We start from the raw sequence: 288,358 nt of genomic DNA on the forward strand, positions 1-288,358 counted from the left end.
GAGTAATTTAAACCAGATTTTAAGCATTCCTAAAGTAGAATGTTTATATACTTGCCTAAGTAAAGAGTGCCTTGGACTGCAAGAAGATCAAACCAGTCCATACTCCAGGAAATAAAGCCAGACTGCTACTTGAGGGAATGATATTAAAGGCAAAACTGAAGTACTTTGGCCACATCATGAGAAGACAGGATACCCTGGAGAAGATGCTGATGCTAGGGAAAGTGGAAGGCAAAAGGAAGAGGGGCTGACCAAGGGCAAGATGGATGGATGATATTGTGGAGGTGACAGACTCGACCTTGGGGGAGCTGGGGGTGGCGACGGCTGACAGGAAGCTCTGGTGTGGGCTGGTCCATGAGGTCACGAAGAGTCGGAAGCGACTGACCGAATAAACAACAAAGTAAAAATACTTTGCAGAGTCTTGCAGATTCCAGCTGTGTCCAGAACTGCACTTCACCATCAGTATATGAGCTGGTGGCTGTGGCTTTTTATCATCTTTGTGCTTAAATGCTTCAATGTGCTATACTTGGGGCAACCCTTGAAGAATGTCTGGATGGTGCAGCCCACCTTCTAGTGCCGGATCAAAAAGTCTGCAGCACCATTCAGACTCCAGTTTCTGCCTTCATGTATCCCTCTATCATGGTGCCACTTGAAGCAGTTTGTTTCACCATGCTGCATGGCAGGACTGGCCCTGCCACCTTCTGGCCTCAAATGCCTTGGTCCAGCTTACATGAAGGAATGCCTTCTCCCATAGAAACCCTCCTGGGCATCCCTTCACCAGCCTAAAATCCTACATTTAAAATGGGGCTTTCTGCTTCCATTTTAAATGCAAGATCACAACGACTCTTTTTCACCTGCTTCCTTTCCCCCCACCCCCTTCCCCCTCCTTCTCCCCGTATCTGAGTCTTCCTTCATCTTTCATAGAATCATAGGGTTGGAAGGGGCCTATAAGACCATCAAGTCCAACCCCCTGCTCAATGCAGGAATCCAAGTCAGAGCATCCCTGACAGGTGGCTGTCCAGCCTCGTCTTGAACGCCTCCAGTGTGGGAGAGCCCACCACCACCCTAGGTAATTGGTTCCATTCTCGTATTGCTCTAACAGTCAGGAAGTTTTTCCTGATGTTCAGCCGGAATCTGGCTTCCTGTAACTTGAGCCCATTATTCTGTGTCCTGCACTCTGGGATGATCGAGAAGAGATCCTGGCCTTCCTCTCTGTGACAACCTCCCAAGTACTTGAAGAGTGCTATCATATGTCCCCTCGGTCTTCTCTTCTCAAGGCTAAAGAGGCCCAGTTCTTTCAGTCTCTCCTCATACGGCTTTGTTTCCAGTCCCCTGATCATCTTCGTTGGCCTCCTCTGAACCCTCTCCAGTTTGTCTGCATCCTTCTTAAAGTGTGGTGCCCAGAACTGGACACAGTACTCCAGATGAGGCCTAACCAGTACTGAGTAGAGGGGAACTAGTACTTCATCTGATTTAGAAGCGATACTTCTATTAATGCAGCCCAAAATAGCATTTGCCTTTCTTGCAACCACATCACATTGTTGGCTCATATTCAGCTGGTGATCTACAACCATTCCAAGATCCTTCTTGCTTGTAGTACTTTTGAGCCAAGTATTCCCCATCTTATAACTGTGCATTTAGGTTTTTTCCCCCCTAGGTGCAGAGCTTGGCATTTCTCCCTATTAAATTTCATTCTATTATTTTCTGCCCAGTGCTCCAGTCTATCAAGATCACTTGGAATTTTGTTTCTGTCAACCAAAGTATTAGCTATCTCACCCAATTTTGTGTCATCTGCAAATCTGATCAGCATTGCCTGCACCTCCTCCTCCAAGTCATTAATAAAAATGTTGAAGAGCACTGGGCCCAGGACTGAGCCCTGCAGTACCCTGCTCATTACCTCTCCCCAGTTTGAGAAGATCCCATTGATAAGCACTCTTTGAGGCCGATTCTGTAGCCAACTGTGGATCCACCGGATCATTGTTTCATCTAGCCCACTTTGAGCTAGTTTGCTCATCAGGATATCATGGGGCACTTTGTCGAAAGTTTTGCTGAAGTTGAGATATATTATGTCCCACAGTCCACAAGGGAGGTTATTTGATCAAAAAATGTGATCAGATTTGTCTGGCGGGATTTGTTCTTGACAAATCCATGTTGGCTTCAAGTAATCATTGCATTGTTTTTAAGGTGCCTACATATCGATCGCTTTATAATCTGCTCCAGAATTTTCCCAGGGACTGATGTCAGACTGACTGGTCTGTAGTTCCCAGGTTCCTCCTTTTTATCCTTTTTGAAGATAGGAACATTACCCTCCTCCAGTCATCTGACACTTCACCCGTCCTCCATGATTTCTCAAACATAATAGACAGCGGTTCTGAGAGCTCTTCTGCCAGTTCCTTTAGTACTCTAGGATGCAGTTCATCTGGCCCTGGAGATTCGAGCTCATTCAAAGTAATTAGGTGTTCCTTGACCATATGCCTATTGATCTCAAGCTGCAATCCTGCCCCTTCAGCCTATACTTCACCTTTGCCAGGGGGATCATAGACCCTCTTTTGGGAGAAGACTGAGCCAAAGTAGGAATTGAGCACCTCTGCCTTTGTCATCTGTTATAATTTTGCACACTTATTTAATAGTTGAACCACCATTTCTTTCCTCTGTCTTTTACTACGCACATATCTGAAGAAAGCCTTTTTGATGCTTTTAGCATCCCCCCCTAATCTCAGCTCGTTCTCAGCTTTAGCCTCTCTGACACCATCCCTGCAATTCTGTGCTACCTGCCTGTACTCTTCCTTTGTAGCTTGGCCTTCCTTCCACTTCCTGTATGTGTCCTTTTTTGTTTTCAGGTCATCTCTAAGCTTTTTTTTGAAGTCATATTGGCTTCTATTGTCTTCTGGCTTTTTTTCTTGTTGGAATTGTTTGTAATTGTGCCTTGAGAATTTCCTTTTTTAAAAACTCCCACCCATCTTGGACTCCTTTTCTCATTAGCGTCGCTTGCCATGGGACCTTATTTATCATTGTTCTGAGTTTATTAAAATTGGCTTTCCTAAAATCCAGGGTACTCGTTTGGCTACACTCAGCTTTTGCTTCTTTTAGAACCAAGAACTCAAGTATAACATGGTCACTTTCCCTCAGAGTTCCCCAAACTGCTAGTTTATCCACTAAGTCATCTTTTATTGATCTTGCTCCTCTTCTTGTCGCTTTTACTCTTTTCACGGAGGAAACTGAAGCAGAACACAACAGGGTAATTTGATAGCTCATTATCTGTGGTCTATTTAAAAACAGAACAAAGGGCATTTAGTACAGGAGACACCTGGGATGATCACAGTGTCATGTAAAGAGCCCGCAAACTTCGGGGAAGGAACAATCTCAGTCACAGGATAAAAGCTCAGTGTGAAGGAGCCCCCTGTCAGTAAAGATCAACAGGAGAAGTAGAGTGGCCACCTATGAACCACCAAAAAAGAGGAATGCATCACCCAAAAAGAGGACAAAGGAAGGAGCATCTGCATGTATTAATGTATATCTGTAGACGCAAATTTAGAAATAATTATTAGAATTTAAATAGAAATACAGTACATGTTACCAGAGAGTGGAAGACTGTGAACAGGTGACTTGTGTCCCTGCCTGTTCCATCTGCTGTTCAGGGCTCACGGTGGATGGGCAACAGCAGCTCTTATGATTCTTTAGCTTTACACTGGAAGTGGACAGGGCAGCCTTTCAATTAGAAGACACTTTCAAACAGAGGATGGTCCTCTGGCAGCCCTTCAAATAGAGGACTGCCCTCTGTAAAAGAGGACACCCGGCCACCCTAGTCCTCGTCCCCTGCAGCCTGCCATGCCACCTCCCATGCTGTTCTGAAGTGTCCGCTAACTCTCCAGAACATGTGAATATGGCGGGGGGTGGCACTGCAGGGCAGAAGGGCAATCACTGAAAATCACTTCCCCATCTTCCTCCAGCAGGTGCCTCCAGTGGATCAAAGAGCCTTCCATCAGTAGAGGGACACCATTTGGAGACAGGCCACTGGGATAGGTGGGGTCATTGGACTCTCATCAAAAGGTCTTCTAGGGACCCCGCTAGGCCCTTCTTGCATTCAACATTTCTGGAAATGAGAACATACACACGCATGCCATTATCCATTCAGAGACGCAACCATGCACCCCATTGATCCCTCACACACAGAGTCCTTGCTTGCTACTGCCCGCTACAGTCACGCTCCTGCTTTCTCCACCTGCCTCTCGCGGTCTTCTCCAATGCTCCCCACCCCACCCCACCCCCACAGCCTTCTCTGTTGGCCTCAGGTCACCCACAGCCTTCTCCAACCCTCCACAGCCTGCCTTAGGTCACCCTGAAGCTCTCCTGACTAGCCCTCCTGTTGCCTCAAAGCCCTTTCCAACCCACCCTGGGTCTTTCCCCAATCACTAATCATCTTCTTTCCCTAAGTATGCTTCTGGGCCCAAGACTAGCCCAGAGGCATTGTGGGGAAAGAAAATGAAGGTGGCAGGTGGCTGCAAGCTAGGCATTTCACTTTGCATCTGCCTGCACAAGGTAAAATAAATAAATATTTATAATATTTAACAAAATATTATAAGGTAATAGTTAACAAAATCAGGAGGGACAGGGAACTTTGGCAGGCACCAAGGGAAATGCCTGTTGCCACATCGGAACCCATGGGCACCACATTGAGGACCACAGCTTCGGTCTATCCGTAGGGTGACTATCTAATCCTGGGGTCTCCAACATGGTGCCCATTGGTCCCAATGTACCAATAGGTACTTCTCTTGGCACCCACCAGGCTCCCTGTCCCTCCCGATTGTTATTTTATTTCTTAAGATTTTTTGTAATTAAACAATTGGGAGGTATGCTTGCTGCAAAGCAAAGTGCTGCCCTTGGGCGCCATCTTTATTTGGGTTCCAAAGAGTAGTTTTGGAGATCAGACCCCACTTCTGCCTTGTACTTAGGTTCTTGGGCATTTAGTCTCCCCAGTGTGCATTCTGGGAAATGAGCATGCCAACCATTTTATGAATGGGCAAGCTTCCTCCCCCTCCTGCAACCATTTTGTCAGAGCATCCATGGAACTCCTTCAAAATTCCAAATGTGCCCACTGGCCCAGAATAATTTAGAACTCCTGATCTAATCTGATCTCATTTTGACGGCCAAAAGACTGGTACTACAGCAGTAGAAGGATAAATTTTCACCTCCTGTAATGCAGTGGATTGAAGGCCGAACAACAGTAGCAACATTTGAAAGGGTGGCATATAGACACAACTCGTGAATGGACATATATAAGGATATTTGGTTTGGTTTTACTGAAGTTTATGTAGAATCCACTTTTTCTACAATGCTGTAATAATTGAAACAGAGGCTTTCAATGCATGTAGTTATATTATATATTTTCTTTTCTTTTGATCCTTTGTTTTGTTTTTGTTGAAATTTACAATAAAAAATAATTTTAAAAATCTGATCTCATTCTTTATGCCTTTCCATTCCAACACCAGATCAGATGCTGATTCAGCCCTCAGGGTGGGAGCATATTACTGAGTCATCTAAAAGGAAATTTGAATGAGCACCACTCTGTGATGCCACGCAGCATCCTGTCTGTAGTTGTGTTAGTCCCTGATGTCTCAGAGGAAGTGAGGAAAGAAAAGCCCAGACTCATAACCAGTGAGGTAGGGAGGCCTTCCTGACTTTAGCAGGCCACAATTAAGGCAATGGAATTTTTAAAAATGTCAGTGGTACCAGAATCAATGCAGCCAGAAAGGAACTTGTCCCATCTTGGACATATTAATTAGTTTCTGTGTCAAGGAAGCTGAAATACAGTAGTAAAGCAGGCCTTAGAGTGTATTGCTTCTCAGTCCTCCTTCCCTGAGAAGTGAGAAATTCAGGGCTATGAGTGACTGAGGCCCCATCTACATGGCACCCCACTTGTCCATCCCATCGTTGGAGCTGCGCAGCTCCTGCGCTGTGGATGCTCAACCAGCCAGATATATGGGGCGAGTTACTGCGCAGTTTTGCTGCGGTGCAGGAGCCTGGCGCACACTGTCACCACCATGAGCAACTGTGTCCCTTTCTGCCAAGCACCGAGCACTGGCAGAGAGGGGCGCAGTTGCTCTCGGTGGCAGCAGCATGAAAAGCTGCTTCCCTCTCCCATCACAACTGCGCCCCTCTCAGCTGAGCACCGCGCAGAGAGGGGTGCAGTTGCTCTTGGCGGCGATTCTTGCTACTCGCACCATGCTGAATTGTATTGGGCTTTTTAAAAACAGTGTTCACTCTGAATCCATCACACACAGACAGAGAGAGTAATACAGATTAAAAAAAAACACAGTCAGAAATAAACGTTGCACCATAGCTACTGCTTCTTGAAAACAGCTCCCTGTCTCCCACTTCCTCCCGACACTGCCACATCTTGCATGGCACGAAGTGCTGCTTCTCTCCTCCATTGCAACTGCGCCCCTGTCAGCTGAGCACCAGCAGGATGGGAAGCAAGAGGGAAGAGAGAGAGGGAAGAAGGAAAAAGGTGTCACACTCACTGCCCACCCCACATCCACCGCAAACTGCGATGTCACCCCGAGGGATGGTTAGACAGCACACCCCGCCGTGGAGAAACCGCAGCAGCCAAAAAAATCGGAGGAAAACAACACCTTGGAAATCTGCATTTTCCAGGCAGAAACCATGGAAGACTGCGAAGTGGTAAGTGCATCATCTGTGCTGAGGGACCTCGACTCACACCCGCCCTGGAGTAAAAGCCGGGTGTAGATGCACCCTGAGTGTGCAAGACAGAGCACACTGTAGAGTTATAGCACTTTGCAATCATCTGTTTATAAACGTACAAGTTGAACAAGCATTATTGAGCAAAGATAGGGTGCAGAAATAAGCACACTGGCATATAGAGCAAAAGCCCACAACAGAACTGCTCCCCTCACAAGTGACACAGTTTTTAATCATTTGAGTAGATGGGCTTTGATATGGATATTCAAGAAATGTGAGTCTTATTAAGCAACTTTTTGGCCCTTAGGCTATAAGTAGGGCCAGTGTCAAGAGAAGGCATGGTCAGGCACCTGCTGAGGACTCACATGCCACCAAAGGCCCTCTGGCAAGAGTCCCCTTGGATTTGTTCCTTCTCTTCACTACTGCAACCTGCTTGCTCACCTGCCTCTTGCTCTGGCCCAGACAACGGTGATGGTGAGAAGGAGGAGCAGCAGATGCCACTGTCCACTTATTCACTGGCTCGCTGCCTGTCAAGCCAGCAAATGGAAAGAGGATGAAGAGCAAGAGCAGCTGGTGACAATGCTGGTGAAAAGGTAGACTCAGTGAGGGAGGGGGCCCACGGAGGGTGTCTTGGCCAATGGCCCTCAAAAACCTGGAGCCAGGCCTGGCTATAAGGCCTCTCCAAATCTGCCCACTAAGTATTTCTGGATTACCAAGGTAACCTCATGTGGTCATGTAGCCAGCATGACTGAACACCGAGGTGCACGGAACGCTGTTACCTTTCCCGCCGAGGCGGTACCTATTTATCTACTTGCAATTTCTTGCTTTCAAACTGCTAGGTTGGCAGGAGCTGGGACTGAAGACAGGAGCTCACTCCGTCACGCAGCACTCGGGTCTCGAACTGCTGTCCTGCCGACCTTCCGGTCTGCAGTTCAGCGTCTTAACCACTAAGCCACCATGGCCCCTATTCATACATCATAAAGCACCTCACAAATATATGCCATTTTGCACTGAAATGTGTCCTTGAGGCATAGAATATAAAATCTGACACAAAAGTTAGCACTACTTATTCCGATCATCAGACACTCCCAAAGTGCCTTCACTCCAGATAGCTTTGGTTTTACATCAGGGTGGGCAACTTGTGGCCTTCCAGATGTTTTGGCCTACAGTTCCTATGTTCCCTCACCATTGGCTATACTTGCTAGGGCTAATGAGAATTGTAAGCCAAAACATATGAGGGCTGCAAGTTGCCCACCCCTGCTCCCATCATACATGGGTGTAACAAATGCTATTTTGTGGGGAAATGAATCTTCCTAACACAGAAAATGGAAAATCTTAAGGCTAGTCATCCCCCACCCCACCCCACTGTTCTCCAGTTCATACAGACTTCCTAAGATTCAGCTTGGGCAACCCAGTTGCAGCTCCATCAGATTGTGACTCACATTCCAAATGCTTGGAATGGCCCCAATTTCCTCCATCAAGGACTTGGCCATTCTAAAGTCTAAAAAGACCTCTCTTCACTTGGCATAACAGGGCAGGATGACTCACAACAATACATTACAGGTGTAAAGGGAGAACAAACTTTAGCTTCCACTCTTGACATTTTGTAGACAAGTCTGAATTATAGGTGAGCCACTGAAGTAGCTAAGGTCAGGATACACCAAGGATGGCAAACATGAAAGGTTGTGTCTCACTGTGATCCTGCTGTCCCTACTATAATGATTCTAGTTATTTACATTCCATTCCCAGAACAGGCACAAAGAGATGCTTTAAGTTTCAGATGAAGCCTAGCAGCAGAGGAGGAACAGGGCGGTGACTGACATCAGAACAGAACTCCTGTTTTTTGCAGACAACAAGGACACAGAGGCTGTTGTTACTAGAGAACTCCATGAACAAGCAAAAAGAAAAAAATAGATAATGCTTTCAAATTACATACACCACAAGGAACACTCCATTCTGCCAGGAACTTCACTGTTTCTACCTCATTACAGGCAAATAAAACTTAAATACCCTTGTACTTGTTTGTAGCTCAGAGCCAATATTATTGTTCAGTGAAGGGTTGCCTACATACCTCTTGGTGAACAAGGCCAGATCTACACCTTGTATCGTATCATTGCGATCCCATCGTGGTAACGCTATATCCCTCTTGCATGTTTATACCTCGTAGGAAACACAATGACATTAGTGAATAGTCACTATTCTAATGGAGCTGCCCAAGGCAAATTCTGAATTGGCAGGAAAAATGCCACATTCATAAGGTGCCATCACTACCAGTGACCAGATTGTGGTTGGTTACAGTCATTAAGGATAGGAACCTCCACTCAGTGTTTATACACAGCATCAATTGTGACCTAGAACCCCTATACCATTTTGCACACTGAACTCTCTATGCATCAGTGTTAATCAGCCAACTCAGCTTGGCTTCCCATTCAATTTTGCACACTGTGTCAATCATATTGATTGACCTAGAACCTGTTTTGTTGGTCCTTAGGTAAAAGTCCGGGAGAGAGCGGAGGACAGGAAGGCCTGGTGCGCTATGGTCCATGGGGTCACGAAGAGTCGGACATGACTTAACGACTGAACAACAACAACAAAAGTTCTTCTATGGTAGCCCAAAGTGTTAAAAATAGTTGTCCAACAGGGAACTAGTGAGTTCATCACCTGACTTCTTCCAAGTTGGTTCATCTTCAACCAAATAGCCAGACACTTCTATCTTTAACTTGGTAAGGAAGGTCTGAGTGGAGACTAGGTTTTTTATTTTGTTTGCTGCACTGTGTGGGTTTCAAGGGGACCTAAAAGGCATACCTATGTTCGGTCCCCCATCACAGCCTTTGGGTTTCTTCACATGGAGCTTTTATCCTGCTACTGAGATTGTTTACTCATGGAAGTTTGCAGGTCCTTTAGATGATGTCGTCAACCTCCAGGGTGTCTCCCCACTAAATGACCTTTATTCCATTTTATTTATTTGTTTGTTTGTTTGTTTATTTTATTACATTTCTTAATCGCCCATCTGGATGGTCAGCCAGCCACTCTTTTTTAAAAGATCAGAAATAATGAGCTATCATACAGCGCTTGAGTTCTGCTTGAGTTACCCTCCATGAAAAAGGAAAAGTCACAATTAGAGCTAAACCACAGCGCCATCTAGCGGCTGTAAACATATGGAAGACTCAAATAAGGGGGGAAAGGCGGGGGAGGAAGCACATGTAAAGGGCATCCATTGTGATCCTGCATTTAATATGGAAGCAGAAAGCCCCATTTTAAATGCGGGATTTTAGGCTCGTGTAGAGATGCTCACAGTCTGCTTGGGAACAAAAACCACCCGCTGATCATTGATTTAATTCATGAACTGCAGTCTTTGTAGCTCTGGTATCCAGTTCCTCTTGATAAACTCCTGGATCATTGTGAACCATTGGGAAAGACCCTCCTTAGACCCCTTTTCCTCTGAAATAAGTAAATATCTTTCCTTCAATTTTTCTTCTTTCTTATTTTTCCCAGTTTCTCTCGACTAGCTCTCTGTTGGTAGAAAGAAGTAGCAGCAAGAACAAGCAGCTCACACAGACCTGCATCATGTGCCTGTGATGGGAGGTGACTGGCTTCATTTGTTGCAAAGATGAAGGGACAGGGATTATTATGGTGAATACTTAACCATAGGTATCAAATGCTCCTAGGTGTTGAATGGGTAATTCTGGGAGGGCACTGTATTCAGTGGTGTAGCAGTGCATTGTCCTGTTAAGTACAAGCCAGCCTCCAGTCTGTCCACACACCCCGCTTTCCATGGTCAGAGAAACCCTGCTGCTGCAGGCCTGTGTCAAGAGCCATCCAAGGGAGCAGAATAGATCCCTGTTAACAAAACTAATTAAGCTATCCACATATATGCAGCCTGAATACCATAATCAGGCTTTAGCAGACAACGCAAGGCATAGGGTGGCCATGTGTGTCCTCTTTTACAGAGGACACTCCTCTATTTGAAGAATTGCCAGAGGACTGTCTATTTTCAAGGCATCCTCTATTTAAAGGGCTGTCCAGTCAAGGTCCAGTTTAAAGCTAATGCACCATCAGTGAGGTTGCCCATCAACAGCACCTAGACAGTGGACTGAGCAAGGCACACAACTCACCTGGCCACAATCTTCCATGCTGTGGTGAGATATACTGGATTTCTATTTGAATTATAATAATTATTTCTAAATTTGCATCTATATATTAGCATATGCAAACTTTATGTGAATTGGCACCCTCTTTCTGTTTTTGTGATGCATCTCCTCTTTTTGGTGATTCTTAAGCAGCCCCTGCCGCTCATGCAAAGGAGAGAGGCCTGTATTGGCCTCTTTGGAATTTATGTGAGCAGGGGCCCAGAGGGATATGGAGCGCAGAGGGGGACACTGGCCAAAGAGCAGAATGGAATTCTTGTTGTGGTTTTCTGTGTACAAGATCCAGCCCAATAAATAAGCATTGGGTTTGGGAGTGGGCCAGTCAGTTGGAAAGCCCGAGGTCTACAGAAAAAGACACCCATACTTTTGTGGGCAGTGGCAGATGAGGACACCAGGACTTTGCAATTTAGGTAGAAGGTATTTTATTCCAAGAACATCTAAGTTAAGCTTTCCACAGAAATAGAAAGTGTGCTTGGCTTTCTAGGAAACTGCATGGATGTTCAGATTGCAGCCAATTCCCTGATCTCACACTGGAGATAGGAAAAGACCTGCTGGATTTGTCTAACCATCCATCTAGTCCAGGAGTGCCCCAGGTCCCAATCTAGCCCACCCTGGTTCCCCAGATGGCCATGCCCCATTCCCCTAACCCAACCCTTTTCCCCCAACCACTGATAATTAGGTGGATTCCTGGCTTTTGAGCAGTTTTTTCTGTTCTAAAAGGCTGAAAGGCCTCTCCTAAGGCTTAGGGCTCCTTCACATGGAGCGTTTACCCTGCTATTGAGATTGCTCACTCAAGGAAGTTTGTGGGTCCTTTTCATGATGTCATTAACCTCCAGGGCACATCCAGAAGTATTTCCTGGTATTTTGCTCCAAAAAGATCTGGAACAAATGAACCATTTTTAAAAGGCAGACTGTAACACGATTGAAATAGCCACTAGATGGTGTTGTTTCATTGTGTCCTCTGGAACCTTGAAAATTAAAAGCTTCCCCTCTCAGCAATCAGGTGGTTGCTGTCTGGGAACCCATGATAGACACAGAAAGGCTCCAGAATGGGAGGACTGTGGGATTTTTCTTTAGTGTAAAGGCAGGCCTAGTGACTGGTAGTAGGAACGTAAAGTAAGAAGATAAAATGTTGGTTATTTTTGTACCTTGGTTCTGCCCCTTTTGCCCTTGACCCCACCCACCATTGGAATTCAGCCCCCAAAAGCTTCTCCAAAATGAAATTTGGTGCTCGGGCCAAAAGAGGTTCTCCACCCCTGATGTAGCGCAGCATCCTGTTTCCCATAGAGGCCAGACCGATACTTCTAGGAAGCCCACAAGCAATTTAACAGGTAAATCTTTCTCCTCGTTGCTTCTCCATGCCAGGAAGAACTGCCCCTCTTGAAGAATTTCTGCCTATCGTGCGGCAGTGAAGAGAAAATGGCCGGTCCCGGTGATAAATGAGGACTGAGTGGGATGTGTGCTGAAACAGTCACGCAGTTGCTTGAATATGTGCTAGCCAAACGCTGTGCAAATTCAACGAAACCATAGACATAGCACAACATGCCGGGTCCCGCTGTTTCAAGGTTGGACATGAACCGAATGAACAGAACATCTCATCAGCAGTGCCAGCTCCAGGTTTTGGAGGGCTCTTGGGCCAGACACCCTCAATGGCCCCCTCCCTCAGTGAGTCGACCTTCTCGCCGCCATGGTCACCAGCTGCTCTTGCTCCTCCTCCTCTTTCTCATCATGGCCACCACTTGCTTGCTTGGCAGGCAGAGAGCCAGGGAGTGAGTAGGAGATGGCATCTGCTGCTCCTCCTTCTCACCACCGCCATTGTCTGGGTCAGAGTGAGAGGCAGGTGAGCAAGTGGTTTGCAATGGTGAAGAGAACGAGCAACTCCAGGGGCTCTTGTCCGTGGGCCCCTGCTGGAGTGTGGGCCCTTGGCAGGTGCCCAACCATGCCTGCCCTTGGTGCTGGCCCTGCTCATCTGATCCAATCCAAATGAGCAAAACTCACCAGTTCCCTATATTGCAGGAGAAAGACATCCACACCTGCACTTTGAGACATTGGTCCAACTAGTGCACAAATTCAGAACCCGTGGCATGTGGCCCTTGTCCGGCTTTAATGCAGCTCACGGACCTCTTCCCTGCTCCCCTGCCGATTCCCGCAGCTCCCCCCGCCCCCAATCCCCATTGCCTAGCCAATTAGCACTGGGAACAATTGAGCACATCAATAGGTATGCTCCTCTGCTGCTTCAGGTTCTAATCAGTGTGTGTGAGTGTGAGTGAGAGAGAAAGATGGAATCTCAACATGCTGTGAGGGGAGTTTAAACCTCCCCACCACCATGTGCTGAGATGCAGAGTATGTGTATGTGTATGTGTGTGTGTGAGAGAGATGTCACAGGTGCTAGCTAATTAGAGAGAGAGAGGAAGTGGGAGGGGAAGCCCAGGCCCTGCCCATCACCAGTATGTGGCCCCTGACCTGGGACCCACTGCTTTTGGGAGCAAAAAGGTTAGCCACTCCTGAGCTACTGGTTTGGGGCCTACAAATTGGTTGCGCCTCCAAACCAGTAGCACACACCACGATTCTCTTAGGTTGTTTGTTTAGGGTGTTGTTGTTTTTAAAGAGGAGATAAGTAGGGAGAGAGATTAAGAGAGCAAGCCAGCCCAGGAGAAAGAAAAAGGTAACAAAAAGAATGGAAAAAAGAGAAGAAGAAAGACTTCATAAATTAAAAGTGGAGCCCATGCTACAGGTTGGTGTTAAAGGGACGATGTAAACGCTGGAATGGAACAGGCCAGAACGCCCCCTTTGTTTAAAAAAGCCATGCCAAACACTATAGCATGTGTTAGAGACACCAGAGGACAATATTTTAGGACAGGAACCCTTGAAAACTATATCATTATTAACCCCTTAATGCCCAGAACACATCTGGAACAGAATGGAGTGGCCTGGAATGGTCACTTCCAAATGAGCCAAATCAACCAAATTCACTAGTCACACATAGCTATATGGGACTGATACAGTAAGGGTGCAATCCTATGCTAAGCCACAAAACCACATCCACAGAAACCACATTCAGGACCTGTTGTGGGCAACAGTCCATATTCTTGAAAAATGGCCTGGAACAGTCACTTCCAAATGAGCCAAATCAACCTAATTCACCAGTCACACACGACGGTTTGGGAGGGATGCAATAACCCACAAAATGTCCACAGAAACAACATTCAGCATTCCCAAAAAATGGCCCATAATGGCAACTTCCACATGAGCCAACTCAACCAAGCTTACCAGTCACAGATGACTAGATGGAAGCGATACAATACACCATAAACAAACACTACCATGCAATACAGGGCATTTTAAAAGGAAATGTTACTGGGTGTCCACATTTTCATTCAAATGGCTTGCATGTGGAAGCTTCTCTACTATGTACAAGCCCTGACTTTTGGATTGAGGCAAAAGCGGTTCAAACTAAAAACAAAACAAAACAGGGAATGAATACAGCTGTAGCGTTTGGCATGTTTTTTTTAAGGAGCCATTCCATTCTTTCCAGCTTTTACACCGTCCTGGTGGAATGGCCCTGTTCTTGCTCTTATCTCCCTCAGCTCAACCTGCTGGAATGCCCTAACAGTATCCCCAAGCCTGGTCACAGAAATGACTGGCTGAAGGATATCCCAACTATATTTTTTCACCTTTGTGGGATGGTCCTGTAAGGGGCAAGTGAGCCAGAGAAGTCCGAACTGGATGGGGTGTAACCTTCTCAAGGGGGAGGTGGATTGTGTGTCCTGCCAAGAATTTTCCAAGCATTTTTAAAGCACTGGAGTGAGAGGGCATGTGGCCTGAAGGAAACAAAGAGTGTGTAGGATAGCCATCAGTCTGCCTTCTGCTGCTCCCAGTTGTCGCTATTGTACTTCTCTTGGAGAGCCAGCTCGGACGTGCTCCACAGCTGCTGTGAAAACCCTTGACCCTGAAACATGCTTAGGGCAGCAAATGAGTCATCACTTCTGTGTGTTGGCCTTGTCTTGTCTCAGTTTCTCTTTCATCAAATTTGGGAGGAGGAGGAAAGCAGGCCTCATATCTGTGTCACCTAGATTGTGAGGAGCTTGGAATCTCATGGACAGATTGGAGGAGCATGATATGACGCAATTGTACTGAGAGTTTACACACCCTCACTGAGCTTGGTGGGCTGCATCTTCTGGGGGCAGGGAAGGCAGTGTCACATTGCAGGCCTTCCTTTACTACGGTTGCAATCCTAAACACAGTTTCCTGGGAGTAAGCCCCGTTGAACTCAAGGGGACTTAGCTTTAAGGAGACATTGTACTGTTAACCTTTGTGGGTGGCAGGGGTGGAGAGGAGGAGGAGGAAGAAATCTGGCAGTTCAACCTTCAGTAGGTCCTGCATATCATGCATAGAGTGTAGCTCCAGCCCCAGTCCCCCTGCCCCCCATGATGGCTGACTCTTACTTTAAATTAATGCTATGATCATTCACTTTTTCCTTTTAGAGATTTCCTAACATCCACATTGGCTGGGGTCATAAATGCAGTCCACATGATTGTAGCCCTCTGTTGCTACCAGCTGTGCAGAATGCTAATGGGCCAGGAACCAGAACTGAGGCCTCTGAGGGTCTTCTTATGGTGGTGGAGTAGGAGCACACCTCCCAACCTCCCCAGCCTGCATGGCCCATGGCCTTGATGACTAGGGATGGTGGGCGATGTACTCCAACACATATGAAGGGCACCAGGATGGGGAGTTAGAGCAACAGCGGCCAATTAGACAAACTGTCAAAGAGAAAGCCCAGTTGTTGAGAATGGGTGGTGCTGGGTACCTAAAAGATCTGGGCCACAAGCCCATAGGATTCAAAATTGCACAAATTTGCATATGCTATTTTACATATGCAAATATATGGGCAAAATTAGAAATATTTTACTATAATTTAAATTTTATAGAAGGCAAGCTAATTAACCTCTTGCTTACTTTCAGGACAGGACTGTGCAATGTCCCAAATTATGTTTGCTTTACCCTCCATGCACCCACACTTTTCCTTGGTCTTTTAGGCCCAAACCTAGATGAGGAGGAAGGAGTGCCTGGGACCAGCAAAGAGCTGTTTGGCACCTTAAATATTTACAAATAAACTGAACATCATGGCACTGAAAAGAGGAGTTGCTGGAACATGCCTCTACAAATATACATTTTTATTATGACATGGCACCTCCACAGTTTCGGGGGGGGGGTTAAAATCCCCATTTTTCAAAGTATTGTGGCTTACCAGTAATTGTGCAAGATGTATCCTCCAAGCCAAGCAACTCCCCCCCCCCCCCACACTTTATGGCACTTTGAACATTTACCGATAAATAGCCAACTGAACATAGCACGCTGGCAAGAGCAAGGGCAGGAATGTATTGTAGACCATAGTAACGCATGCTTTTAAACTGCAAATGTACACAATAGGGAGAAACCCTATTGTGCATAGTGGGATTTACTTCAGATTAAATTCTACTCCCCAACCAACTAGCACAATAGCACCGGACAGAGACCACAGGACCGGAGAATGGTGCTTTGCTGCTCCTTCACATGGGGCTTTTGTCCTGCGATTGAGATGGCTCCTTCACAGAAGTTTGCGGCTCTTTAAATGATACCGTGATCATGTCTCCTGCACTAAATGCCCTGTGTTCCATTTTTAAATAGATTGCAGATAATGTGCTATCAAATTACCCCATTGTGTTCCGCTTCAGTTTCCGCCGTGAAAAGAGTAAAAGCGGCAAGAAGAGGAGCGAGTTCAATGAAAGATGATGGAAGACTCAGGGCATCTCTACACCAGCCTAAAATCCTGCATTTAAAATGGGGCTTTCTGCTTCCATTTTAAATGCAGAATCACAACTCCCTTTTTCACATGCTTCCTTTCCCCCCACTCCCTTCCCCCTCCTTCTCCACATATCTGAGTCTTCCATTATCTTGCATTGATCTTACTCCTCTTCTTGCAGCTTTTACCCTTTTCATGGAGAAAACTGATAGCTCATTATCTGCGATCTATTTAAAAATGGAACAAAGGGCATTTAGTGAAAGAGATGCCTTGAATGATCATGGTGTCATGTAAAGAGCATGCAAACTTCCAGAAAAGAGAGATCTCTTCGCAGGATAAAAGCTCAGTGTGAAGAAGCCTTCAGATACAGGGAGAAGGAGGGGGAAGGGGGCGAGGGAGAAGGAAGTACATGAAAAAGGGAGTAGTTGATCCTGCATTTAAAACAGAAGCAGAAAGCCCTGTTTTAAATGCAGGAGATTAAGCTGGTGTAGAGATGCCCCTGGTCTGCAAAGAGGCAGAGAGAGCTACCACCAAAGATGACTCTTCAACTTATTTCAGAACCTTTTTTTCCTTTTTAGTTTCTGGGTTTCCTTTTCTTTTTTTTTTAACAGTTCTTGGGTTTTAATTTCTTGAAATCCAAAAATCTACACCAAATGTCTCAATCTTAAGTTTCTAGGAACCTCATCATTATACAACTCTTAGGGTGCAATCCTATGCATGTTTAGACAGAAGAAAGTCCTGCAGTTCTCAGCATTCCCCGGCCAGCCATGCTGGCTGGAGAATGCTGGGAGTTGTAGGACCTTTTTCTGTCTAAACATGCATAGGATTGCACCCTTAAAGTACCAAAATGCATAGTTAGATATCTTTATTAGGACCAACCAAAATTCTTAATAAATTCCTAATTGCACAACTGTGGATTTGGGTTTTTTGATTTCTCATGGACCAGCATGGCTACCTTTGCTTTTGGTTATTTGCTTTTTAAATTACCAAAGTTAATTGGTAATTTAAAGTCCTTCAGGTTTCTCTCTAGATCAATATACTGGAACTATCTTCAGGGTGGATAAAGCAGGTTGCAGCTCTTTTAAGGAGTAAATCTCCAAACCTAAACCCCAAATGGGGTGCAGGTGCTGACGCTTATAGTTGCTGATGGGGCCTACCCTATACGTAAGTGGTTGATGAAGCCTTATGGGGGCCACTTGAACTCTTGCAAGGCACACTTCAACCGCTCCCTCAGCAGGGCATGTAACGTTGTGGAGTGCACTTTTGGCCGTCTCAAAAGCCACTGTTGTTGCTTGACAGTGCGGCTCAAGATTGTGGAGGAGAATGTTATATCACTTATTACCGATTGTGTAATTTTACGCAACATATGTGAAAGGAAGGGCCATGCAATCTCTGAGGGCACGGAGACAGTTGCACCTATAGAACTAGCAACCCTTGGGGCTCTGTGAGTGAATGAGGACCAGAAACATAAAGAAGAGGGGGAGAAAAGTTCGAGATGCACTCTCGGAGCTGCTGTGGTCTTCCTGCAGGCGTGTCCAGGGTGTGGGTCCACTTATGTGGCACAGATGTATGGCTGCGTATCCATGCTCCCACTGAAATAAAGCATCATTCACTGTGCCTAGACTTGCCTGTCTTGCATCCTTTCAGTTTCAGATTACATGGGATTGGGAGGGCTAAGGCAGTTTGAACTTTCCCCCTGACGAAGCAGTCCCAGCACCATGTATACGTTCTGATGGTGCCCAGAAAAGATGAACTCTTCCTCCTTCGACACAGAAATGCCTTTGCCCTCCTCCGCCTAGCATCTCATGCTTCGAGGTCCAGAAATACTTTGCAAGGGCTCACAATGTTCCCAAGGACAGCTAAGATTGCGGAAAGATACACCTGAAGCTGGGAGGGGTCCATTTTGACTTGAGGAAAGAGGCACTGAGAGCTCATGTGGGCGAGACTTTGCAGGTGCGAAGCATCGCGAGAGTACCTGGCTTCCAGACTGTGGTTCTGCTTGTGTGCAAGCAGTTGTCATGGTGATGCAGAGTACCCACATCCTGCCAGAGATGTTGAAGGAAAATGTGTTCAGCCGTAAAACATGGAAAGAATGAGCAGAAACTATCACTATGGCATAGGTTCCTTACTCATGTAGCTGCGCAGCTGCGCATCTATCCATTTATAAATGGAATGGAGCCATATAACCAGCATGGACCTCAGCGTTCGCATCGCAGCAACTGCAATGTGTTGTGGCCCCGCGGAGTTCCTTGCAGCGAAACTCCACAGTAACTCGCCCCCATATATCAAGCTAGCTAGGCATCTGCAGCACTGGTACTGCGCAGCTCCGATGAACCGATGGACTAAGTCGGTGCTATATCGACGCCCCTGCGCCCCCCCCCCCCGCCCTGAACCTGCAGCAGCAGAAAACATAGGAGCAAAACGCCGCCTCGGAAATCTGCATCTTCCGGGAGAAAACCATGGAGGGCTGTGAAGTGGCGACTGCGTCATGTAATCAAAAGGACCTCCACTCGCACCGGCCCCGGAGCAAAAGGCTCGTCTAGATGTGCCCCAGGTTTCCACCTGTGTCATGATGGCCCCCTGGACAGCCACTTTGGACTCTTTAAAGCACTCAGTCAAATTACCAGGGATTTCTGGTGGCCACGCATGAGGGAAGACACACAGCATTGTTACCTCCTTTCTCCTAAAGGCTATGGTCGTTAGGGGGAAGGGGGGAGTGAGAATGTTCAGATTTTAAATGGTGTCTGCTGATCCGCTGTTCCTTTTTAAGTTGGGAGAATGAGGGAATAAGAGGCACTTGGTTTTCTTTAGAGGGTTGGACAGGGATCGGCTTTCTGAGGGATAGGATTAGAGCATCGGGCTCTAGCCTGCTGGGTGATTAGATTCCCCAGGGAGGTGGAGGGAGGTATATTTATTATTTTAAAGCCTTATTATTAGAAGGGGTAGAATAGGTGAGGAATTAATAGAAAATTGAAACAATAATTTTACCACATAAAACTCAAAACTGCACTGAAACATCTCATAAATAAAGTTTCATTTTTTATTTGTTCTTCCACACCACACCATTCTCGGTCTCGTTTGTTACCAGAAAACGGGTTAGGTGAAACTATGAAAGAAAGGAGCCATCGCCTATGAATTTACACCACTCACCCCCCCACAATGGAAGGTTCTCTCCTCATGAGGAGGAGGGTGGTGGCAGCATCCTAATAAAGGTTTATAAAAAGGTTTCCTTAAAAGAAAAAAAAGGAGAAAAACACCACAGTAGTGGTTGCTGAGGTTATAGTTGATGTATTCCTTCCACACACACACACGCGTTCTAAGGTATTACCTCAAGGAAGAGGTTGGAAGAATATAGAGGTACTGAGATTCTGGAGCTAGAATCAATCCTTGGCGTTGTAAAAATATTTATGAGGAGTGGTGATGATATAATAATCACAGGGGGAAAGGTGTTATGTCACAGATGGTGCCCAAGTGTGGGATACATTTTAAATGGGTGGGATATGTGTTTAAAAGTGTGGGATCCATGTCTGAAAATGTGGGATCTGTAGTAATAAGCAGCTGAATAGAAAACAAGAATAAAAGAAACCCCAACAGAGAAAACATATTTAAGTGTGTGAAGTAAACAGGTTGAACTTTGACGCTTTCTTCTTTGGCCCAGGGAGAGGTGTTAAAAGTTACCCCAGGGAGATGGAAGTCCTTGCTTTGAGGAAAGAGGCTTTTGTGGAGCAGTGCCAATTACTGGGAATCCCCTCTGAGGGAAAGACTGAGGATGAATTAAAATTTTTGTTGATAAAGCATCCATGATTTAGTGGTGCTGGTGAGGTAACAACAGAAAGAATGCCCTCTCACAGTCCTGAATTTTTTTCCTTTCAATGTAAGAAATGGCAGGGTGAGTTGTTTCAAAGAGAAAAAGAAGCGCATGTAAAGGGAGCCCGTCATGATCCTGCATTTAAAACAGAAGCAGAAAGCCCTGGTAGAATTGCGGGATTTTAGCCTGGTGTAGAAATGGTCTAGGATGGCCACACATCTTCAGAAAAGAGGACACGCATCATCCCAAAAAGGAGACAAATTTTCATAACATTTGCAGATGCTAATTGATATGTATAGATGCATAGTTAGAAAGAAGTACTATAAATGAAACAGAAATGCAACCCATTTCACCAAAATGGGAAAGCCTGTGGCTAGGTGACCTATGTGCTTGCCTACTCAGTCTGCTATTTAGATGCTACCTGGTAGTGGCCAACTTCAAACCCCTGCTCTCCCGGATTACTGTTCTTCTTTGTCTTTATACCAGACTTGGGTCAGATAGCCTTTCAATAACAGAACGCCTTGAAACAGAGAACTGTCTTCTGACTTCCCTCTGCAAAGTAGGACACCTGGCCACTCTATGTAACCTGACTGACAACCTGAAGCCACACACAAGGACTGTGCTGACCCTTGTGCAGATCTCTGCTAGGCCAAAAAGCAGACTGGGGAATAAACTGAGATTGCCCAGTGGCTGCTGCACAAAGGGCTGTTTGAACTCCGCAATCCCCTGATTGCACTGTGCAAGTGCAGAACTGGAGGCAGAATTCAGGATTCAGAGAATTCAGGATTCAGAGAATCTCAGTTTACATTTAAAAAAAAATCATTCTAGCCCTTTAAAAACCAATGCTTGATAACATCGCAGAAGCCAGCGAGGGAGGTGAGTGGAGGATAGGAAGCAGGGCTTTAAAAGTGCGCAGGGTAACTCTTTGTCCCTCTCCTTGATCCCTAAAGCTACCCCTAAGTTTTATTTAAACAAAGCCGTTCTGCTGAGATCGCTCAGGGTGCGACCTCTCTCTCCTCAGGCCACGAGCAGTGGGTGTTGCACTCAGCCACTTCCTAGTTCCTCCTAGGAAGCACAACACTCTCCAGTTGCGGCTGAATCCAGTACTTCATTACAGTAGCAGGTGATAGGGAATATTCTCTGCCTGAGACCCTGGAGTTGCTGCCAGAGAAGATCATACTCGATAGTTGTACCAATAGTCTGACTTTGTATAAGGCAGTGTCCTATGTTTACCCAGAAGTAGGTTCCATTTAGATCAAAGTGGCTTCCTCCCAAATATGGGTGAAGAGAGAGATAATATCTAAACAAAGATCTTAGCAAGTTCTTCATCTACGAGGTGGGCCTGACTCCCCCCCAGCCTTTTATGCGACTGACATACAACCCACTGAGTTGAACATTGCTTCAGTCTTGCTCTCCCCCTGCCCCCAGATTTCTTGTTCACGTAAATGTTAATTCATCACCTTATTCTTTTAAATCCACAACTTTAAGTGTTCGAAACTGTTTTGGAAAAGTGTGTGTGTGTGTGTGTGTGTGTGTGTGTGGGAGAGAGAGAGAGAGAGAGAGAGAGATGTCATAGGTGCTAGCAAATAAGTGCTGCCCATAACCAAGTTTCCCCCATTCAGATCAATCATTCAAAAAATGCTGCAGAACACAGCTTGCCGTGGGAGAGAGAAAAGTATGTTTGAACTGAACGCAGTGAGCCCCCTTCTGGCCTCACCACCTTTTAAACGTTATCTCTGTGTCTTCTCCCAAAGTGTGCATAGGATTGTAATCTTAACTGCACAGCTTAGCTAAGGTGACCACATGTTGTTGTTCAGTCGTGTCCAACTCTTCGTGACCCCATGGACCATAGCACACCAGGCCTTCCTGTCCTGCGCTCTCTCCCAGAGCGTGCTCAAGTCCATATTCATTGCATCAGTGATGCTATCTAGCCATCTCATCCTCTGCCGTCCCCTTCACCTTTTGCATTCCATCTTTCCCAGCATCAGAGTCTTTTCCAGAGAGTTTTCTCTTCACATTAGGTGGCCAAAATATTGGAGCTTCAGCTTCAGTATCTGTCCTTCCAATGAGCACTCAGGATTGATTTCCTTTAGGATTGACTGATTTGACCTCCTTGCAGTCCAGGGGACTCGTAAGAGTCTTCTCCAGCACCACAGTTCAAAAGCATCAATTCTTCGGCGCTCAGCCTTCCTTATAGTCCAGCTCTCACAGTCATACGTTACTACTGGGAAAACCATAGCTTTGATTATATGAACCTTTGTTGGCAAGGTGATGTCTCTGCTTCTTACTATGCTGTCTAGGTTTGCCATAGCTTTCCTCCCAAGGAGCAAGCGTCTTTTAATTTCATGGCTGCAGTCACTGTCTGCAGTGATCTTGGAGCCCAAGAAAATAAAATCTGTCACTGCTTCCATTTCTTCCCCTTCCATAGGCCAGGAAGTGATGGGGCCAGATGCCATGATCTTCGTTTTGTTAATGTTGAGTTTCAAACCAGCTTTTGCACTCTCCCCTTTCACCCTCAACAAGAGGCTCTTTAGATCCTCTTCCCTTTCTGCCATTAGGGTGGTATCATCTGCGTATCTGAGGTTGTTGATAATTCTTCCGGCAATCTTAATTCCAACCTGTGATTCATCCAATCTGGCATTTCTCATGATGTACTCTGCATATAAGTTAAATAAGCAGGGCGACAATATGCAGCCTTGTCGTACTCCTTTCCCAATTTTGAACCAATCAGTTGTTCCATGTCTGGTTCTTACTGTTGCTTCTTGACCCTCGTACAGGTTTCTCAGGAGACAGGTAAGGTGGTCTGATACCCCCATCTCTTTCAGAATTTGCCACAGTTTGTTGTGATCCACACAATCAAAGGCTTTAGCGTAGTCAATGAAACAGAAATAGACGTTTTTCTGGAATTCTCTTGCTTTCTCCATGATCCAGCGAATGTTGGCGATTTGATCTCTAGTTTCTCTGCCTCTTCGAAACCCAGCTTGTACTTCCGGTAGTTCTCGGTTCACATGCTGCTGAAGCCTAGCTTGTAGGATTTTGAGCATCATCTTGCTGGCATGTGAAATGAGCGCAATTGTACGGTAGTTTGAACACTCTTTGGCGTTGCCCTTCTTTGGAATTGGAATGTAAACTGACCTTTTCCAGTCTTGTGGCCACTGTTGAGTGTTCCAAATGTGTTGGCATATTGAGTGCAGCACTTTAACAGCATCATCTTTTCGTATTTTAAATAGCTCAGCTGGAAGACTGTCATCTTCGCTAGCTTTGTTGTTAGTAATGCTTCCTAAGGCCCACTTGACTTCACTCTCGAGGATGTCCGGCTCAAGTTCAGTGACCGCACTATCATGGCTATCAGGGACATGAAGATCTTTCCTGTATAGTTCTTCTGTGTATTCTTTCCACCTCTTCTTAATCTCGTCTGCTTCTGTTAGGTCCCTGCCTTCTTTGTCCTTTATCATGCCCATCTTTGCACAAAACGTTCCCTTGAGATCTCCGATTTTCTTGAAGCGATCTGTAGTCTTTCCCATTCTGTTGTTTTCTTCGATTTCTTTGCATTGTTCATTTGAGAAGGCCTTCTTGTCTCTCCTTGCTATTCTCTGGAATTCTGCATTCAGTTGGGTATATCTTCCCCTTTCTCCCTTGCTTTTCATTTCCCTCCTTTCCTCTGCTACTTGTAAGGCCTCATCAGACAGCCACTTTGTTTTCTTACATGTCTTTTTCTTTGGGATGGATTTCGTTGCTGTCTCCTGAACAGTGTTACGGACCTCCGTCCATAGTTCCTCAGGCACTCTGTCTATCAGGTCTAATCCCTTAGATCTATTCCTCACCTCCACTGTATATTCATAAGGGATATGATTTAGGTCATACCTGAACGGTTTAGTGGTTTTCCCGACGTTCTTCAATTTAAGCCGAAATTTTGCAAGAAGCAGCTCATGATCTGAGCCACAGTCAGCTCCAGGTCTTGTTTTTACTGACTGTATAGAGCTTCTCCATCTTTGGCTGCAAAGGACATAATCAAAGGTGGCTACATACACAGTGCCAAAAAAGAGAAAATGCTATCAGCAAAAAAAGGGGAAGGAAGAGGACACAGATTTGTATACAACTGCGCATGCTAATGGATATGTATTGATGCAGATATAGAAATAGTTACTAAAATTTGAATAGAAATAGGATACGTCTCACCATAATGGAGAAGACTGTGACCAGGTGACATGTGTGCCTGTTCAGTCTGCCACCCAGGTCTCACTGCAAATGGGCAGATTCCAAACCATCTCCCTCCATTCTCCTTTCTTGAAGCTCTTTATCTTTAAACCAGACTTGGGCAGCTAGACAGCCTTTCCAATAGAGGACATTTTCCAGTAGAGGACTGTCCTCTGACAGTCCTTCAAATCGAGGACTGTCCTCTGCAAAGTTGGACACATGACCACCCTAAGCTTAGCAATGTGGGAAACTGCAGTCTGAGAAGCAGGGAGACTGGAGCAAACATGCCAGTTCCTCACATGAGGAACCACAAGAAGGGCCCTGGCTCAGTGGTAGAGCACATGCTTTGTATGCAGAAAGTCCTGGGTTCAATCTCCACATTCTCCAAGTAGGGATGTGAGAGGAAAGACTGAAGAGCGTCTCCCTGTCTGTGAGCGTAGAGAATGCTAAGCTAGACAGACCAATGGTCTGCCTTGATATAAGGCAGCTTCCTGTGTTCCTAAGGGATATAGGACTAAGGGCCAAACTACACATTCTTCGAATCATGCATAGCAGAGCTACGCGTGATTCGCTTATTAACCTCAGTGTAAGCATATGTGGCTGCATTTCGGATTGGGCCTGTGGTGCTTTGGGAGAGGAGGGTTTAAGTTTCTTCCCCCTCCCATTTTTGTCCCAAAATTCCACCCCCAATGAAAAAGAAAAAAAAAATCTCATAGAAATCAATTGAGACATTTTTTTTTCTAAACCCTCACTGGTAGGGGGACTGGTGGTAGAATTTGGGGACAAAGGCCAGAAGGGGGAAGGGGAAGAAAGCTTAAATCCCCCCTCCTGGTGTGCCATGCTCCAGATCCAAAAAGCCATGCGTGCTTACACTGAGATAAATAAGCCAATCATAACACTGTTCTGCTATGCATGATTTGAAGAACGTGTAGTTTGGCCCTGTAAAAGCTTGGCAGTGACTGGTGCTCCTTTGTTTTCCCATCTGCATCCCTCTCTGGGAATCCTGTTGTCTCACTAGAGTAGCTCTATTATGGGTCTATCTATACCACATTCATAAACTGGTTTAACCGTAACTTCCTGTCCCCAAGGAATCTGGGGATTGTAGTTTTCTGTGAACTGGGAGACTCTTAGCAGCACCCTCACCAAACTACAATTCCCAGGATTCTGTGTGCAAGTGCACCATGTCAGCTAAACTCTTCTACAACTAATATAATCACTCTTTCAGTATTTCCACATCAACACAGGATTCCCTGTTCTGTCCTTCCAGATTCCAGCTCAGATTAATGCGGCAGAAGCTCTTCTTCCAGACTTTGAAATCCTAGAGTCATTAACTACAGTGGAGAAGGGACAGACTGTTAGAAGGAGATAAGAAAACATCTATCTTGTTCGGCATTTCAGGAAGGAGCAAGCTAACGAGGGTGAAAATTTCCATCAATGATTTACCATTGTAAATCATTATATATACATTTATGTATATATATAAATAAAGCAAAATGAAATGTCCATGTGTTTCCTGCATGTGAGACGGTTATACAAGTATTTTCTTGAAATAAACTATGTTTTATACTTTTGGCAAAGACAGTGAAGAGAATAGCAGAGGAGGCGGTATTGGCAGTGTTGCAGGAATCAAGTTTTCTCGTTACTCATGTTTGCAGTTGCCAAAAATACTTTTTTCTCCCCATCCCCTCCCCACAACTTTCATTTAGGCATTCCCCTCAGATGCAATGACATGAAATACGCAGCAAATGATTCCAGGAAATGTTTGTGATGATTTGGGACATGTGATGCAGTTGAGCTTTAAAAAGAAAAGAAGAAAAAAAAAAGATGTGTGAAAGATGAAGAGGTCACAGTCTACAAATGCTTTCATTGAAGCTAAGGAAGTCAGCAAAGATACTTCAAGGAAACCCCAGATACCCATCCTACCTCGGTGACAGTCTGGCACAGCCTTAGCGCCACATAGACCAGACAAAGAGACAAGTCGGTGACCTCTTCCCACACCCACTCCTAGGTCTGGTTTCTCATTGGAACTTAACACTGGAGCATGCAAGCATGAAGCAGCTCATCAATCCAACGCAGCCTGGCCTTCCTAGCATCAGGTGGAGGTGGGTCATCCTTGCCAAGCATGTGCCATCGTGGTCAGCAGAGGTGCCCTTAGGCATTTAAAAGCTTCGGGGCCCATGCACGTGGGACATATATCTGCATATGCAAATATATCTATATATGCAACTTTAGATGTGATTAGTAGGATTTCTTTGCACAGGAGGCAAAGGCAGCCAATTCACTTCTCATCAAAATAATCTTAAATAAAATGCATTCTTCAATTGATTTGCATCTTGCCCCAGATCATCCCAAACCAATGGGAAAAGTTTTTCCTAAGCTTAAGTGCCATGCAGGGGGAGATTTGGGCGGTTGTCCCAGCACGCAGGGAAGGGAAAGTTAGCCCTTCCCTCCACAGCTGCAATCCCCCTTGAAAATTGCCTCCTGCATGGCAATGACATTTAGAAAAATACTTTTTCCACTGACACCAATGGACACTCAGGGCTCTGGTGAATACATCTGGAGCCCTAGGAAATGTATTTGGGGCTGGGGGTCCATAGGCCCAGGCCTAGCAATGTGCCTGGTGCTCAGTGTTGACTGGGAAATGAGAGGAGCCTCAGCACTTCAAGGATCATCAAGAGGACTTACCAAAGCTCAGCTCTAGAGCATGTACAATAATATTTTCGTCTGCCTTAGCATGGCCGGTGTTGAGAACAGAGCCCTGCTGGATCAGACCATAGGTCCCATCTCATCCAGCACCTTCTTCCCCACAGTGGCCAACCAGACGTCCCTGGGAAGTTCACAAGCAGGAAATAAAGGCAATGGCTCTCTCCCACTGCTGCTTTCTCCCAAGTGGCATTCAGAGAGTGGGCTGCTGCCTCTGAAACTGGAGAGCCACCATGAGGGCTGGTTGCATTCAGGGCAAATGGTCCATTTCATCCAAGGTTTGGTCCTCTCAAACCTCCTTTCACCCTCTTAGCTCAGGCTCAGTCCTTGGCACGTACAAAATAACTGTGGAGAGAGTGTGTTTGTCTCTGTCTCTCACCAGTGAGTAACCTTAATTAGATTCCCACACATATCTGAGAATAACAGAGGGGAAGGTATTCCAGGACAAAAAGATGACTTCCAGGTGAAAATTAAATTAGTTACATATGCTCATGAGTAATGTCTTCTCCACTCTTTTCTGTGGAAAAAAGATGCTCCCTCCCACCCTCTTTCTTCTCCAATCAGATTGTGGGGAGAGAGTCAGGGTTGGACTCTATTTCTTTTCCCTTGGGCAAATTAAAATCCTCCTGCCATATCTTAGCATATGCCTAACAGCATAACAAAAGCACATGTAAGTGATTGAGAGTTCATCCAGGCACTGTTGGTATTTTCTCATTTACATGTTTAAGCTTTATCATTTCTTTACTTGCTCCCTTTTATAATTGTGCCCTGGGCTGGGAAGGTAGGGAGCTGTCCGTGGAACTCATAAGCCCCACCTAGGGTGGCTAAAATTGCACACTGCCAAAAAAAGAGGAAATGCATCACCAAAAAGAGAACATCAGAGGGCACCAAGCTGCATAACATTTGCACATGCTAACTTATATGTATACTTGCAAATTTAGAAATAGCTATAATACAGTACATCTCACTATAGGGGGCAGGGGAGGCAGTGACCAGGTGACCAGTGCGCCTGCTTGAACTGCTATCCAGGGAGTCAGTGTTAATGGGCAGCTTCAAGGCCCCTCCCTGCTCTCTCTTCTTAGGGTTTTTGGACAGGCCTTCAAACAGAAGAAACCTCCCAACAGAGGACTATCCTCTGGCAGCTCTTCAAATAGAGGACTCTCCTTTGTAAGGGAGGACACCAGCCCACCCTAGTCAGAGAGGACTGGTGAACAAGCATATAGTAAGGAAAAAGAGGAGCAAGGCCAGAGGGTTGGCAGTGAGCCCCCTAGTGGGGTGTGGGCCCCAGCAGGTGCCCAGCAATGCTGACCCCTGGCGCCAGTCCTGACTCAAGCTGACTGCTGGAAAGAGGCTGGATGGCCCACCTGTTGGAGTCCGGGGCTTCTAGGAATGGGGATGAAAAGCAGAAAAAAGGTGTATTGAGGAACATTCACCCCAGTGTCCAAGCTGTGGATTGCTATGGGATAAGCATAGTTGAGTGAATTCTGCCTTTCTTGTATCTACCATTTGGGAAATCTGGCATAAGGCCTCCCACCCATGGATGGAAAGGCGGATCAAGGGTGGGAAGAAACCCGAGATTCCCTTTAACTGTCAGTAGGCTTGCGCAATTGAATCCTGTCCTTTCAGATGCAGTAGCCTCTAGCAAAGGAAATCAACGTTTCCCCAGCTCTAGCTGGAAAAAGTTTTATAGAAGAAAAAAATGGGTGAGGTGAGCACACCACAGTGGCCTTATGGTTTCCTTTACAAACAGTCACACCCATGGAAAGTGTTGCTGTTCACCCAGATTTTTGTTGCTGTTTTATCATCACTTTTATGTGTGGTTTTTTTGTTGGGAAAGGGGTTGTTGTTATTGCTTAACTACCGTTGTTACACATGTACATAAATGCTCTGACAACATGTAGGTTTTTCTAGATGTGATTTAGCTGAAGATTGTTAAAGTAATAACTGAACTACAATTCATCAAGAGGCTCAACTCTATCTCCTGTAGCTTGAACAGGGACAAAGGTATTATTTTCAATGGCGCAATCCTATGGCCGCCAGACAGCCATAGGATTGGTCGGTTCCCAGAGAACCGCCCTCCACTCCCTCCCCCACCACCTCATAAGCAGCACAGATTGGCCCCATGCTTGGAAGAGCAGTGCATAGAAGGGAAAATGGAGCATTCCTGGGGATGGGGCGAGGAGTTTGGAAGTGCCGGTACGACACTTCCTATGTGTTGTCTGGCCTCCCCACCCCACACTCTAAGGTTCCACGGCTAGACAGCTGAAATTGGCTGTCTACCTGTGAATGCAGGGACGGCTGGAATGTGGAGGAGATATGCTCCTCCAGCCCTGCATTAGATAGGAAGTCGCCTCCAAGTTCGGAGGCAGCTATTGCTCTCTTAATCACACTACATGTGTTAAACTCAGCAATGTAAGGATTTCTGTGTTATCACCCAGTGACTGCTTTGTGAATGGCCACTATTAATAAGGTAATTATCACAGTCTGTACTTTTTGCATTTCAGTTCCCTCTGACCTCACTGTTTACAATCCATCCCCCATCCAACTGCGTGTGTATATATACACCTGTAAGCTATAGGATAAATCTTCATGCCAGTGTGGTGTAGTGGCTAGAGTGCTGGACTGGGATTTGGGAGATCTGGGTTCTAGTCCCCACTCGGCCATGGAAGTTCATTGGGTGACGTTGGGCCAGTCACAGACTCTCAGCCCAACCTACCTCACAGGATTGTTGTTGTGAGGATAAAATGGAGAGAAGGTTAATGTACGCCACCTTGGGTTCCTTAAGGAGGAAAAAAGGTGGGATATAAATGTAAGAAATAAATAATTTATGTACATTTCACCATATGTGAGCTGTGTGCCTGATCAGTCTGCTGTCCAGTTGTTAAAGTATTGATGGGCAACTTCAAGGCCACTCCCTGCTCTCCCTACTTTGGGTTCTTGGACTTTAAAGCAGACTTGGACTGGACAGCCCTTCAAATAGAGGACACTGTCAAATATAGGACTCCCTTTGCCAGCTCTTTAACATTGAGGACTGTCCTCTGTAAAGGAGGACACCTGGCCACCCTACATTTAGCTGCCTGAGGTGAAAGACATGATGCCACTCCTCCAAGTCTATGTCTAGGAGCTGGCAGATGAATCTTACTTCAACAGTGGCAGGGACTTCCGGTTGGGACCAATGTCGCTCTGGTAGCTTCCCACGGGGCTCCGTGGGAGCTTTCTCAAACAGCTTTTTAAAAGGTTGAAAAACCTTTTCATATCCCCCCTGGAATGGAAGGGGGGGGCAAGGCAAGCAAGCTAGCTTTGGACAACATCTTGGAGAAAGGTAACGCCCACGTGATGGGGGGGGGGGGCTGGATGCCAGGATTATCTCCCCAGAGCTTTACCATCGCAAAAAGCTGTACTGAGACTCCTATTTTATAGGAGAAAACAGGGCTGATGTGTCCCATATAATATATGCTTTAAGAAATATCAACAAGCTTTGAGGGATGATTTTAACAATATTTGAGAACATCTGAGGACCTGTAAGATCTGCTTGAGAGAAACATGTCTGTGCTGAGGAGAAGGGAGCTCGCATCTACTCCCCCTGAACCTTCTGTGTCAAAAATGTCAAGAAGAGAAGATATAGGTGAATTACACCATCATAGCTCAATTTGGAAAAGTCTCCACAAAGAATTTTATCCTGCGTTTGGCTAGAGAGGCACGAAGTTTTTCTTGGAAAGAAGTTAAAGTTATGCTATTTCCAGACTACATTAAAGAGGTGGCGAATAAAAGAAGGCAATTTATCAAAGCAAAGAACTTGGCAAAACAAATGAATTTACAATACTACTTAAAATATCCTGCTACTCTCTGTATTGTGTCTGAAGGTCAGATGAAGAAGTTTCAAATCATGAAATGGCGGAGGCTTGGCTGAATGTAAAAAAGCATGAGAACTTTGTTAAAACCCCATGAATTGGAATCTTTAAACAAGCTTTGTTAATTGTTTCTATTTAGTCTATTTGATCCAGGCTAACTCAGAAGATAAATGATTATATATATATATTTGTTTACTTTCTTTCATTTCTTACTTTTCTTGTTTTTTCTTGCTTTTATTTTAAAATAATAATATATCTAGTATAAAATATATTACTGAATCTTGAAAGTTTATATTAAGTTTTGTTATATTATATATATATATATACACACACACACACACACATTACTAATAATACTAGGCTTTTGGGAATGAATTCTAGACCTCTTTTTTATATAAGATTGATATGATATAGAAATGTAAGGTTGTATACTAAATTGTCAGGTTGTTAAGGTTATATAGTCTTTAAAATAAAATGACATTGGAGACTGGGGTGTGTTGGAGCTTAAATTCAATTTGTTAGGGGGGAGGGAAAGGGAGGGGGAGCGAGGGGGAAGGAATTTTCTTCTTTTTTCTTCACTTCCTTTCCTCCTCCCTTTTCCCTTTCTTTCTTTCTTTCTTTCTTTCTTTCTTTTTTCTTCTCTTTTTATTACTGCGGTGTCCTCATCAGAATATTGTATTGCTGGGAAACTGAAGCATTGATGACGTTGTTGGTAATCTTGATACTGTTTATTTCATTCATATAAAATAAAAAAAAAATATTTTAAAAAAACAACGGTGGCAGCAGGACAGCTTCCTTCACTGTGGCCAAAGGCAACAGGTTAGCTGACAGGGCACATGGCAAACCCCACCCAGCATCCTTTACCTGAGGCAGTTGCCTCATTCTGTGTAATGGTAGGGCTGGCCCTGCATCCCACTCCCCTAAAAGTAGTTTTAGGCTAGAAAATAAAAGGACCATTTTAGGCCAAAGTTGTTTTTGACATGTTTCAGCTCTTGTCCACTTTCACCACCACACCATCTGACCAGCGGTTCTATTTGGAATGCTTGCCATGACTCCAGGCTTTTTCAGTCCACTTCTGATCCTGTGGCTAGGTGTATTCATAAGATAAGTGCCCTACCTTGCATTTTCCCAGGGCATTCTCTGTCTGAGAATGAACAGCCAAGCTTTCTTTCTTCTTTCTGGTTCAGCAATGAACCTTCAAACAATTCTAATCCCTCAGGTGTGTTGACTGGGTCACACGGTTAACGTGTGAATAGCGTCTTTAAAGTGTTTAGTCACTAGGTGGCACGGCTTAATTGTTCCCATTCATTTCAGTGGACTGGGAGGGGAGGGGAGGGGGTGGGCTTGCACAGGAAAACTTCCCCATGTTGTTAATTTGGAAAGTGGGGTAACGTATGGATTTTCCGTCTCAGGCAACTAAATATATTTTTGGGGGAGGGATGCTCCAAAGCTTTGCCACTGTCAAGTGCCAGCATTGGCACTGTACTATGTCCCCCTCAAAAACAACAAATACTTCATCTAGCAATCAGAAACAGAGGCAGTCCTACATTTCATTGTCAAAAGCATATGCCAATCTAAACCATGCTAAACGGCTGTACCTACTTTTGGTTTCGTCGCAGATTTGAGATCTAAGCACTACACGAACAATGTTTTCTTTCCTGTTTTTTCACTACATAACCTCTACGTGGCACTGTAGTATAGCTGAATAGCACAGATACACTTCTTTCACATTCACAAATATCATTGCATTTTCCCTGCTCTAAAAAAACTTGCTGAAAGTGCTGCTTTAAAACAGCAGCTGGAGGGGTCACGATGTCATCTAAAGAACACATTGCACAATAATACACAGTTAGCACGTAATAACTGCCTCATGTAGAAAAATTCTATATAAATTGGTGGGTGGGCAACCTATTTTCTCTCAAGGGCCACATTCCCTCGCAGGTACTTTGTTGGGAGCATGCCAGCGGTGGGTGGGACTGAGGCCTGCAGTGGACAGGGGTCAAGCCCCTTTCTCCTTCTTGTTCTGCCATCCCCTTTTCTCTCTCTCCCTCTTCCATCCCACCCAGGGGGCTGCCAGGGAAGGGTCAGATCACTCTTGCCAGAGGACCGAACTGATCGCATGCAGAGGGCTTTTGCAATTAGGCTGGGGGCCACATGAAATTGGGCCAAGGGCCTTAGGGCCACAAGTTGCCCACCCCCAATGTAAACACTAACCATTGTGCTTTCTGTCTTGTGTCAAATGCTGGAAAGTATCCTAGAGGTTCCCATTATGGCACATTATGTTGTGCAAATTTGTTTCCTTATAGGTTTCTACCATCTTCTCTCCCTCTCTCGTATGGCACTTATAATTAAGGCTTTGGGTAGTAACTGGAATGTTTATATTTGGTGGATTGTTCTCTTTGATCTATCTGTGGAAAAGGCAATGACAACTTGGGGATATCTACCACTCCACAAGCGACGCAGACAGAAGTCCACAGACGGCTTTGCGGATTCATGTGTTCTTAGTGGTGGTGTTCTGGTGCCTTCTTTCCTCTTGCAGGAAAGCAGACTCCTTAGGTGGGCTTGGCCTGGTCCTGTGTGAGAGATGGCCTGGAGACAGAATGACTCACAGTCCACATACTTCCTATGTCCACATTCTTCATCCACATCTGCTGGCTACAACAAGGAGAGAAGAGCCTGATCTGCTTTGAATCTTAAGAACAGCCTTCCCCAGCCTGGTGCTCTCCAGATGTGTTGGACTGCAGTTCCCATCTTTCCCAGCCAGCGAGGCCTTGCAGTCTTCAATTCACAGCCCTCCTGTGGAGCCCTCTTCCTTAAATCATTGAGGAAGACAAGACATAATCGCAGCAGAATGCCTTTTTATTGTTCATGCTAGTAGCCCTGTCTGGAAGCATCCTATTTCAGCCAGCCAGCAAAATTCGGTCAGTCAAAATCTCAAGTATAATGAAAAAGGAAAGTTTTACAGCCTTTCCGAGATGGAGGCAAAGGGAAACAATTCTTCAGTTCCGCAAGGAGGTCTATGCTTTCCACAGCCTCGGGGCTATAAAGGCCCTGCTTCTATAAACAGAGGTTTATATGACATTAATGAATGGTAACTGAAGCAAGCAAAGCATCGTTTTTTAATTCTGTCTTCTTTCCTTGCAGTGCCAGGATTGTTGCATGTGAACAGCTTGGGAGGCACTTGTGGCTCATGAGTCAGTGTGGCTAACTCTGGCATAGAGAGTGATGGATGTGACGGTCATCCACCACTAATTATTTGTCAGGCATGAGCCAAGAGTGGTGCAACTTCTGTCTGCTTCTTTATTATTGTTACTGTGCTTAACCTTTCCCAGACCTCCTCTGATATTAGCCAGATATCATATGCTGATATTAGCTTGTGGTGATATAGGTTGTGTGATTTTTTTTCTCTGCTCAACAAAGAAGCCCCAAAAGAAATAGAATTAGTCTTAATCAGTGAACATAAGAAGAGCCAGGCTAGATCAAACTGAAGTAGGGGTGTATGGATTTTGTTAAATCCATTCTGTGCTTCATGGTTTGTTAGGTGTCTTTCATTCCGTTGTTCACTCATTGACAACATCGGATTTTCTAAAGGGATGTATAAGAATTTCATTCTACTTGTGCAAATGTGCACTTTTGCCAACGCACATTAGCGTAAGTTTGCATTAGCACAAGTGCGCATTTGGGCAAATTCCCAGTAAAAAACTGGTCCACAAGTCCACGGCTTCCACACAACTTGGAAAAAGCTGGTCTGCTGTGGAATCTGCAGGTCAGATTCATAGAAATCCAAACTCATTTGAATCTGTGGAGGATTTCTCTGACATCCCTAGACCAAAGGCCTGTCTAGTCCAATATCCTGTTTTCTACAGTGGCCAACGAAATGCCCCAACGGGAAGCCCACAAGCAGGACATGAACACAATAGCCCTCTTCCACTGCTCTCCAGTGGCTGGTACTAACAGGCATACGGACTCTGATACTGGTGGTAATACAAATCCATCATGATTAGGAGCCATAGATAGCTTTATCTTCCATTAATTTGTCTAATCCTCTTCTAAAGCTGTCCAAGTTGATGGTCATCAGTATATCCTTTGGAAGCTAATTCCAACTCTGTGCTGTTCCTCGCTGCAGCCAGGTTTGTGATCCATCCCCCTCCCTACAATATGCAGCAGTTTCTCGTCTGGAAAAATAATATCTTGCAGTGTTTGTTGTGCCTCCTGAGAAAAGTCTGTGGCTTTAGCCTCCCCTTTTGTGGTAGGGTCACTGTTACCCTTCACCATTTGGGACACAGCAATGCCAAAGAACAATCCCAGACAACAGGCTCTGCACAGCAACGTCACTGTGGTCTCCCTTAGAAAGTGCAGGATGTACTCAGAGATTCGGCTGGGATCTGCAGACACAATACTACTGAGGTTTACAACTTGGCTTTGCATTTTCTTCCTGTTGCTGTCATAAAAGGAATGCAAGTGATTTCTCGGAGCTTACAGAGCCAGATCACCCGGTGAACAGCACTCATGTGTGTTGCCTCCCCCCACTCCACCGAGAAATATGGCACCAATGTGGACAATTAATGGCCACACTTTCTGGTCTAACCCCATGTGAAGCTGGCTTATTTAAAAAATGATAGCAGCACAGGCCCTGGCTATACAGATGTGTTTTTCAGCAACTACTGCGCAACTGAGGTAACATTTGAATTGGCCCTAAGAGGAGTACCAGGGCTTGAAGAAGAACATATATTTTCCTCATGGGATCAACACAGTGTGATCATAAATTCAAGGTTGGACTGCTGGGCAGCTGCCGAGGCCCCAGAACTCTCTAGGGGACCACTACCAACCAGAGCCCTCCCCAGTTGCTGCTACCACTCGCTCAGGCAGGCACTGACATCAACTCGCTTGCCTGCCCTCTCTCTCTAGGACCTAGAGCAGGGGTGCAGAACTTCAGGTGCAGGGGCCAAATCCCAATCCAGCCTTCCAGGACCCCCCAACTGACCCCGCCCCGTTCCCCCAGACCATCGCTCCTTGGTGGTTTCCCAGCTTTTGTGCATCCCCCCGATTCTAAAAGGTTGAAATGTCTCTCCTAAGGCTCAGAAAGTGGCGGTAAGACCTTGAAGCTAAATTATGCTGGGATTTTTTGCCCTGCCCCTTTTGCCTTTGGCCCTGCCCACCACTGGAATGCAGTCTCTGGGAGATTCTCTGAAATGGAACTGGGTTCTCAGGCTGAAAGAGGTTCTGCGCCCCTGACCTAGAGCCTAGGTGGTGGTGAAGATTGGACCCATAGAAGACATCTTGGCCAATGTCCCCCGCCACCACCACCACCACCCGGACAGCTTTTTTAAATCAGCTCTCTCTCTCTCTCTCTCTCTCTCTATATATATATATATACTGTATTTATACACACACACAATATAAACACATATAATCTTTTTCCTTCTCCTAACCAGCAATATGAGATTTGGCAACTTGCCTTCTCTTCCTATATCCAATGTTTTTCCCTAGCAGCTGTCTGTGTAATTTTCTAACTTTAGATTTGGATTTCAAGCCGTGGTTGTTGGGTTGTTTATACAACAATATCTCTGGAATTCCTGGAGGGAGGAGGTTGAAATTAGGAAAGATAAATTAGCTAACCAAGCCAGGAAGGCTACCATACATCGAAAACTGCACACTGCCAGCTAGTCCTTCAGAGAGAAGGGTTCCAATGCTATCTGGAACAGAGTAAATAACAAGTTTTGACCTGGAATGTAATTCCTATCACTGCTTTCCAGCAGCCATGAGGGTGAACAGATGAACTCACGGATCTCAGCGACGCGTCATCAAGTTGAAATGTAAATGATTGCTTACTGCACTCCTTCCCAATCTGTGTGCCACAAGAAAGAAAGAAATTAAATTGTCAATAAATTAAATCATTGAACCACTGTGCGGGATGCAGAACTTTTAATACATACCCACATCTTCCCTGTCCAAAACTGCTTTCATATTCACTTGAATGGACATGGGATGTACACAGAGAGATAGAATAGCCTCATACATTAAATAGGGAAGTCCACTTGTACAGGAGCAGTGGACAAAGCTCTTGATCTGGTGCTGGATTCTAGTGGAAAATCACAGCAACAACACCTTTTGTCAGATATTGTATTTGTATGAAAGATTGTGCAAACCTGAGACTTAGTTCCTTTTGTGCATGCCAAGAACCTGCCCCTGTTGAAATTTGGCTGTTACTAAGCCTCAGTTCTATTACCTGGGAAATGGGATTACCTGCTTCACAGAATTGTTGCAAAGGCAAACAAAGCAAAGATCACTAAGCCCTTTTCCAATTAAAAGTCACTAATTATATGAGCACAGTGTTGATGTCCTTTGACACTTCATACAACAGGAGGGTGTTTGTTCTGTTACTCCCCCTTTATTTGCATCTTTAAAAAATGAGAATGGGAGGAGTGAAACTCATGAAAAAGTTTCATTTCATTTATTAAATTTCTATATAACCCAATAGCCAAAGCTCTCTGGGTGGTTTACAAAGATTAAACGCCTTAAATATAATATTGTAACATAATTTAAATCATTTTCATACAAGTATATATAATATAAACAATTTTAACAATAAACAATAAGAAAATCTCAAGATCCATTAAAAACCCATCATACGCTGGCAAAGACCTGAGTATAGGAAGGTCTTAACCTGGTGCCAAAAAGATGACAATGTTGGCGTCAGGAGGCCCTCATTGGGGAAATTGTTCCATTATGGGGTTACCACTAACAAGAAGGCTCTCCCCTTTGTTGCTATTCTCTGACGCTCCCTTGGAGGAGGCACCTGGAGAAGGACCTTAGGTGATGAATGTAGTGTACAGGTGTGTTTATGCTGGCAGAGGCGCTCCATCAAGCCTTGTTGTCCTGAGCTGTGTAGGTCAAAATCAGCACCTTTAATAGGGCTTGGAAATGTACAGGTAGCCAAAGTGGGCCAGAATTAGTGCTGTCTGTTCAGACCTTCTGGTCCCTGCTATCATTGTGGCTACTGCATTGTATACAAGCTGTGAACCATCTTCAAAGGCAGCCCCACGTAGAAGGCATTGCAGTGATCTAACTTGGAGTTTACCAGAGCATGTACATAGTGGGAACCAGGTTATCCCCATCCAGACAGCTGTGTCCAGTGGGGCCACCCACTGAAGCTGGTAGAAAGCACTCCGTGCCTCCGTGCCTTTAAATAAGTGACTAAGATGGCTCCAGGAGGACTCCCAAGTGCTCTGCTATTCCTCCCATCCGGAAAAGGGAGATCGCCCTTCTGCCTCTGGTAGGCAGTGGATGCTCTCCTGGTACCTGGGCCTTGGCAGATGCCCAGCCATACCACCATGGTCTGATGCTGGGCTGGATTGATGGCAGTTATATTTTAACACATCTTGTTATCAACCCAGCTCACTTAAAAGAAGGCATGAAAACTGAGCTTTCCCCTACCATCTAGTACCATCTAGTGAAAGTTTGGGGAAACTGCAGTGAACATGGTGACTACGAAGGCGGAGTTCACTAGCCAACCAAGGTCTCTCCTTCTGATAGTTGGCCTGTTTGCCAATCCTATCTCTTTGAGTGAACAATCGTAGTCTACGGACCAGTTCACATGAAACAGGCCACTGTGAGTTAGTTAACCCACAAATTGCTGAGCGTGAGTGGGAGCAAGCGCGCACACTCCCTCTGTCATGCTCATCACCCCCCCTTTTTCAAATAACAATCTACGGTCACCCATTCGTCAGCTGTTAGCGTGACATCCAAGCCTGGATGCTTTTTTGCTGGCACGAATTTGGATTGCTGCAAGTGAGAACTATGGAGGAGGCATGCTCACAAAATCCTCCCAGCCAACCTGCAGTGCTAAGCACCTGGGGGGGGGGGCTTGTGGCCCTCCAGATGTTTTGGCCTACAATTCCCATCCTCCCTCACGATTGGCTATGTTGGCTAGGGCTGATAGGAGTTGTAGGCCAAGACATCTGGAGGGCCACAAGTTCTCCATCCCTGGTATATACACTTACTTGAAAGTAAACCTCATCGAGCTCAGTGGACTTACTTCCACGTTCACATGGATAGACCTGGTAGCACACAGAAAACTTGCACACCAGGAAGATAGGAAGACAGATATTAGTCCAGTTTGCTCCTGCTATGCTAGGCTTTCTCCCTCACTGCCCTGCATCCCCATGGAGAGAGTTTATTTTACGTGATGATTCAGAAATATGACTGTTCCCTGACAATTTGACATGGTACACAGGCAATTCTACCACCTCCTTTCTATAGTGCAGGTAATTTTAGGCAGCCATTTCCCACGTTTGTGCCCTTCTGGCTGCAGTTGATGGGACTTGAAATCCCAAGCAGTTGGGAAAGGCTGCTTTAGAAGCTGGACTTACACACACACACACCCTTTAGAGTTGGTCTAAAGTTCTCTCCTCCCCACCACCCCAGTCCATCACTATTCCATGCTTTACAACTGCTTAAACTCACTTAAATCATAGCACCATCACAACTACAGGAATAAAATGAGGTTCAATTCTACTTCTCTGATGTTAAACATATTTACTTGGGAATTAGCATTCGTGATGGAAAAATATATATTTAAAGTGTTGTTGTTCAGTCGTTAAGTCGTGTCCGACTAGTCGTGACCCCATGGATCATAGCACGCCAGGCCTTCCTGTCCTCCGCTCTCTCCCGGAGTGCTCAAGTTCATATTCATTGCATCGGTGATGCTATCTAGCCATCTCATGCTCTGCCGTCCCCTTCTCCTTTTGCCTTCAATCTTTCCCAGCATCAGGGTCTTTTCCAGTAACTTTCTCTTCGCATTAGATGGCCGAAATAAAATTAGCATCTATAACTGTCTATGTGCCTGCCTGGCCACCCCCAGGTATATTCCCTTTTTAAAAAGAAAGGATACTTTGGCAATTAGCTTCATGTGCAATGGCCCTGGCATACTCATGCCAGCCCAGGTGCTGACGCCAGGTGCTGTTTGCAACTGCCCCATTATCATCTGCTTGCTGGGCTGTGATCTGGGGGGACGGGAACTGAGCTGTGGGGCTCTGGACTTCAGCCCCCAGGTCCAGTCCTAGTTGCACCACTTCCATGTCAACTTCCTCTCATCTCTACTCTTATGCTGCAATCCTATACACACTTACCCAAAAGTACGCCCCTTTGAACTCAGTGGAGCTTGCTTCTGAGCAGATGCCTACAAAATTGAAACTGTACAGTGAATCCCTAGGCATACAGTCCTACACAGGACAATCCCAAATCCCACTGAATCCAAAATTCAGTGGGATTTAATAGGAAGCTAACATGAGGGAATATGTTGGTTTAGGATTTCAGCCAGTCAGGGAGGGTAAGCAGTAGCTGAAGGTAAATGCTTGACAACTCACTCAATGGAACGCTTGGAATTGCAGGAATTAAATACCGAAGAACCAGGAATAGTAGTGAAACCAGATAGGTTAAAACAACAAGGAGTCTTGTGGAACCTTAAAGACTAAAAACAGCAAGAGAGGAAGGCACTAACATATCACAAAACAGAAAAGATGTTCTCTGGTGCCTGAACAAAATATTCTATTCTGCCTGACACGTTTCAGAAGCAATTTCCTTCCTCGGGGGCTGTAATTAAAATATAGAACAGCTAACATTTTGTAATACTCCTAAGAAACTAAAAAACTATACATGAATGATTTTGAGAGTAAATATATATTTAGTGAGGTAAATGTTAATTGTTTTATGGTGGTATTTTTATTGCAGCTCCCGAGGAAGGGAATTTCTTCCAAAACTCATCGGGCAGAATACTTCCATTTCATTGAGGCACCAAAGAACTTCTTTTCTGTTTGTGACTTTAAAGACCAGCACATTTATTCTGGCATAACCTTTCATGGACTCTATCATGTCAGGACACACGTGTTAGCCTTTTAACGTGCCACAGTTTATTTTATCTAAAATTATTTCTAGGCCACCTTTACGGGTCAACCCTCCCAAGGCGGCATACAAGATTTAAAACACACGCACATACAGAAGAGGTACCCTAAAAATTCAATAAATACGTACTCGACCAAAGTTCCATTAAATAAAACACACACACAAAACCTCTTTGTTGTTTTTGCTGCAACAGACTAAAACCCTCTGGAAACAGGATGGATTAACTGATCCGGAGCAAACCAGTGTCAACCCGTACTCAGACGCACCCCCTTTCTCTTTCTTTTACTCCGCGTAGTAAAACACCTGAGAGGCACCGAGAGCATTGAGCGGGCAGAAGTCACGTGACAAGAGCTACACCGCCGGCGCGCGGGAGATACAAAACCCGCCCGGCCCGGCCCGGCCCAGCCCGGCCCGCATGCGCACTGGGAAGGAAGCAGCTCCGTATGAACCGAAAGTCCTGCCTCTCGTCTTTCTGCCCAGCTGGCCCGCCGCGGGGGCGCGGCTTCCCACGGGCGACGCCCCTTCTTGTGACGCCGCTGGCGGCCGTAGCGGCGCCGAGCCGCCAAGCGATGCAGAGCCGGCTTCGAGCGAGCAGCGCTGCGGCGGGCCCAGCTGCGGCGCCAGGTGAGGGCGCTTGGCCGGCCCTTTGGCGAGGCGGGCAGTAATAGCAGCGGTGACGGTGGAAGGTTGGAGCTGGCTTCCTGGGGAGAGGGAGCGGACGAGTCGCGCCCCAAAGCGGGCAGGGAGGGGGGGAGAGTGGGCAGCAGCTTTGCGTGGGGAGCTTGGCAGCTCCTGGGGAGGGCAGGAGCCGCAGCCCCCTTTCTGCCTCGGCTGCAAAGCGCCTTCGGTGGGTAGCCTTTCCTCCAGGGAGCTCAAGGGCAGCGTACGCGGGCCTCCCGCACCGGCACTTTTATTCTCACAACAACCTTGTGAAGTAGGTTAGGCAGAGAGCGAGTGAGTGTGGCTGAGATGCCGAAGGTCACCCAATGAACGTCATGTCTGAGTGGAGGATCTGAACCTGGGTCTCTGCTGTGCTAGTCTGACACTGTTCACCGCTGTGCTGCACTGGCTGATAGCATCTGCCCTAAGAGTCTCGTAGACTTTTAACCCCACCTGCTGCATGGGTCCTGCTTTTAATTATGTATGCCCATCTTTCTGCTCCCCGTTTTCTCCTGTGCCCCCTCACTGCTCTAAATTACTCATTCCCCTTCTTTAAAAACACAGAAAATGGTGGTTGTGCCCCTGGGGCAATTCTCCCAAGTTGGGTCCATGCCCCAGTTTTGGTCCCAGAACCACTTATCGAAGCATGGCGTTGATCTGACTATATAATTCCAGGGTGGGCAGAAGGTAGCTCTCCAAATGTTTTGGACTTCAACCTCCACAAGCCCATGCCAGTGGAGTCAGGAATGCTGGGAGTTGAAGTCCGAAACATCTGCAGATCTACTTTCTGCCCACCCCTGATCTAATACATTAATTCCCAAGCCATGTGTCGTGAGGGGATTGGTTATGTGCCACAAGAAATACACGTAAATATCCCACCACAGAAGGAGTTGCCAATGGCATCCTGCATGAGTTCACAGTTCCTTTCAGTCAGCTCCTGCTGCTTGGGACAGTGGCAGGAGGGAATTCTGCCATCTCTCTGCCTGGACTGTGTGATCAGATCTTCCCATTGCTCCTGATTAGAAGGCAAGCCTGTAACAGTGTATCCTGCAGAAATGCAGGTGGAGGGCTCCTCTCAGAGGAAAATAATAATAAGAATTCCCACCTTCAGAGTAAACTTTTTCTCAGGTATAAGAATGAAGTGTGCTTGTTGCTTCCAATTTTAATTTGTGAGAAAAAGGGCACTAAATGGTGTTGGAGTCTGGGAGATCTAAAAGATCATCTTCACTTATGATCCTGAGGCCAACCATGGAGGACCTGCTCTGTGTTCTACTTTTGTCAGAAGTCGGGCAGAGGTTGGTTTCTTTTTACGTTTGAGGCGCCCAGATTATGGAACTCCCTACAGCAGCCTTCTGCAGCCTGGTGCCCTCCAGAGGTGTTGGCTGGGGGATGCTGGGAGTTGTAATCAATACCTCTGGAGGGCATTAGGTTGGGGGAAGCTGCCCTACAGCAAGAAGCTAATTTGGTCTCCCTCCACTAGCATTTTGACAGCTTGTAAAGCTTGCATTGTTTTGTCATGGCTTTGTTGTGGATTAACTCTCTCCCTGACTTTTGTTTGTTCTGCTGATCTGGCTTTTAGGCTGCTGATACATTGTGGTTCCTGTCTTAGCCTTGTTGCTTGTATTCATTTTTAACATTTATTATTACTTTTTAGCAAAACCTCCAATTGTAAATATTTTTTAAAATTAATTAAACAATTGATATTTAATTATAAGGTACTCTGGGAGTTGTTTAGGTGGAAGTGGCCTTTTTAAAAATTTCATTTGTACCCCGCCTTTCTACCACGGAAATGGCACTCAAGGTAGCTTACTATCATAGGAACTATAAGCAGTTAAAAATACAAACCTAGTGAAAACAATGATAAAACAAATACATTAAAAACACAACAACATTAGTGTGCAGCCCTATGCATGTTTAGACAGAAAAAAGTCCTACAACTCACAGCATGCTCTAGCCAGCATCGCTGGCTGGGGCACGCTGGGGGCTCCTTCACACCGGGCTTTTATCCTGCGATTGAGCTTGCTCCTTCATGGAAGTTTGTGGGCTCTTTACATGATGCAGTGATCATCCCAGGCATCTCCTGCACTAAATGCCCTGTGTTCCGTTTTTAAATAGATCGCAGATAATGAGCTATCAGATTACCCCACTGTGTTCCGCTTCAGTTCCCTCCGTGAAAAGAGTAAAAGCGCGGCAAGAAGAGGAGCGAGATCAATGAAAGATAATGGAAGACTCGGATACGGCGAGGAGGGGGAAGGGGGTGGGAGGAAAGGAAGCACATGAAAAAGGGAGTTGTTGTGATCCTGCATTTAAAACGGAAGCAGAAAGCCCCATTTTAACTGCAGGATTTTAGGCTGGTATAGAGATGCCCTGGGAGTTATAGGCCTTTTTTTCTATCTAAACATGGATAGGATTGCACCCTTATTCTTTTAAATATTTTATTGTATTGTATATTTTAACAGTTCTATGGGATTTTAGTTTTTAAGTGTTTGTAATCCTCCCAGAGACATTAGTTATTGGGTAGATTAGACATTTAATTAACAATAATTCACTCCGCCATGTTGTTTAAACTGTATTCAAGAAGCACGCATAGCCCTCTGCCCAATGGTGTCCTTGAGTGCACTCCTTTAATTTCCCTCTTGGAAATGAATGACTACTAGTCACTTCTTGAGGAGACATCAAAAGCTGTACCTGGGAAGGGGGCATTGTTCCGATGTGATCAAATTTTTCCGTTGGAGAGACCGGCCCATAGCTCAGTGGTAGCATACAGGCTTTGTGTGTAGAAGGTCCCCTGGATCAAGCCTTTGCAGTGTACAAACCATCCCCACAGTCTTGCAGGCTGACATGGTGACAGGCATTTTGCTGGTAAATAATCGTGCTTTTGTCTCTGGGTTGGCAGTGGGGCTGGGGGGAAGCTGCTCTTATAGAAATGGAGAAAGTAGAAGCCTGTATGGGAGCCTTCTGGTTCAGGCAGATGGGAGATTTGTTCTTGAGCAAAACTACTGTGGGGGTGGGTCAGTAAGAGGAAAAAAAATAGGGAAGAGGGGGAGTAGCTTCCAGAGAAAGAAGAGCTGGATGTGGCCCAGGCTGGGGGAGTTTGGCTTTCCTTGAGGAATGGGAGGAATTGGGGCCAACCTGAGACATTTTGCTGCCTGAGGCAAAGAGCAACATGGCGCCCTCTCCCCATTCCATGTACAAAACCTGATTGGACTCTGTGAGTGTGTGTCTGTACGCCCACCTATGCATGTATTGATGAGGGGGTGGGGGTGGATGAAGAGTTAAGATTTTAAGCTGTTATTCTTAAAACTGCTTTTGGCTAAGCTAGGCTAACGTTGCAGAGGTACAAACTAGAAGTTTTAATATTTGTTACAACTACTTCTCAGCTTTATTTTCCGTGTGAACAATGAGACTGGGTATTGTCATTAGGCAGTGGGGCAGATGCAAGGCGGAATTCCAGAGGCAGATTCAAGGGGGAATTGTAGAGGGTCCAGATGACATTGTCTTCCATTTGTAACCCTCCCGTATTTTTCCTTCCTCTCCTTCCTTCCTTTTCAGAAAAAAATCAGTTAAGAAGGGAAAGACATAGTAGGTGCATGCAGCGCTTTTTGGTAGCGCTAGGAGCCCTTCGTCTGGAAGTACACAAAGACTGCCCTCATAGAGTGTGGTGTTCTTGACTAGAGCATGAAAAGCACTCCTGGCCACTCACTCATCCAGGGCTATAACGCTGGGCCCAGAAGCACTCCCTTTGTGCTTATCTTGTCCTTGAAGGGGAATGTAACCCCATCCAAAGCAGGCTGAACACCTACACCTGCATCAGTGGACACCTTCTCTCCCCCGTCTCCCGGCCAGTGGATCTTGATGTGCAGAGAGAAGAGGTCACTTTGTGTGTTTCTGTGCTGACTGGGTTAGCAAGAGGGAAAGAATGTGCCAGGGTTATGTGTACATTGCAACTTGGTGGGAGATTGGCTAAAGTGCAGGAAGTGGAATTGGATGGTAAATTTAGAATTCTGAGATGTGTGGCTTTCTTATGCTTCTTGGACCCTAGAAGGTTGACTGAAGAAGAGATCCACTGGTTTTCCCCCTCCCCATGACTAGCAAAGCCAGAATAAACTCTGGAAAATAAAGGGAATCATGCAAACTTGCATAATTTGTTCAGGTCACAGAATTCAATATTATTTGTTGTGGAACTCTTAACTTTTTCTTTTAGTGTGGCATACATTTTGTCCGGACAGTGTCTCCTTCTGAAGTGAAGCTGGGCAGGGTGAGGTGGGGAGCTTGCTTTTGTATAAAATGTTGCTTTACTTCACACTTAATTTCAGGACAGGTGGGGTTCTCCCCCCCCCCCCCGCTAGTTGTTACAATGGGGTCTTCACAGTCTGTGGGCATGGGCTCCTCCTACTCCAGGCAGCAGAGGGTGGATGACGATGATGAGGATTTGCTGGACAACAAGGATCGGGAGGAAGACATTGCCAAGTTCCCGTATGTGGAATTCACTGGGCGAGACAGCATCACCTGTCCCTCCTGCCAAGGCACTGGCTGCTTCCCCACAGGTAATTTTATCTCTGTATAGTTTGCCCACCTTCTACTTCCAGGGGAGGGTGAGTCTCTTAAAACATCTGCACTTGCCTCTTCAGCACCCTGAAGAGCCCTTTACTGGTCCCTCACAGCCTGTCTTCAGCATTTCCGTCTTGCCCCTGCCTTCACATCTGGCCCTGATGAGGCAGAGCGAGGCAGTCACCTCAGGCAGCAGATTCTGGAAGGCAGCAACAGAGTGTTGGAGGAGGGAGGTTGTGCCACATGGCCTGCCCTTTGCCCCCAGAGCTAGCCTGATGCCCCCAGGTGTGGTGGAGGATGCTGTCCCATCCCCAGTAATGAAGTAAGGCTCAGCTGCTTGTCCTGCTCTTGTACACGGAATGGGAAGGAGCAGTCAAATATCCTGGGCCAGCCCTGGCTGCCTTCTGTTATACACCCCACCTCAGAGGTACACTAATTATATTTTGAGGCAAAGTTCTCCTTGACAGGCTGGTTGGTGTCATGACAGCAGATTCCCCTCCTACCTGTGGTGTGGCTTCTTTGATCTTTCTACCTTTGTGTGCATTAAGCCAGTGCCTTGGCCTGCTGGAATCCCCAGCCCAATTTGCTGTTGCAGCACCCCCTAGCCTAGATAATGACCTAACCCAGTGCCGGCTCCAGGTTTCTGAAGGCCCTTGAACGAGGCACCCTCAGTGGGCCTCCTCCCTCAGTGAGTCTACCCTCTTGCCACCATTGTCACCAGCTACTCCTCCTTCTCCTCTTCTTTCTCATCACTGCTACCACTTGCTTGCTTGACAGGCTGACAGCCAGGGAGCAAGGAGGCCATGGTGTCTGCTCTTCCTCCTTTTCACCACCACCTTTGTCTGGGCCAGAGTGAGAGGCAGGTGAACAAGCAGCTTGCAGTGGTGAAGAGGAGCAATCCAGGGGGCTCCTGTCAGTGGTTCCCTGCTGAGGTGTGGGCCCTTGGCAGGTGCCCGGCCATGCCAACCCTTGACGCTGGCCCTGATCTAATACGTTATGGCTGGTTGAGCCTAGAATCCTGCTCTAGCACACAGCCGTAATTGCCTCTAGACCCCTTCCTGCCACACTGTTCTGTGATCTGAATGCCAATAACAAGCCTCATGGGTTTTGAGAGCTTGTTTCACCCTGAATGGATCTTCTTCTCTTCTCCCCACCCCACAGTTGTGGGGTGGCACTGGTCATTTTAAGAGCTCTATCAATAAAAACAAGGGTGGGGATACACTTTCAACTAGAGGGCCGAATTCAATTTCAGAGAAGTTCTGGGGGCGGAGTGGAGAGGAGTGCATTCCAGTAGCGAAGCCTTAGGAGCTGCATTTCAACCTTTCTGAATGGGGGGAAAATGGCACAAAATCTGGCAAAGCATCAAACGACCAACCAGAAAGGGGGTGGGGCCCTCCAGAGAACCCTGGAGAGCTGGATTTGGCCTGGCCCCCACCCCTGCAATAAAATATGACAATGACCATGTGGTGACTTGCCTGGAGCCTGGGCATTCCTCAGAGGGGAGGCTTGACAGACGATCCACCCGTGCAGATCTGGTGTTGTCCACTGGCCTTTGGTGTGGCAGGATGCCCTCCCCAGCACATCCAGCCTTGCCGATTCTGTGGACTGGCAGGCAGGACTCTAGATCAGTGGCTAGGAGAGCCTGGAGCCCCATCCTGTCTCTTGCCATGACTGTGTCATCTTGCTCAAGTGAGGTTTCCTTCTGTTTCCGTCTTTTTAATCTTAAAAGTTCCCTGGGGGGCTCTGAACCACCGTGTGCTTCAGGCTGCTTGCTGTACTCCAGTACAAGTTTGTCATAACAGACAGAAAACATTGCGATTATAGAGTTGTTTGCTTCTCAGTCTCATTGATAATTCATTGGATAGTTATGTCACATATCTAGGATTTCTTGTACGGAGACTCAGATTTCACCATTCTCAAGCATCTATCCTGCGATTGAGATTGCTCTTTCACAGAAGTTTGTGGGCTCTTTCCATGACACCATGATCATTCAAGGTGTCTCCTGCACTAAATGCCCTTTGTTCCATTTTTAAATAGATTGCAGATAATGAGCTATCAAATTACCCCGTTGTGTTCTGCTTCAGTTTCCTCCGTGAAGAGAGTAAAAGCGGCAAGAAGAGGAGTGAGATCAATGAAAGATAATGGAAGATTCAGATATGGGGAGAAGGAGGGGGAGGGGGGTGGGGAGAAAAGAACGAGAAAAAGGGAGTCGCTGTGATCCTGCATTTAACATGGAAGCAGAAAGCCCAGTTTTAAATGCAGGATTTTAGGCTGGTGTAGAGATGCCCACTGAGAGCCTCTGGTGTTGGCAATCATTTGTTTTTCCTTTCTTCTAGAGCAAGTTAATGAATTGGTGGCTCTGATACCATACCATGACCAGAGGTTAAAACCTCAGAGGACGTAAGTGTAAAAGAAGAATCAATTTCTGTGCTCGTGCTGTCTGTTTATTTTACATAGAGACATGGAACTGAATATCCTGTTGAAAAGAGATTTCCCATCACCGCTGCCAGTGTCTCATTACTTGAGATGGTGTGCCCAACTGCTGTAATCTACAAAATGTCTGAGTACTTCTTGATGCCTCTTGACCTGAAATGTTCCTTAATTTTTTTAGAGATCCCATCGAAACAATTCACCACCACTAATTTGTTCCTATTCTGCTGAGTGAATTCCACCGTTTATTTTATTTATTATTTATTTACTGACAACATTTGTATACCGCTCCACATCTAAACAGATTCTGGAGCAGTGAACAACAAGATTAAATGATGAAAAGATGACAAGAATGAAACATGATGGACAAGCGGTTGAATCTTATTTCATTTTACTTGGAAGCAAGTCTTCTCAGTAGAATATGCCTCTTGAGGGAATTTCCACGCATGAGGTTTAAATAGCCTTTGAGCCCTCTTGCTTCAGTTCATTGATGATACAGAAGAGAGAGCTTCACATTTCAAGTGTAATTGAAGAAATAACTGCTTTAAGCCTCATGTGTGGAAATTTCCTTAAACAAAAGGTGTCCTGTGATATCCTAAAGACCTAAAGGTTGTGGCATAAGCTTTCAGGGACTGGAGCCTGCTTCATTGGAAGCGTTCTTGGTTGTGTCTCTGTGTGTGTATGTGCACGCTTACACAGGTATGTGAGAGGGGATGAAAGTGCTGGAGCATGTGGTGGCTTCTCAACTCCCAGTAGTGTTGAACAGTGCTGTCTGTTTGGGTCCATTCTGGTCTGGCCTCAGGCCTGGTTTTGGGAGAGAAACAGCCTTGGTCATCCTAGTGGATGATTTACACTGGGAGATGGGTGGGGGAGTGCAATCCTGTTGGTTCTCCTGGACTGCTCAGCAGCTTTCAATACCGCTGACCATGGGATCCTTCTGGATCATTTATCTGGATTGGGCATAGAAGGCATGGTGCTACAGTGGCTTAACCTTTAAAGCTTTAAATGGGTTGGGGCCCATGTTACTTGAAGGACTGCCTTCTCCCATATCAACTTGCTTGCACATTAAGGTCATCAGCAGAGGCCCTTCTTGCTTGCCTGCTGCCAAGGGCATTAGGCTGATGAGTACAAGTGAGAGGGCCTTCTCAGTGGTGGCCCCAGGCCTCTGGAATCAGCTTTCATTGGGGGTTAGTCAGGCCACTTCCTTGCAGATCTTCAGGAAAGCACTCAAAATCTACCTACTTTTGCTGGCCTTCCTATAGTGTCTCAGGCTGCTGGTTTCTAAAGGCAATATCTTTTTTGTTTTGTCTTTAAAAGTAGTAATCACTGTCCTCTACTGAATATGGATTTACTGAATTTTTATTGTACCTGTTTGTATGGTTTTTATCTTGTACACTGTCTTGGGAGGGTTCCACCATTAAAGATGACTTAGAAATAATTTTAAATAAAAATAAAATGAAGATTTAAGATGGTAAACTGTTACGCTTAAAACTGTTCTTGACTAAGCTGGGTTTTCATTGCAAAAGTAAAAACTAGACGTTTTATTATACGTTACGAATACGTCTCCACTTTGACTGATAAGATTGGATGTTAAAGGGTGAGAGAGAAACTGATTGAAGACTTAGACATTACATGTGAAACCCTGACTTCTGGTTCAGATTGTAGTGTAAAGCTCTGCAAGATCTCTGCTTTGTTAGCTCCAGCTTGCCACAGAGGGAGCAAAAATGCCAGGGTGTGAACACCATATTTGTTTGTTTTCAAGCGGTGAGGGGGTTGTACTAGCTTCCTTGGTCAGTCCCATGCCTTCTAGTTCCTTTGCAAAATGGAGGCGATTTGGTGTGTATCAAGCCTGAATCTGTTAGCAAGAGCTGAGCACAGATGGGAAACAGGCTAAACTATTGATCTTGTCCTCTGCAGGAAACTCTATGTCTTAGTGTCGGTGCTGCTCTGCCTCCTGGTGTCGGGTTTGGTGGTCTTCTTTCTCTTTCCACATTCAGTCCTTGTGGATGACAATGGCATCAAAGTGGTTACGGTCTGGTTTGATGAAAAGAACTCCCTTGTCGTCCTTGCCATCACGGTAACACACAAGTGTATATACCCAATACAGCTGGAATTCCCTGGTTGGTTATGAAAATTTCCCTACTTTGAGCAGTTCTCTTTCCTCTCTGCTCCTTATAGGCCACTCTCCGGATCAGAAACTCCAATTTCTACTCGGTAGCAGTAACCAGCTTGGCCAGTCAGGTGCAGTATATGAATACTGTGGTCGGGACACAGCAGATTAACAACGTCACCCGCATCCAGCCACTGAGCGACCAGCTGGTACAGCAGTCTTGTTATTCATACAAAGCTGGGATCTTGTGTGGAGTGGTGGAGGGAGGATATATCACCCTTGAACTAATGTGGCTTACTGAATGATTGCTTACACCTTTTGTTTTCCTAGGTGAATTTCACGGTGAAGGCTGAAATGGGCGGGCCCTTTTCTTATGTATAGTAAGGACTTTTTTTATAATTACTATGCTTGGACCGTTGTGAAGCTCTGCAACGTGTACCCTAGAATAGGTGCCATATCTCTCTTCGCTAGAGAGGCACAGCTTTCTTAAGTACAGTGCTGTAGTGGTAAACTTTGAGGGGCAGGTGCTCATCATGACCACAGTCTCCATGGTCATGCCCCCAAGGAGAGTCCAAAAATTCAGGTAGTGGCGTTGATCTATATCAATAAACCATTCTTTATCTCCTCCCAAGAGCTGGTGCTTTGGGAAGCTGAGCAGGGATGGGCAACTTGTAGGCTAAAACATGTGGAGGACCACACCTCCCATGATCCTTCACCATTGGCTGTGCTGGCTAGGGCTGATGGATGTTGTAGGCCAAAACATCTGGAGGTCCACAAGTTGTGCATGCCTGATCTAATGGGTCTTAATTCCCTATTCAAGACCAAACCACCCCCAAATACTTGCAAATTCCTTGCAACAGGGAACAATATATTTTTCCTGGGAAAATTCCTTCCTTCCAGCTACTATGAGGATTGCAGCTAAGCTCAGAGAGAACAGAGACATCTGAGGGAAATGGCAGATGATGTCAGCATCCCTGCTAATCAAAAAAGTGCCAGGGCTGCATCCCTGCGAACCCCAGCTCTGCTATACTACTGCTTAAATAACTCCTTGCCTTATGTCTGCTGGAGAACTGCAGTGGTTCCTTTGATACAACAGAGCTAATGGATAAACGTAGTTTGTGCACAAGCTTTGCAAATGGCCATTTCACAATATTGTTATAACATTGTGTCTCAAGCTTTGGAGAATCATTCCTGCTCATCTCCAGCCCACCCCAGTCAAACTTTAAAAGGGTTTCAGTGGCTGCTGTGAATAAACCCAGCTGTCAGTGTGGTCTGCTGGAGTGGAGAAGCTAATGATTCACTCATAAATGTAGTGACAAGGCTCCTTTAACAAGTTGGTTTTTCTTTTAATTATTTTAACGTTCTTTACGATCTATTTTTCCTTTTTGTCTCTTCTAGTTTCTTTTGCACATTGCCCAAGATCAGAGTGCACAATATTGTCATTTTCATGAGGTATGTATCTCTTTATATTTTGCTATGTATCATGGACTAGAAATAGGTTTGAGAACAATCCAGAAATCAAGTTCTCTTCTAGTATGAATTGTCTACTAGATACTGGCCCAAAGTCTAGTTTGGGTGGCAGTAGGTTGGTAGGCCTTCTGGGCTCTTGATGGATGTGTGTGTTGGAAGGCGCAATAAGTCAAGACTGTGTGTATTCTATGCTAAAAGAAGATTAAAACTCTTTACCGGGCAATTCAGATTTTGGAATTCAGGAAAGCTGAATTCAGTGAACTGTATAAATGATGTTAATATTGCATTCGCATAACTTCACTTGTTTTGCATGATTTCTGCAGTTCGCTAGTCCTGGGATGGACAAAGATACTGAACTCCCACCCCCAACCACTAAATTTTGTTATTGAGTCTTCCCTCTAGTATCTCAAACTTCAGCAGGGATTACTCGTCCATGCAAGCATCTCGTCATATCCAAATGGGGAAGAAACTTGACTCTTTCAAAAATCAAAGCCCTTCCTCCCACTGAGGCAGCTGAGACTCACAAGACCTGGATTTTGTGCTCCCGGCTTTATGCTGCAGTCCTGTGGCCCTTGGGCAAATATACAGCCCTGACTCTCATCTTGCTCAGTCTCTTGCAGAAGAGAAGCTTCTAGTGTTGGCAGTGTCCCCCCTGCCGCAGGGGCCCCATTTCAGTACGCTGGCTAGGGCACGCTGGCCAAAGCATATGCAGCTGTCTAGGCCCCTGATTCTCAATGTGTATACCTCACTGTTGCATTGTTGTGGGGTTTGGGGCTAACTATTTGCCAAAGGCCCTTCCCCTCCCAGTTACAGATCTGCCCTGTTCGCTGCAAAACTACACTTCTGTGATCGTTCTGCACACTGGTCTCCTCCATGCTAGAATGGGAGTAAAGTGAGCATTCGGATCCTGCAGAGAGAGGGCCTGCTGTCAAAATTCGCTGGGTTGTTGTTTCCAGGCAAGTGCCTGGCACCCTGTGCAAAACATGTCACTTGCACCACTTCCACTTGTTCCAAGTCCAAGCTCCCCCTTAGTAGGCCTTAGAAGCATCCATCAGCCCCAGACAGCAGCTTGTTCTTGATCGCTGCCAGCACCCAGTGCACAGCATCATACCAGCGAGGCCCTGAATGTGTCTTCTCCTCAGGTGTCTTATGTTAAGGGCAGAGGGATGGGCTGCAGGCAATTGCTCCTTGTTCTTTGTCCAGTCTCTTAAATGGCAAAGCTTTTATTAGAATGCCTGATAGCATGCATATCCTCTGTTGTGGACAAAGAGCTGCTAGATGGCTTAACTTGAGCATTGCTCTAACATGGAGCCTCTGCATTTGTGTGTTTTGGTGCGCGTGCGTGCGCACGCGCACACATACACACACACACACACACACTTTGCTGCGTCAGCCAGTACTTTTGTAGTCTGGAACAGCACTGCCTGTATTTGAAGGGAGCAGAGTTTCGTCTCTTTCTCTGAATACTTCTCTTTGCTTCTGTCCATCAGGACTTCAGTGAAGATCTCCTACATTGGCCACATAACCCAGAGTTCCTTGGAGACCCATCATTATGTTGACTGTGGTGCAAATTTCACAGTTGCCCAAGCTGCTCCTTGGCTGCCAGCTCTGGAAGGTGTAGCTGAAGGGAAGAACGGCTTGAGTCCGCTCATGTATTTCAGCAATGGCAAGCTGGCTTCTACTACTGTGGACCCTTAGGGCTGCTTACATGCGACTCTCCATTTTGCGGTGGGGGAAAGAGTGGTTGCTGCAGCCCTTGGAGAAATGGAAGGTGTGGTTGTCTGAGCATGTAGCACTTCTCCTACAATGTTCCAGGGACAGCTGGACTGTGGCTTGGTGCTGTTTTGAAGAGAATCTGCTTAGTGTCTCCCCCCCGCCACCCCATTGCCTCAGAGCACCAAGCTCTAGCTTGTGTGACAGGTCTTCCTTTCAGGTTTCTTGGCTAATCCTTAAAATTAGGTAAGGACACACTTCTATAGGAGTTTCATCCCTTGTTCTGCTGGATTACGAAGAATAAAATAATCCCTAGGATGATGCTCCTAATGAGGTTATCACCAGAGGGGGAACTATTATCCTAATGTGGAAGGGGAGGTAATCTTGAGCTTGCTTCTCATTTACTGGTTTTATAACTCTTGCCTTGCTTATTGTCAAAGACAAATTACCTGAAAATATGTCTTGAGCAGCCTTCCCCAACCTGGTGCTCTCCAAATGTGTTGGACTACAACTGCTATCATCCCCAAGCAGCATGGCCAATAGCCACAGAGGCTGGGCGATGGGAATTGTAGTCCACCATATTTGGAGGGCACCAGGTTGGCGAAGGCTGCTCTAATGTAAGCCCCACTGAAACGAATGTTGCAATAGTTACAGCCCTGTTTGTAGATGGGGATTCCTATAAATTCAATGTTTTTTTTCATGGATATATTCTTTAAGCTACTTTTGACTGTATCAGTGGTGTGTTAAGTACACTATTCTAAAGGGCACACTATTGACATAGAGTTCTCACATTTTCTGCATCTGCTTTCTGTTTTTGCTTTTAAAAATGAGCATCATAGAAGGGCTGTAGGTCTTCTGACCTCTGCATCAGCAACACCCATAAGCAGTGGGCACTTTTAATCTTTATGTCTCCTGATTCTCCAGACTGGGAGACTTTGTGCTGGTTTAGCTGACCCATGCTGTTAGAATAGAAAGGTTTCACTTTTTTCCTTTGGTACTTTTCCAGTAAAGAAAGATATTTATCTTTATGTGTGTGTCGCTGTCTAAATGCCTCCCTCTCTTATAAGAATCCAAATGGGATAAGTTCATGAACAAATTAAGAACATAAAATTAGAATGGGAGAAAGACTCCTACAGATAAATCTATAATAGATAATTACTAATCCTCTTTTCAAATATCAGTTACAGCAGTTCATCTTCCTTTTTAAAGCTCTTCAATGTTCTAGCCACTCTGCTGCAGTATTTTTGTTTGGAGAAGGAATAGAAACCTAATTCAACTTGAGGTGAATTTTAACTCTATTTTTGGATATTTAAATGATGGGGGGTTAATGTTCATTTAGAATCTATATTCTGTTTGGCAGACTCTGTGGAGCTGAAAATTCTTGAAGTTAATAAACCTTTAAGTCTTTCCTTTTGAGAGGTGTGGATTTTTTTCCTCTGATGATTAAAATGCCATTTTCTTTAGGATACTGCATGGAATTACAGAAGGTTTAGTTTCAGGCCTTGCGTTAAGTGGCTGTTATGAATAAACCCAGCTGTAAGTGTGGTCTACTGGGGTGGAGAAGCTAATGATCAACTCATTAATGTAGTGGCTTATTACTCAGTGGCATATTTAGCCAAATAAATCTTAATGGGCTTTCTTCTTTTAGCCAAATTCTCCCTTTATTCCTGTGCTAGCAGAGCACTGATACCCATAAACCAGGGTTAAAAAAAACCCAAATCCTACTATGCAGCTTGCCCCTAAGGGACTCCTCATTCCTCGCGCAAGCCCATGATGTGGCAGAAGAGCAGGCAGTACAGACAGACATTGTAGAAGTAGACGCTGCTACATTGCCTAGCTGAGCCTCAAGCATTTACTACTGTTAGCAGCAGAGGGGGAGAGTGTGTGTCCAGACTGGAATTGAGGAGACTGGAGGGAAGGGAACTGGAAGCAACACTAAACAAATAGGCATGATCTCAATGTTAATTTCTATCCTACAGGTTGCTCTTGTGAGATTCCCTCACCTCCGAAAACACAGTTTGCAGGCATGCCTCCCAGTTCCCTTCCCTCCAGTCTCTTCGATTCCAATCTGGATACATGCTCTCCTTTTCCAACAGGTTGCTGCTGGGTTCCAAAGACTACTTTTCTGTGTTGCGCTGAGGATACAATGAGGATGTGTGGATCTGCCCCACTTGCTATTTTGCACTTTACAAAGGTTTCTAAAGTTACTTAACTGTTTCCCTTTTCTGGGTAATGGGGGTTGTTGCTGGAATAGGAGAATGTGGGTCCAAAAGAGTGCCATTGTGAGGCTGTATGGCTTCCCCTGCCCCTCACCATTTTGCACTAATGAACTTAGTTCATGTGCCTCAGTTTCCCTTTTCTGTGGTATGGATGACTGGCTTCTGAGGATTCAAATAACATCTCTACCTCAGACCCCTTGCTTCTGCTCAGCCCCAGCCCCTGTGGGCACCAACTGCCACTGCACAAGAGGGGGTATTTCTATCATGGTGTCTAATGTGACATCTTGGTTCAGGTGCCTGCAAGTTGCAACTGTCAGCAGGAAGCCCTTTTTTACTCAATATGCTAGCCTTCCCCAACCTGGTGCCCCCCAGTAGTTTTGGGCTTCAACTCCCATCAGCCCCAGACAGCATGGCCAATGGTCAAGAATGTTGGAGTTTGTAGTCCAAAACATCTGGAGGGCACCAAGTTGAGGAAGGCTGCAGTATGCTTTTAAGGCCCTACTGGTTCCCTCCATTGCAGCCAATGGCTGGATTATAGATTGCAGAGGCCTGATTTTAAAAGTGCTAGCAGGTGTATAAGAAATACTTACTAAAATTGTGTCCTGTATATTGAGCTTTGCTCTTAAACTGGGTCTTGAGCTGCTAAATGGGAGACAAGCTGGGACTTTGCCTCTCTAAGCAGCAGATCCCTGATCTGCTGATGCTACATGAACAGGTATAGTTGCTAGCTACCCAGAAAAGATATGGACATAAAAATACACTATTTATAGATGTGGCTGTGGTATGCATGCTCCACAGAAATCATCCAAACTATCCAACAAGGCAACATCCAAATTGCCAGTTTTAGATGATTTTGGGCTGGGTTCATGACAGCAGGAACTGCAATCATTTGCTGCAGGAAACTCCTCTTCTTTGGGAACTTCCCCCAGTAGCCTTCTCTGTTATGGCACTCCATTTGTGGACCACTCTCCCCATAGAGGTGTGACTTGTGCTGACCTTGCAAGCATTTCACCACTAGGTTAAAATGTTTCTGTTTGAGCATAAGTTGGCCAGTCTGTGTTGCTCTTATTTCTACTGACATTTAAAGGTCTGTGACTGTATTTTATTGTTTTCATTACTTTTTGTGGTTGTAGGATTGTTTTTGGTTATATTTATTCATTGCCCTGATATCTTTTGATGAAGGCTGGTTTATAAGGAACTTAATAAATAGAAATAAAAAGTTCAAAGTACCTCCCAAAAGTGTCTCAAGGGTACAGACTTATTTATGTTTAGACAGAAAAAAATCCTTTAACTCCTAGCAGAAATGTAATAAGTATGCCCCAGCCAACTGTGCTTGCTGGGGGATGCTGGGAGTTGTAGCACATTTTCCTATCTAAACATGCACAGGATTGCACCCTTAGTCTGGGTCCCACAATAAACCCTCCTAGGAAGGGCAGGTGTGGTTATGGGCGAATTGCACTTGGCCTTCCCTCCTATGTCACTGCCATCTGTCCTGGCCAGTTAAGCGCTTTTAAGTCCCATTGATTTCAGTAAAAATGTGAACATGCATCAGTCTCCCACTGCAATTAATGGACCTTTAAAACATGCTTGGTCTTGACTGGAAGCTGACCCACATTTGTAGCCAAACAGCTAAGAAATTTATGTTCAGATATATTAATGGGCAGTTTCTTCCCAAGTTTCTCAACTTCAACTCCCCCCTACCACACCACTAGGCCATGAGAAAAGACGTCTATTTTCTCCTCCCTGAAATTTGTTCTGTGACAGACCCGAAACTGCCAATTTTGCCAGAAATAAAATTAGGTTAGTTGCAGTATTTGGGGTGCTTTGCATAAGACATATCAGTGCAGCTAAATGGTGAGGGGGTGGAGTATTGTGATTCTGTCCCAGTCTTCTTCTGCGGCTGCTTCCCTGATTCACTAGGTCTTGGTCGGGTATGATAGAGCCTACCCTGTGATGTGCAAAGGTGTGGGGAAGGGTGGCATGTTCTTACCTTGTACTGGACCCTCCAGAAAGGCTGTAGTGCTTCTGAGACTGCCTGAGGCCAGAGTAAGGTTAAAGTGTAGCAGTGCAGCTGGCTCTCCATGACCTCTCTCACTGGCCATAAACACGCTCCCTACTCTTATGTCCTCTCTCCGCCCAGACAAAATTTGCAAGGTGGCTTAAAAGTTATCCTCGGCCAGGCCCTCCTCCCTATTTGAATTTGTCATGAATGGATGGGAAAATAGATCTATCCCCCTGGCCCCCGACAACAGTCACAAGAAGGAATAACCAGTCATTGTTATTACATCTTCTTACATTGTCACGTACTTACAAGTTACAATCCAAGAGATTACAACAGCTGCACAGGGCCAATAGTATCAGCTCTGGCACCTCTGCATCCCCACCCCACTTCCCCCCACCTCACTGTTCCCACCCCAGTGGGATACCACTCCATGATATCCCGTCCCCAATTGTGGGGCTTGCACAAAAGGTTCTCCTAGAACTCTGTGCTGCACTGCCAGTCCAAACAGCATAAATTACATTCAGTCTTCAAGAGCCAATGTGCCCCCCTCCCCCTACTTTCCCCCGCATGACCACAGGCTCTAGTCCTCAAGGCAGGGTGAGAGGGACCTCTGCAGCCAAGATGCAGCGTCTCCTCCCCTCTTGACTTCCTGCTGGGCCAAGTCCAGTTTTGCTCACTTTACGCTGGAGGAGGCAACAGGGCAGCCCTCCCCCCAAACTTGTGGCTGTGGGGTGCAAGTCTCGTGCAACATGTTCGCTGATACATTCATGAGCTTGCTCAGATTCAAAAGGGCAAGGAAGGCCAGAGGCCTCTAGGGCTGATGGGGCCTGGCTGGGCCTGTGCCCGGGCCTGTGCCCCTTGTCCACAGGCTTAGCGCTAGTCATAGGTGCAAACCAGAGCCCTGTGGAGTAAAGGCAGGCTGGATTTGACCTGAGGCCAGCAGGCCGGAGCCAGCCACAACAGTGGCTGCTCCTACCCCACCCAGGTCTGCCCACATTGGGGGGTGGGGCGGGGAGAGAGAATTCATTGCATTACCCTGATCACAGATTCGAAATAAAGCCTGAGACCACATCACTCATCACAACCACACAGATGCCTCTGCCCGGCAACGGGCATAAGACCTGTAAACACTTGCACCAGGAGAGCTGCCCAACCAGAAAGAGAGAGAAAGGTTTTATCCTTCTGGTTCTCAAGATAAAGCAATAAATAAAAACAGAAGTAGCAGTCAGAAAAGGAGGGAAATTCTTGTGTGTGTGTGTGGGTGGGTGGGTTTGAGAAAAGGGGCTTTTTACAAATGATCCTTCATTTTTTAAAAAAAGGCTCTTGTTTTTAAAGGCCAAGGCCCGTGTTGCGTGAAACAACTCTCCCTCAGCTGGGCGCGTGCGCATCCAAATGAGGCAGTGCCCTGTTGGAGCCCTCCAAGATGCCCAGGGCCTGCCTCACCTTGGCTGTGTGTTCCCTTCCTGGCCTGAGAGCCAGGTGCTTCATCCTTTAGCTGCCCCTTTGAACTACTTGCAAGGGTGAAATATTTCTGAGAACAACAAGGAGGCGGCAGCGGCACCACCCTTGAGCCTTCAAAGGAGCATAATTATATGTCTGCGCGCGCACGTGTGTGTATATTTCAGTGCAAAGATCAGGAGCCTGGGCAGAGTTGGCAGAAGGAATGTGCTCCTGTGCGGTTCGACAAAGGAGCGTGTGTGGTGTCACCAGGCGACGGGGTGATCCTGAGTCTGCCGGGGGGAGGGGCAAGGCAACTGGTTTGGACTGAACACAGCAGTGGAGCACCTGGTGACTGGTCTGGGCCTACAACACGCACACAGCCCCCATTGTCCTGGGCAATCTGGGGACATCTTATGCTGGTGGCCTGTGCTAGAGCCTCACAAACTTTCAGTCAAATAAAAATGCTTCAAGAAACAAAAGGCATTAGGAGCACTGACCCCATGATCAGGATACCCTCCCTTTGGGATTAAGAAAAGAGTTCTAGGGACAAAGAGGGAGGCTGTTTTTAATACTGGGATATTACTCCTGGCTTCCCCACATTCCCCCCTCCCAAACTCTGCTGCTGCTGCTCCTCCAGCGCCTGAGAAGCCAGGGTGCCTCATCTTCCCCACATTGCAGAAGAGAAAACCCTACTGCTTCCAGAGGAGAGGAAGGAGAGCCTGAACGCAGGAGGCTCGGCTCTCCCTGAGCTGGCTGTATATTCCATGGGGTGGTGGGGACAGGCTACAGCTGGAATCTTCTCTCCCCCCCCATCTGTGTGTGTGTGTGTGTGTGTCTAATGCTGGATGATAAGAGAAGGTCTGTAGCCCCGCTAGTGTCCCTGGAGCTCAACTGCATTCTGTAAGCCCAGTGCCCTGAACCCAGAGAGAGTGAGGCAAAATGGCTGATGACACGAGGGGAAGAGGTTCGCTTAAGTCAAGTGAGGGGCTTGACGGCTCCCTCTCCAACCGTCTGTCCCTCTGCCGTCAGTGCTGCCCTCCAAGACAGACTGTCTTGGCCCCTTCCATGCTCACCCCACCCCCCAACTGTCATACTTCTGGGGCCCACTTAGTGTTAGTTAGTTGAGGCTCAGTCACTGACCACTCCGTAACACTGATTTACATTCCACCTTCAAAGCTTGTTACAAACACAGAAAGAAAAGGGCGGGGGAAACCCCACATAACCACTTGCCTCCCTCATTTCCAAAAGTCCCCATTCGCTGGGAAGACAACAAAACCGTCCCGGGCCCTGCTCCTTTGCTCCAAGTGCTGGGATGCGTTGCTCTCGGTTCCCTGCAGGCGTGTTCAAGGGCCTGCCTGGAGTGATGGCTGTTGCCCTGGAGACCAGCAGAGCAGCTCAAGGCCTGGCAGTAGGGAGAGCTGTGAGCCACTGGGGTGGTCCTGGTGGCAGCAGTGGCGGCCTGTGCCAAGCAGAGCCATTGAAGTGGGGCTCTGGGTGGCAGCCACCACACCCTGTGTGTGACAGGAAGTCATGATCCAAGCTCCTTGGCATACAGTCCAGATGCCAGAGGGGAATGGGGTCTCCCGAAGGAGAGGAGGCATCAGTCACTGCACCTCTGTTGGCACCACTGGGATGGGGAAGAGGCTCCCCCTGGCATGCTACACCAGGGCAGTTCGGGCCTCGGTCCTTCCCATGCTGGCGCTGCTGCTTTTCCGGCGTAGGCTGGGGGTGGCGATAGTGCTGTAGCCTTCGTTTGGGCAGCCATGTTGCAAGAGGATGTCGATGCACTCCTGGCTCCCTGACCGGCGGGCGTAGAAGAGGGCGGTGTGCCCTAGGGCGTCGCGAGCCTTCACATCAGCACTGTACTGTGGGGAAAAGAATCGTCAAGAAGCATTAGGAACCCCGAGAGAGATCTTCCACTCCCACAGACACTCACAGGCTCATCTGGGCGACTGGAAAATTAGGGCTCCAGTGAGGGAGTGGAATATCCTGCATCCTCAGCTCCTCTTCACATCCACTGCCCCTCTCAAGGTAGGGGAAATGGGGGCAGGGTGTGTGTGAGTCTTTCTCCTCTTCAGACCTTGCTAGGCTTTTCTCAGCACCATTTATATTTCCCCCAAATCTGGAACGGCTGGCTACAACACCTAAGCCTAGTGCTGTGACAGCAACTTGTCACTCCGTTCCTCTACAGTCCTAGCGCTGGCTGTATCTTGCTCCAGGGCAACATGGGGCCCTCCAGATGTTTTGGTCCACAACTGCCATCAGCCCTAGCCAGCATAGCCAATGGTGGAGGGTCATGGGAGTTGTAGGCCAAAACATCTGGACGGACACAAGTTGTCCATCCTTGCCCTAACAGCACAAGCAGCAGGCTTCCAAAAGTGGCTGAGAAGTAGGGGAAGAACTCTTTCTGCACCACTTCCATTATGAGGAGCCCTTCAATAAATGCTGTCTGTTTTTTCCCAGTCTCTGTGCAGCCACCACTTCCAGTTGCATCCCAGCAGGGATTGAGCCACTTCTCTCTGCATCAACATGGGGCCAGTTCCTTGCACTAACGGAATGAGTCACTCAGCCAGGGGTGGCCCACCAGCATTTTTAGGTGCCTTGCAGACTTCCATAAGGAGACATCCATACTAGGGGTTCCTTCACATGGCGCTTTTATCCTGCGATTGAGATTGCTCTTTCACGGAAGACTGCGGGCTCTTTACATGATGTCGTGATCGTCCAAGTCGTCTCCTGCGCTACATGCCCTCTGTTCTGTTTTTAAATGGATCGCAGATAATGAGCTATCAAATTACCCCGTTGTGTTCCGCTTCAGTTTCCTCCATGAAAAGAGGAAAAGCGGCAAGAAGAAGAGCGAGATCAATGAAAGAGAATGGAAGACTCTGATATGGGGGAAAGGGGGGGAAAGGGGGTGGGTGAAAGAGGGAGTTGTTGTGATGCTGCATTTAAAACAGAAGCAGAAAGCCTCATTTTAAATGCAGGGGTTTAGGCTGGTGCAGAGATGCCCTAGCATTATCCACTGTACTACTTTGGTTTTAAACAGTCAGACTGAAGCATTTAAAGAAATGCGCTTTTAAGCAGGAATGCTTTGGCCCAAACCTGCCGCTGGTAGTACAGATTGACACTGGGATTAGGAAGATGCCTTCATCTGGGTCAGACTCTTTGTCCAGCTATCCCAGTATTGTCTACAGAGTAGACTCTATACCAACTAGAACGGCTCTCCAGGTTCTCGGGCAGAAGTGTCTGTCTTCACCTGCTTGATCTTTTTTTAACTGGAGGTGCCAGGGATTGAACCTGGGCCTTTCTGCATGCAAGGAATGACCTCTACTGTGGAGCTCTGCTCCCTCTTCTTTGCATTGGCTGTAGGTGGAAATTGCACAGGCTTTAGATCTGGATTATAATATACATTCATATGATGCTCTGCGTGGAAAAATACCCAAGCCCAGACTATACCACATATGCGGCAAATTATTCTAAATCATTTGTCTCGAGCCCAACTACAGTTTTGCGTGCTACTGCACACCATCCTAATCTGGGCCAAGCTGGAGTATGGAAAACATGTGCTTTTGACAAATGATTCGGAGAGCCCATTTGACTGCAAAAACAGACCTGAAAGAAAGAGAAAGCAACACACTAGCCACACAGCTGTTCTGAGAGTTGGCCCCATGGAGGCCTGTATCATTTCCTCCCAATAGGAAGCCTCTCCAACTTATCTGAGCCAGGGAGGAGGAGAAGAGCTGAAAGGGAACCCCTGCAGCCTGCAAATTCTCAATGTGTCTCGTCTCAACTGCCAAGAACTTACCCAGACCAAAAGCTGGGTGATCACCACGTGTGACAGGTCACACGCCACGTGCAGGGCTGTACGCCGGTCCTTGTCCCCAGTGGGGGCGTTGATCTGTTCCTTGGAACTATGGGCCAGCAACAGCAGCACAGCGCCCAGGTCCTGGTCCAGCACGGCCTGGAAGAGCTGGCACCCGAGGGACAGTTCAGAGTTGGGTAGCGGTGCCAGGAACAGCCGCTGCTCGTATTTGGCTCGAATCCACGACTCCCGCTCTTCCCTGAGAAAACAGGCACACACAGAGAAAGAGAGACCGAGACTGCTAGTCATGATGGCGATCTGGAGCAGGCAACAACAGCTGCTGGCCAGCATCAGCAGGAGAGGGCGATTGCCTCCCTGACCCGCTTCTGGGCTTCCCATGTGGCTGATCACTGTGGGAAATGGACGATGTGGGCCCTTTGGTCTGATCCATCCAGCAGGGTTCTTCTACAGAGGGACTAAGATCATCCCAGCAATAGAAGAATGAGAACCTGCCTAGCAAGGAAGTAGAAAGGGAAGGGGAAAATCCGTGGGTGGCATAGCTCACGGAGAGCTTCTGAAATTATTATTTCACTTGCTGCTAAATAGCGCAGCAAGCTTTAATCAAGGGCACAGTTCAGCCAAAGTGAAGTCTGTTTAGCTCCCATTGGTTCCAACAGGAGAAAGTTAAACACATGCTTAACTTCTCCAGCCCCAAAACAAGGAGAATTAAATGTGCATAACTTTAGCTGCATCATTCATACTCTTAATTAGTAGTTCGACAGCGCAATCCTATGCATGTTTACTCAGAAGTCAAGTCCCACTGGGTTCGATTTACTCCCAGATAAGCGTGCACAGGATTGCAGCCTTAGGCTTCTGGGGCTGTAGCCACCATGGCCAATGACTGGGGATGATGGGAGTTGCGGACCAATACATATGTAGGGCGCCAGGTTGGGGAAGGCTATGTAGCAGCATCGTGCTGTCACCGTGTTAGGGGGCAGCCCACACTCACCGGGACGACTCGCAGGTGGGTTTCCGGCGCCCCTGGGTGCACTTCTCCCAGACGCTGTTGGCTGTCTCATTGCCGATGGAAGTGAGCACCAGTGTGAGCTCCAGGGGCCAGTCATCCAAATCGAGGGAGCGCACCCGGGACAGGTGGGTACCCAGATTTCGGTGGATGCCAGAGCACTCGATACAGATCAGCGCGCCCAAGTTCAGACTGGCCCAGGTTGGGTCTGGAGCAAAGAAATGGGGACAATCAGAAAGGAGGGAGGAATTGCCTCCCGCGCTCTCAAAAAGGAAAAGGCCACATTATTCCCAACGAGGGGACACGCGCGTATGTGCTCTGCACGCAGTAGAGGTTAGGAACCGGTCATGATTGAGGGGGGATTTGAGCCCCAGGTCTCTGCACTCCTATTCTGACACTCTAACCCAGAGGTGGGCTGAAATTTGATCCCCAGACGTTTCGGACTTCCAACTCCCAGCATTCCTGATCACTGGCCATGCTGGCAGAGGATTCTGGGATCTGAAGTCCAAAACATCTGGATATCTGGCGTCTGCCCACCCCTGCTCTAGCACCACACTGCTGCATCAGGACCACTCTTCCCCTTTCCCTTGCCACCTATTAAGTGTAGCCTGCTCAGATGATGAAGTTGAGGAAATACTTTGTTTTGATTAGTGCAACGTTAATCTCATTTGCCAGCAAAACACTGCCTAAACCATCTCAAGCCCCCCCTCCACAGCTACACGGCCCCTCACCCCAAGCCATGTATGCCAGTATGGTCAAGTGCAGCTTTCCGCAACCTGGTGCCCTCCAGAAGTTTTGGACTTCAACTCCCATCAGACCCAGCCAGCATAGCAAATGGTCAGGAATGCTGGGAGTTGTAGTCCAAAACATTTTATACTGTTTAAATTGATTTTATCTATATGCCACCCTGAGATCTTAATGATGTACGGTGTGATACAAAGGTTTTAAATAAATAAATAGTCCAAAACATCTGGAGGGCACCAGGCTGGGGAATGTTGGCCTTAGACTAGGAGACCAAGGTTCAAATCCCTGTTCTCCCATGGAGCTCCCTGGGTGACCTGGCGTCCATCACTCTCTCTCAGCCCAACCTACTGGACACAGTTGCTGTAAGGATACACAATCAGCGTAGATGCTACTTTGAGTTCCATGGAGCAAGGATGGAATTAAAAATGTAATACACTTTTTAAAATTAACCCCAAAGTGATTTTGTTATGTTATTTGAAGAAAATAGTGTTATATTATGATTTAGAATTAGTAATTAAATTATGAATGGCAACTAAGATCGGTATAGCGAGTTACTAAAAGAAAGCTAATGTTCCATCTAGAGTACATTACTATTTGAAAATGTTATGCCTAAAACAACTTCTTTTAAAGCAATCAAGGAGAAGTAAATGTGATGGAGAGTGAGTTATGAAAAGTGGATCTTATTTGGTAGCATGTTTGAGTGATGCATTTCTAGATGACATAAAAACCAGTTCTGTTTTTTTGTTATTATGAACTGAAACGTGGAAGATGTAACTTTGGAACTTCTATGTGATATCTGAAGTGGTTGTATTCTCTCTTTCTTGATGTGACCTTAACTTTAGTATCAACTTTTTTTCAAAATGGTCAATCCCTGCTCACTCCTGCTCTCCTGCCTACAACCCTGGTGTTTGTCTATCATAGACTCTAAATCTCTGGGCAGATACCACACACCCCTCTTTGTTTTGTACAGCACCTAGCACATGAAATCCATGTTAAATAGAAGCCATGCTAACACTCCCTGCATTCTCAGTCTCCAGATAGGATTAACCTATATGCTAAGAGGAGATAGAGAGTAACCCAGGGGTGAAGAACCTCAGGCCCATGGGCCAAATCTGGCCCACCAGGGTACTCCAGATGGCCACGCCTCCTTCCCCTCGCCCCACCTCTTTCCCATAACTACTGATGGTTTGTTGGTTTCCTGGCTTTTGTGCAGTTTTTTCCCATTTTAAAAGGTTGAAATGCCTCTCCTAAGCCTTAGTGCCTGGCAGTAAGAGCTTGAAGCTAAAATATGCAGGTATTTTTGATATTTTGGCCCTACCCAACACTATAATGTGGTCCCTGAAAGCTTCTCCAAAATTGAATTTGGCCCTCAGGCTGAAAGGTGTTCTGCACCTCTGGTGCAATCTCTGCCTAAGGAATTGTCATTAACCAGAGCTATGCACTGCCAAATGGCAGCACCGGCCAATCCCGACACTTTCAGCCCTAATAATAACGGCTGACTGCTGCCTAAGAAAAGCCCTGGAGTGCTTGAGACCCTATTGCGCATGTGAGAGAAAGACTTACTCGGTGCCCCACAGTCCACACACAAGGAGTTGCCTTTGGCATTTCGGATGGCCTGAATGGCCACTGCTTCACTCTGGCTGTCCATCCGAGCCTGTAGGGGTGAAAGGAGAAAGATACACATTAGGATGTGCCGGTTTCTGCTAGCCTTATTCCAGGGCTTGCGGCTTCAGTACCTTGAAAGCTGCCTCCCTCATCCCCCCAGTTCTCAAGGAGGCCTCACATTGGAGTGAGGTCAGCTACCTCCTGCACATCCCCTAACTCGTTCTCTTCAAAATGTGTGTGAAGTTCTTGTTTGCATCCCAGTCCCATCCCTAAGTGCAACAGGGTTGCCATCGTCTCTTCTCTTCTCTCAGGCATTTGGCAGTGTATAATGAGTCTCTTGATTGTCTCTGACTGGTTTTGTTTTAGATATATGTTGTTGAGTGTGTCATTTGTTCTATGTTATTATGTGAATGGTTTTACATTTTATATAATGTATTTTAATGCTTTTTAATTTTTATGAACTACCCAGGAAGCTTCAGCTATGGGGCGGTACAGAAATATAATAAATGAAAAATGACTCTCTATCCACATTCTGTATCTCGTCTGATCTCGGAAGCTAAGCAGGGTCAACCCTGGTTAGTACTTGGATGGGAGACCGCCTGGGAATCAGGCTTCCTGCACTGAGCAGGGGGCTAGACTCGATGGTCTTATAGGCCCCTTCCAACGCTATGATTCTATGATTCTATGAAATGAAATTGGAGAGACTGCTTTGCTCAACGTACTTTCTGCATTTGAAATATTTAACAGGGTGGGTCACACAAAACGGGGCTTTTTCTGTGATGACAGCACCCACATTATGGAATGCCCTGAACAGGGAGGTCCATCAAGAAACATCCTTAGTCTTCTTCAATAGATAAAAGCTTTCCTCCAAATGTTCTCACCATTTGAAAATGCTACGTAGAAAGTCAGGAGATCTTGCTGAATAGCGAGAACTGTGGCATGTGTGTGTGAGGGCAGGGGGAGACAAGGGATCTCCCAAAATCAGGCAGAGGAACCTTCTGCAAGCAGAGCCCTTCTCAAGGAAGGCAGACCCTGGATCCAAACCCACAATGTTTATTTAGTTTTGGGTTTTTTGTATATTTTTATGTGATTCACCTTGACTTTTTTTATTGTGTAGGAAGTTGACTCTCCAGCAAAGGAAATCATTACCTTGTCGTGGTGCTGGAGCTTGAGCACCTCAGTGATGTCATGAGCTAAACCGTGAAGGGACACCCAAGACGGGAAGGTCATGGCAGAGAGGTCAGACTAATTATGATACCTGGGGAAGGAAACAGCAACCCACCCCAGTATTCTTGCCATGAAAACTAAATGGATCAGTACAACCAGAGATATGTCGGTATACCATCGGAAGATGGGACTCCCAGGTCGGAAGATGGTCAAAATACTACTGGGGAGGAACAGAGGATAAGTTCAACTAGCCCCAGATGTGATGACGCAGCTAGCTCCAAGCCGAAAGGACGGCTAGCAGCCGATGGTGCTGGTGGTGAACGACGAATCCGATGTTCTAAAGATCAACACACCATAGGAACCTGGAATGTAAGATCTATGAGCCAGGGCAAATTGGATGTGGTTATTGGGGAGATGCAAGATTAAATATAGACATTTTGGGTGTCGATGAACTGAAATGGACTGGAATGGGCCACTTCACATCAAATGACCACCAGATCTACTACTGTGGACAAAAGGACCACAGAAGAAATGGAGTAGCCTTCATAATTAATAATAAAGTGGCTAAAGCAGTGCTTGGATACAATCCAAAAAATGACAGAATGATCTCAATTCGAATTCAGGGTAAGCCATTTAACATCACAGTGATCCAAATATACGCCCCAACCACAGATGCTGAAGAAGCAGAAGTAGATCAGTTCTATGAGGATCTGCAGCACCTACTGAATAGTACGCCAAAAAAAGATGTTATTTTCATTACAGGAGACTGGAATGCTAAGGCGGGTAGTCAAACGACACCTGGAATTACAGGCAAGCATGGTCTGGGAGAACAAGATGAAGCAGGACATAGGCTGATAGAATTTTGCCAAGACAACTCACTGTGCATAACAAACACTCTCTTCCAACAGCCTAAGAGACGACTTTATACATGGACTTCACCAGATGGTCGACACCGAAATCAGATTGACTACATCCTTTGTAGCCAAAGGTGGAGGACATCTATGCAGTTGGTAAAAACAAGACCTGGAGCTGATTGTAGTTCAGATCATGAACTTCTTATTGCACAATTTAAAATCAGACTAAAGAGAATAGGGAAGACCCACAGATCAGTTAGATATGAGCTCACTAATATTCCTAATGCATATGCAGTGGAGGTGAAGAATAGATTTAAGGGACTAGATTTAGTAGATAGGGTCCCAGAAGAACTATGGACAGAAGTTTGCAACATTGTTCAGGAGGCGGCAACAAAAAACATCCCAAAGAAGAAGAAAACCAAGAAGGCAAGATGGCTGTCTGCTGAGACACTGAAAGCAGCCCAAGAAAGAAGGAAAGCAAAAGGCAACAGTGATAGGGGGAGATATGCCCAATTAAATGCAAAATTCCAGAGGTTAGCCAGAAGAGATAAGGAATTATTTTTAAACAAGCAATGCGCAGAAGTGGAAGAAGATAATAGAATAGGAAGGACAAGAGACCTCTTCCAGAAAATTAGAAACATCGGAGGTAAATTCCAGGCAAAAATGGCTTTGATCAAAAACAAAGATGGCAAGGACCGAACAGAAGCAGAAGAGATCAAGAAAAGGTGGCAAGAATATACGGAAGATCTGTATAGGAAGGATAATATCGGGGATAGATTTGAGGGTGTGGTCAGTGAGCTAGAGCCAGACATCCTGAAGAGTGAGGTTGAATGGGCCTTAAGAAGCATTGCTAATAACAAGGCAGCAGGAGATGACAGTATCCCAGCTGAACTGTTTAAAATCCTGCAAGATGATGCTGTCAAGGTGATGCATGCCATATGCCAGCAAATTTGGAAAACACAAGAATGGCCAACAGATTGGAAAAAATCAACTTATATCCCCATACCAAAAAAGAGAAGCACCAAAGAATGTTCAGACTATCGAACAGTGGCACTTCTTTCACATGCCAGTAAGGTAATGCTCAAGATCTTGCAAGGTAGACTCCAGCAATTCATGGAATGAGAATTGCCAGATGTACAAGCTGGGTTTAGAAAAGGCAGAGGAACTAGAGACCAAATTGCCAATATCCGCTGGATAATGGAGAAAGCCAGGGAGTTTCAGAAAAACATCTATTTCTGTTTTATTGACTATTCTAAAGCCTTTGACTGTGTGGATCATAACAAACTGTGGCAAGTTCTTGGTGGTATGGGGATACCAAGTCATCTTTTCTGCCTCCTGAAGAATCTGTATAACGACCAAGTAGCAACGGTAAGAACAGACCACGGAACCACGGACTGGTTTAAGATTGGGAAAGGAGTACGGCAGGGTTGTATACTCTCACCCTACCTATTCCACCTGTACGCAGAACACATCATGCGACGTGCTGGGCTTGATGAAGCCAAGGCTGGAGTTAAAATCGCTGGAAGAAACATTAACAATCTCCGATATGCAGATGATACCACTTTGATGGCTGAAAGCAAGGAGGAGCTGAGGAACCTCATGATGAAGGTGAAAGAAGAAAGTGCAAAAGCTGGGTTGCAGTTAAACCTCAAAAAAACCAAGATTATGGCAACCAGCTTGATTGATAACTGGCAAATAGAAGGAGAAAACGTGGAGGCAGTGACAGACTTTGTCTTCTTAGGCGCAAAGATTACTGCAGATGCTGACTGCAGCCAGAAAATCAGAAGACGTTTACTTCTTGGGAGGACAGCAATGACAAATCTTGATAGTTAAGAGCAGAGACATAACACTGACAACAAAGGTCTGCATAGTTAAAGCAATGGTATTCCCCGTAGTAACCTATGGCTGCGAGAGCTGGACCATAAGGAAGGCTGAGCGAAGGAAAATAGATGCTTTTGAACTGTGGTGCTGGAGGAAAATTCTGAGAGTGCCTTGGACTGCAAGAAGATCAAACCAGTCCATACTCTAGGAAATAAAGCCAGACTGCTCACTTGAGGGAATGATATTAAAGGCAAAACTGAAGTACTTTGGCCACATCATGAGAAGACAGGACACCCTGGAGAAGATGCTGATGCTAGGGAAAGTGGAAGGCAAAAGGAAGAGGGGCCGACCAAGGGCAAGATGGATGGATGATATTCTGGAGGTGACGGACTCGACCTTGGGGGAGCTGGGGGTGGCAACGGCTGACAGGAAGCTCTGGTGTGGGCTGGTCCATGAAGTCACGAAGAGTTTGAAGCGACTGACCGAATAAACAACACAGGAGGTTGACTATTCCCTCCAAAAAATGGCCAAGTTTTTCTCACTGACATGACAAATATTTCTGGACTATACTACCTCAGACTGTACATGGGGGCTCACATGGTGGTTCTCCATACAAAATAACAACAATAATAGCCCTGCACACCTTCTCGCTGACATGCTAGTCAATTGTATGCAGGGATTTTTTTTTGTATGGAGGAATGTTCATACATATGAGCCTCACACCCAACAGTCTGAAGTGGTACAGCACATATGCAGTTTAAGACTGCACTTTTATACTCACTTATCTGAGAGTAAGTCCCACTGAAGTCCACGGGGCTTACTTTTTAGTAGGTTGTTAACCATCTAAGTGAAACTAGGCCAGTAATATCATCTAATTATCTATACATCCATTTATCCTCTCTTACCTCTTTTCTCCCACTATTCTTCTGATTTGTAAGCGTCTTGGGCAGAACCTCTTTTTTCTTTGTTTGGCCTATGCTGTGAAGTACCATGGACTTTGATGGAGCTATGTAAATAATGATAATCTGTACCAGCTGTGCAGCTTTCTGACTGCTAAGAATTGTCAGAGTGGCCCATTACAGCTGATAACTCTTGCCACTGATCACAACCCTCAGTTCAGGAGAGAATGTATCTAAGGTATCAGGGCATTCAGGAATATAACATTTTTAGAGCAGTAGTGTAACTTTACTGCATTTAATCCAAGTGTACCTGTTCCTAGCCAGAATTATGTTCCCCACAAACAGAGCCTGAGCTCTGGGCTGGAGGGGGTAGGGATGGTGCTACAAGTTTGAAAAAGACGCCTGGTGTGCTGACTGGGCATTTCTTTGTGACATCACAGCTGCTGACCAATCTCCGGATGCAGGTTTGAACTTTTTTAAAGTTCCTTTTAAAAAATAAGGCAATGCATGAATGGGTAAATGCATGAACATTCTTTTACCAGTTTAAACGATGTGGACATCTGAAGCATGGAGGGAGGGGCAAGATTGAAAGCTGAGCCAGGATTTGATTCACTCGTGTGCTATTTCAGCTGTGAAACCATCAAGAACTGGAATCACCCTGCAGTTGAGGGGCTACTCTGTGCACCCAGGTTTTATATGACAGCGGTCTTCACTCTTAGCTTCCTTCTCCTGAGCACCAACTGCCTTTTTTTCCTCCCAACTCCTGAGCTCCTGTTGAGCCTGGTAAATCTATCAGTCCTCCGTGATCACCCTTCCCAGCATACACCTACACTACAAGTGATTTCTGTTACAAGTAGCTGCTGGTTCCTGGCGTGGTCTCTCACTGCCTCTTTGTCTAGTTGTTCTATCTCTTTGGTTTTTCTGCCCCCCTAAAGCACTGCAGTCTTGACCTTGGCTGGGCACAATGCCCTCACTTTCAGTGGCTGAGGAGAGAAAAAGGTAACGTTTCAGTGCACTTTTCGTTTAGTTTTCATGTACTGATCAGAAGAACTTCCCATGCAGACAAACTCTTACATTATGAGCTTTTCTACATGAGGTCGTTCATCGGCTGTTAATCCTCTGTATCCAGTTTCAGTTTCATTGCAGAATTGCGATCCAGGTACTAGAAGAGGAGCATTTCCTTTCCTGCTTTTTTACTACATAACCTCTAGGTGGCACTGTGCATAGCAGAATAGCGCAAATACATAGAGGAAACTGTGCTTTCACTTTTACAATTAAATGTCACATTTTCCCTGCTCTAAAAAAACTCCCTGAAAGTGCTGGTTAGACCCAGAAGTGAAACTGGAGGGTCACATCGTTGTCTGAAGAACCCATAAACAACCATGAGTAGGGAATGATGAGCCTCGTGTAGAAAAGCCCTATATCCCTGCCTAGAAAAACCTCCATTCTACCGGCCTCAACTGATCAATAGTTTCCTGCTTTCTCAAATGCCCATTCAATCTTCCTTGCTATCTCCCTTGCTGCATGGAACTCCCTCCTTTGACATGTATGTGGTGCCACCTAGAAACACTGAGGTGGAAGGGATCTCAAAAGGTCATCTAGTCCAGCCTCTGGCTGATGCAGGAAATCCACTGGCTAGAATCCAACATTCTCTCTTCCTTCTTTCAAACCTCACCTTTTCTGCATGGCCTTTGGCTTTATCCTTTTAAATCCCATTCCCAGATGTAACCGAGTATGTGTTATGACATTTGCTCACACTTCCCTTTCTTCACCCTCCTCTCTCTTCCAACATGCTTTCCTTATTGCCTGTTTTACATGGCAAGCTTCTTGGCAGCAGGCACTTGCCTACGTTGCCTATGTAACTCTGTAAGGTGCCACATCCATGAATGGGGCAATGGTAATAATGAACATCATAACACCTACATAGGAAATCAGTACTAAAGACAGGCTTGAATCATTGCTGGGTGGAACTGCGTCTGTCCCCCACCCCACCCCCAGCCAGTCAGTACCTTATTCTTACTGCTCTCGCAGCACTGCAGGCTAGCCAAGATCTGGCTCTCGATGGCCTGGACCCAGGAGTCCCTCTCCTCGAAGCTGCTGGCCTCAAAGTGCCAGGTCTGCCCTGTGCTGGAGACGATGATGAACTCAAAGTTCTCCTCCTCTGTGGATGCGAAAGAGCAGGCTCAGGTGGGACCCACAGCTGAGCTGGAGTCATCCTCTGCTATAGGACCTATCACTTCCAACTAATACTGGGGGTGTTTTCCCTCCCTGTGCTCATGTGGGGAGGGGGGTGTTTGACAAGTCAGAGGGTGGGTGGGTAGGATGCCCATTTGCCCAACAACTACCCCATGGTGCGGGGAGTGGTAGGGAGAGGGAACGACAGCTTGTGCTAGCTGACAGCTTTGCCTCCTAAACTGACCCCAAGAGGGTTTCAGGGTTACCACCGTTCTTGGGACAGCAGTCCCGCTGTTCCAATTATTCAGAGATATGCCACTACAAAATGTATTTGTGACTCCAAAATTATTTGCGGAGCGCTTTTAATTTGCAGAGCACTGTACAGCCTCTCCTAGTCTTTCACTGTGTTTGCTTGCTCTCACACAACAGTGCTGTAAGATAAGTGGCTCGTTCGCATGTTAAAGATGGGGAGTGGAGGCTGAGATGTGTGTGAAACGATGACACACCCAAGGCCACGCCGTGGGTCCGTGGCAGAGATGGAGCTTGAACTCAGGTCTCCCCAGTCCCAGGCTTGCTTTGGCAGTGGTCAGAACGTTTGGCTGCTTGAGAACCGGCCAAGACGGCAGTCCTAGGAAGCAGAAGAATGTGCCTCGGGACGGCCGATCCTAGACGCCTGTCTGGTCAAGCTGGCATGGTTTCCAATTCCCTCATCTGCTGAATGCTTTGACAGGAGTAAGAAGGATGTGGGTGGGGGAGAGGAAAGAGCAGCTTCTGCAGGCAGCATCTGGCTCTGGGGCCTGATCAGGCAAGCAGAAATGTTTGCCTTCCTTTCCCAGTAGTTTGGTGGGAGATTTGGGGGAGGGGGGAACTTTGGGGCTTGAGTCCTGAAATACCAGAACCCATTGGCAGAAAGTGATTTGGGCATCCCAAATGCTGAAGCCCACTACTGATTCCCTCCCTGAGAGCTGGAAGTGGTATCCACAGGGCCATTGTGTTCTGTGGTGTTGTACACACTCCTCACTTTTTGCCCCACTGTTATCTTTGCTTTGCAGTGTTTTTGGTAGCGCTTGAAGACTGGTTTGACCAGAGATGACAGTGGGATGGAAGTCGTGAGTGCGTCCAACTCCATGCAAAACTGTGCCAGTGTAGAGTATTGGTTAGTGTCAGACTAGGAGCCGGGAGACCCAGGTTCAAATCCTTACTAGATCATAAAGCTCAATAGGTGACCTTGAGCCAGATATTCTGGGTTGTGGAGGATAAAATGGGGTGGTGGTGGTAGAAGAACCCTGTACTCTGCCCTGAGCTTGTTGGAGGAAGGGTGGAATAAAAATATAATAAATAAATAATAATGCATCTTTTGGGTAGGATCCAGGAATCTTATTCCACATGCTGAAGGATAACTGCTGGCAGAACAGGATTCCATGTCCCCTCCTCCCTGCTGCAGCCACTCCCTGCACACTCTCCAAATCTCCTCTGGAGAGTCCCCCAACCCTCCAGAGAAGGGCACATGGGGGTTTCGGGGATGGGAGGAGAGGACGCAGAAGTGTCCTCTGCCAGCGAAATCCTTCTGTGTACAGAACAAGGTTCCTGGATCCAACCCTTTATCACCTTTTCAGAGCTTTCAAGTGAAGACCCAAAGGTAACATTCAGATAGTAACTTTATTAAGACCAGCTAAAAGTAAACAAAGAAACAAGCAAAATTTTGAGCAGGGATGGACAAATCTGTCAATTTTGGTTTCTTTCAATTCCTTATTTTTCTAATCTTAAATTTGTTTCATCTGTTTCCACATCAATTTGCAATTTTTTTTACAAGAAGGTCTTTGTGAAAATGTGTGTGCAGTTTCATGTGCATTTTGCCTAATATACCCATTGTTTGAAAAGCAATTTTCTCTAATGTAATGCATTTTTGTATGCTATTTTCACTAATATACTCATTTTTGTGCACACCTTCCCCTAATACTCACACTTTCGAATGAGTTGTTTTTGACCGGAGAACTTCATTGCAAAATCTGGAGAAGCGCATGCAGAAGAGGGGAACTGCATGTCAGTTTGCATATTGGCTCATGTAACTGTTAAAATGCAAACCGAACAAACTCCCCCCCGCCCCATTCCTACTTTTGAGTTTATCAAAACTCTTCATCGGGCTGTATGGAGCAATGTCATACATATAGGCAGAGGTTTTCAAACTCTCCCCCTTCTGCATTGACTTGTCTGCTGAGCATCCTGTGAATTGCAGGGGATTCTGGGGGCATGTATTCTAGGGTACACAATCAGTATGTGTGAAGTGCAGGCCTGCTGGGTCTCACCATCGACCTGCACATACTGAGAGTACACTAGAACAGAACACACCCCCAAATCCCTATGGCTGCACGTTGCAAGAGAAGATGGTCGTGGCAGGCAAGCTGTCTTTTTTCAAGAGAATTTCTATGCCACCCTTCAGTCAAACTCTCAGGGCTTCTTTGTCATATCGATTTTCCCACTGAGGAACTGATAAGTTTCTGAGGAATCTCAGAGTTCTCTAGAACACAGTTTGAGAAGTGCCCATATAAAGGAATTCTGTGAGTTTAGCCATCTTTGTGTGCCCCGTGTGAGGAGGGAGGGACATTTAATACTCCCTGGCTGGCTGGACGAGTGTTAAGAAAGGACAGAATATGAAGGGGAAGCCTTTTGGGGACAGACATCTATGCAGGCCGCACATCACGACGTAAGCACAACCGCATGCAACGGGCGCCACGGCACAAAAAGAGCCAGTGCCTGGCACCGCCGCTCATTACCTGTTTTATAAATATTTCTTAAACTACCAAAGGTTTTTAATTTCCACATTTTACGCTTGGCTGCGGAGGGTCCGGAGGGGAAGCAGGAAGCGAGAGGCAGAGAAAGAGAAGGGAGGAAGAGAAGAAAGGGGAGAAAGTTCAGAGGAGGAAAAAAAATAATAAAAAAAGCAGAGGCTATCAGAACCCACAGACCCAAGGAACAGGGTGGCAGTGGAGGTAGTGGAGGCATGAAGCGCTGCAAGGGGGCAGTGAGGGAGAAAGCTGTGAGAGCCAGGGCAACCCCTTACTGGGCAAGGGGGCATACAGGGAAGCTGCATTCAGAGTGGAAATGAAAGGTTTTTGCAACAGCTGCCTAGTGCAGACAGAGCTGAAAGAAAGGGGCGGGGAGTGGGCAGCCCACCTAGACTTAGCACAGCCCCTTCTGGACTCAGAACGGGAGGTCATTACCTTCTGTGGATCCCACTGGTGTCGGCATGGCCTCCCCATAGCCGAGAGTGGTACCACCCTCACAGCATCGCCCACCTTGCCCACTGCTGTGCTATTTCCCTTGCCCTGACTGTGTCTTGGTGAGGTCAGGCAGGCCAAGGACAGACAGGGGTGCAGAAGCTCTTTCAGCCTGAGGACTGAATTACATTTTGAGAAGCTTTTGGGGGGCCCATTCCAGCAGTGGGTGGGGCTGAAGGCAAAAGGGCCAAAATACCAGTGTATTGTAGCTTAAAGCCCTTGCTGCCAGCTGCTAAGCCTTAGGAGAGGCATGTCGACCTTTTAGAATCGGGGGAAACTGCACAAGCGCAGGAAAACTACCAAACAATTGGTTGTTGGGGGAAAGGGGGTGGGGTCACTGGGGAACCCCTGGAGGGCCAGATTTGGCTCCCAAGCCAGAGGTGCTGCACCCCTGTTCTTGGTCAAGTGAGGTCTCTTCCCAGGGTCCTGCCCCCCTGCGGGTGCTTTCACAAGTTGCCCGTTTGTCTTTCATGCATTATTATTTCTTTTAACTCTTTAAGTCTGGTTGCTAAATGTGACACGGGGGAACTGCCAGAGGCAACCCTACCTCACAGACCAAGGTGAAGCTAGGAGGGTAGGCACCAAGTGCCATTATGGGCAGCAGAATGGGAAGAATCCATGGAGCGTACAATCCATGGAAGAGGGCTGCGCTAGGTCAAGCCCCGCTGAAATCAGTGGTTGCACAACTCGTTCCTTTTATCGAGGCTTGCACAGGAAAACGTCTCCATGGATTATGCCCCATGTTAATTAGTGGTGGGAGGCCCTGTTTGGACTTTTCACCTCAGGCACCACCACTGTCTTGGGCCATTCCTACTAAGAGCCACTTTTAATTTGAATAACAGCCCCAGTTCATATGTCCTCTCCATATACCCAAGCAGCATCTAGTGCAGGAGTAGGGAACCTGTGGCCCTCCAGATGCTGGTGAATTCCAATTCCCATCAGTCCCAGCCAGCATGTTTAATGGTCAGGGATTATGGGAGTTGTAGTCCAATAACATCTGGAGGGTCGCAGTTTCCCCATCTCTGATCAAATATGACCCACTAGGTCATGCAGATGCACCTGATCTCCCCCACCTTCATTTGTGGGTCCAGAAGCACATGACCTGGGCATTCATAGGGAGTGCCTGGAGGTTTATGATAGATATTGTCTGCATGGTGGAAGGGAGTCGCCACTCTCTGATGAGAAGACAACGTCACCCCAGAAAATATATGAACTGGGGTACAGACCCTAAGAATGTGGCAGTTTATTTCCAGTGATGGAGTGGACCTGTTTTTTCCCCTGCTCTTACAAATACATGCTGTCTTAAAAGTTCATGGCATCAATTGCAAACCTGCCTTCATTGCCACTGATAACCACAGCTTTTCCTACACTAGAAAATGGTGGGAGTGGTATTTCTAAGACCATGAAAACATTAATACCCACATATGTAATCTGGGCCAGTATGATGTCACTGTGATGCCATTTTTAAAAAGCAACCCAAGTTCTCTACATATACTGCTGTAGGTCTTTCCCACAATCTGGAAGGGCAAACAACAGAGTTCTCAGAGTGCCAGGAGCCCAGTATTCAGTCTCCGAAAAAGGACTGACCTCACCATTAACAAGCACTACAGCTGACAACTGGCTCTTACCTTCCGCCTGCCCCGCTGACCCCTCAGTCTTTGAAGGTGTCGTGAGCTTCTTCCGTCTGTGCTTCTTTCTGTCAATCATAGGGGATGGAGGCGGGTCTTTGCCACTGCTGCCAGGACTGGATAGCCCTTCTGCAGCCATGGCCACCTCTGCAGAAACAGGCAGGAGAAAGCAATCACGTGGCTGGCAGCTAGCCCTTTCTCCATGGGTCACGGGGCCTAGCCTTTCCCAGCATCCTCTCTGTTCCTTGGGGGCTTCTGGACCCACACTGAACTTACCAGCCTTGGAAGAGGACACAGAGCGCTGCAGACGCTCCGGTTTGCCTAACAGCTTGAGCACTGGGTCAGTTGGGGGATTCAGCAGACCTGGACTGGGACAAGCTGTGAAGAAAAAGGAATGGACTTAGGAAGCTGCTTTAGTCAGAACACTGGTACATCTGGCCAGGTGTTGTCGTCTACTTTGGCTGCCTACAGTACTTTCAAGTCTTAATCAGAGTTTTTCCCCAGACAACTTAGCTGAGGTCTTTTTCAATGGAGCAGCTGGGTATTTATTTTTATTCTGAACCAATGGAAAACCAGAGAGTGTGTAGGGTTAGGGTGGCCATGTGTCCTACTTTATAGAGGACATTCCTCTGTTTTGGAGAGCTGGGAGTAGGCAGTCTTCTATTTGAAGGTGTCTTCTATTTGAAAGGCTGTGTCCGGTCCAAGTACAATTTCAAAATAAAGAACCTGAAAGGGAGAGCAGGGAGGGGCCTTGAAGTTGCCCATTAGCAGGCAGCACCTGGACAGCAGACTGAGCGGCCACCACACAGGTTGTCTGTTCACAGTCTTCTTCACACTATGGGGAGATGTATTTCTATTTAAATTATAGCCATCATGTCTAAATTCGCACCTATAAATATAAATGTGCACGTGCAAATGTTATGCAGATTGGTGTCCTCTTTTTTCTGATGCAATTCCTCTTTTTTTGGCAATGCCTAAGTGGCCACCCTATGTAGGGCTCAAAAGTGTTGGGGGGATAGGGAGATGAAACCACCTCCTAGCTTGCCCTTTTCTTTTCTTTTCATTTATTTTTTCTTTTTGTTGTTGCTGTTGCTGCCGCCACCACCTCTTTTCCAGTGGCAATGGCAGCACCCTTCCCATTGGCCAACAGCTGGCAGCCACCTTCCTCTCCCCCAGAAGCCTCCTTAATACAAGGAGGATTCTGGGAGTGGAAACTGGTGGCCGCCAGGCTGCAGCTCTAAGAAGCACCACCTCCACTACTGGCGTGCATTTAGGCTTAGTTTCCACAAACAAGGGAAATTCTAGGAGCTATTGAACGGTAAGACCTCCTCTGGGGGTCACTGTTGGATCATATCATGCAGAATTTCCACACTGACTACAGCTAAAGAGAACACGCAGCTCTCCAGGTTTGTGAATTAAACTTGAACATTTATTCTCTTTAGCAGATGCTCCAGTTCAACTTGGCACCACTAGGAGTCTCTGCACAAAATTTGGTTTTATGTAATAAATTAAGCGATTTACCTCAAGCTGAAATTTATCAAATTAATCCAATTTATTTTACTTTGATTATAGCTTTGTCTTCTGAAGGAGAAGGTGCGCAGTAGTACCTGTGGGCCAGGAAATCCAAATATGTTGTGGAATTCATTAGTTGTAATTGCGTGAGAGAACAAAGCTGTCAAGAGGTGCCTGTCTTTGGTGCTGATATTCCTTCTGGCAGCAGGCCTGCCCAATTTCAGTGGTGCAGCTGGGACTGGAGTCCAAAATGGGGCATACCAGGGGGCGTTCTGGGGCAGGGAAGGTAGAAATGCCGGTATGTCACATCCTATGTGGTGTCCAGCAGCTGCCTCCCCTGCCACGCCTTCCCGCAGCTAGACAGCCAAAATCGGCTGTCTAGCCACAAATGTAGGGCGGCTGAAGCGCGGAGGGGACAATCCCCTCTGTGCTTCTCCCTGCCCCGCATTGTTTAGGCGGTCACCTCTGAGTTTGGAGGCAGACGCCTATTCCCATAGGATTGCACCCTAAAATTACCTAGCCGCACCACTGCCCAATTTGTGACCCACCAGCCACATGTAGTGACCAGTCAGGGGCTCAATAAAGCAGCCTTGTATATAGTTACTTGCTTGGTCACCTGTGGTAAAAACTGAGTCCAGTGAACAAAGCAGGGAAGCTTTTCCCAAGTCAGTAGTTTTTGTCTTTTAGGTACAAATGCCAAAGGTATTTGCAGCTGAGCTGGGGAGAGGAGATGTCTGGGGGACAGTAGTGAGATGTTACTTGCAAGGCTGTTATAAAGCTCCTGTTTGTGCTGCCTGCCTTGGACTGCAGAATTTAGGGAAGGGGTGTCAAGAACCTGGCAGGCCACCATGTGCTGCTGGGTCACAAGCGGGGTGGGCCTGTGGGATGGATGTCTACACCCTATGGTGGAAACAGGTGAACAGCTTCAATGTAAAGTTCAGCCTATAATACAGGGGTGCAGAACCTCTTTCAGCCCAAGGGTTGAATTCCATTTTGGAATTCTGGGGGCCACATTCCAGTGGTGGGTGGGGCCAAAGGCAAAAGGGGCAGGGCCAAAATACCAGCATATTTTAGCTTAAAGCTCTTTCTGTCAGTCACTAAGGCTTAGGAGAGGCATTTCAACCTTTTAGAAGGGGGTGGGGAGAAACTGCACAAAAGTCAGGAAAGTGCCAAATGGTTGGTGGCTGGGGGAAAGGGGGTGAGGCCAGGTGAAGGGATGTAGCCCTCTGGGGGATCTCAGTGGGCTGGACTGGGACCCCAGGAGGCCTGGATTTGGCCCCTGGGCTTGAGGTTCTGCACCCCTGCTATAATATAGCAAGTCTGGAGACTTGCCTGCCTCAGGCAGCAAATTGTGTTGCAGTTGAAAGAGCGAATTGTGTGCACTGAAGAGGAAGTCACCGTTAGCCACAGGGATTTCCATTCCCTTTGAAAGATACCAGCATTTCTGGATGATATTGTCTATATTCATCCATCATAATTGGGTCACAAGTGGAAGTTAATTTTGATGCGTTTCTTCTGAATAAGGATAATTCAAAACAGACCCATGGATCAGCCTTCCATTGGGTTTGATGGTAACATCAGGAGATACTGCCTGCATTCATGAGCTTTTGAGTACCCAGGCATCATGCTTTCCTTTCCTTTCCTCAGTATTATGGTTTGAGATCACAGTGCAATCCTATACATGTCTACTCAGAAGTAAGCCCCACTGAGTTCAATGGGATTTACTCATAGGTAAATGTGTTACTAGGATTGCAACCCAAGTCTTTTATGTAGCACATGTTTCATATATTTGCTTATATGGAGTTATCTGGTACTTACGCTTTTTCATTTATGTCTTTGATTATTATGCATTAATAAATTCCATTGTAAATTCAGTGTCTGATTTTTATTTCCTGCCCCAGTTCATTCCCTTTTTCAGGAGGGTTGACTTTGTGTTAGATTTCTATTTCTGTATCAGTAGAATGTATCTGAAGACTACTTCAACGTTCCTGCATGGAAAGCTTTTAAGAAGCAGTGCAATATTTGCACATAACTGTCATACCATTTCACGGTGCGTGCATATGGTATAGGTAAACTGACTAATCATGGCTTCCTAGCATGTGTACATGCAGTGAAAGAGATGCATATTCAACCATCACACATGACACATGGGCTCTGTCTCTCCCACCCCCAATACGGAAGTGCTTTCCGTATACGAAATGCATCATGTTTGAAGCAGCCTGTAGTGTAGAAACACCGTCTGTTGTTTTTTGTAAATTCTTTCTGTTACACCCTTCTAGGCTGTTACTAATTAAGGTTAAACAAAAGTGCGACCACGTCCACATCGTAGTGCAAAGCGGGGGGGGGGGGAGAGTGTAAGTGCCCTCCCCCCTTGCCTCTCCTGACTGACTGTAGTTTCACAGAGAAATGCAAATGAAGGAAACACAACATATCAGAGTGTGAACTAATAAACGGTAATGATACACACACACATATACCGTGCAGTATTCTTTCTTTGGCATATCTGCAAGTGCCTTAGGTCTGATTGCCACCATGGTATGGCTGATGCCAAAGAAACCCCCCTTCAGCATGGCAGGGCCTCAGGCTCTGGCATTCTGCCTGCCATGTTGTCTGGGAGGATCATGTGACCAGCCTCCATGGCAGTATCAGTGGTACCCAGGGAGGCATAGTGCAGGGATGGCCAGAAAGCAGATCTCCAGATGTTCTGGACGTCAATTCCCAGCATGACCATTGGCCATGCTGACAGGGGCTCCTGGGAGTTGAAGTCAAAAACATCTGGAGATCTGCCTTCTGCCCACTCTGCACTACACCATGCTGAGTCTCACGTGGCGAGTTCTCCCACCAGGGCTTCTTTGAGAGTTATCAAAGGTTGCTGTGGTTAGTGCAAATGGGAGTGAAAAGGGGATAGCATGTAGATCTCTGTGAAAAACACTTGCTGCAGCCTAGGGCAAATGTGAATGTGAAGCAGGGCACCCTCAAGGGTCAGGACAGTACTTAAAACCCTGGGTATCACCTTGCTAAGGGGGTGATATTGACCCCTTTCCCTCCCTTGCAACTGTCAAAAGCTGTCAAATCAGCCTACATACAGTCTCATCTTGTCAGTTACCTTGTATGTTTGACAGCTGAAACATGCAAGGCAGCAGACAAGGCAAGCCTTTATATTTTTGACAGCAACTGCGCAACTCCAAAAACCGGACAGTTAAAATAATAATAATAAAAAAAAATATGAAGACATTTGTGCCTTTTTCCGGCCCCATTTGAACAAATGTTGGGGACCCCAAAAATAATCTTAAAAGGGGTTGCCGAACGAGTGACAGCCCCTCCAAAGGGCCGCTTGGGCAATCTGCACACAATTTGACACTGACAGCTCAGGAAAAGGGGACCAGATCACCTACTTAGCAAACTGATCCTCAGGGTTTGAAGTACTGAACTGACACTTGGGGGTACCCTGCTTTCATTGCACACTTGCCTGAGTCTCAAACAAGTGCTTTTAACACAGATGTAGCCCCCACCCCCTTTTCCAGGCTCCTATTTGCAGTAACCAGGGCAGCACTTTCTGAGCGAAAGGGGGGGGGGACTGATAAATTCTTTGACAAGTAATGAATAGGGCTCTGCTGGACTAAATGAAGTAATGTGTGGAGAGGATGAAACTGCCAAAGATATTGACAAGAGGGAAATATGCCTCTGCAGGGCTACATAGTGGACAGACGGACCTGCTATCATACAAAATTGTGCAAGAGTGGCAATATTTTTTTTTTAAATTACAACATTTGCGCACATTTCAATACCCCCCCCCGCCTCCAATTACACAAATTACAACTTTTAATTCTCCCCCAGAAGCTAGGGGGAAATGCACAAAAATTTCCTGGAATTAAAAAAACCCCAATTCAATGCAGTCCGGCCCCACTTAGCAGGCCGGAAATGCTGCGGAAAACCGTTGGACTTAAACGGAATGGACTTCCCAGCATCACACTTCCCTATTCTATGGTCCGTGGGACACTCTTCCAGGGACCATAGGACTGCTGTCTTAGGGCATAATCCTATGCTTGTTTAGACAGAAAAAAGGCCTACAACTCGCAGCATTCCCCAGTTGTAGGCCTTTTTTCTGTCTAAACATGCATAGGATTGTGCCCTTAATCTACTAAACATTGCTCTTATAATGTGTTTTTTTTTTAACCTCACTATGCTGTTAATATTTGTATTTGAGAGATTTATTTTAAAATATTTGAAGAACCACAGATAGGTGTGCCAGCTGTTCTTATTTTTTTATAATAAACTCCATTCAATTCGTGTTCAAAGGTGTCTGATTCACATCTACACATTTACAGAAGAGGAAAAACATGAAGAAGATCTTATACTGAACTGAAAATAGTAAAGGACCAAAAAAGAGACAGAGAGTTGCTATTAAATTTGCTGTACCCATTGTTAAACATGCTAAACCTGATATTCTAAAAAGGACAAACAACTGGGGAGAAAGTTATTCCAAAATTTAGATTTCTAATGCTCGCTGACACCGTCTGATTTTGCGTGTGAGAAAAAAAAATCTATACTCAAGGAGGAAAAAAAATACAGTTCTCAATCAAAATCCTACTCCTACAAGACTGCTTTAAAGTTTTGTTGCTGTTTTTTAAATCTCAGGTACTCCGATCACAGTTCTCCCAGGCCACATCTGTTTCCCCGGACATTGGAACAAGTGACTCACTGGTGTCTCCAACGCTGCTCACATCTTTCACCAAGCCGTTGATGCTTGAAGAGGCGCCACAGGCTGAGATGGCTCTAGGTGGACGTTTGCCAGGCACCTTGACAGTGGTACGGAGCAGGTCCATTTCTTTGCCATGAGTGCTATGAATATAATCCTGGAGAGGCGTGGAGAACAGGTGGGGGGAAGCTTAGAATACGAGACACTACAGAAACGTAACTTTCTTACTCTAGCTTTCTTAATCTGGAATTAGTAGCATGTGCAGGCACTTTGCAGATAAAACTGACTGGATTAGGAGTGTTATTCCATGTGCTGTGGATACAGTTAGTGAGGGAAAGGCGGTCTGTGGCAAACCGGTTTTGTGAGATCAGTTCCAGCTTCTTCCTTCTGATGAAGTGGACAAGGTGCTTTCATCTGTAAGGCCAACCACCTGCTTACTTGATCCTTGCCCATCTTGGCTCATTATGGGCTGCAGAGAGAGATTGGGTGAGGGGATCAGGGCGGTGTGAACGCCTCCCTTGAGGAGGGAGTGATGCCATCAGCCCTCAAGGAGGCAGTGATAAGACCACTCTTAAAGAAGCCCTCCTTGGATCGCCCAGTCTCGAATCTGCCATTTCTGGGAGATCAGCCAGGACAGCTAGACTGGTGGGGATTTGGGAGAGGGCCTTCTCTGTGGTGGCCCCCACTCTGTGGAACTCCCTCCCTAGGGAACTCCGCCATGCCCCCTCTAATGAGCTTCCACTGCGCATTAAAAACATGGTTGTTCAGGCAGGCATTTGGGATGGGTTAGGGTATTTTTAGAAATATGGTGTTTTTACTGTAGAATTTTATTGTTTTAAACTGTTTTATTATACACTTTGTACATCGCCCAGAGTGGCTGGGTGACTGGCCAGATGGGCGATTCACAAATTTAATAAATAAATAAATGTGCACTTCTATCCTCTCAAACACAAAGAGGGTCTAGAAACGGCATTCATTTCCTACACATACATCAAAAAAATGTGGAGAGGTCTACCCTTTAACCACTTTGATTATGTGAATGGCAGGATGGTGGAAGGGTGCTTTCAGGCCAGAGTTTTATCCTGCCATCACCCTGCTTCAAACAAATTTTACTGGGGGGTCTAGACACTGTTGTCTGTCATTTGAGAGCCAGTGTGGTGTAGTGGCAAAAGTGTTGGACTAGGAGCTGGGAGATCTGGGTTCTAGTCCCCACTCGGCCATGGAAGCTCACTGGGTGACTTTGGGCCAGTCACACACTCTCATCCCAACCCACCTCACAGGGTTGTTGTTGTGAGGATAAAATGGAGAGGAGGAGGATAATGTAAGCCGCCTTGGGTTCCTTGCAAGAGGAAAAAAGGCGGGGTATAAATGCATTACATAAAATAAATAAATAAAATTTGTAACCCTCCTGAGTTTTCCCACTGCCTCTTCCATCTTTCTTCATATCAGAAAAAAATCTGTTAAGAAGGAAAAAAATGGAATAGCTACACAACTACACGCCTTTTGATTTGAGAGGGTTCTACCCGTAAAAAATGGTCTAAAAATCACTTAAAATAGGTAAAAATAAAAAGTGAAGTGTTAGGAGCACACTGTGTGGAAGCACCGTAAGTATGTTAGACAGAAGCTACTTTGCACTAATGATTATGATTCTTCCCATCTAGACATTCTAGACAATCACTGTCAGACTCTGGTTTCTCAGTGGGGATCCTGTCACACCTGAGAGTGTGTCTCATTTTATGTGTGTCTCCCATGTCTGCAGCTTAGATCACCAACAGTGCAATCTACGCAGAAGCATGCCCTGCTAAGTTCAATAGGAATTACTTCCAGGTAAGTGTGTATAGCTTTGCAGCCTGAATGAGGCCCTGTCAAGTTTTCTGCTCTTTATTCTTTTAATTAGTGTGTGTGTGTGTGTGGGGGGGGTTAATATACTGCTTTTATGCTTTTGGTACATTCCCCAGTGGTGTTGTTGCTGTTGTTTTAGTTGGAAAGGCAGCATGTTCATTTTATTTAAAAAAAAAATATTCCCCCACCCCACCGATGAGACATAAAAACCCAGGAGAGGAAGCACAAGTCACTTGAGCTTCCCCACTATTCTTCAGTTTAAGCGTACTTAAGTGCTTAAGGCTACAATCCTATACACACTTACCTGGGAGTAAGTATTATTGAACTCAATGGGACTTGCTTCCAAGTAGACAGGAACAGGACTGCACCGTATGTGTACTCAGACCTTGCAAAGGAGGAGGTTGTTGTACAAACTAGATGTAGTTGGCTCTACCTCTGGTGACCCGCTCTCTGGGCTCCTTCACACGGAGCTTTTATCCTGCAGTTGAGATTGCTCCTTCACGGACGTTTGTGGGCTCTTTACATGACACCGTGATCATTCAAGACGTCTCCTGCACTAAATGCCTTTTGTTCCGTTTTTAAATAGATCGCAGATAATGAGCTATCAAATTACCCTGTTGTGTTCCACTTCAGTTTCGTCCATGAAAAGAGGAAAAGCGGCAAGAAGAGGAGCGAGATCAATGAAAGATAATGGAAGACTCAGATATGGGGAGAAGGAGGGGGAAGGGGGTGGGGAGAAAGGAAGCACGAGAAACAGGGAGTCGTCGTGATTCTGCATTTAAAACGGAAGCAGAAAGCCCCGTTTTAAATGCAGGAGATTTTAGGCTGGTGTAGAGATGCCCGTTGCGATCCTGCATTTAAAACGGAAGCAGAAAGCTCCATTTTAAATGTAGGATTTTAGGCCGGTGTAGAGATGCCCTCTGCCCCACCAGCCACTGTGGGCACTCTACTGTTCACCTCGCCATTTATTCTGAAGGTCCAAAGCAGCTCTGGCCTTGGGCAATCCAGCCCCAATTCCCCAATTACATAATAGGGAATCCTAATGATGTATTGTTTCACACAGAGCTGTTGTGATGGTAACATACAAATTAAGATTGTGGAGTCCCTTGCCAATCTGTTATGGTAAATATAAATGATAAGCAGTAAGCAGCAGCCTTGACAGCATGGAACTGTATGGGAACCCGATAACAATGCCACGATGATCCATTTGCTACGTGACACTGGGAACGACCCAAGCACCAAATGGTTCTAGTACCCTCCCCCTCCTGGCAGAAAAGCAACAAGCCTCTGGATACAATTCGCCAGCTCTCAGCAGTTGCCGTACTTCCACACCCAAGGTGCTTCATCTAAAAATGACAATTTTGCCCCCAACCTAGACCATCCAGGGACATGTCATGTATTGTTCTGCTGATGGTGCACTTACATTGATGCTGGGGTGATAGAAGAGAAGCCCATTGCTGGACAGAGTCACATATTTTTTCTTCCACTCTTTGTTCAGAGAGTTGCCGCTTCGTTTCAGCAAGAAGCTCTAACAGGAGAGAAAAGTGGAGGGTTAGCTAGGGTGATGGGGCTTTTCATACTGAGCATGGCTGGCCCTACCATGAGGCAGAGTGAGGTAGCTGTCATGAAAAGGCAGCAAATTGGTAGTTATTTCATTTATTATTATTGTCTTTTTACTGCCCGGGAGTTGTGCATGTGGGATTTTCAGCCTTAGCGGCCGAAATAACTTGACTGGCCTTGGGTACTATGCACTTTGACTCTGGCAAGGGATGGGTGTGGGGGATATCACCCTTTGTTGCTCCACCTCAGGCAGCAAAATGTCTTGGGCCAACTCTGCACAGAAGATTAGGATGACTGACAAATAACTACCAGGCTGAACTTGGGTTCACCTGTTTGATTGGTATGGCTCGACCACTCCCAGTGTTGTCACCTCTGCTGTCCAGGCTCCGCTTCTCTGTGTCACTCCCTCTGCGATTCTACAAAGAGATGTAGAGACAATTCCAATGTAATACCTAACTATGGTTTGTCACAATGCCCCAACAAACCATGGTTTGCAAATGGCCACAAGGATCTGTAACCGTGGTTTGAAGATGGTTTGGAAAGCACTTTGGCCAAACTCTGGTTTGGCATTACATCTGAACCAACAAGCCATGGTTTGAGACATTGCTTCATCCTTGCTTTGGGATGCCATCTGGGGATTCTCAGGAAAGGTGCGGGAACAGGGGAACTGCACAAACCATGGCTTGCCTGTCCACCCAGAACACAAATCATGGTTCAGATTCTAAACCGCAGTCCGCACAAACCATGTTCTGGTGTTACATCTGAAACAACCTATAGAGAGACAAATAGGAAAGGGGCAGCACCTCAATCTAGTGATTTTCAAATTTCCTACCCTTTCACATTGTGTTTTTGTTTTGCTGAGGAATCCATGGAGGGTTCTCAAGAGAGTTTTAGGGCACAAACCAAAGAAAGATGCTACCCAGGCGAGTGCTGTACGAGGGAACTCTGCCTCTTTGTATAATGCCATGGTTCTCCACTCTTGACAAATACAGCCAACAGCAGGTATCTAGCCAGACTCCCCAACAGTTGTTGTGGTTAATTTTCTTGCCCTCTAATACACCCGCTGGCTTTCTCTCCTCCCTTTCCAGTGCTGGTGGAATCCTGTGGAACTCACAGCGAAAAGGCTGGTCCGGCGTTTGGTCCCACGGTGCAGGGAGCTTGGTGTGCCAATTACAGCCGAGGTCTCACCGCGCAGCTCCCGATGGCTGATGTTGGGTGTGGAAGGCAGCGATGAAGAGTAGTCGCTTGTGTGGCCTCCGTTACTTGCCTAGAAAAGAGTCCAGGGAGACTTAGGCCAACCCCTTACCCATTGGAAGGACACAGGTCTGAGACTGGATGAGGTGCTAAAACTGTTAATTACCTGGTGACATTCAGACTGCAGGTGGTTGTCTGGGGCTGGAGGTGGGGGGAGGGAAGAGGGGTTGTGTGTTTGAATGCACAACCCATGAGAAAAAAAAACACGACATATAAAAAACTAGAAATGTCAGGGAGAAGGCAAGACTAGAATCCTTCTCCTTGATTTCTAGTTTTCTGTGTGCAAGCAGCTATTTGTTTCTTTTGTTCTTTTAATATGGGGGAACATTAAATCATGCAATCTCACATCCACAGTCTGACATAGCAGAGTCCAGGAACAATTTTTCACCTTCTCTTCCGTTTGCAAGACCAACTCTCTATCGTTTTTTGACGGGCAGCACGATAGTGGGACACCAGGAACTCATCATGGGCCATGCAACAGTGTGATTCTTGGCTGGAACCTCCATTTTGGAGAAGAGGAGGAGGCAAGGGCCTCTGCAGTTATTAGCTGCCATAAGCAACAAATGAGCGGGGAAAGGCCCAATCTGTCTGAGGCACTTACAGCTATCCTCTAGGCAAGTGCAGAAGCTCTTAGTAGCCTGTGCTGGTACAAACCAACAATATCATTAGCTTGTGCTGGATTACTACCACTGCATAGCTTAGCCTGTTCCAGCAACGGCAGCCATTAAGGGCATGATCCTTTCCCCTCTCCTCTGTTTCCACCCAGTGGCAGCAGTGGGGAAATGCAGGGCACACAGCTGCACAGGCCACTGCCGCAGGAGTTTCTCCTACTTCCAGTTTGGCTCTTGAGATGAAAGATGGCACAGAATCACCCCATGTCAGCTCTTCACCCACTTTGCACCCCTTGCTGGTTCTGCTCTTCTTTATATCTGCCAGGAGCAGAAGTACTGGATGAAAGCCTGCAGGCAACTAGGCGGCAAAAACCAGATGTGCTTCGTTTATTCCAGCCTTCCCCAATTTGGCGCTCTCCAGATAGGCTGGACTACAGCTCCCATCATCCCCATAATCAGGTGGGGATAATGGGTGTTATAGTCCACACGCATCTGGAGGGCGCCAGGTTGGGGAAGGATGATTCATTCCAACACACAGGTTTGAGACTTTAAGTCATAGAATGCGAGGCATTTTGGTGCAAAATCCTAGAAACTTTCCCTAACACTTCTCCTCCATGCCCCATTGATGTCATTATGGTACCCAAGTTTAATTATGAGGGCCTGGCCCAGGACAATTAGCTGCCCCATATAACTGCACTGCGTGATTCAAGTCATTCACCACAAGGTTCCCTTTGGTTGATTGTTTAAAATAGGTTCTAAGATACATGTTGTCTGTGTGTGTGCTGTCTGTTGATACATTTTTATGTAAATGGATTTACATCTGTCTAATGTATTTTTAATGGTTTTTAATCTTTGTGAACCACCCAGAGAGCTTCGGCTATGGGGCGGTATAGAAATTATGATGATGATGATAATAATAATAGATCCCTTTCCAATGCCGCAGAGCATGCCACAGTGACTCCTCTCTCCCATTTATTTCATTATTGCTATACAGAGCAAACCCCTGAGCGGCTTGGGCTGGCACTGCTATTACACTCTGGGAAGAAATAGGCCAAGGCACACCCTCCCAATCCCCTGGTCCTTAAGCCTTGTTTTCCACTTTCTGTGGCAGAGCTTCATGGAGTTTTTTAAATCTCTGGGAAGAGAATGGAACACCTGAGCATCAAGCGTTCCCCTCCCATCCTTGCTGCCAAGGCCCCTGTGCCATTTACCCCCAAGCAAGAGGAAGCCCTGGTTCCTGTAACTGGGCCCGGACGCGGGGCTGTATTTGGGCAAGGCAGATGCCACCCACCGGTGTGGAGACTGCTGAGTGGCTGGGCGTGCTGGGCAGAGATTTGCAAGATGCCAGGAGCTGCTGCTGCTTCTTCATATTCACAATCTTCTGGGCAACTGAATTGCAGGAAGGAGAAAGCTACATATAAGTCATACCAATGCTCAGGTCCTCCAACTGCCCCACAAAGACACACTGGAGTTGGGCTGTAGCCAAGCTCATGGGGATACAATTACAGACTCAGTAACATCCAAGCCCCACAGACACTGCTTGAGTCCCACTTCACCCCCCACCCACACTCACTCACCCCTCCCACAAGGGCCAGGTCACACCCTGAACAAACTTCTGGGGTGGGGGCAGCTTCATATGCATATCCAGCAGCATGGGAGTCTCTTCCATGTGGTGTGATCCTATACTGCAGCCAAGTGTGTGTGAATAAGATGACCATGTGGGTGGGAGTGATCATGCGGGTCATTTCCACACCATGCTGGGTGGGTGCCAGTCAGGTGGGAAAGACCGAAATGATTAATCCTGCTTACATGTTCACACTATTCACACATGCTCCCCTGCAATGTGGGGTCACACCATGTGCAAGCCGCTCCTGCACAAAGGGGGCTCTTGGTCTGAATCAAGCAAATATTATAGGGTACTATCGGAGGCTCTTTAAAACAGCAGCCTCATAGTTCCTCCATTCCAGACGTGTTGAAAGCAAAAATACTCTGGCCACAACTACATTTCCCCTGCAGCCACAAAACGGCATGCAGGGCCAGTATCTGATCTACACAGTGCCCTGTCTCTGCTAAAGCCACTCCAATGTAGACAGAGCTGCTAGCCCCAACTCTGGATATGCAGGTGTGCGTCCCCTGGAAACATCAGAGGCCTGCCCATGCCCACCCTTTGCCTCCAGCCATTGGCTGGGTTCCCACAACACAACAAGCCAGAGTATGGGTTGAGTGTGGTCTGAGCGTGGGTTGTTGTGTTGCGTGAACCCAGCTGCACTAACAAACCATGGTCTGTTAACCATGATCAACCAACAGTTCACAACCCAGCAACCAACCTTGGGTTCGCGTCGCGGGTTGTGATTAACAAACCATGGTTTGTTAGCACAGCTGGGTTCACACAAGACAACAACCCACGATTCAACAACAACCCACGATTCAATGACAACCCATACTCAACCCACACTCTGGCTTGTTGTGTTGTGTGAACCAGCCATTGAGACCTCATTCAAGGGCCAGTTCTCCCAGTCGTGCTGGCATGTAGACTCTACACATAATGGGACATAGGAGCTGGCCTTGGCCACGCACACACTCCCACTGCTTGTTTCTTTTCTTAGTTGCTATTACACCCTTTCCATGTCCAGAACAGCTAACAGAATAAAGCAGCACACTGAAAACAATAAATATACAAGACACATAAAAGAATGGAACAGCTACTCATGGAACAAATTTAAGCTAATAAAAATGCCCTGAAGCAGCCGAACTTTATGTGCAATTGGTGCATACAGGCATAAATATTCCTGCACATCTACACTTACATGATCCATCATGTTTGCAGCAGACAGACTGCGCATGGAGGGTGCACATGCATGAAGATGCATGCGCATATGCGCCAGTCACATGTGGTCTTCTGCATCGCTGGAAAGGAGTACAGTGTGCAAACCAAGACATACTCTCTTGCCCTACCACATATAGAGCCTACATCCCGGGGAGAACTGTGTTTATTCACCATTAGACAGATGTTGAAATATGTTCTGCTTTGGCTCTCCGGGCAGTCAACTTGCCATAAAACACAGACCTGCCCGCTTCCCCCTTCAAAAACCCACTCTACAAAAGTACTCACCTTCATTGAAGACCCGGTCAACATTGAGTCCATAAGTGGCACACGTCTCATAGTAGAGGCAACGGCGCATTTCGGTGCACAGAGCCCGGGCTCGGGAATCCTCAATCACACGTGGGTTGCTGGCGCTGATTTTGTCTACAAGGAAGAAGGCAAAAGAGACCTCCCTCCACTTCTGAGCTGGACAGAAATCCATTGCCACCAACAAGAATTACTTCTGCGTAAGCATGCATCAGATTGGGCTGTGTCTATTACTGTTTTGCCTCCATGCCACATTCAGTTCAAAATACAAAAACAGATTCCTTTATTGCTCCGTTGGCTCATTCTCTAGCCCTTTCCAACATATGTAGCTGGGGGGGGGGGGCAGGACTACAGATCCAGAAACTGGCCTGATTTTTTTTATGGCTTTGCTTTGTCCAGAATTGGTGCATTTTGCTTCTCCATCAAGGCTATGTATATTCACAGTTACTGCTGGACTGTGTTTCAGCCTTTGCTGCTCCTCTGAGTGATCTCTTGGTTCCTGACCACAACAGCTGGCCTCTTTATTCTGCTCCAGCCTTTCGGATCAGCACCACAACCCAGCTCAACAGATGACCTTATCATAATAAACTTCTCTGCACTTAACTTTGCTTCGATGCCTCCTGCCCTGCTGGGTCAGCCTTATCACTGCCCAGAGCCTTGGATGGAATCCAGCAAAGGCTTACCTGGCAATACCACCCCTGCTTCAGTGTCCGGCACATGCTGGAGCACTGGGTCATTGCTAAGAGCCCACAGATGTCCTGAATACCAATGGCGTTCCCAGCTCAAAGTGAGGTCAATAGCCTGCTACAGAACAACCAGGAGGGTGTGTATTCCTGTCCGTCATCTGCACGAGCATAAATTGGTATTTTGCATTTCAAAAAATGCAAGTTTCTAGCCCTTATGGCAGTCTTCCCTAACCTGGTGACCTCCACATGTTTGGGACTTCAAATCCCATGAGACCCAGCCAGCATGGCCAATGGTTGTGGAATCCTGGGAGTTGGGGTTCAAAACATCTGTAGGACACCAGGTTGGGGGTGGCTGCCTTAGGGCTGTGAAAACAGGCTTGGGAGTATGCGGGCAATACCTGGTGGAAGCTCGGCAATGAAAGAAGGACTAAGTGGCATTTCCAGGGGTCAAAAAGGGACAGGGTCTCCATGCCAACCATTTTGAGATTATCCATGCCCCCAACCCCCCGCCAAAAACAGTGAGCGAGAGATCGAGGCAGAGCACCCTACAGCTCTCTGCCCAGATGACTCATACAAGCAAGCCAAGCAGCATGCCAAATTATTTTCTTAAAGGCACCTTTCAACTAACTGTTCAACAGTACAACTGAAGGGCCACTTTGCCATTTTCCATGCCAGTGCTACCCAATCTCTGGGGCTACCTGTCCGCTGTCCCCAACACCACAACATTTATATTCTGCATTAATCCCAAGAAACTCCTTGGATCCACACTCACCACCACTAATGGAGCTCAGAAGCCCACAATTCACCCATATAAGTGTGCATTGAAAGGATGCAAAAATCATCCACCCCTCTTGCTACCCAAACAGTACAAATAGGATTAAGAGCAGGCCTAGTGAATACGAAAGGGGGAAACAAAGGCATGTGGTGGCTTTTTTATGTCAGGGATGGGGTACGTGTGGCCCTCCAGATGTTGTTGGACTGCAACTCCCATCATCACTCACCATTGGCTATGCTGGCTAGGGCTGATGGGAGTTGCAGATGTTGCTGACAACATTTGGGGGCCACATGTTTCCCTGCTTTATTGGAAGGTTTTGCCCAGCTTTCTCCAGCCTACTCAGTGGGCTCCCAGTTGGCCTCAGGGCCCAAACGAGCACCCGTCTATCCATCCATCCATCTGAAGCTGCCCCTCAAGAGTAACTTCTCCGTAGGAAGGTTCCCTCTCCCACTCACCCTGAGTGCCCACAAGTGCAAGCGCCATGTCGGAGGCTGCACGGTAGTTCGTGAGGAGCCCGTAGTACTGCGTTAGCTCTTGGAAACTGGCCTCATTCTCCAGGCTGAAGACAAAGATGACAGCATCTGCCCAATTTGCAAACTGCAAGGGGGATGGAAAACAAGGGGGAGAGGCAGATCAACAAGGGGCAGCCTTTCAGCCAGTTAGCCTGCTTTGGTATCCGTTCAGGGTGGAACCCGGAGCATGAGGCGATGATGCTGTTCCAGGCACTTCCTATGTATATGAAACCCCAAGCACATTGACCACTGAAACCAAAGCACCTGAGAGCATCACACCAGGCCTGGCTTTTATTTCAGACTTGCCACAATTAGGTCTCCATAGTAACTGCTTATGGAGTCATAAAGCAGGGGGCACTGTCTAATTTTAAATAAAAGGGGTGTGCGGGTAAGGGGAGCGGAATCCTTCCCCTTCTTTCCTCTCTGTGCTCCATGGCCTGAGGCACTTTTCTCCCAGCCTGGCTCATTGATCAGAGCTGGGCCAAGATAGAATTCCTGGGGCAACAGACCGGGGGAGATAAAGTGGGCAAGGGTGCAACTCCCCTCACTCATCCACCCATTTTGAAGTAAAAACAGAGACACATCTACATTCCTTACATGAATGAGCCAGACAAGTGAATGACAGACAAGGCTGTGCCCATCGTATCTAGTTTGCCTACAGACTGGAAGGTTTCCCTTGCAATTAGAAGAGCTTGTTTTAAATGTGAGCAGAGAATGTGGTGGTCTTTTCACAGAACTTCCACTGGCCTCAAATGGGCTGTGGTTTCTAGATTCTGTAATCTATGAATGATGGAGTCTTTCCCAGACCATGAGCAAGCTGAGTAAAAGAACAGCTGTTTCACAGACAGACATGAGCCCAGTTCAGACACTTACTGAGCTGAAACGGCTCCAACACATCACCACCCTCCAGCACCTGCTATCTGAGGCCACTGCCTCATTTGCCTAACAGTAGGGCTGGCCCTGAATGGAGGGTATAAGCACTGAGTTCTCCACCGCCTGAGTTGGAGTGCTTCCCAAGTAAGCATCTGAAATGGGCCACAGACTCACATTATGAATAGCCTTGAAACCTGCCTTTTCTTTTTTGTGCCTCTTAACTAGGTTTTCTTGGTATCTCACATCTTTCAACCCTAGACATTAGAGAATTTTTAAAAGTTGCATATATTTCAACAGTTCCGTGTATGCCAAATGAACAATGGTGGTGAGCCTTTTCATTTCCTTAGCAAGAGAGGCTGGGACCATACTTGCCCATTAGTTCTACTGAGATAGAAGCAAGTAGGCTTACCAGCTTTTTAATTTTTTCCGCTGCTGCTTCTGTCCCTTTAGCAGCAGCCTATGCTGAAATTTAGCAAGTTGAAACTTTTCCTAACACGCCAGAGAAAGCTTTACCGGTGAAATGTCTACATCCCAGGCTGCTGTTAAAAGGCACAGGCACATGTTTGGTAAAAATGTTGGCAACCCTAGAAGGAAGGAAGAGAGGAGGTATGCTAGCCAATTAGGACTTCAGAGCACTTGAATGGCTATGTTCCTTCGGCACATTTTTCCTGTATGAATCAGGGCTTTTATGCAGCAGATAATGAAGAGGAGAACCATTTCTATGAACCCACGCATTCTTTTAACAAATTATTTGATCAGTTCTTGGAGTGGGTGAAAATTCAAGGAAAATGTCGAGATTCCTATTCAAGCAAAAGGAATCCAAGAAAGTTTGAGGGAAGCTGAAATAATTTTGATTACATTAGTAGAATTCCCCAGAGTGGGGAGAAACCCTTACGAAATGCACCTGTTTCATTATTTAGCACTGCCAAATCCAGGGATTAGGAAAGGTAAACAATATTTTAAACAGAGCATAAAGAAAATCTTGCTAAAATAGAAACCTTATATTCTCTGTACAGAAGTATATATTATCTTTGTAGGGGTAGTAATGGCCACTACATGAACATAAAAAGGATTAAGCTAATGAATGGGGGATAGATTTATCAAAGAGTCTTAGCCATGACAGTTAAAAATAGACTCCTGGAAGGTTCACAAGCAGGGCATGATGGAGGTAGCTGTCTCCTATCCTATGTCCCTGGGTCAGGTTCTCTGCGGTATACTGCCTCTGTATAAGGCAGGGGTGCAGAACCTCTTTCTGCTGGAAGGGCAAATTTTGTTTCGGGAAAGCTCTCGCGGGCTGCATTCCAGAGGTGGGCGAGGCCAAAGACAGAAGCAGCGGGGCCAAAAAACCCCCCAAATCCCAGCATATTAAGCTGAAAGCTCCTACTGCCAGTAACGAAAGCCTTAGGAGAGGCATTTCAACCTTTTAAAATGGGAAACAACTGCAACAGCCAGGAAACCATCAAATGATTGATGGTGAGGGGAAAGAGGGTGGGGCCATTGGCGAACCCTGAATGGGCTGGATTTGGCCCACAGACCTGAGGTTCATCACCTCTGCACTATAGAGGGCGTTCTGATCTCTGTTTCTCTACTGGCCACCCAGGGCGCAGACACAGTGGGCAAAAGGGAGGAAGCAGCAAAGTGACCGATTATTTGGAAACTGAATGTGTTATTGTGATATTGCTCAGAATGGAGTGGGACACTGGGAGCGAGTGAGCCAACTGGTGGGGACGAGGGAGAGGGCCTTTTCTGTGGTGGCCCCCACTCTGTGGAACTCCCTCCCTAGGGAACTCCACCATGCCCCCTCTTTAATGAGATTCCGTCGTGCATTAAAAACGTGGTTGTTCAGGCAGGCATTTGGGGTGGGTTAGGGTATTTTAGGAGATGTTTTTACTGTAGAATTTTATTGTTTTAAACTGTTTTATTGTATGTTGTACATCACCCAGAGTGGCTGGGTGACCAGCTAGATGGGCAATTAATAAATTTAATAATAATAATAATAATAATAATAATAATAATAATAATTTGATTAGGGGAGCAAGGATACTTGAATCAGCCGTGTGGCCGCCCCTCTCCTCCCAGAACTATGATTCCCAAGGTCCTCTGGGGAGAAGGAATAACTGTTAACCTAAGTGTCGTGTAGATAATCCCTACAACTTCTAGGCAGCATGAATCGCAAACCATGACTAGCCAAAACGCCAGCGTGCAAGGGCTCTCGGGTTAGCACCCGCTCCCGGCCAGCGAAGGAGTTGCTACCTTGGCATCCGGAGGCCCTGCTTCCTCTCGAATCAGCAAGAGGTGGCTCTGCCCATCCACCACCACCTCCTTCTTGAACTGGCCCCCTGGAAGACAGAAGACAACAAAGTAAGGGTGGGGAAGAGCTGAACAGACAAGCCAAGCAGCCCTTTCAGTGGAATGGGCCAAGGGGACATTATTAGCACAGTTCTCAATGTAGACAGCTCAAGCCAGAGATGGGAGGGAGGGAAGTAGTGATTCACAAGAACAATCCCAGGCAGAAGGCTTGGCGGGGGGGGGGGGGGGATCTCAGTTCAGGGATCAAGCACCTTGCCGGCAGATGGTCCCAGGTTCAATTCCCAGCAAAAAGGATCCTAGGTAGCAGATGATGGGGAAAACCCCTCTCTGCCTGAGACCCTGGAAAGCCACTGCCGGTCAGAATAGACACGATGGATAAATGGTCTGACCTTGGATGAGGGAGCTTCCTATGTGGCACGCCTAGACAAAATGGAAAGGTTTCTGCTCTTTGTCCCCCTTTGTTTCTTCCTCCATTCCTAAACTTCGTGAGGAAAGGGGAATCCCTGAGTGGATGTGCAAGGGGGGGGGCTGGGCACTGAATAGGAGCTCCAATCTGGGGAGGCCAACTCACCCTCCGTCGGTTCCAGGCCCAAGTAGGAGCCCGTCAGGTAGCGATGAACAAGTGCTGATTTCCCACTCTTGATGGTCCCAAGAATACCCTGGGGAGGTCAAAGAACAGAAGTCAGGGCAGGGTGAAACTCAACATAGTACAGCGCTTGGCTCTCAGGATGTTTTAAAACAGGGGTAGGCAACCTAGTGCCCTCCAGATGTGTAGGTCTACAACTCCCATAATCCCTGACTATTGGCCATGCTGTTGGGGGCTTATGGGAGTTGGAGTCCAAAACATCAAGTTGCCTACCTCTGTTTTAGGAAGATGCTCTCCTCACAGTTTGAGACCTTTCTCCGCCCCAAATATTGCCCCATCATCATGCCTGGGACCAGAATTCACAGAAGGAGGGGGAGTCCCCCCTTGGAGCACACAATCCTGAGCAGGGATGGGCAAATCAGTCTAATTTTGGCCCGTGTCACTTTCAGATATGTACACCCATACATCTGTTCCATGACATTTCTGCATTAGTCTGTGATCTTAAATGAAAAAAACCCACACGGAAATTTAAATATTTATTTTTAAACTTATTTACTCTCAAAGTATGCACTTCTAAATGTATTTTGATACTTTTTTTGATCTGAGAGCTGAGTTGAAACATTTGGGAAGCGTGGATAACTAAGTCCCAATCTCCACATTAATCCAGAAGAATGCGGATCAGGTCAGTTCATATTGGAATCTGGAAAGACCAAATTCCTCAAGTATCCTTACTCCTAAGAAAGCCTAGTGATAAGGCAGTAACACAGGGAATAGGAGGCCACTGCAGCTGCTGGGAGAAGACAGCAGAATTACTCATCCACTCCTGCCCTAACCCTATTTTGAGGTTAGGCTAGCTCTGACACTGAATTATTTGTTCCAAAGTTAGTACAGTGTTATCTAAGATAAGAGAATCAGCATGAATAAATTTAATACAATTGGACTACAACTGGGCTACAGATGTAGATCTGTGATGTTGTATGGAGAGACTACATGTCTTGTGTTACTTATCTAGCTAGTGCCATCAACTCGAATGGTACTTTACAAAAATGTTGGAAGACGGTCCCCGCCCTGAGGATCTTGCAATCTAAGAATTTGATTTTTAGAATCTAGAACATGGGTGGGAACCTGTGCCCCCCGCCAGATAGTGTGAGACTACAACTCCCATCATCCCTCACCACTGGCCATGATGGCTAGGGCTGATGGGAGTTGCAGTCCAACAACATCTGGAGAGCCACACATTCCCTAACCCTGATCTAGAATCATATTCAGTACATGTATAAGCAATGAAGGTCAACAGACACCTACCAGTCGTAGCTCAGGGATGGAGCGGCCAAGGGTCCATTCCTGGCTGTTTGCAACAGCCTCTGAGGAAAGAAAGAAAAATGGATTAATCATAAATAATAATAAGCACATGTTCAAAAAGCACCTCACATAATTATATCACTAATGCTTTCAACAGCCCTGTGAGGTACGCCAATGTGGTTATTCCCATATTGCAGATGGAGGAAGCTGAGAAAATAGGGAATTGCCTAAGGCCATGTAGTGAATTTGCAGCTGAGACACAATTTCAGTTGGAGGACTTGCTGGCTCACAGCTCATGCTTTTAGCCACCATGCTTCCCCTAGATTAGATCGGAGGCAAGTGCCTCTTCCCAGAGCTGAACACCCTCCTGCCAGATCCCTGTTCCCAGTTTTCTGCAGAGACAGGAAGTTGGGGACCAAATATGCTATTGTGGGCACTCTGCGGAATACAGAGAAGAAAGACAGAGATGCTCTAGCCCCATCACGTACCCATCAGCTGCTCTGTGGGGACAACCCCCTTCACCCTTCAGCTCTCCCACGCACAACAGTTGGTCCTTTGTGCTACTTTGGGGGCTGCAGGAAGAACAGGAAAGGCAGCTGCAACCGGGTGCGCACACAGTACAATACAATACACTTCCCAGGTCCCTGGGACAAGTGTCACAGCAATGGGATGCATCACTCGGGCCATAAAGAGTCAGTTCAAGGCAAAATGTGAGCAGCCTGGGATGCAGGAAGTGAGGATAGAAGCAGGTGTTCTTGCTGGTGCCCTGGGAACATTGCTGGGGGGCAGGACTGGAATATTTCACTCTCTTAGGCACCAGCACCCAAGGTTTTAAGTGGCCAGTTCTGAACCTGGCTGAGAGAAGCATTCCGAGGCACCCAGATGCCTTGGAGTTTGCCAACCTTTGCCGGTGTTGTGCCAAACCTGGCACCTATGCACAGCAAAAGACTGTGGTTGCAGGGAGGAAGAGGGCTATAGGGAGATGTCTTAGTATAGACAGACCTCAGCTCTGAACCCTGTTCTCCTTATCTGTTTTAAGTGTTAATAAAGAGAGTGCCTCTGAACATATAGAGCAGCCTTCCCCAACCACAGGAGCTGTAGTGTAGCACATCTGGAGGGCCCAGGCTAGGGAAGCCTGATAGAGAGAGCATCTTTCTTCACTACTGCCTGCCTGCCTCCACACCTGTGGTTAGGGGACAGTGTAGCTCCCTGGCAGGCTCCATCTGCAGCACCTCTCTTTTTAGAGGCCAGTGACAGGGTGCACAGAAAGGAGGCAAGCCCATTTGTCATTATAGGTTTACATCCCTATACTGGGGCCATGGCTGGGGAGTAGAGCACCTGGTTTGATCCCCGGCATCTCCAGGTTGGGCTGGAAAAATTCCTGCCTGAAAACCTGGGGAGCCATTGCTGCCAGTCAGTGCTGACAATGCTGGACCAACAAACTGATTCAGTATAAGGCAGATTCATATGTTTCAAATGTGTAGATGCTCTTCCAAGGAACATATACTGTACATAATGGACAACTTGTGCCCACTCACATCCATGCAGGTTTCCACTTCTGCACAGCCTCACAGTCCATTTTTGCACACGTAAGTATATGTGCGTTTATAGGTCTCCGCACATGGACCTGTCGCTTTCACACATTCACATGCATGTTTGACTCCATATTGTTCCGAAGCAGTTCCTGTTAAGACACAGCAATGGAACTACCCTAGCCCTCCTGCTGAGTTCCACATCCATCTGTGGAGATCTCCCTAGTGGTGGTGGTGGTGCTGCTGCTGCACACCTGACATAACAACAGCTGGTAGAGAATTGCATGCCAATCATAAAATCACTGGCAGATATTAATGCCACTGCATGTCAGCTATTAAATGTTGACATGAGATGTCGACCATCAAAAAAGGTCAAATAGCAAAGGATGTCAAATTCAGATTTCAAATATTTGGTAGATATTCAGCAAATATCCAAGTATTCAGAGAAGCTCTGGAGCATATTCAACATCCAGGTTTGTAGAAGAGAATATTTGGGACCAAACTCAGTTCAGCTCTAGTGATAACATACCACCACATGGGCAATCCAGTCATCTGTTAACTGCCCGCCTGCTTTTGATGAACATTTTACTACATATCCACACTGGATCAAAAATCTGGGGAAGCCAAAAAGTTGTAAACATTCTCACCATGTCCACATCCTATTACTATCATATTGAGCAGCAGTTACATGCATGCTGAGGCCAATGGTCACCTAAATTTATCCCCAAAGAGCAAGGGGCTCTTTCTGAATACCAAGCTGCCAAGACTTAAGCATGCCTGGAACTCAGGCCCTCTGACCTGAAACCCCCTAATCTTAGGCATGTACACGTTTGTGATTGCTTTTGAGGAATGTGTGTGGCAGCACAAGGGCACACTTTGTACATGTCTAGAGGTGCTCTATTAATTTAATGTGCTGCATGGGTGAGCTGTGGCATGAAAAGGAGATGGGAAGCTGGCCCAAAACTCATCTGAATGGAGCCACAGAGCAGCCACGGATATTCTGCTGGCTAGCAGGAAGCAACCTCTGTGAGAACTAGAGGAGGTACTGGATGAGTTCAAAGCAAGTCTGATCAGTGTGTGAAGTTGCTGGGAACTCAAAGAATCTGGACAAAACTCTCTCCTGACAGCAGTATTATAAACCTAACTCTGCAAAGTATGTCTCCCGTGTCTTTCCAAATTCCTCATGTGACCAAGTGGATCCAGATTAAAGTCCCTTGCTTTAGTCAATTTAGAAATGATTTTCCAGCTCTGTACTCTTCCTCACAGGAGCTAATGCTCCCATTGAAGATTATTGCCAATATTAAAACAGTTGACATTCCTATCACTTTCTGTCCCCCAGGTTTATTAATTCTCTGTATTTTTTTTATTGATTGGGGTTTTTTAAACTGTTTTATTGATCATGTTGTGAGGCATCTTAAGGGCCTCATATTGAGGCAAAAAGGTGGGACAGAAATGATATTTTAATAAACTAACAAACAGAGTGACAGACCGGGATCATGGGAATACTTTTTCAAATTGCTGTGATCACAGAAAGGGCCGCTGCTGTCACTGTGGGAACAGCCTGCTCACATTAAGATGCCTCCATGTGGTCTCTACCTGGCTGTTTGGAGAAAATGAGCACCCTCAGTGGAGTGTGAGCTGACTCTTAGCCATCCAAACCAGCTTCTCCCCACACATTGGGGAGGGGGAGACACAGTCACAGCTCTCTTCTCCAGGCAACTTCTGCCACGTTTGAACCCAAGCCCAGGCTTTAAGGCTGTCTGACAGAATGGCCCTTGCCTTGCGCACCTGAGCATCAAAGGCAAACACAGACAGCCATGCACAAAAGCACAGCTAATGCCTTTTCCCGCACTCTCTGTGTGTGTTACTATGAAACTGTTGCTTAGCAACAGCATCCTGCACATTACCAAGGTAACCAGAGAGAAAAGGGGACAGGGATAGCAGGCCCTGCTGGCCTTTTGCTATGGAGCCAAAAGGGCATCACTGCTGCCCACTCTGAAGCAATGCCACCCCTCGTTTGACTAATCTGGCTGCCACCCACAAGCCCGTCTACCTCACTCTCTGTGATTCCAGCACACATTGCCGATGCCATTTTTTTTTCTGGCAGGCTTCCTGTGCCTCCAACAGCTGTACAATGGGCAGAAATTCAACAGGCGCAACTGTCCCCAGCATAGACATGCAGTGATGGGGAGATGTGCACCTGATTAATTTCTGCCTGATGCAGCTGTTCCAGGCACAGAAGTCCTGCCAGACAAAAGAAGTAACTCCTACAGTACACAATGCATTTTCTCCTTGTCTCTTATGCAACTGTGTCAATTGTTCAACCGCCAACCTGATACCATAATTCTCACAAGCTCTTTGGATGGAATTTCCCATTCTGTGACCTGGCTTTAGTTGTCCAGCTGAATGCAAGAGTGAGACAGCTATTTGACCCATCATTCTGGCATTGCAGCTCACGTGCTTTTTCCAACACAACTTATTCACACTTTAGCTAAAGAAAAAATATGTAAGCTGAGCCTTGGGTAACAGTCACACAAACACTTAGGCCTAGAGTTAGAAGAGACCTCAAAGGTCATTGAGTCTGACCCCCTGCCAATGCAAGAGATCCAGTACAGTATCCCTGATGGGTGGCCATCAAAATGCCTGGTCCCTTATGTGGATTTGAACCTGTGAACTCCTGAGCATGTAAATGTCCCAACAGTCTTCCGCTTTTCTCATTGGAAACTGAATCGATGTGAAAGTGACAAGACAGCAGGACATAAGAACGTAAGAAGAGCCTTGCTGGACCAGACCAATGGTCCATCTAGTCCAGTATTCTGTTCACACAGTGGCCAGCCAGCTGCCCACAGGAACCCACAAGCAGGACATGAGTTCAACAGCACCCTCCCACCCATGTTCCCCAGTAACTGGTGTAGCTTTCTGCCTCTGATACTGGAGGTAGCATATAGCCATCAGGACTAGTAGCCATTGATAGACTTCTCCTCCATGAATTTGTCTAACCCCCTTTTAACGCCATCATTACATCTTGTGATAGTGAATTCCACAGTTTAACTATGCACTGTATAAACAAGTGCTTCCTTTCATCTGTCCTGAATCTCCCACGAATCAGCTTCATGGGATGACCCCGGGTTCTAGTATTTTAAGAGAGGGAGAAAAATGTCTCCCTATCCACTTTCTCCACACCATGCATAATTTTCTCCTTCAAGGAAAAGACATCCTTTCTTCCAACTGTTTGTTTCTATCAGCCTTCACCAATCTGGTGCCCTCCAGAAGCGTTAGACTACAACTCCCATCCTTCCCAGCCAGCATGGCCATGATGGGAGTTGCAGTCCAATGCATCTGGAGGGCACCAGGTTGGGGAAGGCTGGTTTATATGAACATTAACCAGAGCAGAGCTGTCTCCTCCCTTTCTCAGGGTGCCTCTATTCTTGTTGGTAAACAGGGCTTCCATTCATTCTAGGAAGCTGTGCAGAGAAGTCCGGGTTAGCCTGACATGACTGCCAGTTGAAGAAAATATGGGCAAGGTAACCACTGTGTAGAAACATTACAAATGCCACATATACTTTCCTGAATAACCCTCGCAAAAAGATCTAAAAATATTTGTGCTGTTCAAAGGATTGCAATCTGTCTCTAAGGCCACATGGCCCTTTTGCCCTTTTTTTTTACTGCAACATACTTGACGCTTTCAAACTGTGGCGCTGGAGAAGACTCTTACGAGTCCCCTGGACTGCAAGGAGGTCAAATCAGTCCATCCTAAAGGAAATCAACCCTGACTGCTCATTGGAAGGACAGATACTGAAGCTGAAGCTCAAATATTTTGGCCACCTAATGCGAAGAGAAAACTCTCTGGAAAAGACCCTGATGCTGGGAAAGACTGAAGGCAAAAGGAGAAGGGGACGGCAGAGGATGAGATGGCTAGATAGCATCACCAATGCAATGAATATGGACTTGAGCACACTCCGGGAGAGAGTGCAGGACAGGAAGGCCTGGCGTGCTATGGTCCATGGGGTCACAAAGAGTCGGACATGACTGAACGACTGAACAACAACTTGGGCATCACTCAGATGTGCATGCAATCAATGTCCCATCACTTGAATTTTTAAAATTAGTATTTATTATCTATATCTATATAAATCCAACATAGTGTTCAAATTCCTGCTGAGCCACAGAACACCTTGGGTGGTTGTGGCCCTGGACAAGTCTCTCTTGCTCTTTCTTTGCCTCTCAAGAGTTCTTAAAACAGGCATCATAAGAAACAGGGGGCCACCATTGCTCTGTACCTTTCTCCCTCTCTTCTGGGTAACGTCTGATTTTACACAGCACATGACACAACATCACCCTGTACATTTCTCTGCTCCCACCTTGGAGCATTAGCTGTTGCCGATGGGATGAGGGAAACACCCAGCGCAATCACTTCTTGTATAAAACAAAATGTTATGAAGAAGGGGAACAAGCAACAGCAGCCCCCCCCCCCCCCGCAAATGACTACCCAGAGAACAGCAGGTGCAAAAGCAAACTCCATTTCATGCTTGCAGTCATGATGGTGATATGATTTAAGTGAATTTAAAATGCAAAACTGCACATGCCCAGAGTACTTTCATAATCAATCTGTTGTTGTTGTTCTACTGTATCGGGAAGGTAGAAGAGGGTGTAAAACATGGACTACCAGGGGTGTGGGGGACAGAAAGGAAGAAGAGAGATCTCACTTGTGTGCTTTACAAGTAATACATGTGGCCATGGTGGTGGTGGGGGGGAGAAATAAGATAATTAAGCTGAGGGTCTAAAGTTACCCAGCTGCACCACTGGCAGGGCTATGTCTCCTAAAGATAGCCCTCCACCCTAACCTATCTATAAGGTTATGGACAGCATTTTCTGGGCCCGGTACAATGGGGTAAAGGGTCCAATCTCCACAAAGGAGTGCAGTGACTGTACCTGAGCAGAGGCCTCCAGCTACCTCCAAAGGGTGATGACATCATCAATCCATGCCATTCCTTAGTGTAAGTTCAGTGGAGGCTGCTGGTTCCAATGTCAGTGGGGTGGTGAATCCGTTCTGGGGTTCAGTCAGAACTCCAGAGGAGCTATTCAAGATGCTATCCAAAGGAGCTATCCACTGCCCCATTGACACTGAGCAGGGGGTTGGACTCAGTGGCCTTGTAGGCCCCTTCCAACCCTACTATTCTATGATTCTATGATTCTATGACATCAGAGCCACCAGCCTCCACTGATAAGCACTGGCTGTAAATGACTAAAAACCCATCTTGGTCAAAATTACTTCTCTGCCTACCGTAGCCACGTTTGCCCATCTTTCGTGTTGTAAGGACTTCAGAACGACTCGCCATGTGGCCTCTTCTGCTACAACAGCAACTATGCCGTTAGCAAGATTCCACGACCTTCGGTTCTGCCCAAAACGCCATTTCTGACTCTACTTTCAATTGAGTCTTGTTTATAGTGTGTCTAGTTTCATTTGTGAAATTCTTCTTTTGTTGGTGAATACTTTCAAAGTATCCTGGCCTCTGGCCAATGCATTAAATACATTTACCTTACCATACCAAATTACAAATTGGGGTTAATATAGCCGTCTCCATTGCCAGGGGTGGGGGGAGGAATCATGATTTAAGCTCATGGGAGTAATGTGGCAGTGGGGGGCAGGGGGAAGACATTCACTGCATGCACAGTGCAACTGCTGTCCCAAAGTCCATACGCAATTCTTTTGTGAAGAAAAATTCCTTTGACAGGCCTGGATCTCCCCTTTCAGTGGCTGCCTGAGGCTGACAGTGTTCCCTCATCTCAGGTTGTTACTTAAGTAAGGAGCAAGCAGTGTGTACAGGAAGCTGCCTCCCCACCCCTTCCCTCCAGCCCCAATTGTAGCTGTCTCTCTCCTGGGCTGATATCTCAAGACCTGGCCTCAGAGCTGCAAAGGAGGTAGAATGTGGGGATGCCTCATGTAGCAGCACTGATGGCTTTCCTGGCTGCGAAAGGAAGATTGCTCAGTGGTTAGCTTACAAGGGGTGTATGCTTTCAAGCCCACAGCTTTCAGTCTAGGTCACAAAGATGACCAATTTCCCAGCAGACATATCCATGTCCAGCTCCCCTCATTCTCCAATCCAGGGGGATCTCAAACTTCACCTGCATCAACATGAGTAGGGGCCATGCAAACAACATTAAGATGGCTGTAAGGATGACAAAGAAACCAGGCCTTAAACTTCAGCATGGTTCACACATTTGTCGTGTGCAGAAGCACATTTCTACTCTTTTCTGAACAAGGAGAATCAGGTGTTGTGATGTCGTCTGAGGATATCCTGGAGTTCTCATCCTCTCTGCTTTCTAGGCAGGAAGCGTTCTCTCTTTTCCCTTCCAAAGGACTGAGGGTCAAAAAAGACATTACTTTAAATCTGTATCTAGCAGTTATGTCTCCCTGCCCCCATTTTTACTCAAGTGTAGATGCCCAGCATCTGGATCATAAAACAACCCCCACACTAGGGTCCTGAATTGGATCAGGCCCCCTGCACCTACCCTAGAGTAAAAATGGGGTGGGGGTGGGGGGGAGGCATAGCTACTAGACACAGAGTTAAAGTAATGTCTGTTTTGGCCCTGCAGCAGAAGGGGTGGAGGAGATCCTACTCCGATAATGATCACAGTGAACAAGCCATACCCACTCTTCTTTGCAGGGGTCGTATTCTTGCTCTATCCATGCTGCAGCCCTTCAGACCACCAAGCATCCCTTTGATGGCTCTTTGACATCCTAACGGGGTGAAGGCTGCTCCATGAAGAAGTGGCCTAAGACATTCTGGTGTCTGAGGCAGAATAGCCAAAGGTCAACCCCAATGATGAGAAAGCTACAAACGCATTAAATATGCAAACACTCCCCAGCTTCTCCAGGTACAGCAAGGAAAGAATCCTGCCTGAGACCCCAGACAGCTGCTGCCAGTCAGTGTCAACAATACTGGGCGAGATAGACCGAGGGTCTAACTCGGTATATGGCAACTTCCTGTGTTCAAAACCTGGAGCTGACACTGGTATCCCTCAAAAGTCTGCCACCGGAGGCAGACAGCATAACCCTGTCATAATAGCATGGTCAGTGTGGAGACCCAGCCATGTGTCGTTGCTTGTCAGGCAGGCTGGCCAGTTCCACCCTGTCACTGCAACCATTTGGAGATGGGTGTGTCCTATGCAGGGCCTCTTTGAAGAGAAAAAAAAAAATCCAGATGCTACAGAGCCATTTTAGAGATGACAGGCTGCACGGTTGGATGGGTTTAAATTACCAATTCAGTCACTCCTCCTGCTGCCAACCTCACGTACGGGAGACCCTCTGTGGAAACCATCAGGCAGAGGTTTGACAAAATCCATGGAAAATGATCTAGCCTCCGACCCCCACCCAAAAAACGAACATGAAACCAATTTCAACTCAGTGTTTAAATATCAGCAATAATAAAAGCAGCAGCAGGCAAGACCCTCTCTCTAGGCAGGGCTGAAGCACTCTATTGCTATTGGGGGAATAATTATCCTCTCAGCTGCTTCTGAGCTCCGACAGGCCAACGGGCATGAAGCAGCCAGTTTCTAGCCCATCTTCCCCAGGCTGCTGGCAGCTCCCATAAATTAAACAGCCCAAGCAGAGCTATAAAAAACGCTGGCTCGGCAAACCTTGAAAATACGCACATGATCGAGGAGGCTTGTCCCCCACTCAACAAGTTGTGCAACAGCTCTGCTGGTGATACACTGCGAGACACCCCCGAAGATAGGCTTCCATGAAAACCAAGGGATACGACAAGAGCCCCGTTGGATCAGACCAAAAGATCCATCCTGCACAGTGCCCTGTTTTCCACAGCGGGCAGCCACATGCTTCCGTGAAGGCAACAGCCCTTCCCAGGGGTTTGGCTCCCAGCAATGGGCATTCGGAGAAAAGCTGTCCCTGAGCATGGAGCCTCCATTGAGCTATCATGGCTAATCCCCCCATGACTGCCTCCCACACGCTGGTGCCCTCCGGAAGTGCTGGACTGCAACTCCCATAATTCCCAGCCTGCATGGCCATTGGATTATGCGAGTTGCAGCCCAACACATCTGGAGGGCATCAGGTTGGGGAAGGCTTCTCCATGAAGTTCAGTATTTATTTGAAATATTCCTCTGGCGCCTTTCAGGGCAGGACCAACACAAGGAATAAAACAGCACAAATGTCAGCGAAACAACAAATACCACCAGTAGAGATATCTGGATCTAGCCAGTAATAAAACTTACAACGAAACACAACCGGGGAAAGGCCAGAGGAAACAAGGAGGTCTTCAGGGCCTTCCTAAAAGCCTGCAATGATGGGGCCTGACGGAGCTCTGACAGGAACATATTCCAGAGGTGTGAGGCCACTGCGGAAAGGGCTCTCTCTCATGTACTTGCCCACGTAAGTGCCCTCAAAGGTGGGCAAGTAAAAAGGGCCTCTGTTGCTGTTCTTAATGTGTGGGCAGTCTGATATTTTAAAGCCTGTGGTCATTACAGCATCTTATGGGAGAAAATTCCATATGTTAATTATATGTTGTGTGAAGAACTATGCTCTTTTGTCTGTCCAGAATACCTTCTTTTGTTTGTCCTGAATGTACTGCCAATTTCACTGAATGAATTGCCAATTTTTACTCCTAAGACAGTAGGAGACAGCCTATGTCTGTCTACTCAGAAGTAAGTCCTATTGAGTTCAATGGGACTTATTCCTATGTAAGCATATATAAGATTGCAACCTCTGGTCTCTCCCCACAGCACTTATAATTTTATAAACCCATGTCATCTCCCCACTTAATCATGCAACACCTCCCACACACACAACACTAAAAAGCCCTGAACACTTTAGCTTTTCCTCACAACGGAATATGCTCCAACCTCTTTACTGTTTTGGTTGATCTTCCATGCACCTTTTACAGCTCTACAGTACCATTTGTTAAGATGGTGAAATGAAAACTGTACACGTTATTCCAAACGTGTACAGCTACAGCACCAGAAATCTGTATAAACACTATTATGATGCTGGCAGTTACATTTTCAGTTGTTTTCCCTAATAATCCCTAGCACAGAGTGTGCCTTTTCTCACTTCTGTCACACACAAAAGGCAGAACTACAGATTACGTGTAGTTCCATGATTCTGTTTATGGATGGCATTTTGCTTTGTTTTGTCACCAAAGAATTTTACTACACAGGCTGCGATATAAAAGGAAAGATCAGTTGCAAAGGGGGCAGGACTTGCTTGACTCTTTCCCATCACAGTGGTGCAGCTAGGGCTGGAACTTGGGGCCAATGTTCAGAGCCCCACCTTCCAGGGAGCCCCCAAATGACCACCCAGATGGTGGCAGGTGATGGAGGAGGGACATACAAGCTCAGCATCAGCTCTGTGTCGGAATGGACATGTCGGGGCCCACCAAGGATGACGTTGATCACTGCAGCACCCTTTCTTTATTTTTTAAAAACATTTTAGAATTGGGGACAGCTGGTTGGGCATGTACATTGTTACAGATATCCTTTTTAAAATGTTTAAATATAGATTATCCTTTTCTATAATAACATGATGTTCATTCCCCAGGAAATGTGTTTGACATCAGGGTTGCGGAAGCCAATGCCCCTTCATTCCTATAGTCGTGATGATGCTATGATTTAACTGAGTTTAAAATGTGAAACTGCACATGCTCAGAGTATGTCTTTCTTTGTGTATCAGGGTTGGCTAACAGTTTTGTTTCAGGGGGAGGTTGGGTCTAACATATGAGGAATGTGGAAGCAATTATAAAACATGGAATGGCAGGGAGGGAGAAAAGTTAGTTATGTGCTTTACAACTGAAAAAATACACATGACCGTCTAAAGCCACCTCCTGCACCCACCGCAAGAGCATTAAGTCCAGGGTCTAACTTTCCCTAGCTGCACTACTTTTCCCACAGACTGTTTTCCCACTAAAAAGAATCCCTACCAAGCTGCTTTACCACCCATAGGTGAAAAGATACAACGGCATGCCCTAAGGACCTACAAAAGAACTTCTGCTTTGGATCAAGGGACCTAATATTTCTCCATAAAATGGGCAACAAAAACCTTAGGGCCACAGTGAAATTAAAGGCAGAATCCTATGGATGTTTACATAGAAAAAAATCCTACAATTCCCAGTATTCCCCAGCCGTCTGGGGAATTGTATTGTAAATAATGTATTGTAAATTGTAAATTATGTAATTGTAAATTAGGAATTGTAAATAATGGGAATTGTAGGACTTTTCTGCCTAAACATGCATAGGATTCCACCTTTAGAGGCAGACAGTCACAGCCTTCCTCAACCTGGTGTCCTCCAGATGTGTTGGACTATAGTTCCCAACATGCCCCAGCCAGCCATGACTGGCTGGGGCATGCTGGGAGTTGTAGTCCCACCACCCCTAGCAGCTACTGCCCTACCCCTCTCCCATTTTCCCAGTTCTCACTGAAAGAAATTCCAAATCCTTTTGAAAATGGTGGATTTGGACAGCAAAAATTGGGCAACATGATAGGCAGATCTACATGCATCTGCTTCACTTTTGCAATTTACACTGGTGGAAGAATTTGGGTTTCCTTCCTGCAGAAAACACACACAGCTTTAGCTATACTGTTTGAATCTGACAGTCCAGGGCTAGTTCCTAAATAAAAAGGTGCTGAAGTTCTTGTCCAGAAGGGCCAGTGTTAAGGGTAGGCATGGTGGGGCACCTACCATGGGCCCACACCTCAGAAGAGGCCCACTCACAACAGCCCCCTGTATTTGCTCCTTCCCTTTACCACTGCAAGCCACTTGCTCACCTGCCTCTCACTCTGGGCCAGACAAAGGTGGTGGTGAGGAGGAGGAGCAGTAGATGCCATGGCCTCCTTACTCACTGGCTCTCTGCCTGGCTAGCAAGCAAGTGGTAGTAATCATGAGAAAGGGGATGAGGAGCAATAGCAGCTGGTGAGGGAGGTGGTGGGCTCTCCCACACTGGAGGCACTCAAGATGAAGCTGGACAGCCATCTGTCAGGGACGCTTTGGCCTGGATTCCTGCACTGAGCAGGGGGTTGGACTTGATGGCCTTGCAGGCCCCTCCCAAACCTACTATTCTATGATTCTATGACCATGGTGGCGAGAAGGTAGGCCTCACTTTCTGATCAGAGAGCTCAGATGCTTAACCCTTTCTGATGGGCAATTTGTGGCTGATTCGTGGAGAGCAAAAAGCATTCTGTATGTGCTCAGAAGCACTCTGTTTTATTACTCTCCCTTCACCTATTCTGGGGCTTGGAAAAGAGGTCTCGAGGCTGTGCCATGCCTCCTGTTCAGTCCCAAGGGATTTGCCTGCAAGAGCCGCCAGGGACCCCGGAGCTTGTTAATCTCCGGCCTCTGACTCACAGACCCCATTGAGGAGCAGAGCCCATTCCGCAGCACTACGCCAGGGGCTCGGTGTGCACGTTCCAGTCAATTATGTGCGATGATTAGAGCCGACAGCTGCTGGTTGCCAGTTCTAAAGGCTCAGAAGTGCGATCTGGTGCCAGAGCACCCAAAACAAAGCACATTTCTAATAAATCTCCCCCCCTTCCCCCCTCCCCCCCCCTCCCGCTCTTTCTTTCTAAGCTTGCTGCATACTGATTCTCTGGAGCTGGTGGCTTTTTGAAATGTCAATCAGCAAGGATCAAAGGGAAAGCTGGAGAAGTCATTTTACACCCTTATAATTCCTCCTGATTAACACATCTGCTCAGACAGAGGTTTATGGTTGGGAGAAAGAGAGGGAGAAAGAGAGGAGATGGAACCAGGGCATCAAACGCAGACTGGCACAGCTGTCTAGGGGATTTTGTTCCTACAGCAGATCTAAGTGCTGGCTGGGAAATGGAGGAGATGGGAGATAGAATCATGTCATGCTTAATGCTGCAGCTGAGGTTCAGACACCCAGACCCTCTCCCTTGTAGCATGAAGCCACTTCATTGCTACAGGTAGGAAAGGGACAGAAGCAGCGCAGAATGAAGGGAGGCAGGGATAAAACAGACACAGAACATAAGAAGGGCTCTGCTGGATCAGACCGAGGGTCCATCTAGTCCAGCATTCTACACGGTGGCCAACCAGCTGCCTGTGGGAACGTTCAGTGTTAGTCAGGTTCTAAATGAACAGATCAAGCTGGTCTTGAAGAGACCTGTAGATGGCCAAGCAGAAAATGTCTGCAAAGGGAATTTCAGCACTAAAAAAGGAGACACAGAGAGAGAGAGAGAGAGAGAGAGAGATTCCACAGACCTTTTTTAGCTGTACCCCCTACAATGTTTGAAGTGTACACCTAAACAACAACAAAAAAGTGTGTGTGAATATAATATGTAGCATGGGTAGGCAACGTGCCTCTGGGTACTTTTCTTGGCTCTCGCTGAAGTGCTCTACCATTTCTACTTAAAAAAATAATAATAATAAATTTTCTTACCGCCAGCTGAGATTGCTGCAAAATAGGTTTCTCTGAGTGCTGAAAACTGTGGGTTCAGAGGAAGTTTAGTGTGTTGGGGCTCAGACCCCACCTCTGCCTTGTACTCAAGTCTTTGGGGCAGGCTACTTGTCCTTTGCCACACCTCCATAGCAGCCATTTTGTGGTGGTGCCCATGACAGTTTCTCAAATGGCCAAATGTGCCCCAAAAGGTTGCCTACCCCTGACATACATGTTCCATCCAAATACTCTCATCAATTTGGAATGTCTTCCCATAAGGACTGGGGAAACTGGAAAGGGTTGGCTGTAGGGGCAGAGGGTAGTAAGGGGCGGGAAGGGTGCAACAAGGAGTCATGTCGGGTACCACAGCCCTATCTTCTGACCATGGGCACTTTTCCAAGACTGGCTGCAGCTCTGTTTAATGCAGCCTCTGGGGCAAAAACCTAGGTTTCATATAATCATAGGGTTGGAAGGGGCCTACAAGACCATTGAGTCCAACCCCCTGCTCAATGCAGGAAGCCTGATTCCCAGGCAGTCTCCCATCCAAGTACGAACCAGGGCTGACCCTGCTTAGCTTTGAGTCTAAAGGAAGGCTGGGAGGAAATGCCACATCCCATGGTTTGTCCAGGTATAATGTGTGAAATGGCCCTGACCCATCTTTTAAAAAGGACTGAGCATTATTTGACAAGGAACAGTACCCCAGCCCCAGTGCTATTCCTATTCATACAGCACTTTTAATTTACACAGTGCTTTACAATCCCTGCTGCATTCTTTCAAAAGACAACTGTGAGGTTGGCCACTTACTCTTATTGCACTGATTATGAAATGGAGATGGAGAGGTAAAGACTTGCCTAAAGCCACACAAGTCTATGGTAGTCATTTGATTTGAACCCAGGTCTCCCAGACCCAAAGACTCCAGGTGTAAGTTCAACTAACTGTCCCCTGGGTTCATACACTGAGAGGCCCATGACATCACAGTGAGACAGGCTCATGACATAACAAGTGAGATGGTTGCTTAGTGATCAGAAAAGGGCAACCAAAATGATCACAGGTCTACAGCCACTCCCCTGTGCGAAAGGTTACAATGTCTGGGGCTTTTTAGCTTAGGAAAAAAGGCAAGTAGGAGGGGACATGTGGATAAAGTCATGCATGGCATGGAGAAATTTCTCCCTTTCTCATAATACTAGAAACTGAGCTCATCCCATGAAAGGTGAATGGTGGGAGATTCAGGACAGACGAAAGGAAGTACTTCTTCATACAGCAGATAGTTAAACAATGGAATTCGCTACCCCAGTGTGTAGTAATGGCTGCCAACTTCATCATCTTTTAAAGCTGTCCAAGCAAATGCTTGGAGGATAATGCTATTAAGGGCTACTAGTCATGATGGCTATGTATTTCTTCTGGTATTGGAGGCCCTATGCCTCTTAATACCAGTGGGAGAACACCAGTGGGAGGGTGCTGTTGCACTCATGTCCTGCTTGTGGTGTACCATAGGCATCTGGTTTGCCACTGTGGGAATGGAACGCTGGACTAGACAGTTCTTTGGGCTGATCCAGCATGGCTCTTCTTATGTTTATAATCCAGAGCAGGTGCCTTTTTTTGCCTCCAAACCATAGTTTTGCCAGATTCAATTGACGGCAATTTTGTGCGTGCTTGCTTTGGATTAAGTTCCCATTGAACTCAGTGGGTCTTATTTCTGAGTGAACATGCATAAGTTTGGGTCATCAATGGCTCTGATTTGATGCAACAGAAATAACTAGAATGGGAGCTAGCTCAATATAGTTTTAATTACACAGAAGGTTAGACTTAATGACCTCAGTGGCTCTCTTTGGAAGCATTGGAACAAGCTCCCAGTAAAGGTGAAAGACATTCCCAAGAAAGAGTAACTGAAGAGGAGATGAGACTGGCTCCTTAGCAAAGCTGATTTGAACTCAGCACTGGGGAGGAAATCAGCACTCCTCTCAGCCAAGAATGAGTGACTATAGGCATGACAGGTACATGGCTGAAAAGAATAGAACTTTGATGGGTGCGTACAAAACCAGAGAGGGGGGAAAACAGATACCTTTATGAACTCAGGTGGTAGCAGCATGCAGAACATACCTCATTCTCAATCACTGGGATGTGCACAGACCAGCCTTCCCCATCCTGATGCCCTCCAGATGAGCCAGACTACAACTCCCATCATCCCCACTGGCATCACGCTGGCTGAGGATGATATGAGTTGTAGTCTGACACATCTGGAGGGTGCCAGGTTGGGGAAGGCTAGCACAGACCTTTGCTGTGACATACTCCAGGGCTGGGCAGATGGTAGACCGCAATCCACCGAGAGATCCCTGCATGATTTGCAGTAGATTTCTGACTCCCAATTGTTTAGCAATAGCAGCAACAAAATGGCTATCCTCTCTTCCACCCACCCTAAATTATACTGCCAAAATTAGGAAAACTTCGAGAAGCGGGTATAGATTTTTGCGTGGAAGGACTGTGAGTTGCTCCATTCAGTTTTGGTATGCAAATTCCTGGGCTCAGAACTATTTAATTCTAATTGTGTGCCTTTTGCAGCAGGCCCCGATTTGTGGATCTCAAGATTCTAGTGAAAAAACAAAATAGATCTCACAAGCCTGCCCACCCCTAATGTACTTGACAGAGTTTGGCATAGCCCAGTCTACATAGCCAGCACCTGCGATCTCTGGCGGGAGGGTGACTCAAAGGACTCACATATAATCCTCCAAGCAGGGCCAACGCTTATGATTTGCTAGCTTTACGCATACCCTTCCTATTTGGACTAACAAAAGAGCTAACCCATCTGTATTGCTTTAAGACTTTTCTCTGTCATGTGGAAATTGTTAACATGCCCCAAATGTTTATCAGGGGAAGTTCCGTCTCTCCCTGCAAATGCTTCCCTAGACAAAGTCAGGCTCACATCTATGAACTCTTAAAGCCACATAATTATGTTGATGTCAGAACGGCAACCATGAGATCAAGACCTGCAGCATGGCAACTGACACATCTTAGCTCAATAAGACCACCATTAGTAGCATGGATTATCTTTATTGGGGGGGGTTAGGGCCTGTTAATTTTGATTTTGCTTAGCACTTGTTTAATTGTAATATTGAATTTCTATTCCATGTAACGAATTGTTTGCTGATGTGTTTTGTAATAAATGGTTATTTTTGTTATAAATGTTGTTTTTCGATAACTTAGTTTATTGTGATCCACTTTGGGTACAGTTTACTGTAGAAAAGCAGCATATAAATATACTAAAAAAATAAAATACGGTTTCAAGAGCCATGATGTGAGAGAGAGACAGTGCTACACAGATCTAGCAGGCAACATGAGTTCCAATCTCAGCTCAGCCATGGGCCCCGTCAGTGCTCAAAGACATGTATATTGCAGCCTTAGGTCCCCAGTTGTAAAAATGAGAATAAAACATCTACCTTGCAGGGCTGTTGTCAGCACGTACATAAGAAAATGCAGTTATTCACCCTGAGCCATAGATAGGACTATATATACCATGGTATTAAGCAAAAGCAAAATTCTACACGAAATTAACCCACGTTTTGCAATTGGCACACATTACACAAAGATTTATTGCATTTATTTATTACATTTATATCCCACCATTTTTCCTCTTGCAAGGAACCCAAGGCGGCATACATTATCCTCCTCCTCTCCATTTTATCCTCACAACAACCCTGGTGAGGTAGGTTGGGCTGAGAGTCTGTGACTGGCCCAAAGTCACCCAGTGAGCTTCCATGGCCGAGTAGGGACTAGAACCCGGATCTCCTGGCTCCCAGTCCAACACTCTCACCGCTACACCATGCTGGCTCTCTACATAATCATATGTTTGCTTATTTTGAATAATATAGCCTGCTTCTACACGTCCTGAGGACTGGGCTAAAAACTAATGAAAGCTAAAATGCTCAGAATTTTGTATCCTGTACATGCAGAATTCCATGCTTATGTGGAGTATCTACAGAAATCATATAGCCCCAGCCAGAGACGTTTTGTCTAATGCAGACATCACACTAAAGTATGGTTAAGGAACCTTAAGCACGGTTTGTTGTGACCCCTGACTTGACAAGCCATAGTTTGCAATCCACTAGCGAACCAACCCCACCCCGCCCATGGCTTGAAATTGATTCACATATCCTGTTTTGTGTCAATCATGGTTTTGCATGATGTCTGAATTAACCAACCAGTTACAAACATTGCTCTATTCCTGGAGGCCACTGCACCATATAAATGCACACACTGAACAGACGGAAAAAGGAAACAGAAGCAGGCAAGCAGTACTAAACTACAGTATAGAAATGTAATAAACAGAATGTTACAAAGTTCAAATCATAGTTTGGATTAGCGCAAGCCATGGTTTGACAGGATGTCTCTACACGAATTTGTATCTGCATGCCAGTTTGACACACTGAATTCTGGTGTGCAGGGAATCAGTGGAACTAACTTGTACAACTGAGCTGTGTGCTCTTCACTGCAACCACTGTTCTAGCATTTGAAAACAGCTGAAAAACTGCTCTGGGGATTGAGGCATTGCTGGGGATGTCAAGGATGCTGGTGCTCATTGCAGTCAACCTTTCCCCTCATGCAGACTGAATTATGCTAAAAAAAATGTGCAGAATTGGGAGTATGATTAGGATGTGATGTAATCGTTTTTTACAGAGTTATAATCTGATTTGATTCGGGTTTATAGTGTTCTGTGTCACCTAGGTTGTGAGTAGCGTACTGTATGACAGGGCAGCCTGCAAAATGAGGGTACTTTTAAAACTGGGGAATGGTATGGCAGGCACTGGACAACCCAGCAGAATGGCTGAGCACACAGCTACCTTCAGAGGGTATCAAAAGCTTATATGACCGTCTCGTACTCCCTCATTCATACTTCACCTGAAACAGGACCTTAACAATGGCTGCCCTCAGTTATCTGTAGTGCAAGGTGAATATCCTTGACCAACCCGCAGGAAAAAGCCATTGCTCAGTCCCTTGCTACCCTTGGTAGAGTAACACCATCATCCAAGACATTCTAGGCTCTTATGAAGCTTTTGGCAGTGCAGCAAATGGTGGATTTGAATCTCACTGCTGCAGGCTAGGGTTCTTTCCACACACACAGAGTTTCCAGACGTTTTAGTAAAGATGCCCACTAATCCAATTTTGGCTGTTCTACATTCACCTCTGATTAATTCCGAATGCATCCCTCTTTGTACTGTACCTTGCACTGTCCCACAAAATGCATTTCCTGGAAGCTCAGTGACCCACCTGCAGCGTTTTCATAAGGGCAACGTTTGGTCCTCTCTTCTCATCTGGGAATTATATTATTACAAAGACAGCCTGGTCCCTTTCAACCATTCTACACTCTCCAAGGTCCTGAACCAACCCACACTTTCATTACAGAATATTCCAGACATGTGGTTCTGAGTAATGGTCAAGTTTCAAGGTTGCTTCTTTTACTATTACAGCTTTTGAGAAAACTAGCATACTCTGATTAACTGATAAAATATGCTGGGTTATTGTTGTAGATTTGGTTTATATTTGGTTCTCCTGTTTCTGCGACATCTGTTCCTTTCTATACTTCAGTAGCTAAAAACATAAGAGCAGCCCTGCTGGATCAAACCGAACGCCTACCTAGGCCAGTGTTCTGTTCAAACAGTGGCCAACCAGATGCCTATGGGAAGCTCACAAGCAGGACAAGACTGCAAGAGCACCCCTCTCCTGCTCATGTTCCCCAGCAACTGGTATTGAGAGGCACACAGCCCCTGATACGAGAGATAATATTTAGTCATCATGGTTAGTAGCCATTGATAGCCTTATCCTCCACATTTCCTGCCCCATTCCATATGCACAGGCCAGGAGATGATAGAATAACTGTGCTGCCTTCAAGATCTCTTTACCCTATTCCTGCCACCAGGGCTAGAGATGTGAAGGCTTGGGGAAAAATAGGATTCCCCCCCCCCCCCGCTGAGGACCATTTCTGTTTTTGTTTTTTCTGAAAAACTGGGGGGGGGGGAATTAAAAATTTAAGACAAAGTATTTATATATTGTTACCCATCCTTTACTCCCCCCAAAACAATTTCTAAAAACTATGAAATAAGAACACTTTTATAAAAAGACTGAAGATGTAAAATGTCTGGAAATAATGAAGCCATGGGGGACTTTTTTTTAATCCTCTCTGTAAGATCCCCAGCATAGTTAGCTCTTTCATTCCTTATTAAAATTATTGATCTAAAGTATATTTTACTGATAGACATTTATGCTCAGTTTCCCAACATGTGAGTAGAGTCACCATTGTGCATTCTTGACAGTTTGGGTTTTGTTCTATCGAGTCCTGTGTTTCTGATGCTGTAGCAGTCATTTAATGTAGCTCTAATCTATTCAGACGAGAATTACAAATTTAGTTAGCTTACTTTTTAAAGTTTTAAAACATAATGACAATTTTATAAGCAAATTAAGTCATAAATAAAATAACTTTAGGTACAGAACAGCTACTTTATGTTCCTAAAGCAGCCCTCTCCAACCTGGTGCCTGTCAGATGTTTTGGACTACAGTGCCCAGCATTCCTGACCATTGGCTATGCTGCCTGAGGCTGATGGGAGTTGAAGTCCAAAATATCTGGACGGCATCAACCTCGGGAAGGCTGTCTTAAAGCAACAAAGTGTCTTTAGATCTGTAAAGAGCACTAAAAAAAAAGGTATTGCTTATTTTTCAATTTTTTCCAAAATTTCCAATTTTTCTGAACCCCCCACCCCTGTTTTTTCCCCCCCATGGCCTCAAAATCTCCAGAAATTTTACATCTCTAAACTGGGCATATATAGCCACAATATGAAAGTCACCATAAATCATTCCACATAACTGTTGTCTTTGCATGGGAGCCTATTCATGTGCAGAAGCTCACCATATGGATCAAGCAATTTTCTCCACACAACCACAGACTCCTTTTGCTTTGGACCTTTGCAGTGGCATCAAGGAAAAACTGTCCAACCTGCATGTTAGGTGGCTGTAGATGAACGCAACTCACCAGGGGGAAACTTCTAAGCAGTCCCCATATGGTGACTGAAATATGTGGGCCCCATAAGCCAGCCTTCATTCTTTTTCTTTTAATGGTACACTCTTATATACATTTATTAGGGGAGTAAGCCCCACTGAACTCAGTGGGACTTATTTCTGAGTAGAAATGCTTAGGATCGTGCTGCACATGTCCCTAATAGGCTTGCTATTGTGCAGACATGCAATTATGAATAACAAGACCATACACCCCACAAAAAGTAGTGGGGGGACAGCAGGAGAGCAAACTGTATCATGCAATAGTCTTTTAAATCCCTGTGAAAAACCAACAGGGACTGCCCCACCAACATTCAGCATTATCTGTCAGCTCAACAAATGGGCGAGAACACAGAAACAGACAGTGTAGTGACTGAGAGGCAGTGGGTTGTTATTCTGACATTTGGACACACAACAACACTAGGCTGGGAAGGGAGTCAAGAAAGAGTGCGTCTATCTCCTGGAAACGTTCTGTGCCTCATACTTAAAAAATAATGGCAGAAAGTCCAGTCTTAGCTAACCAGCTGCACTCCTAATCAGAGTTGGCATCTTTCTGTTCTGCCATGCTTGGAATGCGTGAAGCTTCTACGAAGCATCTCCTTCGGTGAAGGTTTTCAAAAAGAGGTAGGGCAAGGACCCATCAGGGATGCTTTAGGTGTAGGACAGTTTCTCATATGGCAGGGATGTGGATTAGCTGATCCACTGAATCCCTTCCAAAACTATGGCAACACGAGAGTTTGCTTACTGCAGTGGGTATGTTCCAGGAAGCTCCTGTTTCAAATCATACCACAGCCAAGAATTCAGCAGGTACACCATCATTCCCCAGCCTCAGCCCTCCAATCTGCAAAATGGAGATAATAATGCTGGCCTCCCATACAGATGTGTGTATTTTTTAAAGATTGCTGAAACAATGTATGTGGGGCCCTGCATAAACACAACGTATGTGTTTTATTGCACTGGACAAATCTGGAAGGAACCGACTGTTACAGCTACCGATCCTGTCCAGGCTACTAAAAGACAGCAGCTGAGATACCTTGGCAAAGCAAAGAACAGTGTGCAAGGGTATTAATTTACATCTATTAATTTAAAATATTTGCATTCTGCCTTTCCATCACAGTTTACAAGGCAGCTAAATAAATATGTAACTAACCATTAAAGCCAAACAGATCCAAAGCACATTAAAATAACTAAATACAAAAAACCAGCAGCAAAATAACCAATAGATGCAAAACAGCAGCATTGCAATCCTCAAGCTACCTATCATTTAATAGTCAAATAAATAGTTTTAACTAAGGAGGCTATTGTACAGCCTGGATGGCCCCACTGAGAAGACCCTGTGTCCACGCTGCCTTCTCTTGGCAGTCAGAAGGGGTGGCAGGAACAGCCTGAGAGTGTTACATCTCCCTGGCCGCTGCCAACCCAAAAGAATGCACAGTGCATTCCATCTGAAATGTATTCTTCACACATCTCACAGTGATCTCCTCCTCCCCACACCCCATCACCAGTGCTTTAGATGAGCCACACAAATAGCACTAGAAAGGTTGCCAGCCTGACAGCCCACACATGGTCATGCTAGCCATTTATGGTGCATTGGTGACCGAAAAGAACCAACCCTCATCGGTTCCACTGGAGTTGTCACCATGAGTAACATCCATATTGGCTATTTTCCAGTTGCTTTAAACCAGCCTTCCTCAATCTGGCCCCCTCCAAATGTGTTTGACTACCACTCCCAGAATCCCCCAGCTAGCCATTCTGGCTGGGGGATTCTAGGAGTGGTAGTCCAGCACTTCTGGTGGGCACCAGATCGGGTAAGGCTGCTTTAGACAACAGTGGGAAGTTCCCAACATAGGTTAAAATGGTCCAGGGAACAGCTTTTCGTGGGAAACTTGGAATCACATTCAGAGCACCTGCTGTAATAAAACCCACAGGAAAGCCCACAATAGCTGCTGCAAACCTGGCATTCTCCCTGGAGCTTCAGACATCTGTGAACACTCCAGGCGTTAAGCAGCTTCTGTCCAGCTCCTCAGCCCAAGCCTCATTTATATGGCAACCTTAAGGGCCGCAAAGAACTCACACAGGAGTGGGCAACCTGGTGCCCTCCGGATGTTTTGGACTACTGCTCTCATAACCCCTGACCATTGGCCATGCTTATGCAGTCCAAACCATCCAGAGGGCACCAGGTTGCCCATCCTGCTCTACAGTTTCCATAACAGCTTCCATTTCTGGAGAATGGCACCCTGGGAAATGCTCCCATAATGCCAGGTGGCGGAAAGAAGGCAAGAGCAGTTGTCAGTCAACGGGAGGGATAAGTATGCATGCGAGCTCCCCCTTCACAAGGCACCCTGTCACAGGGCACATTAATGTAAACAGGGACTCTGTGTACCACAGAGCCACAGCTGTTTACCTCCTCTGAAGAGGAGCGGAGGGAAGAGACCTTCAAAGGCACAATAGTGGGTGATGATGCCTCAATTCAGACCTGAAAAGTAACTGTCAGCTCCTGCACTCTGAGTCACCAGCGAGGCAGCTCATTAAAATGTCAGGCCCTGCCAAGCTGCGATACCACAAATGGAAGAGAGTGCAGCAAAGAACGGGGAGAGGGGCGGGGGAACTGGGGTGGGGGTAATCTGCTAGCATTGTTTCATCCCCTGTGTCATTAACTCATTTTTAAAAAGGCTGCTAAGAGGCATGAGCGGGAACGCCTCTGAGTGGGAGTTGGAGCACTGTGGAGCTCCTTTAATAAGAAAGTTTGAGGCGGGGGGGGGGGACACAAAGAGCTGTGCCGTGGTGGGTAGAAAAACAATGAAAAGAGAATCAGCAAAACTATTTTCTTTTCCAGACGCTGCCTATTGACTTTCGGCCAGCCCTTTGCTGCAGCTGCTCCTCCTCCACTTTGCGTCACTTCCTGTCCTCGCAGGGAAGTCACCCAGAAGTAGGTTTAGAGCAAGCGTTCTCGCCCTCCAGAGGTGGTTGCACTGCAACCCCAATCATCCCTTCCCATGGGCTACGCTGGCTAGGACTGATGGGAGGGAGGTGCAGTTGAACAACATCTGGAGGGCTAGATGTTACCCACCCCTGCTTTAGTTGGTATACCAACTACGCCCTTATCTGGACAGAGATAGCCTAGCTGCAGTTATCCATGCTCTGATAGCCTCTTATCTGGATTACTGCAATGCGTTATACGTGGGGCTGCCTTTGAAAATGGTCTAGAAACTTCAGCTAGTCCAAAATGGGCAGCAAGATGGTTAACAGGGACTGGCCAACGAGATCACATCACACCCGTACTTTCCCAGCTGCACTGGCTGCCAGTCCATTTCCAGGCCCAATTCGAAGTGCTGGTAGAACATTCAAAGCCCTAAACAACTTGGGACCAGTTTATCTGAAGGACTGCCCGCTCCCATATGTGCCTGCCTAAGATCATCCTCAGCAGTCCTTCTCTGTGAGTCCCTATCAAATGAAGTGAGGCAGGTGGCTACCAGGAAGAGGGCCTTTTCTGCTGTGGCACCCTGGCTGTGGAATGAGCTCCCTAGAGAGGATCGCCTGGCACCTCCATTGTATTCCTTATGGCACCAGGTGAAGACCTTTTTATTCTGCCAGTATTTTAGCATTTTAGCTTCCTAGCCTTTTACCTTAGGTGTTTTACCTAAGGTGTAAAATCCACATTTTACATCGCTGCATCGCTGCTAGGTTTTATTCTGGTTGTAGTTATGTTGTGGTTTTAAGCGTTCATATTTTATATTGTTTTATGCTGTGCTTTGTGGTTTTAATTTTTGTGAACCACCCAGAGAGCTTCAGCTATTGGGTGGTATAGAAATGAAACAAACAAACAAAAATAAATAAATAAATTTAGAATCAGCACATCCGCGGGGTCAATGTTGTTGGTCAGTTCTCAAACTGCGTTCTGGGGAGATCTGCCATTTCACAGAAGCTTATCAAGAGCTCCAAGATAAGACAACAGCAGAAGGCACCTTGCCCACGGCTACTCATCTTCTCTTGCAATACGCAGCCGAGGGAGCATTCTAGGGCACACACTCAAGACCACTTCACACATAAAACAGTGGCAAAGACACATTTGACTCCCCATGGCAAGAAGCTGCAACCAGTCTCAGTCTCCTGGCAAGTTCAAATGTACGAGGCACAGGGCTGAACCTGTTTCACATAACATCACTGTGGTTTGAGGTTTTAAAAACATCTATAGGTACTCCTGAGAAAGGTAGTGCATGAGCAGACCTCCCTTTGCTTAGAGCCGCTTTCCTCAGCTTGCAACCCTCCAGATGTTTGTGACTATCAGAATTCCTGATCATTGCTGTGCTGGCTTGGGCAAGTCCAAAACATCTGGAAGGCACCAGGTTGAAGAAGTCTGGCTTAGTGTGACAGCAGGCCAAGCCATACCCTGCATGAATTGAGTATGCTCCCTAAGACAGCATGCTAGGATCTTCTGCAAAGCACAGGGGTTGCGCAGGAGAGGGATTGATGCGTAAAAAGCTTCCCCTCAAGTTGGTCTTCCATTTCAGATTGCAGCCTGAGTAAACTCATTGTGTTAAAATAAGTCCCCCTGCCTCCTGGTATGTACTGCTTTGTCCTTGCCCTAACGTAGTGAATGGAATGGCCCCAAGGAGACTTAAATGAGAGTCAGGGTTAGAAAATTAATTCCAGGAGTCAAACATGCTCAAAAGCAGAAAAGCAAATAAAGTTATGTTAGGATGCTCCTTTTCTGGCCCCTTGGCTGAGAGCTGCTGTTTACATCCTGCTGTTCTTCCAAGGGTGGTGTATGTGATTGTCCATCATCATTTTATCCTCACAACAGGCCTGTGAGATAAGTTAGAGTGCGTGTGTGCGTGTGTATAGATAGATGGATGGATGGATGGATGGATGGATGAGAGAAAGAGTGAGGAGAGGGCAAGATCATCCAAAAGGCATCATAGCTAAGTGGGGATTTGGATTTCCCCAGACCTTGTCCAATGCTCTAACCATTACACCACACTGCCACAGCTAAGGAGCTGAGTCTTAAAGTTACATCAACAACTGTTTGCCTGCCCAGTGAATTTGTTTTATAAGAGCTAGAAGGGCTTACAACAGGTTTTCTGGGATGTTGCAGAATGACTCTTAGGGAGCAATCCTATGCATGAAAAAAGTACTACAACTCCCAGCATGTCACAGCCAGCATGTTTTTTCTGTCTAAACATGCACAGGATTGCACCCTTAGGTGCTTATATTTATTTTTAAAAGTTTTACCATGCCTTTCAATAAAAAGATGTTGAGGGTGGCTTACAAAAATGGCATGTGTAATACCCCTTCTGGCTGGAGTTAACAACGGGGTATCAGTTGCTCTTCTCTCTGTGCACCTTTGAGTCAGGGCTTAACTCTGGAACAAGAGGAATAATATGGAAGAACATACCTGAGCATGTGCAAAATGTATTTCCATTACCCCCCCACCTTCCACAGGGTCTACAACCAGCCTCCATCCATCTGAATGATAGGCTTCCACGACAGAGGGTATGAATTCCAGGTGGATCAAAACTCTGACACCTCCCACTCATGAAATGGTGTGAATCCAGATTTCACATCAGCCTTGATGATGCCATATCTGAAGCCAGATTTTCAAGCCTTAATGGCCACGATGAAAATATACAACAAGGGAGCCTCTAGGCTTGGGAAGCTAGGAGTAGGGATGGGTGAGAAATTTGTTCAGTTCACATTTTAAATACCAAATTTGCACTTCCCAAACTTACACATGAATGAGAATGCAATTATACTGCAATATTCAGTTTTCAGAATTTTGCGACGCAGTTTGCAAATTATAGGTGTTGCAAAAATTACAGGAAATACAGAAAACTGTACACAGAAACCAGTTCATTTTAGGGGGGAACTGGCTGCAAAAATGCATAACTTTGGAAAAATGCATACAAAATGGGGTATATTTTGAGAAGGTCATACAAAAATGTGTGTGAAAATGGACAAAAATGTTTACGCAGGTTTTAAAAATAATAATCACAAACTGATGCAAAAACGGGAAAAAATGAGAAATTGACCGAAATTGAATTTGACAGATTCATTCACCCTTAGCTGCGAGGTGGCCACTGAAAGAGACCAGAAGGCAAGAACGGGCAAGACCAAAGCAAGCCATTGAAAGGTACACAGCTGGAAGCAAAGGATGATGATAATGAGGGCCAGAAACCTCCTATTTATTTGCAGCAACAAATGGAAGCACAAGGAACATGCTACAGGTGAGTTTCACATGCAAGTGAGAGCCTGGCCCACCCCATCTGTTCTCAGAGTTAATTCGGTTGTCTTCCTGAAGATGCCAACTGTGAGAGATTTTGGTGCTGTGCACATTAGAGAGAAAAATAGAGAAGGGAAATTTTCCAGGAACAATGGCTCTGTTTCTTTTAGCCTGTGCCACCGGATAACCCCCTGCCTTTTGTCAACCAGCAAAAACAGCTTTGCAGCTATGGAGAAATTATTTCATCCTTTCCTTGAAAGGACATCCAACAGTGGAGGACAGTGGATTCAGGTGCCCAAACACCTGCATTTTCTTTAATTTTTTTAAAGTGAAGAGCATAAAAGCATATACACAGGTTTACTTTTAATGCTCATTTAAATCACCCATTAACACCTTTTTTACCATCTGCTGTGCTCACAATCTGAGCTGCTAAGAAATGTTTTAGGGCACAAGCCTATGTCTGCTTAGATAGAAAAAAGTCCTACAACTCTCAGCATTCCCCAGCCAGCATAGGACTTTTTTTCTGTCTAAACAGACATAGGCTTGCACCCTTAAAAGGATAGGTTTTTCCACACCCTTTCAATGCATGCTTACAGGTGAAATGGGGGTGGGATGCCTAATTAGGACTGTGTCAAAATGGGGGCAATTTTTATAAGTACCGTTTGCCCCCTATGAAAACTACTCACATATTTTGATGGTTTTGTTTTTGGAAGGGGATTAAAGGGGCATGAAAGTGTTCAAATATTCAGAGTGAGGGTAATGGGATGAGAAGAGTATTGCCCTCACTTTGAATTAGCTTTGTTTTCCTCAGTGATGTCACTGTGCAGCCAAATCAATTAGTTACATCAGCCTTGCCCAACCTGGTGTCCTTCAGAATCCCCCAGCATGGCTGGCTGGGGGATTTTGAGTGTTGTAGTTCAACACATCTAGAGGGGACCTGGCTGGGGATACCCAAGTTATATGATAACATCACTCTTCCAAGAGAGAAAATTCAGTTAGGGGACAAAATGATTCGGAAGTAGCAGCTGATCAGGCAACAGGCTACACACAAGGCAAACTGAGGGGCGGGGCTCAAGAAACATTTTGGGTTCCCCCGAAGCAATGTGCTTTCTCGTGGATGTGTTCATAGGCGACATTTCAGTGAAGCCCTCATTCTAATCTGCCTGGGTGCTGGTTATTTCGGATTTGTTAACACAGTGTACAACCTCACTTTGCTTACGTAAGTAGTGTCAAGCATTTCTGAATGGATTATTGGAGAGCATGCACCTTACCTCTGAAGTGTGCATATGCTTCATGCCAAGAGGTATGTTTCCCACAAGGAGGATCATGCACATTAAGTTACATGGGGATATCCCAGTTTTCTCCTCTGTTCCTTCCTTGAGAAACAGCCAGTCTCCTTGGGATGGCCAGAGGCACCCCAAGATGAAACTGAAATGGCCATGTACTGATAAGCCAGTGTGGTGCAGTGGTGACAGTGTTGGACTGGGGCTTGGGAGATCCAGGTTCTAGTACCCACTTGGCTATGAAGCTAACTGGGTGACTTTGGGCCAGTCACTGACTCTCAGCCTAACCTAGCTCACATGTTTGTTGTGAGGATAAAATGGAGAGGAGGAGGGCCATACAAGGAACCCTAGGTGGCTTATGAGAGGAAAAAAGATGGGATATAAATGGAATAAATAACAACACTCTCCACTATTTAGATGGCTTGCTCTTAAACAAAGTAGCACACTATACCTGCTCCCTCCTCATTTTAATTATTTGGTCCCAGGGTGCGGCCTAAGGGCACGTGATGCAGCCACCTTGCTGAAGCTAAGCAGATCTGGGTTGGGTCAGTACCTGGATGGGAGACTGTCTGGGAACCCCAGGTTTGCCACGTTGAGTTCCATCATATAAGAAAGAGATGATATAAATGTACTAATATATGCAGTGATAAGAGCCCACCACATAATGGGAAACTCTCAAAAAATGAGTTGGAATACAGCCATAGCGTACCTATTAAAAATTAGCCCTACATCAGGCTTTCCCTCAGCCAGGAAGATGCCAGCCCAAATGAAAAATCACCTGTAAACCTATTAAAATCCAGCATGTAGCTGTAATCTTTTTGAAGAATGTGCACTGGCATGCCAAATGGTACTTGGTATTTATGAAGTGCTCCCTGCCCTCCCCCACATGCTCAAAGTGCCTCTCATACACACTTTATCTCAGCAATCTTTACAATTTCTCTGTAAAGTAGGCCAATGTTATTATCCCCATTTTACAGATGGGAAGTGAGGTGGAGGCTTAAAGAACAGCGGCTTGCTTAAGGCCACTTAGCAAATCCACCAGCAGTTGTGATCTGAGGGGCCATGGCAACAGGTTGAAAAGAAACCCCAAGGAGCAGTCATGGGAAATGAGCCCTAAGCAAATCCTCCAAAACAACCCACGTGTCAACTCCCATCACAGACACAGAATTTTAAACTCCTTGAGTTTCTCATGCTGAATCGTTCCCACCTTCTCCTACCCTCGACCAAGACTGCTGCTGGAAGCTTGGAAGCCTCCTGGAAAACTCCCATAGGTCCCTGGTGGGCTCTGATCTGTCATATGGAAGCTTCAGATTTAGAGTCCACAGCAGAAAGGAACTCTCCTCATCTTACTGATGCCCTGTAGATGCTGCAGAAACAGTCCTAATAGGATCTCCCCATTCGGCCTTGACCAACCCTTGGGGGAGGCTAGGCGATCCCCTCAGGCAAACTCAGTCCCCAGAGAAATGAGCACTTTAAAAAAACGATTATATTTTCTGACAAGGATGAAGAAACTGCATCTCATCAAATCAAACTCAAGAGGTGAAAATTACCTGGGGAGGCCAACACTCCCCAGAAAAGGCTCAGGAAAGAAGATCTGGCAGTTCTCAATAGTGCTGTGCTCAGAAGAAGGGCAACGAGCAAGAAAGACAGGAGACCGGGGGGGGGGGTGCATTTGGAGAGATAAGCAAACCACTAGGATTCTTCTTCCAGTTTTCCCACTGGATTCAATTTCCCAGCACCCTCCCTCCCATTATTGTCTATACTGTCTTTGGGACAAGGTCTGTTTACTCTGGGTCCATGTCCATAATTCCCAAGCCTGAGTTTGCTGGAGTAAAGAGAGGGACTCTTCCAGATTTGCCAAAAATCATACTGACACTCCTGTTCACACTAAAAATAAAAAAAAATGTTGAGGGAAGAGTGTGTGTCTGTGTGTGTGGGCGCGCGCGCTTGCGCTTGCACATGCAACTGTATGTCTCTCTCTCTCTGTAGGCCAATTTGAGGTTGACGCTTCACGCATTTGATGAAACAGACAGTGTCATTCCACTAGCGCAAAACTTCTACCACTTGCGGAAACCCTGTTTTTATCCTTGTGCAACTGACAAGACCAATAATTTTTTTTCTCTGCTTCCACAAGGTGTTGCAAAACTCATTAAGACTTCGTTAGACAAAGTGTTGCTTGCACCAGTTGTGCTAGATCTGAGTTATATCCAATCGTACGCTAGCAGGAAAATTACAAGGCTTGTTGTTGTTGTTGCACAATCACTACCAGAACTGGCCCAACTACCACAAGCATCATCTAATGCAGCGGGGCTGGCGAAGATTCGGGGGGGGGGGCAGATCACCTTCCCCCCATGGACCCTAGGTGAGGGAGTTTCGCACACTCCTGCGGCCCGGTTGCTGACAGGCCACGGACTGGTACCGGTCCGTGGCCCAGGGGTTGGGGACCCCGATCTAATCTAATGAAGTTGTAATGAGCTGCGCAGCACTCTGTGCAGCGCTTTGCAGAATGGCATGTGCAACAGCTCATGCAAGCAGAATTAAAGTATTGGATTTGACACTTGCACAAAGTTAAAAACAGGGTTTCCGCAAGCAGTAGAAGCTTTGAGTAATATTATTGGATACAATCCAAGAGAGGAGGCTATAACATAGCTTCCCTATAAGGACCCCCTTCAGACTGCAGCTGTAATGTCTATCTATCTATCTATTGCATTTATATTTCTCCTTTTTTGCTCCTTAAGGAACCCTAGGCAGCGTACATACACCTCCTCCTCTCCATTTTATTCTCACAACAACAACCCTGTGAGGTAGGTTGGGCTGAGAGTCTGTGACTGGCCCAAAGTCACCCAGTGAGCTTCATGGCTGAGTGCGGACTAGAACCCAGATCTCCCAGCTCCCAGTCCGACGCTCTAATGTCGGCCTACCATGTGGAATGCATTGCTTAATCAGATCATCCATCCCAGTTTCCAACAGTGGACAGATGGCTCTGTAAGTTCACAAGTAATGCATGAGGGTACTGGCAATCTTCTATCTGCCTTCAACATCTGACCCTCAGAAATATCCAGAGTCATAAACCATGGCTAGACTTATTACTCTGCACGTAATGAGAAGCCACCATGAGTGAATTTCCCCATGGGGCTTCTCGTTACAGTGGCCATTTTGAATATTTGGGGCACCGTGAGGGCACACTGTAGCTTCTTGTTATGTGTGAACCTGGAGAAGGTGGGTAGTTGGGGTGGCTGACAAGCTACCTATAACCCTAAAACAGCCCATGGGATCTGGGTGGCTTGTCAACCACCCCAACAACCCACCATCACTGGGTTTGCATGCAATGAGAAGCCATGGCAGGGTGCTTAGATTGTCAGTCTGGCGCCCATGGGTGCCGCAACTCACCATGGCTAATAAGGTCTCAGTCTTGTCAAGAGAGAGACAAGTCAGAATTCCTGGTTCATATGTTACAAACAAACAGAAACCATGGGTGGAAGGTCTGTGGTTTCTTTACCTACTCCCAGATGGGGCAGTCTGCACAAGGACACTGCCTCATCCACAATAAGCTGTGCTATGCGAACACAGACTAAAAATAATAATAATGGGCTTTATTAAAATGTGATTGTTGCTTCCCTGTGCCCTTGAAATATGGAGAGCTAGACATCCAAAATAAAATGGCACAGCTGCCCAGAATCAGCTTGGGTAGACTTCAACCCGTGAAATGTGAACTGGCCCCAAGATCGTGACCACTCTGAGGAGAAAGAAAACACCTGCCTAATACTAATTTGTACGGAGAACAGAGAAAAAGAACAACTGGGTGCAGAGCTTCTATGACGGAAATCTGAATGGTTTATTCAGCCTTATGCAGGACTGGGGCTTAATGCAACACAGGTCCTTAAGCAGTTCACATCATTTTTTCCAGGCCAGATTGCATTTGCTTGTGTGCAATATATCTAAAATGAGTGGATTAACCTGGCTCTGCATGGGTTGGAATAGCTCTCAGTTTGATACATTAAAGCCTTCAAGAAAACTTACGCAGCTGTCGGAGTTGGACACATTGTGTCCAGCCCATCTGAGTAGAGGCACAGCCACTGGCACCTCTAGGCACAGCCCCTGTCATGGTGCACACCTATTGCCCCTGAGGGGGGGCTGCCAAACATCAGCAGGGAAGGGCAACTGTAAAACTCTGTCCCTTGGACTACTTCCCCCTGGCCTCAAACTGTATCACCTGTAAAGCTATGTGTTGCTTAAAGATGTCTGTCACCTAGTGGCTGAAGATAATACTGCAGGCTTCAAACACATGGGCACATATACATTTATTAAAATTAGCCTGAGGTTAATTAAAATTTATTAAAAATTTTATTAAAATTAACCTGAGGTGCACAACCATAGGGTCCCCTGAGTATGCATACCAAGTTTCAGATGTCTGGGTTTGATGGTCTTGGAGCAATGACACAGACAGACATCTTTTATTATTATAAATTAGCTTTAAAGTACCTGGCCATGTAGCACCCCTCCTGAGTCAGTGTGGTCAACCACCTCAGAACAATGATCAGTAAGGTCCCATGGAAAGCGGCACTAATGAGAAAAGGAGTCCAAGATGGGTGGGAGCTTTTAAAAAAGGAAATTCTCAACAGAAGAAGCCAATGTGGCTTCACAAAAAGCTTAGGGATGACCTGAAAACAAAAAAGGACACATATAGTAAGTGGAAAGAAGGCCAAGTAATTAAGGAAGAGTACAGGCAGGTAGCACAGAACTGCAGGGATGGCGTCAGGAAGGCTAAAGCTGAGAACAAGCTGAGGTTAGCGAGGGATGCTAAAAGCAACAAAAAGGCTTTCCTTCAGCTACGTGCATAATAAAAGACAGTGGAAAGAAATGGTTGTTCAGCTATTAAAGAAGGATGGCAAAATGATAACAGATGACAAAGAAAAGGAAGAAGTGCTCAATTCCTACTTTGGTCTTCTCCCAAAAGAGGGTCTATGAGCCCCCTGGCAAAGGCAAAGTACAGGCTGAAGGGACAGGTATGCAGCTTGAGATCGACAGGCATATGGTCAAGGAACACCTAATTACTTTGAATGAGTTCAAATCTCCAGGGCCAGATGAACTGCATCCTAGAGTAATCAAGGAACTGGCAGAAGAGCTCTCAGAACCACTGTCTATTATCTTTGAGAAATCATGGAGGACGGGTGAAGTGCCAGATGACTGGAGGAGGGCTAATGTTGTCCCTATCTTCAACAAGGGTAAAAAGGAGGAACCTGGGAACTACAGACCAGTCAATCTGACATCAATCCCTGGGAAAATTCTGGAGCAGATGATAAGGCAATCCATCTGTAAGCACCTTGAAAACAATGCAGTGATTACTCGAAGCCAACATGGATTTGTCAAGAACAAATCCTGCCAGACGAATCTGATCGCATTTTTTGATCAAGTAACATCCCTTGTGGACTGTGGGAATGCTGTGGACATAATATACCTCGACTTCAGCAAAGCTTTCGACAAAGTGCCCCATGATATCCTGATGAGCAACTAGCTCAAAGAGGGCTAGATGAAACAACGATCCAGTGGATCCACAGTTGGCTACAGAACCAGACTCAAAGAGTGCTTATTAATGGGACCTTCTCAAACTGGGGAGAGGTAACAAGTGGGGTACCGCAGGGCTCAGTCCTGGGCCCAGTGCTCTTCAACATTTTTTTAATGACTTGGAGGAGGAGGTGCAGGGAATGCTGATCAAAGTTGCAGATGACACCAAATTGGGCGGGATAGCTAATACTTTGGAAGACAGAAACAAAATTACAAGTGATCTTGATAGACAGCAGCGCTGGGCAGAAAACAACAGAATGACATTTAATAGGGATAAATGCCAAGTTCTGCACCTAGGAAAAAGAAACCAAATGCACAGTTACAAGATGGGGAATACTCGGCTCAAAAATACTACAAGCGAGAAGGATCTTGGAATTGTTGTAGATCACCAGCTGAATATGAGCCAACAATGTGATGTGGCTGCAAAAAAGGCAAACACTATTTTGGGCATTAATAGAAGCATAGCTTCCAAATCCAGGGAAGTAGTAGTTGCCCTCTACTCAGCACTGGTTAGGCCTCATCTGGAGTACTGTGTCCAGTTCTGGGCACTACACTTTAAGAAGGATGCAGACAAACTGGAGAGGATTCAGAGGAGGGCAACAAAGATGATCAGGGGACTGGAAACAAAGCCCTATGAAGAGAGACTGAAAGAATTGGGCCTGTTTAGCCTTGAGAAGAGAAGACTGAGGGGAGATATAATAGTGCTCTTCAAGTACTTGGGAGGTTGTCACAGAGAGGAAGGCCAGGATCTCTTCTCAATCATCCCAGAGTGCAGGACACGGAATAATGAGCTCAAGTTACAGGAAGCCAGATTCCGGCTGAACATCAGGAAAAACATCCTGACTGATAGAGCAACATGAGACTGGAACCAATTCCCTAGGGAGGTGGTGGGCTCTCCCACACTGGTGGCGTTCAAGACGAGGCTGGACAGCCATCTGTCAGGGATGCTCTGACTTGGATTCCTGCACTGAGCAGGGGGTTGGACTCAATGGCTTTATAGACCCCTTCCAACCCTACCATTCTATGATTCTATGAAACCCTGTCCACCCGCCCACCCATGGCTTCATAATCTCTCTCGTCACAAAGTCTTCTTCGCATCTTAATTCCTCCCAATACCTTGACAGCCTTGGCACATGTCTTGCTTCCCATTGATTTTGGGCTGCCAGATGCGTGATTGATGTACTCCAGGGAATCGGATTAGCTATACGCCTCCTCTAGTGTCCAGAGGAGAATGTCAACCAATCATACTTAGATTTGAACCCTGCCAAGAGGCAGCTGTATTTCTTCCCTATCTTGTAAACCAAGAGGTCAGATGGGACCCAAGATAGCAAATTACAAGATGGCTTAGCTGGCACCATGCCAGCCTGCCACTCATGCTAATTGCAAGGCAGGAGAGGGGACTGCCATGGGGTGGGGCCCGCCAAAACATGAGAAGAGAGAGGTAAGGAGATCCTTCCAATCAGTAGCCATCTCCCACGTGTCCCATGGATTTCTGGGAAGCTTCCCATGGCCAGACTGCCCCTGTACTCACGCAGATTTCTCACATGTCTATCTATGAAGAGATATTTGGGCCTCATCGACCCATTCGCAGGAAAAGTAAAACAAAATTGTTGGGGCAGTGCCACAAGAGACAGGAAGCCAGCATAGCCCACAGCACTTTAGTAAAGATGTTTGAAAATGGAACATTTGTAATTCTTTCCCTCAAAACCCAGGAAGTGGTCTACCTCATAACATATGCCAGTACATGCCAAGTGACTGCACAGATGAGGCAGAAGACCATTGGGCTGAAGGTATTTCAAGCCGGAATCATTATAGGAAGCAGGATTTGCCATGACAACCAGGAAGGAACAGGTGGGAAATGGAAGATCATGGCCATAGATGGTTGGAGGAGACACGCTTTCACATTTTAGAACTAGTTTTAATTTCTAAAATTTATTATTATTACATTCATATCCCACCTTTTTTCCTCTTGCAAGGCACCCAAGGCAGCTTACATGGTCCTCCTTCCCCTCTCCATTTTATCCTCACAACAACCCTGTGAGGTAGGTTAGGCTGAGAGTCAGTCACTCAGGGAGTTTCATGGCTGAGTAGGAACAAGAACCCAGATCTCCCAAGTCCCAGTCCAACCACTACACCACACTGGCTCTCATGTAATATATTCACGTTTTAGGCTGAAATCCCATGCATGTTTATTCATAAAAATTCCCAAAGTCCCAGAATTCCCCAGCCATGGGAGTGCTGGGAATTGTAGGACTTTTTTTGTCTAAATATATATACCATTGTGCCCTTAACTAATACTTTCCAGTGGCAGCCAGGTATGTGTCTATTCTTGAGAAGCTTAGAAACTGAGAGTGCAGCACTGGTGGAAAACCTACTAGGACTTTCCACTGTACCATATTCTGGGGCCACACAACGCTCTGATCCACACATCATGCACACAGGAGCAGAGCTATATAGACATAATCTAGCCAAGGAAAAGTGCCTGTCCATCATCTCAAGCCACAGTATAGCAGGCACAATTTTTCTGATCATTCACGGTGAACACATTACCCATATTTTACAGTTTACCACCTACTGGAAGTTTGCCCTCTTTTTAGTGCCTCAAATAGGCGTAAGAATAATACCAATGAAGTGTACCTCTGGACATGTGCAAAATGAATGAACTGGAATTATTCCAACTTTTAAAGAAAAACTTCAGCATTCCAAGAATTTTTCTCCCCAACTTCTCCGCTATAGAAGCATTGTAAATTCTCATCCACAAATACGTTTTTGAAAACTCTGTATTAAAAAAAACCGGGAACACACATTTTTGGAACACTGTTTTCTCCTGAGAAACCTCCTACAGCCATTGCTTCCTAGCTTCACAGTTCAGGATACCTACCCTGTGGTTGTGTCACACTGTACTGTACTACAATTCACCCACTAGGCATCCCATAATGGCCATAAAAACATCCACAGGCAGAATACAAAATGCATCTCCTTTGAAACTGCAGCTGGCATGCTTCTGATAAATGATGCCGTTCTCCCTGTGCGTGCGGCTAACCGCAGAGCCCCTCACAGACATCTCCTTCCATTCTGTGGCACTCTGAATGCTGAGTGCATTACCGTTCAGAACCACCCCAAGACTTTAATGGAGGGGGGGATTATTTGATATTCACTTTGCAATTACAGGATGTGAATGCTGCATCTCTTACTCAATCATCCCCCAGCGAAGTGAATACAAGCAAGCGTATAGGCCTTATGTTTACAGGCTTCTTTGCATTAACTTACTTTGTTTCAGCTATACATGTGTGCATCTTTAACAAAACCAAAAATCTAAACCAAGAACATCTAAATTCTGGAAGTCATGAAAAAAGAAGCAAATGTTCATATTTTATCTTTTACATAATGTATTTCACCTATGCTAGTCCTGGGAGAGGCAGAGATCTACACGGCCCATTGAAACCCCACTAAAACCACAGCAGAAGCCAAACTCTAGGATTCACAGACAAGGTCTTTCTGGCCTGTGTCTCAAGCAGTTATTTCCAGGACCAGTCCACAACGTTTTGCCATCAGAGGCAAAGGACAAGATGGCACTGCCCCTTTTCATGTATAGGAGCTGATCCGTCAGGCAGTTGAATCTTATTTCAACACTAGCAGTGGGACAACCTCCTCCTGAGGGCAACAGGTTAGCTTAGGGGGTACAGGGCAGGTTGCATGGTCCACACAGTTCTGTTCTTTAACAGCTTGCCACCACTCCCTACCCTTCAGCATCTGCCGCCTGAGGCAGCTGTCCCATTCTGTCTAATGGTAGGGCTGGCCCTGGTTATTTCATTACTTAGAATTAGTAGGATTCCGTCTTGATTTTTTTTTTTAGTTACTTGGAAATCCAGCTGAGCCATACTGTGGATTCAGACACATCATGAATAGTTGCCCGCACATTGTCAAGCCTATCCTTTTGAAGCCATAAGGACTAGACACTTAAAAAAAAAATGCTACGATTCCCAAGGTGCTGGGTTCTGCAGTCTGTATCACATTTACAGTTGTTATTTTTCAGAGACTGCACAGAGTTGTAGCATACACATTGCCCTGACAAACTGAACCAATGCTATTTGATCTAATACACCAAATGAAACTTTCAAATAAATGTGGCTGGATTGTGGAGTTCACAAACTCCATTCAGCAGAAGCAATAATTCGCCAGAGACCAGTATAGCTTTCCATAGCTTTATTTTAGGTAGAGAATATGTTCTGCACACAGGAAGTCCCACTTTCAATCCTTGCCATCTTGTTAAAATGATCCCAGGTTAACAGGGGCCTGGTGGAAAGAACCTGCCTGATGCCTTGAAGGGCTATTACCAGTCAGAGCAGACAGAACTAAGCTAGATGAGCCAGCGTGGTGTAGTGGCGAGAGTGTTCAACTGGGAGCCAGGAGATCTGGGTTCTAGTTCCCACTCGGCCATGGAAGCTCACTGGGTGACTTTGGGCCCGTCATAGACTCTCAGACCAGCCTACTTCACAAGGTGGTGGTTGTTGTGAGGAGAAGGATAATGTAAGCTGCCTTGGGTTCCTTGCAAGAGGAAAAATGGTGGGATATAAATGCAATCAATCAGTCAATAAGAGAACGGCCTGACTTGGCAGAAGCCAGCCTCATATGAGGTAGGAAATGCTGCCCCATGGCCTCTCAGGCATTACATGTTTAAGCACACAGTACACCTAAAAAAGTATAAAGTGTGAGAGTGTTTGCAAACACTTCAGCCAGGTATCCTCACAAAGAGCTGGAACTGGTTGCAGCTTCCTGTTGTACACACACTTGCCGGCAAACTCAGGTTCACCTCTGTGTTGTGTGTGCAGTGACCCACAATGGCACTGCTGTCACATGATGCAATACTGGAAGAGATTTGCAGGATATTTGCAAGAAGTAAGCAATATAGCTCCAAGATCATAGAAATCACAGGACCATCAGAAAGAACCATCAGTTGAGTCCAACTCGCTGACACAAGGCAGGATAGTCTGGATAATTACCCATATAATCCAGGCCACAGAATGCCATGAGCAAGAGGCAACCCAGCAAGGACACTGTAAAACTGATAGCTGTGGATTACTCATGGGGAAGTGCGACCGTATTTAACAAAATAATTCTCAGAGGGGACAAAGTCTTGCAGCACCTTAATGAAGAAGCCCACAAAAACTTATGCCATAATATGTTTGTATATTTTCGAGGTGCCACAAGACTGATGTTTTATCTTGCCAAGCTGGGGGGCGGGGGAGACAGACTGTGGGTACCCACTCATGAATGCTCAGTAGTATCGAAGCTTTCACAAGATTACCACCACCTATTTAAAGATCCTTTCAGCTGTGAGGGCTAGAACCCTGTCTCTGGACCCCAGTGGATTCACCGGTTCCCACAACGGAAGCCAAATTGTGGGATTCACAGATGAAGTGTTCCTGACCTATGTCTTATGCAGTTATTTCACTGCTTACAATTAGTGGGATGAGATTCTATCTTTACTTTAAGATTTCCGTTTTTAAAACACACACTATAACTCTTGAAGCCCTATAACCCTTCATAACACACTATAAGCCCGTAGACACAGGGAGCGTATATGGCTCACTCTCAACTTGCAAGCCTAAACCACCACACTGAGAACACAACTGAATGCACACAGCTATTCGCCACAGCCACCACACACCCCTCTGGTTTATATACACATCATAATTCCAGTGACTCTGGGATTTCCCAAGGACAAAAACAGTGATAACTGCTCTCCACCACTAAATCACTCTTTAGTCAAGCAGAGAGTAGAATTAGTCAGTGTGGAAAATGCAAGGACTATCACCTCTTGAAGTGCTGAAATCACAAAACTGACACAGTTTAGCTCAGAACATGAAGCTGATTGGGGGGTGGGGGTAGTTTTTTAAAGCTCCCACCCACCTTGCCACACTGAACTGTTTTAATTGTTTAAATACTTGCCTTGTGTCTTCCTATATTCTGCTGCTTGTAGTTATTTTATCTGTCTGAACTTGTTATTAGCCACCTTGAACTTTTTAAAGGAAAGGTGGGATAAAAATGTTTTAAATAAATGAAATAAAGCATGTTTGATGCCAAGCCACCTAGTTTTCCAGGAAAGGGGGGGGGGCACTGAGAAGAAAACAAGAAGATGCTGGCTCATCACTCAACACAGATTCCTAGTGTCTTGCCAACAAGTTATTTTTGTTGCCCAAGTTTCTCCACACCTCCAGTTTGGCAAGGCAGAATATCTCAGAGGCCCAGATTTGTCCAGGGGTCTTCAGTTGCTGACCCCTGCTCTCCCTTCCCAAATCTACTTCCCAGTCATCTGGCATCCATCTCTTAAGATGGCAAATAGCAAATGTGAAGCAACGGTTTATTCTGGATTTTTGCAAAGTGAACTGCCATGCTGCTCCCACTGCCAACGAACATCTTATCTATCACTCACCTTAACGCAACTGCTGTGTGTTGCGGAATTTCAAGTAGTTATTCAAATCCAGTCACTTTTGGCCATGTAAGAGTACCTTACGAGCATTTCCATCATAATAATTCAAGGAACATCGGAAGATGCCTTATACCGAGTCAGACCATGGGTCCATCTAAGCCTAGTATTGTCGACACTGACTGGCGGCGGCTCTCCAGGATCTCAAGCAAGGGCTTTTCCAGCCCTGCCTGGAGACACCAGGGATTGAATCTGGGATCTTCTGCATGCAAAGCAGATGCTCTGCCACAGGGCTACGGCTCCTCCTAGGGATAACTTAGTTGGCCCCTAAATCCTTCTCACTTTGCATAACAATGGAAATCATCATTTAAAACTAGATGCATTTACTTAAAATCTGGGAATGCATAGCAACCCTGATTCCAAGGCAGGCTGTGTGGAATAATACACTTCCATGTAGGTATTATATCTTGTGCTCACAAAATTTACAACTGGTAAGGTATCACACTGCATTGAAACTGTTTCCATCCATGTCTAGGGTATGCAAGGTTTTGTTTCATGGGTCCAACAGTGCAACAGCTAAACCAAGTGCAGAACATTAGTAGGAGTGTGTTATTGCATTCATGTCCTACTTGTGCATTTCCCACAGGCAGTTGGTTGGCCACTATGTGAACAGAATGGATTAGAAGGGCCCTTGGTCTGATCTGATCCAGCAGGGCTCTTCTTATGTAGCATGCAACTATATATCTGTGCTACAAATGACTAACATGAGACTTGTTGTTGTTCAGTCGTTCAGTCGTGTCCGACTCTTCGTGACCCCATGGACCATAGCACACCAGGCCTTCCTGTCCTGCGCTCTCTCCCGGAGCGTGCTCAAGTTCATATTCATTGCATCCGTGATGCTATCTAGCCATCTCATCCTCTGCCGTCCCCTTCTCCTTTTGCCTTCAGTCTTTCCCAGCATCAGGGTCTTTTCCAGGGAGTTTTCTCTTCGCATTAGGTGGCCAAAATATTGGAGCTTCAGCTTCAGTATCTGTCCTTCCAATGAGCACTCAGGGTTGATTTCCTTTAGGATGGACTGATTTGACCTCCTTGCAGTCCAGGGGACTCGTAAGAGTCTTCTCCAGCACCACAGTTCGAAAGCATCAATTCTTCGGCGCTCAGCCTTCCTTATAGTCCAGCTCTCACAGCCATACATTACTACTGGGAAAACCATAGCTTTGATTAGACGGACCTTTGTCGGCAAGGTGATGTCTCTGCTTCTTACTATGCTGTCTAGGTTGGCCATAGCTTTCCTCCCAAGGAGCAAGCGTCTTTTAATTTCATGGCTACAGTCACCGTCTGCGGTGATCTTGGAACCCAAGAAAGTAAAATCTGTCACTGCTTCCATTTCTTCCCCTTCTATATGCCAGGAAGTGATGGGGCCAGATGCCATGATCTTCGTTTTTTTAATGTTGAGTTTCAAACCAGCTTTTGCACTCTCCTCTTTCACCCTCAACAAGAGGCTCTTTAGATCCTCTTCGCTTTCTGCCATTAGGGTGGTATCGTCTGCATATCGGAGGTTGTTGATAATTCTCCCAGCAATCTTAATTCCGACCTCTGATTCATCCAACCCGGCATTTCTCATGATGTACTCTGCATATAAGTTAAATAAGCAGGGTGACAATATGCAGCCTTGTTGTACTCCTTTCCCAATTTTGAACCAATCGGTTGTTCCATGTCTGGTTCTTACTGTTGCTTCTTGACCCTTGTACAGGTTTCTCAGGAGACAGGTAAGGTGGTCTGGTACTCCCATCCCTTTAAGAATTTGCCACAGTTTGTTGTGATCCACACAATCAAAGGCTTTAGCGTAGTCAATGAAGCAGAAATAGACGTTTTTCTGGAATTCTCTTGCTTTCTCCATGATGCAGCGAATGTTGGCAATTTGATCTCTAGTTCCTCTGCCTCTTCGAAACCCAGCTTGTACTTCCGGTAGTTCTCGGTTCGCATACTGCTGAAGCCTAGCTTGTAGGATTTTGAGCATCACCTTGCTGGCATGTGAAATGAGCGCAATTGTGCGGTAGTTTGAACACTCTTTGGCGTTGCCCTTCTTTGGAATTGGAATGTAAACTGACCTTTTCCAGTCTTGTGGCCACTGTTGAGTGTTCCAGATTTGTTGGCATATTGAATGCAGCACTTTAACAGCATCATCTTTTAGGATTTTAAATAGCTCGGCTGGAATACTGTCATCTCCGCTAGCTTTGTTGTTACTAATGCTTCCTAAGGCCCACTTGACTTCACTCTCGAGGATGTCCGGCTCAAGTTCAGTGACCGCACTATCATGGCTATCAGGGACATTCAGATCTTTCCTGTATAGTTCTTCTGTGTATTCTTGCCACCTCTTCTTAATCTCATCTGCTTCCGTTAGGTCCCTGCCTTCTTTGTCCTTTATCATGCCCGTCTTTGCACAAAACATTCCCTTGAGATCTCCAATTTTCTTGAAGAGATCTCTAGTCTTTCCCATTCTGTTGTTTTCCTCGATTTCTTTGCATTGTTCATTTAAGAAGGCCTTCTTGTCTCTCCTTGCTATTCTCTGGAACTCTGCATTCAGTTGGGTATATCTTCCCCTTTCTCCCTTGCTTTTTGCTTCCCTTCTTTCGTGAGCTACTTGTAAAGCCTCATCAGACAGCCACTTGGTTCTTGCATTTCTTTTTCTTTGGAATGGATTTCGTTGCTGCCTCCTGAACAATGTTACGGACCTCCGTCCATAGTTCCTCAGGCACTCTGTCTATCAGGTCTAATCCCTGAAATCTATTCCTCACCTCCACTGTATATTCATCAGGGATATGATTTAGGTCATACCTGAACGGTTTAGTGGTTTTCCCGACGTTCTTCAATTTCAGCCGAAATTTTGCAAGAAGCAGCTCATGATCTGAGCCACAGTCAGCTCCAGGTCTTGTTTTGACTGACTGTATGGAGCTTCTCCATCTTTGGCTGCAAAGGACATAATCAATCTGATTTCGATATTGACCATCTGGTGATGTCCATGTGTAGAGTCGCCTCTTGTGCTGTTGGAAAAGAGTGTTTGCTATGATCAGCATGTTCTCTTGGCAAAACTCTATTAGCTTTTGTCCTGCTTCATTTTGTACACCAAGGCCATGCCTGCCTGTTATCCCGGTGATTTCTTGACTTCCTACTTTAGCATTCCAATCCCCTATAATGAAGAGGACATCTTTTTTTGGTGTTAGTTCTAGAAGGTGTTGTAGGTCTTCATAGAACCGATCAACCTCAGCTTCTTCGGCCTCAGTGGTTGGGGCATAGACTTGAATTACTGTGATGTTGAATGGTTTGCCTTGGATTCGTACTGAGATCATTCTATCATTTTTAAGATTGTACCCCAGTACTGCTTTTCCCACCCTTTTGTTGACTATGAGTGCTACTCCATTTCTTCTAAGGGATTCTTGCCCACAATAGTAGATATGATAGTCACCTGAATTAAATTCGCCCATGCCTGTCCATTTTAGTTCGCTGATTCCCAAGATGTCGATGTTCAATCTTGCCATCTCATGTTTGACCACCTCCAGCTTACCTTGATTCATTGATCTGACATTCCAGGTTCCTAAACAATATTGTTCTTTACAGCATCGGATTTTCTTTTCACCACCAGACACATCCACAGCTGAGTGTCCTTTCGGCTTTGGCCCAGCCGCTTCACTCTTTCTGGCGCTACTTGGAAATACCCTCTGCTCTTCCCCAGTAGCATATTGGACACCTTCCGACCTGAGGGGCTCATCTTCCGGCGTCATCTCGTTTAGCCTTGTGATACATTCCATGGGGTTTTCTTGGCAAGAATACTGGAGTGGGTTGCCATTTCCTTCTCCAGTGGACCACATTTTGTCAGAACTCTCTGCCATGACCTGTCCGTCTTGGGTGGCCCTTCACGGCATAGCTTATGGCTTCATTGAGTTACGCAAGCCCCTTCGCCACAACAAGGCAGTGATCCATGAAGGGGAACATGAGACTTACTTCCGAGCAAATATGCACAGGATTTGACAGTTTAACAGCCATTCCCTCACCCAGGAAACACTGGAAATGGTAATTCTGCAAGAGTGCAGAACTACAGGGTGCAAGGTGCTGGAGAAAGACAAGAGAATCCTCAGCACCCTCACCTTATTCCTGGAAACTACAATTTCCTGGATCCCATGGGGAAACCAATGACAATTAATGTGGAAAACTGGTATAGGTGTGAAGTATAAATATATGCTTCATCAAACTACCATGGTAAATGACAAAATTGTAAAACTGGAAATTGAGATACACACAAAAGGACAAATGTTTGCCCACCCTGTTATAACTTGTGGCCCTTCAGGTGTTTTGGTCTACAACTTCCATCATTACCTATCCTGGTTAGGGCTGATGGGAGTTGTAGGCCAAAACATCTGGAGAGCCACAGGTTGCCCACCCGTTTTATAAGGATGGCTATCTCCTGCTTACTGAAACTTTGCATACTTCTCCTATGCAACACAAATTGTTTTAATAACTACCACTGTACCTTTGTGTATTCCCCTGTTCCTTGGAACTGTGGCACACTGCAACAGCTATCTAATGGACTACTGTGAAACCTGGAATTTCCCCCACTATGGTACAAAACAGGTATTCAGTCTGCAAATCATTACTTTCTCAAGGGTCCCCAACCTTTTTTGGATCAGTAGGCACATTTGGAATTTTAAGAGAGTGTTGTGGATACTCTTACAAAATGGCTGCCATGAGGGGTTGTCCATTCATAAAATCACTACCATGGTGAGCAAGGCTAGTCACAAACCACTCATTTCCCAGAAGAAAAACTGGTGAGACCCAAAGAAGAATAACCTGCCCTAGAACCTGAGTTCAAGGCAGAGGTAGGGTCTGCATTCTAACACACAAAATAATTCCTTTGAACCCAAATAAAGATGGCACTGCAGGCAGCACTTTGTTTTGCAACATGCTAGGCTCTCAGTTAATTTTTTTAATTAAAACATCTTAAGAAATAAAATAAGGATTAGAAGGGGCAGGTGCCAAAAGAGGTGCCCAGAGGCACCACATTGGACACGCCAGATTTAGACTTAGAGTCATAAACACATCCCACAAAGCTGGGTGTGTCAACAGTTGATAGTAAAACCAAAATACTCATGGAGCATCTTAAAGACTAACCAGTTTATAGTGGAATAAATTTTCTTGCATGTATCTGATGGAGTAGGCTTGAGCTCATGAATGCTTATGTACAAGCAAACTTTAAGGTGCTACAGGGCTTTTTACTGTTTTTACAGACAGATCAGTGCTTAAAGAGCAACACATACAAGTGTTAAATTCTCTAAATTCTCTAAAACCAGAACGTGTGGAAGCTGTGGGGCTGGGACTGCTCACTTCTATCCCTATTCTGCCCTTGCTTTCTAGGTGACCTTCAAGAAGCTAAAAGCAGGGACCGAGTGTATCTTACGCCTGTGCCTCAGTTTCCCTGGGTATAAAGCAAGTCAGCTAACACTATCTTAGAATGGTTACGCACTGTCAATGACCAATTCTTGTCAATGGCTCTGTGATCCTTACACAAGAGATGCTACACCCAGTGCACTGTCAGCAGCGGTGAGTGGTTCCATTGACCCCAGGGAGCCTGTGTCTGGGCACAGAAACAGGAAACTACAGAAAGAACTGGCTGCTTGCACAAGAGAAGCATTGCCTAGACTGGCATGTATTTAAAAAGCACCCCAGAATTGTGGCTTGTTTGTTTCCTAAAATGGAATATATCTGACACCAAACTTTCACCACAAAGGAAGGCTGGATATTTAAGTTTGACATTTCCTTGAATTTCCCAGGATTATTCTGGCTACTCTACTCTAGCACTTCCTTAGCATAATGATTAATACAGGCATGGCAATCGGAAGGACCAATGGACATTCTTATCACACTAGCCGCTTAAATCGGCTTTTCTTCCCCATCCCAGTAGCATGTATGCAAAAGCAAAGGGCTATATGTGGTGTCATTCCACTAGTGCAAAGCTTCTACTGTTTAGAAACCCTGTTTTCATCCTTGTGCAAGTGTCCAACCTCATGCTTTGATTCTGCTTTAGCAAGCTGTTGTGCACTGCAAAAGCTGTTCCACAAATCATTTCACCAGTCATTGCACAAGATATTGAGCAACCCAGTACAACTTCATTAGTATTGCTTGCACCAGTTGGGCTAGTTCTTGGTGATATCCAATCTTACGCTGGCAGAAAAATTACAAGAGTTGGCGTTGTTCTGCCAGCGGTTGCACAACTACTACCAGAACTAGCACAACTAGCGCAAGCAACACCGAGCTTAATGAAGTCATAATGAGTTGCATAACGCCTTGCGCAACAATTTGCAGAATAGCTTGTGCAAGCAGAATGAATAGAACAGACTAGCTCCTACAGAAATAGAAGCAGGCTTGACCAAGAGACTAATTGCTCCTGAAGAGACTTTGTCTTGAAATGCGCAGAGCAGAGCATTTTAAAGATCTGCACAATGAATAAACAATTATTATAGACCATACTCAGTGGCGCTTTGGGATCTTTTCCTTCCTGTTGTTTTGCACTTGCGCAAGGATAAAAACAGGGTTTCTGCAAATAGTAGAAGCTTTGCACTAGCGGAATGACACCAGTGAACACAACCCATACAGTCCCAAGAAAAGACATTCATCTTCTCTTCCGTGTTTTATCCTATATTAACAATATTCATATGTGGAATAAAAAGAATGTGTGTGAAAAGATAAAACAGCTGAAGACCTGCTTTTCAGCCTGCACAATTACTAGCCCACCAAGACGACCGCAACTCACTGTGGGCTTGATGGACCTCCTGCGTTTGCCTCCTGCAGGCTGAACAGCTTGAGATTGCAAGAAGGGGCAGGGGGTACCCTACTGCTTGGCTGGTGGGCTGCGTTCAGCTCGGTGGGCCACAAATCATTTGCTTTTTTATTGGCTGTCAAGTACTCAGAGCTTTGTGAAAGGTGGGGTACACTTTTTAATAACGAAAAATAAAATAGTTGCACAGGCCTGGTCTAGGGCTATAGCTGTCCAGATGCAGAAGATGCCAGATGGTGGGCTCTCCTCACCGATTGCCCCAGCACTAAACCAGAAATGTGAACATGAATGAAAAAGGCAATTTTCATCCTGCCGTCACAGCAGAAAGTAAGTTGCACAGGATGAACAGCTCTTCCCAATCTTAGGCTCAACCCTTCAGACTGCCAGCCACATGCTCAGTACATACGTACTGCAAGACTTTTTTTAAGGTATGCGCAGTGGTGTGGTGAAACATTTTGAAGTGCTGACACTCATCATGACAGTCCCAGAGCCATGCCCCAGGGAGAGTCCAAAAACTGCAGGTGACTGTGTTGATCCATATCAAGAAACCAGTTCTAGCACTTTTGATCTGCTAGGAGCAGGTCTTCTGTAAAACTAATGGGTCTTCATTGCTCATTCAAGACCAGGCCACCCAAAAACACTTTGCATTACAATAAAGAACAATAACAACAAAGAACAATATATTATTGCAGGGAAAATTCACTTCCCTCTCCGCCCCCACCACAGCTACTGTGAGGATTACAGCTAAGCTCAGAGGGAACAGGCTCTTGGAGGCTATCAATGGGTACTAGTCCTGATGGCTATATGCTACCTCCAGTATCAGAGGGAGCATGCCTATGTACACCATTAGCTGGGGAACATGGGCAGGAGGGTGCTACTTGTGTCCTATTTGTGGGCTTCCCATTGGGACATCTGGTTGGCCACTGTGTGAACGCAATGCTGGACTAGATGAACCCTTGGTCTGATCCAGCAGGGCTCTTCTTATGTGCTTAACAGGGAATTCCGAGGAGAGGGGATGGTGGCAGCGGCAGATGACATCAGCATCCCCGCTAATCAAAAATTGCTGGTGCCGTGTCCCTGTGAACCCTGGCTCCACTACACTACTGGGTATGTGAAATGCATTTCTGGCCACTTTCAAAACCTATATGCAGAAGCGTGCGCAGTAGGACCAGCAGTTTTCTGGACTTGGGGAGGCTCATCATAACAAGAAGGCAAACATCTCCAAGATCATACCTTCCCCCCCTCATTCAGAATCCACTGTTCACCCAGAATCGACCCACCCAGAAAACCTAGCTTCCCCCAAAGAATCCTGGGAATCACTGTTTGGTGGGGGTGCTGAGACTTCTCTTTAGCCCCCTTCATAGAACAATAGCTGTCAGGGCTCCTGAGGATAGGGAAAGACTATTAAACCAGTTTTAAGTTTCTGGAGTAGACAGATGCCTACAGAGGAGTATACTAAACTCTTTCTTCTTTTAAGAGACCTCCCAAGATTGAGGGCAACTGGCCCTACCTCTTCCGCCTCTCAACATTCTCTTAATTACTAGAAGCTATGTGTTGTCAAGGGAAGCTGAACACAAAGATGTGATCCTGTAGGAGGAGGATCAGCACCCTTCACAGTACCATGCAGAATTGCAGGGGTGTCTCACGCAACCCACAAAGTGGGAACGAGGGCTTGCCACAGCTGATCAGAGGGGGGCAGTAATTCCTGCTTTCTAAAACATACCCTTTAATCTAACTTTCCACTGCAATTAGCCTCTCACTTCAGAGAGCAATTAGAAGAGCAGCCCCTCTGGCTAGAAGGTCTCCCAACCCTCCCACAATGGGAGCACATCAAAAACTAGGCTTCGTTAGGTTGGTGAGCCACCTAACTAATGACTATATTTAAGAGAATCAGGGAACATGGACAGCCTAAACACTGGAGCCTCACCAGATATATTACAATCTTTCAAGCATCAGTTGATGGAGATGATTCTTTTGTTGTTGTTAACCTGGTTATTCTCAAGATTTTAAAAAAACCTAAACTCTACACCAAGGGAAATGACACATCCTTTTATGCACATATGCTTATATATTGCCTGCATTCATTAATTTTTTTTCTCCATTGATACTGAATCATGTTTCAGCTTTTACAGGATTGCCCAAGCAACATGGGAAGCTGCCTTATATAGCAAGTCCATTTAGTCCAACATTGTCTATTCTGATTGGCAGCTGCTCTCCATGATATCAGGCAGAGAGGTTGTCCCCATCACCTGCTACCCAATTTGTCTAACTGGAGATGGTGGGGACTGAACCTGTTCTCTATGACTGAGCTGTGGTCCCTTCCCTGAAGGAATGGAAGGGCAGCAGGAGAGAAATGCAACTAGAAGTCACAAAAGAAGCCACAAAGAGCTGTGCAAAGAAGATGCCTCTGGCACAATGGAGACTTCTGCTAACATACACTGAACATCGTGTAACCATGGGGACTAGAAACTTGCTTTTCAAAAAGAAAGAGAGTTACACACTACTGAGATTCTCAGGTCATTAAATTCTGTAACCAGTATCAAGTTCTGCATGGACTTGGATGACTATATACTCATACAGACCTGCTTCTATTTGAACTTACATGTCACGACATAGCAATGTACTCCCATTAACATCTACACAGCATAGTGTCTGGATTTTTTCTCAACTTTCCATTATTTCAAATGCTTATTGCCTGTTAAATTTAGTTGGATGCCAATAATTCTGGCCTGGTGGAAAAGAGTTAAAAGTGGTGCCCTGTCCACATCCACTGTCAAATACACTTGTCAGCATCTCCACTTAAATCATCTTCTCTCTAGAACACTAAGCATCCATTACACACACACACACACACACACACACACACACCTCACCCCACTTGCCTCCCATGCCATACTCATGAAGCAACCTGTAAAATCAGCATAGTTCTCATCCAGCACAATGAACAAGAGAAGCATTTCCTACAGAGACTATGCTCCCGTTTTGTGCTTGGTGCTTCTATCCTGGCAGGGTCTGTATCAGTTGGATGTTGCAAGGGATGCAGAAATACCCTTCTTACTGAATCCCAATCTTGGTATCGCAGCTGTCCCGAACTGAAGAGCATATCCTAGGTAACCTGAAGTAATCACTAGCATCATCACCACACTGTGGGCAGTTTTTGTCCCAAAATACTTAATGGCGGAATGAAAAAAAAACTGGAAAGAAAACTGTCAGCAGCTAACCCTGGCTTGGCTAAATGGAACCCTGGGATTTTGCTTCTGAAATGACAGTCTCTTCTCCCATAGCAGTTCCAAGTCAACAGTTCCAAGCCAACTTCAGGACTGAGAAGGAGCCTAAGGTGACCCTTGTAATATCTGGCCTGTTGATCACAGATCAGTTCCACATGGAAAAGCCTGCAGATAGAATCCTTCTCGTTGCCTGCAGACACCCTACAGCAATAATCACATTATCATCTCTGTTTCCTATGGGAGACACTGAGGTCATCTGAACCCATCACACACACACACACACACACACACACACGCTGCTGCAGTTGCTGCAGCACACATCTGGGATCAAGAGATTCCTCCTCACCTCAGTGGAGACCTTCACAGTTTGACTAGACACATATTCATTGGTGGCCATCATCTACCATCACCTTGGCAACAAGGCTAGGCAGTCCAGAATCTCCTTCCCAGAGAAATTGCAGGTTTCTCTCACAAGGTACACCCACCAACAATCTCAAAGCCTCCCCCCAACACACATTAATGAATCTCCTGTGCGAAATCTATAGAGGTTCAGATGAGAGAAGAAGCTGACCAGAGGCCACACAAAAGAATCTGTAGCTGAGGTGGAAAAAGAATCACGGGAGTTTTTATGCCTGGACCTCTCTGCTTGTGACACATAACAGCAGAAATCATTGTAGCATTTACATGATACTATCCCAAAACAAGATCCTTGGGCCCAGTGTCCCCCAAACACAATAACACAACACCACCAGTCCTCAAACACTTCCCCTCCCATCTCCCACATTCAACCCTTGGCAACCCCACCCAAGCCCACTGGCTAGGAGCCCCAACCCATCCCTTGCACTCCCAGAGAGATCAGGCCTCGCAGGCCGCCATACTTACTGGGTAGTTCTCCCTTGGCCAGTTCAACGCTAAGCAGCTCTTTATGGCTAAGGCTCCAGCCCGGTCCAGGATGAGTGGGAGTAGAAGCCGGACTCTTGGTGAAGATGCCACTGATGAACTTGAGCATTTTACGGTCGCGGGTAGAGGCCCGTCCACCCTCCCGGCCTCTCTTCAGCCCTACCGCTGCCTCTGAGGAGCAGGAACCAGAAGAGGCCAGGCTGGCTGGGCCGTGGTTGAGGTCACTGTTATCCAGAGTCTTGCTTTTGTTTTTGTGAGGAGACAGTTTCGCCCTGGACCCCCCTCTGGGGACCGTTTCCCCACTGCCCTTGACTGCTACCTTCATGCGGCCCTTCACCTCGCTCTCTGGCCATGACAGGCGGTTGGGGGTGCCCCCCTTGTGGGCCCCTTTGCTGGCCTTTGGCTCAGCACCCACCTTGGCCCCACTGGTGGTCACTGTTTTGAAAGGCTTGTTTGTGGCCAAGCGAAGACGGCGGTTGCCGGCCGCCGGGTGAGGAGAGGAGGCGCCTGAGTGGGAGAAAGAAGAGCCACCCATTCGGCCCACACTAATTTCTGTGGTCCCAGGCTCAGGGCCCCCCCAGCTAGCGTGGCTGACCAACATCCGGCGTCCCGGTGCCGCAGCGCTTGAGGAGCAGCTGGCAGTGGCAGGCGGCGGCGGCAGCGGCAACTCATCTCCTGGCACCTCCAAGGTTTCTTTCAGCCCAGCCTTCGGGGGGACTACAGCCACTTCTGGCTTTGGCAGCAAGGCAGGAAAGGCCGGAACCAAAATGGCTTTAGGCTTCGGGGCTACAGCTGGAGCTGCTGGAACCACAGTCACTGCAGGCTTGGGAGTCGCTGCTGCAGAAGCAGAGGGAACAACGGCCTCAGGCTGGGTAGGTGAAAAGCCGGTGGCCAGAGGCGGCTCAGGTTTTGGGGGAATAGTTGGGGCTACGGAGGGAACCGCTGGCTCAGGTTTGGGAGCCAGAGCTGGGGCTCCACAGGGCACAGGTGGCTCAGGCTGCTTGAAGGGCCCAGATGGTTCAGGTTTGGGGGCCAGAGGTGGAGCGATAAAGGGGGCAGACAGCTCAGATTTGGAGGCCACAGATGTCTCAGGTTTGAGGGGCACAGCTGGTGCGACAGGCAGCACCAGTGGCTCAGGTTTGGGGGGCACCGCTGGAGCAACTGAAGGCCCCAGCACTTCTGGCTTCGGCGCAATGGGCGGCGCATCTGGACTCATGGCGGCTTTGGCCTTTGGGGCTGCTACAGACCCAGCCTTTGGCTCCCAAGGATAGCCTTGGCCGCTGCCAGTGGGCGATGTCCACAGGGAGCCGGCTTGGCCAGTGCCATCCGGGGACAGGGAAGGGCCAGGCGTCCCAGGACTGTTGGGCGACAGCTGCAGCAGGTAGTCTGGAGTGCTGGCGCTGCTGGTGCTGATCCAGAGCGCATCCTGCCGGTGGAAGATCCGCTCTTGCCTCTTGAGCTTGGCCGCCTCCTCGGCTTCTTTGCGGCCCTTCACCCCGGAGGGGTCTGCAATCGGCGGGGCGGAAGGGCTGGAGGCTTGGGAGGGGTCTGCAATCGGCGGGGCGGAAGGGCTGGAGGCTTGGACCTGCCCGCCGTCCCGGCTGTCAGGCTGGGGGACTCCATCGCCTGCCCCCGCCTTCTCGTCCTCTTGCTGCTGGACTGATTCAAGCTTGACAAGGGTCAGGGAGATCAGGTAGGTCGTCCTGCGCTGCAGGGTGGCTCCTCTGCTCATGAGTGCCGGGGGAACGGACGGCAGCGCCCACACCGCTAGCCAGCATCTGCCAGACGGTCCCCCCTCGCTTCTGCTGCCGCCGCCGCCACCCCGTTTGGACGGCACCGGATGCCAGCAGCCAGCTGGAGCCCCCTAACGCCCACCCTGCTCTGTCCATGCACAAAGGGCAGCTCCGGAGGAAGGTTGCAGGCGCCTGGGCATCTCCCTGTGGCTGGCCGGCTCGTCAAGGCGGTCCCGAGGAGTTAGGGCGGTGGGAGACCTTACCTGCTCCTCTGAAGACCAGCTGCTGGCGTGAAGGTGAGCATCTTCCGACCAACCACCTGCCACCGGAGGAGGTGGCGGCGGCGGCGGCAGCGGCGAGAGGAGATGGGTAAGGGGGGCTTGGTGGTCCCTTAAGAGGAGAAAATCGCAGCCGGCGCCAAAGCCTAGAGGGACGCAATCCCTCCGAGAAGGCAGAAAAAGGTAGGGTGGCGGAGGGCGAGGGATGGCTGTTCCCATGCAGACAAGCCAGAGCGTGGAAGGAAAAGGAGGGGAAGTGGGAGGGGGAAAGAAAAAAACGGGGGGGGGGAGAATCACAGCTTCGTTGCAAGCAGCAGATCCCCTTTTGTGGTGTTGCCGCAACCTCGGGAGCCCATCGGAGGAGACCTCATCGTCCTGGCAAGCTGCCAGGGTCTCTCACGCTCCCTCTCCAGGTCTTGTCCTTTGCAGCCCTCCTACGGTGCATCCTTTACTCGACACGTCCCCTTTCTCCGGCTCGCGGCTGGCTGAAATCCGCCCAGGCTGAGGATGAGGCCAGGATCTTTCCGCTCCCCCACCCCTCGTTTGCTGCTGCTTCTGCGGCAGCAGTAATTCCTTCCTCCAATTTGTTTGGGGTCCTCCCCGCCCCACTTTCTTTTCCTCCTTGTGGCTTCTACCTTTTAATGCATGGGGGGGGGGGGTGCAGGGTATGGTGCGGCTATTTGCACGCGTTTTATGAGCTGCTTCCAGCCTGGGAGAAAGCCGCGGCTGGTGGCGAGCAGAACTGCGGAGAGCAAGGCGGAGGGAGGGGGTGCGGGAGCGTGGAAATCGAAAAAAGCAAAGCCATCTCAGCAGGAGCGGCAAACCCCTTCGAGAAGGAGACGCTCCCCGCGCGCCGCAAACGCCTGCTGTATCCTACGAGCCCGAATCATAGGAAACGAAGACGGGGATGGGGGTTGTGAAGAGATCCTGAGAGTTATCACATTGAAAACGCACAAGCCAAGGACTGAAGGCTTTCTGCCGGGACACGTGGAAATCCTGGACCGGATCGCTCGGAATCCTCGCCCGCGCACCAGACCTCGGCGGCGCTTCGAGCCTTTCTCGGCGCCCCGCCGGGCGGGCCTGTCTCAAGACAGGGCATGTCTGAACCTCGCACACGCCCTACCGGTGCTGCCCCACCCCCAACGCCGCGACGTAGGGCTAAATTAGCCAGCGCTGATTGGCTTCTTTAGTTCGCCCCATGGACAAGGTCATCTGGGCAATTAGCTGCAAACAGCTGGGAAGGCCCAACATCTGGAGGTTTAGCGCATGATGCGCTAATGTGCTCAAATCCCCACCTGTTATGGGATCATCAGGGTAATGAGAGAAGGGAAGCCTGTTAGGCAAGGCTGCATGCGCAGCTACAGGTGGCTGCAGTTACCTCAACAAGCCTGCCTATCTGGCCTCACATACACACACACACTTGTGTCAGCTGCTCCTCCCATCTATTTCCACATGCCTATGGCTCAATCAGGCAGGAGGGATCACAGGGCATGGTTTCGGTTGCATATTATTTTCTTTTTAATAGTGCACCTATTTTACTGCAGCCAGTGTTAGGTGCTGCACAGAATAGAGTCTCTGGCCAGCAGAAACATTAATGGTTATTATTTGCATCCATTGGGATGGTAAAGCTACAGTAATGGGTCACTTTTGGCATGGCAACCAAGTTTGTGAATGCTCCAGCAAATCTCTTTAATGGGCACCAAGATCACAGCTTACTGCCAATCCTGGAAGGGTGTTGAAATGCTAATTAAGCCAGAACATATTTCAGTCATAGGGCATCTTACACCTGCAATTTATCGCACATTCATGATTGGCCACTCATGGAAGTTTGAGGGCCCATAACCAGTGTGGTGTAGTGGCGAGAGTGTTGGACTGGGAGCTGGGAGATCCGGGTTCTAGTCCCCACTCGGCCATGGAAGCTCACTGGGTGACTTTGGGCCAGTCACACACTCTCAGCCCAACCCACCTCACAGGGTTGTTGTGAGGATAAAATGGAGAGGAGGAGGATAATGTAAGCCGCCTTGGGTTCCTTGCAAGAGGAATAAAGGCGGGATATAAATGCAATAATAAATAATAAATAAATAAATAACATGACATCATAATCCTCTAGTGATTTTCCTGCCATTTCCCCCGCCTATCCCATGTTACCCCCAAACGGAAAAAACAGTATTTTTTCAGCCCTTGCAACAGGAGTGCCATGGCTTGTCCATGTATTTATCCCATAGTGCAAAATACCCACTTTGTTTGGGGTTGTTGGGGGCATGGTCATGATGATGACAGCAGTGACGTTGGGGTGGTGGGCATGTCAGTATATTGACCTGCCAGCTTGCTGCCATGCTGTGACTAAATGCAATGCACCAACTTTTACTCCCAACTTCAGCTGCTTACTCCACAACACAGAACGGCTAGCATTCCAGCAGTTCACCAGGAAACTGGTGCCTGGGGGGGGGGGCAGTTTGGTGAAGGTTGCTGTCCATCTGCATTCCATGTCAATCATAACCAAACCACCAGTAATCTGCGAGGGGAGGAAAAGGGGCAGGAACCAGGGAGGAAATTTTGCAATGTCCGCAGTGCATATAATGGCTTTTCACAGAAAAGTAGCCACCCCATGAAAAGGTAAGGAACGGAATATAATGAGATAGAAGCAACTGTGTAAGGGAGCCCGATCTAATCCTGCAATGAAACCGGATGGAGAAAGCCCCGGTACTGATGCAGATTTCTGCCCTTGTGTGATGAACCCCACCATTTCAACACACATCGAGGCAGTTGCAGTCACTATGCCAAGAATGGCAAGAAGTGGTGGCCAAAGCCATCTTTACTGTTGTGCTAAAATGGGTCAAATGAAAGAATGTTATGTACCACAGTCTGGGGACAAAAATGAAGGGAGAATCCAGCTATGATAGCAGAGATGTTGGAGGGGAGATTAAATGACAGCAAGTGGCACAGAACAGGTGGCTCTGGAGCAGTTGAAGAAAGTTCTGCTGGAAAAAAATAACAATTTCAAGGGAAGGGATTGGCTTGACTGATGCACAATCTTGTATTCTGCCTGTGTTAACTGATTTGGAGGAGCTACCACCTTCTAGTTCAAAATGATGACCAGCACATTTTTACTCATCAGTATGCACTGAAAAGGTGGTAGCGGTATATTTTTTCACCATTCGTAACTACTCCAGTTAAAGGTGTTATGGGGTAACATGAATATCTTGACTATGCTTCTTAACAGGTTGTTTAAAGCATAGGCAGAAGCTTGCTAGAAAGCTTAGGGAAGGGAGCAATGGGGGACTATAGCATTCCATGGCATGCATGAAAATAGGGGTAGATCAGTAACAGGGGCAAATCATGTTATATAATTCCACGTGTAAAACAGTGGCATAGAGGCGGTGCAAATGCAACCATAATTAACTGGGGGTACAATCATATCATTCTGGTGCTTCGTCAACTGCGCTGGCTCCCAGCTCATTTGCAGGCCCAGTTCAAACCGCTGGTTTTGAATTTTAAAGGCTTTTACAGCTGGGGACCAGGGCATCTGGACAACTAGCTTTCTTCCACATGTCCACACACAAAAACCTTCAGCAGAGGCCCTTCTCTGAGTACCTTTGCCATTTGAAGTGCAGGGGAAGAGCCTCCACAGTGGTGGCATCCTGCTTGTGGAATGCTCTCCCGGGGGGGGGGGGCTCCCCTAGCACCTACCTTGATGTCATTTTGATGACCAGGTCTTTTCTTCTAAACTGCTTGATCTCTGCTGCTGTTTTCTGCTGCTCTCTAGATTTGCTGCTTTTAGTATACTGTTGGTATGGTGCCATTGTTTTTCTTGTATTTTAGTTTATTGTACACTGCCTTGGAAATTTGTTTGAAGGGTGGGGTAGAAATCCCCCTAATAAATATCTGGTGGTTTTGGTAGGAACACTTCCCGAATCTAAAAGGGGAAATGACTGCTTGTGAAGCACCACTTGTAGATGAGCTACAAATGTTCCCTGTTCCCCAGCCAGACATCTGGTTCCCAACTGTGTGTCCCAACTGCATCGAGCAACCTTCCCTAGTGCCTCCAGTGCTTTCATAACAAGTGCCAAGCAGGCATCCATGCACACCCTCATTTCTCTATTGATACATGCATACAGCCCTCCTGCTGGCCCGGGCTTCTGAATATACTGGTCCAGCCAATATTCTGACACTGCCAGCAAAAGGACCAATTAATGCTAATTGCACCTAAATATCCCAACTGACGGCACCATTGAAAATGATTCATATTCAAAAAGCAGCACGCACCGGCTGCTTCCTTTCCAAAGTGCTGAGGGAGCAATTCTTGCCAACTGTACTTACATCATAGGCACATAATCGCCACAATTCTCTACCTTGGTAGCAAGCTGCCATACTGTGCCAATAGGAAGGTTTCATATGCATGCAGCCACATGCACAGGTTTGCTACCACTGCAGGATTCATGTTGCTTTTAGAAGCAGATGTGCACAGTGAGTAGTACAGACAGAGTTACTCTAGCCTAAACTAGCTTGTCTCCCCACATGAGAAATTAATATCCATATGCACATCCAAAGGTCTGTTAGGATGCATCTCTGCATGGACAGAAATCTACATGTCGCTTAGGAAAGGAAAGGTTCCTCCTGTGCAAGCACCGGGTCATTACTGATCCCAGAGGGACGCCACTTTCGCTGGCATTTTCATGGCAGCCTATAGCGGGGTGGTTTGCCATTGCCTTCCCCAGTCGTGACTACCTGTCCCCCAGCAAGCTGGGTACTCATTTTACCGACCTCGGAACGATGGAAGGCCGAGTCGACTTGAGCTGGCTACCCAAGACCCGGCTTCCGCTGGGATCGAACTCAGGTCGTGGGGAGAGTTTCGGTTGCAATACTGCCGCCTACCACTCTGCGCCACACGACGCTCTTACATGTCGCTTAAGCAATAGCTAAATAACTGTTGCTGTGCCCCAGTACAGAACCGATACATGGGATTTTCACTGTACCCCAGACTACTTCTACTTCAGTGTGTATGTATGAAAGTAACTGAGCTGTAGAGCCTGCATCCCAGACCAGTACAATTGCATGTGAAATGTCTATACTAGCACAGGGTCAGAAGTGATGCCATCCCCAAGTTGCCTAGGTCACATCTGTATGAATACGCATCTACTGTGTATAAAGCTTTGTAACCATGTTGTACTGGGTCAAAAGGTTAATGTTATTATATTATATAGTTCTAAAATAAAAAGAAAACAAGTGCCTTTCAGAAGAGATTATGTTTTCCTTTGTTCCTGAATGCATATTGAAAAGATTCCCACCTATACTGTGCCTTCCCTTTGAGCTCAGTCTGAGCTTTCCTCTCAAAAATATATCGCTTAGTGATCACAGGGATACTAATTATGTAAACAATACTCCTAAATTGTGATTTTTCCTCTTCTGAGACAAGCTGAGTGTTCAACTCTTATATAAATATCCATTGTTACTGAGGACATTAAAAGGGTTTGGAGATAGTTTCACTTCACCATTATAGGAATTCTTCCTTTGATAAGGAAGGAATCCATACTGACTCATCATATTGGTCATCTCCTTCACCAGCCTTCCCCAACCTTGTACCCTCTAGCTGTGCTGGACTACCAGAATCCCCCAGCTGACTTAGATGGCTTTAAAGGGAGACTAAATAAAGGGGGATATAGCCATCATAGTAGCTAAACAGAAGCATCATGTAGTTTACCTCTTACACCTCATTGCTGAGGGACAAACAGTGGAGAAGGCAAAGTGGCATTGCTGCCTCCATGCCTGCCTTGAAGCCTCTAGAGCAGGGGTGAGCAATTTGTGGCCCTCCAGATGTTTTAGCCTACAACTTCCATAAGCCCTTGCCAGCATAGCCCATGCTGAGGGATGATGGGAGTTGTAGGCCAAAACATCTGGAGAGTCGCAAGCTCCCCCCCCCCGTGCTGGGGAGGTTGGTCACTGTTCAAAACAGGGTGCTGGATTTGTTCTGATGCAAAGGGCTCTTCAATATGTAAGACAGGACTTTAAAAGGGTAGAAAACCAGTATGGTGCTTTTAGACTATTGTCATCGCCTCAACAATTTAGCACTTCTTAAAGCTTTACACGATATGCTCATAACAACCCCAGAAGACAGTCCATTATAGATGCTGCTGCCATAGGCCTAAGGCAACCACTGAGGCCTCTTTTAGGAACATAACCCTGAAGGAGGATGGAAGGCATGGTAAAGCCTGGGCCAGGCCAAAAATCACACCTTACCCACAATACAGTGATGCCACATGTTTCCCTCTAAGGGTAGAGTTCTTGTCACAGATGGAAGGAGGGAGAAGTGTCACTTGGTACCACTTCTCACCATGCCAGTCTCTCATGGACAATCAAGGGTTCCAGGGCATGGTCACCCTGGAATGAGGCAGCCAACTGGCTGAAGCTAAGCAGGTCTGGGTCTGGTCAGTGCTTGGAGGGGAGACCACCTGGGAACCACATGTAGCTCCCTTGAGCTCCGCAATGGAAGAAAGGTGGGGTATAAATGTAATGAATGAATAAATAACATAAACTTGCCCAAAGCAATTCACCCCTGGCCCACTTGTTCCCCCATGACAGATTGGGCTGGTCAGTTCAAATCCGTTTGTGAAGTTAGCCTCTTGCTTCCTGTGGGTCTCTAAGTCTTGATCCAGAGAGGGCCACCTTGTATTTTTTAACTATTCAAGGCAAACCAATCAACACATTTACTCTGAGGCAACAGATTGTTCAATATGAACCAGACTGTGACTAGCGTTCAGCGGCTCTTAATGTTTCACTAGAGGCCAGATTTTCACAAGCACTTGGTGCGCTAACTGGAGCCTTCTGAAAATCTGGCCTGTAGATTATAGATGGATTGGAAACCTGTTTCCTATTTTAAACCTTAGTTAGGAATGAATGAGTGAATAAGAAAGAAAGAAAGAAAGAGCTGCAAAGAGCTCCCTGCCAATCATACTTTATCTTGGACATTTCCATCACTCCTATTCTTGTCAAATCCGACTGCTTCTTTCTGAGTCAGAGGAACTAACAAAAATATGTCTTAGAATTTTTTTTTAAAATCTGTACATTTTGTTGTTATAGCAACCAAAGCTCTGAAAATGTAGGAAAACAGCAGGAATAATTAAACTAACCGGCGAAATCAACATTAACGGCAACATTAAATGTTCCTCAATACCAGATCAAAGGCTGGGGAGGTATATGTGGGAATGATTGGTGGGGGGAGGGGACTGGAAAGATGATGAACACCCTGAAAGAAAGGTAAATATAGGCTCATTAGACAGATCAGACTGTCATAAGGCCAGTTGCAATAGCAGAGAACCTCCTTTCTTTAAGCTGCAAAAAGGAGAGAAAGAGATTTACACCAGTAGGGCAACTGATCCCAGAAATTCCCCCAAAGCAAGACCATTTTATAAAAATGGAGAACCTGACCCTAATGAAACGGTGTCAATTTACACTGAACAGAGATTTAGTTTAATTCCATCTTCCACTTCTCTCAACAGGCTGGCTTCCGACAGGCAAGATTTGGACTCACTGATTCTAAAAGAGGAAAGGAGTGAGTCAGTTTATAGAAGAGAGCAATTTGAGTCCATTGACTCCAGTAAGCAAAAGCTGATTGACCCATTGAGGATCTGTCGGGGTGACCCTGTAGAACAAGGCTAAGTTACATTATCTTGGCTCTTAGGTCCATTCAAAGACAGACAACAAAATGGGGGCATTTGCCCTGCTGACTTCCATCTAGAAGAACATCAAGCAGCTAGCTACATATACCGCTATTGCTCTCCTTATCTTCAAGTAAAGAACTAAATTTCAGCCCTTCTTTATTCTCATCAGGTCAGACATTTTATTTTGTTGGCCTAAATAATGGGGTGGGTAGTGTAGGTACAGTTGCCAAATAACCATAGAGGGCTTGTTCACTAAATAATTCTGGGTTACTGGGATTGGACAGTGCAGGTCCCAGAAGAACAAGGAATGAAAGTGGGGGAAGAAGTCCTGGGTTCCTCCTGTCCAAGATATCCATATAGCTATGGCTGTTACTTGGTCCATTGTTGTCATTAGTACAACGCTGAATTTCCTCCAGTAGAAATGATGATTAAGATTATATTGCATTTAAAATAAACGAAGTGCTTTCTACAGAATTTAAAAAGGGAAGTCGCCTGTCTGAGGGCTCACAATCTAAGTAAATATGAGACAAGAGAGGGAAGTAGGCAGGAAAGGGAGACAGAAAAGGAAATCTGGCCATTAACCATGATTATACTGGGCTTTCTAAATGCGATCAACTACCAGAGACAAAAGAAGACTTTAAGCTTCATCCCTTAATGCCGGACGCTACGGACTTAAAGACAGTGCTTCCAGACGGCTCCGAGCACTACCAATCAAAAGACATTGTACAGCTATCCCATCTTTCCCTTGTTAAGATTTTTTTGCATTAAGAAAAAAAGACAGAAGCAGCAGCAAAACACAGGAGGGTTATAAACGGACATGATGATATCTGGATCCACCACCACCCCTGCCGTCCACAGGTAAAATTCTGTGTTTGAGGCAGGGCAATTGCACAATAAAAGCCTTGTTTGGAACCAACCATGTTCACACAAACTGCAGATGAGGTGGCAAATCCATTTCTGGACAGTATCTGCTGATTACTTGCTGAACTAGTGTGATGTAAACCTAAAGTCTAAACTACACATTATATTGTATGTAGTGTGTGGCTGTTCTCAACTTCTTTTTACTTTACTGTATGTGTGCAAGGCCCCAATCAAGATCAGCACTACTGCACACAGGTAGGGGAATTAAACTTTCCCACCGAGCCACTCCCCTGCTAAATTTGCCCACACGCAGGGGCTCAACTCTCTTCAGCCATGGGTTGAAGGCTCACTTAAAACTGGTTTGACTGTCACATGCTGTCTGATTCCTAGGGAATCCTGGAATGTATAGTTTTGTGAAGATGGGCTAATGTTTTCTAACAGAAAAGTCTCAGCTCCCTTAGAGAAACAGTTCCCAGGGTTCTTGGGGAGTAGCCATGACAGTTACATTGCTGTGCAGGGGACACTCCATAGCTATGCCCTGGGAAGACACAACTGGCTGTGACTCTCTGATATGTGCACTCTGTATATCTGAAGGTCTACATGTCCTCTTCACACTTTAGTGCTAACCACAGCAAACACTGAATAAAATACCGGTCTACCCATAGCAAGCATGACTGCCATGTAAAATATTAAATATGCCTTAGTAGTGGGTGCAGGTAGGCACCTCAACAGTGCTAGCCTGTAGTTAAAAGCAATGTTGGTGCTCCTTTGGAGCCCCTCAACTAATGGAAAAAGCTCAGGGTGCTTCCAGACAAGGCTTTTATTGCACCATTGTCCTGCCTCATTCACCGAAATGCATGGGGGATCCAGACATTGTCGTTTTCTGCTCATCACCCTCCTCTGTTTTCTTATCACTTCTTCTGTCTTTTTCCTTAATGGAGAAAAGGATAGAGCAGCTGCACAGTGCCTTGTGACTGGTAGTGCTAAGAGTCGTCCATCTGGAAGCATCCTCAGTCCTCCTTTGCTGTCTACATTACAATTCCCAAATAGTTTCTCCCTAGCCCTGGCCTGAGCAGACAGGATGTGCTATTAACTAGTAGCTTCAGCTGGGACTGCTTATTAAAGAAATATATTCTAGCTACCAATGCCCACTGAAGAAATACATTCTGTTTTCCAGCACCGTCTTTATTTGGGTTCAAATGAGTGCTTTTGTGTTTTGGAGCTCAGACCTCATATCTGCCTTGTACTTAGGTTCTCATCAGTTTGCTTTCTGGGAAATGAATGTTTTGTGACTGGCCATGCCCACCAAGGCAACCATTTTATGAATGGAAAGCCCTCTCCCAGTGGCAGACATTTTGTGAGAGTGGATATGATATACATTCATCATGGGCCAGATCTACACTTCTTGTCATACTGATACGATCTCATCATGGTGACACTATATCCCTCTTGTGCATTTATACCTCATGACACACACAATGTCATTTGTTGTGGTATTTTGAATAATACAGAATAAAAAGTGGGGAATAATGTTAGAAAAGTGGTATACACAATATGTAATGTGCCCCAATGGTTATCAGTACACTTCAATACCAATAAAAAGCCCTCGTGTAGATCTAGCCCTGATCTCATAAGGAGTATCCTGGCATTTTTTAACCTCATCACTTCATGGCAGGACTTTACAGAACAAAGGCTGTGGCTCTAAGTGTGCGTTAATTTGGAATTGCAGCCCAGCAGCCTTCACTGAAAGCCAGAATGGATAACTGTAGGGTTTTCTGCCGCAAACCCTCATTAGGGAATACCTTTTGCTGGCCGGCAGGTGTGCTCTGCAAGCTTAGAAGCCCAAGCATCCAAGCAGCTCCTGCAGTCCCACAAAGCCTTGCAAACAAACTCACAGCAGCTCCCACTGATCCAGCTGCTCCCGTTTGTTCCTTCACTGCTAGTGCCAGCTGGGAGGGGCTGCCTGAAAGAGGCATCCTCCGAATCCTGAGGGCTGTACTGGCACCAGCACTCAGCTCCACAGCTGAACCTGGGAGCTGCTGGGCTTTTTTCAAAGCAGCTCTTTGTTCCAAGGGAGCCATTTGTATCAGCAGGCAATGTGGGGGACGTGGCAGCTTTACTCTCCAATCTGCTGCAACCCGGTAAAATCCAAGTATGCGATCTTAAACCAGTTTAGTCCCACTCAAATTGATGGGTTAAAAACTGTTTCAGTTTAACTGGGCTATGGATTGAACTGCTAAGCGGCATTCACACCCCGGTACTCTATATTAAGTTGTATAAAGGCTTAATATGTGCCAGGTTCAATTCAGCAACCTGTTCTTAATGCCAGGACTCAAACCTAGAAAAAAAGTAGTAATAGGGAATAGTGCCTCTACACTGGTACGGAACACAATTCTCACCAGAGATGCTGGGTCAATGGGTGTGATTTCCAGAGAGACCCAGTACCTCTTTTTTCTAAAGAACAAATTAACCACTGCTAAGTAATACCCCTCCCCTTCATGGATCACTGCCTTGTTGTGGCGAAGGGGCTTGCGTAACTCAGTGAAGCCATAAGCTATGCCGTGCAGGGCCACCCAAGACGGACAGGTCATGGCAGAGAGTTCTGACAAAATGTGGTCCACTGGAGAAGGAAATGGCAACCCACTCCAGTATTCTTGCCAAGAAAACCCCATGGAACGTATCACAAGGCTAAAAGATATGACGCCAGAAGATGAGCCCCTCAGGTCGGAAGGTGTCCAATATGCTACTGGGGAAGAGCAGAGGGTATTTCCAAGTAGCGCCAGAAAGAGTGAAGCGGCTGGGCCAAAGCCGAAAGGACACTCAGCTGTGGATGTGTCTGGCGGTGAAAAGAAAATCCGATGCTGTAAAGAACAATATTGTTTAGGAACCTGGAATGTCAGATCAATGAATCAAGGTAAGCTGGAGGTGGTCAAACATGAGATGGCAAGATTGAACATCGACATCTTGGGAATCAGCGAACTAAAATGGACAGGCATGGGCGAATTTAATTCAGGTGACCATGATATCTACTGTTGTGGGCAAGAATCCCTTAGAAGAAATGGAGTAGCACTCATAGTCAACAAAAGGGTGGGAAAAGCAGTACTGGGGTACAATCTTAAAAATGATAGAATGATCTCAGTACGAATCCAAGGCAAACCATTCAGCATCACAGTAATTCAAGTCTATGCCCCAACCACTGAGGCCGAAGAAGCTGAGGTTGATCGGTTCTATGAAGACCTACAACACCTTCTAGAACTAACACCAAAAAAAGATGTCCTCTTCATCATAGGGGATTGGAATGCTAAAGTAGGAAGTCAAGAAATCACCGGGATAACAGGCAGGCATGGCCTTGGTGTACAAAATGAAGCAGGACAAAAGCTAATAGAGTTTTGCCAAGAGAACATGCTGATCATAGCAAACACTCTTTTCCAACAACACAAGAGGCGACTCTACACATGGACATCACCAGATGGTCAATATCGAAATCAGATTGATTATGTCCTTTGCAGCCAAAGATGGAGAAGCTCCATACAGTCAGTAAAAACAAGACCTGGAGCTGACTGTGGCTCAGATCGTGAGCTTCTTGTTGCAAAATTTCGGCTGAAATTGAAGAACGTCGGGAAAACCACTAAACCGTTCAGGTATGACCTAAATCATATCCCTGATGAATATACAGTGGAGGTGAGGAATAGATTTCAGGGATTAGACGTGATAGACAGAGTGCCTGAGGAACTATGGACGGAGGTCCGTAACATTGTTCAGGAGGCAGCAACGAAATCCGTCCCAAAGAAAAAGAAATGCAAGAAAGCCAAGTGGCTGTCTGATGAGGCTTTACAAGTAGCTGAGGAAAGAAGGGAAGCGAAAAGCAAGGGAGAAAGGGGAAGATATACCCAACTGAATGCAGAGTTCCAGAGAATAGCAAGGAGAGACAAGAAGGCCTTCTTCAATGAACAATGCAAAGAAATCGAGGAAAACAATAGAATGGGAAAGAGTAGAGATCTCTTCAAGAAAATTGGAGATCTCAAGGGAACGTTTTGTGCAAAGACGGGCATGATAAAGGACAAAAAAGGCAGGGACCTAACAGAAGCAGATGAGATTAAGAAGAGGTGGCAAGAATACACAGAAGAACTATACAGGAAAGGTTTGAATGTCCCTGATAGCCATGATAGTGCGGTCACTGAACTTGAGCCGGACATCCTAGAGAGTGAAGTCAAGTGGGCCTTAGGAAGCATTAGTAACAACAAAGCTAGCGGAGATGACAGTCTTCCAGCTGAGCTATTTAAAATCCTAAAAGATGATGCTGTTAAAGTGCTGCATTCAATATGCCAACAAATCTGGAACACTCAACAGTGGCCACAAGACTGGAAAAGGTCAGTTTACATTCCAATTCCAAAGAAGGGCAACGCCAAAGAGTGTTCAAACTACCGCACAATTGCGCTCATTTCACATGCCAGCAAGGTGATGCTCAAAATCCTACAAGCTAGGCTTCAGCAGTATGCGAACCGAGAACTACCGGAAGTACAAGCTGGGTTTCGAAGAGGCAGAGGAACTAGAGATCAAATCGCCAACATTCGCTGCATCATGGAGAAAGCAAGAGAATTCCAGAAAAACATCTATTTCTGCTTCATTGACTACGCTAAAGCCTTTGATTGTGTGGATCACAACAAACTGTGGCAAATTCTTAAAGGGATGGGAGTACCAGACCACCTTACCTGTCTCCTGAGAAACCTGTACGAGGGTCAAGAAGCAACAGTAAGAACCAGACATGGAACAACCGATTGGTTCAAAATTGGGAAAGGAGTACGACAAGGCTGCATATTGTCACCCTGCTTATTTAACTTATATGCAGAGTACATCATGAGAAATGCCGGGTTGGATGAATCAGAGATAGGAATTAAGATTGCCGGGAGAATTATCAACAACCTCCGATATGCAGACGATACCACCCTAATGGCAGAAAGCGAAGAGGATCTCAAGAGCCTCTTGTTGAGGGTGAAAGAGGAGAGTGCAAAAGCTGGTTTGAAACTCAACATTAACAAAACTAAGATCTGGCCCTATCACTTCCTGGCATATAGAAGGGGAAGAAATGGAAGCAGTGACAGATTTTACTTTCTTGGGCTCCAAGATCACCGCAGACGGTGACTGTAGCCATGAAATTAAAAGACGCTTGCTCCTTGGGAGGAAAGCTATGGCCAACCTAGACAGCATAGTAAGAAGCAGAGACATCACCTTGCCGACAAAGGTCCGTCTAATCAAAGCTGTGGTTTTCCCAGTAGTAATGTATGGCTGTGAGAGCTGGACTATAAGGAAGGCTGAGCGCCGAAGAATTGATGCTTTCGAACTGTGGTGCTGGAGAAGACTCTTACGAGTCCCCTGGACTGCAAGGAGGTCAAATCAGTCCATCCTAAAGGAAATCAACCCTGACTGCTCATTGGAAGGACAGATAATGAAGCTGAAGCTCCAATATTTTGGCCACCTAATGCGAAGAGAAAACTCCCTGGAAAAGACCCTGATGCTGGGAAAGACTGAAGGCAAAAGGAGAAGGGGACGGCAGAGGATGAGATGGCTAGATAGCATCACGGATGCAATGAATATGAACTTGAGCACGCTCCGGGAGAGAGCACAGGACAGGAAGGCCTGGCGTGCTATGGTCCATGGGGTCACGAAGAGTCGGACACGACTGAACGACTGAACAACAAGAAGTAATACCCCTAATTCCATGCTTACACAACCACTGTTTCCCCACTTCACCTAAAAGTATGCCTCTTATTACACTCTTTAACCACACTCACTGATTGTGACTACGTTAAAGGATAATTCATCTGTGTTGTGATCTTTAATATGCACCCTTGCTCACCTTACTGGTGGGTAAGCAGGGAGAAGTTTGGTGGGTTTAACAATTCTCAGAGACCCAGGGCGTGTTTCCACACTATCCGCTTCACTTTCTTTGCAACTTTGTTGCGACATTTCCCCAATCGAATCTTCTCCTTTTCCTGATTCCATAGCCCTTAAAGACCCAGCTTCTCATCGCTGTAGCCTGGGGATCTGTGCTGTTTCCACTGAGCTCTAATCAAATTATTTTCTTGATCAGTGGGTGGAGTCTGGGTTGGGTCTGATTACCTCATCAATGTTCCAACATCCTCAGCCGCGTTTCCAGGACAACGGAAGGAGAAGCTAATGGAGGAGTACCGGATTTTTAAAAAGGAATCAGCTTTGCTGTGAAGAGAGGCTTCCCCCCTCTCCCCTCCTTTCGCCTTTCCTCTGAAAGTCCAGATGCACCTGCATTTCAGGAGCAAGCATTGAGCACAATGGGAGTTACTTCTGAGTAGACACACATATGCTTGTGCTGGGAAAGGTGGGGGAGAGAACACAAAGAGGGAAACCAACCCCCATTTTAACCCAGAGGACCTCATTGACCACAATGGGAGTTACTTCTGAGGAGACAGTAATGGGTTTGTTGTGGGAAAGAGAGCAGTAAACACAAAGACGAAAACCGCCCCCATTGTAACTCACAGGGTATCTATAAGGAAGCTGTGAAGTACTTTCTTCCTAAGGCAATTCATCGGAGCATTGCCTCTTGGTAGCTTAATCGCACTTAAGGAATTGGGCTTAAAAGTGTGCCATTTCAATTGAGGGGGGATCTCTGTAAATTCTGATGTGGGCATTCAAAGGCAAGCCTTATTCAGCTCAATGGGAGTTACTTCTGAGGAGACACTAATGGGTTTGTTGTGGGAAAGAGACTGAAACCAGCCCCCATTTTAACGCACAGGATCTCTATATGGAAGCTGTGAAGGAGTCATGTCCTAAGGCAATGGGCCGGAGCCTTGAGATCACGCTTAATCGCATTTAAGGAATTGGACTTTGATATGTGTCAATTGAGGGGCTTAGGGCAAGCCTCATTCAGCACAATGGGCAAAAACACCCCTTGACTGGGGTCACGGGCTGTGTTCTAGTGCTTATTTTCAATGATGTTTTGAAAGTTGGTCCCTCGGCATCCTGCTCCAAAACGATGATGCATCTCCCAGAAAACAGGGAGGGAAACGGTTGGGTCACAGAGGTCAGAGCAACACACCCACAAAGGCTGGGCTGCATGCCCCATGAGCAAGACTATGATACCGAACTCAGTGAGGTTGTGGAAACAGGTCAGTCACGGAGCTGAAGTAAGCTGGAAAAGTTGGACTATAACCAGTCTCAGAAGATGCAGTTTTCCTGCATTAAAATGAGAGGCTGGGGCTGAAGGAACACGACGTCATGGAAACACAGAGACCTCACCACACAGCCAGGCTGGAGTAACTCGCTGGTGGAAACACAGCTCCACTGAGAACGGCTCAGGAGAGGAGAGACATTACCAGGCTCAATTTGGTTTAGACCCTTCGGTCATAGAAACACTCTCTCGTGCTCCATAATAGTCACTACTGGTTGTCATTACTGGCATTTTGTCATATCAACTCTCCTGAACAGAGGTAACACTTATAATATAATCAATGATTAATTCCAAAATTCTCTTTTGTCTATATCTGGAAAGCAAATTTTTAACATGTAAGATGTTCGGGATATCTGTAGTGCAAATAACTGAAGCCTCACTCTGCACAAAACGTACAGCTATTGGGATTTCAAGTTAGTATACACTTAGCAGGGAGCTACACCTAATCCTGGCTCTCTGTGGAGTATATCTATATAATACAGATATTTGCAAACATAAGCTTTTCTCATTTCCCTGTTACATGTTTAGCTGTACACCTCAGATCCGAACTAGACTAGAACTAGACCTGGGTTGCTGCTGGTGAGCTGAAAAGTGGGGCAGGCAATTTGGGGGTGAGAAGCAGTAAACTGGAAAAGGCAGCAATTAACCCTTCCTTCCCACACCTACTCTTTTTCCCTGTACCCCTCTCCCAAAGACACCTTTCCCCAGCTGGGGTTCCCAGATCTGTGTCTGTAGTTGGCTGGTGGAAAAACAGCTGAGAGAAGGGTGAAGAAGAGAAGGTGCAGGCAGGCAGGGGTTAAGCATTCCCTCCTGCTGCCCCCCCCCCCCCCAATCAAGGCCCTATGGAGGCTTTTCAGCTGTTCTGCAGCAACCCAGATTCCTTGACCTGGGTCTGCCACAAAACATCTAGTTTAGTCCTAGAGAACACGATGTGTGAAGCGGCCTTTAGACTCCATGAAAATGGCTTGTTTGCTTGGCTTGCTCCCTATTCAGTTTTGGACAAATAATTCAAATTTGTGAGTGCTCCAAGAAACAAGTGTCAATATCACAGTACAGCAAGTTCTGGAAAACCTTTGAAACATGGGGTGGTGGAGCCTGGAGATGGTACATACTGATCTTGAGCTGTCTCCATGCATACACAAAAATAGTCTCTCTCTCTCTCTCTCTCTCTCTGACACAGACACACACCAATCATCTTGGTGTAGCTTCACTATGTAATTATGCAAATATGGTTGGGTAGATCAGCCTTTACACAAAACACAGGTACAGGTGATCCACTGCTAGATTTCATTTCTCAAGTACAGGTGATGGGTATTTATTTATTTATTACATTTATATCTCACCTTTCTTCCATCATGGAACTCAAGGTGGCTATGTGTGGTTCCCAGGTGGTCTCCCCTCCAAGCACCAACTAGACCCAAACCTGCTTAACTTCAGCAAGGCGGCTGCCTCGTGTGCATGCAGACCATGCCCTGGGACCCTGGGTATGCCATTCTAAGCAGTGATTTCTTGACACATCTGCTAATATCCCTCCGTCCTGACTCAGGATGGCACTGCAATGCAATCTCCAACTAACTACAGGCCTACTCCGCTCAATCTTGCTGGTGCCTCATCTCATCTCAAGCCAAATATCTCTATGCTAATAATAAGGAATGCCTCGTCTGAGTGCGGATGTACCATTAGGAAACTTACCAGTGCCATAGAGATATATGAATGATTGAGGGCTCAAATTAAAGCAGGGAATGTGAACATTTGCCAAAAGCCAGAGGCAAACACAGTCAAGTGCTGCTACTGTCAAGCCATCTACTTGTGAGTGAACAGAACATGCATGCTTAGCCATGAAAAATCATTGCAGAGCAATGTGGTTTTGAATACACTCATGGGAGACATTTTCTTTCCAGGTGCGTGAAAGCAAGGCAGTAACAGGGCACTTGAGAACAGAGTAGCCCAGAATGGAATAGGATCACGGATGGGTGCCAGCCAAGATGGAAGCAAAGCTAGTGGGGCTTTCTGTTAATTTTTGCAAGAGTTCAACTTGTACTTGCCACTCACAGCACAGAAATCTTCTTTCTCTTTAACATGACAGATCTCTAATCCTACTGGGAGATTGGTACAAATTATGCCTTTAACCCTTCACCTTCCCCTTTTCCAATAAACCAAGCAGTCCTTAAAAAAAATCTCTCTGTTATACTATTTATAGCACATGCCTTCCTCACTCATCTCCTGAACACTGACACAGAGGGAGCCAGTACAATGGAATTAGGAGGCAGTGCAACTAGGTACAAAATAGAAACATCACTCCTGTTTCCCCAGAGCGCTAGGCTACATGCCAATCAAGATGACATTAAAAATATGGCATATTCGGCTTGCTCCCCAAGCCCATCTTGCAACTCAGGGGCTGGATTTCAGCCCTTAAAAATGCCATGAAGTTTGCAAATGAGTAATCCATATGCTGTATTACAAATAAAATATCAAAACCAAGCAGATAGTCATGCATTTATATAACAGCGATACTTTGCAGATTTAAAAAGTAGTCCTGTTTTGTTTGCAGAATTTGGAATTATTTGACAAAGACTGGCAGAGGGATTGGGTGAATGGGGTGATGCTGGGAAAAGGGGCTATTCATTCATGTTTAGAGGTGAAGGAAATAGGCTGGAACTGCACTGGGATGGGGATGGGTAAGGAAATATGCAGTGCATAAACATGCTATTCCTTGGGTGTAGAAGCTCTGCATAACCCCCTTTGTTACTCATATTAATAAGAGCCAGAACATTGTTCTGCTTTTTAAAATAAAATCAAAAACTCATGACATTCTACATAGGCTGCTAGACAGCTCGCTTCTGTGTTGACACCACAATGGTTTCAAGACCCCTCTGTCAATGGAGCAAAAGTTGCCATATCCTCCACAGCTACTTTAACACTTCAGTCTCATCACACAGGAAATTGGGTTTTACCTGATTACAGCCAATCCTCTTAAATGTCCCCCATTGTAAGAGGTGCTCCTGATTTGACCTAGGTTTTAAAGGCACACATTCTTATTGCTACAAAAAAACCCGCCACACTCCAATTCTAACCATGCATCTGAAGCTGTGCATCATATGATCCATTATCATACAATCATAGAATAGAAGGGTTGGAAGGGGCCTATAAGACCGAGTCCAACCCCCTGCTCAATGCAGGAATCCAAGTCAAAGTGCCCCTAACAACTGGCTGTTCAGCTTCATCTTGAATGCCTTCAGTGTGGGAGAGCCCACTACCTCCCTAGGTAATGGGTTCCATTGTCGTATTGCTCTAACAATCAGGAGGTTTTTCCTGATGTTTAGCAGGAATCTGGCTTCCTGTAATTTGAGCCCATTATTCCATGTCCTGCATTCTGGGATGATGGAGAAGAGATCCTGGCCTTCCTCTCTGTGACAGCCTCAAGTACTTGAAGAGCGCTATCATCTCTCTCCTCAGTCTTCTCAAGCCTAAACATGCCCAGTTCTTTCAGTATCTCTTCATAGGGCTTTGTTTCCAGTCCCCTGATCATCTTTGTTGCCCTCCTCTGAACCCTCTCCAGTGTGTCTGAATCCTTCTTCAAGTGTGGTGTCCAGAAGTGGACACAGTACTCCAGATGAGGCCTAACCAGTGCTGAGTAGAGGGGAACTAGTACTTCCTGGGATTTGGAAGCCATGCTTCTATTAATGCAGCCCAAAATAGCATTTGCCTTTTTTGCAGCCACATCACATTGTTGGCTCATATTCAGCTTGTGATCTACAACAATTCCAAGATCCTTCTCGCTTGTAGTATTTTTGAGCCAAGTATTCCCCATCTTGTAACTGTGCATTTGGTTTCTTTTTCCTAGGTACAGAACTTGGCATTTATCCCTATTAAATGTCATTCTGTTGTTTTCTGCCCAGCGCTGCTGTCTATCAAGATCACTTGGAATTTTGTTTCTGTCTTCCAAGGTATTAGCTATCCCACCCAGTTTGGTGTCATCTGCAACTTTGATCAGCATTCCCTGCACCTCCTCCTCCAAGTCATTAAAAAAATGTTGAAGAGCACTGGGCCCAGGACTGAGCCCTGCGGTACCCCACTTGTTACCTCTCCCCAGTTTGAGAAGATCCCATTGATAAGCACTCTTGGAGTCCGATTCTGTAGCCAACTGTGGGTCCACCTGACGGTTGTTTCATCTAGCCGTCTTTGACCTAGTTTGCTCATCAGGATATCATGGGGCACTTTGTCGAAAGCTTTGCTGAAGTCGAGGTATATGATGTCCACAGCATTCCCACAGTCCACAAGGGAAGTTACTTGATCAAAAAATGCGATCAGATTCATCTGGCAGGATTTGTTCTTGACAAATCCATGTCGGCTTCGAGTAATCACTGCATTGTTTTCAAGGTGCTTACAGATGGATTGCCTTATCATCTGCTCCAGAATTTTTCCAGGGATTGATGTCAGACTGACTGGTCTGTAGTTCCCAGGTTCCTCCTTTTTGCCCTTTTTGAAGTTAGGGACAACATTAGCCCTCCTCCAGTCATCTGGCACTTCCCCCGTCCTCCATGATTTCTCAAAGAGAATAGACAGTGGTTCTGAGAGCTCTGAGAGATGAGAGAGATCCCCTTCATGGATCACTGCCTTGTTGTGGTGAAGGGGCTTGCGTAACTCAGGGAAGCCATAAGCTATGCCGTGCAGGGCCACCCAAGATGGACAGGTCATGGTAGAGTTCTGACAAAATGTGGTCCACTGGAGAAGGAAATGGCAACCCACTCCAGTATTCTTGCCAAGAAAACCCCATGGAACGTATCACAAGGCTAAAAGATATGACGCCAGAAGATGAGCCCCTCAGGTCGTTAGGTGTCCAATATACTACTGGGGAAGAGCAGAGGGAATTTCCAATTAGTGCCAGAAAGAGTGAAGCGGCTGGGCCAAAGCCGAAAGGACACTCAGCTGTGGATGTGTCTGGTGGTGAAAAGAAAATCCGATGCTGTAAAGAACAATATTGTTTAGGAACCTGGAATGTCAGATCAATGAATCAAGGTAAGCTGGAGGTGGTCAGACATGAGATGGCAAGATTGAACAACGACATCTTGGGAATCAGTGAACTAAATTGGACAAGCATGGGCGAATTTAATTCAGGTGACCATTATATCTACTACTGTGGGCAAGAATCCCTTAGAAGAAATGGAGTAGCACTCATAGTCAACAAAAGGGTGGGAAAAGCAGTACTGGGGTACAATCTCAAAAACGATAGAATGATCTCAGTACGAATCCAAGGCAAACCATTCAACATCACAGTAATTCAAGTCTATGCCCCAACCGCTGATGCCGAAGAAGCTGAGGTTGATCGGTTCTATGAAGACCTACAACACCTTCTAGAACCAACACCAAAAAAAGATGTCCTCTTCATCATAGGGGATTGGAATGCTAAAGCTGGAAGTCAAGAAATCACCGGGATAACAGGCAAGCATGGCCTTGGTATACAAAATGAAGCAGGACAAAGGCTAATAGAGTTTTGCCAAGAGAACACACTGATCATAGCAAACGCCCTTTTCCAACAGCACAAGAGGCGACTCTACACATGGACATCACCAGGTGGTCAATATCGAAATCAGATTGATTATGTACTTTCCAGCCAAAGATGGAGAAGCTCCATACAGTCAGTCAAAACAAGACCTGGAGTTGACTGTGGCTCAGATCATGAGCTGCTTCTTGCAAAATTTTGGCTTAAATTGAAAAATGTAGAGAAAACCACTAAACCATTCAGGTATGACCTAAATCATATCCTTTATGAATATACAGTGGAGGTGAGGAATAGATTTAAGGGTAGACCTGATAGACAGAGTGCCTGAGGAACTATGGACGGAGGTCCGTAACATTGTTTAGGAGGAAGCAACTCAATCCATCCCAAAGAAAAAGAAATGCAAGAAAGCCAAGTGGCTGTCTGATGAGGCTTTACAAGTAGCTGAAGAAAGAAGGGAAGTGAAAAGCAAGGGAGAAAGGGGAAGATATACCCAACTGAATGCAGAGTTCCAGAGAATAGCAAGGAGAGACAAGAAGGCCTTCTTAAATGAACAATGCAAAGAAATCGAGGAAAACAATAGAATGGGAAAGACTAGAGATCTCTTCAAGAAAATCGGAGATATCAAGGGACCATTTTGTGCAAAGACGGGCATGATAAAGGACAAAGAAGGCAGGGACCTAACAGAAGCAGAGGAGATTAAGAAGAGGTGGCAAGAATACACAGAAGAACTATGCAGGAAAGATCTGAATTTCCCTGATAGCCATGATAGTGCGGTCACTGAACTTGAGCTGGACATCCTAGAGAGTGAAGTCAAGTGGGCCTTAGGAAGCATTACTAACAACAAAGCTAGCGGAGATGACGGTATTCCAGCTGAGCTATTTAACGACAAGGCTGTATACTGTTGCCCTGCTTATTTAATTTATATGCAGAGTACATCATGAGACACGCCAAGTTGGAAGAATCACAGGTCAGAATTAAGATTGCCGGGAGAATTATCAACAACCTCAGATATGCAGACGATACCACCCTAATGGCAGAAAGCGAAGAGGATCTAAAGAGCCTCTTGTTGAGGGTGAAAGTGGAGAGTGCAAAAGCTGGTTTGAAACTCAACATTAACAAAACTAAGATCATGGCATCTGTCCCCATCACTTCCTGGCATATGGAAGGGGAAGAAATGGAAGCAGTGACAGATTTTATTTTCTTGGGCTCCAAGATCACTGCAGACGGTGACTGTAGCCATGAAATTAAAAGATGCTTGCTCTTTGGGAGGAAAGCTATGGCAAACCTAGACAGCATAGTAAGAAGCAGAGACATCACCTTGCCGACAAAGGTTCATATAATCAAAGCTATGGTTTGTTTTCCCAGTAACAATGTATGGCTGTGAGAGCTGGACTATAAGGAAGGCTGAGCGCCAAAGAATCAATGCTTTCAAACTGTGGTGCTGGAGAAGACTCTTACGAGTCCCCTGGACTGCAAGGAGGTCAAATTAGTCCATCCTAAAGGAAATCAACCCTGACTGCTCATTGGAAGGACAGATACTGAAGCTGAAGCTCAAATATTTTGGCCACCTAATGCGAAGAGAAAACTCACTGGAAAAGACCCCGATGCTGGGAAAGATTGAAGGCAAAAGGAGAAGGGGACGACAGAGGATGAGATGGCTAGATAGCATCACCGATGCAATGAATATGGACCTGAGCACACGCCGGGAGAGAGCGCAGGACAGGAAGGCCTGGCGTGCTATGGTCCATGGGGTCATGAAGAGTTGGACACAACTGAACAACAACAACTGAGAGCTCTTCTGCCAGTTCCTTGATTACTCTAGGCTGCAGTTCATCTGGCCCTGGAGATTTGAACGCATTCAAAGTAATTATGCGTTCCTTGACAATATGCTTATTGATCTCAAGCTGCAATCCTGCCCCTTCAGCCTGTACTTCGCCTTTGCCAGGGGCATCATAGACCCTCTTTTGGAAGAAGACTGAGTCAAAGTAGGAATTGAACACTTCTGCCTTTTCCTTGTCATCTATCATTTTGCCATCCTTATTTCATAGTTGAACCACCATTTCTTTCCTCTGTCTTTTACTATGCATGTAGCTGAAGAAAGCCTTTTTGTTGCTTTTAGCATCCCTCGCTAACCTCAGCCCATTCTCAGCTTTAGCCTTCCTGACGCCATCCCTGCAATTATGTGCTACCTGTCTGTACTCTTCCTTTGTAGCTTGGCCTTCCTTCCACTTCCTGTATGTGTACTTTTTTGTTTTCAGGTCATCTCTAAGCTTTTTGTGAAGCCACATTGGCTTCCTCTGTTGTCTTCCGCATTTTTTTGTTGGAATTGTTTGTAATTGTGCCTTTAGAATTTCCTTTTTAAAAAACTCACCCATCTTGGACTCCTTTTCTCGTTAGAGTTGCTTGCCATGGGACCTTACTTATCATTGTTTTGAGTTTATTAAAATTGGCTTTCCTAAAATTCATGGATATATGTCTGGCTACACTCGGCTTTTGCTTCTTTTAGAACCAAGAACTCAAGTATAACATGGTCACTTTCCCCCAGAGTTCCCGTAACTGCTACTTTATCCACTAAGTCATCTCTGTTGGTTAGGATCAAGTCAAGGATAGCCGATCCTCTAGTTCCTTCCTCTACTTTCTGTAGGAGGAAATTATCAGCAACACAAGTCAGGAATCTGTTGGAGGGGCCATGTTTTGCAGAATTTGTCTCCCAACAAATATTGGGGAAATTGAAGTCCCTCATTACTACTATATGATGCTTCCTTGAAACCTTGGCAATTTGCTTTTCAAAAGTTTCATCCCCATCTTCTCCTTGATTGGGTGGCCAGTAGTAGACTCCAACCACCGTGTTCCTTTTATTCTTTGCTCCATTTATATTGCTCCATCAATATATTGTTCCATTTATATTTGCTCCATCAATATTGGTCATTCACACAATGGTTCTCTGAAATGATCCCACAAGTGCATACAGATGGGAATATGATCTTGGAATGTGTTATCCACAAGAACAGAATAAAATAATGCTATTTTGCTAAATACAAATAAAGAGACTGAGGCTACAATCCCCATTTAAATGGGAATAAATCTCTTTGAACTCAGTGGTAATTACTTCTCAGTTGTCATGTATAGGATTGAACTGTCAAGACCCTTTTCCCCCATGGGTATAAAGACCAATACTGGGACAATTAAGAGAGAGTATTCAAAGGGCAATTAATGAGTGATTAATCAGAATGCTGAGCTGAAAAGAGGAAAATGGGCTGAGCTGTAAAGAGGAAGCTTCTGATTCAAGTCACAAGAGCCCTGAATCCTTAAATAAGGCTTTGCCTGTCCCCATTGGAATAACTGTGCTGTAACTGGTTTTGTTTTGTTTTTTTAAACACCACAAATCAGGTCTGAAAAAACATGTGATGTTAACACAGAAAATACTAGAATGCAAAGATCTGTAAACAGCATCATCTGGATTTTCCAAAAAAGTGAATGAACAAAAGATGATACTTCTAGAAAAATTGGTTAGTATAGAAGCAACCATAAAGCCAGAACATTTGGATTTCCAGAAATGAACAGAATTATCAAAAGATATTTCAAGGAAAAACAGTTGGACACACCAACTGTGTCTTTTGCTGTACGTGCACTAGCTAAATATAACACATTATTAGATGTTGTTCACTATGACCTGAGCTGCATGATCAAAAGATCACATAATGCAAGATATTGTTTGACTGTACCTTTGCAGACAGCAGATGGGGGATTACATATCTGAATACATTTAAAAATGATTACAACCACACAACTCCTGTACATAGAAAATTACCATAGCAGGGTGAAAGGGAAGCCTTCTATACACAATTCTGCTAATCATATAGTTCAGTGGTGAGGCTTGCTTAACTGCATTATAAACAGCACGAAATAAGAAGATAGATCTGAGGTGCTTCTGGACGGATAGGTCCTAGTGCTAATAAACAGATGGCACTGTGCATCTATCTTTCTTATTTAATAGCCCAGCCCTCTCCTTTCCTGGCTTCTGAGATTTCAGCGTCCACACACACTGGCAAACACTGCACCCTTAAGTACTAGAAATGTGTCTTTTCTATTGAAAGCTAAGAGTATCAGGATGTTGAAACATGCACCCAGGATCATTATCCGCATTTGCGTGGTGCAAATTGTTGCAGAGGAGCTCAGATGCCCACTACTGGAATGTGGCTCCTGAGATCTTCTCTGAAATGGAATTCAGCCCTCCGGCCGAAAGTGGTTCTGCACCCATGACATACAACCTCCCTATCCCCTGCCTTGCAATTTCCATAGCACCTCCTTCCATTCCTTATTTGGCAAGTGCTAACTTCTCCAGTCTCCATCCTTCTCTATCTTTACCTTAAGACTATTAGAACTAGTACGCTAGTCTGTGTGGTAGAGGGTTAATATATTAACCAAGCTGTTTTTCTCTTTTATAATGCATGTGCGTGTGTTTTAGTGTGTTAAGAACAAAATCTGTACAAATAAAGTCTATAGTACTGGACTTTAATCATTGTTTGAGTTATGTTCCCCACTTTAGAAGTAGTGATCCTTCACTTTATTGAAACAGAGTGCATAAATCTGTTGTGTGTGCACCATAGCTCTGGTAAATATCCCCTTAGTTCTGCATTTGTTGTTTGATATGTACAGATGCAAGTTCACATGGGCCTGTGAATGAGGACATGCAGCAACAAAATGCACAAAATTGTGCATACACACTGCAAGTCACAACACATCTGGCCATCTCTCCTCCCAATATTTCAACTTAAATAGCTGCTATTGGCCACATATAAGCTCTTAGAAGCTGTTCTGTTCCCCATTCCCAACCCTCATTCTGGGGGAGAGGGGAGGTATATCCCCACCTTGGTTTTCTCCTTCAGGCACTGATCTCCTGCAGTTTTCAACAACACTGGAACGTGCCATATCAGAAGGAGGATGGTTATGGAATGGCACCCTGTGTTGCAGTGATAGTGCTGCTGGCGTCTCCATAGCGACCCACCCACATTGTCCCAGCTTCCTGCTGGCTTCATCATCTTTTTCCACCCCCACTAGAGCACGGAAAAAGGGTCTCCCTGCAAATAAATACCCTGGGCAGAATTAGCCATCGACTGTGGCAAGAAGCTTGAGACCCAGAAGATGGTCTGAAGACATGTGATAAAAGTTCAACTGCTGTACCTAAAGAGCTCTGTTGGAAGACCATTTGGAGCCACACATGCATAAGCTGCTCTGAGCTCCTTGGAGGAAGAACCAAATATAAATAAAACAGAAAAACACATCTGTATCTTAGCATCACACTTGGCAAAATACCCACACACACACACATACATGGAATAGAAATTTGGCAGCCATATTTGAAATGGGCATGTTCTAATACATGTGCATGTGAGCAAAATATATCCACTAAAAAGAAAAGTTGAATAGATCTCTCTTATCTTCTCCTCCCCCATTCTCCTTCTGGTAACTACAATGCTTTCAAAATAGCAGTCATGCAAATAGAAGGAGCTTTGTAGCAGTGGCAGCTGGGGGGGGGGGCTGGTCTAGGGTGTCTACTTATGCATCACCAAAAAAGGAGGACAAGAGGGTGCAGATTTGCAGAAAATTCCATGTGCTAATTTACATGTTGATGCAAATTTGGAAATAATAACTATAATTTAGAAGTACAATACATCTCATCATAGTGGGGAAAACCGTAACCTGCATGCCTGCTTAGCCTGCTGTCCAGGTGCTGTTGATGGACAACTTCAAGGCCCTGCTCTCCCTTCCTTTGGTTCTCTGTCTTCAAATTGGACTTGGACTGGCTGCCCTCAAATAGAGTACTGTCTTCTGACAGCCTTTCAAATAGAGAACCGCCCTCTGTAAAGTTGAGCACCATCAGCTGCTCTAACCTGCACATTTGATAGCGTGAAAGGCCTCTGCGTGATCATAAGCTGACTTTGGGCTTGCAGAAACTTCTGTGTTTTTCACTAGAAGAATCCCACAGTCCACTAATTGGACCCAGGTGTAAAATAGTGGCTGAGGGGGCAGAGCCAATTACCTACTGCACTCTGTGAATCATACACTGGGATTATCTGCATGTAAAAGAACAAAAACTGCACCTGAGAGTGGTATAGTGGTCAACTTGGAACTGCAGGCATTCATCATGACAGTCCCCATAGCCATGCTCCCAAGGAGAGCCCGAACATTCAGGCAACTGTGTTGATCGATACCAACAAACCAGTTCTAGCAGTTTTCATCTCCACCAGGAGCAGATCTTTTGCAAAGTGAATGCAGGGGGGGGGGGGTGTCTCCATGATCGATTTACTGTGAGTTTGCTGTGTTTGGAGGTCGTTCAGGGCACATGATGTCATCGCCAGCCCAAAGCGACAGCAGAGTTTTGCACTGAAAAAAAGTTTTTCTGAGACTACTTTTAATCTGATTGCTTTCCTTAATTTGGCTTGTCTGCACTTCTGTTGCAGTATGCACCAACCCTCCGCATTTACTTCGGCATGATAGCCCAGCCCAGGGGTGTGTCTTTCACCTGGCCGTGACCTCAAGGGGTGTTTCCCCAATGTTTTCCCCACTTGTGTTTCCCCGGTGTTTCCACCATTTTGTGGCTGGCTGTTCAGGGTTTCTAAGCTTCCTCATGGTATTTACTTCACCTTGCCTACCACTAAACTCTGGTGGCCATCCCTGCAAAGTATAGGTGTGCTCCAGGCAGCCTCTAACTTTTTTAAAAAGGTAAACCATAAAAGCACAATGTCGAAATAGCACATTAGCGCTGCATTGTGAACCCGATGTAAGTGCTTCAGGTTCACCAACCACAGCTGCCTGTGGACTCTAAACTGTATCGATCTTGAACTGTGTCAGGGGCTAAGGCTTACACTGCTAAAAGCACCGTGAGGTGAGGAATATATATATTCGGCCAGATCGCAGTTCCCGAGGCAGTTACTGGGGAATCTGCAATTGCGCATTTAAAATATATCCGTATTGCACTATAGAGAAATAGTGCATTTGTGTAGCAATACCTATACTCCCTATCACACTATAGCAAAATAGTGCATTTGTGTAGCAATTCATATACCCCCATAGCACGATCGCACTATAGCGCTGTAGTGAAATAGCGCTATGGTGAAATAGTGCATTTGTACAGGTGTTCAAATGTTCTTGTGCTATTGCAGTTTTAGAGGGAAAGTAATAAAAAAATATTGGGGGGAATCGGGCATAGGTTGGGGAGGCAGGCATTAACACACACTGGGCAGAGAAAGCAGAAAGAGCAGAACAAGGCAAGAGTGGGAGGGAGGAGGGAGGGAACAGGCCCTCTAAGTGATATGGATGAGACTCCACCCAGTAGCCACCCAAACAATTTGTGGTAAACTGCCGTGTCACCTGCCGAGAGCCCAAGCCTAGTTTTGGGATAATCCAGGCTTTCAAGCACTGTGTGTCCCCAGATGGAGCAGATTCGACTCGGTAAAAACCGCAGCAAAGTGGAGAGCAAACTAAACCCATCGCCATGGAGATCCCCCCTAGTTATTTTGCCCATTCAAGACCAAGCCACTCCAAAATACAATAGGGAACAATATATTGTTGCTGGGAAAACGTACTGTGAGGATTGCAAATAAGCTCAGAGGGAACAGGGACATCTGAGGGGTGGGGAAACAGATGCCATGAGCATTCCTGCTAATAAAAATGTGCTGGTGCTGCATTCCTGTGAGCCCTGGCTTCTCTACACCACAGCACCTGAGTGATCAGGGCATGGCACATTTTTAAAAACTTTCAATTTTACTTGCTATTGTTAAATTACTGGGAGTCAGAAACCCTTGCTGATCTACTGCTAATCACCCAGAGATCTATCAAGTAAATTCTAATCTACCTTCTACCCACCCAACCCCCACCCCATGTGACATCACTGAGATTGCATGGGAAAGTTTCTGCTCAAGTTAAAGTGAAAGAAACTGAGATCGGGTGGAACCAGCACAGGTGACATATAGGTACGGATGACGGGGAGCCAAAATTGGTGGCAAATCTTCTCTGTGTCTTAGAAGCAGCTGCTTGCACCCTCTGAAACAACTTCTGGAAGGCTGTGTGTGTCCCTTCCAAAAGGGGGGGAGGGGCTGGGAAACTTTCCATGATTTTTTTTCCTACCCCGTTATCTTAGGATCCAAGCCTATATGCACACGCAGTGGTTAACCTGTGTTTGTCACCATCATAGCATATAACAGTTCTGAGACATGGATAGAGACTAAGAGGGAGGTTCAAAGCAGGGCTCAATTTGTTCGTGGTGGGGAGTGTTGATTCTGATGCTGACTAAAAGACACACCTAGAAGCCTTGCTTAATCTCAGAAATGTCAGGGCTGGTTGTGGTAACTCAGACAGAAAGCAAAGATATTTTGCACATACTCTGATTTACCCTCCTTACCATACAGCCTGGCATCTTCCACTATGGTTTGACTGATTCTATAGGAACAGTGAAAAATATCGCTATTCTTGCTGTGAGACCGTATGCCTAGATTGGGGGGCAGGGGGCAGGGGGCAGACTGGGGGGAGGATTTCTGCCTCCTGAAGAGAAACTCTCCTCAGTGACAATTGTTGATTTGATGTGCTAATGCATTTAAATATATGCAGATTCACTCCTGCCCATTGACTAGAACCGAAACAGAAACAACAAACAACAAACACATTTGGCAGACAACTACAGTCATCCTGGCAAGCCAATTAACAACCGGCCAATTGTCATCTCAGGGTGCTTCCAGAGGAGGCTTTCATTGTGCAATTGCCCTGCCTCAGTCATGGAATTTTATGAAGAGTCCAGATAACTAGGTCTTCCTGTGGTGACATTTGAACTGGATACTACAAACACTTAGTTGAGATCTGGTGTAGTATAGTAGCTAAGGCTGTGAGTTGGGGAAAGCCCTGGGGCTGGGGAGCAGAAGGGGATGCACGCTCTGCCTTCTGCCATCAGCCAGGGGACCGAGGGCCACTGGGAAGCTCCCCCCCCCCCCGCGCTTCCCAGGAATGACATCAAGCCAGGGGGAGGCCAACCTGGCCCATCAATCGGCCAGGGAAGGAGCAGCTTCAGGGAGCTCACTTCCCCCTCCATACCAGAAGGAACACTTGGCTCCAACTGGTAGTTGCCCCCTGGGACTGCAGAAGGTCAGGGAAAGCACGCTCTGGCTCAGTCCGCCGGCCAAAGGAACATGAGCCACCAGCAAGGGAACACCAGGAAGGGAAGATCAGCCTGGCCTGAAGTGCATTGAAATGCCTGCTTATAGCTCACCACCTTGTCCTAGCCTTGAAAAACTGATCTCCCTCCTCTTCTTTTTCTGTCCACTTCCCTTCCCTTGCACCTCTTGTCTTTTCATTTGTAAGCCTGAGGGCAGGGTTTGTCTCTTTTTTTTATTGATGGGAGTTGCTTTGGGAGACAATAATTGTCTGAAAAGTGAGATAAAAATGCAGTAAATAAATAAAGGCCCTGGCACAAATGTCACCTCAGCCATGAGCTCACTATGTGGCTCACTATTGCCTTATCTTAATCTCTGTCTGCACATGGAGATGAAGGTTTTATTTACTTATTTATTTACATTTACAGACCACCTTATTTGCTAAAAAGACATCAAGACAGTGCCCTACCTTACAAGGTTGTTGTAAGGGCTACGGAGATAATGCATGCTAAGTAGTAGTATAGCATATACACTTAACCACTTATTCTACTGCAGCATGTAAGGGACCTTGAGTATACACCCAGAGATGATCCAAGACATATTGATGCCTGAGGTGAAAAATCTAAATAGTGCCCCCATCATAGTAAAATTCTCATAATGAATGAAACAATTGATCATTTGCTGCCCTTTAATGGTACCCCCAAACTCTGCCACCTGAGGCAGGCTGTCTCACCCTGCCTCATGGCAAGACCAGGCTCTGTTTTAAATATACCCATAGTATATGCTTATGCTAGGAACAGATCACTTCTCCCACATTTTTGCCAAATGAATTCACTGTCTCCCCAGCTCTCCCCACCCCCACCCACCCCTCCGTTTGAGCTGCTCCAAGGGGCTGGTTCCCCCAACAGCCCGTCAGGTTTTGACAGGCACAGAAGCGAGTTGTGTGGGATGTGACTCTCAGTCACGCTCTGCAACGCGCTTCTCTTTCTCTCCCCCCTCCCTTTCCTTTCCTACCATGTGGAAGGACAGCAGCAAAGCACAGCCTTCGCCCCCACACACACGAGGCAAGGATGTCCTTAAAAGGGGCTGGAACGTTACGGGGAAAAAGATTGTGTCTGTGACTCACTCTTAATCCTAGAGAAGAATCCCCAAGCAGCACAGCAGCATTTCACACCTTTTCTTCCTTCAGCCATGTTGGACAACTGCATTTGGACATCATGTCCTACACAAAGTCATTGACCCTTGTTTATGACATCACTAAGCATTATGAAGTCTCCAGGAAGGTAGGGGTCTTTAGCAGTGTTAATGAGGTATATATAATGCTGTCCAAACATGCTTTACCATCCTTTTCTCATTCAGTCTTCCTCACAAACAACCCTTTAATATTTGTTGTTCAGTCATTAAGTCATGTCCGACTCTTTGTGTCCCCCTGGACCATAGCACACCAGGCCTTCCTGTCCTCCGCTCTCTCCCGGCGTGTGCTCAGGTTCATACATCATATATGGAGAACTAAGACTGTGACATGTCAGCTACCATCAAACAAGTCTCAAGTCTCCCATAAACAAGGTAGATATAACACTATCCATTACACCAGCAGTAGGCAACTTAGTGCCCTCCCAATGTTTTGGAAAATTGGACTACAATTCCCATCAGCCCCAGCCAGAATGACCAATGGTCAGGGATTGTGGGAGTCATAGTCCAAAACATCTGGAGGGCACCAGGTTGCCTACCCCGCACTATATCATTAGAAATCTCACAAAAGCCCTCACTGTTACCTCTACTGTAATGGTATGCCCTTTCCAAGGTCATTCTCTTAGCCTCCCCCCCCACACACACTTTGGTAAGATCTCTCACTTTCTGTAACATCTTCCACAAGGAAACATCATCCCAATTTTTTTTAGTTAATGTACATTTCCAAAGTCCCAAGGCAAAGCAGCTGACAAACATAACTTGAGACCTTAACTATTTCCATACAAGATCAGCTCAGGGTTTTTCCCTTTTGCTTTTTACTCACCTAGGAAAATTAAGAGTTTGCCACACGCACACACTCTCAGGTCTCTGGCACAACAATCTGGATTGGAACCATGGCACAGGAAAATGGTTGTTTGTTTTAAAACCCTTTGCCCTCACACTGGCTCCCCATCCTCAACTGCCTCCCCTGAAATTGTTATTAACCAAGGAGGGAGTAACATATGGACGCAATTTGGGGGCCTGTATATTTTCCCTTCCACAGCTAATAGCTTTGGGGGATGTGGAGAGGGTTGGACACCTCTCCTCGTGTGCCATGTTCTGGATCCAAATTCCACCCCCCACTCCCCAGCTGATTTTTGAAGGAGAAAAACTGACTTCGGGAGTTCCAGTCACAGAACTCCAGACGTGACATATAGATTAGCCCTTGAGGTCTCTGAAGCTTGGACTGGAAATCTAATAGCTTGAGGTTGGGGCCTAGCCTAGGGAGGGGTTAATACCACCTTCCCCAACCTGGTGCCCTTCAGATGTGTTGGACTACAACTCCCAGCTATGCTGGCTGTGGGATAATGGGAATTGTAGTCCAATACATCCGAAGGGCACCAGGTTGGAGAAGCCTGTGTTACTGGACTGTGTGTGCTGGCTCAGAGCCCTCTTCAGGCAGAGAACAGGAAATTGCAACTTTAGCTGCTGCGATGGGTCCACAATAGGAAAGCTCTGGATGGGGAGCATGGCCTTCTTCTGCCATCACCTGGCCAACAGTAGCCTAGCCTTCCCCATGCCCCTATCTACCTGTCCAGCAATGAAAAACTGAAATATTCAAGGGAAAGACAGAAGAACCCGCTCTCAGAGCTAGACCAGAGCCACAAGCAACCATACCTGAGTCCCAGGCCTGCAAGCTGTGCTCTCTAGCTCAGGATCCCTGAGCTGGAAGCTGGATCCTGAAGTGTACGGAGCACTTCAGTTCTTCTGTTCTTGGAAATTGCCCGTTCTGCTGTGAAGCCAAGCCAGCCCAGCTTCTCCCATAATGCAGCTGGCCACAAAGATCTAACCAAATGTGCACCAAAGGGCAGCCATGAGGTAAGTTCAAGTGAGGCGGCTCCAACTGCTCTTCAGAAGGCCCACCGTCTGTCTCTCTTCTTCCCCTTCGCCCAGGATGATCTTGTTGCTTTTCAGAGCCATTCATCCGTGCTGTAGAGTTATCTTGTTTCAAGAATTTTTTAAACTATGTGGATTTTATTTTATTTTTACAGGCTGGCATCATGTTCTTCCCCCCTCCCCTCCCTGTCCCATTGGCACATTTGAAGGAAGCAGAAGATGAATCACAGGAGGGAATGAAGCCCACACAGCAGGCCCCAGGACTCAGCCAGGCAAGCCAGATTTGCAGATCCATCTGGCAAACTGGGGCTTTTTGTGATTGCGTCTGCAAAAAAATAAAAGGGAGCGCCAACTCGATACAAGCCAACTTGATGTGAGCTAACAACTTGCCAGAGTCCAGGCTTGGGGGTGGAGGAACTGAATGTCTTGAGCATTTCCCTACCAATGTCACCTCTGAACAGGGGAGAGGGAAGGACTCAGGAATACATCCTGCCTTCTGCTTCCTGTAAAACCCCAAGGGTGAACAGGCACAGGTACACACATCTCATTTGAGCAGGTGCAGCACAAATATCCTGTTATGAGCCTAGCACATCCAACAGATTTAGGAGAGCCCCTGGCAGGTCCAACAGATTTAGGAGAACCCTATTCTAATGGGCAGAGAGCTAGGCTGGCAAGTGGGGAAGGGTAGACAAGAGCAGAGCTGTGTTTGTGCTGCACAAAGCAGGAGTGTGTGTGTGCGCACGCATGTGTTTGTGTGTGTGTTAATTGTGCTCAGAATAAATTATGCAAATTAAGCAAATCAGCCTAATATTTTCTTACTTTGCATCATTTGTACTGCTTCCAAAGTCCAGGTTATCAGTGAATCTGGAATTACTTTGGCAACAAGAAAGATGAGCTTGAGGCCTTGGTGTTTGGGGATATACATACAGAAGATGGCGGAATGGCCATGGGCAGGATTAGACCTACTGGTCTTCAGGGTCATCATTCTGTCTACTGATAGCAGACACACAGGGATATGCAGAAAAGGAAAGTTTCCTCCTGTGCAAGCACCGAGTCATTACTGACACCTAGAGGAACGCCACTTGCACTGGCGTTTTCATGGCAGACTATAGTGGGGTGGTTTACCACTGCCTTCCCCAGTCGTGACTACCTTTCCCCCAGCAAGCTGGGTACTCATTTTACCAACCTCGGAAGGATGGAAGGCTGAGTAGACCTGAGCCGGCTACCCGAGACCCAGCTTCCGCTGGGATCGAACTCAGGTCTTGGGGAGAGTTTCGGTTGCAATACTGCCACCTCCCACTCTGTGCCACACGAGGCTCTTCATATGCAGGAGACGGGGGCAATAGCTATCACTGTTGAGAAGAGGGGTGCACAACCTTTTTGGCCCCAAGAGCTGCATCTGGTATTAGCTATGGGCCAGAAATGCACACGCACACATAGTCTTCCCCCCTCATGTACACATCTCCCCACCAGGGATTGCTGGGTGGGGGTGGGGCTAAAAGCCTTTCCCATCCCCCAGTGATCACCACTGAGATTGCTATTTATCCACTGCTACTAGCTGTGGGAAAACAGTAATCTCGGAAGCCAGGCAACAGTGTATTTCCCTCCGTGGCTGATCTATTGGGCTGCTTGGAAAAGTGGCTAGGGGCCAGCTGGCTTTGAGAGCCACAAAAGGAGCAGCCAAGGGCTGCAGGTTGTGCACTCCTTCTTGAGAACATAGGAAGCTGCCCTATGCCAGAGTATTTGTTCATTTGGCCCAGTGCTCTGATTGGCAGCGGCTCTCCAGTCTGATCAGTTTAAATGGAAATAGAAACTGGTTTAAATAATCAGCTTAAATGGAAATATGCCAGGGACTGAACCTGGGACCTCCTTCATACACAACAAGTGCTCCCCCACTCAGCCGCACCTGTTGTTTCGACCAGTAGGATGGGAATAAAGCCACCCAGGATCTATGCACCATGCGATGCCCTACCAATCTCACTCAGAAAGAACTACCCTAACCTGCTTCTGAAGATGGGAGCCACACGTGTCATGCTACCCTGCTTTAAAAGCTGAGATAGATCTACATACTTACGGAATATACCAGCTGATCCGAGATAATATAACCTGGGGTTTGGAAAAAGCAATGTATGTGAGAGAGATTTAATACTATCTATGTAGGGCTTCGTAATTGAGACTCCATTGAGGGACTGAGGGTACAATTGTACCCATACTATAGCTAATCACCTCCAAGAAAGGTGCCACATAGCCTCCCTAGCAACCCTCCATCCTTCCCACGCTGTCCTGTTGTCATGGCAGCAGAATGTTGAGTTGCTATGTGGGAGATGGCAGCAATTGTCTAGAGCAGCATATGCAGCAAGGACTAGGGTGGTAGGGAGGGAGAAAAAATGGGGAACAGCAGCAGATATACGTGTCTTTCAGCGAGGCTGGAGTCAAGCAGGTGCTGTTGCTGCCCATAAGCTGACAGGCATGGCAAGAGTGCTGGCTATACTAGGAACCTGATTTTTTTTTTTACTGTGGCCTTGCCTTTAGGAGGAGGTAAGGGAAATGGCATAACATTGTACCAGCAAAACAAGTGTGTCAGCCTGGAGTTTGGAGAACAGCTGCGGGAGGGGGGGGAGTGCGGAGGGGTGGAGTAAAATGGCAGCTGCATCGGGATATGGGAGACAGGAGCCCTGAGTCACACAATCACTCAAGGGGTTGGGAAACAAGAGCAGCATGGGACGATTATGAGATGCTTGCAAAGAACAGTTACAGACCGGTTCTTCAACCAAACACAATTACATTAAAAATGGCAGCTGACCAGTGCAGTGGAGTGGTTCTTAAGTTGGGTGTGAATAGGGGAGTGTCAGGTTCAAATCCCATCTTACTGAATGTCCTTAGGCAAGTCATGCATACCTCTCTCTCTTTCAGCCTGACTAACTTCCAGGGAATTAACGTAACTTCCAGGGAATTGGGGAGAGAAAACAAGCCAAAGTGTGCAATACATTGACAAGTGCAATAGAAATAATAAACATCATGGTCAAACTTGTGAGTAATAAGCCAGCTCACAGAAAAGAATTCAGGACCATTCTACTCACCTGTGCCACTATCATCTCCTTTAGGTCATGGCAATGAAAATGTAAGCCTGTACAAAGGCTTCCTCTTATACTGAACATCAGTCTCAAGTTTCTGGTCCGCAGTTTTAAAGTTCCTCACCTTTGGGCCCCTGGCTTTTAAAGTTCCTCACCTTTGGGCCTCTGACAACATAGTATCTTCTTTTATCGCCTTTTACTCTCGACCCCCTTGTCTCCTCCTGCCATCCCTGTCGCCTCTGGCTTTTTGCAGCATGCTTGAAAACAACAGTCTGCCTTCCCTTAAGCCCCACCCCACCCCCATTCCTGGCCCACTTCTTCAGTGCAGCCTCTTCCAAACCACCCTAAGGTACTTCCAGATTTAAGACTATCAGGAACACTAAACCAGCAAGTCTCATACTCCAGAGCTACAGGAGGCCCTTGGGAGGAGCCACAGTTCAGTGGTGAAACCCTGGAAAGCTGCTGCCAGTCAGTCTATAGAGCAAGGATGGAGAACCTCCAGCCCGCAGAGGTTCCCCATCTTCCATGAGCTTCTTTTGTAGGCCCCACCCCTTCTCCCTCCAGCTCTGTTCAGAAAAACCCCACTCTTATCTCCAATCACTGACCAGAGATAAGAACTGGGATTTCCCAAGGGAAAAAAGGCTTTTTTCAGCATTCCAATCAGTGCTAGGAGAAAACAGTGATGCAAAGGCATTTAAACTTTAAATACCTGAGCTACAGTCAGTGCCAGAAATATCGGAACAAGGATAACTGTTTTGGCACTTGGCCTCTGTACACCACCACATTGAAGTTGAAAGGAAACACACCCAGATGGGAGCGAAGTCAGGACTTTCAGCTGTAATTCAAGGGATTTGACAAAAGTGGGGCACTAACCATTCAAGAAGTACAGCCAGTGGCATACACACACACACCCATCGTTGGTGGCTCATAAGTAATGGAACGAATGGCTGACAAGCAGCTGCATGGCCAGGTGTGGCCTGTTTCCTGGGTACCCCATGACCAATCCAGCAGACAAAAGGCCTGGAGGTGGTTCTAAGTGTTACATTTGCATTTGGTAGCTGTTAACTGGAATTCCCAACATGAGGTCCAAAGAGGTGTCCATGTGAGTGAAGGAGGCCATCATTAGGCTGAGGAAACAAAATAAACCCATCAGAGAGATAGCAAAAACAGTGGGAGTGGCAAACACAACAGTTTGGAACATCCTGAAAAAGAAGGAATTAACTGGCAAGCTCAGCAACAGCAAAAGGCCTGGAAGACCATAAAGTGGATGACCGCAGAATGCTGCTCATGGTGAAGAGGAACCCTTTCACAACATCTAGCCAGGTCAAGAATGCTCTTGCGGAGGTAGGCATGTCATTGTCAACATCTACAGTCAAGAGACGGCTTTATGAATGTAAATACAGAGGCTTCACAACAAGGTGCAAACCATTGGTAACACTCAAGAACCAAAAGGCCAGATTAGCCTTTGCCAGCAAACACCTAAAAAAGCCTCCCCAGTTCTGGAGTAAGATTCTTTGGACTGATGAAACCAAGATTAACTTGTACTAGAATGATGGGAAGAGAATAGTATGGAGAAGTAAAGGAACAGCTCATGATCCAAAGCATGCCACATCATCTGTCAAACATGGTGGGGGCAGTGTTATGGCATGGGCATGTATGGCTGCCAATGGAACCGGGTCACTGGTGTTTATTGATGACCTGACTGCTGAGAAAAGCAGCAGGATGAATTATGAAATGTCTAGGGCTATACTTTCTGCTTAGATTCAGCTGAATGCTGCCAAACTGATAGGACGCTGCTTCATATTGCAGATGGATAATGACCCAAAACACACAGCAAAAGCTACCCAAGAGTTTCTCAAGGCAAAGAACTGGGATGTTCTTCAATGGCCAAGTCAGTCACCTGATCTCAACCCAACAGAGCATGCTTTTCACTTCCTGAAGACAAGACTGAAGGCAGAAAGACCCACAAACAAGCAGCAGCTGAAAGCAGCTGCAGTAAAGGCCTGGCAAAGCATCTCAAGGGAGGGAACTCAGCATTTGGTCATGTCCATGGGTTCCAGACTTCAGGCAGTCATTGCCTGCAAAGGATTTTCATCCAGGTATTAAAGGCGATCCTTAAGTTTGAAATGATGGTTTGTTCCATTACTTATGAGCCCCCAACGACGGGGGTGTGTGCATGCCACTGGCTGTATTTCCTGAATGGTTAGTGCCCCGCTTTTGTCAAACCCCTTGAATTACAGCTGAAAGTCCTGACTTCGCTCCCATCTGGGTGTATTTCCTTTCAACTTCAATGTGGTGGTGTACAGAGGCCAGCTGCCAAAACAGCTATCCTTGTTCCAATATTTCTGGCCCTGACTGTAGATGGAACAATGGTCTGATTTGGTATAAGGCAACTTCTTATGACTGTGTCATGAGAAGTTGGACAATCAGCAAACATGTGGATTGCCCAAAGGGACAAGCAAGGTCAGTGCAGGTGGCAAGGCATTTAGCTACACAGGTGTGCATTGGGATGTGGCACTTGACCACATTATAAACACATTAGATAGCATGCTGTATTTGGTCACATATGACCACAGAGCATCTAAGGATGGATGCAGGGGGTCTTCCTAGAAAACTGGGTCCTGGGAAGGTGGAAGCCGTGTGATGCCTTTCTGTGGCCAGGTTGTCTCCCTGAAGCATTAACCCTGGAGCTTCTTTTTCTAAGGACAAGGAGTCAAGAGCCCATGACACCAAGGAAGTTAGGCAGGTGTCTACAAGAGAGAGGACCTGCAGTTGTGACACCCAGTTTATAGAATGCCCTCCCCAAGAAGGCTCACCTGGTGCTTACATTGATATCTTTGAGATGCCAAGCAAAAACATTTCTTTTCTACCAGGCATTTTAGTTTAGTTTTTAGATGTTATGGTTGTGTTTTTATATATAGAGAGAGAGGGGGGGGGAGAGAGAGAGAGAGGGAGGGAGGGAAATTTGAGGGCCACTAAACTCTGACCCACAATTTTTCAGCAGACACTCCATATCCATCAAAGGTTGCCATGCTTATGAGAGGAAATGGCAGCTTGAGGGTGATGGGCTTAGAGGTATGTATGGAAATGCCAACTTGGACCATAGACTCCACCTTGTCTTGCAGACACTGCTGATGGTCCCGTGCTTATCAATGGCAGCCACACGATGCAGCTTTCTTGTAGACTTGGCAAAATGGCTAGACCAGACTAGAAGCCCAACTACCTGTGGCAGCCACACATTTGGGAATGGAGCAACACCACAACTAAGGGCAGTCCAAGCAGGTTTATTCCTCAGAGCCAATCACCACATCCAAAGCCAGCAAACAGTGAGGTCCAGCAAACAGAGTCCTGAACATCGGTTCACATTCCTGCAGAGCCACAAACTTATTAGACATCTTTGGACAAAACCACCACTTCTCAGACTGCATTTGGCCCATTTGTAAAACGGGGGTAATCGTGCCATATCAGACAGGGCTGTTTTAAGGACAAACAAGATAAAGAAGACTAAAATAAGACAATGTGTGCATTAAGTGTGATGTAGGTGATTAATAACAATAATTTGGGAGGACCAGTCCTGACAATGCCTCTAGGAACCCATTGTGTAAGGGTAAATGCTCAAGATCAGGGGTCCCCAAACTTTTTGTGTCAGTTAGTACATTTGGATTTTTTTTTTTTTAGAATGTCATGATCACTCTCACAAAATGGCTGCTGGAGGGGCTTGCCATAAAATGGCTGGCATGGTGGTCATGATCAGTTACAAAACACTCTCATTTCTGGAAGAAAAACTGATGAGACTGAAAGAAAAGCAACTTGGCCAAGAATCTAAGTACAAGGCAGAGGCAGGGTCTGAGCTCCAACCCCCGCCCCCCTCACTTGAACCCAAATAAAGATGACGCTGGGTGGCAGAATTTCACTTTGCAGCAAGCCAGCCACCTAGTTAGAAAAGTTAATTTTAAAAAATCTTAAATAAAATCAGGAGAGGCAGGGAGCTTGGCAGGTGCCACGTTGGAGACACCAGCTCAAGACTAATGAATGAGCATAAGTTATCTCATAACACAGAGCTAGCCTGACTGCACAACCTTAAGGTGGTCATGTTTTTATGGGTGCCAATAAAGCAGTGTGGAATCCAAGAGAGTGGAGGCAGAAGGGGTGAGGGTATGGTACCCTTGAATCCTCTCTGAGTCCTGCTCTTCCCTGCCCAACCTCCTGTTCTCCATCATTCAAGTAAACTGAGCCCAGAACCAGGATATAGACATAAGAAGTTGCCTTAAATAGAGCTGGACCACTGATCTACCTAGCCAAATATCACGTACTCCCCAACGGGCAGTGGCTCTTTAGGGCTGTGGGAAGAGGTCTTTCCCAGCTCTGCTTCCCGACCCTTTTAATAGGAGATGCCAAAGACAGAACCCGGGACCATATACATGCAAAGCATGTGCACTACCAATTAGCTACGGTTTTGATGAGTGAGTGGGGATGGCTTTAAAATATAGCATCTTGCTGGCACTTCCTGTTCTGTTTGTCTGGCCCTGTATCAGGGTTGCCAGATGTCCTGTATTTTATGGGAATGTTCCTTATTCTAGAATGTGGCATTTCCACTGAACATATGGATGTCCTTTATTTTGGAACATTCTGGCTCACTAGAACTCAGTATAGCAAATAGCCCAACTCCAGGATGTCCATTTTTTAATATAAAAAAATTCCAACAACCTTAGTGTCTACCAACTGACAGACTTCTTCCTTCTTTCCCTAGAATAATGAATAGCACAGAAAAGCATTTAAGGGGGGCAATGGGAGGGTCCTTGACTAGCCTTCTGCTCACTCTCTTACTTCCTCTTCTGTCATTGCCAAACAAACTCTGATTGCTATCCTCTTTTGGCATTGTTTTAGGACAAGGGTGTGGAACTTGTAGCCTTCCCTCCAGCTGCTGTGGGACTCCAATTCCCATCAGCACCAGCCAGCATGGCCAAAGGGTGGGTGATGGGAGTTGTAGTCCAATGACATCTAGAGGGCTACAGGTTGCCCACCCCTGTTTTAGGATATGCAGCCCGGGTTCCATGTAGTTGTTCTGTGGAAGTGCCATGAGAAGCAATTCTAATCCCAGAAAGAATAGGAATTCTGATTCTGATCCTATTACCCTGATTCTAGGGTAATAGGGTGGTGGTAAATTCTGAAGTGCAAGTGTTCACCATGGCAGTCCCCACAACCACACACCCCAAACGAGAGTCCAAAATGCAGGCAGCTGCACTGATGCACATCAACCAACCAGTTCTAGTGGGTTTTCATCTCCATCAGGAGCAGGTCTTTTGTAAAGCGAATTGCATATTCAAAACCAAGCCACCCCAAAATACTTTGCACTACAACCACATAGCTCACAACAAGATATTGTTGCTGAGAATATCCATCCCACAGCCACAGCCCCTGTGAGGGCTGCAGCTAACTTCAAAGGGCACAGGGAAGCCGCAGGGGTGTGGGAGATGATGTCATTGTCATTGAATCATAGAATAGTAGGGTTGGAAGGGGCCTACAAGACCACTGAGTCCAACCCCCTGCTTAGTGCAGGAATCTTTGACTCTACAAGCCCTGGTTCCGCTGCACCACTGTTCTAGGGCCCAGCAAAAGATTGTACAATAGGGGTTCCGTAAGGGAACAGTAACTGGTAGCCCAGGGCCAAACACAGCCTGAAGAAGGCTGGCACCCAGCTTTGCCCTCAGTGGGAACCAGCCTGTGTGGAAGATTCAATCTATGTTGTTCTCTCTCTCTCTCATCTAGAATTGGTGGTAGTGAGAGTTTGGACGCTGTTCTTCTTTAGAGGGACATATATTTGATGGGTGTCCTGAGACATCTCTCAGAAACTAACTGGGGAAGGGGTGAGAATAGGATAAGGGGGGCTTCAATATAACCTTAGCCGCTGCCCCTCCCCCATCCATAGCAGAAGCAGAATAAATTAGAGCCAGTGTGGTGTAGTGGCGAGAGTGTTGGACTGGGAGCCGGGAGATCCGGGTTCTAGTCCCCACTCGGCCATGGAAGCTCACTGGGTGACTTTGGGCCAGTCACACACTCTCAGCCCAACCTACCTCACAGGGTTGTTGTTGTGAGGATAAAATGGAGAGGAGGATGATAATGTAAGCCGCCTTGGGTTCCTTGCAAGAGGAAAAAAGGCGGGATATAAATGCAATAAATAAATAAATAAATAAAGCCAAATAAACAAATACATGCAAATATATCTTGCAGGGATATACATTTTGCTGCCAATACATTTTGCTGCCAGAGGCAAAGATGAGAAATGCCATCTAGATTTCAAGATCAAACAACAACCCTGCTGTTTACCACAACCAATTTATTTTTCTGAACATTTATGCCCTGCCATTTTCATCCTGTCCCCCTGGTGGGTATCCGTAGCAGCTGAGGTTCACAACACAACTGCATAGACAACCATGAAACAAAAACACAATTTAGAAAGAAAGAAAGAAAGAAAGAAAGAAAGAAAGAAAGAACAGAGACAGCTTAGCCCCCATTCCTCTCTCCCCACAAGTTATCTGGAAAACAGCAGATTTTGCCTGTCTCTGAAAGGAGAGGAAAGAAGGGTCCAAATGTACCACCAATGGGAAGACATTCCATCATTGGTGGGGTGACCAGCAAAAAGGTTGTGTGAAGGAACTCTCACATTTAGACATTTTGAAAGAGAGAAAGAGAAAAGCTTGTCAGATCAGTAGTACAAGATGGAGGAAGCTGTGTCTGGCAGGAAAACCACAGTGCTCAGCAGCTGTAGGCTATAACCTGAAAAACTGCGGCCTTGTGGTGCCCCTATTCCCTGAACCCCCATAGACAAAATAGCCTAGCAAACCACTTCCTGCTATTTTTACATAGAGTACCATCGTGTGCTTAAGGATTTGACAGAGAAAAATAGGTTTCCTTGCTGTATGTTAAACAAGCAAGGAAGGAATTCCTGGAATGGTACTGAAAAATTAAATAAGCAAGCCATTGCTATGGAAGCTTGCCAACTTTTTTTTTTTTTACACTGACCCTGCTGCTGTGCCATTAAAATAAGTCTGGCATGCAAAAATTAAGTCAGTGAAGCTTTTCCCAGCTCTTTATTTCCATGTAAGGTTGATCTTCACTTCCTTCAATCTGTGCTCATCAGGCTGCTATCAAAGGAATAGGGTAACAGGTAAACAAAAAGTTGGCAACTTTAGTGCCATGAAGGCATAAATTAGGGTTGCCAACTTTTCAACTGGCCACCGTAGCTGTGCTTTTAACAGCTGCTTGATGTGCAGACATTAGTAGCTAATCACACTAATCTCCATGCTGTAAAAAGCCAGTTTTAAGTCAGTTTTGAAGGCACAAGAGCAGGTTAGACTTGAATTTCCTGGTCAGTTGGCAGTCCTTCCATTCACTCAGATAGCTGCAGAAATAAACATCCACTTCTGTAATCACGCTGTAATGCAGGGCTGGGGAGCATGTGGTCATCCAGATGTTGTTGGACTACAACTCCTATCTGCCCTAGCCAGCATAGCTAATGATGACAGAATGTGGGTGTTGCAGTCCAGCAACATCTGGAGGGCCACAGTCTCCATCCCTGCTATAAAGCAATAGGCTGTTGGCCACAGGAACTGGTCACTGGAATTCCGGCTATCTTCACTAGGGAGCCACTAGAATCAGTCCCTTAAATGTATTCCTGCATTCGCATCAATAAATACTGGCAGGGGTTGGTGGCAAACCAGAGGCTGAATCCATATCTCCAGTTCATGTCTTCCAGACCACTACTTTTCAATTCTGATAAGGGACAGGACAAGGAATAAGGACAACTAAGCAGTTTTTACTTGGATTCTGGATCCTTATGATTCACATACATCTCTTCACATAGCATCAAAACACTCAACTGCCTAGAGAGCACAGGTTAGCTGCAATGGTCACCCTGCTTCCCACTGCCTGCCCTTTTTAATTGACAGAGGCGTTGTGCCTTTTAACAGCTGTGATAACAGGCAGAAATCAACAAGTGATTCCCCATCTCTGAATCTCTGCTATTTGCAGACACATTGAATCTGCCTGTAAACCAGCTATTAAAGACACGGGGTGCTTCCAGAAAGAGAAATCCTAGCACCAGTCAAAAGACTGTTCTGCCTTTCCCTCCCTAACAGAATTTTTGTGGAAAGAAAAAAGACAGAAACAGCAGTGGAAAAACACAGGAGGATTACAAGTGGAAGATGACATTGTCTAGAGCCTCCCTAAAATTCCATGAATGAGGCAGGGCAGTTGCACAATGAAAGCCTCATCTGGAAACACCCACAAAACCTCTCTCCATAAAATGGTAGCAACTCAACAGGCAAACTGCAATTTGTGACTTTCTGTGAGAGTACGATATAGACAGGGGTGTTACTTTTGTAGGGTGGGAGGTCAATGGTATTCCCATCAGGGACGAAGGGTTTCAGGCCCACTCATGGATATATTAAAGGATAGATTGGACACACAAAAAGCAATATATTTTTAAGAACATTGGTTGTGTTATTTTTATATTTCATAAAAACTATAGTAACTTGATCACCATAAGTGAAGCAGTCATTCCGTTTTGTTGCTGAGCAAAGGGATTTGTGCCTTTGACAGGCATACCTAGTACACATATCTGTTCAGTCTTTCAGCCTTCCCTGACCTGCCAACTTCTATATGTGTTGAACTACAACTTCCATCATTCTCAGCCATCCATGGCAAATGGTCAGAGGTGATAGGAGTTGTAGTGCTAAATGTCTGGAGGGTACCAGGTTGGGGAACCCTGCATCACTGTGTAGAACCAATGAACTGCTTCTGAGGAATAATGGTCTGAAATGCCTTCCCTAACTGGCAGCCCTAGCAGAAGGGAGCATGTTCACTCATCACTAGTACTCTAAGGAAGGGGTGGGAAGAAGGTAGACCTGCAGATGGTTTGGACTTCAATTCCCAGAAGCCTCTGCCAACATGGCCAATGGTCAGGAATTCTGGGACAAAATCCAAAACGTCTGCAAATCTACCTTCAGCCCATCCCTGCTCTAAGAGTAAAATGGATCAGGCCTACAGGCATTTTTTAATCACATTAGTTGATACATTCTAATTAACCTATCTTAATTTTGATTCAACAGCTTGAGCATATTTGCACAAACCTTAAAAGACCACGTCAATTGTTTTTCAGCAAAGTCAAACATCAAGTTCCCATAGTGTGATTAACCAAGTGAACTGCGCAGTTAGGTTTTTAAAAAAACAACCAAGCATAACTTATTTACGGTGCGAACAGTAAAAACAGCTCAACCTATCAAATAATAGGCTTTGCATGTCGTGACAATCACCAGCCAATAATTCATGAACTAATGTTCATATTAAACACATTATAAACGGCACATGCCAAACCTCAAGCTATTGGTGTTCAAATACTGTTAAAAAACACCCTGTTAAACATATGTTCAAAACCAGTTTGTGAATATGAATTTGTTTTTAAAAATATTGTAAGAAACCTCATGCAGACTTTTTCACAAGATTGAAAATCACTCACAAATTTCAAATTCACATTCCCGCAGTGTGAATGCAAGAAGAAAGAAAAAACAAGCACAACAAAAGCTTGGATAGTCATTTTAGGCTTAACATTATCGCCTGCTAATTTTGCATATCCAGAGTTGCTAGAAGGCTTTAAAAGGATTGCCTGACATCCTGAATTGCCCTAGACAATTGAATCACTGTAAACACTACTGTGTGTGTTATGGTTTTGCAGATGTATTGTCTGTGCATTTTCCTTGTGTGTTTACATACAGTGTGTTTCTTCCATGTGAGTGAAGATCAGCATACATCTGTTTGGGCATCTATACTTTTGCTGCATGTGTCCCGCTTGGCTGAGGAGGATGTCAAAGAGCTCCCCACTACCAAGAGCAGGAGGGAGCTCTCTGCTGTCAGGCCCATTCATTGCCACAGTGAATCAAACCCCTGTGGATCAGACACCAAGGCAAGGAGGCTTGCCCACTGCTGCCTTTAGGAAGGGGAATCCCTTTTTGCCAGTCAGCTGCACAACAGATATGTTACAAACAGCTGAAGGTCAACAGTTGTCTCAGCATCTCCCCCAAGATGGGAAATGACAACAGAGCCAAGTGAGGGCTGCCGTGTGGTGCTGTTGGGGCCTGCGCTTTTCACTTGTTGTTTCAAGCTCCATTTCACACAAACACTGTGGGGTGGGGGGGGGGTGGATGAGGAGGCTAGGATATTCAATATTTCCCCTCCCTATACAGTTTGAAGAACCCTCTGCTGAAGCCAAGGGGATGGTGTGCTTCACCTACAGCACTGTCAAAAAGGGAAGTTTTGTAGCAAAGACAATGGCCCGGACCTCCCATGCGCGCCCACAAGATTGCTTCCTGTGTTCTCAGTCAGGTGCTTTCGCATGCAACTGGAACTTGAGTGCAAGAGAGAGGGATAACCACAAGCAAAGGAGGCCCTTGAATAGTTTGAGAGGTGGGCCTATGGGGTAGTACAGCTTTGCTCATCCTAGCAGCATTAGGAGGTGACAAGCTGCGCACCTGCTGAAATTCCTTCATTCCTATAACTCTTAAAGGCACAGATAGATAAATTTTATTATGATCCTAGAGCAGCACATAAAATGTACAGTATTTACAATAAGCGTACATAATTATGCAGAAACTCTAAAAGACTAACATAACACCAGTGAGATATCCAGCTGGAATGGTACTATTTTACCAAGAGTCTGCGGCAAGCACTAGTGGCTGCACAGAACCTGGCACCTTATCTGTGATCTGAGGATCCTGATCAGACAGAAGAAAAGATAGTCATTTGATTTGCCTGGCATTTTGTGTGTGTGTGTGTGTGTGTGTGTGTGTAAAATAAGTGATTAAAGGCACAGGAGCCCTGTCACCTTTTGCCTCTGGAAAACCCTAGCTCAGCACTCCAAATTTCTGATCACTGAGGCACCTTTACTCGGTTTCAAAATGGATGCACAGTTTCACTCTACCACCTGGAAAGGGTTGCTTTTAGAGTGTGGAAGAGTAAGAATGGCTCAGCCTCCGCGGAGCCTGAGCCTGTAAAGCATAAGCCTTGCCCACTCACTGTGGAGCCCATCCCTTGCGTCACAGTGGTCACACAATTAGAAAGAGCAAAGAGTGGGTCATCCAGAGAGGTAACAAGCAAACCTCCTCCTGGGGGGGGGGGTAGTTTTGCTCCTTTGTGCAGCAAATATCTTTGTGGCTGAAATATCTAACCAAACCCACGTGGGGCAGAATTCCCTGACCCCAGTGGGGGCTGTTTGGAAGGAGGGTCAGTCAAGAGCAGTGAATCATGTCAAGAGACAGCCTCTTCTGTGGGTGGCTACCTTGGCTTCAGTGGAACTTTTTCACTGTACATTAACAATGCCTTCAAACAGCTCTCCAGTGTGCATCAGCCCATAGTTTAAGAATTAATACCCAATTCCAGGGGTACAACATGTGCAGACAGCAGGCCAGATGTAGCCCACCAGATCTTGCTGCATCTTCCAATCCCTTACTTGTCTCCAATCACTCCAAATTCAGCGATAAGCAATAGCACTACCATGGGGATTCATCCCCTTATCCCCAATGAGAAATCGGAGAAAAGCAGAAAATGCGCCGAGAGCACTGGGGTGAAAAGGAGGCTGCAGCCTTCTTCCTTCCCCGGTGACTCCACGTTAGCCTGGATCGCTGTTTTAGCACTGGATGTCTATCTGGCAGATGTGGTACTTTCTCGCTTTAGGCCAATGTTGCAAAGCATATACCGCATACTGTTTGGGTTGCCACTTTTCTTATGAACAGATGCCCAGTACCTTTAGCTGCTTCCCAGAAGGCAGAAAAATCAAGAGGGGATGCAATCACTGCATCTCTGTGCTGGGGAAAGCTTCACCTGTTACTTTCTGCCTGCCAGCCAGCCATGCAACCTCTTTGTTTATTTACATCCTGCCTCCTTCCATGGAAGTCAAGGTGGCACCCAAAGGATTCCCAAGAGGTCTCCCATCCAAGCACTAACCAGACCTAAACCTGCCTACCTTCCGCAAAACTGATACATCCTGTGCCTTCAAGCTATGCAGCAGTTGTAGTTTTTTGGTCACCCTGTTAGGGACCCCTATGATATCCAACTTACCCAGCACTGAGCCAACACAGTGTAGTGCAGAGATCAGGAAACGGTGGCTGTCCAGATGTTGTTGGACTTCAGTTCCCATCAGCCCCAGCCAGCATGCACAATGGTCTGGGATAATAGGAGCTATAGTCCAAAAATATCTGGAGGGCCACAGGTCCCCCACCCCTGGTATAATGGTTAGACTATTGGACTAGGACCAGGGAGTCCCAAGTTCAAATCTTCACTCAGCCATAGAATTTACTGGCTGAAATTCTGCCAGTCACCATCTCTCAGCCTAACCTACCTCGCAGGGCTTGGGATAAAGTGAGGTAGGCAGGGAAGGACCCTGCACTCCTTGGAGAAGGGGTGGGCAACTTGTGGCCCTCCAAATGTTTTGGCCTACAACTCCCATCAGCCCTAGCCAGCACAGCCAATGGTGAAGGATGAGAGTTGTAGGCCAAAACATCTGGAAGGCCACAAGTTGCCCACCTCTGCATTGGAGGAAGAGTGGGATATAAGTGTAATAATCAAATGACCCCTTTCTCTCCACCCCAGTGACTTGAACGTTACTTTTACATGTGTTTACGTAGCATTTAACTCACAGTTCCTTCCCCAGAGCAAGCTCCAGTAACATGAAAAGACAGAGTTGGTAAAGACCTAAGAGATGTGTAAAACTTTCCCATAGGGATGGGGTGTGTGTGAAAAAAATAACAAAAATTGTCACCTGAAAGGGATTGCCAGGGAAGCATACTTAGTCAATGCATAATTAAATGTAAGCAAAACTTGACAGATGCTTTTTCATACTGTTTTTAAAAAGCATCAAAAGCTTTCACAAACTTCCTTGGGGATCTGTTCCCATGTTCAGCTAGTCTCACAGTTAGAAAGGCTCCACATGTTGTTTAACCTATTTTTGTATTCTTACCTGCACCATTTCATCCCATAATCTCAGGGAGAGAAGCTAGTGTCCATCATCTTAAACAGGGGTGGGTAACCTGTGGCCCTTGGCCTAATTTCAGAAGCCCTCTGCATGCAATCAGTTCAGTTTCTCTGTCAAGAGTGATTTGTCCCTTCTGTGGTAGCTCATTGTGTGGGAAGAAAGGGAAAGAGAGAAAAGGGGGTGGCAGAAAGAGAGAGCACATTTTAAGGCCCTTAATAGGCAGGGCTAGCTCCAGCTTTGAGGGGACCCTGGGCAAAGTGTCCTCTGGTGGGCCCCCTCCTCTGTGACTGGGCCATAACTAGCTATCCTTTTAATTTCCCACAATGCCTCAGACCAGTGCTAGGTTGGGTAGCATTGTGGGAAATTTAAAAGGTAAGCTATATGCAGCTGTCTGGTGCAGCTTTACAGCTCTCTGGGCAGTTCACAAGAGTTAAATCCATAAAATACAGCAACATGATAAACCATAATATAAAACAGTCAAAAAAATTAAAGTACAGTATAAAACCAGAATAAAAACCAGCAGCAGTGGAAAGGTCTAAAAATACAACAACAAATGTAAAACAATAAAAACTGAAGAACTTAAAATGCCTGGAGAACTTAAAATGCCTGGGGAAAGGAACAATTTATCTTCATTACGGATATGATCAGAAATCGTATTGTATTTTGGATTTGATTAATTGAATAAAAACGGGGGGATATTTAAAAACTTAAGAGGAACCCAGGGCAGGCATTAGCAGCGGGCCCTGATAAGGTCCTGCCAGCTGCCCACGGATGGCAGGTGCTGGCACCAGTACAGGTTCTCTTGTCCAGAGTCAAGACCAGCTCCCAGACTCTCACCTACTCTTAACTACTATGGTGAAGTACCAAGTTCTTCCTGCTTGTACAGAGTAAATCAATATCCAGTACATGAGGGTACGAAACTGACCAGGAAAAAAAACCAAGCTCTGCCTGGCCTGGCCTTAGGCTTTTCACAGCAAGCAGCTTGATATCGCAGCAATCAGCATGTGAAGCCTTTCAGGGCCTGAAAAGCCATAAGCAGCACATGATCGCCTGCTACTAAGAACTGCAGATCAGGCTGCTGTAAAATCAACAGGAAAGGGGGCCAGTCAAAAAAGGTGGCACCTCATCAGTAAATGCACTGATTTTTCAGATTCAGCCAAGCAGCATGTGCAGCAGCGTACGTATGAGCTTGGGACTTGCATCCCAGGAGCCTCTGCAGTGTTGTAGTGGATGCTGCTGTGCGATTCCCAGCTTGCACATGACGTTGGCTGCAACTGTTACACAAGGCAGCTGGACATCTGCCCCAGAAAGTCACCGTACCCTCCAAAGGAAAGATTTCTGGCAGACATCTGTGTGGATCATGTATACACGAGTAATGATTCCTAATTTCTCTCTAGCTTTCCTATTTGGTGAGATAGACAATACCGTGTCTATCTCGCCAAATCTCCAATCTGTACACCGAGCAAAGGGCTGGATGTGCCTGATCTCAGCTGATCTTGTAAGGTAAGCAGGGTCAGCCCTGGTTAGTAGTTGGATGGGATACTGCCTGGGAATCAGGATTCCTGCATTGAGCAGGGGGTTGGACTCGATGGTCTTGTAGGACCCTTCCAACCCCATGATTCTATGATTCTACTTGGGGATTGATCAAGTTTCTAGACAAGTTGATGGACAGGTCAGGAGCAGGTCAACAGAGTCTCAGCGCCCCTCTGGCTTCAGATTTGTCTGACTGCCATTATGCCAATAATCCTGAGTTTAAATAAATGCCTTTAGACCAGTTGTTGAGCTATCCACTCTAACACTAACTCATGATATTACTGTTCTGGAACCATAAGGCTACAGATGCAACATAACATTCCAATGGTCCAAACAACATCTCTACCCATCTGAATGATTCTTCACCCTTGAGAGGGTGTCACACTTAGCTCAAGTCATGCCATGTCTGTTTCAGACAACTAGGTTCTGCCCAACTGTCTGATGCAATTATTTACTTAGCCTCCCTTTATGCTTCTATATGTATCTATAACACGCCAGATTACATAAGGTCACGATGAAACAAGCCAGCTCAGTAGTCCCATGGAAAATCCCCGAAATATCTGTTTAAATCTCCCTTTGTTTCTCTAACAGTCAATTGTACACAAAGCCACATGCCCTTCAGATCAGTATGGCATAGACAGCAAACAGGCCCAGAAGTCCCTGATACACCACACACTATGAAGAGCCTCCAATTAAAGAGGATATCTCCAAATGTTATCTCCAAGCAACATGAGAAAGTGTGCTGCGCACAAACTCCAAGGTAGCAGAAAACTGAGGTAGCAGAAAATCAAGGCTTTGCTTCCAAAAACCTTCAGCATGGAAGTTACTCCCTTCAGATAACCATCTTCTCTCTCTCTCTCTCTCTCTCTGCACATCAAATTGCCTAAAGACCTTTTAATTCTCCAAATGCTTTTAGAGTACAGCTGTGCAGTAAATCATCTTTAGCCCCAGCTGGCTCATGCATTCTCTTTTCCCTCACAGCCTAGCACTGCCCCTATTGGACAGTCACTCATGGGCCAGTTAAGCCAGAGGAGGGGGTCCTTTTCTGAAAGAAAGGCCAGGCTGGACACAGGCCATTGGTCACACATTCAGCTTAATCCTGCTAGACCATTTGCTGTCTTTCCCCTGCCCCCAACACAACTATATCCCATTACCCCTTTAAAATCAGTTTTGAAATATATATGAATGTAGATCTGTTTTTGTATGTGAAGCATCCAAAGCTCCCGTTGGTGGTAGAGGGACAGTACTGCATAAATGAAATTATTGTTAGTGTTACTGTTATTATTTTAAAAATGAGTTAATGAATTCTACATTTTATGCCCAATCTCAGCAGAGTCCCTTCTCCATGTTGCTTAGAGAGCTAAACTGCACATTACGCTAATCACGTCGCGTGTAGCTGAGGGTAAGCTTTTTGTTCGCTCTAGCGTAAATGTGCACAACCCAGTTTGGATTGGGACCACCATGAATGGGAGGGGAGGATTAAACCTCCAATCCACATTTCCCCCCTAATATTCTGCTTCCTCCCACCACTCACCAGCAGGAGGGGTTAAAAAAAGGGGGGGAAGCCTCCATTGATGCCAATGGAGGCTTTTTTCTTCTCTTTTCTTTAACTCCCCCACCCGAGGATGGCGGGGAGGGGAGAATTTAAGGGAGAAAAATGGGGGCTGGAGGTTCAGCCCTCCCCTCCTGTGCATGGCGATCCCCACTGAAATGGGGGCTGTGCACACTTACACTAAGGTAAACAAAAAGCTGACTCTCAGCTACACGCGATGCAATTAGGGTAACGTTAGACCATTGCTCTTTTGGTTTGCTTTGTTTTGAATTTTTTTTCTTCATTCAATGATTACGAGATCACATTCCCAAACAAAACAGAGGACTGAGTTGCACTTCAAAGATCCGCCACCCACAACCACAACAGGGGCCACGCTAGGCTACCACTAAGCTCACAGCCTGACCAGGTGCTGCCACTGCTGCTACTTTTTTGTAAATTACACTTTCAGGCTGCTGGCTTCATTGGAACCAAGGCAGCTGCACTTTACCCCCGAACTAGAGGTATTCATTAATTTATTACATCTTGCCTCCAAAAGTGCAAGGGGGCCTACAGGGTTCTCCTCCACCCCCGCACCCATTTTCTCTCTCTAAAGCCCTGTGAGGTAACTTAGGCTGAGAGAGTGACTGGGCCGAGGCCATCCAGTGAGCTTCATGGCCGAGCAAGGATTTGAACCTGGGCCTCACCCTAGAATCATAGAATAGTAGGGTTGGAAGGGGCCTACAAGGCCATCGAGTCCAACCCCCTGCTCAATGCAGGAATCCAAGTCAGAGCATCAAAAAGAGCATCAAAAACCTGTCCTAGACCAACACGCTACCCAGCCTTCCTCAGCCTGGGGCCCTCCAGATGTGTTGGACTACAACTCTCAGAACCCCAAAGACAATTGTGGGAGATGTAGTGCAACTAGGGACATACATATTTTGTTAAAACCATTCTGTGTTTCACAGACTGTCAGGCATCTTTTATTCCGTCGTCCATTCATTGACGGAATCCATTTGTTTAGGGGTGTATGAGAATTTCATTCCACTTGTGCAAGTGCAATTTGCACTATTGTGCATTAGCACAAGTGCAAATTTGCACAAATCCCCCAGAAAACCGGTCTGCAAGTCTGTAGAATGCACTTGACTCAGAAAAAGCCGGTCTGCTGAAGAAGCCACAGGTGGGACTCATAGAAATCTGAACTCATTTGAATCTGCTGTAGAGGTCCCTGACATCCCTAAGTCCAACACATCTGGAGGGCACCTGGGAAGGCTGCCCTTGCTGCTTCTGAGACACTCACACAATGGCCCCCTCCTGTGTGAACTGGCCCAGACAAATTGCGATGTCTTTTCAATGGCCTATTGCAAAGCTAGAGTGAGTGTGTGTGTGTGTAAACACACACACACACACACACACACACAGACATATGTATGATCCTTAAAGGGCAATTCATAATTTTCTAAGGACTTTTCAGAATTCTGGAGAAAGAATTCCCCTCAAAATAAAGGGCATCTGGAAACTTTATACTAGAAACCATCTACACTTTGTACAGTGGGAGGGGCGGGGGGGCGGCGCTCTGACACCAAATCTTTGGAATCCCCCCCCACAGAGGGAAGTACCATCTGCACCTTGTTGCTAGCCTTCCAATGGCCAGTGAGGATGGTTTTCTTTCAGAGGGCGTTTGGGGCCTTCTGGACTGCTGCTTGAAGGCTGCTTACTTTTTCCATTGCAAGCCTGTATTTTGTTATTTTTTACTGCTGCTTCTGTTGCACCACAGTTTGATTAATTTGGCTGTAAAGTGCTCTGGCATTAGATGGTAGGGTATAAATATTGTAATTAATATACAAATAATAACTGTTCATCGCACTCTGGATTCCCAAACAAAATCCATCAGAAGCCTAATGGGGAGGGTGGCCAGGTGTCCTACTTTACAGAGGACAGTCCTCTGTTTGAAGGGCTGTCCAGTCCAAGTCCAGTTTAAAGATAAAGAACAAGGAAAAAGAAAGTGGGGACAATCCTTGAGGTTGCCCATCAACAGTTAGCAGACTGAGCAGCCACACAGGTCACAGTCTTCCCCACTAGGGTGAGATGTATTGTAATTCTATTTAAATTATGGTAATTACTTCTAAATTTGAATCTATACATATGCGAATTTCATACAATTCAGTGTCCTCTTTAGTCCCCCTTTTTCCACAATGCATTTCCTCTTTTTTGGCAAGTAGATAGCCACCCTATCAGGGATGCAGTGAAGGGAGAGTGAGTAATTTCAGTTTGCCTATAGTTATCCCTGTATATGGAGAACTCACAGGTTCTTGACGACTTGCAACAGTGAAGGCCTGTGTACTAGGTGTGCATGCAAAAGACACCCATCCTTTTGCTTCAGAAATCACTGAGACTGGGGATTGTTCAATCAGTGTTTACAATTTCACTGTACTGATGAGGTATAATAAAAAACGTACATCACTACAAAGGTTCTTAAGATACGGCGCTTTGTGGAAAGTATAAATTGCATGTAGCCCAGAGCATACCGTGCTGCAAATCTTACCCCTCTCCTCCCATTAAGATCTGATATGCTCTACCCCAAAGGCCACCGAAAGTACAGAATCCAAAGACATTATAAATTAGAATTGCAGATCTGGCTGCTCTACCACTCAGGGCTGGACTGGGCAACATTTGGCCCTCCAGAGGCTGTTGGAGTTCCATCAGCACTAGCCAGCATGGCCAATGGTCAGGGATGATGGAAGTTGCAGCCCAACAACAACTGGGGGGCCACACATTGCTGTCATCCCTGTCTTAAGACATAACCTACCCAGCACGGTCAGGTGTGACCAGCATCACTTCTATGTTGGGACTGCATGACCTCCTCCTCCCCCTGCCTCTGATAAATGAGTATGCCTTTGCCGGTCAGTTTCCTCCCACCTGTTTCGAAGCATGTCTTTCCGAAGGCTTCCTAAACAATAGTATCAGCTATTCAGAGTAGCTAAATACACTTTGTAAGAACTGAGCTGCTAGGAACCCAGCTTCGAAAGGCTGTGCTAGACTAATGGCGCAATCCTATGCATGTTTAGACAGAAAAAAAGTCATATCTCCCAGCATTCCCCAGCTGGGGAATGCTGGGAGCTGTATGACTTTTTTTCTGTTTAAACATGCATAGGATTGCACCTTAAGCCAGAGTTTCTTGCAAGATCTTCAGTTTTGCTGTCAAGCGCATGAAGATTTGGAAAAGTACAACTGCAAGTTAATGATGGGCAGAATGTACAACTGATAACAACAAAAGAACGACTGGCCATATCAACTTCTCTTCAGCCTGAATCGTAGCACTGTTAGATATCCTAGAGTTCTGGTGAGCAACATGTTTTGCCAGCAACCTACTTGGCTCTGCTTATGAGGAGTGAAACCTCCCAAAATGTCATGCCAGAAGGTCAAAAAACAACTCTCCTTGCACCACGCTGCCTCTCTTTTTCTCCCCCTCCCCTCTGCATGCCCTGAATTAAACTATGTGGTCCTTATGGAGGTATGGAGAGGGGAAGCCTGAGAATAGGAATAAGAAAAACTGCTTCTGTATTAAATGTGTATTTTAAATCTCTGCCTTGCTGCTAGGTTTTATTCTGGTTGTACTGCTATACTGTGGTTTAAGCGTTCATATTTTATATTATTTTATGCTGCACTCTGTGGTTTTAATGTTTGTAAACCGCCCAGAGAGCTTCGGCTATTGGGCAGTATGGAAATGAATGAATGAATGAATAAACAAATAAATAAATAAATTCTTAGTCATCTTGCCTGCTGTGGGCTGTTTTTTATATTGCTGTTTTGAATTTTATGTAGTCGTTCGCCTCCATATAGGAAACTGGGCAGAGCTCCCAAGCATAACCATAAACCCCTTTGTACTAATATCTACTATCCAGGAAAGTTAGATAGTACAAAACCATAATGTATTTGATGCAGACAGAATGTGCCTGTGTTATACATATTGCAAAAAGCTGTTTTGTACAACCTCAGCTTTCTAGTATGAAACTTTGCATGCATATTGACATGTGCAAACATCCTACCGGCGTGGAGTTTGTTGCATGTACATATTTGGTCTTTGTGTAAATTTCTATAGGACATCTGTAACAAGAGAAGCTGCTCTGAGCTATTGCAGGAAGTGTGGAGGGGAGCAAGGGAAAAGAAAGAGTTAATAGCTGGGGTAGGGAGCTAAACAGCACACCTATGGAGGCCAGATTCAGTCTAGAGAACAGTTGCCAACTCCTGTCCTAGAATGACAGCTGCTTCTCTAATGCACCTTTTCCTAGTATCACCAGCATTTGGAAATGAGAATAGGGACATGCTTGTAAGGCTCAATTCCCATACCACAGATCCTTTTGCGAACTCCATTCCCTCCACGATGGCACATTAGCTAAGGGTCTTCTCCAGCCTTCCCCAACCTGGTGCCCTCCAGATGTGTCAGACTACGGCTCATCATAATCCCCCAGCTAGATTATGGGAGTTGTCCTCCAGATGTGTTGGACTACACCAGGTTGGGGAAGGCTGCTCTTCTCCATACATTGTATTCATTTATTCTGTTATCAACTCTCCCTCTTTGATTTAAAAGCCCAAGAAAGTGATTTTGGTAATATACCGGCAGCGGGGGAGGGAGGAACACATAAAATTGTCCTACAGTATATTATCAGCAGTACAAAATCAGCAGCTGCAGTGTGTGAAATGGCAAGCTATGCACTGCGTAGTGCCTTAGTGTCCATGCGTTTATGTGCATAATGTGCTAGAGACAAGATGCATCCATTATCCATTCAGAGATTTAATTTCTAAAGACCCTGGAGAAGACCCTGAACTCTGAAGAATAACTGCTGTAGTCTAGGGTGGCCACGTGTCTTACTTTACAGAAGACAGCCATCCATTTGAAGGTGTCCTCTCTTTGAAGGGCTGACCAAGTCCAGTTTAAAGATAGAAAGGAGAACTTCAACAGCACCTGGACGGCAGACTGAGAAGGCACATAGGTCAATCCCCACTATGGTGGGATGTATTGTGTTTCTATTTAAATTATAGTAATTCCTTCTAAATTTGCATCTATGCCTATAAATTCACATATCCAAATGGTATACAGATCTGCACCCTCCCTCTCGTGCCCTCTTTTTTGGTGATACAGAAGTAATCACCTATACCTGATGCTGGGAAAGGCTGAAGGCAAAAGGAGAAGGGGACGGCAGAGGATGAGATGGCTGGATAGCATCACCGATGCAATGAATATGAACTTGAGCACGCTCCGGGAGAAAGTGCAGGACAGGAAGACCTGGCGTGCTATGGTCCATGGGGTCACGAAGAGTCGGACATGACTGAACAACAACAAATACCTCTAGGAAACCACACTAAGAAAATGTAAACAAGGCATCCCCAAAAAGCAAAAATAGGGGCAGTGATTGACCAGGAGACCAGACAAGAGGGACCATCGCTGGTAAACAGGGCTATTTGGAGCATGTGGTACTAACAGCTCATGCAGGAAGTTCCTCTCTGCATCTGGCCATTGTTCCCTAATTACATAGATTAATTCTTCAATCCTAAATGTTTGCCAGGCTGTTATGCAGCCATAGCATCATAGCAATACTGATGTAACATCATGCACGCCCATAGCCAGAAGTATTGTGAAGGTGAGAGCTTATAAGTCATTGAAAGACAGCCAAAATTTAAATACAAGTATTTGTATTTAATTTCATTAAAAATAATTTTATTGAAGTTGACACTTATTTTCATTTCATTAAAATATTTAATTTTTAAGAAATGTTTTGAATTTTTTGTATTAAAATATTAATTTTATTAAAATTAACACTTCTAAGGGTGCGATCCTATGCATGTTTATACAGAAAGGCTAGTTTGCTGGGGAATACTGAGAGTTTTAGGCCTTTTTTCTGTCTAAACATGCATAATATTATGCTCTAAATTGGTTTAAAAAGTGCTTAACAGTCACGCCAATGTCTTTGCATTTATTGGCCAGAACACAGGAAGGTGGAAACAGATTTACTCCAGGTGGGTAGAAAATGACTTGCTTGTTTTTCCTAGGGTCACAGGGCATGATCCAGCTTGAAAGTTGCCAAGTTTAGCATGCTTGAAACCGATTGATGTCAATGGGAAGGAGTTATGTACATGCTTAATTCTCTCCCATTGAAATTGATGAGACTAAAAAAGTGCTTAACTTCACCTGAATCATATCCTCCCCCCCTCCTCTTTTTAATAGAAGCAATTAAAAAAATAGAACCTCAAGTTCAGGGAAGGCAGTATTGAATAATCAAATAAAGTTTTGGTCACAGATTAAAGTTTGTCCACTATCCAAGTTAACTTGTGAGGCTAATAAGAAGCAAGGAAGGCCTGTGGTGTTATGGGGAAGGTTGCCAACTAAGCAAGAAAAAGCAGCCTGGCTTGTTCTTGTGGCTTTAACATCAGCTTGGTCTGGAGAAGTTAGCTGGTGATACTTCTTACAGCTTGTAGGTAAGTATTAATCACCTCCTAGCAGCAGTATAAGCTGTGAAAGGCCGAAGAGCAGAGGGTAGTAAAAAAAAAAATGGCAATCTTACCACTAGGCCATTCAGATGTGCCAATTGCCTTCTCCCCCCACAAAATTTGATGAGGAAATGGCTTTTCTCACCAGTTTGTGTCTGCTCACAGGTTGCCTTTCAGGGCAAAGCTCTTACATCTGGATGCTCTACCATAATTAGCAACTGACCTCAGAGGAATTTCATTTTTAAAATCAGCTGGGCTCTTTTACATTTCCACTCCTTTCCATCAAGACTTGCAGAGACTGCTTTCAGGTTTGGTGGCATGCAAACTGAAAGTTAATCAATTAAAAGATTCGCCCACTGACAGCTTGGGGAAAAGTTCACTCGAGCACAAGCAAGGTTAATGAAGTGGTCCAAGAGAAGACAGTCAGGCTGTTCCTCCGTCCCTTAGCTAAGGCCAAGCCACGTACCTCGCACGATGCTCAGGGAAGTCTTGATGCTGCTCTTCAGCTGTGGGTCGCCCACCAGCTCCACCAGCCGGAAAAGTTTGTTGAGCTGCACTTTGACTCCTTCGTACCTCTGTGCCTCAGCCCTGATGGCTGCAGAAGTCAACTGCCTTTGCACATTCATGATGCAATGAACCCCTTGGCAGGACTGGCTCAGGATCTCAGCCCATGGTGCAGCCTCCTGCCCTTCCTTCCCCAGGCAAGTTATGCGGGCCTCATGCAAAGCTAGAGCACCCAGCTCAGTCTCAGGAGCCTGACCTGTTTCTTCCTCTCTCTCTCTTTTGCTCTCTATCTGTCGGTTGCACTTCCTGAACAGAGCGTCACATTTCAAAGCCACTGCTTTCAGTCGCCCCATCCCTATCTGATTCTGACACCAGGCAAGGGCGTAGCTCTTGCAAAAAGACAGCCCAGCTTCTTCTCAGCCAGGCCTGTGAAACATCCTCCTGGGTCTCAGGCATACCTGGGTACTCCCAAAGCAGGCGGGACAGGATTTGCAGGTGTTTGGAACTCTGGCTTTCCAAAAGGTATAATTACCGCATTGCCTTTTTGGCAACTGTGCTGGGTAAACATCGAACCATGTGGAGGCACAGAGGAGGCCAACAGGCACACAGTCATCATCATCATCCATACATGTAGACACACCCAGCCAGCTTCACTGATGTCTTCATAAGCATACCTCTATCCTCACGGCAAGCAGTAAAGAGAAACCAGCGCCTGGAGATGGAGAGGCCTTGAATAGGGTGGCCACTTTTGAATCACCAAAAAAGAGGAAGTGCATCACCAAAAAAGAAGACAGTGATTTACATGCATTTACTTCAATGTACAGATGCAAATGTAGAGAGTTCTTATAATTTAAATAGAAAGACAGTCCATCTCACCATAGTGTAGAAGACTGTGAACAGGTGACCTGTGTGTCTGTCTGTTTCTTCTGCTATTCATTGTTAATGGGCAACCGTTCTTATGGTTCATTCTCTTTAAACTGGATTTGGACAAGTCAGCCCTTCAAATAAATGACACCTTCAAACAGAGGACTGTCCTCCGTAAAAGACAACACCTGGCCACCCTAGCTCTTGAACTGGGGACCTCAGGTATCTCAGGTGGGGATTTAGCCTATCCACCACCATACAGCTCTGGCCAAAAGGTAGAACTGTAGATTTACCAATAAAGGGTGCCTCCTTACAGCAATAGGCCAGAGCAGGTTAGGTGATACACCTGAGCAGGCCCTCTCCAAGGTGTGAGAGAGGCCTGGGTCACTTCCATTTGTTGACGCTCCCGGTATGTTAAAAAATGAAGAAATCACAAAACAGGGTTACAGAAATTGTCATATATTTTAAATGTTTACATTTAACAAATTAATGCTTTTAACACAAAAATACAATGCAATAATTTGTAATAAACGTTCCTTTTTTTATTTACCAAGTGCTTTTCTAGCTTTTTCCTGTGCAAATTCACTAATTATTCTGGAAAAAAATCGTTTCCTTGCAATGTAACAGTTTATGTTAAGCATAGCAAGGCCATTCAAACTATCTTGTCCCATAGTTGAACGGTAGTAATTCTTGACCTGCTTTAGCACATTGAAAGACCATTCACCTGAAGCTACTGATGCAGGTAGAGAAAAATCCTCAATGCAATGGTGACATTAGGAAACACACCAGCAAGTCCAAGTAGAAACATTTCTTGAAGCAATTCCTTTGGCTTACAATCCAGTTTAAAGTTCACGGAATGTACTCATTTGAGGAAAATGACCTCGTCACACAGATCTGTTGGGGTTTTTTTTTTTTTTGGTGTACTTTCTTTGATAAAACAGAGAGTATTATACCAATTATGGTTTGAATGATAGCTATGTGTCACTCGTAATCTATAGATTTAATTTTGTTCTAAATGTTCCACCACAAATGGCAATGTCCTACAATATAATTGTGCTATTCACAAGATAATTACAGGATTTATTTTTTTTAAAAATTAATTCATAGTGCACTGCAGGTGGTGTGGCCCGGTAATGAGACCCAAGTTTAAAGTTATATGATGAACATCTTCAAGGGCTGGATGTGCCTGATCGCGTCTGATCTTGGAAGCTAAGCAGGGTCAGCCTTTGTTAGTACTTGGAAGAGAGACTGCCTGGGAATCAGGCTTCCTGCATTGAGCAGGGGGTTGGACTCGATGGTCTTGTAGGCTCCTTCCAACCCTATAATTCTATGATTCTTTCAATCCTGTCAGTTTATTTCTGCATCTGTATATATAACCTCATTTGGAGGTAACATGAAGTCTAAATTTGCGGCCCTCTGCAAATGTGAGGTCTGGGCCAAACGGCCCTCCCAGGCCTCCCTGTGATAGGCCCTGCTCCTGGGCTCCTATAGAAGCCTCAAGGCCAGGCTTGTCCAGGAGTCTCGCAATTAGGACACCTGTTCTTGCTAGTTACAGACTGCCTTCTCCAACAGGAGCAATTGCTGGCCAGTGTGACTCCATTGCCTTCTTGGCTGACTTTTCTCTGCCTCCCCCCACGCCCAAGTTGTTGGGAAGTGGCAACAACAGTAGGACAAACTGTGGCAGGAAGCAGCGTATGAGCCCGGATGCCACAACTGGATTCATACATTGTCTCTGTGCGCATGGTACAGTTGCGTGTGCTGAACACATTTAGAGAGAGGGGAGTTCCCACTTACACTCGTTTTGCACCCCCTCCCCCCCCATGTTTGGTATCGCTTGTGAACAAGCCTTCCATGGGCACAAGACTGGCATGTGCATAGTTCAACCAGTGTGGTTGGGAACCGGGGGGGCGGGGGGGGGGGCTAGAGCTGAGTGGAAATTTCCCAGAAGAGATTTTTCTGTGAACTTTCTATTTTGCTCCCACCCCAATTAGAGGGCAATTTTGCTGTATATTCAGAGAATATTCTCCACTGTTTTAGTGTGGAGTGGTAGCCATCATTCACTCTCCCCCAACCCCATGCTGGCTGGGGCATGCTAGGAGTTATAGGCCTTTTTTCTGTCTAAATATGCATAGGATTGCACCTTTAAGTAGGTAAGCTAGATAGGTAGGAAGAAGCCATGCTGCTGCTGTGGAATCTGCCCCCAAGAAACTGGGAGAATTTCTCCTCCCAATGGAGAAAAACTGGCAATATTGTACCTCCAGTTTCTCTGCTTGCAATTAGGATGGCCGGGGGGGGGGGCACTTTTGCTCAATTCTAAATGAAACAAAACCAAAAAGTGGCACTTATACGATCAACAGAGAAAAACTCAGTGACATTTCAAAAGCCAAATTAAATCAGGGTATGCATATTTGGATGATTTTACAATCATACAGAAACAATAGGGTCAAGGTCATCTGAAGGTAAGAGGTGATAACATAGGGCAAGATTGGGGAACCTTTTTTCTGTCCAGGGTGGCATGACTTCGGGGGTATTCAGTTGGGGACTGCATGCCAGGAGTGGGCAGAACTGAAGCCAGTACAGGGTGGCCACCTACACATCTCTAAAAAAGAGGACGTGTATCACCAAAAATGAGGGCATCAATTTACATAAAATTTGCATATGTTAATATGTACACACAGGGAGAAAGTATGACTATAAGTTCAATAGAAATGCAATATATCTTACCATAATAGGATAGACTGTGACTAGGTGACCTGTGTGCTCAGTCTGCTGTCTAGGTGATAACTGTTGATGTAAGTTAGACAAAACTGGAGAACATCCAAAATCACGAATAAAAAGGAGAGACTCAGTCTCAAGATGTACAAATTTGAGCTTTCTTCTTCAAAGTAGCCCAGCGCGTTTCAGCCCTATACTCTGTATTTCTGGGCTTTCTTCAGGGGCTATACAAAAAAAATGGACAATACAACACATTAGTATACATTTATAAATATAGCATTTTAAGATCTCTTCTTAGACTGCATTACAATTGTGCTTATGTATGCTTACTTAAGATGAGAATATAGCCTGCAGATATCTCCGAAAAAAATGTATGCAAGAATAAATCCTGCGACTGGTAACATGTTTGGTAAGTAGCAGATTATATACATTTTCTTTAACTCATTTTCTTCTACTCTCCTGGCTTCTTATGGTTCTTTATTTTTATAACAGACATGGACAAAACAGACCTTCAAGTAGGGGATGCCTCTGAACGTCCTCTGAAAAGGACACATGGCCACCCTAAACTGCCAGCAGCAGGTCAGGCCACCTCTTTTCTCTCCCTGTCACTGCCTTCTCTCTCCTCACTCAGAAGACTGCCAGGGGAGGGACAGATCATTCTTGCCAGATGTCTTAGCTGACCACTAGCAGACAGCTTTTGAAATTGGGTTGAGGGCTGCAGGTTGCCTGTCCCTGTCCTAGGCACCTTTGAAAACATTACCTACTCTGCTGAAAGATGATTGCTTGTTGGTACCACAGAGAGAGAATGCGTCTCAAGATTCTGGAAAAGATTATTATAAATAATCTTTTCTAGCATCTTGAAATGTGTTCTATCTCTGTGGATGTGTGGTGGATGCTTTCCAGTTTGTCTATTCTCATCATTGCTTGTTGGTACCACCACAGACTTGGTGCATCATGCCCTGTCTCTGTGCCAGACCAGAGCCCCTGATGGAAGGATGCATGGATATCTTTGGAGAGGAGGGACAGTGGTCAACAGGCAGTAAGTTAAGACCAAACAGGGAGTGATGCTTTCCTGCGTTCAGTCTTGCTCTCTGTTATAAAAAAAAAGTTAGCACAGAACAAGCTGAATATGAGCCAACAATGTGATATGGCTGCAAAAAAGGCAAATGCTATTTTGGGCTGCATTAATAGAAGTATAGCTTCCAAATCACATGACATACTAGTTCCCCTCTACTCAGCACTGGTTAGACCTCATCTGGAGTACTGTGTCCAGTTCTGGGCACCACACTTTAAGACAAAAGTGCAGACAAGCTGGAGAGGGTTCAGAGGAGGGCAACAGAGATGATCAGGGGACTGGAAACAAAGCCCTATGAAGAGAGACTGGAAGAACTGGGCATGTTTAGCCTTGAGAAGACTGAGGGGAGATATTATAGCGCTCTTCAAATACTTGAAAGGTTGTCACAGACAGGAAGGCCAGGATCTCTTCTCGATCATCCCAGAGTGCAGGACATGGAATAAAGGGCTCAAGTTCCAGAAGCCAGATTCCAGCTGAACATCAGGAAAAACTTCCAGACTGTTAGAGCAATACGACAATGGAACCCATGACCTAAGGAGGTGGTGGGCTCTCCCACACTGGAGGCATTCAAGACGAGCCTGGACAGCCATCTGTCGGGGATGCTCTGACTTGGATTCCTGTATTGAGCAGGGGGTTGGACTCGATGGCCTTGTAGGCCCCTTCCAACCCTACTATTCTATAATCCTATGATTCTAAGAATCATTTTGACTTGTTGCTCTGGTTGCAAAAATGTCTAAGGCCACTTTCGCCTGAAGTTGGTTTATCCCTGGAGCTTTAGCCAGTGCCAGAAACTGGTATGGCTGGACAGCTGCCCAGGGTCTGTGGATGTCTGAAAGGCCCACCAAGCTGAGTCTTGGAAAAGATGCCAATCCTAGCTCAACCTTCTCTTTAGCTTTTCCAATGCTTGGGAGAACCATGGCAAGGGTGGATTAACAGCCATGAAAGAAAGCAACAGGTGCAATTTTGCGGGAAGATGACCAGGTCCCTTGACAGGGCAGGGGGCATAACCCACTTGGGAGATCTTGCCCTAGAACTGTCCCCACCTGGAGCATGTGATGAGAAACTTTTCCAGTATGTGTCAAGAGACACTTTCGCCACTGAGTAACCACAACTACGGTTGCCACTAGGTTGCAACTCAAGAGATGTGTGTTGCACCTTTAAATTCACCATTGCAATTGGGGAGAGGAGAGCGCCACGGCTTCCCCCGCCCATTCTTCCCCCAGTCTTGTTTTGTGTGCCTGCCTGCCTGCCTGCCTGCCTGCCATTATACCTGGAGTCCTGCCCATTACAGGGGGCTGGGAGGAACGGGAAGGAGAAGTCACGGATGCCTGGTCTCCGTCTGCATAGAGACATTTAACAGTACAACACAAATATCCAGGTGCAACCTGGCAACCCTGAACAAATCCGGACCCCCTACATCCAGAGCTGAGGACTTCCACGACAGAATGTGCAACTTCTAGCCTGCATTGAACACTTGTTATTGTTTTAGAAATTAAGTAGTGAATCCCTGGTTGCAGGAAGGGAACGGTTTGATGACTGGGGCAAAACACTGCTGGATGTCAGGACTCCCAGTCTTGCCACTGAATCACAGAGAGCAAGAGGCCTCTTGTTCTTGACCAGTGGTGCAATCAGGTAATTTGCATATGCTAATTTATACATAATAGATGCAAATTTGGAAATAATGACTGTCATTTAGATAGAAATCGTGCCATAGCAGCAAAGGCAGTGACCAGGTGAGCTGTGTGGCTCCTCTGTCTGCTGCCCATCTTTAAGCCAGACTTGGACCAGGCAGCCCTTCAAACAGAGGATACCTTCAAACTGAGGACTGTAAAGTAGGGCACATGGCCGCCTTACCTACTGCCCATTCTGCTGAGTAGGACGCAGTGGAGGCTGGTGGCTCTGATGTCAGTGGGGTGGCGAATCCATTCCGGGTTTCAGGCAGAACCAGTCCGAACTCTAAAGGAGCTAAAGTGCGAAGCACCTGACTGGTTCTGATGAAACCTGGAGCAGATTCTCCGCCCCAGTGACATCAGAGCCACCAGCCTCCACTGGTAGGGCCCTGCACATCTGCCCCAAATTATGCCTTGGCGGCATCACTGTTCTTGGCCTCTCCTGTTTCCTGTGGGGCAGAGATGATAGTTGCTCAGGTTATTAGATGCAGTGCTGTGTGTATTATTGTTACCTTAATAAGGATTCAGTGAATCATCTCCACTTTCCTCATTTTGTCGGCAATGACTTTTCTTTTTTTTAGCCAGCCCTCCTAACAGATGGGAGTCATGAGGCTGGCTCCCTGCTACAGCTATATTGTAACAGTAATTGCCATATTTTCCTCAGGTCTGTTAGATGCTGCTAATGCAATACAGTCATCCTTCCTTCACAGCTGGGAAAGGTGCATACCAAAAAGGAAGTCTGGGCCTTCTCAGAAGCCAGAATTGCAGTAAAAAAAAAAAAAAAAAGCCCTCTTTTCATTGTGCTAGTATGGTTGGTGTCCACAAAGCTGAGTCAGGAAAAAGTAACAATGCTGAGGTTAGAAAGGAGATAGGAAGTGTCTTTCTGCTATCGTGATGATGTGAACTTCAGCAAAGCAAGATGGGCGAGGACAAGTATAGCATAGCCAGTTCCCAACACTCTCTCACTCTACACCTGCCAACACAACAAATAGACCAATACAAGGAATACTGAAGAAGTGGAGGGGAGGGAGGGATTGTGGCCATCCTTCCCGCCCATTTCCATATCTTGATCCAATTCTTCTGCAGGCAGTTTATGTGCTGAGGTGCCAGCGAGCACCATGCAATCCTAACATGCTCTCCTCCATGCATTGTTTTGGTCAAATGACCAGGGCATATGTGTGTACTGTGTACTATCAATAGGTGGTGGAGAGAAGAGCAGAACCAACTCCCCGGGCCTTGTTCCCCGATGTTCAGATGTAGGCTCAATTCCCAAAACCAGTCAACACCAGGGGTGCTGAACCTCTTTCAGCTTAAGAACCCAATTCCATTTCAGAGAAACTCTGGGGGGCCGCATTCCGGTGGTGGGCGGGGTCAAAGGCAAAAAGGGCAGGGCAAAAAATCCCAGCATAATTTAGCTTCAAGCTTTTACTGAGCATCTCTACACCAGCCTAAAATCCTGCATTTAAAATAGGGCTTTCTGCTTCTGTTTTAAATGCAGGATCACAACCACTCCCCTTCCCCTTTCCCGCTCCTTCTTCCCGTATCAGAGTCTTCCATTATCTTTCATTGATCTCGCTCCTCTTCTTGCTGCTTTTCCTCTTCACGGAGGGAACTCAGGGGGAACACAGCGGGGTAATTTGATAGCTCATTATCTGCGATATTTAAAAACCGAACAAAGGGCGTTTAGCGCAGGAGAAGCCCTGGAGGTTCATGGCATCATGTAAAGACCCTGCAAACCTCTGTGAAGGAGCCATCTCAATAGCAGGATAAAAGCTCCTTGTGAAGAAAGCCGCTGCCAGTATCTAAGTCTCAGGAGAGGCATTTCAACCATTTAGACTGGGGAAAAACTGTACAAAAGCCAGGGAAACCACCAAACAATTGGTGGTCAGGGGAAAGGGGGTGGGGCCAGCATAAGGGGCGTGGCCATTTGGGGAACCCTGGAGGGCCACACTGGGACCCCTGGCAAGCCAAGTTTGGCACCTGCGCCTGAAGTTTTTTAATCCTGAATGATCTATACTTTATGAATATACAGATGATCCTACACTCACATGGTTTATATATCCACCTCTCTAGCCTGCTCTCTCTGTCTTACACACACGCATGCACACACACTTGTGTGTTCAGAGTTTTTGTCGCACTCAAAAGTCAAAGAGAATGCTGGGAACTGGTTTCAGGGAAGTGTGGAGGCAAAGCATCCAAGACACATCTTCCTGCCTAGGATTGCCTACTGACCAGAATAAAACAGCCTAGAATGCTCGTATGCCCTTACCAGCAACTTGTTGTGCAGAAATCAGCAAGTGAAACCTTTTCCCAGCACTGAAATAAGCAGCATCACCTACTAATGACAATAGATGAAGCCAAGCACAACTAAAGAGATCAGTAGAAAAATGAGCAACTCTATCCCTTTCCCCAAATAGCTAGTTTTGGGAAGGTGGCAATGCACTTCTGACATTTCTTTCCACACCCAGATTCTGATGTGGGCGGACTGGATGTCCCCCTCCCAAAGCCAGCTGCTGGGCTGCTGATAAAAGTCACAGGGGCAATCAAAAAATAAATACATGGACAGCCCTTCCTACATGAACCTAGCTTTTATTTTTTTGCTGTGCATAACAAGTCTTAGGGTTGTTAAAAAGGCATATTATATACGACTTCCACAGCTGACGTACTATGAAGCTCTAGGTATAAGTTCAGCTTTTACTCATTACCGCTAGCAGCTCTGGCTAGTGGCAGGAAGTCTTCTCTGGGGGTGTGAAGAGATGCAAGATTTACTGATGAATGGCCAGCAGGGGAGAAATCAGTGGTCTCTGCAGCAGCAGCCCAGGCAAGAGGTCGTTGCTATTACAGGCCTGAGGGCTGAAGGATCAGGACCTCAATTCAGCAGACACTCACTGCCTGGTTTATTACAGCAAGTGCGGGGAAGATACATCCCTTGCTTAATGCGAGAAGGGCGGGTGTTCAGATTTTGCCTGTTAGAAGAATCACCCATTTTCTTACCCTTTCCTGCCCCCTGCAGGCATGGAAGAGCTATAACGTCGGTAAACTAATGTCGAAGAACCACAGCTTGTGAGGCTGTAATTAAATTCTGCATTAAGGCCGCACACCCCAGCATTAACTATTTGTATTTATTTAGCTCCTTTTGTCCCTCAAAAGGACATCACAAACATTATCTCAATGATACTCACAACAATGTGGTAAGGTGGGCCAGTACCATGATCCCCTGATAAGGAAAGCTACACCTGATAGGAAGCTTTATCTGCTACGTAGCTCTTAAAGGCATATCAGGAAGAGAAGGAGGGAAATGGCAATAGTATTCACAAATGTTCCCCGTTTTTCCAAACTTTTGTGACAGAAACTTAAGTTTATCAGTGTTCAGGGCAAAATCCCCACAAGTGGATGCTCTGCCCAGAATGGGTGGCACCACTGGTTTCCCATAACATGTCTTTACCGGCCTTTGCTTCTGACGTTGTCTTGCTCCCCCAGGTGTCATTTCCACCCCTCCCTGCTGCCACTTTTGTGTTCTGCCACCCCCACTTCCTCCCACAGACCAAACATCCTGGCACTAAACCTCAAGACTATGAACAGCAAAGCAACACAGCCTGCTTCGATATGGCTACAGAGGCCTGCATGCAAAGAAACAAAATGAAATGTGTGTTTCTTCTTGAAGGCCCCAGGAACCAACGAACTCTGTGTTGTCTGCCAGCTAAGTTTCTATTGCTGTTCGCTACAGTGGCCTGTCTCGGCCGCTGTAAAGTTTGCTCCCATTTTTTGGGGGGTTATGCCCTGAACTCAGTGTTTGGTCACCAAGGTGGACTGACTGTGTGCAGTTAGGGTTGCCAGACTACCACCCAGAGTTGGAGTTTGTTTCTGCTCTGCTACCAAAGATGTTGTAGTTGGGCGTCAATCCTGTCCTAGTTCCATTGCCCATGCAACACACTCCCTCCTGCTGTGGGGCAAAACGTGTTCTTCTGGCTTGCTTGGGATGGTGGTGGAGGGGTGGGCAATAGGATGAAGAAGATGCAACAGCATCATTCTTAGATGCTGTAACGCCATTCAAAGGACAGACGTGGTCCCTGCTTTATGACACTGAGGCTGCAGTCCTGTACACACATACATAGGAGTGACCCTGGGAGTAACAATAGCAAAGTTACTAACTTTTCTTTGCTGGCTCAGTTCCTAGGCCAGGGGTAGGCAATCCGCCCCTTTTCCTTTGGCTCCACCCACCTGTGGAATGCAGCCCCCAAGAGCTTTTCAGAAATTGAATTTGGCCTTCAGGCTGAAAGAGGTTCTCCACTATTGTTCTAAAGGGTAAGGTTTTGCCAATCTGTTTCAATTGAGACTTTGGCTTCGAGCACATTTGGTAAATATGGAGGACACATACACAAGTTTGACTAAAACATCAGGTATTGCCAGAGATTTTTTTTTTAAAGATCAACGGTCCATTTGCTATGTGACTGTATCCAACTCTGCGTGCTTTACAGCAGCCTTCCCCAACCTGGTGCCCTCCAAATGTTTTGGACCACAATCCCCATAAGCCCCAGCCAGCATGGCCATTGGTCAGGGATGATAGGAGTTGTAGTTCAAAAATTGAAAGGGCACCAAGTTGCCTACACCTACCATATGCCTTTAACAGCAACAGACAAGAGTGGCCATGGGAAAGTTTTAAATGTTGACCAGTTTGACAACCATGGTTAGGAGAGTAGGAGCTTTTCTACATGAAGCTGTTAGTAGGCTGTATCTACTTTCAGTTTCATCGCAGAACTGAGGTCTGAGCACTACACAAGGAGCATTTCCTTTCCTGCTTTTCCACTACATAACATCTAGGTGGCACTGTGATATAGCAGAATAGCGCAAATACACAAGAGGAAATTGTGCTTTCTTTCGCTTTCGTAAATTAAATGCTGCATTTCCCCTGCTCTAAAAAACACTCACCGAAAGTTCTGGTTAGACACAGATGTGAAACTGGAGGGTCACAACGTCTTCCTAAGAACCCATAAACAGCCATGAGTAGGGAATGATGAGTGCATGATAAATACCTCATGTAGAAAAGCTCTAGGAGTACTCCACAGGTTCAAAGTGCTTTACATGCAAAAATCCTCCTGTCACTAATCTTTACCATAACTATAACAGGGGTAAGCAACCTGGTGCCCCCGGATGTTTTGTACTGAAACTTCCATCAGTGTGGCCAATGGTCAGGAATGATGGGGGTTGTAGCCTAGCAACATCTTGAGCCCTATAACATAGGTCATAAGAGCAACCCAGTGAGATCAGACCAGGGGTCCATCTGCTCCAGTATCCTGGTGGCCCACTGAGGGAAACAGGTGCACCAGGAAAGCCCACAAGCTGGGTGTGAAGGCAGCAGCCCTCTCCTGTTGTTGCTCCCAACAGCTGGTATTCAGCAGCAAGCATACTGCCTCTGCACTTGCAGGTTGCATGTAGCCACCATGAATAACAGCCATTGCAAGACTTGTCTTTCAGGTCAATAGGCCAAGTAAACACAAAGGAAGTACAGTAATTTAGCATGTACAAATTGCATATTCACACACTTTGCATAAAACATGTGACTCCCTTCCAAACTCCTGTGTTGGTGTGTTGACATCTGTTTAGGGCTGCCAACTGTTCAACCAGGCTCTGGAGCTGCTGCACTTTCATCTATACTCTGAAAAGCTTCCCCTGCTAATCTTTGGTCATCACCCCATTTCTGTGCAGCTACAGAGCCTGGTTAAAAAGTTGGCAATCCTATTTCACCCTGCCCTGAACTTTCCACTATTTAGGGAGGAGAGGAGGCATGAAAAGAATCACACAACTATTTCAGCACATTCCCAGCTCTGCACAGACCCATCTACTCAAACCACGTATTCAACACACCAATTTGGCTGAGTGACTAGACCTTGACTTACTATCCTCCATGCTTCTGGGGTTACATAGCAGAGATGGATTCTAAATCAAGAACACTGGCTTCCAGGGAGCATTCAGCCTCAACACCTCTAATTTAATAAACCCTAACCAAATCTTTCCCATTCCTGCTTGAGAATGGAAACAGGCGCCCACTATCTCACAAAGGATTCAGTGTGCCATTATTGGCAACTGCTGCAGTACTAGGAAGCAAAAAAGCTGGAAGCCGCTGGTGCAATGTCAATTTTCCCTCCAAAAACTGTGCTTGGTATTTTTTACTAACAGACGGTGCACTTGGTAAAACTGCTGAGAAACAGATGTTCCTTCCACAGCCAAAAGGATGCTGCCAAGATGGGGTGGGGAGAATTCTGCAGAGGGAGAACTGGGTGGCCACATGCAAAAGAGGACAGGGATCTTCTACCTTTAATTACAGTGCAGTACAGGGAATTTCAGCAAGCTACAGCTTTTCTGACCCTGCCAGAATTCTTCCTCCTATGCAACATTTAAGACAAGAGCAGGCCAAACCAAATGGTAAGGTTACATAGCTGCCAGGGATGGAACAATGAAAAGGGCACCCACCATGCCAACTCCAGACATGAACTAGAGTTGCCAACTTTTTAGCCAAGCTCTCTAGCTGTGCTTTTAACTGCGGCTTGATGGACAAGCTGTAGCAGGTGATCACGTTTACATCTCCATGCTCTGGAAAGCTTCTTTGCTGATTTCGGCAGATCATGCCACCATTAAAGGCACAAGAGCAGGCCTTTTTTGGAACAATTCGGCAACCCTAAGTGCACTCAGAACCCATAGGGGTACTCTTACCCCACCCTATCTAAGGCAACAAAAAAGTTAAGACACCCTTTTATGGCACAAAAGCCCTGTCCTCAGGTTCTTCTTGACAAACAGCTCCTAGCGCTACTAACCCAAACGGCATTGTACAGCTATCTTTCCCTCCTTAACGATAGGTTGTTTGTTTGTTTTGTAATAAGAAAAAAGATGGAAGAAATGGTAGGGAAACACAGGAGGGTTACAACTGAAAGATTACATTGTTTGGACCCCGGTCAAGTTCCATGTCTGAAGCAAGGCAATTGCACAGTAAAAAATGTGTCTGGAAGTGTGGTTGCTTCCACAACAGCTCTTTTCTCTGGAACTGCCATCCTTTGATCATTCAGCATTTTACAGACCATCCTGAGGACATTGTCCTAAGCCTGTTTGCATTAGGTGGCACCTATCCTATCAAGGTAGGCTGCCGCCTCCGAACTCGAAGGCAACCGTCTATCCAAAGCAAGGTGGGGGGGGGGTTGTTTCCTCTGCGCCTCTCCTGCCCTGGGGCGACCGGGAGAGGAGGCTGCTGCACCACACACTGGATGTGTCATACACGCAGCTCCGCTCTCCCTGTCCCGGAACGCCCCCCCAGAACGCCCCTTTTCAGTCGCTCTGCACTCCTCTTCCAAGCACGGAGGATAGGGCTTCTCCGCGCTGCCTCCGAGGCGGTGTGGATGTGGGGGGACGTCAGGTTTCCGGGAACTGAACTCGGAGCGCAGGCTCCGAGGTCGGTTCGCAGAAAACAGCATATCCTATGGCCCTCTAGACAGTGTCTAGCGGCTATAGGATTGCTCCCTAAGCGTATTGAAGAGTAGAGCAGCAGCTCCCACATTTGGCAAGCTGCCAAGACAACACAAGAGACGAAGACTGAGGCACAGCCTCTCCATCCTTTCAGGTAGGTGAAGTCAGGGCAAGGCAGCAACCTATTGGATGCAGAAAGCTTTTTGCTTGTTTAGGTGTTGTTGATATATATACAAAGTCACCCACCTTCTTAAAAGAGCCAAACTAAACTACACGTGATATGGGAGATCCATGAGAGAGTCTACTGGTGTTTTCATTTTTACTTACGGCTCAGCTGGGTGAAAAGGGGCTGCGCAGAGATAAGTGGCAAGTGCTCCACAGCCCTTTTAAAGTTGGGTCTCACGCTCTCACCCCCTTCTTTCTCTATAACTGGGGAAGCTCTGCATTCAAACCCACAGAACTGCCACTGTCATGTTTAGTTTGGCCCTGACCCTCATCATTCTCAACTGCAAATCAGGAAATGTCACAGACTGGGTAGCAAAGAACATAATCCACTTTTGTTAAATTAATGAGGCCTAAACTGACAGCTTGGTGAAAAGCTGGCTTCTGTCTTTAGCTGTTACATCAAACATTCATCTTTTAAAGCTAGAGCTGCAAGTCTGACCTTAATGATTCATGAAAGCATGCCCAATCCCGGCTGTGATACTTCATTATGTGTTCTCTATATGGAATGGCACTAGGAAAATAGGGCTGCACTTTGTCAAACTATCTTTTGCATCAAATTTCTCAGGGCTCTTTGGCACAGTTCAATAGCGCTCTATAAAATTGCATGGTAAATCGAGTGTTATTTAGACAACTCCTGAGTGGCCTCTGTACAGTTTTGCATCTCTCTTAAGTACAAGTCTGAGAAATCTGCTGTGAAGTGAGATGTGAACATTACAAGAGAAGAACATGTTAAGTAAAGAGATTTTGCCAGATTTCTGTGTTTTGTTTTAATAGCAAGTCAGAAGATGTGACCACATTACACAGCTTGGGAAAACCTTGAAGCATCAATGTTTCTACTGGCATTCATGACTTTGGGAGTTCCATGTTGCTCTTCAGTGAATGATGGTGTAGCAAACAGCAATCACACCTGGAGAAAGGAGTTCAGCCTCACATCATTACTCCCTCCAATACTGAACTTGGGTGTGGTGTGGTGATGGCTTTATGGCAAAAATGGCTGTACCCATAAAGATGAGGGGGTATCCTGCCATCTCAGGTGATCCCAGAGATTTACAGAAGTACAAAAAAAATTAACCCAGTCCCTCCAAAACTATTATTTATTAAGTGTTTAACTGTACAAATAATAAAGTTTGTACAGTTAACCCTGCCAGAACAGCTTACAATATAAAAGGCACAAGGCACAAAGAAGGAACAGGGCAGGGAAGAGGAAAACAAGCAAATACAGCTATCTTAAAGCTTCATAAGGTTTTGATGGTAACTAGCGTAGCATAGTATCTCTAAGATATTGATGTACAAATCAAACAATCCCTAGTTTGAATTTCACCCATCAAGTTGGTGGCCTTAGGGAAGTCACTGTCTCTTGGTCTTAGTTCCTCACCTACAAAATGGGGGATAATACAGACCTACCTTGCAGGGTGGTTGTAAGGATTACAATATAATGTATGTGAAGCACTTTGAACACAAACACTATATAAATGAGTGTGCACTGTTACATAACGGCCACAGATGGAGACATATCCGAGGGAGAAGAGCCAAGTAGCAGTTGACCCACCCAAGCTGATGGAAAAAGTGTCACAGGTTCTCATGGGCAGCTGGTTGGCCCCTGTGTGAGCAGGATGCTGGACTAGATGGACCCTTGGTCTGATCCAGCAGGGCTCTTCTTATGTTCGTAGGCTGCATAAGCAGGCAGGGTAACAGAAAGGGTCTGCGGGAAACTGAGAATAATGACTTCTTCATCTCTAAGCAGCATCAGTCAACACAGTACTCTTCCCTTGTTAATAATTATCGGAGGTGGTCGAGGGGGAAAATCAGATCCACGCATTCCCTACTGACAGCAGGAACATACGATGCAGTACGGGAAAGACCCTTTCTTACAGGGTCTTATGCACTGCCAAAAAAGGGGACGCAGATTTACATAAAAGATGAACATGCTAATTTATATGCATAGATGCACAGCTGGAAAGCATGACAACAATATAGATAGAAATAGAAATACAATCCAGCTCGCTTTAATGGGGAAGACTCCAACCAGGTGACATATATGCCTGTTCAGTCTGCTGTCCAGGTACTAAGAGCATTTCTACACAAAGCTTTTATTGCACGCTTGTGATTGGTCACTCATGGAAGTTTGCCGGTCCTTTACACGAAGTCGTCAATCCCCAGGGCATTTCCTGTGCTTCCTGTGAAATTGCACGGTTCTGCTACATCACAGTGCCATCTAATGGCTGTATAATGAACTATGTAGAACTTGCAGACAAAGGATGTCCCGGCAAAAAAGCCTGTGTCAGTCCATGTAAGGAGCAGAGCTTAATCCTGCAAAGAATCCAGAAGCAGAAACCCTGGTAAACTGCGGGATAAAAAGCCTGATGTGAAGCATCTCTAAGTGTAGAAGAGCAAGGCCCCTCCTTGCTCTCTCTCCTTTTTTTTTAATATTTAACCCAAACTTGGACTGGACAGCCCTCCAAATAGACCAGGGGTGGGCAACTTGCGGCCCTCCAGATGTCTTGGCTTGCAACTCCCATCAGCCCTAGCCAGCATAGCCAACAGTGAGGGATGATAGAAGTTGTAGGCTAAAACATCTGAAGGGCCACAAGATGCCCACCCCTGAAACAGAGGACTGTCCTCTGCAAAGTAGGACACATGGCCACCCTACTCCTATAGCAACTGTTTATGCTTCTCTAGGGACTGGAGCTTTGCCTGGCTCCCAGTTTTCAGACCGCTCCAAGCTTAACCAAGAGGCAAGGCTCACACGGTAGCTTTATTTATGAGGGAAACTGGCTTGTTTCAGGTGCAGCTTCCCCCAGACTAGAGCCAGCCCTACCAGAGAGATGAGGTGGCCATCTTGGGTGACTGATTTTGGGTGCTATGAAAGAGCAGCAAATTGTTATTTAGTGTATTATTGTTGTTGTACTTTTACAGCCAAGGTATTCTGTACCTTGCCTGGGGGTGGGGATGTCTTGGGCCAGTCCTGATATGTCCATGAGGAGGGTGGGGAGAGGAAGGATTCGACACACGGCCATTATGTGTTCCTCCAAACAGTTCCTCCAGAGTTCTGATCAACTGTTGGCTAGAAAACAGGATGATAGGAGGAAGAGAGAGAGAAGCTGTCCGGCAACAGGAGGCAACCAGCCAATCCCCGTCCACCCTGGAGAAGGCTGTTATCCTGCTGGTTCTGTGCAGCCATCAGGAACCGGCTGTCGTCAGGCAAACTGCATCTGTGCAGTACGGAATTAAACTGGCGATGCAGGATTAAAGGCAAAAGAGAAAAGATGGGTGGGGGGAAGAAATGACAGGATGGAGTTATGAATGCAGAAAGCTGCAAAATGTATCTTTGCTCTGTTGCTTAGCCCAACCCTTCACTACTGCTGTGCCTGAACGCTTTTATGCATAAAATCCAAACCACACCTAATGAGGGCAAATACCACAGGTTCTGAAGGAGATATGTGGATTGGGGCTGCAGTCCTATACACGCTTAGCTGGGAGTATGTCTTGTTGAATCTGATGGCACTTATTTCTCAGCAAACGTGTGCATAGGATTGCTCTGTGGATCTCCTGACTTCAACAGAAATGCAGGTTTAGGTGCAGCGGCGGATGGCAGGCGTTTGGCCCTTCCCTCCGTCTGCTTTCCCTGCCAAAATCCACCCTTCTCATGGGACTGGTTGGGCTGCAAGGGGGCAGGGGTAGGTACAAGTGGCAAGGAAGGAGATCAAAGCTTGTTGTCACTTCCTTTTATCCAGGTTTAGCTTATGGAATGATTCATGCCATGGTAAACATTAGTTCAACTGTCACTGGAGGTCCAAGTGTCTGGAGGCCCATGGTAAACACTGGTCCAATTGGTCTAACTGTCGCTGGAGGCCCAAGTGGCCATGGCGGCTCCGAGTGCCTTGTACCAGCTTCGGCTGGTTTGCCAACTACTGCCTCTCCTGGACAGGATAGCTTAGCCACAATGGTACATGCACTAGTAACCTCAACACTAGATTACTGCAATGCGCTCTATGTGGGGCTGCTGTTAAGGCTGGTCCGGAAGCTGGAGCTAGTGCAGAATGCAGCAGCTTGGCTGTTGTCGGGAGCTGCCCCTTTTCAGCATGTAACTCCTTTGCTGAGGGAACTGCACTGGCTGCCTATCTGCTACTGGGCCAAGTTTAAGGTTTTAGTATTAGTATACAAAGCCCTAAACAACTTGGGACCAGGATACCTGAGAGAGCGCCTTCTCCCTTTCCAACCTACCCACTCGCTGAGGTCATCGGAGGGCATGCTCCTGGTGGTTCCACATGGACCTATGGCACAAATGGAGTCCACCAGGAGAAGAGCCTTCAGTGTGGTGGCCCCCTTTCTTTGGAACTCCCTGTCCCTGGAGGTCAGGCAGGCAGGCACCAACACAGTGTTGTTTCCGGTACCTCCTGAAAACAGCATTGTTCCAGGAGGCATTCCTTAACTGACCAGCCACAGTTTCTATTGGCGTTCTGTTTTTTTAAAAGCATAATTTTAATATGGTGTTTTAATATTTTTATTCTTTTACTGTTTTATCTTTTGTGTTCACCGCTCCAAAATCTGTTTTACGTATGGAGCAGTGTACAAATATTGTAAATAAATAAATAAATAATAAAATAAAATAATTCAACTGCAGTTGCTAAAACAAGCCTGAATCTGCAGTGCTACTATGCAAGGCCAGGCAACTGCAAGTTTTATATCAGGGGTGGGGAGTCTGTGACCATCCAGATGTTTTGGCCTACAACTCCCATCAGCCCTAGCCAGCACAGACAATGGTGAGGGATGATGGGAGCTGTAGACCAAAACATCTGGAAGGGCAAAAGTTACTCCCTCCTGTTCTATAGGCAGACCAGTTTTCAATGCTGGGGGCCAATCCCAGAATATGTGAGTAGCAACGAAAAAGAGAGTGAACCACATGCAGACTGCATTTTCCTTACAGCTGAGTTGGTGGCAACCGCTTTCAGATAAGCTGAGAGTTGCTCTTTGAGTCACATACCAGCCCGTATGCATGTAACAACATGTACACACCAGCATTGTATATCCCAGTTGGTATCTATGGCAGTATGAAGAAACACAACACATGAATGCACTGCCGTCTTGGGTAAGCATCTTTTAAATATTAACCCCACAAACTAGTCTGCCAACATGGGTAAGCGCTTGTTAGTGGCTTCCACAAGGGCCAGCCCAAAACATTTTGCTGCCTGACATGGATCAGCAAACGGCAATCTTCCCACCCCAAGTCGAGGTGCATAGTACCTATAGCTGATGACATTATTTTGGCACCAGGGGCAGAAGATTCCATGAGTGCATCTCCCTGGAAGTAAAAATACAATTATAATAAATTAAATAACTAACAATTTGCTGCCCTCTCATGACACCCCAAATCAGCTGCCTGAGGCAGCCACCTTGCCCTACCTAATGGTACGGCCGGCCTTGGCACCTCCCACATGGAAACTGTAATATTTCAACTGATACGCCTTGGTGGTTACTTGGGATAGGCCTCATGCTTTTAACACTTGGACAGCAGAATAAATTTTGGCAGGTACAGATTAAGTAGGTATTTATGCATTTATTTATTGTGCTTTTAAATAAAGTAGGTAGATTAGGGGTTCTATGGAACAGTGGCAGCTTGTCATGTAGGGGTAAGAAAAGCTGCAATTGGTGAAATTCCCTCTTCTGCACCACTTTTAACAGTACATGAGCCCTGCTGCCTTCCTTCATATTTGGCCACCCTATATTTGGCCACCCTAAGAAAGGTGCTATTATGTCTGTGGTGCTCACAGTTTTCAAAGTCTTATCACACTTGTTTTAGGATTGAGCCTCAATTCTTAAACAGGTTCGTTCTGGAGCTGAACTCTGGTTAGCTTTCTTGAATCAAATTAAGTCCTGATTTCTAGGCCTTCCACATGCTAATACTAACTCAGGACAGTTTTCAATACACCCAGGAAGCTCTGTGCCTCATGATAAGGGGAGTTACAAGGTATAAGCCCAAAATCTTCCCATCCAACACACATAGGGACATGCCAAGCCATTTCAACAATCCCCTAGACTGAAAAATTGAATGCCTACATTCTCTCTGAAGAACTGACCTAGATAAAAACCCTGGTTAGATTTGTCTCGCCTTCTTCATCCCTGTGCAAATGTAACTGCCAGGAAACCTCCAAATGGGAATTTGGGGTCTTACAGGTGGATGCGAGAAAGGAATCCTCTGTTTTAGAATTCAAGTAACCCACAGCTGTGGCCTTATTAAAGGGGATGAATTGTAGTTTAAAATACAAAAGTGGGACTGGCAACAAAATGTTGCAGTGTTTTTGTTTTAACCTCCTAACAAGAGTGCTCCAGGTTTCCAGCCAGCCATGCCCTCCTCTTTCAAATGTAAAGCGCTGAAGCTGGGCATTCCACCATTTTTGTTTTCCAAGACAATGTTGTCTAGACAAGCCTTCCCCAACCTGGTGCCCTCCAGATGTGTTGGACAGCTGGCTGGGAATTATGGGAGTTGCAGTCCAACATGTCTGGAGGGTGCCAGGTTCAGGAAGACCGGGTCGAGGCCCTCCAGAAAATTCTGTGGAGGCAGGGTGGTTGCATGATAAAAGCCTCAACTGGAACCACCCAGAGATTTGACAAAAGAATTGTGCAGCACAATCCTATGCATATTTATGCAGAAGTAAGCGCCAGTTTGTTCAGTCGTACTTATTCCCAGGTAAACATGCATAGGATCGCAGCCTTAATGTTCTTTTAATGGCTGTGGATGTTTCCCGTAGGAGCAGTTCACCTGCAGGGGTGAGATCTGAGATGATGTTTGGGAGCTGTGTGTGAGAGAGAAAGGGGTAGGGAGAGAGAACAGCAGGGGGGAGGGCATTTTTGCATTATTTTAAAGAAAAGCTATTTGTAAATGTCCCCTGCCCTAGCAAAAATCCCAGCCCAGACAGAAAGGGCTTCTCTTGTTTACATGAAAGAACTTTCCATATCTGAAAACTGTAGTATAAATGGGCAAATCACAAAATCTGTGGATGCATTGAGAGGGTGTTTTCCTCTGTGCTTCCTCCACAGCTTCTCTGATGGAAAGGGAGAATTGATTTTCCAGAGCTGGCAAGCTTGGGTGACAAGCAATGTCTGGAATCCAGTATTACTATTTTTATTAATTAAAATATTTATAAACAGCCCTTCACTGAGCAGATATCAAGGCAGTGAACAATAATATTACAAAAATGGCCATAGAGCCACAAAGTACAATAAAAAGTAAAATACAATCATAGTATACATTTTCATGAACAAATGAATTAGAACAGTCTTTAATAAACCCGGGGAGCACACAGATTCCTTTAATTCACCACCCAAGGCCCTTCAGTTTAGAAGTATTAATACAAGAAATGCTTCTTTACCACAGTAGAACGGAGACTTTTTGTTGTTGAGAAAAACAAATTGCTGAAGTGGGAAGATGAGGTGCTGGGGTGTGTGTGTCAGTTTCTTCTAACTGTATTGCAGCAGTTGCTTGGTGTGTGCAGCAGTGGGAGGACATTTTCAAGATGGCACAGCATGGGAATAATAAATAACTAAGAAAACGCCTGCTGTTATGTTAAGAGGTGTGTGGGTGGAAAGAGGACTTGTATTACAGCATCTCAGCCTCTGTGGTATACAATTTGCCGACAGTGAGGGCCACAACACCCTGTCAGGGAAGGACTGGAGGTTTTGCCATCACTGCCAACCATGTCCCAAATGCAGCATTTTCCTTTTTGTCGCAAGAATGAATGGCAACCATTCACATAATTTACCAGAAGGGATGCACCTGGGGACACCACTGGGGAAGGGCTAAACGGATTTCTTGTACCGGTCTGCAAACTGCAAAGCATCGCTTCTTCACTTGTCTAGACTCATCATAAGAAGGTAAGAGCCATGCTGGATGAGACCAAGGGTCCATTCTGTCCACATGGTGTCCAACCAGCTGCCTGTGGTAAACTCAGAAGTAGGATGTGAGTGCAACAACATCCTCCTGCTCATGTTCTCCAGCAATTTGTGTGTATTGGCATACTGCCTCCAACACCTGAGGTAGCAAACAGCTGGACTAGCAGCCACTTATAGCCTTATCCTCCATGAAATTGTCCAAACTCCTTTTAAAGCCATCCAAATTGGTGGCCATCAGTACATCTTATGGTTGCAAATTTCATAGTTTAACTACGCGCTGGCTTCTGACTTGGTCATGGCTAAGAATGTGATAGAATGCCAATAATGGACTTAAATAGATAACACTTAGCATTTATATAGCACATTTCAAAAGTTCAAAGCACTCCATACATTCTCAGTAATCCTTACAGCAGCCCTGCAATATAGTTCAGCATTAAGATCCCAATATTGCAGAAGGTGGGTTGAGGGCAAACAAATAGTGTAGTAATTCCAAAATGCATCCTAGGGCACACTAGTGTGCTGTGAGAAATAAGTTCATCACATAATTAACAACACAATCCTATACATGTCTACTCAGAAGTAAATCCCTTTGAGCTCAATGGATCTTTCTCCCAGGTAAATGGGTACAGAATTGTAGCCTAAAGGGACTAAAATGTTGCTTTAAATTCTGCCTGTTGGATAGAATTAGGTGGATTGGGAAGAGTGAAGAGTATCAAGCTGTAATTCTATGCAGCCTTACATGGGAGTAAACCCCACTAACCTCAATGGGACTTACTTCCAAGTAAACATGTATAGGATTGCTCTCTGACAGCACAGGTCTACAATATTTACTTGGGAGTAAACCACAACTCTGAAGTAAACTCACACAGGATTATAGCCTGACTTTCAGCACAATTCTGTGCATGCCTACTCAGAAGTAGGTTATTGATGTCATTAAGATTTACCCCCAAGTAAGTGTGTATAGGATTGTAGCCTTAGCCTATTCAGGATTATAGCCTATTTTTTAGCACTCTTTTAGACAGAAAAAGTCCTACAATTAATGCTGGGAATTGTAGGTCTTTTTTTCTGTCTAAACATGTATAGGATTATACCCTAAGGCTTCAGTCCACATACTTAGCTCAGAGTAAGTCCCATTGAACTCAGTGGGGTTCACTTGTAAGCAGATATGCATAGAAATCTGCTGTTAAGATTATAAATTATTATTATTATTATTTACATTTCTATACTGCCCAATAGCTGAAGGTCTCTAGGCAGTTTACAAAAATTAAAAACATTAAAAATACAATATACAGAGATTAAAAGCCATTTACATAAAAACACATGAACAGACAATATACACAGAAGAAACATATCTAAAACAACTTCAAACAAACAATCTCAAAAGCAAACAACCATAACCATAAGACATTCCAGCATCGATTAAAACTTATCATATGCTGCCGAATGCCTGGGAGAAGAGAAAGGTCTTAACCTGACATGAAAAAGATAACAATGTTGGTGCCAGGCAGGCCTCGTCGGGGAGATCATTCCATAATTTGGGGGCCACCACTGAGAAGGCCCTCTCCCTTGTCACTGTCTTCCGAGCTTCCCTCGGTGTAGGCAGCCGGAGGAGGGCCTTAGATGTTGAGCGTAGTATACAGGTAGGTTCGTGTTGGGAGAGGTGCTCCGTCAGGTATTGTGGTTCCAAGCTGTGTAAGGCTTTATAGGTTAAAACCAGCACCTTGAATTGGGCTCGGAAACATACAGGCAGCCAGTGCAAGCGGGCCAGAGTCGGTCTTATATGTGCGGACCTTCTGGTCCCTGTTATCAGTCGGGCCACCACATTTTGCACGAGCTGCAGCTTCTCAACCATCTTTTTTTGATATAATAATTTTATTTTTATTTTTTAAAAAGAAAACAACAACAACATAAACACTCAATACACATACACTAAAGTATCTCTTAAGCGTGTAAGATATCTACCTTTGGCTCCCCTTATACAACAAATGCTTATTATTATTCTCTACTTCTTATCTTAGTTGTATATCATACATTGAGTTCACAGACATTATCTCATTTCTCTCCTAATTTTTAACAACAACAAAAAGGAGAACTGACCATCACAAAGTTCAAAATCCACATACATAGATATCATTTTTCTCTATTTCTTGTACAAATTCTATAAAAGGTTTCCAATCTAACATACATTTAGTTGTTGACCCTTCTTTAATTATAATAGTAAGTTTTGCCATCTGTGCCAGCTCCACCATTTTCGTGATCCACTCGCTCACAGTTGGTATTGTTTCATTCTTCCACTTTTGTGCATACAATAACCTTGCAGCCGTTGTCATGTAGAGAAAGAGGTTCCCCCCTTTTCTTTTACGTATTTATCTGTTAGACCCAATAAAACAGTTTCTGGCTTTAATTCTATAGTAGCCTTTAATATTCTTTGAGCTAAAGACTGTATTCATTTCCAAAATATTTTAGCTTTTTTACAAGTCCACCATAAATGATAAAATGTTCCATCCTGATCTTCACATTTCCAGCATTTTCCAGAAACGCCCTTATACATTTTAGAGAGTTTAAACGGTGAAATATACCATCTACACATCATCTTATAAAAATCCTCTTTAAGATTTGTACATAAAGTAAATTTTAGATATTTTCCCCACATACTTTCCCACTCTTCCACTAATATATTATGACGAACTTTTTGTGCCCATTTTATCATACAATCTTTTACTTGCTCATCCTCTGTCTCATACCTTAACAGTAATTTATACAGTTTAGCAATAACATGTTCATCATTTGTACACAGTGCTGTTTCAGATTCTGTTTGTTCAAATCCACCATTTTTCTCATCTATTTTAAACCTTTCTTTAATTTGCAAATATGAAAACCATTGGCAGACATGACCTTCTTCCAATAAGTTTTCCCTTGATTTTAACTTATATTCCCCTTGTGACCATTCCTGTAAATCATCATATCTTATCCATTTATGCATGCTATCAAATTGTCTTCTGTGCATTGCTTCTTGTGATGATATCCAACGTGGTGCTTTTTGATAAAACCTTAATTTATATTTATTCCAAAGCTTTTGAACCGTCTTCAAAGGCAGCCCCACGTAGAGTGCATTGCAGTAATCTAACTTGGATTTTACCAGAACATAGCCAACTGAAGCCAGGTTATCCCTGTCCAGATAGGGGCGTAGCTGGGCCACCAACCGAAGTTGGTAGAAGACACTCTGTGCCACTGAGGCAACCTGAGACTCAAGTGACAAACATGGCTCAAGGAGAACCCCCAGGCTACGAACCTGCTCCTTCAGGGGGAGAGCAACCCCATCCAGAACAGGTTGAGCACCCCCTATCGAGCCAGAAGAACCACCCACCAACAGCATCTCAGTCTTGTCTGGATTGAGTTTCAGTTTATTAGCCCGCATCCAGTCCACCGTCGCAGCCAGGCACCGATTTAGCACATCCACACCCTCACCTGAAGAACATGAAAAGGAGAAGTAGAGCTGCACGTCGTCAGTATACTAATGACAACGTGCCCCCAAACTCCTTATGACCGCACTCAGCAGCGTCATGTAGATGTTAAATAGCATGGGGGACGGAACTGACCCCTGTGGAACCCCATACTGGAGAATCCATGGGGCTGAGCAATATTCCCAAGCATCACCTTCTGGAGCCGACCATCCAAGCAGGAGCGAAACCACCGCAACGTCCCACTCCCAGCTCAGACAATCGTCCCAGAAGGATACCATGGTTGATGGTATCAAGAGCCGCCGAGAGAGCAAGCAGAATCAATCCGGTCCCACTGCACTGCCCCTGTGTCTCTCCCGACACGGGTCATCATACAGGGCGACCAAGGCTGCTTCCGTGCCAAAAAAAGATAAACAAAAAGGTCCTTTCTTCCTATCTGAACGTCTCCACTCTGATCAGGAAGTAGGCTCAACTGATGAGCAAAAAACTATTCGGGGCGGGGGGGGGAGGCACCACTATTTCGAAATACTGTAATGAAAGGGAGCATCGAGACCCGACCTAATTTATTTTAAACATTTTCTATATACTTCCGCCACCTCTTCCCCCACATAGAAGACTAACCAAAACCGGAAGTGAAGGTGAAAAACTTAAGTTGGTGGGCTGTTGTTTTTTGTTTTCTTTCTTTACTTCACTTTGGTAACTACAGCTGCACGCCTCCCCGTTCCAGTACCCGGATGGGAGAGCATTAATCCCCGAAGAGGGAGCCCACGTCATGGGCGCATGCGCATAGGGTGAAAGGGCAGGCGAGCTAGAAAGGGAACTCGCCGACCCGGCGGAAAGCGGCGGCGGCTACGCGCAGGCGCGGCGGCGGCTACGCGCAGGCGCGGCGGCGGAGGACTGGGATTTAAAGGGGTAGGACCAGCGGCTGCTGCCCCTTTGGGGGAGGGGGTGTTGCGTCGTTTGTCTTGTCTTTGAGGAGAAGGGGCGCCGCTGTTCCTCCGTGGGAAGATGGTTTGCGGGGGCTTCGCCTGCTCACGCAATGCGCTGTGCGCGCTCAATGTCGTCTATGTGGTGAGTGTGGCGGTCGTCTGGCTCCCCCGTCCCGCTTGGCTTAGTAAGAAATGGAGGGTGGGGTTGATGTGGGAAGGAGGCCTGGGAGCCGCGGGAAGAGATATTGTGGGGGGGAAGGCAGGGCTGTCTGGGGGAGGAGGAGGGCCTTGTCCATGGCGGGGTAGCTCTGGGCCTTTGGGGTGAGCATTTCAGTAGGACGTGGCTGCGGGCAGAAGAAATATGCCCGGAATCATGTTCTGGCGATATAATTGTAGCTTCTGGTTGAAGTGGGGCGCTGGGGTTGAGGCAGCAAACCCCTCCTTTTTTAAAGATACGGGGTGGTGGTGGATGGGAGGGATGACTTCAGCTTCTCTATCTACAGCAGCCCCCTTCAACCTGGTGCACTCTAGGTGTGTTGAAGTACAACCCCCATTATCCTCAGCCACCATGGCTAGCAGATCTGGCAGGGGATGATGGGAATCATCCTCAAACACATCTAGAGGGTGCCAGGTTGGGAAAGGCTGATCTAGGCTAATAGGTGAAGTGGAGCATGCTGGAAGAGAGGATTATTCAGTGACTGGGTTTTGTGTGAGTGGGGGGTGCTCTGGTATTGTTAGGAAGAGAAGGCTGAAGGGTGTGCCTGTGTGTCTCTATTTTTCTGGGATGTGATGGGGAGGGCTGTGGTGGGAGTGAACCTGTCATGGAAGGCCTGGAAAATGAGTGTCCTTTAAGTGGAAATATAGAATTGTGTTTAGCAAAGGTGGCTAGATTCAAGGATGTTGTGACCAGTTTGATGTGCTGTCAGATTAGCACAGGAAGGGGAGCTTGAATGGTGCACACCTTATAGAAGTGCTGACCCATTTTAACAGGTGCCCTGGGTGGGGTGGGGTGGGGGATCCTCTTGTTGTGTCTGTTGTTTTCTCATTGCCCCACATCTGGTTGTAATAGTATGTGTCTTGTGTTGTCAACACTGCTGTCTGTCGTCTCTCATAGAACTGGCCAGTTTTTCCTCAATGCAACTTTTTGAGTGAATCTTTATTATCCTTGCAAGTGTGGAACAACACTTTAGGGTGTTCCTCTGACTACTGGAAACTCCCTCTTTATTTACTTCCTAGTTTCTTGCTTGGATGTTATCAGGATTTGTCAGTAAGCGACAACAAAGAAAAAAAGTTCAAGTAGGACCCAGCTAAACTGTAGAAAAGCCTCAATCTTTTAAGGATGTCAGATATGAGCAGTAACTTGAATGGATAGCAGTGCGGTATTTCTGTAAGGAAGGAAAGAGTAGCAAGAGTATGGAGTTGGTCAGAATCTGCACCTGATTCCATGTTCATAAGGCTAACCCACAGGCAAATGGCATTGCTTTTTTCACTTTCTTCATTCTATGTAGAGGTCCCTGAAAGGAGGAACAACTAGAAGCTCTTGCTTTTAAGGAGAAGATGTCCTAAATGTATTTATTGCCTTGAACACTGAAAAATAGCCAGTTAGGTAATAGAAAATATTGGCCAGAAGGTCCAAGAAGGTATGTATCTAGCTGCTGTTGCTTCTTTGTTACAGAGCTGTAGGATGGAATCTGCCTGACAACGCTACTAAAAGTAGTGGACATTCTAGGAACAGATGGAGAGGCTTATACCAAACTGCTAGTGGAAAGCAAATATGCAAAGCCCTTGATATGAATGTATCTGGAAGTACCACGCACGCTCCTGCTTTTGACTAAGATAAGAAAGGTCCTCTTTTGATAAGCTTGGGTGACATTTTACAGTGTATCAACATGCTCAGGCACATTCCTGCACCAAGGATACAGAGTTGGCTGTGTTACAAACAGCTTTATTTGACCAAAAAGCATGGAATCCCTGAAGCTGACCTGCTGTTTTTCACTTCTTGTTTGTTGTAGAACATGGGTGGGGACCCTGCCAGGCAGTGCTGGCTCCATGTTTTTGAGGGCCCTTGAGCTTCATGATAGGGTGGGCAAATCTTGGCTCCCACCTCAGTAGCCTTTCCCTGATTGGGAGAATGTTAAAAGTTGGAAGGGGTCTTGAAGGCTATGTAGTTCAACCACCTGCTCGATGCCAGAAATCCAGAGCTAGAGCATCCCCATCAGTTGGCAGTCCAGCCTCTGCTTGAAGTTCTCCAATAAAGGAGAGCCTGCCACTCCCCTAAGTTCCATTGGTTCCACTGTTGAACTTCTCTTACCATTAAGATGTTTCTCCTAATGTTCAACCAAAATCTACCCTTCTGTAACTCTAGCCCATTAGAGCTAATCCTGCCCTCTGGGATAGGAGAGAACAAATATTTGCCCTCTTCTATGACAGCCCTTCAAGTATTTCAAGAGCTTTATAATGTCTCTTAATCATCTTCTCCAGGCTAAACATAACACCTTTCACCTTTCCTCATAGGTCTTGTTTTCCATACTTCTGAACAGCTCTGTTTCCCTCCTCTGAATCTGTTCCAGTTTGTCTATATCCTTCTTGAAAGTGTCCAGAACTGGATACAGTACTCCAGCTGAGGCTGGATGTTCAAGGGGCTTCATATAAGTCAGCAGAAGTCATTTCCCCATATGGAACAAAGAAGTTCACTGCTGGCAGCTGGAAAGCATAGCATCCCCTGAGCTGCTCCAGTTCCTGTTGCCTGCGTGCTGTAATGGCTGCTCCTCCAGTCTCATGTGATGCTTTGTGCTTGGAAGGCTGAGGGGAGGTTAAAGGGATGAGCTGGTGTCATTCAGGGAGTTGAGGGCGTGTTTGTGTGTGTGTGTGTGTGTGTGTGTGTGTGTGTGTTGGGGAGGAGGTCAAGGGGCTTTGCACCAAGAGATCCTTTGCCTTATTTCTCTTCACCACAGGCTCCATTTCAGGCTGGGCTTGCAGTGTGGGTGTCCTGCACTGGAAGGTCAACATGACCAACAGTCATACAAACAACATCTCATACTTTATTTTATTTATTAAACTTATATACTGTCCAAGTGACAAATGCCCTTGGGCCACTTTACAGTCATAAAAAAACAACAGTACAGTAACAACTAAAACAAATATAACAATGAAAATATCAACTTAATAAAATATTAAAACAGATATTAAATACAGATATTAAAAATATTAAAGAACCAGCAGTAAAGATAACAATCAGAGCAAGAAATTAAAGATAGAGGGAGCAATCGTATGGCCACTAGACACTGTCTAGAGGGCCATAGGATTTTTCGGTTTCTGGTAACCGAGGTCAGAGCCACGGTTCTGAACACGGTTCCCAGAAACCGCTCTCTCCTCCCCCTCGTAGCTAGCACAGTTCTCTCTGCACCACCTAGGTCTCCACACTTGGAAATGGAGCATGGAGATGGGGAAAAGGGGGCGGTCCCAGGAAGGGGAGGAGACCGCGGATGCTGCATTACGCAGCTTCCTATGCACCATGTGGCCTCCTTCCCTTCTGCTTCCCAAACCCATGGCTAGACAGCTGAAATCAGCCATCTAGCCAAAAATGCAGGGTGGCCAGAGCACAGAGGCAAGGATCACCTCTATGTTATGGCCGCCATGCGTTGGATACTCAGCAGCCTCCGAGTTCGGAGGCTGCCGACTATCTCAATAGGCTTGCACCCCAAGTGTCTGTTGGAAGAGGAAAGTCTTAACATGACATCGAAATGTATACTGTGAAGATGCCGGGAGGATCTACCTTGGAAGGGCAAGATGGGGGGGGCTGTTACAAAGAAGGGTGTTTCCCTGATACCCACCCATTGCACTGTCGTGGGTACTGGTAGCCAGGGAAGAGCCACTGAAGATAATCTTAACAGTTGGGCAGGAACATCTGGGGGAAGGCGCTCCATCAAGTAGACTGGTCCTAAACTGTTTAGGACTTTAAAGAACAGTACTAACACTTTGGATTAGACTCAGTAACTGACTGGCAGCCAGTGCAGTTGACACAGCACTGGTTGCCAGTGCTTAATACATATAACCTGCCCTGTAGTCAGAGGCATAAGGTGGGTAATAAGCTTATAAAATCCCACCCAATACAATTTTTAAAAATAGATTGCTAAAATCTTTTGTCCACATTTCTTCCAAAACAATAGGAAAGATGGATACACTGGACTGTTGGATTGTCAGCCAAGCTGATACAAGTTGCTTAAGGTGCAATCCTGAATGCCTTTGACATTCAAATATTGATTTTGCTACAGTGGGAAAAGAAACTGGAGTGGTCTTATTTTTAGATACATTTTCTTGGGATGGAGCTCCAGCTTTTAATACCGTCAAATTTCAGCAAACTAGCATTGCCATTTGAATACATCTCTTCCAGGTATTGAGTGAGCCTCCAGTGGGGAATGGTGGACCACAGTGGCGATTTGGAGGGCCTTTTTCGCTGGAAGTGGCTTAGTACTTCTGGCTAGCAGAGGAGCATGGGGCTGGTTTTGCTTTCACCACTACAGGTGAAAGCAAAGTGCAGGACTCGTAGATTGTAAGCAGGGTTTGTCCTCTTTATCTGCTGTTATTGCACAGCCACGGATGTTTTGAAGGGCTTTCCAGATATTACTATTACTTTTCATGACAGGACTGAATGGTGACCATTTACTTATTCAGGAGAAAGGAAAGGGGTGCACTGAAGGGCACCACTGAGTTGGGGGCTAAATCACTTTCTCACCCTGACTTGAAAATCAAGCCTGCTCCTGTCTGCATAACTCCACCTGAGGTTCATCTGCAGAGTCCCATTTTGGATTCTTTTCTGGCCACACTGCAGTGCAGTGGAACTTTGGGAAATGGCTTTTATTTTTATATATACAGATAATGTGTGGTAATTAAATAGGCAATGATGACTCTGGCTTCATAATGGAGACAGCCCCTTTCTTGTTATGGCAAATGCGGGAATGTATATCTAGGGATGTATTTCTCCCCCTCACCTTTCCAGATTGTTTTTTTTTTCCCCTTGTTAGAGTGCCTTGTGCCTGCAATATAGGGTGCCTGCAGATGTACACAATTTGTGGTGAGCCTTCTAGGGAAGTGCATTTACCATATTTATGACCCATGTGTTTGAAGCATGGCTGAGTACAGCACTGACCCTTGTGTCAGTCAGAAACTCTGCTCCCTCTTCTGTGAGCAGTTTTCAAACTATAAAAGAGCAGGGGGAAGCTAAAATAGACACAGGCTCAGCTGTTCCACCTGGTTCCTTCCCCTCTGCCCTTGGGGGAAGTGGTGGAGGGAAGGGATTGAGCACACAGCCAAGTTACTGGCTACTGAGTTGTCAGTCATTGCGGGAATAAGATGAGATGACAAGCAATGGGAACAGCCATAGTGACCTAATGAGAACTTGGGGGGCAGGGGGGAGAAGAGGAAACAGATACTGTTCCAAAACAATGCTATGTATCAGAGGAGGCAGAAACAGCCCTTATATAATTATATTGTATATGATGTAAGCTGCTTTGGGAATCCTTCTGGATCAAAGGGCAGGATAGCAATTACTGCAATAAATAAAATATAAAATAAGTACAGAATATTTGAGCAGATAAAATGCAGTTGCACAAAAACAACAGCCCCCAAAGCATGCAGACCCCCTAACATGTATGCATGTGTGTATGTGTGGGCGGTGAGAGTTAGTTTTCAGTTCAGAGACAGGTGAAAAGTCTATGGGCAGGGAAGAGAAGAGCAAAAATCCTTGCATCTGCTCCTCTTGGCAGGCACCGAGACTGTACACAACCTTAGAATGCTTCTATGTTGGTAGTGTGAAGTGTTCTGGCTCGAAGTGCAGCATGTTCCTCTTGCTGTGGATGAGTGTTGGGATGATGGACCATATGTATTTTTTTATCAGGGATGTAACATTTTAAACAAAAATAGCAGAATAACCTCTGGGAAGATCACTTTTTGAAAAAGGGCCAAAATCTATATTCAGGCAATGCCTTTATTGGGCCAACCAAAACGTAACAAAATAAGTGTGCAAGCTTTCAACTTCTCCAGAATTCTAAATCAGGCTAGGTGGTAAACAAAGCAAGAGTTGGGAGGGGTGTTGGCTGATGTTGAAGCCAGGGAGTGTGCACTTAGTTACAGTCTTAAGATGGATTTTGGGAGGAGATAGTGGACATTCAAATTAGGCTCTACTAGTTGCTCTGATGCTCTCAGGTTGCACCTAGGCCTGCTGCATTGAAGAAATAAATAAAGGTTGATTCCCCCATTTTTAAAAATATAAAACTCAGCTGTTACCCAGGTCTGTCTCCATCCTTAGGTGAAACACAGGTTCCTTGGTAGGTGGAAAACAGAAGTAGAGAGATACAAGACAGTTCTTATATTCATAAAGCTAGAGTTAATTTTAGGTGTTGTACTAGATTAAAAAAAAGTTGATGCGAGCCAAATTGGGTAACTTTACCTAGTAGTTGGAGGAGATGTCTTCTCAGAAAATAAAGTCCCATCTTCAGGTGATATGAAATCCTCTTCTTCCAGTGTAGGATCCCACTGCTGAATAGGTAAATGTGCTTTCATAGTCTTAATACAGCCAATAAAGCATCAGTTGCCTGCAGAGCTGCTACTAACCATCATGTTTTTAAATGCTCCATCTTTCTTTATTGTCTGACAGACCAAAAGTAAAGTAGAAAAGTTCCTAAAAGTTAACCACCAATTTTGAAATCAAATAGTACCAAGCAAACAGAATAAGACATTGAAAGGAACAGAACCTGGAATGGAGCAGTTGAACAGGAGAGCTACCAACTTATGTTGCAAATGCTCTTGTGTATCTATATAAGAATATGGTAGTTTAAGGCTGGTTCCTAGAGATCTACCAGACCAATTTTGCTCATTTTTGTTTTAAGCTGAAGCTTGAGCAGTGTAGACATGCAGAAAATTTAGAAACTTCAAAAAAGTTCAAAGCTTGAGTTTTAATAGCCAAACAGTATGTTAACAAGGATAGCCTCTCTGCCAGAAGCAAAAATGGCATTTCTTGCTGTTACTGCATTAACAAGTGAAACTTATGTGCCAGAAACAAAGATGACGGGTCCCACTGGTCGGTTTCTGCCTCCCTCCCCTGCCTCCATTAAAAATGAAAAGCCCATCCTGGCCAGAAGCAAAGATGGCGCGACCTGCCGTCGCCCTTTCAAAAAGAACAGCCTATCTGCCAGATACAAAGATGGTGGCCACCGTGGCATTTATCCATCCTCCCCTCAAGCTCTCTAGATGCTTCGTATGCACACACCTGACCGGAACTTAATGAGGGAAAACTTTATTGTTATAAAAATAAATGGGGAAGAAGGAGGAGGAGGCGGCAGCAAGATAATGTAGGTGAATTACATGGTGGGGCTATCGCCTTACTCAGATAAGGGCAAATGCGGCCTCCTGGAGATGAGAGAAGAGGCCTCACGGTTGCCCTGGAAACCCTTCACACCCTCCTCTGCCCCGCTTCCCATCCACCCCTGAAGTGAACAAGAAGGGGGGGGGATATAGTTCACTAATGAATAGAACACCATCATCTCCCCCCCCTCAGAAAAAGAAATAAATGGCAGTAATGCCCATTGGAATCTATAGCAAGCCCCACCCCCTGCTCCCAGTGCCCCTGATCTCCTCAGCCTCCTATCTTTAAATGACCCTGCCCCCTTCAAGAAGGGGCCTTCTTTTCCCCTCTCTATCTCTCAGAGGGTGTCCCGGCACCCACATCCAACCGTCTTTCCCAAGGAAAGAGAAGCCTCTTTGACCCTTTCCTTTTAGGGTTGGGATCTTGGGTCCCCCATCACGTCCCCATTGTTGCTGCTTCCCTAATTCTATTTCCCAAGTGTCTCTGTTTCCAATGGTGCCTTCTTTCAAGCCAGCCTAAAACAATTTTAAAATAATAATTCTTAATAATAATAATTGCTGAAGTCAAGTGCACAGGCTGGGAAACAGCACCCCCTCAAAGGCGCCACTTCCTCCTGGCTCTGCTCCAATCTGAACTCGGAAGGCACATGGAGCAGGAGCAAATCAGGCCAGGCTAAGCCAAGCCGCTTCTTCTTCTGTGGAGTCGAGAGCGCATCACTCGCATCATCTGCCGGTACACCAACTTAAAAAGTCCAACTCCTGTCAGGCTTCCCAACAGGTGGGATTTTCTTATTGCCCAGCACTACCCAGAATTCCAGTTTGCGGTATGTTTCACCCTCAGACTACTAGTGCCCATGGCAACATGGGCTTTACACTAGTAGGAGTAGAATGTCCTCTATTGTCGCATTTTCAGGGCAATGACAGAACTGAAAATGACTTGCTATGGCTTGTCTGCCCTTGCTTAACTTTATATTTCATGAGCTTGGGGGAACTGTGAATCATTTTAAAATAATTAACATTTACCAAAATAATTACCAAAACAGTTAACCTCTTATATGGGTCCATGGGCCAGTACAAGCTTGCCAAGTAAGAATGTCTTGGTGTGTATTTAAGATGGCCTAAAGTAGACCACCAGTTGCCTTCTTAACAATTCTGTTGTACTTGCATATTCTTTTACCTATTTTTCTTTAAGTTGTGCTGGGTTTTGTGTTATGTGTTATCTATAAAATAGAGCAGTAGTAGAAGGGAAAGAGTATGGTTTGTGGAACATCGGTGAGTGCGGTTTAGAATATTTTGGTGGCCAACAGGAAGCTAGAATAAACTGCCTCCAATTGGCTACTGGAAGTTCTTTCCAAATCTGAGTCTTAGAACTAGATGCGTTTCATCAAAATCCATTTTTAAAAACATTTTTTTACATGGTGTAGGCAGCCATTTTGCTTTTGGTTCCAACAAGCCCTGGTACATTGCAGTGGAAGCCCTAGAGATGACCCAAAAATAAAATCAAACTGCAGATGATGGAAAGCCTCATCCACCAACCTGCAGAGCTGAATGGCTATTACTGTAAGCAGATGTTCAGACCTGAGTTAGATTAAACTGGTTTATATCCAAAGCATGCTGGTTTATGGATGGAACGGTGCGCTTGTGCTCCAGTAGGAGAAATGAAGAATGCAACTACTGCACAGGACAAAGGGGTTGGGGATGTTTATGAGTGCACTAAGTTGCATAGGAAGGAAATGCTAGGGGTGCAATTGATTTCTGTGTTTCTGACCTACATTCTTCCTCCCTACCCCCAAATCCTTCTTGCTTTCCAGCTGGTCGGGCTGCTGCTGATTGGCGTGGCTGCCTGGGGTAAAGGTTTTGGCATTGTTTCCAGCTTCCACATCATCGGAGGGGTCATTGTGGTGGGTTTCTTCCTGCTTCTCATCGCCATCGTGGGGTTCGTCGGTGCTATCAACCATCACCAAGTCATGCTCTTCTTTGTATCCTTTTGTTCTGTACTGCTGGAGAAGTGGGGGGGGGGTGAGGGGGCTGTCATTGCCTCTGTCCTGAAACCTGCCATGCAAAACCTGACACTTGATTATCTTGCCGTGCTTTGCATTGGCAAGACCAGACCTCACATGCCTGGCTAAATTATGGCATAATGCAGCCTTCCCCAAACTGGTGTCCTCCAGATGTGTTGGACTACAGCTCCCAGATTCTTGGTGTTGTAGTCCAACACATCTGGAGTGCACCAGGTTGGAGAAGGCTGGCATAGTGTTCATTTGTGGGAGCTAAAAACTTTACTTGCCAAGGCAGGGGTATAATGTTATTTTGGTCTCCATTTGTGGGCTCTTTAGGGAGTGGGGAAAGGAGATAGAGGCACACATACTTGGTCTAAGATGGTTATGGGATTTTACTCAGTTTTCTTTGGGACATTAGGGACTGCCAAAATAGATACTATGTTTTTCCCCTTCGTTGAGTCCCATAGTTGGCGTTGACAATGTGTCTAGTTCACCCCTCAAACACTTACTGAAACTTGAAGTGTGATATGATACCATGGTGTTATACATTTCCCCATCTTGTTGGACATCTTTGTATGCTACAGGTGGGGAAACTTGTAGCATGATGGCATCTTATGTTGTATTACGCTACATCAGCCTTAGAATGTAAGAACATAAGAAGAGCCCTGCTGGATCAGACCAAGGGTCCATCTAGTCCAGCATTCTCTTCACACAGTGGCCAACGAGCTGTCCGCCTGGAACCCACAAGCAGAACACCTTGCTTTGGAGTCGAGAGCGCATCACTCGCATCATCTGCTGGTACACCAACTTAAAAAGTCCAACTCCTGTCAGGCTTCCCAACAGGTGGGATTTTCTTATTGCCCAGCACTACCCAGAATTCCAGTTTGCGGTATGTTTCACCCTCAGACTACTAGTGCCCATGGCGACATGGGCTTTACACTAGTAGGAGTAGAATGTCCTCTATTGTCGCATTTTCAGGGCAATGACATAACTGAAAATGACTTGCTATGGCTTGTCTGCCCTTGCTTAACTTTATATTTCATGAGCTTGGGGGAACAATGTACTATTGTTCATTTAGTTAAAATTGCTGGGAGGAAAGATGTATGGCCTCCTCCTCCCCTTACAGCCACCCCTATCCTCTGTTCACTACTCCTAGAAGAACTATGCACACAGAGCTTTCAGAGGCATAGTAAACACTGCCAGGAAGTATTCCAGAACCAAGTTCTGAGCTGCCTCCTCAACTTGTTTTTGTCAGAAGCCTGGAACAGAATTCAATATTAATACTAAACAACATGAGCGGATAGTTCTGTTCAAAACAAGAAATAAAATACTATGCCCTGTACCACTGTAATGCTATGCACAGTCAAGAGTGAAAGAGCCATTACATTAATTGTGACTTCAGAGTGAAAATGCATATGACTGAAAGAAGGCCTACGAGGTACACCACATAACCAGCTGATGTGGAGTAAGGATTATGACCAGAGGTTCTGTTATAATGGGTGATCTTTATAGGAAGAAATGATTGAAAAGTTGCCCTTGAATATTTGCAAATCGCAGGCTTTAAAAAAAAATCTGGCCCAGCAAGCACAAAAAGGAGAAATTTAACCAGGAATATGTGTTCTAAGGCAACTTATCAATGATTGGAAGAAAGGCGGGGAGGGGAAACCCATTTCACACACAGGAAAACTGAGGCAGCAGGCAATTGAAGTCAGTGCTCAGTATGGGTTACATAATCACAGAGCTTAAAACGATAATTTTGACTAGCAAATAGAAAACAGGAATTTAGCCAGAAATGTGTGTTCTGAGGTGTTATTTTCCACCACCAAAAGAAGGGAAAGGGTAAAAACAGACTGAGAAGCACCACAAAATGGAGGCCAGGCATGGGCCTCTATTCATTACCTAAGGCAAGCATAAAGGTAAAAGGTAAAGGTGTCCCCAACCAGTTGTGTCCGACTCTAGGGTGCGGTGCTCCTCCCCGTTTCTAAGCCGAAGAGCCAGCGCTGTCCGAAGACGCTTCCGTGGTCATGTGGCCGGCATGACTGAACACCGAGGTGCACGGAACGCTGTTACCTTTCCCGCCAAGGCGGTACCTATTTATCTACTTGCAATTTCTTGCTTTCGAACTGCTAGGTTGGCAGGAGCTGGGACTGAAGACGAGAGCTCACTCCGTCACACAGCACTTGGGTCTCGAACTGCTGACCTGCTGACCTTCCAGTCTGCAGTTCAGTGTCTTAACCATTAAGCCACCGCGGCCCCAAGGCAAGCATAAGGGAGGACAAAAACACCTCCAATTTAAAAGCAGTTCAGACCCCCACCCCACCCCAATTTATCCAGAATAACAGCACAGAGAAAGCAATTTCTGGCAGAGGCCACTTATCAATGATTGGAAGCAGCGGAGGAGGGGGGGAGCCCATTTCACACACAGAAAAACGGAGGCAGCAGGCAATTGAAGTCAATTCTGAATTACATGATCACAGGGTTTGAAATAATAATTTTTAAAAACAGCAAATACAAAACAGGACAAATTTAGCTGGAAATATATGCTCTAACACATTACTTTGCACCACCAAAAGAAGGGAAAGGGTATGAGAAGCATTGTATAGCACCACAAAATGGAGGCCAATTAATTACTTAAGGCAAACATAATGGAAGACAAAAAGGCCCCAATTTAAAACCAGTTCATACCACCCCAGCCCATCCCCACCTCTATTTATCCAGAGTAGCAACACACAGAAAGTGATTTCTAGCAGAGGCCATGTAATGATTTTTTTCTTCCCCCAGTCATTGGGAGTGGGGGAGATGGTGTGAACAAGATGGGAACAAAGATTTTTGTTGCATTTTGCAACCCAGCAGCACCTATGAATTTCTCCAGACACCCAAATCAGAGACTGGAAAGATTTTTAAATGAAGAACATACCAGAATAATTATGAAAAAATAAACAGTGATGGTCTGGTCTCCTCTTCCCCCGCCCCGCGTGAAGAAGGGTAGAGCAGAAATAAAGCAGATACTGTGCCTCAGTCACTCCACCCACTCCATTCAACTGGGCTTGGACTACCCAACACACCCACAAGTGGCTCTGATTGGCCACTGACTGGCCAGCCAACCACCTACTCCATTTACTGGCCAATCTATTAGCCAGCTTTCCTCTGTGCACCCTCCCCACTATCGCCCAAAAGTACCCTCCCTTGCAGAGAGAAGGGGTCATCTTTGATTGGCCAGCTCAGGCTAACAGCCTGAGCTGACCCTATTTTTTGTGGCACTTCTCTTAATTAGGGGGCCAGCACTGCCTGGCGCTGGGCACTAGGCAGACTCCAAAGCCTTTCCAATCCAGGAAAAGGCTCTAGAGCAGCAGAACATTCTGAGCATATGTGAGCATAATTTTCGAAATTAAAAAAAATGCTCTCCTTGTCTTGGCTCATGTGAACGGCTTGCATTTTATTAAAATAAAATAATGCTTGCCTGGGGGCCCCCCCTGCTATGTGGGGCTTGGGGCAAACTGCCCCCTTGCCCCCCACCCCCGGGCAGGCCTGTTCATGAGTGGCCCTTTAGCATGTGTGATCCACTCCTAGGAATGTGTACTTGGAAATACTGAATTCAATGGGACTTACTCCCAGATAAGCTTGTATGGGATTGCACCCTTAACATATAAAGCTGCTGTAAGTTGCCCTGATGTTTCAAAGGTGTAGAGTGGCCTGAGTGATTGACATAGTATTATCAGTTGGAGAAGCTAGATTGTCAATGATGCCATTCAAAACCAAATGAAAAATTACGTTCCTTGAACTGGGGATGGTAGGTTTTGCTGCAGACCAGAAAATTGAGTCCCTCCAGTAGATATAGAACTGACAATGAATCCGAAAACACATAATTATAGAGTTAAACATCATATTACAAAACGATAATGCATGTAAACTGTAGACACAGGGTCTAAAAGTAACGTTAAATTATTATTTAAAGCATTTTTTATCCTGTTCTTCAGCCAGAAACACCCCCAACGGCTCCCAGAGCCGATTACAAAGATCAGTAATAAGACAGTCCCTGCACTCAGGCTTACAGTTTAAAAGATACGACACAAAATGAAAATGGGCTAGGAGAGAGGAGGAAAAATCCAAACCCAGACACTAGTTTTTAGTTACAAAGTTCTTGTGTGTTTTTTTCTAGCAGGGAAGCAAGCACCCTGAAGCTGCTCCTTCCCTGGTGAATGGATGGAGTCAGGCCAGTATTTCCCTAGCCATGATGTTCACCCTGGGTGGCAGAGAAGAGGCCTCTCAGTGGCCTTCAGCCCCCTGGCTGATGGCAGAGAACAAAGTATAACCCATGTATCAACGATACATGTACTTTTTAAAACTGTAACTTAAATGGCATAAGGAAAGTGTTCAAGATGTTATCTTTAAACAAGCATTAGAGCACATAGATCATCTTCCTTTTCATTGTTCTGGTTGTATGTGTGTGGGGGGTGTCCTTTATTAAATGTTCAGCAGTTTGTTGCCCCTTCCCCTCCACCTCCCTTTTTCCTGGCAAATGTGAATAAATTGCCATACCCACTATGGGGGTGTTGGATGCCAGAGCGCAGTTATACAGAAAGCTTAACGATAAGCTGAATTTTGCCATGTTCACAACTGTGGAAGGGCTTTGCTTTTTCATATTGATTTAGGCAAATCCACTTTATAGCAACCCTTACTGTACAAAAAATAGTACCCACTTACCTATAGAGACTTGCTACCGCGGTGGCTTAGTGGTTAAGATGCTGAACTGCAGACCGGAAGGGACAGCAGTTCGAGACCCGAGTGCCGCATGATGGAGTGAGCTCCCGTCTTCAGTCCCAGCTCCTGCCAACCTAGCAGTTCGAAAGCAAGAAATTGCAAGTAGATAAATAGGTACCGCTTCGGCGGGAAAGGTAACAGCGTTCCACGCACCTCGGTGTTCAGTCATGCCGGCCACATGACCACGGAAGCGCCTTCGGACAGCGCTGGCTTTTCGGCTTAGAAATGGAGATGAGCACCACACCCTAGAGTCAGACCCAACTGGTTGGGGACACCTTTACCTTTTTTACCTATAGAGACTAGTAATGAAATCTCCTTTTTACATCTCCTACCTGATATAGCAGACAATATGATCTTATGCCAGCATCTCCTATGCCAAGAGTGTGCCATAAATGTAAAAAGGATTTTGGGTGGTACTGGATTTTCCTAAGCTCATTGGAATCCACAAAGATGCCTATAGGAGGAAAGTCTGACTGGCAGCTGTCATGTTAATAAGAGAGATGCTGCACTCTACAGGATATGATGAGGGAGAGTAGATGCAGTCTCAGCGAAAGTAGTGTGGAAGAGAGAAAATAAGTGTTTAGTTGGTAAGGCTCTCTTTTGGAAAAGGGCCCTAATCAAAGGAAGACTCAGCCTGTGACCTGCACTTGGTGTTCTAACTGATGGAACTGTGTTAACTGGAAATGGTGTGTGTGTGTGTGTGTGTGTGTGTGTGTGTTCTGAGGAGGAAAGGGAAATGGTTTTAAAAGGAAATTTAAATTCAGAGCCTCTCAAGGACTTGGATGGTGTTCATATCTGGAAGCTGTTGGCAGTTCTGTCAATACCACAAAAGCTGAGTGAGGCCTTTCAAAAGGTGGCAAAGCAGTGGTCAGTCCATGTCCGTGCCCCAAGTGCCATCATCCATTTTGTTTCATCATGGGGTTGCAGCATAGATTAAAACAGAATTTTTGCCCTTGTGGATTTCTGAATGGAATTACAGACAGGATGTACTTGAGGTGGGTGGGGTATCAAACCACTTCTTTCTTAGCTCAGCTCAAAATGGGGAAATGCTGATGTTCTCGTAGTAGTTACTGTAAGGCAGTAGGAAATACTGTAAATGCTTCTAACTGTTAGGTCCTCTAAGGGTCTGGTAGTAAGTATTTCACGGATACAAATACATAAGATAAATATCCCATTCTTGCATGGGGCTCTCGGTGGTCTCCTATCAGATTATTGATCAGGTCCATACCTTTTTTTTTAGTTTCAGTGACTTCGTAGCATCAGGCACTTCCACACCATCAATAGACTCCTGGCCACTAGTTTTTAGGGAGGATGTGTAACCTCATTACTTGACTACTATAAGGCCAACCCTTTCTTTGGGCTCATCTATAAATTACGCCTTTGGTTCAAGAGAGCAGCAGTGTCCCAGAGAAAAGCTGGTACCTTTTTCTCCTGGAATGAGTGAGGGGAATAAGCAGTATTGGCTACTCAGCCTGCACTGGTCCCAGGCTATTAATACTTGTGGATTGATGAGGACCATTTCTGATTAGGGGAGGGACCTATAGATCAGTGGTGAGCACATGCTTGGCATGCAGTAACCCCAGCAGTTCCATCCTTGCCACCTCTAGTTAAAAGTAGAGTGTGATGGAAAAGATTTTCTCTGCCTGAGATTGCCACCAGTCAGAGTAGGCAAAACTGGGCTTGATGAACAAATAGTTTGACCCAGGATAAGGCAGCCTCATGTGGTCCTTTGACTGAAGCATCCCATGCACCTGGATTGTGGGGGTCTGAACTCAGAAATGGCATTCCCAAACCTTCAAAGTCCTCAGGACATATCTTTTTATTTTGCCTTTATTGCCATCTGGCAAGAATCTACACTCCTATAGAGGCTATTCTATACACACTTACATTCCTACACATTGCATATATACACATTCACATCTGTTTTCATATATTGACTCCAATTTATATCCCACCCTTCATAAAAATCCCAGGGCAGGTAATTAAAAACAGTCAATTATAAAATACCCCCCCGCAAAAGGCTCTAATAAAACCAGTAAATAAGCAGCAGAGAAAACAATCAATTGTAGATCCAGTCTTATTCACTGCAGTCGCAGCTAACCACTCATAAATGCTTGGGTAAACAAATTAGTCTTAGCCTGTTGCCAAAATGTTGGTAAAATTGGTGCTAGGCATATCTTTTTGAGAGGACATTTTAAAGTTGGGGCGCCACCACGGAGAAGGCCCTATCTTATGTCACTACCTGATGTACATTCCCCATTAGTGCGATAATGAGATGGGCCTCCCCCACAGAGCCTGGGAATGCTGATACAGGAAAAGGCATTTCTTCAGATAGCTGGGTCCCAAGTCATTTAGGGCTTTGTAGGTCAATACCAGCATCTTGAATTCGGCCCGGAAACAGGTAGGTAATCCATGCAACTCTTTCAGAGATTGGTATTATATGATCACATAAAAAATACACACGTGTCTGTTTATCTGCAGGTACTTCATCCTGCAGGAACCCATCACCAGCTGTTGCATTCATTGGGTGGGATTGTGTACATAGTTTTCTATATGGAAGTAAGTTCCAGGTAGGAAACCTGTCCTGTGCAAAGAAGTCTTAAAGGAGACCTGATTCTTGAGCTGAGGAAGCAGAAAACAGGCAGTGGAAGGGATCTCAGCATTCCTTTGTATGTTTGATATGATGGGAAATTGGTGTGGGATGGGGCTCTGACTGCCATCCAACTAAAGCAGTGGTAAAGGCATATTGGTCCTGTTCAGACATCACGCTAAGCCATGATGGTTAGGAGTTTTGCACTAACTATGTTGGCTTAGCATGATGTCTGAACAGACATCTGTCCCAACCATAGTGGTTTATTAACCATGGACTAACCACGCTCACTAACCAGTTGCTGCAAGATGGTTAGTGGGCTTTACCGTGGCTTAGCATGATGTCTGAACAGCCTCTGTGGTTCATTGATAGCTGGCATAGAGTTCCACTGCAAGAGCGGCCAAAGAAGGAGTAGCCACCAAAATGGCCGACAGCACCAAGCACCAAAATGGCTGACACCGCAAAGGCTGCTGGGGTGCATGGCCACCCATCTGGAGGACTGCGGGTTCCGGTGGGAGGGAGGGTGGTTAGAGAATGGTTAGTCTAATCACATTGCGGAACGTGGTTACCTGTACGTGTGGCAGTAGCAATCGCAGTGGTTAGCAGTAACTACCATGGTTAGCCTAACCATGTGTGTCTGAAAAAGGCCATTGCCTTTAATAAAGCATTTGGAGGCTTCAGACAGAACAAGAACCCCTAACACATTGCTACTCCTTACCTTGTCTGTTTCCCGCCTCCCAGCTGAGCAGAGCAGAGCAGAGCAAGCTGCTCCAGCTGGTCCAGGGACTACAGAAGCAGGCAAGCTCCCAGAGAGCGAGCGAACAGAGCGAGCGTACAGGGGGAGCAAACAGGAGTTGGCCAGGGGAGTTCGGCAGGGGAGGTCAAGGGGGAGGCCCCTAACATTTTTTTTTAAATTATTATTATTATTATTTTTTACTAACTTTTTTTCATTTATTTGTCTTGTAACACACACTTCCACACCAGTGGGACTCTGCTTTTAACCTCTACTGAGTAGAGGAGCAGGCACAGGCTAGTCTAGAACAATCACAAAGCTAGACACAAAAAGGGAAAAGAGGCTATGGAAGGACAAGACTCTCCAGTGGTTGTGACCTGCAAGGTGTGTGCAATGTTTGTTTTCTTGCCTGAGAACAACTTGGCCTACACCTGCAACAAGTGCAAGTTGATCACGCTGCTGGAGGAAAAAGTAAGTGGACTGGAGCGGCGACTGTCAACCCTCCGGGGAATAAGAGAACACGAAGAGTTCTTGGACAGAATGGGGGAACTACAGCAGCAAAGGGCAGACCAGAAGCTTGAAGAGCAACAGCAAGATGAGGCAGTGGGAAATGCTGAGGTGAAGAAAAATGGAGTAGAGGATACTCCTTGGAAAACGGTGACAGTTAGGAGAAGAAGAACTAGACGCCACTCTACACCAGTGGAAGCGGTGGAGCTGTGGAACCGATTCCAGGTACTTGCAGATGAGACTGGAGGACAGCCTGCAGAGGAAGAATCACAGGGGAACCTGCATGAGAGTGAGCAAGAGGCTAAAGGTCAGTCAAACAGAGGCGATGAAACCCAGGCCTACAAGAAGAAGAAGAGAAGAGTGGTAGTAGTGGGAGACTCCTTGCTGCGTGGGATCGAGACCCAAGTATGTCGCGAAGACCCATGGACTCGCCAGGTATGTTGTCTCCCGGGAGGACAGATTAGAGACGTGACTGAAAGGTTGCCTGCACTCATCAAGCCCACTGACAGGTATCCCTTTCTTCTCATCCATGTGGGAACAAATGATACCGCCAAGCGGAGCTACGAAGAGATCACGTCAGACTTTGAAGCTTTGGGAAGGAAACTCAAGAACTTTGGGGCCCAGATAGTTTTCTCATCCATCCTTCCAGTAGTTAGAAGAGGGATAGAAAGGGAACGAAAAATACTCCGGGTGAATGACTGGCTACGAAGGTGGTGCCGACGAGAGAGATTTGGATTCTGGGACCACGGGCTATACTTCCTGGAAGATGGGCTGTTGGCTAGGGATGGGTTGCACCTCACAAAGGCTGGGAAGAATGTGTTTGGCCACAGCATGAAGAACTTCATCAGGAGGGCTTTAAACTGAATCCTACGGGGAAGGGAGATGTAATGTTGGGGGTAACAATGGACGTAGGCGCATGCACTGCAATGGAGAGAACAGCTCTGATAGCGCCCAATAATAGTCTTCAGACACAGGTAGGAAGAAAGCCAGACTATGAAGCACATGGTCTTCGATGTCTATATACTAATGCCCAGAGTATGGGAAACAAACAGAACGAACTTGAACTCTTAATACAGGAGGGAAATTATGACTTGATAGGTATAACTGAGACTTGGTGGGATGACTCTCATGACTGGAATACAGCAGTTGAAGGATATAACTTGTTCAAAAAGAACAGGAGGAACAGAAAGGGAGGCGGGGTTGCACTGTATGTGAAAAATACATATCTCTGCACAGAAATACAGGAGGAGGAGCTTGGTAGCCCCATCGAGAGCATCTGGGTTGAAATAAATGGAGCAAAGAATAAAGGGAATGTGGTGGTCGGAGTCTACTACCGGCCACCCAATCAAGGAGAAGACAAGGATGAAACTTTTGAAAAGCAAATAGCCAATGTTTTAAGGAAGCATGATGTAGTAGTAATGGGGGACTTCAATTTCCCCGATATTTGTTGGGAGACAAATTCTGCAAAACATGGCCCCTCCAGGAAATTCCTGACTTGTGTGGCGGATAACTTCCTCCTACAGAAAGTAGAGGAAGGAACTAGAGGATCGGCTATCCTTGACTTGATCCTAACCAACAGAGATGACTTAGTGGAGAAAGTAGCAGTTACAGGAACTCTGGGGGAAAGCGACCATGTTGTACTTGAGTTCTTGGTTCTAAGGGAAGCAAAAGCCGAGTGTACTCAAACGCGTACCCTGGATTTTAGGAAAGCTGATTTTAATAAACTCAGAACAATGATCAGTAAGGTCCCATGGCAAGCAATGCTAGCGAGAAAAGGAGTCCAAGATGGGTGGGAACTTTTAAAAAAGGAAATTCTCAAGGCACAATCACAAACAATTCCAACAAGAAGAAAAGGTGGAAGACAACAGAAGAAGCCAATGTGGCTTCACAAAAAGCTTAGGGATGACCTGAAAACAAAAAAGGACACATATAGGAAGTGGAAAGAAGGCCAAGTAACAAAGGAAGAGTACAGGCAGGTAGCACAGAATTGCAGGGATGGCGTCAGGAAGGCTAAAGCGGAGAACGAGGTGAGGTTAGCGAGGGATGCTAAAAACAACAAAAAGGCTTTCTTCAGCTACGTGCATAGTAAAAGGCAGAGGAAAGAAATGGTTGTTCAGCTATTAAATAAGGATGGCAAAATGATAACAGAGGACAAAGAAAAGGCAGAGGTGCTCAATTCCTACTTTGGCTCAGTCTTCTCCCAAAAGAGGGTCTATGAGCCCCCTGGCAAAGGTGAAGTACAGGCTGAAGGGGCAGGATTGCAGCTTGAGATCGACAGGCATATGGTCAAGGAACACCTCATTACTTTGTATGAGTTCAAATCTCCAGGGCTAGATGAACTGCATCCTAGAGTCATAAAGGAACTGGCAGAAGAACTCTCAGAACCGCTGTCTATTCTCTTTGAGAAATCATGGAGGACCGGGGAAGTGCCAGATGACTGGAGGAGGGCTAACGTTGTCCCTATCTTCAAAAAGGGTAAAAAGGAGGAACCTGGGAACTACAGACCAGTCAGTCTGACATCAATCCCTGGGAAAATTCTGGAGCAGATCATAAAGCAATCAGTCTGTAAGCACCTTGACAACAATGCCGTGATTACTCGAAGCCAACATGGATTTGTCAAAAACAAGTCCTGCCAGACAAATCTGATCTCATTTTTTGATCAAGTCACCTCCCTTGTAGACCGTGGGAATGCTGTAGACATCATATACCTCGACTTCAGCAAAGCTTTCGACAAAGTGCCCCATGATATCCTGATGAGCAAACTAGCTCAAAGTGGGCTAGATGAAACAACGATCATGTGGATCCACAGTTGGCTACAGAATCGGACTCAAAGAGTGCTTATCAATGGGACCTTCTCAAGCTGGGGAGAGGTAACGAGTGGGGTACCGCAGGGCTCAGTCCTGGGCCCAGTGCTCTTCAATATTTTTATGAATGACTTGGAGGAGGAGGTGCAGGGAATGCTGATCAAATTTGCAGATGACACAAAATTGGGAGGGATAGCTAATACTTTGGAAGACAGAAACAAAATTCAAAGTGATCTGGATAGACTGGAGTGCTGGGCAGAAAACAACAGAATGGCATTTAATAGGGACAAATGCCAAGTTCTGCACCTAGGAAAAAGAAACCAAATGCACAGTTACAAGATGGGGGATACGTGGCTCAACCACACTACGAGCGAGAAGGATCTTGGAATTGTCGTCGATCACAAGCTGAATATGAGCCAACAATGTGATGTGGCTGCAAAAAAGGCAAATGCTATTTTGGGCTGCATTCATAGAAGCATCGCTTCCAAATCCCGGGAAGTACTAGTTCCCCTCTACTCAGCACTGGTTAGGCCTCATCTGGAGTACTGTGTCCAGTTCTGGGCACCACACTTTAAGAAGGATGCAGACAAGCTGGAGAGGGTTCAAAGGAGGGCAACAAAGATGATCAGGGGACTGGAAACAAAGCCCTATGAAGAGAGACTGAAAGAACTGGGCATGTTTAGCCTTGAGAAGAGAAGACTGAGGGGAGATATGATAGCACTCTTCAAGTACTTGAAAGGTTGTCACAGAGAAGAAGGCCAGGATCTCTTCTTGATCATCCCAGAGTGCAGGACACGGAATAATGGGCTCAAGTTACAGGAAGCCAGATTCCGACTGAACATCAGGAAAAACTTCCTGAGTGTCAGAGCAATACGGCAATGGAACCAATTACCTGGGGAGGTGGTGGGCTCTCCCACACTGGAGGCCTTCAAGACGAGGCTGGACAGCCATTTGTCAGGGATGCTCTGACTTGGATTCCTGCATTGAGCAGGGGGTTGGACTCGATGGCCTTGTAGGCCCCTTCCAACCCTACTATTCTATGATTCTATTCTATGATTCTAGTCCTGGCTGTACTAGAAAGGAGAGGGTTGGCCAGATGTCAGTGTTTGTCTGCATCCAATTAGGGAGCTTCTCTTTCACTTTGAGACCCCTAAGGGGACTGCTGGATTGTCAGATTTAATACAATACAATTCAGTACACCTTTTAAGTACTTCTATGAAAGGGCAGATGATGGAAGAAGCTGCTGCTTCCTAATGGGGCTGCATTGGTCAGAGATACTGCACTGGCTTAAAATCTCCCTTTCCTACTAATGTATGTCCTCCTGTGCCTTTAATTTGGCAGTCCTACAACACTGTCGCCATGGCTGGTAAAGTGGGGCTGGGGTGGGACAGCATGAAAGATTTCAAAGATTTAGGTAGTGAAAGTCTTAAAGCAAACTCAGTTGTGAAGTTATTTAAAACCAAGGCTGGCAGATGACCTGTGGAGGAATGCTAAAGGTCCTTCATTACTAAAGGATGTCAGTGTGGGAACCAATACTACATTTTAAAAACTGGAGTTAAACAGGTGACATTATATTGTATTTTTTATTTATTCAAGGCATGTATACCCCCTCTCCGCTTCTGTTAAAATGTCCAAGGTGTATTTTCATGGTATATGAAACAGATTTCTAAGGGAGAGTGGATTTTCTTTTATTTGTCACTTAATACCAGACTACAGTAGAAAAGACAAAGAATTGGAGGAAGTTAAAGGTTTCATCAGCAGCTCAGGTTGTTGGCTCTTCAGTATCTCCATACTTTCCCAAGCATTTCCTTAATTACACCTCTTCAGTATATAGTTATTCTAGGGATAGTCTTTGTTATCCAGTTTGCAGTTTCCTGTTCGTGTCTGGGACTCACGTCAAATAAACAGGTAAGAGCACCTTCCTGCCTGAAGTTGTTCAGCTTTAGAAGGAACTTGTGATGTTTTTCCTGCACCTCAAGCCACAACACGTTCACTTCAAAACAAGGCCCTCAAACTTGCTTACACTTCATTGACTAGGAACAGGGCCGATTGGATCAGGAAGTGGAACAGTTTGCAAGATCCACAAAACAGGGTTTGGGTTGAAATTTGTGCCTCCCATAGCAACTACTTGCATCTCTTAGAGGCTTGTGATACAAAAGGAGTGAAGTGGAAGCTAGGATTGGGTGTATTAATGAGGAAGGAAGCTATTGGAGGTAACTAGCATGCTGGGATCAGCAGGGACAGAAGCAAAGGGCGAATTTCCAGTCTGTTGTCTGAGCCCTGGCAATGAGGAGAGAATTTTGCTGCTCTAAGCAAAATGGCAAATCTTCTATTTGCACATGGTTTCAACTTGTCCTTTAGCTCAGTTACATACCTGCCCCAAGCACATCCCATTGAGCTCTTATACACACCAGTGAATTTCCTGCATTTGTCAGGGATACTGGAGAGAATGGCAGGCTGAACTTGCTCTCTACCTGTTCCAGTTAGAAATGTGAAGGCCTGGAAAAAACCCAGAAAAATTAGGGAAAAAACTTTTTTCCTGGATTTTTTTTTCCTGAGGGAAGTTTTTGTTTTTTCTGAAAAATTGAACAGCTTTGGATTACGAAATATTTTCTTTTAGAATTTAAGACAAAGTGTTTATATATTGCTATCCAGTCTGTACTCCCCCACAAAATGATTTCTAAAAACTATATAATACTTTTATAGAAAGACTAGAGATGTAAAATGTCTGGAAATAATGATGCCATGTGCATTCTTGACAGTAAATGTGCAGTCTTGTCTGTTTGGGTTTTGTTCTATGGAGTCAGGCGTTTCTGGGCTTGTTTTGGTTAGATGCTGTAGCAATCAATCAGTGTAGCTCTAATCTAAAACCCACATGTGAAAAAAAACCACTGTAGGTTATCCAGTTACTGTCACAAGATGTGATGGAAAAGCATGTGGTTTATCCCACCTATGTTTCTTTTTAAAAAACTAACTTTGAGGCTTGGGTCTATAGAACTCACTGTCACATTTTTTTAATAACGTTCTCAATTAGACCTCACCACTAGGGAATGCTACCTCAGCTATAAAACTTTTTAAAACTGTCGACACTAAAATAACTCTATCTAAAAAGAATCTCAGTAGCCTGGTTTCTATGGTATAGGTGTTCCTATGATTGCTTACCATTCCTAAGCTGAGTCTTTCCTGGCTAAATAAAATCTCAGTAACTTTTCCTTCAGATCAGATTTCCCTAAATGCCACCCCACAAACAGGAACAGGTTTAGGAATTTCCCTAAACTTCCTTACAAATAGGAACGGATGCTGTACATCAGTCTTCCTCTGCCTCCAATTCTTCCTGCTTCTAGGATGATTCAGGTATTTCAGGGACTACTTGCTGATGTTCCCTCTGGTCAGACATTAAATAGGAACCTAAAATATGTATAAGTTGGTTTGCTCATAAAATTATGTTTGGTACATTAAAGGTAAAAGTATATTTTATTCAGACAATAATTACAAATTTACCGAGTCTACTTTTGAGTGTTTTAAAATAAACTGATAATTTTATGAGCAAACCAAGTTATACATAAAATAACTTTAGGAACAGAAAGGCTGCTTTATGTTCCTTAAGCAGCCCTCCTCAGCCAGGTGCCCTCCAGATGTTTTGGACTACAGTGCCCAGCATTCTAGCCATTGGCCATGCTGCTTGAGGCTGATGGAGCTGAAGTCCAAAATATCTGGAGGGCACCAGTATGGGGAAGGCTGTCTTGAAGTAACAAAGTTACTTTAGATCTGTAAAGAGTGCTAAAAAAATAAGTATTGCTCGTTTTTCCATTTTTCCCCAAATTGCCATTTTTTTCCAACCCCCTGGAAAAAAATGAGGTTTTTCCCATGGCCTCAAAATTTCCGGGAATTTTACATCTCTAGTCCCGGTAGCACCACTACAGTTCTCATTATACTTTGGTGACTCATCCCTTATCGGGATGCCTTTATTGTATCTTACCACATGCCATTGTTTGGCACAACACCTAGATGCTGCCGCTGCCGCCGCATCGTAAACCTCCCCATCCCCTTACCTGCTTATGGCTGTGAGGTGACTTGCTTAATGGCAGGGAAAAATTCTGCTTCCTTGGCTCTAGGGACCTGATTGAAAGGCTTGGATTTCAAGCCACACAGAATCTCAGCCTCAGTACTTTGGCTTACAAAGCTCCTTCTTTTCTATCAGGCGAGTCTCTTGCGTGGTGCCTGGAAATACTTGAATGGTGACACCAAGAAGTCATTGGAAAATAGCATCAACTGCTGCGGGCTGTTCAACACGACTGATCCTCCTGAACAATTCGAGATGGACTTTGAAGCGTGCCATGCAGTAAGTGTACACAGCACCAGCGCATGTTTTCCCACTGCCTGAGGCAGGAGAGCGCACACACCGCCTGCCATTGTTGCCGCTGTGTCCATCTGCTGCATCTATCTGCCCCCTGCCTCGGTGCACGTCTCCCCTCTCCCCCTTGCCTGCTAGCCACATCTGACTTTCCCCCTCCCCACCTGCATGTTTACTGCATCTGTCTCCCTCCTGCCCTGCCCCAGCCCACCTTTGGTGTAGCATCTCCCACCCTGCCAGAAAAGTAGCCGGTGTGACTCTTTAGAGGCCCAGCCAGGCCCAAATGCCTGCCTTGAAGGGTCCTTGGCATTGTGGGAGGAGATGTACCTCAAGATCGGCCATTGGACAGGAAGGACCCTCGAGCTGGGCATTTGGGCCTGGCTGGGTCTCTGGAGAGCCGTGCTGGCTGTTTTTCCGGCCAATGCAGCTCTTCAGATAGTCAGTCTGCCCACCATTCGCTTTGAGGGGATCTGCAGAGTGGATGGTGCCAGCAGTGGCAGCAGCAGTGATGTTGGGAGGGCAGTTGGAGGTATAGCAGCAATGGAGGGGAGGGCGGGAAGCACAAGGTGGCAGCACTTCCTCCTGGTGGGGGTAGAGAGCGTGCAGTTTGCTGTTCCTCCCGCTCCACTACCTGAAGCAAGCACCACACCTCGTTCATGGGAGGGCCAGCCCTGAACGCTTTGGCCCTTTCAAATTGCAGACAACAGAGCAAAATCTCTGTACAGGTCTGTATGTTCTGCCTCCAGGGTACACTTTTCAGATCATCTGCCTTAGAATTTCAGGACATTTCAGAGGATTTCTTGGGCATGCTTACTTGGTTCACACAGGATGCTGGCCAGACCTGTTCTGTTTCACTGTTGCAGTGAATCTTTTTGGGAACCTGAATCTTTTTGGGAACCATGGGCACATTTGGGCATTTGAGAAACTGTCATGGGCACCACCGCAATATGGTTGCCATGAGGTGTGTGGCTAGTCACAAAATGGCTGCTGTGGGGGGCTGGCTACTCTAATAGAAAAGGCTGTTCTTACCTCTACACCTAATAGAAAAGGCTATTCTTACCTCTACACCTAATAGAAAAGGCTATTCTTACCTCTACACCTAATAGAAAAGGCTATTCTTACCTCTACACCTAGAGGTGTACAAAATTATGTATGATGTGGAGAATGTGGATAGGGAGACATTTTTCTCCCTCTCTCATAATACTAGAACCCGGGGTCAGCCCATGGACCTGATTGGTGAGAGATTCAGGACAGATAAAAGGAAGTACTTCTTCACACAGCACATAGTTAAACTATGGAATTCGCTACCACAGCATGTAGTGATGGCTACCAATTTGGATGGCCTTAAAAGGGGGTTAGATAAATACATGGAGGAGAAGGCTATCAATGGCTACTAGTCCTGATGGCTATGTGCTCCCTCTAGTACCAGAGGCAGTAATCGTATGCACACCAGTTGCTGGGGAACATGGGCAGGATGATGCCCTTGCACTTGTGTCCTGCTTGTGGGTTCCTGTTGACAGCTGGTTGGCCACTCTGTGAGCAGAATGCTGGACTAGATGGACCCTTGGTCTGATCCAGCAGGGCTCTTCTTATGTTCTTAAATTCCCCAACTGCCCCTCAGGTTCAACCAGTCTATTCCTCTTGGTCCCCACCTAGTGATGCTGCCACCACTTCAGTTGCCATAAGAGCCTCTGCCTAGGAAGGGCTGGTGGGGGCAGGGGGCTGGCTGTAGGAACTACGAGGTGAGATAGAGCAAGGCTAGGAGAAGGGGAAAATAGTGAGGTTAAGGGGCATGGGGAGAACAAGCAATGAGGAAAGGGCTGTGTGGGCAGAAGATTGGGTAGGACCAGGAAGTAACTCTTTCCTAGTCTTCTGGCCTGCTGCACAGCTGATCATGGGCAGAAAGGAGAGTCTAGTGCAATTTCGGAAGCTGGAAGGAGAGCTTTGTGGGCAAAACTGAACGATTCCACAGATGCCATGGTGTCCATGAGTAGAGACTCCAGCACTATAGTCTCATGTGAATGTGCCTTAGAACAGGGGTGGGCTGATGGAAGATCTCCAGATGTTTTGGATTTCAACTTGCAGAAACCCATGGCTTAGGGTCAGGAATGCTGGGAGCTGAAGTACAAAATATCTAGAGATCTCCTTTCTGCCCACCCCTGCCCTAGAACACATCTCTGTGGTTGTGCATTTTAGGGAAGTTTGGCTAGTGCTACAATTACTAAGTTTCTGATTAAGCTTCCAAGGAACTTCAGGTTTCCTCAGAACATGGTTTGAAATCCCCTGTGTTAGTACATCGTGCTGCCTTTTTCTTGCTGCAATTTAGTCATCCTTCCCCTTCCCCCAAACCAGATTCCCATCCAATTGCTAATCCTGTGTGATTATCTGTACTATGATTTGTTAACTTCCACAATCTCTCCTTGGTTCTGTAGTCTCTTTTTGGAACACTGTTACACATGTGATCTATTCTGGCTGCTGCTATGACCATTTGTCCTCTGTATACATTTTCTTCACTGCCTTTCTATTTATTACTCTGAATAAAATGCCATGTACACTAATGGCACTATATGAATAAGTATTACTAAGTTCATTTTAAACTCTTTTCTTATATAAGTTTTTATATAATCTTGCTCCTTGCTACCTTTTTTTGGGCCTCCACTCATATTATGGTCCTGCGAGATCTTTTGCTTTGTTCTCTTGCTTGCTAAATCTATCTCTGCAGGTGCCTCTTGTCTTTATTCACCTTCCTTGCTGTCCCTTTTCCATGAAGCACTTTCTTGGCTTTGGCCATCCCCATTTTTCTTCTCTAAGAATGCCTTTGGGTCCACGTGTGTCCCAGAGACGTTCTTGGAAATAAAAATGGTCTTGGAGGTTTTGCTTTGCAGTATGCCAGCCTCCCTTGTAAAAAAAAGAGGAAAAAAGTGTTGTTGTTTTTTAATCTAAAAAATAAATTAAAGATCAGGAGGGGTAGGTGCCCTGGCAGGCACCAAGAGAGATGTCAGTAGGCCCTAGAACATTTGTCTCTCTGGGTACCACATTGACGAACCTAGCTGTAAGGAATAATTTTCAGAACCACTCTGTTATGTGGAGAATGACCACAGAGAGGGGTGGTAGATGCAGAGACTGCAGTTTTAACAATATAAAGATCAGTATGAAGATATCCAAGGTCAGCCTTAAAATTTGGTTTATCTGTAGTTGCATACTTACCTGCATTGCAGGACATTCCGTATCTACCAGCTCTAATGGAGAAAGCAAACTTTCAGACCAGCTCCAGACTTATTCAGAGCAGAATACAAATGATTAACTATATCCAAGCAGGCTGTGTATGCAGCCAGTTTCCCAGATACACCAAGAGATTAGTGACTCTTACAACTCTTCCAAATACAGTTCCTTTGCACCAGGGTTAAAGATAGAAACATCTTTCACAAACAACATAGTAAGCTCCTGCAGGTATTGGCTAAGAACACAGCCCAGGTCAGGTTCCATCAAGCCTTTCCAGTTAGTCAGCTTCTTGAGCATCTGAATAGTGTTTAGACACAGAGCACTGAGTTGGATATAAAGTCAAACAGCTACTTCTTCGTTTACTTCAAGAAAGGTTCAGCTCTCATTCCAGCTTTTAGCAAGAAAACTTTTCTACCAACAGGCTGTTAAAGTCAGATCTGAATCACACCAAGGCAATGACAGCATTTGACAATGAATGATATTTTTCTTCCTTTCTTACTCACACCACACTTATTTTCTGAAGAGCTCACTGCAACTAATGTATAGTTCCTAGGTAGTCTCCCATCCAGGCAGCTTTCACAGGGAAGCCTACTTATCATAAAGAAACAAAACAAAACAAAAGAAGATAGCCATGCCTGGTCCATGAGAAAAAAAACCCAAATCCACAGTTGGGCAATACTTTGATTACAACCAACCAAAATGCCACAGATGTACAAGCTTTTGAGTTCTCCAGAACTCTTCATCAGGCTAGGTGGTACAAAAAGCAGAGGATGGGGGAAGAAACAGAAAAGCAAAAAAAAATATTGGCCAAGGGTTATGGCCATGAGGTCTGCAGTATATAGAGACCCGGTCGCAAAACTGGAGATTGCATGCAGACTGAATAATTCATTCAGTGGTAGGTATTGGGGGGGGGGGGTGAGGGGGAGGCCAGACAGTGCATAGGAAGCATCATAATGGTACTTCCATGATCTTCCCTCCCCCAGGAATGCCCCCTTTTCACGCACTCCGTGCTGCCCTTACGAGCCCAGAGCCAGGAACAACCTGCACTGCCTACGTGGCAGCGGGTGAAGGGACAGGGAGTCAGGTTTCTGGGAACTGAGCTCAAAGTCCTGACTCCTAGCTCAGTTCCCAGAAACTGAAAAATCCTTTGGCTGTCTAGACACTGTCTAGTGGCCATAGGACTGCGCCCTCAGTCTCTTAACCAGTTCCCTCCTATTGAAACCAGTGAGAGGGGATTAATATACATCAGCTCCAGGGCTGACATAGATCATCAGATGGTTTGGGGGCCAGAAGAGCTTTGGACCCACAGCCTCTCCTGGACCTCCCCCTGACATGCCTTCTTTCCTCCCTATCAGATGCTGAAGAGATAAGGGGCATGGATGTTTCTGTGGGGGCTAGGAGGGGGGATCCAAGGTTGGATCTCCTCTAAGGATGCCTTCTCTGTCTCCATCCTGAGAGGGGGAGATCTAATCTATACTTTGGCTCCTGGGACACTGTCCCAGGGACCATAGGATTGCACCATAAATCTCAAATTGGTGGACCACCTTAATAAGTATACAACAAACATCAGATTTATTACATACTAGCCAACCAGGCTTTAGCACACAGCCATGAGAAACAAGCCAAACACATGATAAAACAATGATTAAAATAAAGTGAAATAGATCAATAATATCAACATACAATTGTGCTATAGAACTAATAAGTGTTAATTAAAATAAGGATATATACGAACACCAGACAGATTAAGACAGACGTAAGGATGTATACGAACACCAGACAGACATATCTCTTTGCCAAGGCCACCTTGGCATACTTAGTAGTTCAGTATGATACGTAGTAATCTGTTCCTGCTAATAAAAATATAATTTTCTTTAAAGGAGTATAATCTCTAATTTCATAAGGGGGTCAAGATATTGAGTTCTTAAATCCAAGTACAAGGAGCATTCTAGGAAAAGGGTAAATCTTCTGTCTCCCTCCAGCCATTAGGGCATTCTCTATCTACAGTTGGTAAACTAGCATGGCGCCCTTTAACTTCCATCAGCTGCAAAGTATTCAGTCTGCATTTGGTTAAAAGTCCATTGAGGCCATGCGGACAAGTGGAGGGCAGAAATGGGGGCAGTTTCCCAGGATATACAGTAAAGTCTTTATGCAATAGAGTGGCAGTTAAACACTAATGTGGTAGTATCTTGGAAATCAGCTAAGTGCCTTTCAACTTCCAATCAGGCACCATTATAGCCTTTTGCAGCCAAGTAGTCCACTGAGAATCCCAGTTCAGAGATAAGGTGACAAGTTGGGGTAGCCCATGATTCTGGGCCCATTTCCTCATATGCCATTAAGACAAGAGGAGAGGCCTGTTGGACAATTATCTTGAGCCAATATTGAATGGCTGCTTTCTGGGCCAAAGTTCTCACTGAACAGCAAGCAAACTCCATGTGTACCACCTCTTTAGGACTAGATCTAGGAACCCACTGGGGCTCTTGTTAAAAATTGATGTTCTTCTGAGTCCAGCACTGCAGTGTTTGAGCGAGCCCATGCAGCAGCCCCATACATAGCTTGGGCAATAACTTGGACTTGTAAAGCTCAAGAAGGGGCACCACTAGCCTGCCACCAGGTCCAGCTGCATAGTGAAAACAGCCATTGTGTTGGCTGTTGATACAGCAGCGTTCAGGTGAGTGGTCCAAGATCCAGAATTCTGCAACGTTACAACCAGAGATTTATAGGCGCTAACTAGACATGGTGTGTGTCTAGCTGCCAGCGATATTTCTGCCTTCTTGTTCCAAACACCATTATTTTGGTTTTAGAGTAGTTGACATCTAAAAGTTCTTTCCCACAGTATGCACTTAAGGCTCTTGAACCTATGCAACCCCATCTGTATATATGAGAGAAGAATGGCATCATCAGCATATCGTAAGATGGAAATATCTTTATCTCTCAGGCGACGGGGGAAAGACTCTGGACCTGATAGGGAGGAAACAAGTAACACGAAGAGCTTCCAGGTCAGTGAGGCTGATGTGGAAGCTTCTTCAAATGCATGCAGTTCAAACTTATATTTTCCTCTTCAGGGTCAAGCTTTGGGGGTGTGGGGAAGTTCTCCCAGTTTTTGAAGCTGAAGCTGACTGTGCACAACACTGATTACCCCACACCTGATGATACCCCTGTCTTCCCTGTGCAGCTGAACACTCCTTAAAGAGTTTTCTTTAGAAAGTATAAGGCAATGTGAAGGGATAAAATGTATCTGGTGCATCTTTTAAAAACTAAATACTGGGACAGTCCACATGAAGCATGAGAGGAGGGGTAAAATTGACAGCTGAACCAACGTTCAGCGGTGTAGACACCCTTATGAGAGCTGGGATTGTTTACCTTGGAAAAAAGGAGGGTACGGGGAGACATGGTAGAGGTCTACAAAATTATGCATGGTGTGGAGAATGTGGATAGGGAGACATTTTTCTCCCTCTCTCAAAATACTAGAACCTGGGGTCATCCCATGAAGCTAATCGGTGGTGGGAGATTCAAGACAGATAAAAGGAAGGGGTTCTTCACACAGCACATAGTCGGACTATGGAATTTCCTACCACAGGATGTAGTGATGGCCACCAATTTGGATGGCTTTAAAAATGGGTTAGACAAATTCCTGGAGGAAAAGGCTGTCAATGGCTACTACTCTTGATGGCTATGTGCTACCTCCAGAACCAGAGGTAGTGAGCCTATGTGCACCAGTTGCTGGGGAACATGGGTGGGAGGGTGCCGTTGTGCTCATGTCCTGCTTGTGGGTTCCTGGTCAACAGCTGGTTGGCCACTGTGTGAACAGACTGCTGTACTAGATGGACCCTCTGTCTGATCCAGGAGGGCTCTTATGTCCTTAATGTTTGATTTGCTAGTCTGGCACATCTGACATTTCAGTTGGAGCCAGCTGAAGAATTTGCTCTTGAATTCTTTCTCTTCCATCTCTGTTCACTCTTAAAAAACCCCAAAAGCCAACAAAGCTGTTGTCTGCGGACAAGCAATTGCCAGAGACCTCTCTGGGATGCCTACTTTCAAGGGGCGCTAGTTCACCAGTTACAAGACTGTTGCAATTTCTGATCTACGTCACTGCCACTGGCTGCAAGTGAAAGCTTAAAGTCTGAGATCTTTTCCCTGCAGGCAACAAAGTCACAGTGCATTTTGTCACCCCCTGCAGGCGTGTAAAACAGTTGGTGTATGCCCCACTTGTGGAAAAGTGATGATGGAACATGCAGGCGAGGCCTTGAAAATTCTTGGTGGAGTTGGGCTCTTCTTCAGTTTCACAGAGGTAATTGTGCCCGTCAGGCTGAATAGTGGGAGAGACTGTCTATTTTAGGTAGGGTTGCCACTTCTCATTGAGTCTATTCCTTAACAGCTGTGAGGGAGAATTTCAGCAGGTGCAGACTTCACTGGCTTGTGTAAACTATAACTATCGAACTTCTGCCTGCCACACAGCTATTCAATAAACAAAGAGCAATGCCAGGAAAAATCAACCATAAGCCTAGATCAGGAGTAGGCAGCTTTGGGGGCCTGTTGGCACATTTGGAAATTTGAGAAACTGTCCTGGGCACAATCATAAAATGGCTGCCATGGGGAGGCATGGCTAGTCAAAAAGGGCAAGTAACCTGCCCAGAGGCATTCATGGGAAATTAAGATGGCAGCAGCTAGAGGCTCCAACTTCCCTTTGAGGCAATCCCAGCTGTCAGTAAGAAAATGTTAAAATAATGTTAAAATAAACATTGGGAGGACTAGGGTGTCTCAGTGGGCACCAAGGAAGGTGTCTGGGGGCACCTCCCTAGCCTGGCCTAGATGGATAGTTACTCCAACTTCTTTGGAATTCCTGACAAGGTCATTCTACATCTTCCTTTGGCGCACCTCCTATTTGAAGAACTCAGCTTTGATTATGGTATTGATATGAACCACATTGTCATCAGAGTTAATACTCCATTAATGCAATATATTAAACGTGGTTACCTGGGTATTGCCTTTTGAATGAAGTCCCATAACTGGGTCCATTTTTTCTTTCTTTCAGGTCCTTGGAGTGTGGCTTGCCATGCGTTACAGAAACCAGAAAGACCCCAGAGCCAACCCCAGTGCCTTTTTATAGAACACATTCTGCTTCCCCCTACCATTACACATGCCCTCATTTAGTTCGTGGCTTGTCCCTTATTCAAGATATACCCTTATCACTTGAAAACAAAGCAACCCTCACAGGCCTGGTGAGGGAAGGGGGACTTTGCCATTGTGCCAAACTGCTGATTGGATGAAATAGCAGCACAAAAGCTGCATCCTTGACATGACGCCTTTGGCAGATGACAAAAGACCCAGTGCCGAAAACAAACTGGAGCCATTAGTTGGTACGAAGTAGGGTGTCCTATAGTCTTCTTTGCCGAGTCACTCACATAATTGTTGCTCATAGCTACAATCACTCTGGTGTTTTAAAAACTTGTGTTTTAGGTTGTTGTATGGATGGGGGGGTGCTTTTTTTTTTAAAGGCTTGTTCTAAAGCTGCTCCCCTCTTAAGTACATCTTCATCTGGACAGGGCAAAGTGCTGTGCTGCCGCAGTGCATGAGCAGGGGAGGAGACCATGCTTCTCCCATAACTGCCTTTCAGAGATCTGCCCTTCTCACTTCATGTTTTGCTGTGTTCTCACTTGTGCAGGCACAGCAGACATGAGTGCCACATGAAGCAGCTCTAGAGGAAAGTTAAATTTTAGCCAAACATTCAAGCTAAAAGTACAGGGGTTTTATTTTTGAAGGTTTTATTTTTTTTTTAAATCCCTAAATTGAAATTTTGCCAGATTCCTCATTTACAATCATATGTACAGGCCACCTCTTTCTGAACGGAAAGCAGGGGCCTGTGTAAACCTGTCCAGAAAACTGGATCACTTATAATGTAACTAAGGCCATATGTACCTTTCATATTTTTAAAGCTGGCTTGAAAGAAGTCTCTCTCATGATTTGTTCCAAAGGAACAACAGGGACTATATAGTCTTGTCAGTCTACTACTGAGACTTAAGGTTCCTGGTCCCCTTGAAGTACTGCTATCCCTGTAGTTCCTTGGATGGGGAAATTGGCTTGAAACTGCTTGTATGCTTGCAGCGAAGATATGCCCTGCTCACACCACTAACCCTGTATCTATATGGTATAAGGATATATGGGGAACTTACAGCTAGCTGTGTGTGTGTGTGGGGGGGGGGGTTGCGGGGTTGCTCTTGTTTGTTTGAGCCGTAGCCCCAACTACTTACCTTCCTGCAGATGCTTCTAATCTCAGTCCACTGCCATTTTGAAATGCAAAGTCATTTATTTCTAGAACAATAGGAGGGTCTGCGGAAGCTGTAACCACAATTCTGCTGAGCACAAAAACGCTGCACATTCGCACTGAGCTCCTTCTCATGCTTCAGATTGGCATCCTGGGATAGGACTCTATTGGGCTGTGGTTACTTTCTCCTAACCTGTTTTTCCTTTCAAAGATCCATGTTGGTTGGGTTAGGGAAGTCATGCGGGGGCATTCACATGGGGGTGTTGCCAATTTCTTGCCCAGGAAAGGATTAATTCTTATTAGCTAGTAGAGATCCTCGTATCCTGCAGAAGGCCTCCTTTTGAATCACAGCATTGTCATCCCTGCACTTTGGAAAGCATCCATCTTGAACTTCTTCAGGAGCAGTGACTGGAAGCATTTGTGTAGTTGCCTATTTTAGGAGAGCAAAGGATCTAATGCTGTAACAGTTCATCTTTGGCAAGGGCAGGTTTGACCCAATTCTCCCCCCCCGGAAAGTTTACAGTGGTGGGAAAGGGAAAACTATGTTCAGGAGGCAAGTTTTGCAAAGGACTACCTCTTTGCTTTCATTTTCTGCTTTAGTGCTGCAGCAAGAATGTTCCATTTTTCTATAAGCCAATTCTGTAAGGGCAGCAAGGAGCCTCCCTGGTAAGGGAAGACTCTCCAGTGTGCCTTCAGATGAAAAGCAGAAGTCTGTTCTCTTAGCCATCGACATAGAAAGGGCATGTACCCACTTCCTCTTAATAAATGCTGGCACTTGGCCGAGTGTGGAGATAAGGCCAAGTAAGAAGTGAAGGTGAAAATATTACAGAAAAACCTCGGAAATCTTATACGCTGCTACCTTGTGATCGTTTCAACAACAAGCACCATGTTGTTTATTTGTAGATTGCAGGGAGGTCTCATGGGGGCAGTGGTGCTTTTTGCAAACAAGCACTGAAGTACGGAGCAGGTGGAAGCAGGTGGGCAGCTTTTGCAGACATGGACTACTAGGGGGTGTTCTCTCCTCCTAAAAGAGGAAGATACAGTAGACAGCATGATCTTCTCAAACAACTGGCATCATGGGGGGCATAGTCAGTATTTAGAAGGTACTAATAAGCTATAGTGCAATGTGCTGCTCATAGTGGGCCCTTAACACAAACCTGTTATATTTGCCTCCCTGACTCTCTGAGCTAGGGCTATAGTTTCATTCAAACAGGGGGCGGGGGGAGATTTTGGCACTAAGTATTGGCTGAGCTACATTATGCACAGGGACTGATTGGAGCAAGTTGATGTGCACTTTATATAGGGTTAGCAAGTAAAAATGGACTCATAGCCAAATGGTATCAACAAATGGGCATCTCATCCCCTCTACATGAGAGGAGGCTAGACAGATGCCTACACAGACAGTTAAAATGAGCTTTGCTGGCTACTTCCTTTGGATTTCTTTCAGTGCTGCATATTTGCTAGAGACTATCCTTGCCCTGTGGATGGGGGAAGAGAAGAGTGGAATGGACTTGACATCTGTGAAAAGAGGTTTGAGGCTCAAACATTCAGATCACCAGATGGTTTTGTTGTGAACTACAACCTTCTACCCATCATGTATGCCTTGACTACTCCCATTGTAGATTGGAGTTACTCTGTTACAGGCCATTTGAATAAATACATTTGTCAAACCCAAGTCTCTAATATTCACTAGTTTGTGTGTCTCAGGGAGAAAGGAATTGGGGTAGGCCACACTTGTACTGTAGGGCAGAATCCCAGTCCCATAAAGTTATACGACTAATCTTTCTGATTATGCAGTTCACGTTCTATGGTGTGTTTTGTAAAAGGAAATTTAGATCAAGGAACGCATCCTTAGTTTTTGTATTTCTTGCATATTGTATATGGTGTATATTGTATATCGTTCTTGTATATGGTGGTGTCTTCAGCAGTGTATGTGGCAATGAAGAGATACTCAAGCCAGTACTATTAAACCAGCATGGGAGGCACCTACCCCAAATCTCAGTAGTGGAAACAAGAAATATAGGAAGTGGCTTTCCACAGTGCCCCCCGCCCCCCAACCAGCTAAGTACAATCTTAAGTGAAAAGCCACCAGACCCTGACCGACCCTCTCAACACACTTCATATGAGCCATCTTCACTTCAGAAGACCAACCAAACATATTCCCAGGCCCAGAACTTGGTGCACCAATGGAAATAGAGATAATTGGAGCAGGACCATTTGAATGGAAAGGATGTGCTCTTCCACTGAGTTCCACTGATCTTTCCTAATTCACATTCTCCCCAATACATCCGCTATGATGGATTGGGGGTAAGTCAATTTAAAACTTAAGAAATGTGTGTTCCTGAAAATAACGTTTTGGAATTCAGACTGAAGACATCCGATTAAAAAAGCAAAAGGTTCACCAGATTGAGTTTGTGGAACTTCCTCCACTTCAGCTCTAGCAGGAGTTGACAGAAGGGCTTACCCTAAATATTATCATTTTGGACAATTTCTATACTGTTTTTCATTTTAAAAATTCCAAAGCAGTTTACAAGACAAAATCATGATAAAACACAATAAAACCAATAATTAAAACAACAGTGCCAAAACCATAACTGGAGGACCCCTAGGATGATGGTCCTGGGGGATCTCAACTTCCATGCCAAGGCCGCTGTATCCGGGGCGGCTCAGGACTTCATGGCTGCCATGACAACCATGAGGCTGTCCCAACATGTCATCAGCCCAAAGCATATAAAAGGACACACGCTTGATCTGGTTTTCTCGACTGGGCAGGAGGATGGTGATCTGAAAGTGGAGGAATTAACATCTGTCCCTTTGTCATGGTCAGATCACTTCCTGCTGAGGTTTAGACTCCTGGCGGCCTTTCCCCTCTGCAAGGGTGGGGGACCTATTAAAATGGTCCGCCCCCGGAGATTAATGGATTCCGATGGATTCCAGAGGGCTCTGGGGGATTTTCCTGCTGGTATGGCTGGTGCTCCAGTCGAAGCCCAGGTCGCTCTGTGGAATGCAGAGATGACTCGGGCGGTTGACACGATCGTGCCCAAGCGCCCTCTGAGCAGAGCCCGGCCAGTTCCTTGGTATACACCTGAGCTAAGGGCAATGAAGCAGGAGGGGAGACAGCTAGAACGCAGGTGGAGGAAAACTCATGCCGAGTCTGACCGAACACAGGTAAGAGCCCACTATCGAGCCTACTCTGTGGCGGTGAGGGTGGCAAAGAGACAGTTCTTTTCCACCAGCATTGCATCTTCTCAGTGTCGTCCAGCGGAGCTTTTCCGAGTGGTTTGCAGCCTGTTACATTCTGGGCCAGGGAGAGAGATGGTGGAACCCTCAGTAGCACGCTGTGACAAGTTTGCACAGCACTTTGAGGATAAAGTCGCTCAGATTCATCATGAATTGGACACCACCATTAATACAGTTCCATTGGTAGAGGCGTTCAGAGCACCGTCTGATCCAGTTTTATTGGATGAGTTTCAGTTACTGAGGCCTGAGGATGCGGACAAGGTGCTTGGCCAAGTCCGATCGACCACTTGTGTGCTTGACCCTTGCCCTTCATGGCTTATTAAATCAAACAAGGAGGGGTTGTCCGGCTGGGTCCAGGACGTTGTAAATTCCTCCTTGAGAGAGGGAGTGGTGCCTGCCGCTTTAAAAGAGGCAGTAATTACACCACTCCTGAAAAAGCCTAACCTGGACCCAGAGGATGTTAACAATTATAGGCCAGTGGCCAACATCCCCTTCCTGGGCAAGGTGCTTGAGCGGGTGGTTGTAGGCCAGGTCCAGGCACTGTTGAATGAAACGGATTATCTAGATCCATTTCAATCGGGCTTCAGGCCTGGTTTTGGAACGGAAACTGCCTTGGTCGCCCTGTGGGATGACCTCTGCCGGGAGAGGGACGGGGGGAGTGCGACCCTGTTGATTCTCCTGGACCTCTCAGCGGCTTTCGATACCATTGACCATGGTATCCTTCTGGATAGGTTGTCTGGGTTGGGAGTTGGAGGCACTGCACTACAGTGGTTCCACTCCTACTTGGATGGCCGATTCCAGAAGGTGGTGCTGGGGGATTATTGCTCTGTGCCATGGCAATTGTGCCATGGGGTTCCACAGGGCTCTATTTTATCCCCCATGCTGTTTAACATCTACATGAAACCGCTGGGGGAGGTTATCCGGAGTGGGCTGAGGTGCCATCAATATGCAGATGACACCCAGCTCTACCTCTCTTTCTCATCAAAACCAGGTGAGGCAGTGGCTGTTCTGAATCAGTGCCTGGGCACGGTAATGGACTGGATGAGGGCTAATAAACAAACTCAATCCAGACAAGACGGAGGTACTGTTAGTGGGTGGTTCGTCTGCCCGGCTAGGTGATATTCAACCTGTTCTGGAGGGGGTTGCACTCCCCCTAAAGGATCAGATTCATAGTTTGGGGGTGCTCTTTGATCCAGAACTGTCACTTGAGGCACAGGTGAACTCAGCGGCACGGAGCACTTTTTATCAGCTTAGGCTGGTATACCAACTACGCCCTTATCTGGACAGAGATAGCCTAGCTACAGTTATCCATGCTCTGATAACTTCTTGTCTGGATTACTGCAATGCATTATACGTGGGGCTGCCTTTGAAAACGGTCCAAAAACTTCAGTTGGTCCAAAATAGGGCAGCAAAATTGTTAACAGGGACTGGCCTGCGAGCTCATGTTACGCCAGTACTTTTCCAGCTGCACTGGCTGCCAGTCCATTTCCGGGCCCGATTCAAAGTGCTGGTGTTAACATTCAAAGCCCTTAATGGCTTGGGGCCAGGTTACCTGAAGGATCGCCTCCTCCCATATGTGCCTGCCCGGACCTTAAGATCATCATCAGCGGCCCTTCTCCGTGAGCCCCTGCCAAAGGAAGTGAGGCGGGTGGCTACTAGGAGGAGGGCTTTTTCTGTTGTGGCACCCCGGCTCTGGAATGAGCTCCCTAGTGAGGTTCGCATGGCACCTACATTGTATTCCTTTCGGCGCCAGGTGAAGACCTTTTTATTTTCCCAGGCATTTTAGCATTTTAGCTTTCTAAATTTTTATCTTTGCTGTTTTAAATCTGTATTTTAAACTCCTGCACTGCTGCTAGGTTTTATTGTAGTTGTATTGTTATATTGTGGTTTTAATGTTCTATATATTTTAAATTGTTTTATTGTGTGTTGTTTGGTTTTAATTTTTGTGAACCGCCCAGGGAGCTTCAGCTACTGGGCAGTATAGAAATGAAATTAATAACAACAACAACAACATCTCATTAAAATAACAAGGGATAGCTGACAATGCTAGTAGTCGGGGAAATGCCTGGGCAGCTGTGTTGTACATCAGCGGTGGAAACACTCCACACCATGAGCCCGCTAAATCTCAATGGGGAGATAATGTCCCTGCCAAAAGGAAGTGAGGTGGGTGGCTATTGGGAAGAGGGCCTTTTTTGCTGTGGCACCCTGGTTCTGGAATGAGCTTCCTGGAGAGGTTTGCCTGGTGCCTACGTTGTGCTCGTTTTGGCACCAGGTGAAGACCTTTTTATTCTCAGGCATTTTAGTTTCAGTTTGTTTTCATCTGGTACTGTGTTTCAAATCTTTTGCTGCCAGCTTCTGTTTGATTATTTTACTTATATATTGCAGTTGTAAGCTTTTACACTTTTATATTGTATTTTATCATCTGTATTTTATTTCATCTGTTATGGTTTTATTTGTTGTGAACTACCCAGAGAGCTTTGGCTATTGAGCGGTATAAAAATGTAATAAAGAAAATAATGTTGCATGGTGGGCATGTGTCAACTGAGAAGGCCCTCCTCTGCTCCATGGTCCAAACAAACTTCAGCAGGCCAAGGTACAGTAAGCAACTCCACCCATTCAGAACAGAGACCAGCGTGGCCTGTACAGAAGGGGGCCTCTGAGATGACCTGGTCTTGAGCTGTTTAGGACCTTATAAACCAGCAGTAATACTTTGAACATGGCTTGTTAGCTAATTGGTGGATAAGTGAAGGTGGATAAACACTTAAGCAATCTGACCCATTCCCAGACAGACTTCTTGTAGCACTATCGTACCAGTCACAACATGAGACATTTTCAAGGGACAAGAAAAGGGGAAAGACCAGGCCATGCTTGACTGGCCCCCACCCATGTTCTTTATTGAAATTTTATCATTTTTAGAAGCACTTCCTTCTTAAAGATTCATATCAGTGACTAGAATCAAACAGATGCAACTGATATCCAGCAGCTCTCCCATGGCGCGATATCCAATAACGTAGGTCTGTCCTGACCAGTGTCTTGGCAATTCAAAACAAAAAAATGAATTGTGAATACTTATACAAAAATATCCTTTGCTCTCATTTTCATGGACCTCTGTCACAAGTTAAGGCAAGGCTTTAGTGTCAAACTGTTAGCCACAAGGTTGTGATAAGGCAGCAACGTTATTGTGTGTAAACTGTTATAAAAATTATTTTTAAAAAAGGTTATCAAAGAGAGACCTTTGGCAAAGAACCCACGGACGACTGTGTGAGATGCCTCAAAGCCAGGCCTTCCGGAACACAAACTGACCTTCAAGAACACCACTGGGGATCAACCCAGGAACATAGATTGTGTGTGCATGGTTACACAGATACCACTTGAGTCCTAGCATTTCCAGGGTGGGAAGGCTTTCAATGTTGGACTTCCCTGCAACGTGCACCTTTTTCATTTTCTTCCTGCATGTTGGCAACAGCTCCATTCCCTCCCCTGCCCCCTCAATCCCAGCACAGCCAGGAGGACTTGGGAGACTGGTTTGACGGCAGCCTCCTGGTGAGGTGCAAATTATCCTCATACACACGCAAAGTCTTTCGTATAGTCTTTTCCACCCACGCAAGGGATGTGCCAGGATGCTACCCTTCACCTGCACTCTTGTCCTGAAAGTACTGGTGATGCAGCGCTTTGAAGGCAGAGATACGCTTGAATGGGTTGAATGTCAGCATTTCCTAGAGAGAGACAGAGACACAAAGAGGGAATGATGTACATCCCATCTAGACACACACACACACACACTTACTTTTAACCCAATTAGGACAGGTTTAAAACCTCCCCTGAGTAAGACCAACAAGAGATAGTCTGAAGGTATGTGAACTCTTGAGCAGAGCAGAGCAGAGCAGAGCAGAGCAGAGCAGAGCAGAGCAGAGCAGAGCAGAGCAGAGCAGAGCAGAGCAGAGCAAGCTGCTCCACCTGGTCTTGGGAGTAGAGAAGCAAGCAAGCAAGCTCCCACAGAGTGAGTGATCAGTGAGCGAACAGGGGGAGCAAACAGGAGTTGGCCAGGGGAGGTCAAGGGGGAGGCCTCTAACATTTATTATTTATTTATTTATTTATTTATTTATTTATTTTTAACTTTTTCATTTTTAAAAAAATATTTGTCTTGTTACACACACTTCCATACCAGCGGGACTGTTTTTAACCTGCAGTGAGTAGAGCACCAGGCACAGGCTACTCAAGAACAACCAGAAAGCTTGACATAAAAAGGGAAAATAAACTATGGAAGGACAAGACTCTCCAGTGGTGGTGACCTCCAAGGTGTGTGCAATGTTTGTTTTCTTGCCTGAGAACATGATCTACACGTGCAACAAGTGCAAGTTGATCACACTACTGGAAGAAAAAGTAAGAGGACTGGAGCAACGAGTGTCGACCTTCCAGGGAACAAGAGAACACGAAGAGTTCTTGGACAGAACGGTGGAACTACAGCAGCAAAGCGAAGTTCAGGAGTTAGAAGAGCAACAGCAAGCTGAGGCAGAAGAGGAAACTCCTGAGATGAGGAAACATGAAGTAGAGGATACTCCTTGGAAAAGGGTGACAGGAGCAGAAGAACTAGAAAATACTCGGCACCAGTGGAGGCAGTGGAACTAGGGAACCGTTTCCAGGTACTTGAGGATGAGACTGGAAGACAGCCTGCAGAGGAAGAATTACAGGGGAACCTGCATGAGAGCGAGCAAGAGGCTGAAGGTTAGCCAAGCAGAATAGATGAAACCAAGGCCTATAACAAGAAGAGAAGAGTAGTAGTAGTAGCAGACTCCTTGCTGCGTGGGATCAAAACCCAAGTATGTCGCGAAGACCCGTGGACTCGCCAGGTATGTTGTCTCCTGGGAGGACGGATTAGAGACGTGACTGAAAGGTTGCCTGCACTCATAAAGCCCACTGACAGGTATCCCTTTCTTCTCATCCATGTGGGAACAAATGATACCGCCAAGCGGAGCTACGAAGAAATCACGTCAGACTTTGAAGCGTTGGGAAGGAAACCCAAGAACTTTGGGGCCCAGATAGTTTTCTCAACCATCCTTCCAGTAGTTAGAAGGATAGAAAGGGAAAGAAAAATATTCGGGGTGAATGGATACGAAAGTGGTGCCGACGAAGAGAGATTTGGATTCTGGGACCACGGGCAATACTACCTGGAAGATGTACTGTTGACAAGGGACGGGTTGCACCTCACAAAGGCTGGGAAGAATGTGTTTGGCCACAGCATGAAGAACTTTATCAGGAGGGCTTTAAACTGAATCCTACGGGGAAGGGAGACGTAAAGTTGGGGTTAACAATGGACGAAGGCTCATGCAACAGAGAACAGCTCTAATAGCGCCCAATAATAGTCTTCAGAAACACGTAGGAAGAAAGCCAGACCATGAAGCACATGGTCTTCGATGTCTATATACTAGTGCCTAGAGTATGGGAAACAGAACGAACTTGAACTCTCAATACAGGAGGGAAATTATGACTTGATAGGTATAACTGAGACTTGGTGGGATGACTCTCATGACTGGAATACAGCAACTGAAGGATATAACTTGTTCAAAAAGAACAGGAGGAACAAAAAGGGAGGCGGGGTTGCACTATATGTGAAAAAATACATACCTCTGCACAGAAATACAGGAGAATGAGCTTGGTAGCCCCATTGAGAGCATCTGGGTTAAAATAAATGGAGCAAAGAATAAAGGGAATGTGGTGGTCGGAGTCTACTACCGGCCACCCAATCAAGGAGAAGACGAGAATGAAACTTTTGAAAAGCAAATAGCCAATGTTTCAAGGAAGCATGATGTAGTAGTAATGGGGGACTTCAATTTCCCCGATATTTGTTGGGAGACAAATTCTGCAAAACATGGCCCCTCCAGGAAATTCCTGACTTGTGTGGCAGATAACTTCCTCCTACAGAAAGTAGAGGAAGGAGCTAAAGGATTGGCTATCATTGATCCTAACCATCAGAGATGACTTAGTGGGTAAAGTAGCCGTTACGGGAACTCTGGGGGAAAGTGACCATGTTATACTTGAGTTCTTGGTTCTAAAGGAAGCAAAAGCCGAGTGTAACCAAACCCATACCCTGGATTTTAGGAAAGCCGGTTTTAATAAACTCAGAACAATGATAAGTAAGGTCCCATGGCAAGTGACTCTAACGAGAAAAGGCATCCAAGATGGGTGGGAGTTTTTAAAAAAGGAAATTCTCAAGGCACAATTACAAACAATTCCAACAAGAAAAAAAGGTGGAAGACAACTGTAGAAGCCAATATAGCTTCACAAAAACCTTAGAGATGACCTGAAAACAAAAAAGGGCACATATAGGAAGTGGAAGGAAGGCCAAGCAACAAAGGAAGAGTACAGGCAGGTAGCACAGAATTGCAGGGATGGCATCAGGAAGGCTAAAGCTGAGAACAAGCTGAGGTTAGCGAGGGATGCTAAAAGCAACAAAAGGGCTTTCTTCAGCTACGTGCATAGTAAAAGACAGAGGAAAGAAATGGTGGTTCAACCATTAAATAAGGATGGCAAAATGACAAAGAAAAGATGACAAAGAAAAGGCAGAAGTGCTCAACTCCCACTTTGGCTCAGTCTTCTCCCAAAAGAGGGTCTATTAGCCCCCTGGCAAAGGTGAAGTACAGGCTGAAGGAGCAGGATTGCAGCTTGAGATCGATAGGCATATGGTCAAGGAACACTTAATTACTTTGAATGAGTTCAAATCTCCAGGGCCAGATGAACTGCATCCTAGAGTAATCAAGGAACTGGCAGAAGAGCTCTAAGAACCAGTGTCTATTATCTTTGAGAAATCATGGAGGACAGGTGAAGTGCCAGATGACTGGAGGAGGACTAATGTTGTCCCTGTCTTCAAAAAGGGTAAAGGAGGAACCTGGGAACTACAGACCAGTCAATCTGACATCAATCCCTGGGAAAATTCTGGAGCAGATGATAAAGCAATCAGTCTGTAAGCACCTTGAAAACAATGCAGTGATTACTCGAAGCCAACATGGATTTGTCAAGAACAAATCCTGCCAGACAAATCTGATCGCATTTTTTGATCAGGTAACCCCCCTTGTGGACTGTGGGAATGCTGTGGACATAATATACCTCAACTCCAGCAAAACTTTTAACAAAGTGCCCCAAGATATCCTGATGAGCAACTAGCTCAAAGTGGGCTAGATGAAACAATGATCCGGTGGATCCACAGTTGGCTACAGAATTGGCCTCAAAGAGTGCTTATCAATGGGATCTTCTCAAACTGGGGAGAGGTAATGAGTGGGGTACCACAGGGCTCAGTCCTGGGCCCAGTGCTCTTCAACATTTTTATTAATGACTTGGAGGAGGAGGTGCGGGGAATGCTGATCAAATCTGCAGATGACACAAAATTGGGCAGGATAGCTAATGCCTTGGAAGACAGAAACAAAATCCAAAGTGATCTTGATACACTGGAGTGCTGGGCAGAAAACAACAGAATGAAATTTAATTGGGAAAAATGCCAAGTTCTGCACCTAGGAAAAAGAAACCAAATGCAGTTACAAGACGGGGGATACGTGGCTCAACAACACTACAAGCGAGAAGGATCTTGGAATGGTTGTCGATCACAAGCTGATTATGAGCCAACAATGTGATGTGGCTGCAAAAAAGGCAAATGCTATTTTGGGCTGCATTAATAGAAGCATAGCTTCCAAATCTGGTACTAGTTCCCCTCTACTCAGCACTGGTTAGGCCTCATCTGGAGTACTGTGTTCAGTTCTGGGCACCACACTTTAAGAAGGATGCAGACAAACTGGAGAGGGTTCAGAGGCGGGCAACAAAAATGATCAGGGGACTGGAAACAAAGCCCTGTGAAGAGAGACTGAAAGAACTGGGCCTGTTTAGCCTTGAGAAGAGTAGACTGAGGGGAGATAGGATAGCGCTCTTCAAGTACTTGGGAGGTTGTCTCAGAGAGGAAGGGTGGGATCTCTTTTTGATCATCCCAGAATGCAGGACACAGAATAACGGGCTCAAGTTACAGGAAGCCAGATTCTGGCTGAACATCAGAAAAAACTTCCTGACTGTTAGAGCAATACGACAATGGAACCAATTACCTAGGGAGGTGGTGGGCTCTCCCACACTGGAGGCATTCAAGACGAGGCTGGACAGCCATCTGTCAGAGATGCTCTGACTTGGATTCCTGCATTGAGCAGGGGGTTGGACTCGATGGTCTTGTAGGCCCCTCCCAACCCTATTATTCTTTGATTCTATGAACCCAAAATTGGGATGCAGACCAATCAGTATGTCCTGCTCCCATCTCTGGCCATTCATCTCAGTACCCAGCCCACAGGTCTCGAGTGCCTTTTAAATCTGGTGACAGCCTTACTTCAAAAACACTGCTCCATGTTATCCTATGACTAACACAGAGTTCACACAGTACATTCATATGGCAGCTGCGGTGATCACCAACAGCTTGGATGTGTGAAAACTAACAGTCACTCCTAGTTGCCAAGCACTGAGTCACTGCCTCTTTACTCATTGTCTCTTTACCTCCACAGACAAATGCCCCCAAAGGTGGGGTGATAAGAGCCAGTGATGCTGTCATGTGGCAGCTTATGTAAGCTATTTGAATGGGAGAACTCACTTTCATCCACATCCTTTAGAAATGTACAGGCCAATGCTTCTACACCAGAGAGAGACATGCACACAAGTGCACTCTGGACAAGCATCACATGGCAAAACTGCTCCTGGACTGTACTACCACAGATTACAAGGGGGGAAAGGTATTCCATATATCTGAATGCTCATCCCACTGCCACAAAGATCTGTGCACACACGCAAATAATATGTAAAGAAGACACTAGACTTGTTTTCTGTGTGCATCAGTTTCTCTTGCATATGCAAGAAAAACCTTTAATCATACAATCCCCCCTTCCTGCAAGCATAGTCCAGGAACAGTTTCATCACACGATGAGCTGTTTTGCTTAGACTGGGCCAGAGTGGATTTAGAGATTAATGACATGCAGGCATGAGCACGAGTGAGTCACATTCCTGCATTCATGCACATAGTGAATGCCCAATGCCGCTCTGAGACCCCCATTCTAACACCACATTTGGCCCATCAACACACAAGCAGAGAAGAAACTTCCTCCTACTTAGGAAAAGTGCTGTATAAATATTAAGTGCTTCACATACATGATTGAAGTCATCCTTAAAACCACCCTCTAAGTCAGGCAGTTCAGGCTAAAATGCGGCAAGCAGCATGGCCAAGGCCCTCCAGCTAATTTGCAGATGAACTGAGATTTAAGCCAAGGGTGGGGGGGTGGTCACAACAGCAGCACACCTCGCTCAGGGGGGCAGAACTTCTTTCTGCTCGAGGGCCAAATTCCATCTGGAGAAGCACTCAGGCCACATTGTAGTGGTGGATGGGGAAAAGGAGGCTGGGCAAAAGGGGCAGGGTTAATAATTCCAGCTTATTACAGCTTAAAGTCCTTCAGAAACTAAGCCTCTATGTATTATTTATTTACAATATTTCTATACACACAGTGGTTAACGAGCTGTTGACTGGGAACCCACAAGCAGGACACAAGTGCATCAGCACCCTCCTGCCCGTGTTCCCCAGCAAGTGGTGTGCATAGGCTCACTGCCTCTGATGCTGGAGGTAGCACATGGCCATCAGGTCTAGTAGCCATTGATAGCCTTTTCCTCCAGGAATTTGTCCAACCCCCTTTTAAAGCCATCCAAATTGGTGGCCATCAACACATCCCGTGGTAGTGAATTCCATAGTTTAACTAGGCGCTGTATAAGCAAGTGCTTCCTTTCATCTGTCCTGAATCTCCCACCAATCAGCTTCATGGGATGACCCCGGGTTCTAGTATTTTGAGAGAAAGAGAAATGTCTCCCTATCCATATTTTCCACACCATGCATAATTTTGTACACCTCTATCAGGTCTCCCCTCACTCACCTTTTCTCCAAGCTAAACAATCCCAGCTGTTGTAACCTTCCCTCATAGGGGAGATGCTCCAGCCCCTTGATGGTTTTAGCTGCCCTTTTCTGCATTTTTTCCAACTCTACGATATCTTTTTTAAGGTGTGGTGACCAGAACTGTTTATAGATTTGTATAAAGGCAGTATGAAATTGCCAGTCAAATACCAACCCTCAGACCCCCTCCCCTTGTTTATTCCCACCGTGACCTGCCCACTGTCATGGAACATACCAGAAGCAGCTGAGCCCCTGACGGTTCTATTTCTGGCACAAACTTCTCAACGGGCTGCGGGGAGCGGGCAGCAAAAGCGCAGCGGGGCAGAGACACATCCAGCGGCCAGTCCTCCTCAGATGGGAGCCCAATCAGACTGCAAGTCAAGAAGAAGACACGAGGGATAGTTTCGAGGCAGTACTTCACCACTGCTAGGTGCTGCAGGGCCAAGAAGGTACACCCTGGTTCCCCCACTGCAGCATGCCAGCTTCCGAATTACCTGAGCTAATTTCTTCTGATCTTGCCATTGTTACCCAAGTTCACGGTTTCTACAGCCCTAACCAAAGTTAAAATCCTGAGGATCTGAGAAGCCAAGCCTTGCAGTAGACACTTGCCTGAGATCTGAACTGGGGGTGTCCAGTTCAGCCTCTCCACCACATTAGCCAGCTCTCCTCCCATCTCCTTGCCTCCCCTATTTCCATATTGCCCTATCCATCTCTGGGAAATGGGCCAGAAGTAGATTGCTGAGAATCTCCACTTTAATTTTTAAAAAAACAACCCTCTTCAAAGGCCCCCCCGATAGTTTAGTTAGGACATTTCATTTTTGTTGAAGCATTTTTATGCTGCTCCTCAGCCAAAAAGGCTCCCAGGGCAGCTTACATATAATCAATTCAACAAGACAGTTTAAAACATCATGAAATATTCAACTTC

General features: G+C 45.9%; 4 protein-coding genes across 15 annotated transcripts in view; 2 read left to right on the forward strand and 2 right to left on the reverse strand.

Moving 5' to 3' along the window:
* Positions 1 to 41,617: 41,617 nt before the first annotated feature.
* On the forward strand, positions 41,618 to 55,438 carry TMEM106C (transmembrane protein 106C). Of its 2 annotated transcripts, XR_014788099.1 has the most exons (9): positions 41,618 to 41,712; positions 46,065 to 46,295; positions 48,636 to 48,699; positions 50,647 to 50,806; positions 50,908 to 51,048; positions 51,170 to 51,219; positions 52,238 to 52,291; positions 53,800 to 54,443; positions 54,629 to 55,437. XR_014788099.1 is itself a non-coding variant. In XM_084836815.1 (8 exons), the coding sequence occupies exons 1-8, from the start codon at positions 41,658 to 41,660 to the stop codon at positions 54,005 to 54,007; spliced, it is 963 nt and encodes a 320-aa protein (XP_084692941.1). In that variant the 5' UTR covers positions 41,618 to 41,657; the 3' UTR covers positions 54,008 to 55,438. The 2 variants fall into 2 exon arrangements, 1 of the variants encoding a protein (XP_084692941.1); XM_084836815.1 differs by having other exon boundaries at positions 53,800 to 55,438.
* A 5,401-nt stretch (positions 55,439 to 60,839) lies between these two features.
* AGAP2 (ArfGAP with GTPase domain, ankyrin repeat and PH domain 2) lies at positions 60,840 to 213,685 on the reverse strand. Of its 3 annotated transcripts, none has more exons than XM_084836813.1 (18): positions 213,322 to 213,685; positions 100,333 to 100,391; positions 99,013 to 99,100; positions 98,385 to 98,470; positions 95,202 to 95,343; positions 93,268 to 93,402; positions 91,447 to 91,544; positions 89,405 to 89,557; positions 88,620 to 88,706; positions 88,154 to 88,258; positions 84,892 to 85,045; positions 78,954 to 79,055; positions 78,678 to 78,824; positions 73,606 to 73,757; positions 66,814 to 66,904; positions 64,492 to 64,714; positions 63,486 to 63,741; positions 60,840 to 61,548 (listed from the first exon to the last, which is right to left on the reverse strand). In XM_084836813.1, the coding sequence occupies exons 1-18, from the start codon at positions 213,479 to 213,481 to the stop codon at positions 61,342 to 61,344; spliced, it is 2,445 nt and encodes an 814-aa protein (XP_084692939.1). In that variant the 5' UTR covers positions 213,482 to 213,685; the 3' UTR covers positions 60,840 to 61,341. The 3 variants fall into 3 exon arrangements, with proteins under 3 accessions (XP_084692939.1, XP_084692937.1, XP_084692938.1); XM_084836811.1 differs by lacking the exon at positions 213,322 to 213,685 and adding an exon at positions 151,741 to 153,575; XM_084836812.1 differs by lacking the exons at positions 60,840 to 61,548; positions 63,486 to 63,741; positions 64,492 to 64,714; positions 66,814 to 66,904; positions 213,322 to 213,685 and adding exons at positions 72,445 to 72,579; positions 151,741 to 153,575.
* A 25,914-nt stretch (positions 213,686 to 239,599) lies between these two features.
* Positions 239,600 to 276,036, forward strand: TSPAN31 (tetraspanin 31). Of its 4 annotated transcripts, XR_014788112.1 has the most exons (7): positions 239,600 to 239,785; positions 248,817 to 248,984; positions 262,228 to 262,308; positions 264,602 to 264,742; positions 272,157 to 272,267; positions 273,012 to 275,218; positions 275,689 to 275,914. XR_014788112.1 is itself a non-coding variant. In XM_084836839.1 (6 exons), the coding sequence occupies exons 1-6, from the start codon at positions 239,723 to 239,725 to the stop codon at positions 273,084 to 273,086; spliced, it is 639 nt and encodes a 212-aa protein (XP_084692965.1). In that variant the 5' UTR covers positions 239,600 to 239,722; the 3' UTR covers positions 273,087 to 276,036. The 4 variants fall into 4 exon arrangements, 2 of the variants coding, with proteins under 2 accessions (XP_084692965.1, XP_084692963.1); XM_084836839.1 differs by having other exon boundaries at positions 273,012 to 276,036; XR_014788111.1 differs by lacking the exon at positions 239,600 to 239,785 and having other exon boundaries at positions 248,549 to 248,984.
* Positions 276,037 to 279,898: 3,862 nt separating this feature from the next.
* Positions 279,899 to 288,358, reverse strand: part of CDK4 (cyclin dependent kinase 4) — a 22,084-nt gene continuing 13,624 nt past the window's right edge. For 3 of the 6 annotated variants that reach the window (XR_014788110.1, XR_014788108.1, XR_014788109.1), the window contains 3 exons: positions 287,669 to 287,804; positions 282,650 to 282,757; positions 279,899 to 281,197 (listed from right to left, as the gene is read on the reverse strand). Coding sequence is in view for 3 of the 6 variants with exons in the window: in XM_084836834.1 (XP_084692960.1) it covers positions 281,105 to 281,197; positions 287,669 to 287,804 (229 nt within the window). In the remaining 3 variants the exon portion in view is untranslated. The remainder of the gene's footprint in view (positions 281,198 to 282,649; positions 282,758 to 287,668; positions 287,805 to 288,358) is intronic. The other 3 variants (XM_084836836.1, XM_084836835.1, XM_084836834.1) reach the window with 2 other exon arrangements.

The sequence above is a fragment of the Heloderma suspectum genome, chromosome 2, assembly GCF_057233095.1.
Source record: "Heloderma suspectum isolate Gila_16-S chromosome 2, 16-S_ref, whole genome shotgun sequence".
Lineage (NCBI taxonomy): Eukaryota > Metazoa > Chordata > Lepidosauria > Squamata > Helodermatidae > Heloderma > Heloderma suspectum.

What these genes read in the sequence shown, in the direction of transcription:
- TMEM106C (XM_084836815.1), top strand. Translation starts at nt 41,658, where the DNA reads ATGCAGAGCCGGCTTCGAGCGAGCAGCGCTGCGGCGGGCCCAGCTGCG. An exon ending in AGGTTAAAACCTCAGAGGAC is followed by an intron (nt 48,700 to 50,646) that starts GTAAGTGTAAAA and finishes TGTCCTCTGCAG; the next exon opens with GAAACTCTATGTCTTAGTGT. An exon ending in TTGTCGTCCTTGCCATCACG is followed by an intron (nt 50,807 to 50,907) that starts GTAACACACAAG and finishes TGCTCCTTATAG; the next exon opens with GCCACTCTCCGGATCAGAAA.
- TSPAN31 (XM_084836837.1), top strand. Translation starts at nt 248,631, where the DNA reads ATGGAACGGTGCGCTTGTGCTCCAGTAGGAGAAATGAAGAATGCAACT. An exon ending in ACCAAGTCATGCTCTTCTTT is followed by an intron (nt 248,985 to 262,227) that starts GTATCCTTTTGT and finishes ACACCTCTTCAG; the next exon opens with TATATAGTTATTCTAGGGAT. An exon ending in ACTTTGAAGCGTGCCATGCA is followed by an intron (nt 264,743 to 272,156) that starts GTAAGTGTACAC and finishes CACCCCCTGCAG; the next exon opens with GCGTGTAAAACAGTTGGTGT.
- AGAP2 (XM_084836811.1), bottom strand. Translation starts at nt 153,490, where the DNA reads ATGAGCAGAGGAGCCACCCTGCAGCGCAGGACGACCTACCTGATCTCC. An exon ending in TGCACTTGTGGGCACTCAGG is followed by an intron (nt 93,403 to 95,201) that starts GTGAGTGGGAGA and finishes TCTTCCTTGTAG; the next exon opens with ACAAAATCAGCGCCAGCAAC. An exon ending in TGACCGGGTCTTCAATGAAG is followed by an intron (nt 91,545 to 93,267) that starts GTGAGTACTTTT and finishes CCTGCAATTCAG; the next exon opens with TTGCCCAGAAGATTGTGAAT.